At 46.5% G+C, this 243,793-nt stretch overlaps 21 protein-coding genes and 1 long non-coding RNA gene across 56 annotated transcripts in view; 13 read left to right on the forward strand and 9 right to left on the reverse strand.

The window, feature by feature from the left end:
* SEMA4F (ssemaphorin 4F) overlaps positions 1-9,438 on the reverse strand; it is a 24,611-nt gene extending 15,173 nt beyond the window's left edge. The window contains exons 1-5 of one of the 4 annotated variants that reach the window (XM_003586617.6): positions 9,198-9,438; positions 6,200-6,351; positions 5,517-5,576; positions 5,216-5,314; positions 358-451 (exon numbers count right to left, since the gene is read on the reverse strand). In XM_003586617.6, coding sequence (XP_003586665.1) covers positions 358-451; positions 5,216-5,314; positions 5,517-5,576; positions 6,200-6,351; positions 9,198-9,345 — 553 coding nt within the window. In that variant the 5' untranslated portion in view covers positions 9,346-9,438. The remainder of the gene's footprint in view (positions 1-357; positions 452-5,215; positions 5,315-5,516; positions 5,577-6,199; positions 6,352-9,197) is intronic. The other 3 variants (XM_005212465.5, XM_024999359.2, XM_005212466.5) reach the window with 3 other exon arrangements.
* A 3,157-nt stretch (positions 9,439-12,595) lies between these two features.
* M1AP (meiosis 1 associated protein) lies at positions 12,596-108,119 on the forward strand. Of its 2 annotated transcripts, XM_024999361.2 has the most exons (10): positions 12,596-12,930; positions 16,727-17,018; positions 42,257-42,442; positions 43,329-43,497; positions 79,918-80,091; positions 84,519-84,681; positions 85,644-85,785; positions 105,257-105,463; positions 106,548-106,688; positions 107,636-108,119. In XM_024999361.2, the coding sequence occupies exons 2-10, from the start codon at positions 16,779-16,781 to the stop codon at positions 107,816-107,818; spliced, it is 1,605 nt and encodes a 534-aa protein (XP_024855129.1). In that variant the 5' UTR covers positions 12,596-12,930; positions 16,727-16,778; the 3' UTR covers positions 107,819-108,119. The 2 variants fall into 2 exon arrangements, with proteins under 2 accessions (XP_024855129.1, XP_059747689.1); XM_059891706.1 differs by lacking the exon at positions 42,257-42,442.
* On the reverse strand, positions 80,018-89,034 carry LOC132346545 (uncharacterized). The gene is made up of 3 exons (XR_009496376.1): positions 88,441-89,034; positions 81,232-81,424; positions 80,018-80,102 (listed from the first exon to the last, which is right to left on the reverse strand). It is a non-coding gene; the product is annotated as an uncharacterized lncRNA (long non-coding RNA).
* Positions 95,161-96,614, forward strand: LOC107132904 (histone H2B type 1-H-like). The gene is made up of 2 exons (XM_015473380.3): positions 95,161-95,205; positions 96,002-96,614. Exons 1-2 carry the CDS (start codon positions 95,161-95,163, stop codon positions 96,425-96,427), a joined length of 471 nt encoding a protein of 156 aa, XP_015328866.1. The 3' UTR covers positions 96,428-96,614.
* Positions 108,120-108,845: 726 nt separating the features above from the next.
* Positions 108,846-111,734, reverse strand: DOK1 (docking protein 1). Of its 2 annotated transcripts, NM_001024543.2 has the most exon segments (5): positions 108,914-110,118; positions 110,344-110,528; positions 110,761-110,854; positions 110,999-111,298; positions 111,648-111,734. In NM_001024543.2, coding segments are annotated over 5 exon segments (1,452 nt in total). In that variant the 5' UTR covers positions 111,708-111,734; the 3' UTR covers positions 108,914-109,305.
* A 670-nt stretch (positions 111,735-112,404) lies between these two features.
* Positions 112,405-130,470, forward strand: LOXL3 (lysyl oxidase like 3). Of its 5 annotated transcripts, none has more exons than XM_059891455.1 (16): positions 112,405-112,601; positions 114,189-114,513; positions 116,180-116,343; positions 116,972-117,186; positions 124,013-124,105; positions 124,732-124,791; positions 127,005-127,221; positions 127,455-127,635; positions 127,768-127,922; positions 128,169-128,336; positions 128,471-128,633; positions 128,836-129,079; positions 129,175-129,290; positions 129,370-129,506; positions 129,614-129,725; positions 129,908-130,469. In XM_059891455.1, the coding sequence occupies exons 2-16, from the start codon at positions 114,201-114,203 to the stop codon at positions 129,979-129,981; spliced, it is 2,412 nt and encodes an 803-aa protein (XP_059747438.1). In that variant the 5' UTR covers positions 112,405-112,601; positions 114,189-114,200; the 3' UTR covers positions 129,982-130,469. The 5 variants fall into 5 exon arrangements, with proteins under 5 accessions (XP_059747438.1, XP_059747437.1, XP_059747439.1 ...); XM_059891454.1 differs by having other exon boundaries at positions 112,481-112,601; positions 114,165-114,513; XM_059891456.1 differs by having other exon boundaries at positions 112,482-112,601; positions 114,165-114,513; positions 124,049-124,105.
* Positions 130,418-133,724, reverse strand: HTRA2 (HtrA serine peptidase 2). Its single transcript, NM_001077956.1, has 8 exons — positions 132,992-133,724; positions 132,665-132,869; positions 132,381-132,575; positions 132,109-132,141; positions 131,780-131,885; positions 131,575-131,644; positions 130,876-130,971; positions 130,418-130,774 (listed from the first exon to the last, which is right to left on the reverse strand). Exons 1-8 carry the CDS (start codon positions 133,495-133,497, stop codon positions 130,609-130,611), a joined length of 1,377 nt encoding a protein of 458 aa, NP_001071424.1. The 5' UTR covers positions 133,498-133,724; the 3' UTR covers positions 130,418-130,608.
* Positions 133,725-133,752: 28 nt separating this feature from the next.
* Positions 133,753-136,786, forward strand: AUP1 (AUP1 lipid droplet regulating VLDL assembly factor). Of its 4 annotated transcripts, none has more exon segments than NM_001015555.1 (12): positions 133,753-133,919; positions 134,000-134,137; positions 134,217-134,367; positions 134,567-134,751; positions 135,005-135,077; positions 135,169-135,242; positions 135,470-135,536; positions 135,632-135,734; positions 135,865-135,984; positions 136,101-136,216; positions 136,401-136,519; positions 136,614-136,784. In NM_001015555.1, coding segments are annotated over 12 exon segments (1,233 nt in total). In that variant the 5' UTR covers positions 133,753-133,869; the 3' UTR covers positions 136,651-136,784.
* A 462-nt stretch (positions 136,787-137,248) lies between these two features.
* Positions 137,249-143,939, forward strand: DQX1 (DEAQ-box RNA dependent ATPase 1). Of its 2 annotated transcripts, NM_001035322.2 has the most exon segments (12): positions 137,257-137,310; positions 137,767-138,022; positions 138,247-138,440; positions 138,819-139,203; positions 139,548-139,781; positions 139,873-139,972; positions 140,077-140,235; positions 140,315-140,506; positions 142,207-142,326; positions 142,507-142,697; positions 143,035-143,225; positions 143,483-143,939. In NM_001035322.2, coding segments are annotated over 11 exon segments (2,160 nt in total). In that variant the 5' UTR covers positions 137,257-137,310; positions 137,767-137,785; the 3' UTR covers positions 143,640-143,939.
* A 1,799-nt stretch (positions 143,940-145,738) lies between these two features.
* Positions 145,739-147,141, reverse strand: TLX2 (T cell leukemia homeobox 2). The gene is made up of 3 exons (NM_001192158.1): positions 146,742-147,141; positions 146,058-146,295; positions 145,739-145,955 (listed from the first exon to the last, which is right to left on the reverse strand). The coding sequence occupies exons 1-3, from the start codon at positions 147,139-147,141 to the stop codon at positions 145,739-145,741; spliced, it is 855 nt and encodes a 284-aa protein (NP_001179087.1).
* Positions 147,142-153,735: 6,594 nt separating this feature from the next.
* PCGF1 (polycomb group ring finger 1) lies at positions 153,736-156,049 on the forward strand. Its single transcript, NM_001046447.2, is given in 9 exon segments — positions 153,736-153,878; positions 154,300-154,405; positions 154,564-154,716; positions 154,869-154,940; positions 155,067-155,172; positions 155,352-155,385; positions 155,495-155,581; positions 155,719-155,799; positions 155,903-156,049. Coding segments are annotated over 9 exon segments (780 nt in total). The 5' UTR covers positions 153,736-153,785; the 3' UTR covers positions 155,951-156,049.
* Positions 156,050-161,573: 5,524 nt separating this feature from the next.
* Positions 161,574-165,575, forward strand: LBX2 (ladybird homeobox 2). 2 transcript variants are annotated; one of them, NM_001192128.1, is made up of 2 exons: positions 161,574-161,778; positions 162,844-163,229. In NM_001192128.1, the coding sequence occupies exons 1-2, from the start codon at positions 161,574-161,576 to the stop codon at positions 163,227-163,229; spliced, it is 591 nt and encodes a 196-aa protein (NP_001179057.1). The 2 variants fall into 2 exon arrangements, with proteins under 2 accessions (NP_001179057.1, XP_059747370.1); XM_059891387.1 differs by lacking the exon at positions 161,574-161,778 and adding an exon at positions 162,338-162,531 and having other exon boundaries at positions 162,844-165,575.
* A 437-nt stretch (positions 165,576-166,012) lies between these two features.
* On the reverse strand, positions 166,013-175,003 carry LOC789027 (putative uncharacterized transposon-derived protein F52C9.6). Of its 9 annotated transcripts, none has more exons than XR_009496374.1 (6): positions 174,864-175,003; positions 169,873-170,024; positions 169,337-169,437; positions 168,516-169,035; positions 168,139-168,252; positions 166,013-167,930 (listed from the first exon to the last, which is right to left on the reverse strand). XR_009496374.1 is itself a non-coding variant. In XM_059891712.1 (6 exons), exon 2 carries the CDS (start codon positions 172,557-172,559, stop codon positions 171,357-171,359), a length of 1,203 nt encoding a protein of 400 aa, XP_059747695.1. In that variant the 5' UTR covers positions 172,560-172,572; positions 174,864-175,003; the 3' UTR covers positions 166,013-167,930; positions 168,139-168,252; positions 168,516-169,035; positions 169,337-169,437; positions 169,873-171,356. The 9 variants fall into 9 exon arrangements, 7 of the variants coding, with proteins under 7 accessions (XP_059747695.1, XP_059747696.1, XP_059747691.1 ...); XR_009496375.1 differs by having other exon boundaries at positions 174,654-175,003; XM_059891712.1 differs by having other exon boundaries at positions 169,873-172,572.
* Positions 175,004-175,087: 84 nt separating this feature from the next.
* On the forward strand, positions 175,088-182,313 carry CCDC142 (coiled-coil domain containing 142). 2 transcript variants are annotated; one of them, XM_002691199.6, is made up of 9 exons: positions 175,088-176,219; positions 176,518-176,604; positions 176,683-176,832; positions 176,970-177,100; positions 177,170-177,283; positions 180,141-180,255; positions 180,472-180,649; positions 180,774-180,973; positions 181,104-182,313. In XM_002691199.6, exons 1-9 carry the CDS (start codon positions 175,169-175,171, stop codon positions 181,358-181,360), a joined length of 2,283 nt encoding a protein of 760 aa, XP_002691245.1. In that variant the 5' UTR covers positions 175,088-175,168; the 3' UTR covers positions 181,361-182,313. The 2 variants fall into 2 exon arrangements, with proteins under 2 accessions (XP_002691245.1, XP_005212527.1); XM_005212470.5 differs by lacking the exon at positions 176,518-176,604.
* Positions 182,314-182,397: 84 nt separating this feature from the next.
* MRPL53 (mitochondrial ribosomal protein L53) lies at positions 182,398-185,485 on the forward strand. The gene is made up of 3 exons (NM_001045926.2): positions 182,398-182,506; positions 182,604-182,716; positions 182,805-185,485. Exons 1-3 carry the CDS (start codon positions 182,415-182,417, stop codon positions 182,936-182,938), a joined length of 339 nt encoding a protein of 112 aa, NP_001039391.1. The 5' UTR covers positions 182,398-182,414; the 3' UTR covers positions 182,939-185,485.
* A 1,782-nt stretch (positions 185,486-187,267) lies between these two features.
* On the forward strand, positions 187,268-191,032 carry MOGS (mannosyl-oligosaccharide glucosidase). The gene is made up of 4 exons (XM_024999363.2): positions 187,268-187,774; positions 187,957-188,183; positions 188,647-188,843; positions 189,079-191,032. The coding sequence occupies exons 1-4, from the start codon at positions 187,423-187,425 to the stop codon at positions 190,820-190,822; spliced, it is 2,520 nt and encodes an 839-aa protein (XP_024855131.1). The 5' UTR covers positions 187,268-187,422; the 3' UTR covers positions 190,823-191,032.
* A 180-nt stretch (positions 191,033-191,212) lies between these two features.
* Positions 191,213-193,630, reverse strand: WBP1 (WW domain binding protein 1). Of its 2 annotated transcripts, XM_059891149.1 has the most exons (5): positions 193,399-193,630; positions 192,969-193,070; positions 192,341-192,443; positions 192,045-192,221; positions 191,213-191,876 (listed from the first exon to the last, which is right to left on the reverse strand). In XM_059891149.1, exons 1-5 carry the CDS (start codon positions 193,465-193,467, stop codon positions 191,416-191,418), a joined length of 912 nt encoding a protein of 303 aa, XP_059747132.1. In that variant the 5' UTR covers positions 193,468-193,630; the 3' UTR covers positions 191,213-191,415. The 2 variants fall into 2 exon arrangements, with proteins under 2 accessions (XP_059747132.1, NP_001029518.1); NM_001034346.1 differs by lacking the exon at positions 192,969-193,070 and having other exon boundaries at positions 193,399-193,604.
* A 103-nt stretch (positions 193,631-193,733) lies between these two features.
* RTKN (rhotekin) lies at positions 193,734-224,916 on the forward strand. Of its 7 annotated transcripts, none has more exons than XM_010809835.4 (13): positions 210,772-210,828; positions 212,441-212,866; positions 217,977-218,176; positions 220,186-220,247; positions 220,345-220,398; positions 220,497-220,614; positions 220,825-221,034; positions 221,772-221,866; positions 221,976-222,166; positions 222,319-222,447; positions 223,147-223,315; positions 223,533-223,637; positions 224,216-224,916. In XM_010809835.4, the coding sequence occupies exons 2-13, from the start codon at positions 212,795-212,797 to the stop codon at positions 224,548-224,550; spliced, it is 1,740 nt and encodes a 579-aa protein (XP_010808137.1). In that variant the 5' UTR covers positions 210,772-210,828; positions 212,441-212,794; the 3' UTR covers positions 224,551-224,916.
* On the reverse strand, positions 194,138-196,862 carry INO80B (INO80 complex subunit B). Its single transcript, NM_001105347.1, has 5 exons — positions 196,799-196,862; positions 196,390-196,582; positions 196,050-196,168; positions 195,710-195,879; positions 194,138-194,765 (listed from the first exon to the last, which is right to left on the reverse strand). The coding sequence occupies exons 1-5, from the start codon at positions 196,854-196,856 to the stop codon at positions 194,235-194,237; spliced, it is 1,071 nt and encodes a 356-aa protein (NP_001098817.1). The 5' UTR covers positions 196,857-196,862; the 3' UTR covers positions 194,138-194,234.
* A 120-nt stretch (positions 224,917-225,036) lies between the features above and the next one.
* WDR54 (WD repeat domain 54) lies at positions 225,037-233,728 on the reverse strand. Of its 5 annotated transcripts, none has more exons than XM_059891167.1 (10): positions 233,639-233,728; positions 228,224-228,511; positions 227,996-228,058; positions 227,402-227,468; positions 227,260-227,313; positions 226,808-226,935; positions 225,831-225,931; positions 225,569-225,731; positions 225,301-225,375; positions 225,037-225,225 (listed from the first exon to the last, which is right to left on the reverse strand). In XM_059891167.1, the coding sequence occupies exons 2-10, from the start codon at positions 228,443-228,445 to the stop codon at positions 225,094-225,096; spliced, it is 1,005 nt and encodes a 334-aa protein (XP_059747150.1). In that variant the 5' UTR covers positions 228,446-228,511; positions 233,639-233,728; the 3' UTR covers positions 225,037-225,093.
* On the forward strand, positions 228,990-234,873 carry C11H2orf81 (chromosome 11 C2orf81 homolog). The gene is made up of 4 exons (NM_001110188.2): positions 228,990-229,107; positions 232,831-233,052; positions 233,138-233,359; positions 233,450-234,873. The coding sequence occupies exons 1-4, from the start codon at positions 229,090-229,092 to the stop codon at positions 234,806-234,808; spliced, it is 1,821 nt and encodes a 606-aa protein (NP_001103658.2). The 5' UTR covers positions 228,990-229,089; the 3' UTR covers positions 234,809-234,873.
* A 621-nt stretch (positions 234,874-235,494) lies between these two features.
* MGC152281 (uncharacterized LOC507942) lies at positions 235,495-242,435 on the forward strand. Its single transcript, NM_001101891.2, is given in 6 exon segments — positions 235,495-235,685; positions 235,855-236,094; positions 236,591-236,680; positions 240,343-240,531; positions 241,009-241,115; positions 241,234-242,435. Coding segments are annotated over 6 exon segments (993 nt in total). The 5' UTR covers positions 235,495-235,507; the 3' UTR covers positions 241,423-242,435.
* Positions 242,436-243,793: the final 1,358 nt, after the last annotated feature.

Genomic DNA, 243,793 nt, shown 5'->3' on the forward strand with positions numbered 1-243,793 from the left:
AAAAGATTTCTTATGTTCTTTATACTTTTTGCAAATTCATTATAATATGCATTGTAGTAGATTCCTCTTCTACTGAGGAAAAAAATGACTAAAAGAAATAAGGTTAACAAAGGAAACGTTCACAGTCTACTGTGAACAGCAGACACATTCTCTAGAGGAAAGCAAGGGAAATGACAGTCTGTGGGGAAAAGCAGGAGGACACAAGCACTCTGGGAAGAACAGGAAAAGCTAGAAAGAGATGTGGGAATAATAGACATTCCGAGGAAAGAAAAGAAAGGACACGGAAATTCAAACAGCAGGGTGGGGAAGGAGGCGATTACAGCAAGAAGTCACAGGTTCTGGTCTCTCCCCACTCACCAGCCATCACAGCTGCTGACCGCTGAGCTGGCTCAAAAGGACATTTCCCCCGGCCACTCTCAAGTCTTTCAACCTGCTGGAAACTGGACACATCCTACAGACCAGAAGGGGGCAATTGGTTTAGAGGTCATGGGGAAGTTCATAGTGAGAATTACAAAGATGGTCAGATGAAGAAAAAACCCAATTCCCACTCATCTCTCATTCCCCCACTACCATCCCTGTATTCCCAGTCTGCCATTCCTGGTTCCACCGCCCATTCCTATATTCCCTATCTCTGCCATCCCTCTTTTCATCAGTTTATTCCTCTTCCCTCAATTCCCACAGTACCTAACACCCACATGCTCTAATGAAGGAATACCTAGGATGGCACTAGAAGACAATGAGAGACTGAAAGGTAGATCTCTCTGAAATGCTGCTGAACTGCTAGCTTGACAACTGGCTGGAGAATGCTATAAGATAAGGAGAACCAGGGAAAAAAGCAGGCCTCCCAGGGGCAGGAGCCCTTAAGAAGGATAAAGCAAAAGTACAGGTTGATAGAGGACCATCTGAAGCCCAGGGGTCTAGAGAGAAGGGCCATCCTTCCCCTAATCCCACCCACCAAACAACAGACAGAACCAGAATCAAGGATACACAGGAGGGAAGGGAATCTGCAAAGTCAATGAAGACCTGAAGCTCAGGTCAGAACCTGAAGATTTGGTGAGTAAGTGTCTTCCTCATCCAGGGATTCCAGAGAGACTGACCTGGGTTGGGGGTTTCTGGCGAGGGCAAGAGGTCTAAGAGTTGCACAGAGTCAGTCAGACAGTACCTTAGCGGAGCATCCAGCACTAAGAGAGGCTTTAAGGTAACATCTAAAAATGAAAATCAGGGATGATTTCAACCTGGACTGGTAGGGAAGTTAAATGTGGCCGGTTAGGAATCAGTCATGACATGAAGTGCCAGCATGATATATCTCGTTCACAAACTAGGATGGACATATGATGTTGCTGGAGCCTAATTACTGTGATGGCAGTGGGAGTACCAACACAAATCTAAGTCCTCTGAGCACAAGTGCACCACTGGCCCAACTTGACTACTCATGTATTTGCTGCAGTTGGTAAACAGAGTTTTATTTTATTGAGAGAGGCTTGAAGAAGGCCTGTTAAAATCAGGTGTTATCTGATGTTCCCTCAAAGGGGACTGCTGATGTTTTTGTTTAGTCACTAGGTCATGTCTGACTCTTTTGCAACTCTACGGACTGTAATCCGCCAGACTCTTCTGTCCATGGGAATACTGGGTCGAGAATTTTCTGGAATAGAGGACCCCATATAAGCACAATCACCTACATTGTGTGGCACTGGGCACATCACAGCTTGAGGAGAAAGATGACAGTTCAATGAGAGATTACCAAGATGTTTAGGCTCTCTGAACATAGGGTTATTACCTGCTGCTTTGGCCTGTTTTATTGCCTCCTTTTCTCCATACTGCCTAGCCTTGCCCCTAATTTACTCTCCATATGCACCCCAGATTAATATTCCAAGACTATTAGTCACTGACGTGATAAATGCTTGAGTCAGAAACAGACAAAAAAAATGGCTCACCACCGCCTCTTGATCCCAAACTACTGCTTCTAATCAAACCCGGATCACCTGTTATTCCTAGAAAACAATTCCTGAAACTACACCCTTACATTTCACCAAGGACTTAAAAAGGATGAGCCTTTTCTCAGTTCTCATTCTCTGTGATCTTTTTGCACTATTGAATACTTCTGATTCACTCCCTTCCTTGAAATATTCTACCTCTTGACTCCCTTGAAATTCTACCTCCTGGAGTCCCTCCTCCTATCGGTTGTCTGTCTCCTTTGGTTGGTTCTCTTCTTTCTAAGCCTCTAATCATGTATCCTTAGTCATTTTCATATATTTCCTTCAAGATCTCATTAATTTTTCGCATTTCTGCCCAGACTTTCTATGCAAATCATTCCCCTAACTCTCTAAAGCCTGATGTCTTCCAAACTCTAGTCCATATTTGCACTTGACTGCTGGACTTACAAAGAGGACCTATTAAAACTCAACATGTCAAAAACTCATCTTCTTCCAGGTTTCCCAAATGGCATCATTATAGTATCTAGGTTTACAGCCTTTGAGTAAGTGAGCCTATTAACTACATAGGTTATGATTACTGTATGTTCAAAGCGACATTTAATAGGGTCTGAAAGGATAAGATCACTCTACTACATTATCTGAATGTTGAGATTCTTCATTATATCATCATGTGTCAGTCGGCACAGTCTTATCAACATCAGTTGCGATGAAGGCAAGTCCCTCAAGTTGAAAGCCGGAGCTACATAGCCAGGCTTTCATTAAGCTGCAGGGTTGGAACCCATCCTTTGACTTAGGCCAACAAGAATGCAAGGCATATAAAGGACCTTTCCTAAAAGATTAGGGGTGAGGGATAGAGGGGAGGTGGTCCCTGTTACATGAAACAAATCAAATGTCACACAAGACTCAAGCCATCTAACGTCTCCTCTTGGGTGCAGGCTGGATTAGAAGGACAGGGTAGTGGAACTGAGCCAGACAAACCCTGGGTTTGAATTTTGGCTCTGCCTTGGCCAGCATTATCTCTGACTTTACCTAACTTTGGGGAATGCTGTTTCATTCAGGTAAATTGGAAATAAATACTATCATGATGTGCTATCACTATTATAATAAATAAATATCATGATATGGTGATAAGAATTAATCTCCTCTATGAATGTAAGTATCCAGCACCAAGCCTGAACAGAGCAGACACTCAGTTAAATTGCAATTCTTCTCACTGTTGTTGGTGCTGCTCTTTTAATTCTAACATTTATCTTTGTTAATCGCTGGAGCTCTCTCAACAAAACAAATTAAAATATTTTCCTCCATGTCTAACGAGCTGTCACTGAAGGGCAGCACTCCACATTTTTAGAGCTGGCAGGTCCTATGCTTTCTTTTGTAATAACCTTCATTCTTCTGAGCAATCAACTCTGAGCAAGTTGTTATGGCTGGATCAGCTAGTCAAAGCTCTCAGATAATAGTTATACACAGTCTCAAAGTCATCCATCTGGGACATGAGAAGTTCAGCACTAAGGATAAGGCAAGAAATTGCTCAAGCAGATGGGGATTGTCAGGTAGCAGGATAAGACAGGTAAAGGCAGAAGAGAGCATTCAAGGAGTCTAGAGAGCAGTCTCAGGATGCTCGAAGAGTTAGCACAGCTGCTAGTTGTAACTTCTATTTCCCTATAAACAACTTTTGATTAAAGGATGGTCCTTCATTTCATGAGCTTACTGGACAGGAGGGTTCAGAAATAGAGCTGAAAGTCATAGGAGTGCAGACCACAGGCCCCTAGCTTCACTCTTGGTTGCTGATATTCCTCAAAAAAAAAAAAAAAATGGATAGGGGTCCAAGTCACACCAATCCTGACCGGTGTGTCCAGAACATTTTCTGTCTAGATACTTATGTAACAACCATTAAAGCCGAAGAAGAACAGAAGGCCCTGTGGAACCAGCTTGGAGTGACTGCACCATCTGTAAACCATGGCTCTGGTATTCACATCCATGGGCTCCCTGATCCTATATATACTGGGAAAGGACAAATATGGCAATGGCAGTTCCACTGCTACTTTTGTGAGCTTCATGAGAACCGCAGGGAAACTAGACTCTCAATGTTACCTGAAGGGATACAGAGACTGTCAACAACATTCTGAACTGGGAAACCTTCCCAGGATGAGGGAACTAGCCATACTTCAACAGGGAATCTATCACCAGCATGATGAAAATAACTCAACATAAGCCCAACTCCCTCTAGGGAGAGTTCAGAGGGACTAACTAAGGCATCAAATATATACAATTAGAGCATTCTTGAGTCAAAAATATAAGGATGACGTTTAACAAAGAGGTTTCAAGGTATATGCTGAGTAGACCCATGTGGCAAAGACTATTGAAGACTGCAGAAGGATCAAGTCAAGATCTACTATTAATGACCATGGTCAGGAAAGGGAACTGCTGCACTCCCTCCTACCCCTAGCAGAAAGGGATAATAAATGTCCAGTAATATGAAGGATATTCGAGGCTTTTGACTCATTCCAGGGACTGATCACTAATGTGTGCTGCCAGAATAACAGTAATTGACTACCAGGTAACTGATGGGAAAAGGTGAGGGGTCAAAAACATTAAAACCCTTCCCTAAGATGTCACCAACCCCAGGGGCTTTTGAGGCCATGGCCAATCTACCTGTTATTAGGGGTATCCATGTCCCAAGCCTGCCTGGGTTTGAGGTTGGAGATGCCCAGGGCTTTAGCAGCAATGAAGAGGATTAAGAAGAAAACATCCTTGACAGAGTGCCCACCTTGAAGGCAAGATCCGGAGTATGAGGCCAACATGTACTACATTAGTGGGCAGTGACCTCAGAAGCCATGAGAGCAAAGAGTCACAGCCCACACAGAAAGAGGTTGACAGTGGAGGTGGGAGAAAGTGGTGAAAGTCAATTACATGCCATGGGAGGAAGACACAGGTACAGACAGTGCTGTTTGAGAAACGGACCCAGGTTACCTGGACAAACCAGGCACAAGGCAAGGAAACCATGAATTACTGGCCTCTGAAGTTCCTCCCCTCAGCCCAGCTAGCATCCTCACTTCCTTCACCATCCCACTATGGCCCTCTTCACGCTTCGTATTCCTCACCTTCTAGGGACAACCTCCCTCCCCCTCCCTTTCAAACCCTCCTTCGGTGGACAAAGGCTCTACCCTATGAGGGCATCCTTCACCCACAATGTTTCTCATGCACAAGGGCTGCCTTAAGCACGACCCCTGTCACAGTTGCTCACAGAAGACCCCTCCCATCCGCCCACCCCTGTCACTCACAATAACCCCGCACTTCGGATCAAAAGCGAAGGTGCCACAAGTGAGGAGGTGAGAGGCATTGGCAATGGCGAGAATCTGGACAAAATTGTGACATTCGTCCTAGGGGTCAGAGATGGTTAGAATCAGAAGCAGCAGGTACAAGGAAAGGCAGGGTTAGGACAGTTATATGGAGCTCTGGGCATGGTGTTAGAGTCCTTGCCTGGGTCCATGGGGATGGGAGCATTACGGAGGACTGACAGCAAGTCAGGGCTGGACCAAGGCCTCAGCTGACACCCAGGACAGGGCCTGGATTTATACCTACCTCCTTCTTGCCTTTCTTCCTACAGTTCTGTCTGTGGGCCTCAGGCACCATCCAGTCAATCTAGAAAGGAAGAGTGACCATTTCCCCCACATTCTCACCCCAACCCCTCCCAAGTCAGGGTAGGTGGCACAATTCCACAACCTCCATCAACTTGGGAGACAGAACCCCCTCTCCCAACCGCAGAGCACTGCTTTTCATACTGGAGGTCTCCACCCATTAATGAGCAGTGAAATCTCAACCAACATTATTTTTAATGAAATAGAATACATCAGAATGTACCACATGTAGGAGACTAAATATTGTTTCAAAAAAGTTTTCTTTCAGTATATACTTTGTGCACTGGGTCAAAATGTACCAGATATTTCTTACTAAGGGATGATCAAAAAAGTCTGAAAGCTATTGCCCTAGAGTAATGTGATGTTAATGATTCCTTGCCCACTGCCACCTGAACCCTGGCCACTGTGGCCTCCTCCGCATCATCATGAACCTCCGTCCTAGCCTCTTCAGTCACCATGACCCCCCCAATTACCCTCAGCTGAAACAATGAAGTTGATTATCTACCCTTATTCTTTTTTCACCCAGCATTCCCCCTCCTACCACAATACCCTCCCTCATATGCCATAAAACCAAGGACCCAATCACATGCTCTGGAATCAGAGGTCCTCCCCACTCTCATCTCTCACCCTTCGAGGTTTCTCCCCTGAAAAGGGCAGGGATGTAGCGAAGATCGTGTCCCGGGCGCCGACATAAAGCATGTGAGAAGCAGGATCCACAAGGAGAACTGAGTAATTGTATGTCTGAGGGATGGTGAACCGGGTGAGATAGGAGTCAGCCTCTAGCAGGACCAGAGAATGAGAGTGAAATGCGATATCAGCCATCATTTCGTAACAGTTAGGTCCACAAGAGCAAAGCCAAAGGGGCCCATTTTTTGCTTTCTTCCAAGAACCATTTATTTAGCAGCCTTAAGGGCAAAAACAAAGCCTTAACAGGCCAACCAACTAATTTCCCCAGGGACAGATAACTGACGAGGCACACAATAAAGTATGCTTTTTCTATAAAACAGTTTATTAAAACAGCATAAATATTAAGTCTATTTCATATTGGGCTGGCCAAAAAGTTCATTTGGGTTCCCATAAGTTGGTTATGAAAAACCCAAATGAACTTTTTGGCCAACCCAATATTTATTTCTATTCATAGCAACATGATACATAATTGAAAATACCCTTAGAAGGTATGAGTACTTTCCTCTCTAAATCTCCTTTTTTAAAAAAAAAAATTACTTAATTGTTCAGTCGCTAAGTTGACTCTGCCACCGCATGGACTGCAGCACTCCAGGCCTCTCTGTCCCTCACTGTCTCCCGGAGTTCACCTAAGTTCCTGTCCATTAAATCAGTGATGCTATCCAATGATCTCATTCTCTGCCGCCCTCTCCTCCTCCTTCTTCTCTTGCCTTCAATCTTTCCCAGCATCAGTCTTTTCCAATGAGTCAGCTGTTCGCATCAGGTGCAAACTATTGTTACTTAACAGTAACTCCTTTTTACTTAGAAGGGAAATGTCTCACTCTTTTTACCAACACATTAGTAGACTATTTCCTCTCTCTCCCACCACCCTTGATCCCAACCTGATTCTACCCAAAGAAGTAGACAGTAGCGTGGACAAGAAGAGAATGTGCTTCGGAAATAGATTCTACCCACGGTTTCAGCCCAAGTGTAAATGTGGCTCTTTCACTTACCAGGTGTCTGATCTTGAGTATGTTACCTGCCCACTCTGAGCATCACTTTGCTCATCTGTAAACACCATCCAGTGTTGTTGGGAATCAAATGAGATAACCTATGTGGAAGCATCTGACACATACTACATATTTCACAAATTGTTCCTTTCTTCCACCCTTAAGCATGTGTTCTGTTTGGGCCAAATCTAAACATATATCAGCATTCAGAACTCTGATCTAAGACTTCCCTGGTAGTCCAGTGGATAAGAATCCACCTACCAATGCAGGGGACCCAAGTTTGATCCCTGGTCCAGGAAGATTCCACATGCCATGGAGCAATTAAGCCCCATGCGCAACTCCTGAAGCCCGCAGGCCCTAGAGTCTGTGCTCCACAACGAGAGAAGCCACCAGAATGAGAAGACCATGCACCGCAACAAAGGGTAACCCTTACTCGCTGCAGCTGGCGCAAGCCCACACACAGCAACAAAGATCCAGTGCAATCAAAAAATAAAGTAAATAGTTAATTTTAAAACCCTGATCTATTTAAAGATCAAATAAGATGAATTTACCTTCTTAGCTCAATCTCTGGCGCTGGGGACAGGAATTAATACAGCTCTGCTCTACCTGCTTCATCTGCTCAGCTATCTTCAAGACTGGTAGGATGGCCATGCAGTCTTATATGTGCTGACTGGAGCCCCACCCACCCCATCCTCCCATACCCATACTCATATCTGTGCTGTTTCCTGCCTACTATCCCATGCTTACTATAAGCCCCAGATCCCCAACCACCCTCATATCCCCAACTCTGCCTCAGCTTGTCATATAGACCTCTCTGGATTCCTGGATATGAACCCAACCTGGCAACTTCAATGCCATGCTGTGGCTATTGCTCCAACAGAAACTGAAACCCAGGCTCTGATCACAACTTTGTCTTCTGGATTCATAGCATCCCTATATGTCACTGGTCTGAAATGACACAGTAATTTAGAAAACTCTATTACCCGGTTGTGAGTTTTTCCCAACAGGTTGTACTCTTGGTTTCACTGGTTCTGTCTGTGCAAGGTGCTAACGCTCAGGGCCCACTTCGAAAAACACAAGGTTCACGGCTACACTCATGCCCAACTCAGCAAAGAGCCTTTAAAGTCTTTAAATCACTCCAATGACCACTTTTAACCTCATGGCATCCCTTGGCTTCTTTCACATCTTTTGAAAGGGCATCTCCCTCCTCCTTTTTTTCCTTCTGAAGATTTTTAAAACCATTTAAACAGAATTTTAAATCAACTCATCGAATCGCTTCCCAGCACTCAATGTAGGGCATGGATAGAGGAGCACTGAGGAAGTTAGGAGGGTTATGTTGGATCAGATAATGGGAGACTAGGAGTTGGTGTCAGAGATGAAAGGGCTGCAAGTGGGTTAGGGATATTAGGGCCATGAGTCGGACAAAAGGCTCGGAGGAGGTTAGAACTGAGGATAAGGGAATGAACCTGAGAAGCGGGCAGATGTAAATGCTAAGCTGGCAATCAGAAGGACGGGTGTTTGGAGCAGTATGAAAGATCGATGGGTTTGATAGGATGGTCGTCAGGCTAGCACGACGGACACAAGTGCATGCGAGGGAAGAGGGGAATAGGGAGAGGAAACTTGGAAATGGACGGTCCCCGGCAACCCCCATTCCCCGCCCTGGGCCTCGGTGTCTGCGTCTACACTGTGAGAGGCGGCTGCACAAATAAAGGAGAGCGGGCGCCGCCTGGGCGTGCCGTAGGAGCCCAGACACCCGGTCGGGTGTGGAGCGGCACCACGTGGGGGTCCCGCCTGCATTGGGACGAGGCACGGGCACCGAAGGAAGCCGTGGACAGACCTGTGGGGGCGCGGGGTGCGGCTGCCCGGGTGAGACCGGAAGGTGGGTCTGGGTACCTGCAGGCGGGATCTGGGCCGGGAGCCAAGGGCTAAGGGCGAGGGCGCCCGCGCCTTACCGGAGATAGGAAGCGAGGTCCTGGGGACCGAATGTGGGACGCGGCCACACACCGGGCCTCTCAGCAACGCCAGCAGCAACAGCAGAAATAAGGGCGAGGTCCCGGAGGGCCGCAAGCGCGGGAGGAGCCGCGCGACGGAGCCCGGCATTTTTGCCACCTCCTGGCCACCGGGGTGTGGCACGCCCCGCAGCCTCGCTCGGCAGCTGAACAGCCACCAGCCTGGGCCCACTCAGTTCCCCTTGGTTCGGTTGGGCCTGCGGCTGCCGGTCACAAAGCAACCTGGCTCCACCCCTTCAAGAAGAGACCAATGATTGGGCTAATTTTCTCCTCCCTCAAAGGGGTTGCCTGGAAGAGGCTGGACTAAGAGAAAAAAACCCAACCCAGACAGACGGAGAGCTACACCCAAGGTTAGGTGGGAGGTCTACCTCCGAATTGGGCTGGACTTGTCATTCCAGGATCCTCAGTGACAGATTTGCAAAGGCTCTGCAACCTAGAAGAAATAGACAAATTCCTAGAAATGTGCAATCTTCTAAGAGTAAACAGGAAGAAATAAAAAACATGAACAGATCAATTATGTAATGAAACTGAATCAATAATAAAACAACTCCTACAAAACAAAAGTCTAGGACCGAATGGCTTCCTTCTACCAAACATTTAGAGAAGAGTTAACACCTATGCTTTCCAAACTAGTTCAAAAAAATTTCAGAGGAAGAAATGCTTTCAAACTCATTCTACAAAGCAGGCATCACCCTGATACCGAAACCAGACAAAGATATCACCAAAAAATGAGAAAATTATAGGCCAATATCACTGATGACCATAGATGCAAAAATCCTCAATAAAATAATAGGAAAATGAATTCAATAATACATTAAAAGGCTCATATGCCATGATCAAGTGGGATTCAATTCTCACAACTTAATCAATGTGATACACCAAATTCACAAATTGAAGAACAAAAATCATATGATCATCTCATGCAGAAAAAGTTTTAATGAAAGTAAACATCTATTCATGATTAAAAACTCATCAAAAATAATAAATTAATAAAATAAAAACTAAAAAATATTTTTTAAAACTCATCAAAATGAATATAGAGGGAACAAATCTCAACATAATAAAGGCCATATATGATAAGCCCACATTTATGTTTCAGTAAAGTTTCAGGATACAAAATTAATATACAGAAATCAGTTGCATTTCTATACACTAAGAACTATAGTAAGTCCACTACATATGAACAAGTTCAGTTCCAAGAGCATGTTCATAAGTCTACTTTATTCATTCAGAAGACATACAGATGGGCAACAGGGACATGAAAAGATGGTCAAGATTATTAATATCAGGGAAATGCAAATTGAAATCACAATGAGATGTCACCTCACATCTGTCACTATGGCTGTTATCAAAAGGACAACAAATAACGTGTTGGCAAGGGTGTGGAGAAAAGGGAACCCTCATACACTGATGGTGGGAATTTAAATTGGTACAGGCACTATGGAAACCAGCATGGAGATTCCTCGACAAATTATAACTAGAACTACCATAGGATTCAGGAATTCCACTCCTGCCTATTTGTCTGAAGAAAATGAAAACACTAATTAGAAAAGATACATGCATCTCTATGTTCACTACAGCATTATTTACAATAGCCAAGATATGGAAGCAGCCCAAGAGCCCATCAATAGATGAATGGATAAAGCAGATGTGATATACATGTATGTACAAATATATGTGCACATATATGGGGCTGCCCAGGTGGCACTAGTGGTAAAGAACCTGCCTGCCAATGCAGTAGATGTAAGAGACCTGGGTTTGATCCCTGGGTCAGGAAGATTTCCCCTGGAGGAGGGCATGGCCACCCACTCTAGTACTCTTGCCTGGAGAATCCCATGGACATAGAAGCCTGGGGGGCTACAGTCCATTGGGTCGCACAGAGTCAGACACAACTGAAGCGGTTTAGCACACACACACACAATCATGCACATACATACAACAGAATACTGCTCAACCATTAAATTAATGAAATCTTGCCACTTGCAACAACATGGTTGCACCTAGAAAGCATTGCTGCTAAGTCACTTCAATCATGCCCAACTCCATGCGACCCACCAGGCTCCCCTGTCCCTGGGATTCTCCAAGCAAGAACACTGAGGTGGGTTGCCATTTCCTTCTCCAATGCATGAAAGTGAAAAGTGAAATGGAAGTCACTCAGTCATGTCCGACTCTTCTCGACCCCATGGACTGCAGCCTACCAGGCTCCTCCATCCATGGGATTTGCCAGGCAAGAGTACTGGAGTGGGGTGCCATTGCCTTCTCCAGAAAGTGTTAGGCTAAGTGAAATGAGTCAGACAATTACAATATTTTATGACTTCACTTATATGTGGAACATAAAAAACAAAACAAATGAACAGTCAACCATAAAGAAACAGAGTATAGATAGAACAAACAGGGGGTTACCAGAGGGTGGGGGGTTGGCGGGGAGAGGGGAGTATGGAATGAAATAGGTGAGGGAGAGTAACAGGTACAAACTTCTAGTTGCAAAATAAATTAGTTACAGGTATGAAAAATGTACAGTGTGGAAATATAGTCAGTAACTATGTAATATCTTTGTACAGTGACAAAAGTAACGATGCATTGTGATGTTCAGTTTGAATTGTATAGAAATACCAAATCACTATGTTGTCTAACAGGAACTAACATAATTTTAAAGGTCAATTATACTTCAAAAACACAGAAAAAAAAAAAAAAAAACACCTCATAGTAAAGAGATCAGATTTGTGGTTACCAGAGCCAAAGGCAGGTTGGGGTGGATGAAGGCAATCAAAAAGTACAAAATCCCAGTTATAAGTAAGTACTAGGGATATCATGTACAATGTAAATAACACTGCTGGAGAAGGAAATGGCAACCCACTCCAGTGTTCTTGCCTGGAGAATCCCAGGGACGGGAGAGCCTGGTGGCCTGTCGTCTCTGGGGTCGCACAGAGTCGGACACGACTGAAGCGACTTAGCAGCAGCAGCAGCAGCATGTTATATATGGAAGTTGTTAAACAGCGTAAATCCTAAGAGGTCTCATCACAAGAAAAAAAAATTTTTAAATTTTTAATTGTGTATTTATGTGAAATGATGGATATTCAGTAAATTTATTGTGGTAAGCCTTTCGTGATGTATGTAAGTTAAATCATTATGCTGTACACCTTAAACGTATACAGTACTGGATGTCAATCACATATCGCAATAAAGTTGGAAGAAAAAGAGTGACGGAGTCAATGAGTGAACCCAGGAATAAGATTGGGATACCGCTGGAGTTTCATGGGGTAGGAGTAGCTTGAGGAAGTGTCGGGTTTGGCATAATATTCTCAACACAAATCCGAAACTCTAAGCGTCAAAGAAAGGCTGTTAACCCTGGTGCAGCCTTGAAGACTGCCATCCCAAAGAGCAGCCTCAAGCGGACCCTGAGGAGGCGTCAGCAGTGAGCCGCCCAGCCTGAGGGGGGCGCCCTCAGAAGCGGTGGAGCACGCCGACGGCCGGAAGGGCCCGGTAGCCCGGTCTTTGCCTTCACGAAGTGGGGGTTCTCTGCAGGTGTGGGAACAGAGTAGAGGACCAAAAGCTGGGAGCCGGGTTGCGGGCAGCACTTCGCAGGAAAGGCTTGGGCTGACCTCGGGCTTGCCCTCACGGGGTGTCGACAGGCACCCGGTCAGCTGCCAGGGAAGCCTGCCGCCCGGAGGCCCAGGTCAGACGCGTGTGTGAAGCCGCCTGCCGCTCGCGGTTCTGACAGGGCGGACGGAGCCGAGTCTCCTCCTCTGCTGACCCTCCCGCGCCTGGGGGCGAGGCGGCCAGGCCGCCAGGCCGCGTAGGTGCCCTGCTGACAGCCCAAGACACTTTGAGTGGGAGGGGGGCAGGAAAATATATTAACTTCTTGTAAATCAATAGGAAACAGTGAAACCTCTGGGTCAAAGAAAAGGGGTTCGGTTTGGTTTGGTTTTTCTTAACAAGGGTGGGGGAATGAAATTTGAGGGCCTACGAAAATGTTTAAATTTTTTTTCTTTTAAACGCTGCTGCTAAGTCGCTTCAGTCGTGTCGGACTCTGTGCGACCCCATAGACGGTAGCCCACCAGGCTCCGCCGTCCCTGGGATTTTCCAGGCAAGAGTACTGGAGTGGGTTGCCATTGCCTTCTCCATCTTTTAAATGGGGGTTCACGAAAGCAAAGGTGCTTAGGATCATGAAATTTTTAATGCAGCCCAGTGGGAGGGAGAACCATTGACTCATAACACATAAAGTGTCCAATATAGAAGTTACAGGTGCTTTTATAGGGGCTTATTAAAGGGCCCTAAGCTATAAAGACCTGAAGTTTGAGACCTAACGGATGAGTAGGGTTAAGGAGGGGGCTACTCAAAAGAGACTATCAAAGGGCAGGATCCAGAGCAAGGGGCCAACCGCCTTGGGGAGGTGAAGGGTGCCGGCAAGGGCAAGGAGGATGGAACAGGGGAGGGGGTCGGCGGGGTGTCGCATGGCAAGAAGATAGAGAGTTGGGAGGAAGATGCCTGCAGAATTTCGGAGCCAGGGTAGAGATTTCAGATTTTGTTCCAAGTGTATGTGGAGGCCATTGAAAGGTTTTTTGGCAAGGGAGTAACGTGATGGCTTTTGGTGGTTCAAGGCCCAGATTTAACCTGTTTACAGAGGAACATCAGTAAGTGGGCATTCTTGTCAAAAGTGGAGAATATAGGGTCACAAATAGTCAGATGCTGCTTAGAACCACGCCCAGATGCATTAGAAGCATTATCGCGTTTGATGATACAAGGAAGAAAGCTGCCTTTTACCTCATTTAAAGAACAATATTGGAATTGTATAGTCTAAAAATGACTGTGGGGTGGGGTGATGATTTGGGAAATTGGGATTGACATATATACATGATTGATACTGCGTATGCAGTAGATAACTGTTGAGAACCTGATGTGAAGAGCGGACTCATTGGAAAACACCCTGATGCTGGGAAAGATTGAGGGCAGGAGGAGAAGGGGGTGACCCAGGATGAGATGGTTGGATGGCATCACGGACTTAATGGACATGGGTTTGAGCAAACTCTGAGAGATAGTGGAGGACAGGGAAGCCTGGCGTACTGCAGTCCATGGGGTTGCAAAGAGCTGGACACAAGTGAACAACAGGAATCCAGCATACTTGATCTAGCACATGAAAGAGTGCATCTGACTCTTTCGCAACCCCCGTGGACTGTATCCCACCAGGCTCCTCTGTCCATGGGATTTCCCAGACAAGAATATTGGAGTGGGTTGCCATTTCCTTCTCCAGGGGAGCTTTTCAACCCAGGGATTAAACCCACACTCCTTCCTTTGTTGTTCAGTCGCTAAGTTAGTCCACTTCTTTGTGACCGCATGGACTGCAGCACACCAGGCTCTGCTCAAACTCAAATCCATTAAGTCAGTGATGCCATCCAACCATCTCATCTTCTATCAACCCCGTCTCCTCCTGCCCACAATCTTCCTCAGCATCAGGGTCTTTTTCAATGAGTCAGCTCCTCACATCAGGTGGCCAAAGTATTGGAGCTTCAGTTTCAGCATCAGTCCTTCCAGTCAATATTCAGGGTTGATTTTCTTGGCAGGTGGATTCTCTACCACTAAGCCACCTGGGAACCCCATCTCTAAGAATAAAATTTAGTAAAAGATGAGACCTTTGGGGAAAATTATGAAATTATAAAATCTGTATATTCTTTTAGATTTTCTGTATGAACAATTAATCATATCATCTTGGCAAACAGTGACAGTTTTATTTCTTCCATTGCAGTGCCTTTTTTTTTTAATGTGCCAAGTTTATTTGTCTTGCCTTATTGCTACCTTCACTACTGTGTTGAAGTGATGATAGCAGCCTCCTTGTCTTGGAAAACTTTCAGCATCAACATTAAGAACTGTATTTGCTTGTTTTATAAATATTTTATCAGATTATTCCTATTGTCTACTCCTAGTTTACTGAGGTTGATTCTTTATCATGTATGAATGTTGTTTTCTTGCATCTATTGAGATGACCATATAATATTTAATCTTTTAATATGATGAATTACAGTGACTTTTTCTAATGTTATGTCAACCTTATGTTCTTGAGGTAAACCCAGCTTGGTTATGATGTGTTATTCCTTTTATATATTGATTTTTTCAATTTGCTTATATTTTGCTTAGGATTCTTACATCTAAGTTCATGGATGAGATTGTCCTATAATTTTTTTCTTATAAAAAATTATCTGATTTGGGCATCAAAGGTTATGCTAACCTACTAAAATCAGTGGTGTTCTCCTGTGCTCTGCAAGAATCTGTTTGAAATTCTTGATCTTTGAGAGTAATATGGAACTCATCAGTGGAATTATGTGGTCCTGTAGTTTGCTTCACGGGAACATATTTGACTACTAATCTCATTTTCTCACTGGTTATAGACTATTTATGTTTTTTAAATTTCTTTTTGATTTAGTGTTTGTTAAATATGGTTTTCTAGAAATTTGTCCATTTTATTAAACTTACTGGTATAAAGTTGTTCATTATATCCTTTTGTAACCTTTTCCATGCTTGAGTATTTGTAATGATGTTCCCTCCTCATTGCTGATGTTTGTTCCAAGTTTTCATTTGTTCTCTTTTCCAAATCTGAGCCCTGGGGATAAGTGTAAGTAGCCAGTAAAGAAAAAAGGCAGGGCTGTTGCAGGTATAGAAAACAGCATGAGCAAATGCACTGAAGTTGATGGTATACTTGGTTTTATTTCAGTGAAAAACTTGAGGTAAAGAATAGCCTCCAATAAGACTGAAGATCAAGTCATAAAGGGTTTTGAGTGAGTCTTGGAGGGTGAAAATGTAGTTATATTTTCATTTTTAAGAATTACTATGTACAAAATAAACACTTTGCTAAGCTCTGATATATAGAGTGGGTAATTTCTCTATCCTTGGGAAGCTCACAATACAGTGGGAGAGGCAGTCAGGGAGACAATTATACTACAGTGCAATGCCAATAAAGAAACAAAGTTCATGAAGACAGATAGCTTACTTTGAGACTGTAGTTTGACTTTTTTGATTAGTTCCCATTCAACATTGCTAATCATCCTCAGCCTTACATTACAGGCAAACATCTAGATACCTTGGCAGCTGTTAAGATTAGGATAGCCTAGAGAAACTTGAGGAGAAGGCAATGGCACCCCACTTCAGTACTCTTGCCTGGCAAATCCCATGGATGGAGGAGCCTGGTGGGCTGCAGTCCATGGGGTCGCTAGGAGTCAGACACAACTGAGCAACTTCACTTTCACTTTTCACTTTCACGCATTGGAGAAGGAAATGGCAACCCACTCCAGTGTTTCAGTGGAGAATCCTCTGGGGTCGCACAGAGTTGGACACGACTGAAGCGACTTAGCAGCAGCAGCAGAGAAACTTGAGTCATCACCTGGTTTGACTTCTTTCTGAACTTAGTTCCCTAGATCTGTGTTCATTGTTTCAACCTTCAGTTTTATGAAAACCAGTGATTTCTCTTTTCTTCCTTACAGGTGTAGAGAATATCTCAGTGGCGGCTACAGTACCACCTCTGGTCTAGCTGCCATGCATCATGGGCAAATGGCTAGTAAAAGGCCCTCTAATCCCACACAGATGTACCAGCAACCTCCAAGGCTTCTCATTGTGCATATTGCTCTACCATCCTGGGCTAACGTCTGTTCCAACCTCTGTGAGGCTCTGCAGAACTTTTTCTCTCTAGCCTGCAGCTTGATGGGCCCCAGCCGCATCCCTCTCTTCAGCTTATACATTGTACAAAATCAGCACGAGTGCATCCTCCCTTTTGTGGTGAGTATATCTATACTTGTTCATTTTATCCTGAAAGCAGAGGTGAGAGTTCTGGAACAGAGATCAGTTATTATTACTTAAAGCAATAACTATGCCCACTCCCCATACCCATAACTCACAGGCAACACAATGAGAGCCTCATATCATCCTACACACAGGGGATTTGTACTGAAGGAAAAGAACCGCAAAATTATTAATATGAGACTGTAAATAAGCCATGTCTTGCCCCCCACCTCCAGTCCTGAGAGAGAGAAATCTTGGCATTTACAGTCCTTTGGAATGTAAGCAGCTGACCTCTTTCATCCCCCTTTGAAATGTAAGCACAAGGAAATAAATCTCTAAATTTCTTCAGAAGTCTCTGGCTACTCTACCACCCTTTAATTTCTAAAACTTGTCTTTTGACCCAGGTTCTAGTTTTTTGCTCAGAAAGCCCCATCTGTGCAAAAACATGAAAATATTTTTTACACAGGACTCAAGTGAAACTCCCCTAGTTTCAGAAGGCAAAGGATGGGCTAAGGGCAATGCTTTTACCAAGCTCCCTCACACATAGGTAACTCTTTTCCTCCTCAAACAAACCCAATTTTTTACTTCCTCCCCTTTACAAAGTTCAGAGTCTCAGGGATGGGAAAGACTTCAGTTCAGTTCAGTTCAGTTGCTCAGTTGTGTCCAACTCTTTGCGACCCCATGAACTGCAGCACGCCAGGCCTCCCTGTCCATCACCAACTCCTGGAGTTCACCCAAACTCATGCCCATCAAGTCAGTGATGCCACCCAGCCATCTCATCCTCTGTCATCCCCTTCTCCTCCTGCCCCCAATCCCTCCCAGCATCAGAGTCTTTTCCAATGAGTCAACTCTTCACATAAGGTGGCCAAAGTATTGGAGTATCTGCTTTAGCATCAGTCCTTCCAAAGAACACCCAGGACTGATCTCCTTTAGAATGGACTGGTTGGATCTCCTTGCAATCCAAGGGACTCTCAAGAGTCTTCTCCAACACCACAGTTCAAAAGCATCAATTCTTCGGTGCTCAGCTTTCTTCACAGTCCAACTTTCACATCCATACATGACCACTGGAAAAACCATAGCCTTGACTAGATGGACCTTGGTTGGCAAAGTAATGTCTCTGCTTTTGAATATGCTATTTAGGTTGGTCATAACTTTCCTTCCAAGGAGTAAGCGTCTTTTAATTTCATGGCTGCAGTCACCATCTGCAGTGATTTTGGAGCCCCAAAAGATAAAGTCTGACACTGTTTCCACTGTTTCCCCATCTATTTCCCATGAAATGATGGGACGAGATGCCATGATCTTAGTTTTCTGAATGCTGAGCTGTAAGCCAACTTTTTCACTCTCCACTTTCACTTTCATCAAGAGGCTTTTTAGTTCCTCTTCACTTTCTGCCATAAGGGTGGTATCATCTGCATATCTGAGGTTATTGATATTTCTCCTGGCAATCTTGATTCCAGCTTGTGCTTCTTCCAGCCCAGCGTTTCTCATGATGTACTCTGCATAGAAGTTAAATAAACAGGGTGACAATATACAGCCTTGCCGTACTCCTTTTCCTATTTGGAACCAGTCTGTTGTTCTAACTGTTACTTCCTGACCTGCATATAGGTTTCTCAAGAGGCAGGTCAGGTGGTCTGTTATTCCCATCTCTTTCAGAATTTTCCACAGTTTATTGTGATCCACACAGTCAAAGGCTTTGGCATAGTCAATAAAGCAGAAATAGATGTTTTTCTGGAACTCTCTTCCTTTTTCCATGATCCAGCGGGAAGATCTCCTGGAGAAGGGAATGGCAACCCATTCCAGTATTCTTGCCTCCCCCACCCACCCAAAAGACTTCAGAGGTTCTAGTAAATCCCCTTCCTTCCTGAGACAGCCTTGCTGTTGGGATAGTCAGAAAAGACCCAGTGGAAAGCCAGGACTTTGATTCCTACCTAGTGTGAATAAGACCTCCTCCCACATAGTGTCCATGAAGCCATATGGTAGCCTGGACTCCCCTCAACCCATTCAACTTTAACAGGGTAACTATTTCACCCCCTCCCTATTGAGGTGGTATTGGAGGCTGCAGAGTGGAGGCCATGTGGGGAGTGATAATGAGGCATCTTTTTGCCTCTAAGGCAGCCTGGTGTCAGTGAAAGCCTAGTGGGAAGCCACTTCTTCTTGTGGGAAAGCCACTTTCACTTCTTCCTAGTGAAATGCGTAATGGTAATGAAGCTTCTCTATTCCCAGAGTGTCATTGGGGGGCATATGAGGAACCTGAACTTCCACCCCCACCCAGAGATAACAGGACACTCTCCCTTCTGGGATATAATTAGAGACCAAATACACCCCAATTATACCCCAACCTGGCAATAATTATGTGGAAACCACTTCCTTCACTGGTGCAGTGACAAAAAAAGTCCTGCTAAAACAGAAGATTTAACAGGATTCGTTCTTACAGCATAATACCCAAAATGTCCAGAATACAATTTTTTTTTAAAATTCCCATAATTATCAAGAAACAGGAAAATCCAAACTTAAATGAGACAACAAACATTGAGATAACAAAGATGTTAGAATTATCTGAAAAGGATTTCAAAGCAGCCATCATAAAAATCTTCCAACAAGCAGTTATGAACATGTTTAAATGGAAAAATATAAAGTCTCACCAAAGAAATAGAAATATAAAGAAAAACCAGATAGAAATTTTAGAACTGAAAAATGCAATACTCAAATTTTAAAAACAGAAAATCTACTATAGACAGGCTCAGCAGCAAAATGAAGAAGTCAAAGGATCTTGAAAATAGAATAGAAATTACCCAATCTGAGTAACAGAGAGAAAAGAGACTTAAAAAAAATTTACAAAGCCTCAGGGATCTGTGAGACTATAACAAAAAGCTAATATATCATCACAGTCCAAGAGGAAAGAGAAAGGAGGGTGGGACTAGAAAAATATTTAAAGAAATAATCACTGAAAATTTCCCAAATTTGGCAAAAGTTATAAATCTAAAGATTCAAGAGGCTACAGAAATCCATTCTAAGACACATCATAATTAAAATCTTAAAGACAAAGAAAAATTCTTGAGAGCAGGACACTGACACCTTACCTATAAGGGAGAAACAATTCAAGTAATAGATTTTTTTTCATTAGAAACCATGAAGGCCAGAGGAAGTGTCACATTTTTCAAATGTTGAAAGAAAAGAACTGCCAATGTAGAGCTCTATCCAGTAAAAATATCCTTAAGGAATGATGCAGAAATCAAGATATTCTCAGTTGAAGGAAAGCTAAGAGAGTTTGTCACCAACAGACCTACTTTATCAGAATGACTAAAGGGAGTTCTTGAAACAAAAAGGAAATTATAAAGGCTCTTGGAATATCCAGAAGGGAGAAAAAATAGAAAGAATTAAAATATAGATAAATATAATAGATTTTCTACAAAATCTTCTAAATTATATTTGACAATTGAAAGAAAAATTATAACATTGTCTGATATGGTTGTTAGTGTATATAGAGGAACTACTTAGGATAATTACATTATAAATGGGAGGACAAAAGGACTTAAGAAAATTAAGGTTCTTAAATTTCATTCAAAATGATAAAATATTGACAACAGTGAGAGTCCCTTGGACTGCAAGGAGATCCAATCAGTCCATTCTGAAGGAGATCAGCCCTGGGATGTCTTTGGAAGGAATGATGCTAAAGCTGAAACTCTAGTACTTTGGCCACCTCATGCGAAGAGTTGACTCATTGGAAAAGACTCTGATGCTGGGAGGGGTTGGGGGCAGGAGGAGAAGGGGACGACAGAGGATGAGATGGCTGGATGGCATCACTGACTCGATGGACGTGAGTCTGGGTGAACTCCGGGAGTTGGTGATGGACAGGGAAGCCTGGTGTGCTGCGATTCATGGGGTCGCAAAGAGTCGGACATGACTAAGTGACTGAAATGAACTGAACTGATACTGTGATAAAGATGTATGTATGTATAAAGTAACACTTAAAACAACCACTTTAAAAAATCTGTGTAAAGAGACACACTCAGAAACACTATAGATAAATCAAAATGGAATTTTAAGAAAATAGTCAAGTAACCCAAAGGTAAAAGAAAACAGAGAAATGAAAACCTGAGGGAACAAACAGAAAGCAAAAAAACCCCAAAAACACCTGATAGGCTGACATACCAATAATTATATTAAATGTAAACACTTTTAATTAACCAATTGAAAGAGAGAATTCCCTAGCAGTCCAGTGGTTAAGACTCTGTGCTTCCACTGCTAAGAGGTCAAGTTTGATCCCTGCTCAGGGAAGTAGGATCCCCCAAGCCACTCAATGTGGCAATAAATACAGAGATTGGTGGAAATGGAGGGATGATCCAACTATATTCTATCTACAAGAAACCAACTTCAAACACAATAAAAGTAGGTTGAAAGTAAAAGGATGGGAAAAGATATCCCATGATAACAATCAGAACAGTACACCTAATAAAATATGGCTTCCTAGGTGGCACTAGTGGTAAAGAATCCACCTGCCAATGCAGGAGATGCTAGAGATGCAGATTTGATTGCTAGGTTGGGAAGATCCCCTGGAGTAGAAAGTGGCACTCCCTCTTTCCAGTGGCCTGGAAGATTACATGGATAGAGGAGCCTGGTGGGCTACAGTCCATGGGGCTGAACAAGTCAGACATGACTGAGCAATTGAGCACACACACACAGTGATAAAAGAGTCACAGAACTAGAATAAATAATCCTAAAATTTATAGGGAATCCAAAGGCCTAGGATTGTCAAAGCAATCCTGAGGAAAAAGAACAAAACTGGAGGCATAATCACCCCACCACCACCTGAGACGTCAGACAATATTACAAAACTACAGGAATCAAAACAGCATTGGGGCTTCCTGGTGGTCCAGTGGTTAAGACTCCACGCTCCCACTGCAGGGGGCATGGGAAGATCCTACATGCCACGTGGTGTAGACAAAAAAAAAAGCATGGAACTGGCACAAAAACAGACATATGGATTAATGGAACAGAATAGAGAGCTCAGAAATAAGCCCATGCACCTGCAGGCAATTGATCTTTAACAAAGGAAGCAAGAATACACAATGGAGCAAAGACTGTGTCTTCAGCAAGTGGTTTCTGAAAAGCTGGACAGCCAAGTGTAAACCAATGAAGTTAGAATACTCTGTCACACCATATATAAAAATAAACTCAAAATAGCTTAAAGACTTCAAATATGAAGCATGGCAACATAAAACTCCTAGAAGAGAACATAGGCAAAACATTCTCTGCAGTAAACTGCAGCCATGTTTTCTTAGGTCAGTCTCCCAAAGCAAAAGAAATGAGGGCAAAAACAAACAAGGGAGACCTAATCAAACTAGGAAACCATAAACAAAATGAAAAGACAATCTACAAAATGGGAGAAACTGGAAATTATGTGACTGACAAGGGCTTAATGTCCAAAATATACAAACTGCTCAATATCAAACAGTTCTATATAAAAAAATAAAATGAAAAATGGGCAGAAGACCTAAACAGACAAGAAGGCATATAGATGACAAACAAGCACAGGAAAAGATGCTCAATAATGCTAATTATTAGAGAAATGCAAATACGAATGACTGCGGTGAGGTATCACCTCACACCAGTCAGAATGGCCATCATCAAAAAATCTACAAGTAATAAATGCCTGAGAGGTTGTGGAGAAAAAGGAACCCTCCTACACTTTTGTGGGAATGGAAATTGGTGCAGCCACTATAGAGAACAGTATGGAGGTTCTTTAAAAAACTAAAAATAGTGACCATATGATTCAGCAATCCCACTACTGTATAGCTAGGGAACTATGTTCAATATCTTGCAATAACCTATATATCTGATTCACTTTGCTATACACCTGAATCTAACACAACACTGTATATCAACTATAATTTTTTTTTAATTTCCAAAAGAAAAAAAAAGAGTCAATCCAACAAGAAGACAGCAGTCTTTTTTTTTTTTAATACTTATTTATTTTTGGCTTCATTGCTACTCATGGACTTTCTCTAGTTGCAGCAAGCGGGGACTACTCTCTGGTTACAGCGCACAGGCTTCTCGTGGTGGTGGCTTCTCTTGTGTGGAGCACAGACTCGAGGCTCACAGGCTTCAGTAGTTGTGGCTCACAGGCTGTAGAATGTGGGCTCAGTACAGGCTTAGTTACCCTACGGCAGGCAGAATCTTCCCAGGCCACGGATCAAATCTACGTCCCCAGCGTTGGCAGGCAGATTCTTAACCATTGGACCGCCAGGAAAGTCCAAGAAGACAGCAGTCTTAAATCTGTACCCACTAAACAACAGAGTTGCAATGTCTATTAACTGGTGAATGACTAAACAAAATGTAAAATTCTCACTCCATAAAACTGAGTTTCGTATAAGCACACTGAGGACAGAATGAAAGTGATAGTGATGTTTACAGTGATATGACCCATATGACAAGTATGTTCTACTGTGCCATTTTCCTTGTGCATGTCTGTCCCATGACCACACTTGGCTGTAATATCTATCTTTTGTCAGGCAACAGGGGTAGAGAAAAGCTGAGAGTGGTCTGGAAGGGCAAATAGAAAATATCCAGCATAGGAAGCTTCTGGGAGATGAGCTTATGTCCCAAACAAAGGTAAAAGGATTTTTATTTCCTTCTTCTAGTGACTAGGTTCTATGCCTCTGGTACTCAGTACATTTGTCTCTAGGTGAATCCTTTGATCCCTTAATCACTCTATTAGGAAAGACAGACGGTTCTAGCCTAAAAACCACTGACTAGTCATTCAGAAAAGATTAGAAGTTAAAATTTCCTTCCAGAAGATCGATAATTTCAACCATGGTCAAAAGCTCAAGAAAATCACTGAAGTAATGCCATTACCTTGTGTATCTCTGTGTGCATGCTCATGCTCACTTGTGTCTGACTCTTTTGCAACCCCATGAACTGTAGCCCGCCAGGCTTTTCTGTCCATGGGATTTCCTAGGCAAGAATACTAGAATGGGTTGCCATTTACTCCTCCAGGAATCATTTCCAACCAGGAATCGAACCCATGTCTCCTCCAATTCCTGCACTGGCAGGCAGATTCTTTACCACTGGGCCACCTGGGAAGCTCACCTTATGTATAGAGGAGTCCAGTCTTTGTTTAAATCCATTTTCTCTGACCTATCTAAGTATCTGACATTTTCTGTCTGCAGAGTTAGCTCAAAATATAAATGGAGAAAGAGACCAGGTAGGGAGTCTTGCCTACGTTGAACACTTCAATTTATCTCCTCATATTTGATTTATAAGTATAATAAAATAATTCTGAACTTTTCATGAGGAATGTTGACAAAATTCATAATTTAAATATTAGAATTCCTTTTATATCCATTGTGCTCTTAATATAAATAAATTCTAAAATGATTAATCTCTCAAAGAGTTTCAAAAGAATTCCATTACTGTGAAGATTTTATCAATTCTTTTACCTTTTTTTTCGAGAGCAAAGAAGTTATTTAAATCATATAAGATCTACTATGGTATTTGAAGATCAGTACCGCTGTAATTTGGCTATTACATTTATTTTCTTATCCTTACTAGCTGATCTTCAATAGAATCATTTAAAAGTGGCAAATAATGGGAATATATTATATAAAGGAATATAAAGATAAACTCCAATACAGATAATATGTTGCTGCTGTTTAGTTGCTAGGTTGTGGCCAACTCTTCACAACCCCAAGGATTGTAGTCTGGTAGGCTCCTCTGTCCATGGAATTTCCCAGGCAAGAATACTGGAGTGGGTTGCCATTTCCTTCTCCAGAGGATCTTTCTGACCCAGGGATCAAACCTGCATCTCCTACATTTGAGACAGATTCTTCAGAACTGAGCCACCTTGGAAGCCCAAAGATAATGTAATAAACTATAATTGAGGAGGGTGGGGAGAGTAAGAAAAGGAAAGGTACAAATTTTATGATTGTATAGTGGACATTTTCATTGCTCATTAATGGATATTACTAAATAAATAACTTACTGGAATTATATAAACATGGAATTATAAAGACAACCACTAGAACAAATACAAACCTTTCTAATTATGACAAGAAAAACATAATAGAGCAGACAAATTTACACAGTATAGTGATTTTTCAAAATTTATGAAAACAGTGTATACCTTAAAATAATATTACTAAAAATAACTATATCTGTCACATTAATAAATGTGTCCTAAACTTATCTATTAAAACATTTAAAAAACACAGATTTGATTGCAAAACAAAATTCTGTATTCAAGAGACTATAACAAAGTGATTCAGAAAAGTTGAAAATAAAAGGAAGGGCAAAGGTATACTAAGCAAATGTACCCCTACAAAAAAAACATGATTTGAATATCAGACATCATTGAATTTGCAGCAAAAAGCACTAAACAAGACTAAGTATGGCACTATAATATCAACACAAAGCAGGGAAGAGTAGAGAATTATCAAGAGACTCATGAGAAATATATTCAATACAGAGGGCTTGCTGGAGAGGGAGTCTATTAAAAATATAACAGTTTTGAATACCAATTACCAAATAATATAGTATCAACATTTTTAAAAGAAATATGTGTATTAAAAAAATCCACACCTTCCTGAAGTGCTCATGGAATATTCACAAAAGTTGACAGGATGTTAAGCCACAAATAAACCCAAAAACTTAGATGAATTCTAAAAACTACAAATAGATCAATCAACATTCTCTGAACACAGTGCAGTAAAACTGGAAATAAGTAACAGACACAGAGAACAAAAAGTTTCTACCACCTGGACATTTTTATGCTGCTTAATAGCTTTTGAGTCAAAGAGGAAATTCAGGCAAAAATTACAGTGTATCTAGAAAATAATAATAATGAAACACTACATACCAGAACATATGTGATACAAAAAAGGCAATGCTAAGAGAAAAAAATCATCTTTAAACTGTATGTTTTATTATTTTTAATTTTATTTGTAAACAAGAAAAACTGAAATGACGCAAGCAACTCAAGAAGAAAAGAAAAAACTTAAGGAAAGCTGAAAGAAAGAAAAAAGATAGAAGCAAAGAGTAATGAATATGAAAATAGAAAATGGTAGAACAAATGAATAAATCTAAATATGTTCTTTGGGGGGAAAATAGGAAATACAGATCAACCATTGTTAGTTAACTTAGTTTTAGGAAAAGAGCAGTGGGAAAGGCATGTATACACAAAATAAGGTAAAAAGAATGTAACCATAGATATACTTGTGTGAAATACATAATTCTCCATGAAAATATAATTACCAAAAATGAATTCAGAAGAGATAGAAACTCACCATTTTCCATAAAAGAAATGGGAAAGTTATCAAAGAACTACCCTCCCCCAAAATAAAGTACTGGAACCAAATAGTTTTTGTTTTTGTTTTTTAATTTAATTTTATTTTTTAACTTTACAATACTGTATTGGTTTTGCCATATATCGAAATGAATCCACCACAGATATACATGTGTTCCCCATCCTGAACTCTCCTCCCTTCTCCCTCCCCATACCATCCCTCTGGGTCATCCCAGTGCACCAGCCCCAAGCATCCAGTATCATGCATCGAACCTGGACTGGTGACTCGTTTCATTTATGATATTATACATATTTCAATGCCATTCTCCAAAATCATCCCACCTCTCCCTCTCCCAGAGTCCAAAAGACTGTTCTATACATCAGTGTCTCTTTTGCTGTCTCATATACAGGGTTATTGTTACCATCTTTCTAAATTCCATATATATGTGTTAGTATACTGTATTGGTGTTTTTCTTTCTGGCTTACTTCACTCTGTATAATAGGCTCCAGTTTCATCCACCTCATTAGAACTGATTCAAATGTATTCTTTTTAATGGCTGAGTAATACTCCATTGTGTATATGTACCACAGCTTTCTTATCCATTCATCTGCTGATAGACATCTAGGTTGCTTCCATGTCCTGGCTATTATAAACAGTGCTGCGATGAATATTGGGGTACACATGTCTCTTTCAATTCTGGTTTCCTCAGTGTGTATGCCAAGCAGTGGGATTGCTGGATCATAAGGCAGTTCTATTTCCAGTTTTTTAAGGAATCTCCACACTGTTCTCCATAGTGGCTGTACTAGTTTGCATTCCCACCAACAGTGTAAGAGGGTTCCCTTTTCTCCACACCCTCTCCAGCATTTATTGCTTGTAGACTTTTGGATCGCAGCCATTCTGACTGGCAGGAACCAAATAGTTTTATAGGGGAATAATACCAAACTTTTAAAGGACAGATCTTTACATTTTTTTAACTATTTTATACTGCAGAAAGAAAAAATATCCTTCCCGATTCTTTTTATGAAAATAACATAATATTGATCTTAAAATGCAACAAATATTGCAAAGAAAGAAAAACTACAAATCTGTCTCACCCAAAATCCCAACTAAAGTATTAGCAGTAGAATCCAACTTGTATTTAAAAAAGCATTTACAGGAATGCAGAGATGGTGCAATATTGAAATCTATTAATATAGTTTACTATGTTAATATATCTAAGAAAACTATGGTAGTGTTTTTTTCCATAAGTACTAAAAAAAGGTATTTAATAAAATGCAATATCCAATCATTAAAAAAAAAACTTAAAAAACTAGGAATGGCCATTCCCATAGTGTTTGTCGATGACAACTCAAAAACAGGATCTTATTTAATGAAAAACATTGAATATATTCCTGTGTAAATCAAATAAATTTACTATCATCACTGTTATCTAACAGTATTCGAAAGATTTTCACTGATATAATCACACACATAAAACGAAGTTAGAATAAAGAAATAAGGAAATGAAGGGCTTAGCTGGCAGTCCAGTGGTTAAGACTCCATGCTTCCACTGCAGGAGGTGCAAGTTTGATCCCTGGTTGAGGAACTAAGACCCCAAATTCCACACAGAGTAGCTAAAAAAAAAAAAAGAAAGAAGGGAAAGAGAGGGGAGGGAGGTTCAAGAGGGAGTTGATACGTGTATAATTATGGCTGATTTGCATTGTTGTACAGCAGGAATACAACATTGTAAAACAGTTTTCCTTCAATTAAAAATCAATTTAAAAAAGAAGAGAAAGATAAATGATTATTATTTGCAGATTAATGATAATATATCTACAAAACCCAAAAGAATTAACTAGAAAATTATTTCAAACAACAAAAGAATTCATTACAATGGTCAGGTATAAATATTAATACAGATAATAGTACCCTTTCCCCTTCATGGATCACAGCCTTGTCTTGGATAAGGGGCTTGTGTGACTCAATGAAACTATAAGCCATGCTGTGTAGGGCCACCCAAGATGGACAGGTCATAATGGAGAGTTATGATCCACTGGAGGAGGGAATGGCAAACCAAAATTCAGTATTCTTGAATGAACAGTGCAAAGAAGTAGAAGGAAGCAATGAATTTGCTGGCATATTGAGTGCAGCACTTTCACAGCATCGTCTTTTAGGATTTGAAATAGCTCAACTGGAATTCCATCACCTCCACTAGCTTTGTTCATAGTGATGCTTCCCTAAGGCCCACTTGACTTCACATTCCAGGATGTCTGGCTCTAGATGAGTGATCACACTATCGTGATTATCTGCATCTTGGTTATAACAGGATTAGTCAGAGGTTTTCAAGGAGGAACTATCCTCAAGCAGGATACATTGTTGTTATATAATCCTTAGTACAGAGTTTAAACTGAGTTAGTTGTTGTGTAATCATCAGTTCTAAGCTTAAAGAAAAAAAACGTTTTATGTGACTAAGACTAAGGAATGTACAGGGAAAAAAAAGTGTCTTTTCCTCCTCCTTGAGAATTCTAGACCCCTGTCTCTTCCTTGAGAGCCCCAGACCCCTTTCTCCTCCTTGGGGACCCTGGACTTCTTATCAACCTGCCTAGGAATTGACTCCCTCAACAGCAAGGTGATCAAGCCAATCAATCCTAAAGAAAATCAACTGTGAATACTAATTAGAAGGACTGATGCTGAAACTGAAGCTCCAACACTTTGGCCACCTGATGCAAAGAACTGACTCATTGGAAAAGACCCTGATGCTGTGAAAGATTGAGGGCAGAAGGAGAAGTTGGTGGCAGAGGATGAGATGGTTAGATAGCATCACCGACTTAATGGACATGAGTTTGAGCAAACTCTGGGAGATAGTGAAGGACAAGGAAGCCTGGCCTGCTGCAGCCCATGCTATCACAGAGAGACATGACTGAGCAACTGAACAACAACAAAAGTACCCTTTGTATTCTGGTTGTTATTCCAGAACAACCAACTACAAGTTAAAATGGCAGAAAAGTTCTCATCATAATAACCAAGGTGATCAAATAAATGCTTATGAATGAAAATAATAATAAACATGAAAAAATTTATATGAATTGAAATGCTTTTGAGAAACACAAAAGAAGACTTGAACAAATGAAAAGTCATTAGTTCTTGGGAGCATTCAGTCCAGAAAGATGTCAGTTATCTCTAAATGAATCTATAAATCCAGTGCAATTTCCAGTTAAAATTTCTAGCAGAATAGATATTTGATAATAAAGTTAAAATTAGAAATAAAAAACAAGAATAGCTAGAGATTCTTTCTCTCAAATATTAAACAGGTATTCAAACAGTGTGACACTGGAAATTGAAAAAACAAAGCAATAGAATATAATTTAAAGTCTAGAAATAGACCCAAATATATGGTGGGATTTAGTGTATAATAAAGATGCTATTTAACATTAGTTGGAAACAGTATTCAACAAACTAGGTAGTTGTGGAGAAAAATTAAATTAGATTCATACTCACAGTTCAGTTCAGTCGCTCAGTTGTGTCCGACTCTTTGCGACCCCATGGACCACAGCACTCCAGGCTTCCCCTGTCCATCACCAACTCCCAGAGCTTACTCAAACTTATGTCCGTGATGAGTCGGTGATGCCATCCAACCATCTCATCCTCTGTCGTCCCCTTCTCCTCCTGCTTTCAATCTTTCCCAGCATCAGGGTCTTTTCCAACTATTTTTACTTACAACTTATACCTATATAAATTCCAGATGGATCAAAGATTTAAATGTAAAAATTGAAAATGTATAAGTACTAGAACAGATTGTATCATTTTGGGTTCAATCAGGAGATAGAAACCACAGTAATTTTAAAAAGGAAAATTTACACAGAATATTTTAACATAGTTTAACCTATTAAACTATGCATGCATGCTTGCAGGCTGAGGGAGAGATCTCAAAGAAGGACAAACTTGAAAAGGGGACCCCTTTCCCAAGGCTGGGGTTTAGAGCCAGTTGGAGAATGTGTGGTTGTAACTCGCTGGATACAAAGAAGATACTGGTTTGCTCAAGCTAGTGCTGGTCCATGGCTACTGGGACAACAGGAACCTTTCAGGTATAGGCACAGTGGCCAATGCACAAGCATGCAGAGTGGAGTGCCAGTGTGGGCAGGAGGCCTGGAGTAAGCAGTATCCATGTTGAAAAGAATGGCAGCATTGGAAGGACCTCCAGAGACAAACCTCTGAGAGGAATGACAGGTGAGCAAAGGGAGTCAGGCATCAGTGCAGGCAAGAGGCCTGAAGCATGCGGTGTCCTGGCTAAGTGAACAGCTGAAGGTGATCAGGCTAGGGCTAAGAAGTTCCTAATGTCTTAGCTCAAGTTGTGACTGACTGGTTTAAACAACAGACATTTATTTTCTTGAGGTTTAGAAAGCTGGAAGGCCAAGGTCAGGGTGCTAACCTGATCAGGCTCTGGTGAGAGCCCTCTTCCATCTTTCAGACAGCAGCTTTCTTGCTATGTGCTCGCATGGACTTTCCTTAATGCATGTATTGTACATGAAGAGAGAGCTCTGGTGTCTATTCCTCTTATTACAAGACACTCATGACTTCATCAAAACCTAATTATGTCCCAGAAGCTTTGCCTCTCATCACATTGGGAGTTAGGGCTTCAATACATGAATTTTAAGGGGACACAAACATTCAGTCCATAACACCAAGGGCCTATAGGTTCTGGGCATTTGGGTGGAACACTGCGAGGTTGTTTTATCCCCATTGGTTTTAGCAGAAACGTACCTTCCTCCTGCAGTGTCCCTCTAGTACACTCTACTCAGAAAACTTACCATCATGATTACTGTGAAGGAGAAAGGCTTAATTGACAATAAGTTGACAGCATGCAGAGCTTGGGGGGAAATGTAAGAGTAAGAAAGGCCTTTCTAACCATAACACGAAACCCAAAATTCCAAAAGTAAAAGATTAATAAATTCACTTGAATAAAAATAGAAAATATACACTTGGTCAAAAAAAATACTAGGTGTAAAATCTAAAGACCATATGAGGACAAATATTTGCTTCTATATCACAAAGAGTTAATTTCCATAACTGCATAAAGGTTTCCTTAAAATCAATAAAAATAATGACCAATAGTCTAATAGGAAATGAGATATGATATGAACAGTTTTCAGAAAAGGAAATACACATGACCTTGAAATATTGAATATGTTCAGTCTCACTCATAAAAGAAATACAAGTTGAAACTGCTTTGAGATGCTATTATTTTTCAGCTATCTGATTGGTAAAGACTTTTTTAAGTTAAATGACAATGTTTTTGAGGATTTAAAGAAACAGGCACCCTTGTATACCATTTATGGGTATATATTTTAACACAGTTGCTATAGTGGGCAATTTGGTGACAATATCACAATTTACATACCCTTTAACTTAGCAAGTCTGCTTTTAGAAACTTATCCTACATATATGTTTTCATATGTGCAAAAATGGTTTTAGATTATTCATTTTAGAATTGTTTAGAATAGCAAAAGATTGGAAATAACCTACTGTCAATTAATAGGGAATTGGTTAAATAGAGTTATGGTCCATCTATTAATGGAATCCTATTTAGCCATAAAAATTAAGATACTTTTTATCTATTGAGTGTAATGATTACCCAAATATACTGTGTAACAAAATCAGGATTCAAAATAGTATCATAATTGTTGGGGATTTTCTCCCCAGGACTTGGAAGCGATGAACCTGAAAGAATGACACTCGGACAGTCTCTTGCAAGAACTGACAAGTTTATTTCTGCAGTCAAGCTTTTTTACAGAAGCAGGAACAAAGAGCTTAAAGTATAGGGCCAGCAGAGCACATACGGAGTTAACACATAATCAGTAAAAACATTTCAAGGACAGCGCACTCTAAATGACTCATGGGCTTATCCCACAGCCCGCTTTCACAAGTAACATCCCTATTTATTATTAACTCTTGGCGCTGAGCATAACCAAAGGCAGGAGATGTTTTTCTGTCCACAGTGCAAAGCTGGGTACTTCGGGCCCTTCACCATTTTCCCAAGGACTTTCTCCTTTTATGGCTATTTTGCACTATGCTTCCCAACAATAATCTCTTCTGTTTTGGTAAGAAGAAAGATGGAAAGTGAAAGTGATAGTCGCTCAGTTGTGTCCAACTCTTTGCAACCTCATGAACTGTAGCCTGCCAGGCTCCTCTGTCCATCTAATTCTCCAGGCAAGAATATTGGAGTGGGTTGCCATTCCCTTCTCCAGATCTTCCTGACCCAGGGATCGAACCCAGGTCTCCTGCATTGCGGACAGATTCTTTACTGTCTGAGCCACCAGGGAAGCCCATTTATATTTCCTTTTATGTAAAGATATATCTCTGGGAAGATATCGAATAAGCTGATAATATTGATTGCCTGCAGGAAACTACTGGTTAGCTGAAAAATAAGAGTAGGAAGGTGACTTTTTCTACATGTTCTTTTGAAACCTTTGAATGTTTGTTGAATGAGAGGAGAAAAATTGCAACAAAATTTTGGAAACTATAATACAAGTGAAAAGTAATAAATGACTTAGCAGTCCCCTAGAGAGCTAAATCTTAAGCCAGTAGTGGGAAACCCAAGAGAGAAAGCAGTTTAAATCACCAATTTCTCAAAAGGCTTAGGAACTAACAAAATCAAGTACTTTTGAAAGTAAGAATGTAGATGGAACTAAATGTAGAAAAATGTTAACCATCTGTTTTAAAAGTAGCTTGACCTTTAGATCCTCTCTTCTACTCCAAAAACAACAAATTGATTCGTCACATTTGGTTTGACATTGCGACATGCCCCATACCAATGGACATGTAAAAATTTCACTGAGGTAGAAGTCCCCTGAATTTTAGTCAAATTTATTTCCTACATACTGGCTTACAAATGTCTTACCAATAAGTTAGAATAGGTGCTACTTCTTGCTCATTAGGTCCACTCAGCATGTCATTAATGTAAAGGGCCAGTGTGATAACTTGTGGAAGGAAATGGCAATCAAAATTCCTGTGAACTAAATTATGACATAAGGCTGGAGAATTGATACACCCATGAGGTAGGATAGTGAAGGAGGTGTATTGCTGGTCTTGGCAGCTGAAAGCAGACTGCTCCTGTGGGACATTATAGACAAGAGTGGAGAAAAGGCACTTACCAGATCAATAGCTGTATACCAGGTACCAAGAGATGTGTTAATTTCTCAAGCAATGAAACTGCATCGAATACAGCAACTGCTGTTGGAGTTACCACCTAAGTAAGTTTATGATAATACACTCTCATTCTCCAAGACTCATCTATCTTCTGCACAGGCCATATAGGCCAAGTTGAATGGGGATGTGGTAGAAATCACCAACTCTGCATCTTTCAAGTCCTTGATGGTACACTAATTTCTACAATCCCTCCAGGAATTCAGTATTGCACTTATTGTTTTCCTAAGTAGAGACAGCTCTAGAGACTTCCACTTGGCCATTCCCACCATAGTTGCCTTCACTCCACAGGTCAGAGAACCAATGTGGGGATTCTGCCAGCTGTTAGACATGTCTATTCCATTTATACTTTCTAAAACTGAAGAAATAGCCATAGGATGCATTTGGGGACTCATCAGACCCAACATAAAATTTCACTGATCACTTGACTGCCATAAGCCCCTGCTCTGATTGGGGTCAACAATAATGTTCAGGACCTCTGGAAATAGTGTCCATTCATAGCCAGTATCCAGTAGATACTGAAAGGTCTGATTATTCCCTTTACTTCAGTGTACAGATACCCTTGTAACTTTCAAATCTTTTGGGTCCTTTTTGATAATTTTTAAATTCTTTATTCATGGCTTTGAATAATCCCTCTTACTTCTTTAAACTTCTTAAAGGTACTTAAATATATTTAATATTTCCAATATCTGAAATGGTATTCTAATTCTCCTCTTTGTTGTTTCTGTGGACTCTCACTCATAATATTTATTATCTAACTGATTTTGTAATTTTGGATTATGAGTTTATCTTAAACTGATCTTAATGTGTGAAAATTCTGTGAGGTCTTAAGTTTATGGTGTATGTACATCTAGAAAGGATTTATGTTTGCTTCAGTCAGATGCCCTGAGGTGCTATCACCCCAGGACCACTTTAAGTTATGATTTAAACTTAGGGTTTCCTAGACCCTGTTCAGTTCAGTTCAGTTCAGTCACTCAGTCATGTCCAACTCTTTGTGACCCCATGAATCGCAGCATGCCAGGCCTCCCTGTCCATCACCAACTCCTAGAGTTCACCCAAACTCATGTCCATCAAGTTGGTGATGCCACCCAGCCATCTCATCCTCTGTTGTCCCCTTTTCCTCCTGCCCCCAATCCCTCCCAGCATCAGATCTTTTCCAGTGAGTCAACTCTTCGCATGAGGTGGCCAAAGTACTGGAGTTTCAGCTTTAGCATCATTCCTTCCAAAGAACACGCAGGGCTGATCTCCTTTAGAATGGACTGGTTGGATCTCCTTGCAGTCCAAGGGACTCTCAAGAGTCTTCTCCAACACCACAGTTCAAAAGCATCAATTCTTCGGCTCTCAGCTTTCTTCACAGTCCAAGTCTCGCATCCATACATGACCACTGGAAAAACCATAGCTTTGACTAAATGGACCTTTGTTGGCAAAGTAATGTCTCTGCTTTTCAATATGCTATCTAGGTTGGTCATAACTTTCCTTCCAAGGAGTAAGCGTCTTTTAATTTCATGGCTGCAGTCACAATCTGCAGTGATTTTGGAGCCCAAAAAGATAAAGTCTGACACTGTTTCCACTGTTTCCCCATCTATTTCCCATGAAGTGATGGGACCAGATGCCATGATCTTCATTTTCTGAATGTTGAGCTTTAAGCCAACTTAGACAAATCCTAAACTGACATAAAGGAATGTATGTAGTTTCTAGGTTTTAGCAGTGATTTCTTTCTCATTTCTACTCAGAGCTCACATAAGTCAACAAGTTTTATTGTCATCTGCTTTGACCAGTGAGTGGATTCTTTCTAGCCCACCTTTTCACTGAGAAAATAACCTTTTGAATGGTCTTAACTTTTTGAGCCAGGGTAGCAGTTCCAACTCTTCTTTACAAGGGCCTAATGCCTTGTCTCCTTTTCCCTTTCAACACAAAGCCTTTGGTTCCCAAGATCAGCAAATAAAGTCAAGGCTTTTATGCCTGTCTAACACTGTAGTTTCCTGTTGACCCCCCCTTTGGTACTTGGGGATTTCCCTTAATTTCTTATGAATTCAACTATGCATTTAAAAGATATTCTAAATAGACATTTCTCCTAAGAAGATATACAGATGGCCAAGAGGCAAATGAAAAGATGTTCAGTGTCACCAATTATTAGAGAAATGCAAGTCAAAACTATGAGGTACCACCTCATACCAGCAAGAATGGCTATCATCAAAATATTCACAAACAATAAATACTGGAGGATGTGTGAAAAAAAGGGAAGCCTCCTACACTGTTAGTAGGAATGTAAAGTGGTACAGCCACTATGGAGAACAGAATGGAGGTTCCTTAAAAAACTAAAAATAGAACTACCATATAACCCAGAAATCCCACTCCTGGGCATATATCCAGAGAAAAACATGATCTGAAAGGATACATGCACCCAAGTGTTCATTGCAACACTGTTTACAATAGCCAGGACCTGGAAGCAAACCAAGTGTCCATCAGTATAAATGGATAAAGATGTTGTACATATATATAATGAAATATTACTCAACCATTAAAAAGAATGAAATTATGCCATTTACAGCAATATGGATGGATCTAGAGATTTGTCATGGGCTTCCCTGGTAGCTCAGTTGGTAAAGAATCTGCCTGCAATGCAGGAAACCCCAGTTTGATTCCTGGGTCAGGAAGATCCCCTGGAGAGGGGACAGGCTACCCTCTCCAATATTCTTGGGCTTCCCTGGTGGCTCAGATGGTAAAGAATCTGCCTGCAGTATGGGAGACTTGGGTTCAATCCCTGAGTTGGGAAGATCCTCTGCAGGAGGGCATGACAACCCACTCTAGTATTCTTGCCTGGAGAATACTCCCATGGACAGAGGAGCCTGGTGGGCTCCAATCCATGGGGCTGCAAAGAGTCAGACACGACTGAGCAACTAAGCATAGTGCACAGAGATTTGTCATACTGAGTAAAGTAAGTCAGAGAAGGAAAAATATTGTATGTCATCCCTTATATGTGGAATCTGAAAAGAAATGATACAAATGAACTTGTAAAATAGAAGCAAACTCACAGACTCAGAATGAACTTATTTTCCAGGGGGATGGATGAGGGGAAGGGATAATTACGGAATTTGGGATGAACATATATACACTGCTGTGTTTAAAATGGATAACCAACAAGGATGTACTGTATAGCACACAGAACTCTGCTTAACCTTGTGTGGCAGCCTGGAGGGGAGGGGAGTTTAGGGAAGAATAGATACATGTATATGTATACCTTCTCTGTTCACCTGAAACTATCACAACATTGTTAATCCGCTATACCCCAATACAAAAAAAAGTTTTAAAAAAGATGTTTGTGTTTTATCTGGTATATGTGTTGTTAGCTGGTGAAAGAGTGTGTTTCAGATATCTAGTTTATCTGTAAATGCTTTTTTTACACATTAAGATTAATGTCATGCTGATTATATACATTGCAAATACTTACCTAGTTTGTTTTTTGTCTTTAACCTTATTTGTATTTTCCTTTACTTAACATAAAAATTTATTTTTTATATGGTTAGATCTTCTCATTTTTCCCTTTGTGTTTTCATACCTTTTTTGTCATGTTTCCAAAGACCTTCCCTACCATAAGATAGTATCCTTTTTTTTCTACTATTTTCCTGGTTTATTTTTTCAATAAATTTCTCATTACTAAGTAATTTTAGATACATCAAAAAGTTTCAAAGTATGGAATTCCTATATTTTTAACTTATATTTTCCTCTCCATGAAATTTTTTATATATGCATCCCTTTACCATTTATTCAAAAATAATTTGTTTAATACAACTGTATTCCAGGTACTGTTCTAGGCCCTGCAGACATGGCAATGAAGAGAGAGCTCAGATTCCTCCTTTAATATATTATTATATTGAGCTTATATTCTAGTGAGATAGACAGACAATAACTGGTCAGTATACTTTGGAAAAATGTCATTCTCGTGTGGCTCTTATCCATTTGTATTCTGAGGCTATTTATCTCACTTGTTGTAAAGTTAGTAGTAAGTGGGAATTATTTTTTTTTAAGGTACGTAGTACATCATAAGTGGGCTTCCCAGGTGGTGCTAGTGGTAAAGAACTCACCTACCAATGCAGGAGACATAGAAGACGCTAGTTCAATTCCTACGTTGGGAAGATCCCCCAGAGGAGAGCATGACAACCCACTCCTGTGTTCTTGCCTGGAGAATCCCATGGATAGAGGAGCCTGGCTGGCTACAGTCCATAAAGTCGCAAAGAGTCGAACACGACTGAAGTGACTTAGCATGAATGCACGCACACACATCATAAGCACATAATAATAAATGTTTTTTTTAAGTGGATGAGTTAATGGACCTATGTCATTTACATAGACAGTATATTTTCTTCACTTATTTTTATCAGTTGTAGACTAGGCCCATTACAATACAAACCCCTTCTGTTTAATTAGCAATGTCTTAAGTGTTTTTAGGGTTTGATCATCATGATAAAAAAATAATAAACAGTTAACACTGAGTACATACTGTGTGCCATGAATTAAGTCATTTAGTATTCTTTAAGATAAGTATTTATATTCTCCTCATTTTCTGGTTGAAGAAATTTTAGCTTAAGGACTCATAGTCAAGAAGAAGAGAGAGGTTAGGAACTCAAGTTGCATTTGGATCTAAAACTTGAACCAAGACTAGTGCTTCTTTATTCATAAACTGTCCACTACTCTTCAACAAGCATCCTCTACTCTTATCAGGCATATTCCTTCTTTCTCTCTGGCACACTACATTCACTTTCAACCTCCATAGATGCTTATATTGAACTTTCAGCCTCTCTACCAGCCCCCCAACAAACGCACACATATACATCTAAAATACTGTATTCTTTTTACAAACCTTATCCTTTAAATTCTAAGCTCAATCTCACCCCCTTTCCAACAACTCTTATTCTAAGTTTCTAAAGTATCAATGGTGTATAAGTCTCTTCCACCTGTGATACACATAAAACTGGGGCTGTAAGAGTTCCTAGGGCATGGGAATATATAATTTTCAAGAATTGTTATTATAGATCTTCCATTTCTACTGTATTCTTTTCTAAAACTTCTATAATTATGCCTATGATGAGGGTGTCAGGCTCCTTCTTCATTTCTACCATCCCTTTAACAATTACTTGTCTTCCACATCACAAAGAAAACCCAAAAATAAAAAGGATGAGGTGAAAGGAACATATCTTTCACCCACTATAAATTTTACTGTGATGAATTGCCATGTGGTTTTAAAACTTCCAAGGACACCAAACAAAGGAATAATTCAAAATATTGACATCAGTGTAAGAAAGAAAATGACTTAATGATTGGGTTAAAAATCTTTTGCAACCGGGTAGTCTCCAATTTTAACAAAATTGAAGGAAGACTAAATTGAGTAGCAGCTAATAGATCATTAAAATAATTTTATTAGTATATCCATATGTAATTTTTGGCATATAACTCAGAATGAATTTGACAGTTTGTTTGACATCTGTATTTATCAGGATGAGGTTTCTCAGCACTAGAAACCTCCTAGAAAATAGGAATAGGATTAATACTTAATGTTGTGCCATTTAATCAATAATTTATTTATTCACACATACCTTAACTAACTAAAGAACCCAATGTGCTCACCATTGAGATACATTTCTAATTAAATTTTATCCTTAATGCCAATAATTATCAAAATTGATACTATATATGTTGTTTTGATCAATTTATATGAACAATAATTTTAAAAATAGTTCAATCTAGATAACTCCTTAGAGCCTATGGTCATAGGAAATTTTAAAATCTGATGACATATTTTTGATGCATAGAAATATGATAAGATAATCAATAAAAGACTGCAAACCAGAAAGTTCTATTACATTATGATAAAACTAGGGGAAATTGAAATGGAAATATGAATTCAAGGAGAAAATGAATAATATTAATTTCTATCTGTTAAACTTTTAAAATTGAAAAATGAAAGTATCAAATTCTTAGGATATTAATATTTAATAAACATAATTAGATTATGTTTTAAAGAGTTGTATTATAGTGTCATTTTTAAATATTGATATTTAAATATACTGGAAATTATATATCCTTAACAACTACTTACACTTAGAATTTTTAAATCTAGATGTCAACATAATATATAATAGAGTATATCATTTTTCATATTCTTTTAGGGAGTACATGAAAAGAAATACTTAATGGCTACTGGCCTCATTTGTTCTCATTTATTTCTTGAGTAGGTTTCTTATCTTCCTGTCTAGATTACAAGTTCTCTTTGTATAAAAATTGTATCCTATTTCTTCCATTTTCACCAGAGATTCATGAAAAGGAGCAAGTAAGCAAAGTAACATGCTCATGAATTTTATGTGTGTTTTGCAAATATTGCTCAATTCTGCTCTTTGATCAGGAAAGTGTCTTCATCCCAAATATAATTTCTCCCCACCCCACCCCCACCTGCTATTGATGCCTGGCATTCCTTCAAATAGTGTCACAAATTTTAATTCCACATTTATTCAAAATGTATATATTCTTAGGAGACGTAACATTGATCTAGAATCATATTAGATTAAACTACTTCCTGAGAACAAGTTTTTGTGAAGGAGAGTGAGGACAGTCAGGAGATTTACATGTTGACTCCTTGACCTGATTGCAAACAAGCATCTTTTCTTTACTGAAGTGACCCTGAGGGGCCTGTTAGGTAGGACCTTATTGGAAAAGGTCAGTTTTCATTCCAATCCCAAAGAAAGGTAGTGCCAAAGAACACTCAAACTACCGCACAATTGCACTCATCTCACACACTAGTAAAGTAATGCTCAAAATTCTCTAAGCCAGGCTTCAACAATACATGAACCGTGAACTTGCAGATATTCAAGCTGGTTTTAGAAAAGGCAGAGGAACCAGAGATCAAATTGCCAGCATCCTCTGGATCATCAAAAAAGCAAGAGAGTTCCAGAAAAACATCTATTTCTGCTTTATTGACTATGGCAAAGCCTTTGACTGTGTGGATCACAATAAACTCTGGAAAATTCTGAAAGAGATGGGAGTACCAGACCACCTGACCTGCCTCTTGAGAAACCTGTATGCAGGTCAGGAAGCAACAGTTAGAACCAGACACGGAACAACAGACTGGTTCCAAATAGGAAAAGGAGTACATCAAGGCTGTATATTGTCACCCTGCTTATTTAACTTCTATGCAGAGTACATCATGAGAAACGCTGGGTTGGAAGAAGCACAAGCTGGAATCAAGATTGCCAGGAGAAATATCAGTAACCTCAGATATGCAGATGACACCACCCTTATGGCAGAAAGTGAAGAGGAACTAAAGAGCCTCTTGATGAAAGTGAAAGAGGAGAGTGAAAAAGTTGGCTTCAAGCTCAACATTCAGAAAACGAAGATCATGGCATCTGGTCCCATCACTTCATGGAAAATAGATGGAGAAACAGTGGAAACAGTGGCAGACTTTGTTTTGAGGGGCTCCAAAATCACTGCAGATTGTGACTGCAGCCATGAAATTAAAAGACGCTTACTCCTTGGAAGAAAAGTTATGACCGACCTAGCTGCTGCTGCTGCTTCTAAGTTGCTTCAGTCGTTTCCGACTCTGTGCGACCCCATAGATGGTAGCCCACCAGGCTCCGCTGTCCCTGGGATTTCCAGGCAAGAACACTGGAGTGGGTTGCCACTTCCTTCTCCAATGCATGAAAGTGAAAAGTGAAAGTGAAGTCGTTCAGTCGCGTCCGACTCGTCGCGACCCCATGGACTGCAGCCTACCAGGCTCCTCTGTCCATGTGATTTTCCAGACAAGAGTACTTGAGTGAGTTGCCATTGCCTTCTCCGGACCAACCTAGACAGCATATTAAAAAGCAGAGACATTATTTTACCAACAAAGGTCCGTCTAGTTAAGGCTATGGTTTTTCCAGTAGTCATGTATGGATGTGAGAGTTGGACTATAAAGAAAGCTGAGCGCCGAAGAATTGATGCTTTTGAATTGTGGTGTTGGAGAAGACTCTTGTGAGTCCCTTGGACTGCAAGGAGATCCAACCAGTCCATCCTAAAGGAGATCAGTCCTGAATATTCATTAGAAGGAGTGATGTTGAAGCTGAAACTCCAATACTCTGGCCACCTGAGGCAAAGAGCTGACTCATTGTAAAAGACCCTGATGCTGGGAAAGATTGAAGGCAGAAGGACAAGGGGATGACAGAGGATGAGATGGTTGGATGCCATCACCGACTCAATGGATATGAGTTTGAGTAAACTCCGGGAGTTGGTGATGAACAGGAGGCCTGGTGTGCTGCACTCTATGAGGTCACAAAGAGTCGGACATGAATGAGCAACTGAACTCAGTTTTAAATGATCAACCACATCAAAATCCTCATTTCTGGTAAAATATCACTCTTGAATAGAGTGCCTCCCAGTTCCTAGACTGACTGAGAAATGAAGAGTGACACATTGAGAGTGACACTGCTAGGCCTCCAATTTGCAATAAAACTGAGCAGTCACAACTGAACCTTCCTTTGGGAGAGTGAATGAGTTAAAACACATTTTCTGTTTCTAGTAACTCCGCATAATCAATGCCTTTTGGCTGCAAATTGTAGGGAAATTTAGGGAAGGTTTTAGTGCAGTGCCTAGAATGGAATGTGCATTCCATAGATCTTGGTCAAATAAATGGATTTTCAGGAAGGGAAAAGTACTCAAGTAATAATGGATAATAAATTAGACTGCCAATTAATCTGTAACCTGAGTCACTAAAGATGTGCACCCTTGATTCATTTTTCTCTGCAGCAAGTGAAAGGGAACTTTGCTAGGCTGCAGGCCTGCATCTCAGAACTCCGCATGCTGCAAAGAGAAGGTTGTTTCAGACCACAAGGCACTTCTCTGCAGCTGGCAATAGAGGATGGGCTGCAGCAGTTCAAACAGTACAGCAGACACATGAGCACAGGTGCAGCTCTGACCTACAGTTCCCTGGAGGTAAGAGATGCTGGCCTTAGGACACTAAGCTTTCTTCCCATTTAAGTCCATCGAAATCCTTCATTATTTGCCATCCTTCTGTTGTTCGCTGTTTCATTCACTTGAAGGTCATCACTAGGCACTCCATTGGGTATGTGAGTGAGTTAAAATACATTCAGTCTCTGTAACATCAGGCATCAAACAAATGAGTTTAAAAATAATTATGCTCTCATCCATATGCTTATTCACCAATCAAAATGTCTAAGTACAAAAGAAAATTGCATATATTTAATACTTGCCTTCCAGAGTTTGATGTTCAGCCTGAATTCAGATTGAGCAAGGAGAGACATTCAATGGAAGTACCACTGAGAAAAGAGCATATAAGCTCTCTGATACTTAGTACACATCTAACAAGTGGAATTTAAGGATTCTGTTTCCTTTGTTTCTTCATGAAATCAAAGCACTTTGAGCAAGAGGGATACTGCCTGTGATTCAAGCAATCTTAAAAGCTGAAACGCAGTGGGGGACTTCCCTGGCAGTCCAGTTGTTGAGACTCCGTGCTCCCAATGCAGGTGGTGTGGATTTAGTCTCCGGCTGGGGAATTAACATCCTACATGCTGTGGCATGGCCAAAAAAACACTGAAACAAGGATGGCTTCTCACTAGTCACTTTCTGGGATAGATTCAGTGTGTTTGGAAGGGTACTGTGATGATCTATCACACCAGACCTCTCCCACCAGAATCTGTCAAATAAAACTTGATTTGCAAGTTACAATTAAATCCTCTTCTGTGCTCTAAGACACTACTACCAATTTCTTCGATGTTTATCCTCTAGATCTAACCTCTTAACATTCTTCACTCTGTACATCAGCGAAAGAGGGCACAATGATTCTTTGTTTTATTTCCAGATTACCGTTCTGACTTCACAGCCTGGAAAAGAGGTGGTCAAACAGTTGGAGGAAGGATTGAAAGATACAGACCTAGTCAGGATCAGGAAGCTTCAGGTGGTTGAGATCACAAAGGGAGTCCTAGAATGTATGAACTCAGCATCCCCTGTTGAAGAGCCCAGCAATGAGGGTAAGGATTAAATGAAAAGGTTAAAAGAATGGGTAGAATTTTAATGAGTAGTCTTTTACAGCTGAGGAAGATTATTTTCCATGGTCTTTTTATATTCTTAAATGAAATAAATCCAACAGATTTCACTGTGGTCCAGAAAAGTGTTTCTAGGTGATAGAGTTTAGTTTTTAATCTTATTTTTAATTTTAGAAGCTATATATATATATTAGTGTAAAATCTGAAACATTATAGGTAAAGAAAGTTAAAAATTCCTTCCTCCTCAAGAGATTGGGGTATCCTTTGTAATGTTCTAACAAATAGATATATAGAAATACTTTATATTTTAATGGGATCATCACATACATAATAATCTGTAACCCTCTTTGTGTGTTGTACAGCTGTCTATGTTAGTATCTGTAGACATGCTTCATTTTTTACTGGATACATGATGTTTTTTACTTTCTGGTTGGACCATTGTTTGTTTGTTTAATTGCTTATTAGTGAATAACTTGGTTTATTACATTTTGCTGTATGAAGAGACTTACATGCAGGGCTGGCTTCACTGGGCCTATGACCAGTACAGTCATACAAGGCCCTGCATTTAAAAAGATCCCATGCTTAGAATTTAATGCTTTTGGGTAACCGTCTTAAAATTCTTGATAATTTTATTTTTGAATTTGTGCTTTGTAAGTGAAGTTTGATGGAACAATGGAACATGTGCCAGGGGGTTATATTCTCAGTTCATATGTGTCCTGCCTACCTTCTACCTCCCCAGAATGGGTTCTCAGTCACTAACTTTCCAGTCCTGATGGTCCTAGACTGCCTACCCCTACCAGTCACTACTGGCACCAGATCCTACACTTCTCTGAAGAGAAAATATTTAAACTGAGTTTTAAAATACAAGTAGGAATTAACCAAGCAGAGGGAGAGGAAAGGGAGACTCAAAAAGGAGACCAGGGGCATGAGAAAGCAAGATAAATCATTTTTCAGAGATAAACACATGGTTCCATGTCAGGAGCCTATCAGGCAGAGGCAGGAGTAAGGCTTTAGAGGTAGACAAAGGTTAGATGAAGAAAGGCCGTATATGCCATGTGCCCATTCTGAGACATTTGGATTTAATGCTGAAGCATTGGAAATTTATGAAAAGATTTTGGTCAGAAAGTCAAATAGAGATTCTCAAGTTATGGAATTTAAGATTTTTAACTGACTTTAACTTATCCAAAACTCAAGTTAAATTCACCCTCCAGCAGTTATATTGGCTTTCTCCAAGGTTATACACACCTGGAGGTGCTCACTGTTCTGATACCATTGATCTCTTCCTGGTACCACAAAAATAACCTCACTCTTCACTTCACACCCTAATTGGGTCAGGGACTTGGTAGCTAAGGGTGTGTTTCCCATCGAATTCTGACTCATGTGTATCCTTCCAGCATCATGGACCTCTGACATTGTGCCAGTTTTGGAAGAAGGGTAACCAGCCTTGCTGTGTGGTATATGATATCTTACCTACTATTCAGTTCAGTTCAGTCACTCAGTTGTGTCCAATTCTTTGCGACCCCATGAATCGCAGCACACCAGGCCTCCCTGTCCATCACCAACTCCCAGAGTTCACTCAGACTCACATCCATCAAGTCAGTGATGCCATCCAGCCATCTCATCCTCTGTCGTCCCCTTCTCCTCCTGCCCCCAATCCCTCCCAGCATCAGAGTCTTTTCCAATGAGTCAACTCTTCGCATGAGGTGGCCAAAGTACTGGAGTTTCAGCTTCAACATCATTCCTTCCAAAGAAATCCCAGGGCTGATCTCCTTTAGAATGGACTGGTTGGATCTCCTTGCAGTCCAAGGGACTCTCAAGAGTCTTCTCCAACACCACAGTTCAAAAGCATCAATTCTTTGGCGCTCAGCCTTCTTCACAATCCAACTCTCACATCCAAACATGACCACAGGAAAAACCATAGCCTTGACTAGACGGACCTTTGTTGGCAAAGTAGTGTCTCTGCTTTTTAATATGCTATCTAGGTTGGTCATAACTATTAACACTCTGCTTTTCTCAAGCCAATGTCCCCACTGACTATCCTATTTACATCCCTCCACTTGTAGTAATCTTTTCCTCTGAATTTCCTCTTATTTCCTCTGAATTCCTCCCCCTATCCTCTTCCAACCAAATCATCTTCATCCTTTAAGGCCTAATTGAGGTTCATGACTACTGTATTGATTTCCCTCTTCTTAAAAACAACCTCATAGCTTGTGGTCTGCACAATACAAGTTAGCGCTTAATTATATACCATATAGAATTATTTACCATTGCTTTATTGTGCTTCCCTAGTAACTCAAATGATAAAGATTATGCCTGCAATGCAGGAGACCCCAGTTTGATTCCTAGATCAGGGAGACCATCTGGAGAAGGGATAGGTTATCCACTCCAGTATTCTTGGTCTTCCTAGTGGCTCAGCTGGTAAAGAATGAACCTGCAATGCGGGAGACCTGGGTTCAATCCCTGTGTTGGGAAGATCCCCTGGAGAAGGGAAAGGCTATCCACTCCAGTATTCTGGCCTGGAGAATCCCATGGACTGTATAGTCCATGGGGTCACAAAGAGTCAAACACGACTGAGCAACTTTCGCTTTCTTTCTTTCTATTGTGTGATAATTTTGTCTTCTCACCTAAACTGTAAACTAGTTGATTTTTTTATCTGCATTAAATCTTAAGTTTTAAGCCTTGGCATTACAAATTTATCTTATTTATTTATGTGCCCCACTCTGTAAGTATCTCCTAAATTAGCAGTAAATATTTGTTAAATGATGACTGTGATACCTGTGGAGTCTGTTCTTGCTCTGCCCAGCGTCCCCTGCATCCCCTTTCTTTAGTAATGCCTCTACTTTCCTAGTCACAGAGTGGGCCATAACCCAGGTAAGGCAGTCATAGTTCTCCAGGCCAATAATCTAAGAGTCCCTCCCAGTGGGTTCTCAGACTGAATCTGTGAGAGAGAAGCTCCTTTTATTTCTCTTTGGCCATGAACAGATCAGGTACGGACTATGTCCTTTTCTCCCTTCAGTGACTAGAGAAAGGGGATACAGATCTCTCCAATCTTATACAAACTCTTTTAGAAATTAAAAAAGAAAGAAAGAAAGAAAAATGCCCTCCCCCTAGTCATGATATAAAGCCAAACAAGAACAATGGTAGCTGGATGGGAGGGGAGTTTGGGGGAGAATGGATACATGTTTCTGTATGGCTGAGTTCCTTAGCTGTTCACCTGAAACTCACAACATTGTTGATTGACTGTACCCAAATACAAAACAAAAAGTTAAAAAAAAAGAAAATTTCAAGCCAATCCACTCATGAAAATAGGTAAAACCATCTTAAATAATCTAATCATACCTAAAAAGAGAATACAGAGCTGATCAAGTTGAGTTTATCCCTGTAATGTAAAGTGATTTTGCATTAGAAATACATAAATATAAATTTAACCAAGGAGAAAAAAATTTATACTCTGAAAACTATAAGACATTCATGAAGGAGATTAAAGATGATACAAATAGGAGGAGGAGCCAAGATGGCGGAGGAGTAGGACGGGGAGAACACTTTCTCCCCCACAAATTCATCAAAAGAGCATTTAAACGTCGAGTAAATTCCACAAAACAACTTATGAATGCCGGCAGAGGACATCAGGCACCCAGAAAAGCAATCCAACTCTTCGAAAGGAGGTAGGAAAAAATATAAAAGACAAAAAAAGAGACAAAAGAGGGAGGGACGGAGTTCCGTCCCAGGAAGGGAGTCTTAAAAAAAAGAGAGAAGTTTCCAAACACCAGGAAACCTTCTCACTGCCGAATCTGTGCCGAGCTTTGGAAGCACAGAGGGCAACATAACAGGAAGAAAAAATAAATAAACAATTAAAACTCGAAGATTGCGAGTCCTACGGTAACTCCCCCAGCGGAGAAGCAGTGCAGACGCCTGCACGCGCCATTAGCAAGCGGGGGCTGGGCAGGGAGGCGCAGCTGCATCGCTTAGAGTAAGATTCTGGCCTGAATACCCTGAGCACTATCTGAGCGAAATAATTTGGGCTAGCAAACCAGACTGTGGGATATCTACCACGCGAAAAGTCAGCCCCAACCTAAGACACCGCCAGGCCCGCGCACGGAACAAAGAATTGAACAGAGATAGCCGGCTGCAGACCTTCCCCCTCCGGTGACAGGCAGCCAGAGCCGGAAGGGGGCAATCGAAGCCCCAGAGAGACATTATCTATAAAACTGTAAGCAGGCTTCTTTGCTAACTAAAACTTTTTGGGGGTCTGGACGATTAACATCTGCCTGAGAAGGTGCGCCGGTTTTACACCCAGATAACCGAGTGGCGGGGAGGCGATAAGTCGCAGCATTGGCGCTCGCCAAACACCTCATCACTTGAGCTGCTCGGACCTGGGAAGAGCACAAAACTCAGGCCCAACTGAGTCTGCGCCTCTGAGGACTACCCGAGTGCCTGAACCTGAGCGGCTTGGACCTGGGAGGTACATGCAACCCAGGGCCAGCCTCGGATTGTTCCCGGCGGAACAACCTAGAGCCCGAGCAGTGTGGGCAGGGAGGCTACATGCGCCGTGAGCAGGGGCAGACCCAGTGTGGCTGAGGCATTGCGAGCGCACGCCAGTGTTATTTGTTTGCAGCATCCCTCCCTCCCTCCCCACAGCGCGACTGAACAAAGAGAAGAAATACAGCTCCACCCATCAGAACACCGACACAAGCTTCACTAACCAGGAAACCTTGACAAGCCACCTGTACAAACCCACACACAGCGAGGAAAAGCCACAATAAAGAGAACTCCACAAACTGCCAGAATACAGAAAGGACACCCCAAACTCAGCAATTTAAACAAGATGAAGAAACAGAGGAATAGTCAGCAGATAAAGGAACAGGATAAACGCCCACCAAACCAAACAAAAGAGGAAGAGATAGGGAATCTACCTGATAAAGAATTCCGAATAATGATAGTGAAATTGATCCAAAATCTTGAAATTAAAATGGAATCACAGATAAATAGCTTGGAGACAAGGATTGAGAAGATGCAAGAAAGGTTTAACAAGGACCTAGAAGAAATAAAAAAGAGTCAATATATAATGAATAATGCAATAAATGAAATTAAAAACACCCTGGAGGCAACAAATAGTAGAATAACAGAGGTGGAAGATAGGATTAGTGAATTAGAAGATAGAATGGTAGAAATAAATGAATCAGAGAGAATAAAAGAAAAACGAATTAAAAGAAATGAGGACAATCTCAGAGACCTCCAGGACAATATTAAACGCTACAACATTCGAATCATAGGGGTTCCAGAAGAAGAAGACAAAAAGAAAGACCATGAGAAAATACTTGAGGAGATAATAGTTGAAAACTTCCCTAAACTGGGGAAGGAAATAATCACCCAAGTCCAAGAAACCCAGAGAATCCCAAACAGGATAAACCCAAGGCGAAACACCCCAAGACACATATTAATCAAATTAACAAAGATCAAACACAAAGAACAAATATTAAAAGCAGCAAGGGAAAAACAACAAATAACACACAAGGGAATTCCCATAAGGATAACAGCTGATCTTTCAATAGAAACTCTTCAAGCCAGGAGGGAATGGCAAGACATACTTAAAATGATGAAAGAAAATAACCTACAGCCCAGATTATTGTACCCAGCAAGGATTTCATTCAAGTATGAAGGAGAAATCAAAAGCTTCTCAGACAAGCAAAAGCTGAGAGAATTCTGCACCACCAAACCAGCTCTCCAACAAATACTAAAGGATATTCTCTAGACAGGAAACACAAAAATGGTGTATAAATTCGAACCCCAAACAGTAAAGTAAATGGCAACGGGATCATACTTATCAGTAATTACCTTAAACGTAAATGGGTTGAATGCCCCAACCAAAAGACAAAGACTGGCTGAATGGATACAAAAACAAGACCCCTACATATGTTGTCTACAGGAGACCCACCTCAAAACAGGGGACACATACAGACTGAAAGTGAAGGGCTGGAAAAAGATTTTCCATGCAAATAGGGACCAAAAGAAAGCAGGAGTAGCAATACTCATATCAGATAAAATAGACTTTAAAACAAAGGCTGTGAAAAGAGACAAAGAAGGTCACTACATAATGATCAAAGGATCAATCCAAGAAGAAGATATAACAATTATAAATATATATGCACCCAACACGGGAGCACCGCAGTATGTAAGACAAATGCTAACAAGTATGAAAGGAAAAATTAACAATAACACAATAATAGTGGGAGACTTTAATACCCCACTCACACCTATGGATAGATCAACTAAACAGAAAATTAACAAGGAAACACAAACTTTAAACAATACAATAGACCAGTTAGACCTAATTGATATCTATAGGACATTTCATCCCAAAACAATGAATTTCACCTTTTTCTCAAGCGCACATGGAACCTTCTCCAGGATAGATCACATCCTGGGCCATAAAGCTAGCCTTGGTAAATTCAAAAAAATAGAAATCATTCCAAGCATCTTTTCTGACCACAATGCAGTAAGATTAGATCTCAATTACAGGAGAAAAACTATTAAAAATTCCAACATATGGAGGCTGAACAACACCCTGCTGAATAACCAACAAATCACAGAAGAAATCAAAAAAGAAATCAAAATTTGCATAGAAACGAATGAAAATGAAAACACAACAACCCAAAACCTGTGGGACACTTTAAAAGCAGTCCTAAGGGGAAAGTTCATAGCAATACAGGCACACCTCAAGAAACAAGAAAAAAGTCAAATAAATAACCTAACTCTACACCTAAAGCAACTAGAAAAGGAAGAAATGAAGAACCCCAGGGTTAGTAGAAGGAAAGAAATCTTAAAAATTAGAGCAGAAATAAATGCAAAAGAAACAAAAGAGACCATAGCAAAAATCAACAAAACCAAAAGCTGGTTCTTTGAAAGGATAAATAAAATTGATAAACCATTAGCCAGATTCATCAAGAAACAAAGGGAGAAAAATCAAATCAATAAAATTAGAAACGAAAATGGAGAGATCACAACAGACAACACAGAAATACAAAGGATCATAAGAGACTATTATCAACAATTATATGCCAATAAAATGGACAACGAGGAAGAAATGGACAAATTCTTAGAAAAGTACAACTTTCCAAAACTCGACCAGGAAGAAATAGAAAACCTTAACAGACCCATCACAAGCACGGAAATTGAAACTGTAATCAAAAATCTTCCAGCAAACAAAAGCCCAGGTCCAGACGGCTTCACAGCTGAATTCTACCAAAAATTTAGAGAAGAGCTAACACCTATCCTGCTCAAACTCTTCCAGAAAATTGCAGAGGAAGGTAAACTTCCAAACTCATTCTATGAGGCCACCATCACCCTAATACCAAAACCTGACAAAGATCCCACAAAAAAAGAAAACTACAGGCCAATATCACTGATGAACATAGATGCAAAAATCCTAAACAAAATTCTAGCAATCAGAATCCAACAACACATAAAAGATCATACACCATGACCAAGTGGGCTTTATCCCAGGGATGCAAGGATTCTTCAATATCCGCAAATCAATCAATGAAAAAAAAAAAAAAAATTCTAGCATACAGGTATGTTGTGTCCAAAAATACACACACACACACACACACACACACACACACACACACACACACATATTTAAAGCAATGTGCTTTACTCAACTTAACTTCTATATTTTTACTTAGCATTTGTCTTGTTACTTTAAATTTTCTTTCCTTAATAAATGTATTCATTTAACTGAAAAAAAAAAAAAAGATGATACAAATAAATGGAAAGATATCCTATGTTCATGGATTAGAATTAATGTTGTTAAACTATCCATACCGCCCTGTGAAGTCGCTTCAGTCGTGTCCAACTCTGTGCGAACCCAGAGACGGCAGCCCACCAGGCTCTGCCGTCCCTGGGATTCTCCAGGCAAGAACACTGGAGTGGGTTGCCATTTCCTTCTCCAGTGCATGAAAGTGAAAAGTGAAAGGGAAGTCACTCAGTCGTGTCCGACTCTTAGCAACCCCATGGACTGCAATCCTCCAGACTTCTCCATCCATGGGATTTTCCAGGCAAAAGTACTGGAGTGGGGTGCCATTGCCTTCTCTGTCCATACTGCCCAAAGCAATCTATACATTTAATGCAATCAGTATCAAAATACTCATGACATTTTTCACAGAACTAGAAAAAATAATCTTAAAACTTGTATGGAACCACAAAAGACACCAAATAGCCAAAGCAATCTTGAGAAAAAAGAAAAAAACTAGAGGCATCACACTGCCTTACATCAGACTATACTACAAAGCTACAGTAATCAAAAAAGTATGGTTCTGGCACAAAAACAGACACATAGATCAATGGAACAGAATAAAGAGCCCAGAAATAAACCCACATACTTATGGTCAATTAATCTACAACAAAGAAGGAAAAATACATGTTGGAGAAAAGACAGTATCTTCAATAACTGGTATTGGAAAAACAGCACAGCTATGCATAAAAGAATTAAATTAGAACATCTTCTCACATGATATACAAAAATAAACTCAAAATGAATTAAAAACCTAAATGTAAAACTGGAAGCCATAAAAATCCTAGAAGAAAATATAGGTAAAACAATTTGACATAAATCATAGCAATATTTTTTTACATCTATCTCTTAAAGCAATGGAAACAAAAGCAAAAATAAATAAATGGGATCTACTTAAACTTAAGAGCTTTTGCACAGTGAAAGAAACCATCAATAAGATGAAAAGACAACCTACTAAATGGGAGGAGATATTTATAAAGTCATTTGATAAGTGGTTAATATCCAAAATATATAAAGAGCTCATACAACTGAATATAAAAAAAAAAAAAAACAATTAAAAATGGGTGGAAGACCTGAATAGACATTTTTTCCAAAGAAGACATATAGATGGTCAACAGGCACATAAAAGGATGCTCAGCATCACTAATTATCAGGAAATGCAAATCAAAACCACAATGAGCTATCACCTCACACCTATCAGAATAGCTATCATCAAAAGATAGCAAATAATAAATGCTCACAAGGATATGGAGAAAGGGAACTCTAGTACACTGTTGGTGGGAATGTAAATTGATGTAGCTACTATGGGCTTCCCTGGTGGCTCGGACGGTAAAGTGTCTGTCTGCAATGCAGGAGACCCGGATTCAATCCCTGGGTTGGGAAGATCCCCTGGAGAAGGAAATGGCAGCCCACTCCAGCCTGGAAAATCCCAGGGACGGTGGAGCCTGGTAGGCTACTGTCCACGGGGTCACAAACAGTTGGACATGACTGAGCGACTTCACTTCACTTCACTATGGAAAACAGTATGGAAGGTCCTCAAAAAAAGTACAAATAAAACTTACACAAGAGGATGTAGAGTTGCCGGTGCCTGACAGTGCGTCTGACACAAAGCTGGATGGGGTAGAGAGTAGGGGATGGTAGTGAGGGGTGGTGGAAGAAGGAAGAGGCAGCGGTGAATCACTTATAAATGACTCCAAAGCAGGACCTGGAGCGTAAATTCCAGGAGGATAATGGTCATTCATGACAAAAAGGGAAAGGCCTGAGACGTGGAATCAGCAATTGCAACCCTTCAGTGTGAGTTAGCAGGCCCTGAGAAAGGGGAATGCCTGCCAACTGGCCTTCATTCAACTGCAGCCACTCCAGCCACTCCCTATGGTGAACCTAGAGGAAACTCTGAGAATGCAGGATTACAGGTCCAAGTTAGCTAAGATGCCCTGTGACCTGCAACCAGAGGATTATACATTCTGAAAAAGACAATTCAAAGGACTGTCTCCAACCTGGACAGAAAGACCCTTCTCAGATGACGCAGATTTACATCACAATAAAGATGATATGCAGAGAAAACCCATGCCCCCAAAGAGATTACAGCCATTCCTCCAAACAGATTCAGTGGGAATAACCGCAAAAGTCACCCTGGGGCCCCTTAATAGAACAGGGCGAGAGCTCCATGACCCCAACTAGGTAGGGTCTAAGAGTCCTGTGTCAGCATTAAAGAAGTTACAGAAGACTAACCATCTGTCCCTCATTACCCCAATAAAGATTTCTTGGGGTTCACATCTCAAGGAAAATTTGAAGTAGGAGATAGATGGGTCCCTGGGCTGAACAGCTGGTGATTTTCAAATGGAGCAAAATTGAAGTTTATCTTCAGCCAGACAAGAATGACACGTGTTTCCCTTCCTCCCTTCATATGGAGGGAATAAACTGATGGGGGAATTTGTTGCAGTGAAAAGGAAAAATGAGGAATGAGTTTTTCTTTTTCACTTCTCTGAGAGTAAAGAAGATAAAGAGAACAGTGAGCAGGCCTGAACATTCCTAGTTTATTTTACTTTGCTGCTACTGCTAAGTCACTTCAGTCGTGTCCGACTCTGTGCGACCCCACAGACAGCAGCTCAACCAGGCTCCCCCATCCCTGGGATTCTCCAGACAAGAACACTGGAGTGGGTTGCCATTTCCTTCTCCCATGCATGGAAGTGAAAAGTGAAAGTGAAGTCGCTCAGTCGTGTCCGACCCTCAGCGACCCCATGGACTGCAGCCTACCAGGCTCCTCCATCCATGGGATTTTCCAGGCAAGAGTACTGGAGTGGGGTGCCATTGCCTTCTCCTGCTCTTAATTCTGCATGTCTGTAACTAAGTTTGCTTTTCTGCCCCCTAACTCTGCAGAGCTACACTTCACTTGACTCTATGCTAAATACATCCCCTATCTGGTGTTTACCTTTACAACAGCCTTCCCCTTGTAGTTACATGTCAGAAAGAAGGTCTCAGAGCCACCAAACTGCCAGATGCAGTTACTGGGTTACTGACACCAGTTTATGACTGTCTCTGAAACAATGCAAGAGGAAGAAATCAAGATCCTCTCACCTTTGTTCTCTCATCACCTACTACTGACTGCGAGCACTTGCCTTAGGGGCACAGTTCTTGAGGCAGGAGCATACTGTGTTCCCCTCTCCATCAGCTGAGAATAAAAGCCACCATTCTATTTCTTCCAAAAAAAAAAAAAACCTAACACAACATTGTAAATTAACTGTACCTTAATAAAAAAATTAAAAATAAAATTACCATATGATCCAGCTATTCCACTCCTGGGTATACATCTGAAGAACACAAAAACACTAATTTTAAAAGATGTATGCACCCCAATCTTCATAGCAGCATTATTTTCAAAAGTTGCTTATGGAAGCAATTTGTGTCCATCACCAAATGAATGGATAAAGGAGATGTGGTATGTATATACAATGGAATATTACTCAGCCATAAAAATGATTGAAATTTTGCATTTGCACAACATGGATGGACCTAGAAGATATTATGCTTGGTGAAGTAAGTCAGACAAAGACAAATACTGTACATTAGCACTTATATTGGAGAAGGAAATGGCAACCCACTCCAGTATTCTTGCCTGGAGAATCCCAGGGATGAAGGAGCCTGGTGGGCTGCCGTCTACGGGGTCCCACAGAGTCGGACACGACTGAAGCGACTTTGCAGCAGCAGCGGCAGCACTTATATGTGAAATCTAAAAAAATAAGTGCATAATATAATAAAACAGAAACAGACTTATACAGAGAACAAATTAGTGGTTACCAATGGGGAGAGGGCTTGAGGGGGATGGAAGATAGGGGAAAAGGATTAAGAGGTACAAACTACCATTATAAAAGTACAAGGATATAATGTCCAGCACAGGGAAATAACCAATATTTTTTAATGACTTTAAATAGAATATAATCTAGAAAAATATTGAATGACTATGTTGTAAACCTGAAATGAATATAACATTGTAAGTCAATTATGTGTGTGCTTGTGTGCTCAGTTGTATCCAACTCTTTGTGACCCCCAAGGACTATAGCCCACCAGGCTCCTCTGTCCATGAAATTTTCCAAGCAAGAATATGAAGTGGGTTGCCATTTCCTACTCCAAGGGATCTTCCCAACCCAGAGATCAAACCCGCATTTCTTGTGTCTCCTGCACTGGCAGGCAGATTCTTTACCACTGATGCCACCTGGGAAACTATACTTCAGTAAAAAGGAAAAAAAACATATAAATATAATTTACCACATAAACAAATGTAAAAATTATGTTATCTTAATAGACACAGGAAAAAAACATATGATAAAATAAACATCCATTCATCATTTAAGGAAAAAATCTTAGTAAACCGGGGATAGAAAATAACTTCTGTAACTTGGCAATAATGTTTCCATCAAAAATCTACAATACAGTCCTTACTGGTGAAATGTTAGAAAGATTACCTTCATGCCTCTGCATGAAGCACCCTGTGAACAAGTGAAACTAGACTAAACACAGAGGAAAAGGGGGGGAAAAAAGTGGCTGAGATGGCAGAATAGAAAGACCCTGAGCTCACCTCCTCTTGCAAGCACAACAAAATCACAACTATCTGTAGAGTAGCCATCAATGAAAAAGACCAGAACCTACCAGAAAAGGTCTTCTACAATTAAAGACATAAAGAATAGACCACAATCAGATGGTAGGAGAGACAGACTTGCCATGTAATCAAGTCTCATACACACTGGGTGAGCAACCCACAAAATAGAGAATATATTGCAGAGGTTCTTCCACAGGAGTGAGAGTTCTAAGCCCCATATCAGGCTCCCCAGCCTGGGCTGCACCAGAAATATAAGCCACAGAGCACCTGGTTTTGCAGGTTCAGTTCAGTTCAGTTCAGTCGCTCAGTTGTGGCCAACTCTTTGTGACCACATGGACTGCAGCACACCAGGCTTCCCTGTCCATCACCTATGCCCAGAGCTTGCTCAAACTCATGTCCATACAGTTGGTGATGCCATCCAACCATCTCATCCTCTGTAATCCCCTTCTCCTCCTGCCTTCAGTCTTTCCCAGCATCAGGATCTTTTCTAATGAGTCACTTCTTCGAATCAGGTGGCTAAAGTATTGGAGCTTCAGCTTCAGCATCAGTCCTTCCAATGAATATTCAGGACTGATTCCTTTAGGATTGACTAGTTTGATCTCCTTGCAGTCCAAGAGACTCTCAAGAGCCTTCACCAACACCACAATTCAAAAGCATCAATTCTTCAGTGCTCAGCTTTCTTTATGGTCCAACTCACATCCATACATGACCACTGGAAAAACCATAGCTTTGACTAGACAGACCTTGGTTGGCAAAGTAGTGTCTCTGCTTTTTAATATGCTGTCTAGGTTTGTCATACCTTTTCTTTCAAGGAGCAAGCGTCTTTTAATTTCCTGGCAGCAGTCACCATCTGCAGTGATTTTGGAGCCCAAGAAAATAAAGTCTGTCACTGTTTCCATTGTTTCCCCATGTATTTGTCATGAAGTGATGGGACTGGATGCCATTATCTTCGTTTTTTGAATGTTGAGTTTTAAGCCAACTTTTTCACTCTTCTCTTTCACTTTCATCAAGATGCAGTTTAGTTCCTCTGGCTTTGCAGGTTAGCAGGGCTTAATTTCAGGACTCCCAAGGACTGAGAGAAATAGAGACTTCATTCTTAAAGGACACACACAAAAATCTCACACACACCTGGACCCAAGGCAAAAATAGTAATTTAATAAAAGCCTGGGCTAGACCTAGCTGCCAGTCTTGGAGTCTCCCAGAGAGATGGGGGGTGACTGCCACTCACCCTGGGGACATAAGCACTGGCAGCAGCCATATTTAGGAGCTTTCTACTGTACAGACACTGGTCCAGGCAGGCACCATGGTGGTGTCTTCCTCCTAGCTCATTCACACCAAGACCTGGCCCCACCCAACAACTTGGCACCAATTCTGGTACATCTCAGACCAAACAGCTAACTGGGTGGGGACATAGCCTCACCAATCAGCAAACAGGCTGCCTAGAGACTTCCTGAGCCCACAGCTGCCTCTAGATATGCCTCTAGACACAACCCTGTCCACCAGAGGCCCAAGACCCAGCTCAGCTGACCAGTGAGCAAGCACCTGCCCTATCCTCCAGGAAGCTTGCAGTAGCCTCTAGACCAGCCTCACCCACAGAGGGCAGACACTAAAGGCAAGAACACCACAATTCTGCAGACTGCAGACCCAGCCCACCCACAGCAGGCCACACCTTACCCTAGGATCAACTGGGCCCTGGCCCTGTCTACTAGTAGGCCAGCACAAGCTTTTGGACACTCTAGACCCCATACCCAACAGTATTAGAAATGTCTCCCCTGCTCTGACCCCAGTAATCTGATACCAACTCTGGGATCCCTGGGCTCAGCAGCTGGACTCCAGGACCCAGCTCTGCCTTGCCATAGTCCAGCACTAACCCCAGACCTGGCTCCATCCACCAGTGTGCAGGCACCATCCCTGGAGTCTTCTGGACCCTGACTCTAGCCACCAGAGAGCCAGCACTAGCCCCAGGCCCCCAGGGGTTCTGCAGTTAGCCACCTTGTGACCAGGCTCTGCTAACCAGCACCTAGCAGCATCCACACAAGGCAAGGCCTGGCAACCGACCTGGCTAGGGGCTAACTTAGCCTACCAGAATGCTCACACAGTCAGCCCACCACAACAGAAGGGAACCCCGCAAGCATATAACTTGGGTAACAAGAGGGATGTGCACTGAGGGGACGCATAGAATATCTCCAACAGAAGGCCACTTCTCCAGGGCCAAGAAAAGTAACCTACTATATACATAAAAGTACAAACAACAGCTTAAATAAAATGAGGCAATGGAGGAACATGTTCCAGACAAAGGAGCACAATAAAATCCCAGAAGAACTAAGTGAAGTAAAGATAGGCAATCTACCCAAGAGAGAGTTCAGAGTTGTTTGTTTTTTTTTTAAATACGATCCGATCAAAGAAGTCAGGAAAAGAATGGACGTACGGAGAAAGAAGTTGGAAGTTTTTAACAAAGAGTTAGAAAATATAAAGAACAACCAAACAGATGAACAATACAAATAACTGAAATGAAAAATACACTAGGAGGAATCAATAGTAGACTGAGTGTTTCAGAGGAATGAATCGGTAATCTGGAAGACGGGGTAGTGGGAATCACTGCCACTGAACAGAAGAAAGGTTAAAAAGAAAGTTTGAAAGATTGAAAAGGACAGTTTGAAAGACCTCTGGTGCAATATCAGGCACACTAATATTTGCACTATAGTGGTCCCAGAAGGAGAAGAGAGAAAAAAGGGCTGAAAATATATTTCAAACCATAATAGCTGAAAACTTCCCTAACCTGGGAAAGGAAACAGTCACCCAAAGTCCAGGAAGTAGAGAGTCCCATACAAGATTAATCCATAGAGGAACACACCAAGACACATATAATTAAAATGACAAAAATTAAAAATCAGATCAGATCAGTCACTTAGTCGTGTCCGACTCTTTGCGACCCCATGAATCGCAGCATGCCAGGCCTCCCTGTCCATCACCAACTCCCAGAGTTCACTCAGACTCATGTCCATCGAGTCGGTGATGCCATCCAGCCATCTCATCCTCTGTCGTCCCCTTCTCCTCCTGCCCCCAATCCCTCCCAGCATCAGAGTCTTTTCCAATGAGTCAACTCTTCGCATGAGGTGGCCAGAGTACTGGAGTTTCAGCTTTAGCATCATTCCTTCCAAAGAAATCCCAGGGCTGATCTCCTTTAGAATGGACTGGTTGGATCTCCTTGCAGTCCAAGGGACTCTCAAGAGTCTTCTCCAACACCACAGTTCAAAACATCAGTTCTTCAGCGCTCAGCCTTCTTCACAATCCAACTCTCACATCCATACATGACCACTGGAAAAACCATAGCCTTGACTAGATGAACCTTTGTTGGCAAAGTAATGTCTCTGCTTTTGAATATGCTATCTAGGTTGGTCATAACTTTCCTTCCAAGGAGTAAGCGTCTTTTAATTTCATGGCTGCAGTCACCATCTGCAGTGATTTTGGAGCCCAGAAAAATAAAGTCTGACACTGTTTCCACTGTTTCCCCATCTATTTCCCATGAAATGATGGGACTGGATGCCCATCACTTCATGGGAATTAAAATAGAAAATTGAAAATAGAGAACATTAAAAAGGATTAAGGGAAAAGCAACAAATAACACACAAAGAAACTTCTATATGGCTATCAGCTGATTTTTCAGCAGAAACTCTTCAGGCTAAAACCTGGTGGCACAATATAATTAAAGTGATGAAAAGGAAGAAACTATAACCAAGAATACTCTGCCCAGAAAGATTGCCTTCAAAAATCAGGAATAAGACATGGGGGCCCCGTTACTGCTTTGATTCAGCATAGTTAATCATAGTGGTTTCCCAGATGGTGCTAATGATAAAGAACCCACCTGCCAATGCATGAGACGTAGAGACGTGTTCAATCCCTGAGTAGGGAAGATCCCCTGGAGAAGGGTATGGCAGCCCATTCCAGGAGTCCTGCCTGGAGAATCCCATGGACAGAGGAGCCTGGCAGGCTATAGTGCACAGTTGGACACAACTAAAGCGACGTAGCACACACACATGCAGTTGTCATAGACTAGCAAAATAAGAAAAATACTAAAAAAATGTGAAGATTGGAAAGAAAGAGACAAAACTATTTTTGTCTGAAACATACTTAATTGGCTACGTTAATAACCAAAAGATTCTATGGAAAAATTAGTAAGAGTGTAACAAGGTGGTTGGACATACCCATGGACTATAGCTCGCCAGGCTCCCTGAGGATTCTCCAGGTAAAAATACTGGAGTGGGTTGCCATGCCCTCCTCCAGGGGATCTTCCCAACCCAGGGATCGAATCCAAGTCTTTCGCACTGCAGGTGGTTCTTCACCGTCTGAGCCAGTGCGGAAGCCCAGATGTAAGACAAACATACAAAGTCGGTAGCATTTCTATAATTAGAAACAAACTCTTAGACTTCCATTTTTAAATAAATACCTTTTACAAGAATAAAAGAATAAAGTATTTAGAAATAAAGTTTAACAAAAGATGCATAGAATAGTTATTGGGAAAAGTTGAAAGCTTTACTGATGGCACCTTAAAGAAGATATAACTAAGTGGAGCATGTTAATGGATAGAAACATTCAATATCATAAGGATTCAGTTCTCCCCAAATTGACCTATCAATGCAATTCCAATCAAAATGCTATCAGAATTTTTTGATGAACTTACAAGCTAATCCTAATATATATATTTAAAAGGTGATGGAATTCCAGTTGAGCTATTTCAAATCCTAAAAGATGATGCTATGGAAGTGCTGCACTCAATATGCCAGCAAATTTGGAAAACTCAGCAGTGGCCACAGGACTGGAAAAGGTCAGTCTTCATTCCAATCCCAAAGAAAGGCAATGACAAAGGATGTTCAAACTACCGCACAATTGCACTCATCTCACACGCTAGTAAAGTAATGCTCAAAATTCTCCAAGCCAGGCTTCAGCAATACGTGAAACGTGAACTTCCAGATGTTCAAGCTGATTTTAGAAAAGGCAGAGGAACCAGAGATCAAATTGCCAATATCCGCTGGATCTTCAAAAAAGCAAGAGAGTTCCAGAAAAACATCTATTTCTGCTTTATTGACTATGCCAAAGCCTTTGACTGTGTGGATCACAATAAACTGTGGAAGATTCTTCAAGAGATGGGAATACCAGACCACCTGACCTGCCTCTTGAGAAACCTGTATGCAGGTCAGGAAGCAACAGTTAGAACCAGACACAGAACAACAGACTGGTTCCAAATAGGAAAAGGAGTACATCAAGGCTGTATATTGTCACCCTGTTTATTTAACTTATATGCAGAGACATCATGAGAAATGCTGGGCTGGAAGAAGCACAAGCTGGAATCAAGATTGCCGGGAGAAATATCAATAACCTCAGATATGCAGATGACACCACCCTTATGGCAGAAAGTGAAGAGGAACTAAAAAGCCTCTTGATGAAAATGAAAGAGGAGAGTGAAAAAGTTGGCTTAAAGCTCAATGTTCAGAAAACAAAGATGGTGGCATTCGGACCCATCACTTCATGACAAATAGTTGGGGAAACAGGGGAAACAGTGGCTGACTTAATTTGGGGGGCTCCAAAATCACTGCAGATGGTGATTGCAGCCATGAAATTAAAAGACATTTACTCCTTGGAAGAAAAGTTATGACCAACCTAGATAGCATATTAAAAAGCAGAAACATTACTTTGCCAACAAAGGTCTGTCTAGTCAAGGCTATGGTTTTTCCAGTGGTCGTGTATGGATGTGAGAGTTGGATTATAAAGAAAGCTGAGCACTGAAGAATTGATGCTTTTGAACTGTGGTGTTGGAGAAGACTCTTGTGAGTCCCTTGGAATGCAAGGAGATCCAACCACTCCATCCTAAAGGAGATCAGTCCTGGGTGTTCATTGGAAGAACTGATGTTGAAGCTGAAACTCCAATACTTTGGCCACCTGATGCGAAGAGCTGACTCATTTGAAAAGACCCTGATGCTGGGAAAGATTGAGGGCAGAAGGAGAAGGGGACGACAGAGGATGAGATGGTTAGATGCCATCACTGACTCAATAGACATGAGTTTGAGTAAACTCTGGGAATTGGTGATGGACAGAGAGTCCTGGCATGCTGCAGTTCATAGGATTACAAAGAGTCGGACACGACTGAGCGACTGAACTGAACTGAAGATAAATATTAAAGCTAAAGGTTTCCCTTGCCTGATATTAAGATGATTATTAATATAAGGCTGTTCTAATTAAGATAGTGTTGTATTTCTACAGGGAAAGACAAATGTCCAGTTTAGAACAGATGAGAGAACCCAAAAACAGACAGCCACATTATATGAAAACAATATGTGGCTAAGTTGACATGACAAAGCAATAAGAAAGAATGGATCTAGTCATTAAATTATACTGAAACTATAAACATTCCATATGGGAAAAAATAAATTTGATCCCTGCTGCTTCTGCTAAGTCACTTCAGTCATGTCCGACTCTGTGCGACCCCATAGACAGCAGCCCACCAGGCTCCCCTGTCCCTGGGATTCTCCAGGCAAGAACACTGGAGTGGGTTGCCATTTCCTTCTCCAATGTATGAAAGTGAAAAGTGAAAGTGAAGTCGCTCAGTCGTGTCCAACTCTTCGCGACCCCATGGACTGCAGCCTACCAGGCTCCATTTACAACACTATATTTTAAATAGATTAAAGACTTAAATATGAAAGTTAAAACTTGAAAAATTTGCAGGAAAATACAGGAGAAAATTTTATCACCGAAGTTAGGGAGGAGGAAGAATAAATTTGCTAAGCATAAAGTAAAAGATTGATATTTTATGGTATTTGATTACTTCAAAATTAAGAATTTCTATTCATCAGAAACACCATAAAGAAAATAATGACATGTCATAACTATATTTATAACTCATATGACCAATAATGAGTTGGTATCTAGAATACGGAATGCCTGAAACTTGATTTTTTAAAAAAAGACTATCTAATTTTTAAATAAACAAAGTCTGAACAAGTATGTCACAGAAGAGGAAATCTCATGAAAAATAAACATAAGAAAAATTCTCACCATCATTAATAACCAGGGAAACACGAATTAAAACAATGATATCCCATCTTATACCCACTAGATTGCAAAAAATTAACAAGTCTCACAAGAGTGTTAGCAATAGCAGAGCATGGAAACTCTTATATACTGACAGGAAAAATGTAATTGTTTCACAAATTGTCATTTTGTTATAAAGTAACATCCATAATACCCTACAACCTAGCAGTTCCATCCCTAGGAGAATGTCTCCAGAAAAACTTTTTATAAATGTGCAGTTGAAGACATGTACAAGAACATGAATATTGACATTATTTAAAAAGCCAAAAATTAGAGTACTCAAATGTCCGTTGAATGACTCATGAATAAATGTGTGTGCATGCTCAGTTGCTCAGTGGTGTCTGACTCTGCAACTCCGTGGACTGTAGCCTGCCAGGCTGTCTGTCCATGGGATTTACCAGGTAAGAATACTAGAGTGGGTTGCCATTCCCTTCTCCAGGGTATCTTCTCGATCAGGGGATCAAACCTATGCCTCCTGCATTGGCAGGCAGATTCTTTTACCATTACAACATATATTCACAAAGTAGAATATCATACAGTTATGGAAATGAACGAACCACAGCTACCTACAACAGTGTTGACAGATCTTTTCAATACTGAGGAAAAAAGCAGATAACCAAGAATGTAGACAATAAGACACGTCTTTATAAAGCTCAAGCAAAACTAAAATCATAAAGTATTTAATAAAACTAGCTTTAAAAGGAAAGATAAGATTTTTAAAAATTCAGCATAGCAGTGTTTCCCTTAGAGAAGATCAGAGCAAAGCATATAGATACCTTACTAGCATTGTTGATCGACATCTTAAGTTAAAGGCTTCATGAGTGTTCATTTTGCTGTTATGCTTCATAGCTTAAATATGTGGTGCCTATATTCATTTGCATGTAATAAAATTTTTATAGTAGCTTTCCAAAGAATGACTAAGTAATCAATACGACAAGACTAAAACAGCCACTGTGATCAATGCATTTTGGCATCCAGAGGGTGTCATCCATGTTAACAGCAGTCTGGGTATGTAAGCATTCTTTGGGTATGTAAGTCTTTCAACCAGTTACAAATCATCTTAATGATGCTGTCAACTGGCCTCCATTTCTCAGCCTTGGAACCACAAGAATATCAGGTTTCTTTTCTAAGTGCTCACAAACCATCTGTTTAGTATTTCCTCCTAGTCTTTGCCAGGGATTGATGTCAAGCTATTTTATCCATATGTGTTCTCAGGAAACACCAAATGTTAACAGCCCAAACATATAACATAAAGATTCATTGCTTCCTAAAGGATTCCAGAAGAAAAAAAAAAAACTTTTCTATGATTCATGCTTCAGTACAGTTGTCAGAATTCTACTTACTGATTTTTTTCTCTTTTCGGTATCCTTAAAAATACATCAGAAAATGCAGCAATCTGTTGAATTTGTCTTTGAAAATTATATTGAAGTCATTTCCCTGTGGCATTAAGACTAAATTAGAACCACTGTTCTTTTACTATCTAAAGATTTTTAACACAGAGACATTTATTAACAGGAGGCATGGCCTCAGAAAAATGACACCTCTTCTCTTCTTAAAAATTGAAGAATTTTTTTAGAGCTCAGTAGAAAACCTAAAGTTATTTGAAAATTAGGTCTTTTAATTTTTTCCTTACCTCTTTTGAAGAATAATTTGCACACTAAAAGTTTCATTCCCACTTCTCCAGTAGCTCAGATGGTAAAGAATCCACCTGCAATGCAGGAGACTCTGGTTCAATTCCTGGGTTGGGAAGATCCCCTGGAGAAGGGATAGACTACCCACTTCAGTATTCATGGACTTCCCTGGTAGCTCAGATGTAAAGAATCAGCCTGCAATGCAGGAGACCTGGGTTCGATCCGTGTATTGAGAAGATCCCCTGGAGGAGGGCATGGCAACCCACTCCAGTATTCTCGCCTGGAGAATCCTCATGGACAGAGGAGCGTGGCAGGCTACATTCCATGGGGTGGCAAAGAGTTGGACACGACTGAGCGACTAAGCACAGCACAAATTTCATCCAAACTGTACAAGCCAGTGAGTTTTGACATCTGTGTATGCCCACAAATCATCACCACAATCAAGATACAGAACACTTCCATCAACCCCAAAAGATTCTTCTTGCCCCTTTACACTCCATCCCTCATGTATACCGCTGATCTGGTTTTTGTCTGTAGATTAGTTTGTATTTGCTATAAATAGGATCATATAAATGGGATACAATCTTTTGTCTGACTTTTTCATTAGATTTTGAGATTCATTTACGTTGTTTATACCAACAAGTAGTTATTAGTTTCTTTTTATTTCTAAGCAGCATTATATGATTATGCCACATATTGTTTAACCATTTTCCTGTTAATGGATGTTCAGTTGTTTCTAGTTTTTGACTGTAGTTACTAAAGTTTCTACAAAATATCTGTACACATATCTTTGTGTGGGCATATGTTTTTAGTTTTCATGAGTCTTACCATATTTATGGTTAATCTTTTTCCATCCACTTACTTTCAACCCGTTTGTGTCTTTATACTTAAAGTTTATCTTTTATAGACAGAAAATAATTGGGTCTTGCTTTCTACCTATTATGCTATTCTCTGCTTTTTTTTTGGGGGGTGTACACTCCATTAACATTTACCATAAATATTGACATTGTTGGATTTAGGTCTGTCTGTCATTTTATTTTTTTGTTTGTCCTCTCTGGTTTTTGTTCATCTTTTCCCTGTTTTCCTGCTTTCTTCTGGATTAGCAAACATATTCAGAATTCAGTCTTATCTATTATAATTTAGCTATATTTCCTTGCATTACTTTTAGTGGCTTCTGTAGGGATTACATTATACATTCTTAACTTTTGAAAGTCTACTTAGAGTCAATATAGTACACTTCACATAAAATGCAGAAACCTCAAGATTACAGTACCTCATAAAATAGAAACCTTGTGGGGATTAAAATATATTTTAACTTGTTTACAGCCTACTTAGAATTAATACAGTACTATGTCATGGATATTAAACAAACTTTGCAACTATGTGGGTCCATTTATCCCCCTGCATACACACACATATACACATTGTCTTTTTGTTACAGTTGTCATGTGTGTTAAATCTACATTATAAACTTCACAAGGCAATATTATAAGTTTTTGCTTTAAACAACCATGTGTATATTATAGAAACTGAGAGAAAAATAGTTTTTATATTTACTGTTTCCAGTGTTCTTCACTTATTCCTAAAGATCCAGCTTTCCCTTAGGTATCATTTCCTTCAGGTCAAAGAACTTTAATACTTCCTGTAGCTTGTTTCTGGTCATGACAACTGCTCTTAGCTGTTATTTGAAAATGTAAATTTCACTTTCATTCTTGAAGGAAGTTTTTATTATACACAGACTTAAGGGTTGACAGGATTCTTTTTTCTTTCAGCACATTAAAGATATTGCTCCATTGTCTTCCTGCTTTCCAGGGTTGCTCAATAAAAGTCACAGTCCTTAAATCACCTTCTACTTTATGTAAAGGATCGATTCTCTGGATGCTTTCAAGAATTTTCTCTTTATGTGTGTTTTTAAGCAGTTTTATAATGATGTGAATGGGCACAGATTTCTTGTTTGGGTTAACTGAGCTTCTTTAATCTGTAACTTTATATCCTTAATCCAATTTGAGAAATTTGTAACCGTTATTTCTTCAAATTTTTCTTTTCTGTCTCATTCCCTCTCCTCACTCCTCTGATACTCCAATTACCCACATGTTAAACCTTTTAAAATTGTTCCACAGTTCCCTAAAGCTCTGTGGTTTTCTGCTTGTTTGTTTCATTTTGTCCAAACTCTTTTCTTTCTCTTCTTCAAATCAGATAATCTCTGTTGATCTGTCTTTAAATTCACTGATTCTCATCTCTCATCTCCCTTCTGCCATTAGGCTCATGTGGGGAGTTTTCGTTTCAGATAGTATACTTTTCAGTTCTAAAATTTCCATTTGGTACTTTTTGATATTTTCTATTTCTCCATTGATATTTCCTATCTTTTCATTCATATTGAACATATTTTCCATTCCTTATGACCATAATTTTAATTTTGCTGCTTTAAAGTCCTTGTCTGATAACTCTAACATCTTTGTCATCTTGAGTTTGACTCTATTTTCCTCTGAAATTGGGTCACATTTCTGATTCTTTGTATGCCAAAAACACTTGGATTGTCTTTTCTGTATGTTGTATAGACTCTGGAATCTATTATATTACCCTGAAAAGTGTTTGTTTTAGCAGTTAGCTTTGTTAGACTCAAACTGCAACATTTCATGACCTGCAGTAGGCCCCTCACTCAAATCTCAGTTTCATTCTTTAAGCTTAAACTAGGCACTGCTTTCAGATTGCCCCACCTGGGGTCACCGAGGTATCTGGACTCTCTGACCCTGGCTTTCTCCCTCTGTAGATTTCTTTCTCACTCACCAGAGGCTCTGGTTGCGCCAGGCTGCTTCTCCTGGTAATGCTAGTGAAAGACAGAGGCCTTGGCACTGAAGCTTTAGTTGACCCCACACTGCTGTGATGGAGGCTCCCTGTAAGACAGAGGTACAAAAAAATGGGAAACTCATTTCTTGCTGATCACTTATTGTAAGTTTCAACTCTTCTCACAAATCTATCTTTGTTCAGTCTCAAGAGACCTCAGGTAGTTATTTTGTTTTGTCTTCTAATATTATCCAGAGTTTAAAGCTGTTATTGACAGGAAGATGAGTTCGTCAGGTATTAGATTGGAAGACCCTTATCACTCTCAGCAGTTTGGTTCCTTCTTTTTACCTCCTCTTCCATCTTCTATTTAGATTAATAGGGTCAAGTTCTTCGTCATCTCTGTCTATATTTAGGAAATTATGACTTAACTTATTCTGATTAAATTCCAACCCTTCTTTCCTCCTGTTCTTTCCCCCGCATCCACTGACACTCAGAAATAAACACAGCCCTGCTTTACTTGGCAGATGACTTGACTGCTCCCACTCAGTCTTAGTACAGTCTGGCTACTTCTCTACCTGAAATCACACCTATCGTATACCCAACACTAGAGCATAGTTAGCACAGTACAAAGACTGATTCCCCAAAGGGACTTCCAATAAAACTGAAAACCATTCCAATGGGTAAAAAAAAAAAAAGATTGATTGCAGTCAAAAATAGACACAAGTACATATATAAATTTAGTATAGGATGAAGATGACAAATCACTAGAGCACAGATGGTTCAAAAAGTGGTCTGGGACAAGTGGTTAGCTATCTAGAAAATATTCTAAATGGACCAGGGACATTAATGTTAAGAATGATATTTTAAAAGTCGGTAAAGAAAACCCTGGTGAATTTCTTTATAATCACAGCATAGGGAAAGATTTTCTACCTATGACTCAAAATCCAGGTACAATAATTTATTTAACTACATAAAAATTCACTATGTAAAAATTAAAATCTTTAGGCATGGCAAAGATCACCATAAACAAAATTGAAAAGACAACTGGGACTTTCCTGGTGGCGTAATGGGTAAGAATCCGCTTGCCAATGCAGGGGACATGGGTTCAGTCCCTGGTCTAGGAAGATTCCACATGCCTTGGAGCAGCTCAGCCTGTGCGCCACAACTTCTAAGCCCACGCTCTAGAGCCCACAAGCCACAACTACTGAGCCCTTGAGACACAACTACTGAAACCTATGTGCCATAGAGCCTGTGCTCCACGGCAAAGAGTAGCCCCTGCTCCACACAGCTGGAGAAAGCCAGGAAAAGCAACAAAGACCCAATGCAGCCAAAAACAAAAAATTAATTAATCAGTTATTTTAAAAAGACAACTGAAAAACTAGGAGAAAGTATTTGTAATTTATATCTTGGGGGGAAAAGGACAAATATCTCTAATATATAAAGAATACTTAAAAATCAAGGGTGGGGGGAGACCAAAAACCCTATAGAAAAATGAACAAAAGACATATACAGATAATTTTTTAATTAATAAAAAAATTTTTAATGATCCTTAAACACATAAAAATATGCTCAACTTCAATCATAATTCAGTTCAGTTCAGTTCAGTCACTCAGTCGTGTCCGACTCTTTGCGACCCCATGAATCGCAGCACGCCAGGCCTCCCTGTCCATCACCAACTCCCGGAGTTCACTCACACTCACGTCCATCGAGCCGGTGATGCCATCCAGCCATCTCATCCTCTGTCGTCCCCTTCTCCTCCTGCCCCCAATCCCTCCCAGCATCAGAGTCTTTTCCAATGAGTCAACTCTTCGCATGAGGTGGCCAAAATACTGGAGTTTCAGCTTCAACATCATTCCTTCCAAAGAAATCCCAGGGCTGATCTCCTTCAGAATGGACTGGTTGGATCTCCTTGCAGTCCAAGGAACTCTCAAGAGTCTTCTCCAACACCACAGTTCAAAAGCATCAATTCAAAAAAGAAAAAAAAAAAACAAAAGCATCAATTCTTTGGTGCTCAGCCTTCTTCACAGTCCAACTCTCACATCCATACATGACCACAGGAAAAACCATAGCCTTGACTACAGAAATGAAAACTAAGACTATACCAACATACCATTTCCCACCTTTAAATGGACAAAAGTTAAAAAGTATGACAACAACAACAAAAAAAGTATGACAACACATTCTGTTGGTGACGCTACATTTTCATTCAATGCTGGTAGACTATACAATGGTACAACCCATTGGAAAAAACTCTGATGCTGGGAAAGATTGAGGGCAGGAGGAGAAGGGGGCAACAGAGGATGAGATGGTTGGATGGCATCATAGACACAATGGACATGAGTTTGAGCAAACTCTGGGAGATAGTGAAGGACAGGGAAGCCTGACATGCTGCAGTCCATGGAATCACAAACAGCTGGACACGCACGACTTAGCCATTGAACAATAATTGGCAGTATCTAACAAAACTACTTAGGCGTTTGCTTTTTTTTTTTTTAGGCATTTTCTTTGACTCACGACTCTCACTTCTAAAAATCTAATACCCTGAAGATATACCTCTAATAATGTAAAAATGCATACATGTATAGAGGATTACAAAACTGTTATTTAGATTTTTATTGCTGTTGTTTGGGATATGTTTTAGGACTTTTTGTAGTTTCTGTCCCTTTTTTTAAAAACATTTCCTGACTTAACCTAAGTCCCCAGTAAGTCTTACAGTCTTTCTTGGTTCCTCCAACTTTTATTTTCACCTCAGAGTAGATCTTTCTCTTAGCTTGCTTGGGCATTAAGAAGGCAAAGCTCCTTGGTCTGAGTTCTCAGGGCCATACCATTTCCTTCTCCAGGGGATCTTCCCAACCCAGAGATCAATCTCGTGTCTACTGCATTGGCATCAGGGCCACATCAATAGATTTAATGTCATCTTAATCCCACTTCCTCCTTTTCCTAAATAACCATTCCCCTGCTCTCCTCCAGCACCGCAGTGCCTTTGAAAACACTTCTTCCCAATCCACTTTTCTAATTTGCATTGCAATTTACATTAAATGCTTTTAGTTTATAGAATACGTAAATTTGTGCAGAAAAGGAATTCTTTTTTTAAATACCTTCTAAGTCTTGTGTTTCCCAAGTCAAACTGTGCTTTAGATCTTGGTATGTCTCAGTCAGTAGTGATCAACCCCTTTTGCATGTGAGTCGTAATTTTTTTCTCAGTAAAATGAAAATAGAGCTAATTGAGACCCAAAGATAAAATATGTTTTCTTACAAATTGAATCATATAAGTATGATATAATATGATTATTGAAGACAAAAATGTCACCAAGAAAAGAGGAAAGAAATGTAACTAAATGTTCATGTGCAGACAGCTGGGAGGCAGCTTTCTGCTGTTTCAGCCTTTATAGTTTAGTTATGCTTTTAAGTCTACAAAGTGCTTTCCAGTATCATCATTTGATACTTAAATGAACCCTAAGCCTAGGTGTTATCATCATCCACTTTATAGATGAAGAAATTGAACTTAGAGAGAAGTGGTCTAAGATCACGAGGAAGTTAGGAGCATATTGGCCATGATTATTTGTGCAGTGAAGCATTTGCCGAGCTCCCTGTTGTATTCCAGACCCTGTGCTAATGCTAGGTCTATAGAGGTGGGTAAGGTGCTACATCTGGTATCCACAGGCATGCAGATACCCGTCTATAACCAAGACCCTCTTTATTGCATCTACAAGATCTCTCTACTGGGGCTGGCCAGGGCAGGGCAAGTCAGGCATCTCAAAGCAGGATTGGATGGGACTCTGTGCTTCCTGACTTCTGGTCAGGAACTAGAAAGCCATGTGGCTCGGGAAAAAAAAAAAAAGAGGATTGGATGGCAGGGAATATTGTCAACTCCTGTCACGGGGTGTTGCTCCCACGGCTCCAGATGTGTGAGGATCCCATGCAGCTTCTCCCATTGGGAAGTCCCTACAACCAGTCACAGGCTTCTGCACCCTTAGGAACAATTCTGAAAAGATTGCTCTCCCAGCCAAAGTAATTGCTCTGGAAACATTTCTTTTTTCTAATTCATCTACTTACTAAGGGCTGAAATTTTACATTGGGAATTATATTAAGGCATGTCTCAGAGCTAGAGATGCCCATACGTCCCTATTTTATCTCTAATAATGTAACTCATCCATTGTGAATCATTAGTATTACATTCTTTAGTTAACACTCGAGCCTCCTTTTTATTTTAGCCCACCTTAGGCTGCACCAGCTTGACCTTCCATTGTAAAACTCTCTGGGTAACTGACTAGGGCTGGAAAAGAGGCATGTCCACTACAAGCTGAGGGGTCTCTGCTTGAGTTCTGCTTACGGGACTCCCAGATTCCTCTCTCATTTTTCGAACACTGCCCATTACTACCACAGGACAGGAAAGTATGTGTGGGAAGCCTGGACTGAGACATGGGTATCTCACACAAGCTAGCAGTTTGGCACACCTTCAAACAAGTGTCTTTAGAATACTAATTCAACAATTGTTTAGGAGCCAAGAGCTATAAAGAAGTAAAGGGAAAGGAGTACGGGTTCTCTTCTGCCCCAGTCTTGCACACTTCTTCCCTAAGCAGAGTCAAGGCTTGCAATAATGGAACCCACCCTTCTTAGAAACAGGTGTAGTGACTACCTGTTGTTACATGAGTGTGTTCCTTTGAGGAGATCTCATCCTTCACCTCAGCTGCTTACCTGCCTGTCCTCACTTCCTCCCTTTTTCTGCTTTAGCCTTCTTGCTAGTCCTCCAATATACCAAGGTCATTCTCACTTTAAGACCTTTGACCTTGCTGACTCCTCTGTAAGGAACAGTCTTTCCATAGATGTTTTCATGACTCCCTCCTTCACTTGGTTCAAGTCTCTGCTCAGCTGTTATCTTCTTAGAGCATGCTTCTTCCCTGGCCAACCAAGAGAAAAGTTCACAGACACACACAAATATCCTGATTTATTTTTCTTCCAAGTTACCCATTATTATCTGTAATTGCTTTCCATTTTGTGTGTTTGTTATTGTCTGTTCTCCCACTAGAATGGAACACCATAAAAGCAAAGAATTTGTCTCTTTCATTGTTGACCCCAAGCAGTGCCTAGCTCATGGAAGGTACTAATAATCATTTGAATGACAAATTAAATAAGTGAATGAATGAATGAATGGCAGTAGTATTCTCCCTGAGACTAGTTCCGAGAAATGAATTTTCTCTGTCTCATTACACTTCTACTGATGTTTTAACCCCTCTAATAGACAGGGATCCTAAGAAGATGATCACCACTTGGTCAGTGCTATGCTCACTTCTCTACAGAGGACACACTGCCTTAACCCCACCACCTCCTTTCAACAGGCTTTTCCTTTTTCCCAGGGCTCAATCATTACCACCACAAATGAGGCTTATAAGTTCAGAAAGACAAGCTGGACTGCCCCTAACATTGTGATGTGTTAGAGACTATCCCCTTGCAGTTATTGACTTAAAAACTGTGGTTGAATGAACATGAACAGTTATTCCTGAGCAAACTGTCTGCTCTGATTACTTATCCTAGTTGTTAGCATCCTAAAGCCACTCCTGTATTCACAGAGTAGATAGCACTGATTGTAAACTGACCCAGAAAGCTAAGGTACCATGATTACATAGTTTCTGTAGCAGTTCTTGACATTTTGAGGGTCACAGAGCTCTTCTGAGAATCTAATAAAAGCGAAGGACCTAACCATCTCCTCCACCCCGACCAAAATACACCTATGCTCTTACAAACTGAGTTGTATTCAATTTCAAGGGTTCCCAGAACCCTTGAAGCCCATCCATGACACCAAAGGACAAGTAACATCATAGTCATTCAGAAAGAAATAGAATTTTCATATAGGTCAAGACCTTTGTGGGAATGGGGAGGTTGTGCAGGACTGGCCAGGAGCACAATTTTCCTGGGCCTCTTCTTTAGACATTCTAGGTGTGTGTTAAAGTATTAAATTCTCCCCTTTTAAACACATTTCAATTTTGTAACCCTATTTTAGGGTTGACTTCTGAGAAGCATTGCTTTAGGCATTACCTTATTACTCTTAGGTTTTCTTCAGTTCAGTTCAGTCGCTCAGTCGTGTCCAACTCTTTGAGATCCCATGGACTGCAGCATGCCAGGCCTCCCTGTCCATCACCAACTCCTGGAGTTTACTCAAATTCATGTCTATTGAGTCGGTGATGCCATCCAACCATCTCATCCTCTGTTGTCCCCTCTCCTCCCACCTTCAATCTTTCCCAGCATCAGGGTCTCTTCAAATGACTCAGTTCTTTGCATCAGGAGGCCAAAGTATTGGAGTTTCAGCCTCAGCATCAGTCTTTCCAATGAATATTCAGGACTGATTTCCTTTAGGATGGACTGGTTGGATCTCCTTGCAGTCCAAGGGACTCTCAAGAGTCTTCTCCAACACCACAGTTCAAAAGCATCAATTCTTCAGCACTCATAGGTTTTCTTAGTCTTTCCCATTATTGTGGCTCTTCCAGAACTTAGCTCAGTGAAGGATATCACTGCTTATGGCCACAGGGTGGCAGAGTAAGTCTAAAAACTGAATGAAAATGCTGGCTACCGCTACTCTGCAACAGACCAGGTCTTCAGGAACACCCAAACAACTCAGAGCCAGAGCGGGTGCATGAGAGCCACGCGTTGACTCCAGTAAACTTTTAGTTCATAACCTCAGTAGGACCAGTCCCACTGACTACCCTGCTCACCAGTAAGTATGAGAGCTGATTGTCATCTGAGAAGTCTCCTCCCCATTCCCCAGGTTTAGTACATTTAGTTGTATTTATAAAGAACACAATACCAAGTGTTGATGTTCTTATGTTTGTTGGTGGCAAGGAGAAAGTCACCAAGATAAGCAAGTAGAGGGAAAAATACTTTTTAAAAAGGAAAGTATCTTCTTTTCCTGTAAGAGCAACTCATTTTGTTGATGAGAGAAAAGGAAGAAAATTCCATTTGTTGGCTCTGCCATATGCCATTCATAGGTAATCATCTCATTTCTTATGCATCCTGTAACTATGAAATAGGCTATGCTTTCCCCACTGTGCCAAAGTAACATAGCTAACAACTTTCAAGCCACAATTCAAACCCTGTCTTTCTACTACATTCCACCAAACGAAGCCCACAGATGCTCAGGGGCTACTGATTAAAGTCAGATAGGGAGGATATAATTAAACATGTGCCTGCATGCTAAGTCGCTTCAGTTGTGTCCAACCCTGAGACCATATGGACCATGGCAGGAGCCGCCTGCCAGGCTCCTCTGTCCATGGGATTCTCCAGGCAAGAACACTGGAGTGGGTTGCCATTTTCTTCTCCAGAGAATCATCCCAACCCAGGGATCGAACCTGCCTCTCTTATGTCTCCTGCATTGGCAGGTGGGTTCTTTACCACTAGTGCCACCTTGGGAAGCCCATAATTAAGCCCATAATTAATAACTTCCTAGAAAAAGTCAGTCTGAATTGAATTCTGGAGAAATTGCAGGCCATAGATTGAAAAAGCACTAAGGAAGGAAATAACATGGCAAGGAGACTAATTTAGTTGAAGCAGAAGAGTTACAGGAAAAAGTAATAAGAGCTGAGGAATAGGCATTTGCTGAACTTCAGCTCTATGCAAGCTACTAAGCTGGAGGATGGAGGGGCAGGGGTGTTGATAGGCTCTCAACAAGTGGAAAAAAGGAGGAATGTATGAAAGGGCTTCCTTGGTGGCTCAGTGGTTAAAAAAAAAGGTCTGCCTGCCAACGCAGGAAACATGGGTTCAATCCCTGGGTCGGGAAGATGCCCTGGAGAAGGAAATGGCAACCCACTCCAGTATTCTTGCCTAGAAAATCCCATGGACAAAGAAGTCTGGTGGGCTGTGTAGTCCATAGGGTCACAAAGAGTCAGACACGACTTGGCCACTTGAGCACATGCACATGGGAGTATTTGAGGAATAATGAGTAGTAACAAATGGTTCAGAATGAGTGAAGAGGATAAAGAAGCTGACAGCAGAAAGGCAGTATGTGCTCCTTAGCAAAGGAAGGATCTGGTGAAACTGTTTCAGAAAAATTAATTGGTAGTAAAAAGTACCAGAGGGGAAAGAATGGAGTTTGATGGGGCAGCTAAGAGGCTACTGCTATAATTCAGGCACAAACAAATGAATGCCTTGACCAGTGACAGAGAATATGGAAAAGAAGTTCCCCCTCTAAAGTGTTCTGGTTTCCATATTACTGTTTAGCTTGGATAATGTGACTGTTTCTGAGACGGTCCCCTCAAACCTGAAGCATAGCTCTCTGGCGATTACTGAGAACTGTTTCAAAGGAAGAAGCTCTACTCAGTGGCTCTCTGAAGAACCTATAGGTTAAGTTGGAAAGAACTCTCACACCATATACAAAAATAAGCTCAAAATGGATTAAAATATTAAATGTAAGCTCTGAAACCATAAAACTTCTAGAATAAAACACAGGCAGTGAACTCTTCAGTATCAATCTTAGCAATATTTTGGGGGATATGTCTACTCGGGCAAGGGAAGCAAAGTGAAAATAAACAAATGGGACTACAGCAAACCGAAAAGGTTTTGCACAGTGAAGGAAACAATTGACAAAAAGAAAAGGCAGCCTACTGCTTTTTGCAAATGATATATCTAAAAAAGGATTAATATTCAAAATATACATAGAACCTATACAACTCAACATCAAAAAACAAACAACCCAATTTAAAAATGGGTAAGGGGCCTAAAAAGACATTTTTCCAAAGAAGACATGCTCTGTCAACAGGCACATGAAAAGATGCTCAGCATCACTAATCATCAGAGAAATGCAAATCACCACAATCACTGGACACCTGTCAGAATGGCTATCATCAAAAAGACAACAAATAACAAATGTTGACAAGAATGTGGAGAAAGGGGAACTCTCATGCACTGTTAGTGGAATGCAAATTGGTCCAGCCACTGTGAAGAACAATATGGAGTTTCCTCAAAAAGTTAAAAATAGAACTGCCATATGATCCATCAGTTCCACTCCTGGATGTTTATTTGAAGAAAAAACACTCATTTTAAAAGATATATGCATCCCTATGTTTATTGTAGCATTATTTACAGTAGCCTAGATATGAAAGAAACCTAAGTGCCCATCAATAGATGAATGGATAAAGAAGATGTGGAATATTCTTTATGGACTATTACTCAGCCATAGTAAAAAAAAAAAAAAAAAGAAGAAGAAGAAGAAGTCAATCTTGCCATTTGCAGCAACGTGGGTGGACGTAGAAGCTATTTTCTAAGTGAAATGAGAAAGACAAATACTTTCAGATTTCACTTATATGTAGACTCTAAACAACAAAACAAATGAACAAACATAACTAAACAGAAACAGAGGTGTAGATATAGGGAATAAACAGGAAGTATAGTAAGGAGAGCAGAGAAATAGCTGAGGGAGAGTAAAAGGTACAAACTTTCAATTACAAAACAAAAAGAAGTTGGAAAGAACTTAGCAACATTGACGGTGTGTCTGCAGGGAAGACTGGCATTTTCCTTCAGAGGTGCCATGTTTCAGACTTGCTTCTTCAGCTTTACAGGGTCAGAAAGTTGATCTTATCAACATCCTCTCAGAGATAGACTCGCCTGATCAAGCTCAAGACTAAAGTTGTTGGCCAGAATATTTTAGAGGAAGGGCCATAACCACTATAACCAAGAAGAGCAGAAGCTTGACAGATGCATCCTGCCTTCCTGCCGCTGGGGCTCCTCACTGAGCTAGCACGCCCTCTCCTCTGAGCTATGCTTGGCTGATCGAGGCCAGCATCTGCCGCTGTTCCTCCCTTTCTCCGTGCTCCATTTCTGGTCAACCCTCTCTCCTTCTAATGGATCATTCATTCCTTGAATGAGCCCGTACCATCCATAGGCTCCAGCCAAATCTTGCTTTGGTCTATAAGCCATTATTTTTAAAGTGACTGTTTTTCATTGACCTCGTCACTCTGTATTGACTTTATTTTTTAACTATCTGAGGAAACCCCTATTTTTCTTATTTCCAGATTCTTAATGGGGAGATACTTTGCTCTGTCCCCATACCCATGGTAGGAATTTTCTAATCTTTTACCATTTCACTGGGGAGAAAAAAAGAAACACTTGCCTTCTCCAAAATTCTGTTGTTTGAACTCAAAGCAGTATCATCTGCTCTACTTTTTAAGATCCTTTTTTCTACTTCATTTATTTAGTTCTATATCTGCCTCCTTATACTTTAATAACTGTTTTGCTTCTTTGAAGAGAAGCTGTTCAGTCATTTCCCTACTTATTACTCAAGTTGAAGTCCAGACTCAGAAAAATTACTTCTTCTTTTTCCTATGACACAATAAATTTCCCATTATTAAAAAGAACATTTCTCCTCACTTATGAGGAGCATTTATTTGATGATGACTTCATATTTATCACTGTAGTACCTGAAAACATAGTGGAGTAGACGAGAGTTTAAGGAGAAATGGTCAAGAATAATGTTGCTTTATAAATTCATTAAGGTAAAGAGTATCATATATCTTTATATAGTATTTCACCTTCTATGTAGTACATAATTAATATTATTGCTTGATGGAATGAGTTCATTAGCTAATGAATCCTCATAACTATTCACAGAAGATGGTAGAAGTTTTTTTTTTAAGTGAAAGCAAGTTTATTTAGAGAGATTCACATCCCATAGGCAGAATATGGTCCACCTCAGAAGGCGAGCGCAACCAGTGGTAAAGTTTTAATTATACTGGGTCAAAGAGAAATGCATTTGGTGCCCATTTTCAGCCACATAATAAGTCGATAAATATGACATGAAGTCACTTAAGTCTCACCACACTTTCCCCGTGTGGGTGCCAACACGTTGGACTGAAGCCCTTTGTTCCGTGTGGAGAGTCTGCCACCTCTGCAGACTTGTCCTCAGGAATGTCGTTCTAGAAATAAACCAGCGTTCTCCTTGGGGTCCATGAGTCATACATAGAAGTTAATTCATTGGAGCGACTGACTTTTCTTAGGCCCTTTGTAAAAGTATTTCTGAGAGTCCCTCACGGTAAGGCAAAAAAAGCCAGGTTCCTCTTCAGTTTCTTTCCAGCTCTTGTCTCATTTCCTCTCTCTGTGCTTCCTCTGTCACCTTATATTTGGCTTCTACTGACAAACTTTATGTCCAGATCCAGATCCCAATTCCTGAGCTAGTGTTGCCTAAATAAGGAAATAGACCATCAAAGTCTCATCACCCCGCCTACCTAGTCCCATTCATTCAGATTGGGAATCAAATCACACTCCACCAGCCCATCCCTGGCTTCTTGGCTGCTAATCACACTTGTGAGATACACCAATGGCAAACTTGTATAATTCTGTATCAGAAGGTGGAGCTTATAATTCATCTTTTCTCTTTTAGTCTTTTAAAATTTATGTTTTATAACAGAGGAAATAATTGAATACATTTTCACTGTGAAACAATAACATAAAATTGAAGACCTTATTAACTAACTATTTAACTTGCATTGTGGATATGAGAGTTGGACCATAAAGAAAGCTGAGTGCTGGAGAATTGATGCTTTTGGACTGTGGTATTAGAGAAGACTCTTAAGAGTCTCTTGGACTGCAAGGAGATCCAACCAGTCCATCCTGAGGGAAATCAGTCCTGAATATTCACTGGAATGACTCATACTGAAGCTGAAGCTCCAATATTTTGGCCACCTGATGCTAAGAACTGACTCACTGGAAAAGACCTTGATGCTGGGAAAGACTGAAGGCAGGAGGAGAAGGGAATGACAGAGGATGAGATGGTTGGAGGGCATCATTGACGTGATGGACATGAGTTTGAGCAAACTCCGGGAGTTGGTGATGGACAGGGACGCCCACTGTGCTGAGATCCATAGGGTCACAAAGAGTCGCACATGACTGAGTGACTGAACTGAACTGAACTTGAATTGCTATATTATTTTTGGCTGTTTTTATATTCCAAAATGTTTTTTAATACATAAAATACATAAATACAATAAAATTCAAATGTATAGAAGTATGAATAATATAAAGTGAATGTATCTCAGAATTCTGCCCCATTTCTACTCCAGTCCACCATTAACAATTTAATAGTAGACTTCCAGAGCTCTGTAAAAGGCATTTCCATACATATGTATGTATTTAGGCTAACAGTTTTATTTTTATATAAATGAGTCACACTATACTCTGCTCTAGAACTTTCTTTATTCACTATCTCCTAGCTTTCCATGTCAGTACATTTAACTTTGTTAACAGCTGCATAATACTCCATAGTCTATGCCATAATTTATTTAAATATTTCCCTATTGATGGGCATTTGAATAGCTTTCTGTTTGGGGCTTTGATTATTTGTTTTTGCAACAATGCTGTGCTGAACATCTTTGCATGTGTCTCTTTGGGTACTATCCAAGAATGTCTCTAGGCTAGATATCTAGAGGTAGAATTGACAGGTTCAAAAATGGGTGCTTTTAATATTTTATAGTTTTAAAAATTTGTAACTAAAGAATTAAACATTGTAACTACCGTTTCCCTTTCTTCTGCAGAGAGTTCTGTCCTGGCAACTGACATTGATCTTCAGACTATAGACAGTGATATTGTCAGCATGGAGATTTTCTTCAAAGCCTGGCTGCATAACAGCGGAACAGATCAAGAACATATTCACCTTCTTCTTCCTTCACGGAGTATCAGCAACATTTCCAGAACCAGAGATGATTCAAGTACACTCTCCCTAAAAGATATATTACATAGACAGTGATTATCCTAGTCTAGAATTAGGATTGGAAAGTCATCAGAATACAGAGTAGTTGAGGTTTAGGGACTGGAGGAGGAGTGGATGAGGCTGTCCAATGTCAGCATGAGAATTTCTAAACTTCTAATTTTCAATTAGGAAACTGAACCTGATTAAACCCAGACAGCAAGAGCCAGTTAGTTTCAGTGTAGAGACTTAAACACCTCAGTAATAGGGCATCAGCTACACTACATGAGAGAACAATGATCATATGTTTTCTCAAGTTTTCATTTTTGATGTGGCAGATACTATTGACATAATTTCAGGTAAGCTGGTACCTCAATAACATGAATAGGGCCCGTAAGGAGAGGAAAGGAACCAAAACTAAATGATTAAATAGAGATCTTCTCAACAGGAAGACACCAAATTGAGGGGAACTAAAGCAACTATAGAACAAGCCCCAGGGAGTTCAACTAGTGGCCCTAGACGCTGTTAACAAAGTCCGTTCTGGCGGTTGTGGAAACCAAGAGGTCAATCCAGTGCTGTAGGCGTGCCAGCAAGGTCCTGGATACTGTTCCAGCCGGCAGTGATACCTAATTCAGGTCCCACAGGATTGTAGGAATAAAGCCATTTCTAGTCTCCATCCCCTTTGAAGGTGGGCCTAAGACCTGGGTGGCAGGACCTGCAAATGGACCCATCAGTACAGTCAGCCACAGCTTCAAAGGGAAAAGACTAAACTGTGTCTTCCCCTTTAGGAGTGTGTGCTTAATGAGAAAAATAGATATACCGACTTCTGTCCCCAAAGGGGAGGATACACCTTGGTCCTTTCTTTATAGAGATAGCCATTGGGTTCTTAATCTATCTCCCCTTCCCCCCCATTTCAGTCAAGGGCCTGTGATGCCTTTAACAACTTCTCTTGATTTTCCTGTCTTTCCTTTGTGTGTAAAATCTTCCCATGGCCTCCATTCCACCTGCTTTGCCCAAGACCAGTTGCTCACTTCATATCTATTTTTTCCCAAACAGTGTTAACTCCTTTCCCTGCATTATCCTATTTCATCTTCATAACAGCAACATGATGCAGGTACTGTTATCACATGCCATTGAATCTAAAAGTGAAAGTGTTAGTCACCTCAGTCGTGTCCGACTCTTTGCAACCGCATGAACTGTTGCCCACCAGGCTCCTCTGTCCGTGGGATTCTCCAGGCAAGAATACTGGAGTGGGTTGCCATTCTCTTCTCCAGGGGATCTTCCCAACCCAGGGGTAGAACCTGGGTCTCCTGCATTGCAGGCAGATTCTTTACCGTCTGAGTTACCAGGGAAGCCTAGATGGTGTCAATTATAAGACATACCATTATTTTATGTACCACCAAGAAAGAGAAACAATTCCAATTAAATGTGACACATTGCTTTTTATCACTTAGAAATATTATTTTATTCTTACTGAGAGAGTTCTTTCAGGTTAGAGTAGTAAGTAAGGGTTAAGACTGTCTGCCTGGTCCATGGTGATTGTAAGACATATACAGAGACACTGCTGCTAAGTCACTTCAGTCGTGTGCGATTCTGTGCGACCCCATAGACGGCAGCCCACCAGGCTCCACCGTCCCTGGGGTTCTCCAGGCAAGAACACTGGAGTGGGTTGCCATTTCCTTCTCCAATGCATGAAAGTGAAAAGTGAAAGTGAAGTCACTCAGTCGTGTCCGACTCTCTGCGACCCCATGGACTGCAGCCTTCCTGGCTCCTCCATCCATGGAATTTTCCAGGCAAGAGTACTGGAGTGGGGTGCCATTGCCTTCTCCATACAGAGACACTAAGTGAAAAAAAAAAGTGTCTTAAAATCAATAAATATATTATCCCTGTTTACAGATGAGAAAACTGACACTCAGAGGAATTAAAAATTCCCCCAGGGCTGCACAGAAAATTAATAGCTAAGCCAAAATCTGAAGCCAGGCAACTCTGAATCCCATTCTTAACTCTTAGGATTAGAAATCTATATTTTATACATTTGATTACTCTCAGCCCAAAGCATATTCATCAAACCCTGGTCTGTCACCTCCAGAGCCTGGGCCCTTACCTACCATGCAACCTGCATCCTGCTGGGCACTTCTCTCAATAGGAGGGCTAGGGCCATCCAGAGCCAGAATCTCCTGCAACCAGCCTTTCTTCTGCTGCCGCATGGCATTTGCCCATGGTCATATTGAGAATTCTCTGCTTTGCCCTCTCTTTTCCCGTGGCTTTCAACACCAGGGTCAGACCCAGAATGTTTATCTCCATCTGCAATTATTTTTTGGAAATCCACAGGTCTTCAGGGTGGGTGGTAGAACTTAGATCTAGGATGGTGGTAGAACTGCTGAAAACATCTTCACTGGAATCCAGATGCTCATGCACAAGTTGGAATGATGTCCAAAGAAGGTAGGCCTCTCCTGGGGTGGGTATGACCCACATGAGAGTTTAAACAAGCGCAATAAAGACCATATTATAGTTACCCATTGTTCACAAAACTGATGCATTGCTCTTTATGTGAATTTCTAGAAATGTGTTTCCCTAAGGGGAAAAAAAAAAAAAGCTAATTAAACCCCTAAGCTCTCCTAATATATAATCTTTTGAGGACTGCTCTTCAGATGTTCACTCTGACTTCTCTTTACAAGGTTCTCCACCCAACACTACCTGCTTCCTTCACCCTCTCCCTAGATGCTTCCTCAGAGGCCTCTTTCTGACAGAGCATAGTCTGCCTCGGATGAACTTCTTTTCTCATTCTTGGTCTCTGCTGTCTCTGCACCTGGGTCTGAGTGATGAGAAGCATATCTGGTTCTAGACTCAAACCCTGCTAAAACACCTTTCCCAGGTTTGGAACATTGCTGAGACTACGGTTCCATTAGTTCTCATCCCTGGCTACAGTAAGAATCAAATGAGGAACTTTTAAAAATACAATATCAGCTCCAGCCCCAGAGATCCCAGTTTTGCTGGTGTGAGGTAGGGGCCAGACATCCGTACCTTTTACAAGTTCACTAGGTGATTCTTACTGCAGCCAAAGTCAAGAACCTCAGTCAGATGAGCACAGCTGTCTAATCCTAAAACCCAAGGACCCAACAATGAAGCAGTCAGGCACAGAGGAAGTAAGGGGAAGCTGGAGTCCTAGGCCGGAGAAGGCAATGGCACCCCACTCCAGCACTCTGGCCTGGAAAAACCCACGGACGGAGGAGCCTGGTGGGCTGCAGTCCATGGGGTCGCTAAGAGTCGGACACGACTGAGCGACTTCACTTTCACTTTTCCCTTTCATGCATTGGAGGAGGAAATGGCAACCCACTCCAGTGTTCTTGCCTGAAGAATCCCAGGGACGGGGGAGCCTAGTAGGAGGCCGTGTATGGGGTCGCAGAGTCGGACATGACTGAAGCAACTTAGCAGTAGCAGGAGTCCTAGGCAGAGTCCCTCCTAATGACTTCCTGGGCTCTGGGACACACCTGGCCAAGAGCTCTCTCATCCAGAAGTGATGTCCAGGTCTGGTTGCCAGGCCCAGCTAGACCTATTCTTTCTACATTATTTCTACTTTTGTTTTTACCTCATGTTGCAGGTACTTCAGTCATTTCATAAATCACTGACATCAACAGCTAACCTTCTCACAAGTACAGAACACTCATATATTCATAGTTTGTTAACAATACTTAAACCCAATATATATTTCATTTAAAACCTTCATAGTATCAAGGATTCAAATCCAGAGCAACAGAACATTGTACACTGTGACATGTGAACATGCCTGCTGGAGAAGAAGCTTACGGAAGCATAAAAAACCTCCATGAATAACCCATACATAGTCGGAACACCCTCAGAAGTGTTGTATGTTGCCATAGTGATGTTGCAAGGTCCAAAAGGTTCTATTCACTTGGGGAATTATAAAATAAACCGTTTCAGGAACTTAGTCCTCCCCCTCCCTCGAGTGTCCTGGAAGATCTCACACAGAAGCAGTAGCTGTCAGCTGACTGCCTGACTTCTGCTTTCCTGCTCTTCCTTCATCTGACCTGCAGTCTTGCCAAAGCTTAGCCACAGGGAAGCAGGAGGGGCAACATTTCCTTCTCTGATTGCCAAAAGGCCCTGCATATTGCAGTGTTAACTGCCTCCTCCACAGCAGACACACATTCCTCTCGGACTCAATCACAAGCCAGATCTCTCACTATGAGGAAACTGCTCAGCCAGCCCAGAAGTAAAACAAGAAAAAAAAATCATGTCACACCCAGAAAATAAAGTTACCTGTTATGTAGAGCAATATTATTTCAGACCTGCTCCTCTGTCCACTTTCCTGCCTCCCAACCCTTACTTGCCTGGTGGACACGGAATGGGTGGCAGATGATCTCTCTTAATCATATAGCCTGAGGTAACTTGTGACAAACAATCCCTCCCCAAATGCCATTTTCATTGCAGTGTGCCTGAAATGTGATCTCCAAGAACGACTTCTCAGCCCATCCCTACTCCCTGGAACAGCTGATGGCTCCTTGAGGATGGATGACCCCAAAGGAGACTTCAGCACCCTCTACCAGATGGTTTCCCAGTCACCAGCCTCTTGTTACAAGCTCCGGGTGATCAAGTATGGTCCAAGAGAACCTCCCTAATCCATGCAAATATTTATTCTTATTGGTTCCAGCTAGGAAGACTAAGATAGAGGGAGGGCATGGGCATCCCCAAGTGTCAGGCAGCAGGGGGTCAATTCCAGAGTAGCAACTACAGGTGTGGGCGTGAAATAGCAAGGTCAGGCTGCTCAGTATGTGGAGATGAATGAGGAGACAGTGAAAGATATGTCTCAGTAGAATATTCTAAAGTCTGGATGAAGACTGGAAATCCAGAAAGTCTCTGAGAATGCAGAGGAAAAAAAGATAAACAGAGCAATGTTTATCCATTCAGCAAATGTTTATTAAACACCTACTATGTTTAGACATCAGGACAGAGGTCTGATCATCAAGGAACGAGTGGCACCTAGGATCTACCCCACCTTTCCATTTCTTTAAGTACTAGAATTCTTGTTTCTGAGAGAATCAGTTCCAGAGCTGAATTAGGAATGATGGCAAAGACCACTTTTACTGCTTCCTAGTTCTGTCACGGTGCCCACATGCAGGTATCTGAGTAAGCTTGTCTATGGACTTGGGCCCATGGATGCTGCTGGGGAAACTGCTTAAACGAAATCTCTTCTTAACTGTGTCTTCCGTCAGCATCTTGCCACAGAAGAACCAGGTCTGGGATGCAGATAGTTAGCATACTGTTGTATAATGTGGTTGCTGCAGCAGGAATGAATGGGACAGAGTAAGCTCAGGAGAGGAAATACCCATCAGAGTCTTGAGGTCTCAGAATAGGTGCTGCATTCATTCATTGACAGACTTTGAGACTCTGCTGTGTGCCATATACCCTGATAGGTACATCCTAAGGTGAATAATTCACAGGCCCTAACCTAAAGGATTTCACAATAGAGTCTTAGACTTAAGCTAAATTTAAGTGGATCTGGGTCAGGTTCTGGATATCACGAAGGAGCCTCATACTTCCATTGTCTCTTCCCAGGGCTCTAAAATCCAGTGGGGTCTGCGAATCATTGACATATGGACTCCCCTTCATCCTCAGACCCACAAGCTGTTGGCGGCTGGAATGGGATGAGCTGGAAACAAATCAGCAGCATTTCCATGCTTTGTGTCACAGCCTACTGGTGAGTGCCCATGTCACCAGGTGATGAAGAGTGTTAAAGTACCCACCAGAGGGAAGCAGCTAATTTAATCCTGCCCTGATCCCAAATCTGTCCCAGTCTTCCAGAGGATAGAGAAAAACTGGACATACTTTGAAATATGGATCAAGTATGACTTGCCTTTGTTAGTTTCATGCTATAGAGAATAATTCCTGAATTCCGTTATATGACACTAAACTTAAAAATCCCTGATTTTACATTTTAATGGCAACAGGAAATTGTCCTTAAGTAACTATATCTTAAACCCTATTTTCTTCCTATCACTATGCTGGATATTATGGTTTATTTCAATGAAGAACACATAGTCTATGCTAGAAATTGTGCTAAGTCCCAGATATTCAATCTATTATGGTAGACATTATCTGTGGTCTCAAAAAACTTTCTAATGAAAGAGACAGAATTAAATATGTATATTCCTAATTGTGAGAAGTTTATGAAGGAAAATAAGGGCTTGCTAAAATATAGCCTCTCTATAAAAGTGACGATTAAACTGAGATCTGCCAGATGAAGGAATTAGCTAGGTGAAGGGTGGCAGGAAGACCATTCCAGGTGCAGAGAAATCCATGTGCAAAGACCCAAAGGCCAGAAAGAGATGATCCTCAAATCAAGAATGGAATGATCATTGTGACTGAAACAAAATGAGCAAGAATAGAGAGAACCAAAAGGTGAGGAGCTAAAAGTGAGCAGGCTAAAATCATACCAGGATTTGTAGCCCAAACTGAGAACGTGGGACTTTATGTACAGAAAGAAATCATTAGAAATGACATCATCTATTTAAATGTTTAAATGATTAATTGTGCCAAAATTTAGAAATGAACTTTCCAAAGCAAAAATGAAAACAAGAAAATAAGGTAGGAGGGCGCTGAAATAGTCTAGGCAAGAGACGATTTTGGCTTGGTATTGGATATTGAAGTCAAGATGAGAAAAGTAAACCAATTAAAGCAGTATTTTAGAGAAAGAGAACTTGTGAAGGATTGGATATAGGGAGAGAGAAAGAGGAAAGTATCAAATAACTGCCTGGTTTCTGGTTTACCATTTCCTGAAATGAAAAATCTAAAACGATCATACACATGAAACAGTAATACAACACTGAGAAAGCAAAATGAAAAAACTGTAAATGCAATTCAGGGTTGAGTATAACTACTTAGTGGCTACAGAATAACAGTTTGACCCAGTAGGATATGGGAGATCAAGACAACACAATAATGTGTCTCTTTCACTATCAGAAGCAGACTTCTTTTTTCCTGTTTCAAAGCCCACACTCCCTTTTAGGTCCACCCACTAAGTTCCTGTTTCCTATCTGACGAACACCCATCTCCTATCTTTGCAGAGCAGAGGCAACAGATACCTCCTGACTGTTAAAGCCCAACCACTCAGTTTACTATACTCTACCTGATTCCTCAGGATCTTGGAGATCTACTGGGGAGAAATTTCTCTCAAGGGGCTTCAATACATTCTTTTGAACATGATATCTTAAACAGACATTTGCATTTTAATACACTGATAGAGGGAGTATAAATTTTCTGAAAAGTGGTAACCCTCAACACTTTAATTCTACTACCAGGAATATAGCCCAAGAAAACAGTGAGGAAAGAGAGAAAAGTATGACCATAGGTATGGTAATGTTTATCTCGGTGTTATTTACAATGGTAAAAAACTGGAAACAACTTTAATGTCCTAAATAGAAGAATTGTTAAATTGAAATAGGGGAAAGGTTAGAAGAACAACAATTCACCCAAGCAATGAGGTATTATGTAGCAATAATAGTTTATAGTAAGGATGGGAAAGACTATTCTTTTCCATCCTGGCTTACATTACATGAGATTAGAGTCTCTCTGCCTCTGAACTTGGGATGTGAGAATCCATATTTATTCGTTCAACAAATATTTATTGAGCGCTTCCCAGGCGGTTCAGTGGTAAAGAATCCGCCAGCCAATACAGAAGACATAGAAGATTCGGGCTTGATCCCTGGGTTGGGAAGATGCCCTAGAGTAGAAAATGGCAACCCACTCCAGTATTCTTGCCTGGAGAATCCCATAGACAGAGGCGCCTGGCAGGCTACAGTCATTGAGGTTGCAAAGAGTCAGACAGGACTGAGCAACTAAGCGTGCATTTATTGAGCACCGTGTGCCAGGTATAGTTGTAGAGGCCAAAGAGACCTCTTCTTTAGCACTCCTCTCCCATGCAAACTCACAAGTATGTAGTTGATCCAAGTCTAGCAGATACCCATTTTTGGTAGCACTTATTATAATAAGAGCTAGTCACTTAACCAAGTGCTTTGCATATCTTAACTCATTTAATCCTCACAGTAATTCCATGAGATAAATTGCTATCCCTATTTTTACAGATAGAGAAGACTAAAGAGATCAAGTGACTTACCAAAGGTCACGCAGCTACTGAAGTGATCTCGTCAGAATTTGAATGTAGTTCTGCTGACTACGTACTTTTTAAAAATATGTGTCATACTTTTAACTCCTTGGTTTCTGCTACCAGTGTAGCCAGATAAACACAGACTACAGCACCAAAGCTAATCCTTCTCCCTTCACTTAACACCCCGTGCCTCTGTACTTCACTGGACTCGAATTCACTTAAACTGGTAGGAGGTACTTCCTTCCTTACCCATGTTGTGCTTCTTGTGCTCCACTCCATCAGATCAAAGACCACTCTCCTCTTCTAGAAAGGAAAGAAGCAAAATAGTGTTTGAATGGCTCTCCCTTCTTGCTTCTCACGTGGCATCTCCAAGCAGCAAAAAGCCTGAAAGGCAGTGTGTTATGGAGGGAAAAATTCACAAGCTTCTGTTCATTCATTCAACACCAAATATTTTTGGAGTCCCTACTATGTGACAAGACTTATTTAGAGTTTTAACCTTCCTGATCCTATTTTTACAAGTTCTCAGCACTTCTTTCTCACACCTCTTTCATATGTTCTTTCAGAATCTGATGTCATCGGCTCCCCATGTAAATCTTTTGACTTCTTTTTTTTTTCCTTCTGTTTCTCACTTTGTTGTTTCCCCTCCAGCTAACTTCTCATTCTAACTTCTGTCTTTCTGTTAATAGCAGCACCACCACTGTCTACTCACCCAGGCTTGAAACCTCAGTCACTTTCAGCCTTCTCACCCTTTACACCCATTTCATTCCTAAGTCATATCAAATTTTTTCTCAGGAGTTGTAACTGTTCTTCCCTCCCCCTTCCCACTGCTTGTTCTCACCAAGACTTACTTCTTCAGTAAACTCCTAATTTGCTTCCCTGTGTCCAATCTGTCACTCCTAATTTGCTCTGTTCTTTAAGTCAGCTTAATCTTCTTGAAGCATTCCCCTAATGTCACCTGATTACTTATGTCGTGCCTGCTCTAACACCATAACATCTACTGTATGTATTTTTTCCTCTCTATTCTTCTTATCATTATCTTAGGTCAAGTCCCCTTCCCCTCTTTCCTTTAATGTTACAGTAATTGCTTAACTTGGCTTTTAGTGTTGCCCCTTCCCAATCCATTTTCCATACTGCTGCCAGATTAATCTTCTTGAAACACAGCACTGATCCTGCCACTCTTCAGCTTAAAACTATTTTGTGGCTTCCTATTAATCATATTTTAAAGTCTATATTCCTTAGCTAGGTAGTCAAACTCCATCCTTGCCTCCCGTTATTCTCCTTCCTATATCATACAGTCCAACCAAATTAATATACAAACTTAAAATCACCCCACCACTGAACTTTTTTTCACGTTTTCCCTTCTCCTATCTCCATCTGTTCAAATTCTACCTCATTCTGAAGGACTCAGCTCAGATGTTGCTCCTGCAATGAGGCCTTTCTGGATGCCTGTATTTACCAGAATGACTTTGTGCATTCTGTTTCTTTTTGGAGAAAAGTATATTTCAATTTGTTTTTAAAATATATGATCCTATGGTTTTGGTTAAAGCCTATGATATAAATTTGACTACCCAGACTCTAGGAAAACATGGTTGCCTTTTCCTGAAATTTCTACCACTTCCCCATTTTACCAACTAATTCCTCAGCCTTATTCAAATTTAGGTTTAGAGTAGAAACTCTTCTTTTGCTATCTCTCTTTGTTGGAAGTCAAGACCAGGCAGTCTTCTTTTCTTTTTTCTTTTTCTTTTCTCATTTTCTTTATTTGGTAGGAATGTTTTCAATATAATTCAAGTAGTACTTTATGCCAATAATGATTTTGTTGAGAACAGCAGCTTTTCATTTTTCTTTATAGTTCCCATGATTAGAACAGTACATGGAACACAGCAGGTTCTCAATAAATGTCCATAAATACCATTTAAATTTTTTATTTTTTAATTTATCTTGTTTAATTGGAGGATAATTGCTTTATAGTATTGTGTTGGTTTCTACTATATATCATGAATCAGCCATAGGTATACATATGTCCCCTCCCTCTTAAACCTCCCACCCTACCTCCTACCCCATCCCACCCCTGTAGGTTATCACAGAGCTCCCTGCATCATACAGTAAATTTCCACTGGCTACTTAATTTTACCTATGGTAATGTATACGTTTCCATGCTACCCTCTCAATTCGCCCCACCCTCTCCTTCCCCTGCTGTGTCCACAAGTCTCTTCTCAGTGTCTGCATCTCCACTGCTGCCCTGCAGTTAGGTACATCAGTGCCATCTTTCTAGATTCCATATATGTGCATTAATATACGATATTTGTCTCTTTCTGAACTTACTTCACTCTGTATAATAGGCTCTACCTTGGTAGAACTGAGTCAAATGTGTTCCTTTTTATGGCTGAGTAATATTCCATTGTGTATATGTATCACAGCTTCTTTATCCATTCATCTGTTAATGGACATCCAGGTTGCTCCCACGTCCTACCTATTGTAAATAGTGCTGTGATGAACATTGGGGTGCATGTGTCTTTTTTAATTATGACTTCCTCAAGGTGTATGTCCAGTAGTGAGATTGTTGGGTCATATGGTAGTTTTATTCCTCATTTTTTAAGGAAGTTCCATAATGTTCTCCATAGTGGCTATATCAATTTGCATTCCCACTAACAGTATAAGAGAGTTTCCTTTTCTCCACACCCTCTCCAGCACTTACTGTTTATAGATTTTTTTGGAGGATAACCATTCCAGCCCATGTGAAGTGATAACTCCTCATTGTAGTTTTGATTTGCATTTCTCTAATAATGAGCAATGTTGAGCATCGTTTCATGTGTTTATTCGCCATCTGTATTTCTTCTTAGAAGAAATGTCTGTCTAGGTCTTCTGCCCACTTTTTGATTGGATTGTTTGTTTTTCTGGTATTGAACTGAATGAGCTGCTTGTATATTTTGAAGATTAATCCTTTGTCAGTTGTTTCATTTGCTACTATTTTCTCCCATTGTGAGGGTTATCTTTTCATCTTGTTTATAGCTCCCTTTGCTGTGCAAAGGCTTTTAAGTTAAATTAGGTCCTGTTTGTTTATTTTTGGTTTTGTTTCCATTACTCTAGGAGGTGAGTTATAGAGGATCTTGCTGTGATTTATGTCAAAGAATGTTCTGCCTGTGTTTTCCCCTAAGAGTTTTATAATTTCTGGTCTTATATTTAGGTCTTTTATCCATTTTGAGTTAATGTTTGTGTATGGTGTTAGGAAGTGTTCTAATTTCATTCTTTTGCATGTAGCTGTCTAGTTTTCCCAGCACCACTTATCGAAGAGACTGTCTTTTCTCTACTATATATTCTTGCTTCCTTTGTTAAAGATAAGGTGCCCATAAGTGCATGGATTTATCTCTGGGCTTTCAATTTTGTTCCATTGGTCTGTATATCTGTTTTTATGCCAGTGTTCCATTGGTCTATATTTCTGTTTTGTGCCAGTGTCTTGATAATTGTAGATTTGGAGTACAGTCTGAAGTCAGGCAGGTTGATTCCTCCAGCTCCATTCTTCTTTTTCAAGATTGCTTTGGCTATTCAGGGTCTTTTGTGTTTCCATACAAATTGTGAAATTTTTTGTTCTAATTCTAGAAAAATACCATTGGTAGTTTGATAGAGATTGAAATTGCATTGAATCTGTAGATTGCTTTGGGTAGTATAGTCATTTTCACAATACTGACTAGGAACATGGTATCTCTCCATCTATTTGTGTCATCTTTGATTTCTTTCATCAGTGTCTTATAGTTTTCTGCATACAGGTCTTTTGTCTCTTTAGGTAGGTTTATTCCCAGGTGTTTTATTCTTTTTGTTGCCATGGTGAATGGGATAATTTCTCTTTCTGACTTTTCATTGTTAGTGTATAAGAATGCAAGAGATTTATGTTATTAATTTTATATCCTGTGGCTTTGCTATATTCATTGATTAGCTCTAGTAATTTTCTGGTGGCATCTTTAGGGTTTTCTATGTATAGTACCATGCCATCTGCAAATAGAGTTTTACTTCTTCTTTTCCAGTCAAGATTCTTTTTATTTCTTTTTCTTCTCTGATTGCTGTAGCTAGGATTTCCAAAACTATGTTGAATAATAGTGGTGAGAGTGGATATCCTTGTCTTGTTCCTGATCTTAGAGGAAATGCTTTCAGTTTTTCACCATTGAGAATAATGTTTGCTGTGGGTTTGTCATATATGGCCTTTATTATGTTGAGATTTTTTTTTAATGCCTATTTTCTGGAGAGTTTTTTTTATCATAAATGTGTATTGAATTTGTCAAGAGCTTTTTCCGTATCTATTGAGTTGATCATATTACTTTTATCTTTCAGTTTGTTAATATGGTGTATCACATTGATTGATTTGCATATATTGAAAAACCCTTGCATCCTTGGGATAAAGCCCTCTTGATCATGAAGTATGATCTTTTTTATATGTTGTTGGATTCTGTTTGCTAGAATTTTGTTGAGGATATTTGCATCTATGTTCATCAGTGATGTTGGCCTATAATTTTCTTTTTTTGTGTGGCATCTTTGGTTTTGGTATCAGGGTGATGGTAAGGCCAGGCAGTTTTCTAATCTGTTGTGGTAAAATACAGTTTATATTGTCCGTGAAAAGTGTGGGCTTTGGAATCAGATGGTCCTAGGTTTCTGAAAGCTTCATTATTTTCCAATTATGTGAACTTAGGCCATATACTTAACCTCTCTAAACATAAGTGTATTTATCTATTTGTGACCCTAACAAATCTAGTGGCCCCACGTGCTGTAGTCTCCATATAAATGGCATATAAAGAAGCACTACCCAGAAGACAAATAGTAATTTTAAAATTAATTTATGTGTGCTTTCAAAGAACACCAAACAGGAAATAGTTCATTACCCACAATGATATTTTTCAAATTTTCTTCCTCTACTCCTCAATCATATCTAACCTGGAGATGTTCTAAGAGCCTTTCACATACATGCACACACAAAAACTAAGACTCTGTTCCAGTTCCTGTTCCTCTATCTCCTTCCTCTCTCAGCCGTATATATATATACATATATTCTACAGATTGATTTAGCCTCTCTGACATAGTCCCTTCCCTCTTAGGTCCTGTCTCTCTTTACCTATCTAAAATATACAGGAATAGAATCCACACAGCTTCTCCTTTCATGAGTAGAAGTGGAGTGTGAGAGAAGGGAAAAGAGGGAGAAGATGCATGATGGACATATTAGTAACCCTTGTCTCTTTCACATGTAAAACAAGACAATAAAAAATACCTCGTGTGGTTTTTAAGATGACTAAGTAATACTACATGTGTAAAGCACCTGGCATACATCTGGCATATGATTTGTACATAATGGTTGGTTAGTAGTTCTATGAATTACATATGTTTCTTTTTTATGGATTCTAATTCTCTGGAGAAGTTCTCCACATTTTAACGTATTTTTTTAAACAAACTAATCATAGTTATTTTAAGGTACTTTGCTAAACTCAACACCTGGATCACTTGTAGTTCTGTATCTATTGTCTCTTTCTTCATTTGTGTTTCTTGTCTTTTGGTGAACCTGGTAATATTTTAATGAAAGATGCTCATTGTGCCTAGAGAAATTATAAAGGCTCCAGGTGGTGTTAGCTTCCTCTGAGCAAGTTTATCCTGCCCTGCACTAAGCAGATAATTTTGACAAATCATCCTTTTCTACTCAGGAGCTGTGCTGAGTCAAGGCTGGGCTGTAGTTCTGATAAGTCTCAATCTACCCCTGGTTTGCTCCAGGCCCTCTAGAATTTTCCACTGAAAACCTGGTCTATAATACGCATGACGATCCCAACTCTAATCACTGTTTCTCAAGTCTGCTAAAATGCTCTACTTCTAGAGACTTTCTCCTTGGGTGTTTTTGTCCTCTGCTCCATGCAGCCCCAGTATTTGGCAAATATGGTAAGTGAGAAACTGACTTGAGCAACTGTCTTACCCCTGTCAAATCTCCACCAAAAAGTTCTGCTAGTTTCTCTGTTCCCTTGCAACTGCCTCAGGAGATATAAATCCTAGATTATCAGTTCCCAACCACCATTCCCTTCAAGTCAAAATAAACATATGCCCTCAGGATTACAATACCTCTCTCACTTCTCCGAATTCTTCCTTTTCCAGAAACTTAGCTACCTCTCACTTCTGTTGTCTCAGCACTTTCTCACAGCCCTCAACCAAATGGTTTCTATATATTTTTCAGCTTTCACAGATATTCTAGGCAGGAAAACCAGTCTGCCTCTGGCCATTCCAACCCACTTAAATGTAGAAGTTGAAGGTTATTAAATGTTCATTTATTCCCTTTTGCATCCTTTATCTGACTGGACAATCTGTAATACATTTTCTCGTTTACCCTCAGTTAGTTGGCTGGTTCCACCGTGTTCTCATTTTCAGGTTCCTGGGCATAGCTTCTAGCAAAAGTGGGCGGTTTGCATTTTTATGATCTTATCTAATCTTGGCTCTACTATCACCCTTCAACCCACTCCAGTATTCTTGCCTGGAAAATTCCATGGACAGAGGAGCCTGGCGGGCTACAGTCCCTGGGGTTGCAAAGAGTCGGACATGACTAAGTGACTGAGCACGGAGCAGCACCTTTTATTTCCTTTGTCCAGTCCCCCTAATTGTTTATTTTGTTGTTGTTGTTGTTGCCTTTTTCTAAACTTGGATAACCACTTTGGAGAATGTGGTAGGGAATTATATATTTAATTTTTCCAAGTATTTATTAGATGAATTTATTCATCACTAGGAAAACATCTTTTCAGTTACCAAATCCTACTACATAGTCCCCATTATGTAGCTAGTGACTCACTTTCCACATCCTCATTTCTCTTACAAAGTCATGTCTGTGTGAACTAGGAAAAGAAATGAAAATACCACCTATTTAACAGATCTTTATATTAAGTATTTAATAGATCTTTCAGTTTCCAACTTAAAATGTCAGAATTTCTGGATACACATTCCAGAGCTTTACAACCCATGTCTGCCCTAATTGGCCACAGAAGTGACAGGATTCAAGCCAAGGTATGCCCAGCAGAAGTCAAAGTACATAGGCAATGACCTGGTTGGGCTGTAAATGGGTGGGGAAATGGAAATTCCTTGGTTATATTAGGCAAAGAGTCAAGAGCAAGAATCTAAGCTGAGAGTGGGGTGATGGCAGGTCAAGAGCCATTTGTTAAAAATGATCAGAATGTAGTTAGAGTATACAGCCTCCAGTGTATACAGACAGGGGCTAGAATAGCAGGATAGCACAGCATCAGTAGCCTTCTTGTGACCCAGCCTCTTGCTTCATCTTTCACCATGTCCCTTCTATCCTCCACACCAGCCATACTTATAAATTACTAAATGTTTCCCAAAGATGCTAAACTGCTTCACACCACCACACCCTTTTTCATGCTGCTCCCTTCCCCTTGCCTTAGCCACACAACAAATTTTTTTAACTTTTTTCCAGATTCTGCTTAAATACCTTCACTATGAAGCTGTTCCTGCCTCCCACCACAGCCTGCCCCTACTCTTTCTTTTTTCCCTGTCCCCACCCATGTACCCATTATCACATCTATTTCAACCTTCACAGAACTGGTAAATGGTATCAATGTGCACCTTAGCTCTCTGATGTTGAGAAATGTCACATTATTATATTTTTCTAAATAAAATTTTAAAAATATTAGTCCTCAAGTGCTAGGATATTAACATGCTCATAATCCTAGAGGGGCTAATAGTCCAGAAATGTGGGAAATGGCCCTTTGGTCTTCAGTACATCTCCAACATTGTTGAATAGAAATGACAAGTGCAGACATCTTTGTCTTGCTCCTAATCTTAGGGGCTAAGCACCCAGTCTGTGTTGTTGGGTGTTGTCATTATAGACATCCCTGAACCGGCTAAGTCTGCTCCTGCCCCTAAAAAGGGCTCTAAAAAAGCTATGACCAAGGCCCAGAAGAAGGACGGCAAGAAGCGCAAGCGCAGCCGCAAGAAGAGCTACTCCGTGTACGTGTACAAGGTGCTGAAGCAAGTCCATCCGGACACGGGCATCTCGTCCAAGGCCGTGGGAATCATGAACTCCTTCGTCAACGACATTTTCGAGCGCATCGCTGGCGAGGCATCGTGCCTGGCGCATTACAACAAGCGCTCAACTGTCACATCCAGGGAGATCCAGACCGCCATGCGCTTGCTGCTACCTTGGGAGCTGGCCAAGCACGCCGTGTCCGAGGGCACTAAGGCTGTCACCAAGTATACCAGCTCCAAGTAAATATAATATGCCTAGCCGCTGTTAACAGAGAAGGCAATGGCACCCCACTCCAGTACTCTTGCCTGGAAAATCCCATGGACAGAGGGCCTGGTGGGCTGTAGTCCATGGGGTCTCTAAGAGTCGGACACGACTGAGCGACTTCACTTTCACTTCACTATGATGTTAACTGTAGTTTTTTATGGAGGCCTTTGATAGGTTGAGGAAGTTCCATTCTGTTGAATGTTTTTATCATGAATTTTATCAAATGCATTTCCCACCTTTATTGAGTTAATTATGTAGTTCCATCCATTAGTCTATTAACATGATGTATTACATTGTTTGGTCTTTCAGATATTATGCCAACCTTGCATTCCTAGAATAAATCCCACTTTTAGTGTATAATCCTTTTTATATTTGCTGGATTTGGTTGGCTGGTATGTTGCTGAGGTTTTTTGCATCTATATTTGTAAGGAATAGTGGTCTGTAATTTTCTTGTGATTTTTTTTTCTAGTTTTAGTATCAGGGTAATACTAGCCTCGTAGATTAGTTGCAAAGTTTTCCTTCATCTTCTGTTTTCTTGGAAGAATTTGTGAAAGATTAATGATATTTATTTAAAGGTTTGGCACAATTCACCAGTAAAGCCATCTAGGCCTTAATTTTTTTTGTGGAAAATCTTCTAATTACTAACTGTATATCTTTACTTGTTATAGATTGTGCCAAAAAGTTTATATAGCAGGCCTGAGATTTCTTTGCTTAGAAAGTCCTACTTACAAGATTAACCCTTGTCTGGCATATGGGAATTTGGATTTAGGGAGTGTTCCCACCATCCCCCAGTGGCTCACTGTGCAAAAGTATGTGCTGACATCTGCTTTTCTTACAGGAGTCTAGAACTTTGGGATGTGCTGGGTACAAGGTGCTTATGTGACCAACCTCCAAAAAACTGTTGGGCACTGAGTCTCTAATGACTTCTGGTGGACAACATTTTACATATACTGCCACAGTTTAACACTAGAGGAATTAAGTATGTTCTGTGACTCTACAGCATGTGTGTGTGTGCATGTTAAGTTGCTTTAGTCATGCCCCCAACTCTTTGCAACCATATGAACTGTTGCCCACAGGCTCCTCTGTCCATCGGATTCTCCAGGGAAGAATACTGGAGTGGGTTGCCATGCCTCATCCAGGGGACCTTCCCAACCCAGGGATCGAACCTGCATCTCCTGCAACTCCTTCATTGCAGGAGGATTCTTTACCACTGAGCCACCAGGGAAGCCCAACTCTGTAGGTAGAGGACTTTTAAAAGCTTACACTTTGTTTCCTCTGAACTTCACCCATAAGCCTTTTCTTCATGCTGATTTTCTTTTGTATTCTCTTGCCATAATAAGTCATATTTATGCTAAGTCTTGTGAGTCCTCTTAGTGAATCACTCAACCCAGGAGTAGTCTTGGGGACTCCTGACACAGATTTATTCAGAAGATTTTCTATTTCCTGTTGAGTCAGTCTTAGCAGTTCGTGTCTTTCTAGGAATCTGTCCATTTCATCTAGGTTACCTAATTTGTTGTCATACAATTGTTTATAATATTCCCTTATAATATTTTTCATTTCTGTAAGGTCACTATTGATGCTACCTCTTTTTTTAATTTAATATTTATTTTTGTTTGGTGGTGCCAGGTCTTAGTTGCAGCATGTAAACTCTTAATTGAGGCATGTGGGATCTAGTTTCCTGACCAGGGATCAAACCTAGGGCCCCTGCATTGGGAGCACGGAGTCTTAACGGCTGGACCACCTGGAAAGTCCTGATGCTACCTCTTTTATTTTTGATTTTACTAATTTAGGTATTTTCTTTCTCTCTTATCAATCTAGCTAACTGGTTTTTACATTTCTATTGATCTTTTCAAAGAACCAACTTTGGTTCCATTGATTTTCTCTACTATTTTTATACTGTCTATTTTATGTTTTTTTACTCCGGTAATTTTTTAATTTCCTTCCTTCTACTTGCTTTAAGTTTAGTTTGGTCTTCTTCTTCTAGTTTCTTAAGGTAGAAGATTAAGGTATTGATTTGAGATCTGTTTTCTTTTTAGTTTAATAGAGGAGTTATCGGCTATAAATTTCCCTCTAAGCACTGCTTTGGCTATATTTCATAAGTTTTGGTATGTTGTGTTTTTTACTTAAACTCATCTCAGATTGCTTTCTAATTTTCTTTGTGATTTCTTCCTTGATCCATTGATTACTTAGGAGTATGTTATTTAATTTTCTTATACTTATGAATTTCCCAAATTTCTTTTCTTTGTTGATTTCTTTTTTTTTTATACACTCACACACACACACACACACACACACATACATATATATACAAACATTCAAAACTATTCGGCCAAAAATTGTGTTGGTAGTATCATACTTTATCTGTTGTGAACATTATTTTTTAGGCTGGTCATCATACTTTATGCTTCTTTTAATGACTCAGGTCTGATTACTAATCATTTTTCCTTTGCTTCACAAACAGATGTGTGTCTAGCAAGTATTAGCAATATGTAATAAGACTTTTATTGGGATTGGTGGAAGTCATTTTATTCCTGGATGTGAAACAAAGCCTAGATTTGTGAGAAGCTACCATCTAAAGCTCAGACAAAAGGCAGAAGACCCAAGAGAAGGAAATAAAATGAAAATTTCTGAGTTAACGAATCTAGCTATACTATCTTAAGCCTATATATAAATATGAGCCAGTGAATTTTTTGTTACTCTTTCTTTTTAAACTAACCTGCAAGTAAGATTCATTTAATTGATACTCTGAAGTTAGCTATAGAAGAAAAAACCAAACAAACTAAAAACTTGGCAAGCTAGTTTTTAAATGAAGGTTAGTAAGTGTCGATGTATTTCCAAATGAAAATAATAATAAAGATTATTTTCTAACTTTGTTGATTTCTAATTGCATTCTACTGTGATCAGAGAAGATACTTTGGATGATTTTAATTTTTTTAATTATTACAGTTTGTTTTATGGCCTATCACATGATCTGTTCTGGAGAATGTTCCATGTTCATTTGAAAAGAATATACAGTCTGATGCTTGGGGGTTTGGAATCCCATTTACCATCTTCCCCTGGTCTCCTCTGTGGAAGCCAGTATGAGAGCAGCAGAGGAGTTGTCACTGTAGCTTCTTTTTCTTCCCCTCCTGCATCCTGCCTTCTGGAGGGAGAGAATAAGCAAATAATGCCAAAGCAACAACTTCTTCCTGATGCCTTTCCAGATTCCAAAAATCCCCAGGTATGCATGGCTTTACTATCAGATCAGATCAGTTGCTCAGTCGTGTCCAACTCTTTGCAACCCCATGAATCCCAACACGCCAGGCCTCCCTGTCTATCACCAACTCCCAGAGTTCACTCAGACTCATGTCCATCGAGTCAGTGATGCCATCCAGCCATCTCATCCTCTGTCGTCCCCTTCTCCTCCTGCCCCCAATCCTTCCCAGCATCAGAGTCTTTTCCAATGAGTCAACTCTTCGCATGAGGTGGCCAAAGTACTGGAGTTTCAGCTTTAGCATCATTCTTTCCAAAGACATCCCAGGGCTGATCTCCTTTAGAATGGACTGGTTGGATCTCCTTGCAGTCCAAGGGACTCTCAAGAGTCTTCTCCAACACCACAGTTCAAAAGCATCAATTCTTCGGTGCTCAGCCTTCTTCACAGTCCAACTCTCACATCCATACATGACCACAGGAAAAACCATAGCCTTGACTAGACGGACCTTTGTTGGCAAAGTAATGTCTCTGCTTTTCAATATGCTATCTAGGTTGGTCATAACTTTCCTTCCAAGGAGTAAGCGTCTTTTAATTTCATGGCTGCGGTCACCATTTGTAGTGATTTTGGAGCCCAGAAAAATAAAGTCTGACACTGTTTCCACTGTTTCCCCATCTATTTCCCATGAAGTGGTGGGACCGGATGCCATGATCTTCGTTTTCTGAATGTTGAGCTTTAAGCCAACTTTTTCACTCTCCACTTTCACTTTCATCAAGAGGCTTTTGAGTTCCTCTTCACTTTCTGCCATAAGGGTGGTGTCATCTGCATATCTGAGGTGACTGATATTTCTCCCAGCAATCTTGATTCCAGTTTGTGTTTCTTCCAGCCCAGCGTTTCTCATGATGTACTCTGCATATAAGTTAAATAAACAGGGTGACAATATACAGCCTTGACGAACTCCTTTTCCTATTTGGAACCAGTCTGTTGTTCCATGTCCAGTTCTAACTGTTGCTTCCTGACCTGCATGCAAATTTCTCAAGAGGCAGATCAGGTGGTCTGATATTCCCATCTCTTTCAGAATTTTCCACAGTTTATTGTGATCCAAACAGTCAAAGGCTTTGGCATAGTCAATAAAGCAGAAACAGATGTTTTTCTGGAACTCTCTTGCTTTTTCTATGATCCAGCAGATGTTGGCAATTTGATCTCTGGTTCCTCTGCCTTTTCTAAAACCAGCTTCAACATCTAGCTGTAATTTCTCTTCCTAGACACATATGACAATGAAATGTGTCTGTTCCCACAAGCAATGCAAAATGAGTGCTCTTGGCTCTTCCCTACTCTCAGTGGCTGCCTCAGGAGCTCTCCCACTCAGGAGTGGGTCAGTGCTTCTTTCATGGATGGATTTGGTCCCAGGTCATTATCTTGATGGGCTTCCCTCGTGGCTCAGATGATAAAGAATCTGCCTACAATGCAGGAGACCCAGGTTTAATCCCTTGGTCAGGAAGATCCCCTGGAGAAGGGAATGGCAACCCACTCCAGTATTCTTGCCTGGAGAATTCCACAGACAGAGGAGACTGGAGGGCTACAGTTCATGGGGTTGCAAAGAGTCACACATGACTGAGTGACTAATACTTTCACTTTTTCATCATTGATGGCAAGTCAAAGAAGGAATGGTTTAGTGAGATTAGAGTTTTTACTTGATAATAATAAACTCCCACCTGCCCCTCTAGCAAGGCCTACACCAGTGCCATTGAATTGTCCCTTCTACTCCTGTTTTCCCATATACTAGAAATAAATAACCACCTCTTCTTCTTTTTCTTTGAAATCTGTAAAAGATCCATCTGGCTGTTACTAACAGAAAACCAACCCAACTCTACTTTGAGTAAGAGTTTATTTTTCTCATGTAACAAAAGAGCGAGGACAGAATTCTGGGGCTGGTGCAGTTGATCAGTGCTGTCGAGGACCCAGGCTCTTGCTGTTTTCCCATAGCATCCTTAGCAGGTATACTTCATCCTCATGCCTGCTGCCTCATGGTCACAAGCTGGCTGCTGCGCCTTAAGATCAAGTCCTGTCCTAGGGAGAAAGAAGGGGCAGGGTGCAAGCGCAAAAAGCCTGCCAGCACATTACAAAGCTTTTCCAGAAGCCACTTCTGCTGATGTCTCATTATTTAAGTCCACATTACATATCACTGAAAGACTAACAGAGAGAAAGGGGGTGGGGGCAGTGTCCAGGAAACCAACAGTGGCTGCCACACCACACCTTCCTTCAGAGCTTTAGTAATTAGAAGTGGGGAGGATGACTTTAATCAGGCTGAACTTGGAATACAGCATGCCATTCAATTCTCCCCCTGTCACACCTGTTCTAATAAGAATCAACCTCCACCTCCTAAAATCTAAACTCCCTGACACCTTACATAGCAAAGTCCCTAACCACAACATAAGTATAGAAATTTTTTCACCCACCTTCTGGTAAATTCAGCATCCAACTCATGCTCCTTTCTTTTGAATTAGAAAAAAACATATTCTAAAGTACTCAGCAGTCATCTAATCATTCTAATCCCAAAGAAGGGCAATGCCAAAGAATGTTCAAACTACCATACAGTTTTGCTCATTTCACATGCTAGCAAGGTTATGCCAAAATCCTTCAAGCTAGTCTTCAACTGTATGTGAACTGAGAACTTCCAGATGTACAAGTTGGGTTTCAAAGAGGCAGAGGAACCAGAGATCAAATTGCCAACACCTGTTGGATCACAGAAAAAGCAAGGGAATTCCAGAAAAACATCTACTTCTGCTTCATTGACTATGCTAAATCCTTTGACTGTGTGGATCACAACAAACTATGAGAAATAAAAGATGGGAATACTAGAGCCCTTACCTGTCTCCTGAGAAGCCTGTATTAAGGTTAAGAAACAACAGTTAGAATCTCACATGGAACAACGGACTGGTTCAGAATTGGGAAAGGAGTACAAGGCTGTATATTGTCACTCTGCTTATTTAACTTCTATGCAGAGTACATCATGCAAAATGCCAGGCTGGATGAATCACAAGCTGGAATCAAGTATTGCTGGGAGAAGTATCAACAACCTCAGAGATGCAGATGATACCAACCTAATGGCAGAAAGTGAAGAGGATTTTTTTTCTTTTTCTTTTTTTTTTTTATTCTTTTTTTTTAAAAAAAAGAAAAAGAAAGTGAAGAGGAACTAAAGAGCCTCTTGATGAGGGTGCAACAGGAGAGTGTAAAAGCTGACTTGAAACTCAACATTCAAAAAACAAAGATCATGGTATCTGGTCCCATTACTTCATGGCAAATAGAAGGGGAAAAATTGAAAGCGGTGGCAGATTTTCTTTTCTTGGGCTCCAAAATTACTGTGGATGGTGACTTCAGCTGTGAAATTAAAAGAGGCTTGCTCCTTGGAAGGAAAGCGATGACAAACCTAGACAGCATCTTAAAAAGGAGAGACATCACTTCTCCAACAAAGGTCTGTATAGTCAAAGCTATGGTTTTTTCATTTGTCATACACAGATGTGACAGTTGGTCCATAAAGAAGGCTGAGCACCAGAGAATTGATGCTTTTGAATGGTGGTGCTGGAGAAGACTGTTGAGAGTCCCTTGGACTGCAAGGAGATCAATCCTGAATATTCATCAGAAGGACTGTTGCTGAAGCTGAAGCTCCAATACTTGGCCATCTGATGGGAAAAGCCAACTCACTGGAAAAGTCGCTGATGCTGGGAAAGACTGAAGGCAAAAGGAGAAGGGGGAGGCGGAGGAAGAGATGGTTAGATAGCATCACCAACCAAACAGACGTAAATTTGAGCCAACTCCCGGAGACAGTAGAGGACAGAGGAACCTGGCCTGCTGCAGTCCGCAGGGTCGCAAAGAGTCAGACGTGGCTTAGTGACTGAACAATAGCAACGAAGTCATTAAGCACTGTTCAATTTGAGGATCCCAAGGTCTTCTGAGACACCCCTATGCCACTGCCTTTTCTCAACCTCAGATACCTGGTTTGTCAATTAACTATTTCCATCACAGGTTCAGTGCCTGTAGGAACAAGTCAACCCATGACCTGGGTAACATGCTCAAGCTTGGTTCCAGGACTTCAAATAATCACTGTCCAGGAAGAGGTTAGAAATTCAGAGTCAAAATAGGAGCCTTAAAGTTCAATTTCCCTACCTCTTACTTTCTCAGGATGTTCCTGGGAAATGCAGATAAATTAATATCTTTACCATTCTAATAAGGGTATATTTGCCTGTCTTCTTCCAGAGCCTCTGTCAATCTCTCTGTAAATTAGTCCAGAAATTTTAAAGTGCCCTGTAAAATCCTTTCAAATCAATCTTTTCCCAGTCCTCTGACAGTTCCCACATCAGGAGTTACTTTTGAGAGATCTCATGTATTTCTACATATCACTTCTCTAACATAATTTTAGCCATTGTCCCTAAAATCAATAGACTCAAATTCTAGGGATCATAATTTTTTTGTGTGCTGCATTCAGATTTTTTTAGTAACCCCAGGATATAACAGTTGTGAATTTGCCTCATAACCCTGAGGTGTAAGAAATGTCACACTGCCATAGTTTTAGCCCCCAGAGACTTGCCACGGTGGCAAGATATTTTATTCTCCAAGGAGTCTTAGAAGGGTAACCAATTGCTCCAGTTCGCCCAAGACTGAAGTGTCTTCTGGGATACAGGACTTTCAGTGCTAAAGATGGACAAACTGAAACAGTTGGTCATCCTAAATCTTGGACAAACAGTAGTTTACAAACCTTCTGCTTCACGTGTCTAATGAATTTCTATATACCCATACCTAGTGCTTGGGACATAACGGGCATTCAACAAATTCTTAATAAATAAACAAACTAATCTACAAACAAATACATGAACCAGCATGAAAAAAAGATTAAAGTAATGATAATAATCCAAACCCTGAGCCACATCAGAAGGTACTTGAAGGATTTCCCTGGTGGTCCAGTGGCTAAGACTCCACACTCCCAAAGCAGGGGGCCCAGGTTCAATCCCTGATCAGGGAACTAGTCCCACATGCTGCAGCTAAAAAGCCTGCATGCTGCACCAAAATCTAAGATCCTGCACTCTGCAACTATGCCTGACGCAGTCAAACAAATAAATACTTTTTTAAAAAAAGAATTGAGAGTCTAGTAATAAGCCCTCACTTTTTACTTGAGCCAACTGAAATGGAGTGCCCTGCAATTTCCTAATATCCCTTCCAGCAAACATCCCTTCCAGGCTTAAAAAGGCCATGTCCTAGGACCAGGGGCAAATTCTCCCCCTGGCCACATAATACCGTGAGTTCTATATCATTTATTTCCAATTTGACAGACTTGAGAAGCATCAGGTACTTTCCAGACATTTTGGATCTGTCTTCAGGAACACAGTGCATCTCCAGATAATAAGCAAAATGTTAGAAACCATGAACTTCTGCAGGCACCTACCACCTGCCTGGCTTACCAGACCCCCTCAGAGTTCTGTGCTGCACAAAATGATGGCACTGCTTTAAAACGTCGAGAACTAGTTGAGGGGAGGGAGAGTAAACAGGCCGGCAATTGGGACTAATCTTCCAAACATGCCAAAGACTGAAGATGAGCCTACACTTTTGTGTCTTTGTTTCAGAAAAGAGAATGGCTGCTATTGGCCAAGGGGGAGCCCCTGAACCGAGAACACAAACTGAGAGAGCCCGCTAGCACCTTCTACGTGATCCTGCCATCTCACTCTCCCACTCTGCTGGTGAAGGCAGTGGCCACTCGGGAACTGATGCTGCCCAGCCCTTTCCCCCTGCTACCTGAGGACATGCCTGCTGACAGCCTTAAGACTGTGGAGGCAAGTGAGCCCGGATCTCATGGGATAGAGGGGAGAGAAGAGAATGGAGTTCAAGAAAGGGATTAGGGAAACGAGTCAGCCCCAGAAGGAAAGGACCAGGGAGCAGAGGGAGAAGTGGTTCCAAGAGTATGGTAAGAGGAACAGAGAAGAAGGCCAGGAACTGAGGTGAGGCGGAAAAAAGCACGCATCTGTGTGATGGTGTGTTCTCATGGGTCCGTCTTTGCAATCTCTGAATGCATGTGTGTGTGCCTGTGTTTGTACGCCTCTATCTCTGAGAGAAAGAGGAAAAGGCAGCCAATATAGGCGCTGAGAATAGGAAGAGCTTTAAATGAGACTATGATGCAAAAGAGGGAACAGCTCTAAGGCCAGTTTTCTCCTTCCCCTCCTCTCATCTTGGATTGGGATTCTGGATTTCCTCTGCCAGCCTCCCCATCTGAGGGTGGGAGGGGGGCTCACGGCACAGAGAACTGGAACCACACCCCTGCTGCTAGATTCCTGGCTTACGTGCTGAGAGGACAGAGCCTGGGATTGTGCTCTTGGCTTGGCAGCCACAGGGATGCGAGAGAGGTGGGCACGAGTGGCCGTGGCTCACTCAGCGTCTCACTTCAGGGCCAGTTGTTTCCTGGCACAGGATGTTGTGGCCGGAAAACCTGACTGCTCAGGAATGCTCTGCTCGCATGTCCTCTGGTTATGCTCGCCTCACAGGCCGAGAACTCAGTGTACTTGCTTTGCAGACTGAGCACCTCAGCCCCCAACTCACCCTCCCTCACAGCCTCACACACTGGCTCCCTTGTAACCCTCACGGCACTCTGGCCTTTCTCAGAATCCTTGTGACATGGTTCTTGGGGCCAGAAAGCTCAGTGTCCCTCACCATTCGGTTGCTGCTTGTACCCCTGCCTGACACTTCACAAGCGCTCAGACCTGGGGGCCTGAACACCCAAGAGGGCACGCATCTCTCTCACACCCCTCAGTGAAGCCCAGGGCCATCACACCTCCTCAGCTTCTCACGCTCAGGTCTCTGCCTGACATCTTGGGTTCTGTGACCTCACGTTTCCCAGTGAGGCGCCTTGTCTCTCTTCTTCAGAGCATGCTTGATGACCTGGAACTAGAATCCACCTACAACCCCTTGGAAGTCTGGAGCCACCTGTACTCACACCTGAGCAGCACCTTTGCCAACCCTCATGGCCGGTTCCACCCAAGCTCGAAGAGCCGGGCTGTAAGAAAGGTACTTCCCTCCTTCCCCGTTATGCCCAGAATGCCAGAGTCCTCTTCCCCTGTCCCCCATCCAAAGGAGATCCTCCCTGATATCCTCTGGAAGAACAGACCAATGGGAAGAGAAGCCTTTAACCCTAGACAAAGAAAATTACAACCCTTACACAGTACTGGGACTTTTTTTGCTTGGGCATTTACATAAAATATTTAGTTATCTTAATTGCAGTGTTTGGGAAATTCAGTAGTCATTTAACAGATCACTGTCCCACTAAGCAAACTGGCTGCGTTGGAACCACAACCGCAGCCTCTGTTGAAAGAAGGTGGGATAAGAAATGCCCAAGGGGAGGGAAATTAGTATTTACCAAGCAACAGTTATTTGCCAGGTTTTATGACATGTACTCTCACATATATTTTTCTGATTTAATCCTCACAGCATCCCTACAAGGTAAGTGTTATCTCATTTTAGAGATGAGGAAAGGGAGGCTGACCAAGGTTAGAAGCTTAGAGACATGGCTCCAGTGACAAGAGTCCAAGAGAGAAGAGTAATTGGCGGGGGCGGGGGAGGATTTATTTTTATGAAATCCATGTTCTGTAGTATATGGGCTTCCTTTTGTGCTCTTATAAATCTTTTTCTTGTTTCTCAGTAACAAAGCCTGTAGAAAAAAACTTTTGTCTTACCTGAAGTTACAAGAGAAAGAGGTTTCCAAACTACAGACAGTCTAGAGAGGGGAACAGAACCCACCATGAGTTAGCTGTTTGGCAAGCAGACAGAGGAGGACACTCAGCTGGGAGATAGGCATTGTGGAGGCTAGGGCCCCGGGGACTCCAGTGCTCTGGGCCTTAAGGCTGTCACTCATGGGACCCAAGAAGCAGTTAGGACTGGAGACCCAGCAGGGAATGGAATAGGAAATCAGGACTTTGTCTAGTCTTCACAGAAAGCTCTTCTTGCTTTCTCTGCAGGCTCAGCCTTTGCAAATAAATCGAGTGCGAGCCACAGTGGCCCCTCTGCCTATGACTCCAGCCCCTGGCAGAGGCCCCAAGATGCCAGCAGCCAGCAAAGCTTCCTCAGAAGTCTTCTTCCAGCCTCCTATGGAAGAGAAGGAGGAAGAAGAGGCAGAGGAGGAGTATCCCTTAGGGCCCTAAGTCACTAGCACCATAGCCCGACTGCCCTGCTAAAGCACATCCATTCCAAGGTCCCAGATCTGTCCCACAGTGGCTTTCTGTGGCCAGACTTGCCTTCTGTCCACCTGACCCTCTGCGAGTTCCAGGTGACTGGGAAACAGAGCCTTCCCCTCCTCCGCCTCCAATGCTTTCATCACCCCACTCCTCAGGCTATAAAGAGACACATCTGACCCTCTTCTTTCTCCAAGAAGGGACTTATTTTTCTTTTGGATCATTTGATACTGTTAACACAAATGAAGAATAAATACCCAGTAGGTCTCCACCATTGTTAGGAGTATTCCCAGACCCAAATTTCTCCTTGTAGTTCTGTGTAAGCAGGTGGATGATGTCAGGTCACCTTCAGGAAACTGGACCTCAGGAGAGAAGGATGAGGTTTTCCGAGCTCATGACAAACAAGTAGGAGTGAAATCTAAGCTTCATTTCAAAGCCTGTGCCCCTCCCATCACATTGCAAGTCCCATCAGCCTTCAGACAGAAAAGTGGCTGGTGCTTGCTACCTACATGCAAACTACCTACATGTGAGAGAAAGAGAGAATGAGAGACAGGGGAGGGGGGCATCCTAGAGCTGAGAACGGGGGAGAGGGTGGTATGAAAAAGGCCTGTTTTCCCTCCCTGTTCCCCTTTCCTCACACCCACCCAGCAGCCTTGTCCATCCACAGAATAACTACCATTTGTAAAATGCTTATTCTGCACTTCAAATCAATTAAGTACTTGAGAAATTTAACTCCTTCCATACAAAAAACCCTGTGAGGTTGTGCCTATAATTAAGGGCAACAGGGGAAACTGAGGGTTACCGATGTTATACCCAGGGCCTCACCCACCCCAGGTGGGCCTAAGTGGACCTTTCAGACTCTGAATGGTCACCCCCTCCCTGGGGCCCTTTCCTCCTTCAGTGGCCCCTAACGCCTTTCTGGTTCTCCTAACCCCGTGTCTGCCCAGTACATCTTACCCCTCTGTCCCCTTTATGACTGTTCACAGACATAGACCTCTTAAATCCAAACTGACTTTAATGAGAATAAAACTTACCCCCCCCCAAAAAAAAAAAATATATATATATATATGGTAAAGAACAATGAAGCGGGAGGGATCCAGACACAGCTCAGTGTCTCCCTTTACAAGGAGACATACAAGCCTCTCCATACAAGCCTCTCAAACCATACCTTGTCTGACCAAATACCCTTTTCTATAGTTCTGCTCCAGCAGCTATCCCTTCCTTTGGTGGGGATGACTTAGAGGTGCTGGCCTCCCCCAGATCCCATCCCTGAGCCCCTTTATGACTCTGTCCCGCTTCCATGACTTCTTGGGACAGATCATCCTTCCCTTGACTCCCCTTGTACCCCGGTCTCTGCACACAGGCCCCTCTGGTTCCTGCTGGTTCTAACAGGTTTCTTTGATCCCATGCCCCTTCCCCATGGTCCTCCTATCGGCAGCCTCAGCTTCGCCCAGTTCTCACGTGGAACCCTCTGACTTGGCCCCAGTCCTGTCAGTCACTACTCCAGAGAGCCCACAGTCCCAGCTCCCTGAGGCCCCGCTTTTCTGGACCTGGCTGTACAGGGCAGTGTCTGAGCTATGGCCTTGGCTGCCACTGCCAGTTGCAGCACCAGATTCAGATAAGGCCAGGCCCTGGGGCTTGGGAGCTGGAAAGGGCTTTGTGCTCCGAGGGGGTGGCACAGCATAATCATCCATGGCAGGGTTGTAGGGGAGCTCATAGCCCTCCTCCTTCACCCGAGCCTGGCACCACCACGCATCCTTGGGCTCCTGAGGCAGATCATAAAGGCCCCGGAGAGTGGCTGGGGCCAGGCCCTCAGGTTCATCATAAATGGGGTCTTCTTTAGGGTCTGTCAACTTGGCCTTTATCAGCTTTTGCTGCACATGTTCACACAAGTCCCAGTAGAGAGCTTTCTTTAACTGTGTCCCCTCCCCTGCCCGAGCAGGGGTGCTGTCCAAGGGGTCTGAGTACAGGGAATCTTGGGAAGGGCCTGGAGGAATGCGCAGGGAGTCTAAGGGTTCAGAATACAGGGCTGGAGGGCTTCCTGGGAGCTCCAGGGGGGCCGCGAGGGAAGCCAACTTCCCGTCTGCCACTTCTCCTTCATGGGAATCAGCTCTGAGAACATCCTGCCCCTGGCCAGCCTTTCCCTGAATCTTCTGTCGGTGGATAGCAGTCTCGACTGCCTGAAAGATGTCATTTCCCTGTGCCGTCTGGAAGGTGAAGGTTCCAGGGCCGGAGGGACAGCGGCGGCCAGCCTCAAAAGAGAACATAACCTGAAGAGGATGTAGAGGGAAACACGTTACCAGGAGACATCAGAGGAGGTGAGTCACAGGGCTAGAACTAGTTAGGGGACCTACAAAAAAGAGACCACTGGAAAGGGAGGTTGGTCATGGTCTAGGCAAGAAAGAGTTATCTAGAGTGCAGTCTCCCACCTTCCTGTCCACCCCTCCCACAGGTGCCCAACCCAGTCAGCCAGTCCTGTCTTGACAGCACCCTACCTTGTCACGGCCATAGCGACGCAACAGAGTGTAGGGCCAGAAAAGAAGTGGCTCCAATATCTGCCTCTGGGCCCCCGGGGCCAGAAGAGTCAGCCTCTCTGCCTCCACTCTCAGCACATAGGAGCCATGCAGGCCACAGCGCTCGGCGGCCTCAGTCTTCTGCACCGTTACCCAGAACTGGGATCCTGGAAGGATTATACAATTAGACTGGGACCCGGCCAGGACTGGGGTGGGGGAAGGGAGCAGATTGTAAACACACACACACACACACACACACACACTCTCTCTCTCTCTCTCTCTCTCTCTCTCTCTCTCTCTCTCTCTCTCTCAAGCCAGCTCTTAGGAGCTTCCTACTTCCCCTCCTAGGACACCCTTTCTTTCCACCCCATCCCTGCTGGGGCTTTTCAGGCCATCTACCTTCCCAGGAGGGGCTATACAGCGAGTTCTCCAGCATCTCCAGGGCGGAAAGCTTGGGTGGGTTCTCGGCAGGTGCCAGGGCCCAGCTGCCTTTCTGGGGTAAGGAGAAGGAGTATGAAGGAGGCTGTGATTCTCTCACCCCGATTCCCAGGGTCTGAGCCAGCCCAGTTCCTCTGCCGCTGTAACTGCTCCCACCCCGCCTCGCCTCTTGGGCCCAGTGCAGCCCCGAGCCCCTCACCGGAAAGGCGTTTTGGCACAGCGTTTGCACCCAGGCTGCACTGGACGGCGCGTCGGCCGCCAGCAAGTGGGATCGCTGTGCGGTATCCAGGCGAAAAGCTGCGGCGCCAGGCTCAGGGGGGCTCTCCACTGCCACGGGGGCCACGCTCACACACTCTGCCAGACGGATCACCTTGCAGTCCAGGCGGCGCGAGCTCCCTCGGCCACCTCCAGAGCTAGACCCCTTGTGGTCAAAGAACTCGAGCCGCGCGACACCGTGGGGACTGGCCGGGTAGAGAACCGCCCAGGTCTTCCTCCATCTCTGGGGAAAGAGCCGAGAGACGCTGGGGAGGGAGCGAACAAGCACTGGCTGCCCGGCCCCGACGGGGGAAGGAAAGACCCGCGCGGGCCGATTTCAACACCAAGGCTTCCCGATCGCTGGCGAAGTTTCTCCTGGAGGATGCCGCTCTGTCACCCCAGGGCTGGAGAGGCATACCCGGAGGCCGGCGGACACTTCTCCGAAGAATGTGCAAAGCATTTTAGCGGGAACGTCACGGGGCTCTCCGGGTCCCGGCGCCGCTCCCCTACCCGCCGCGAGCCCCCTCCCTCAGTTTGGGCTCAGTCGCCCACCCCTAGCTCTGATGGGGTTCAGCAACCCATGCCCACACTACCTTGGTCCCGAAACGCTGACTCTGCAAAAACAGCGGCCCTTCCATCACGGCCCCGTCCATGGCCCCCGGCGGTTCCTTCCGCGCTTCCTGGCCCGGCGGGCCCGGAGGCGGGGCGGGGCGGGGCGGGGCGGGGCTCGCGGGAGGCGTTCCCATCCCTCCCCAGCCTCAGCGAACCCAGAAAGGGGAGGAAGGAGATGGGCCAGAGGAAGGGGAAGGGGTACCACCTCCAGACCCCCACCTCCAGCCCTAGGTCTCACTCTAGTGGCTTCACCGAGAGAAACCCCGTGACTTCGGTCAGAGGACTCTGGCTCTTAGGCTTGGGGGCTGCGTACAACGTCAGATGCTCAACGTGACATCAGAGTGAAGGCCGTGACATCATCTAGAAAATGCCTACGGGCACCCTGGGGCATTGGAGGGACTTTCTGGGCCTTCGAGGCTTCAGTTCCCCGGACCTGACCCGACCCCTGCTCCGCGGGAATTCGGCTATTTACGATCCGCAGAGCCGGGGACATGGGGGAAGGGCTGGGGCTGGGGACTGAAGACTTCCCGGAGCTCGGAGCCGAGTCGCCGCACGGGGCGCAGCCCGGGATAGTCTGCGGCCCCGTGGCCTCCTGTGTGTCCAGCTCTCTGACCGCAGCTGCCCGGCACCCAACCCGCGGGAAAAGAGAGCTTTATTAAACAGGCTGGGAGGGGCGAGGAGGGGGGCGGGAGGGAGATTGAGCGGCGGCAGCGGCCAGCTTCAAGGAGGAGGGGAGAAGAGGAGGGAACTGGCCTGGGAGGGATCCTGGGAGAAGGCGGAATGTGGGAGGGCTCAAGGGGACGTGGGAGGAACGAAGAGGGGGGGCGGGGGAGAAAGAGGGGCAGTCTCCCAAGTACTTTTTTTTGGAAGTCCTAGGATTGATCTACAGGACCAAGACTCTTCTCCCAGCCGCTAGGGTCCCCGTTCAGCCAAAGGTAGGGGGAGTCACGCTCCCGGTGGGAGGAAGGAGAGTTGTAGATGGAGAGGATGATGGAGGGACCTGGGAAAAGGGGTGATGTAGGGTAGAATCAAAGGAAAGCCAAGCTACTGAGGGTTGTATAGTCAAAGAAGACACAAGAAGAGTGGGGAAAGGAAGCAGATATTGGGGAGTGGGGCTACAGGGTGTTCCAAATAGGGCATCCGAAGTGCCCGAAGGCTAGGGGCTCCTCTGTGAGGCCCTCTCCCTGGGTCCCCAAGCCAAAATGTCCCCAAACAAAGCTTCCCTGTTGTGTTGTTTGTCTGAGTTGGGGGAAGCATGGGGCAGGGGTTGTGGGGGGGCGGGTAGGGGGAGCTCGCTGTAAAGGAGTTGTTCTCCTTTACAGAGGGAAGGCCTTGGCTGAGAAGCCGACTAGTGCTCTTGCCTCCTGTGGCCCCGGGAAAGAGATGGCTGTGTTGGCAGGAGGCTTGGACAACCCCCACCCCACCCCACCCCCCCACCCCAACCTTGAGGCCTGGCCCTTCTGGGCCCCTTGACCCTGCAGGGCATGTAGGATGTGTACCAAGTTCTCCAATGCATTCTGGTTCTCTGCCTTTTCTACCTGGAATCTGCCCAGAAAGGACTCTCAGCTTGGCTGCCATTTAGGGGACCTGAGATCTGAGGATGCCCTAAGCCCCTTCTTGCCTGCCTCTTTCCACAATCAGTAACTATCTGTCCTCTCTCTGACTGGCTGAACAGGATCATCTGGGTCCCTCCTGCCTCTGCTCCTTGGCTTTTGTCAGTCCCTCTCCTCCTCTTTGCCTTTTCATGAGGTTCGTGGGGTTCTCAAGGCAATTATACTGAGTTTCAGTAAGCTCTGGGAGTTGGTGATGGATAAGGAAGCCTGGCGTGCTGCAGTCTGTGGGATCGCAAAGACTGAGCAACTGAACTGAACTGAACTCCTCCTTACTCATTGCCTGCCTTTCTCAGTTGCTCCCCAATTCTGTGTGCCAGACTCTCTCCTGATCCCCTTCTGTCCATTTTCAACACACTCTCTCTCTCCGCTGTCTGTTTGGTCCCCTTTTATTCCCACAGTTTCCCTTCCTCTCACATCCTGTCTGTCTGGGTCTCCCTCTCTGTGTCTCTTGCTCGGTCTCAACCTATTTATCTTGATGGGCCTCTGATCTCGGTCTCTAATCTCTGTCTTTTGATCACTGGGTGTCCTTGACCTGTGAATCGGGATATAGACGTGATGATAGCAGAACTAGGGAAAGGACATTATGAGACATAACAACTAATAGTGAGCGTTTATTCTTTACAGAAGGGAGGGAGAGCCTTCTCTCTCTCTCTCTTTTTCTCTCTCTTTCTCTCTCTCTCTTCCCCCCGCCCCCCTCCCCAATCTGGGTGTCTCAGTCTGTGCCTCTGTTACTCTGTATTTCTCTTCTTACCTAGTATGTATTTCTGTCTCTCTTAACCCCTGGGTCCCTCCCTTTCTGTCACACTGGCTCTCTGTCTCTGGTCTTAACCAGTGTCTCTTTTCCTCTCATGACCTCTCTCTCAGACCTGGGCTTCTCAATTTCAGCTTCTCTCTCTCTGGGGCACCCAGGCCTTCCCTGCCATGGGACCTGTCAGCGTTTGGCAGTGGAGCCTGTGGGGGTTGCTGCTGTGCCTGCTGTGCAGTTCGTGCCTGGGATCTCCAACCCCATCCACGGCACCTGAGAAGAGGGCTGGGAGCCAGGGGCTGCGGTTTCGGCTGGCTGGTTTCCCCAGGAAGCCATCCGAGGGCCGTGTGGAGATACAGCGGGCTGGTGAATGGGGCACCATCTGCGATGATGACTTCACGCTGCAGGCTGCTCATGTCCTATGCCGGGAGCTGGGCTTCACAGAGGCCACAGGCTGGACCCACAGTGCCAAATATGGCCCTGGAACAGGTGAGCAATGCTTCAGGCACAGCCTAGGTATTGCCAAGGTACAGCCTAAATGTAGGGGAGGGAACAGCCATGGGGACACAGAACACCAAGAACAGCCAGAGTCAAGTACACCCGTGGAGGAGAAACCATCCAACATACAGCTGCATGAACTTAGGCTGATCAATGCCTTCTCTGAGCCTCAGATGCCCCCATGTGCAAAATGACTAGATGATCTGTAAGTTACTTTCTTCTGCCAAAGTATGATTCTACAAAGCCACATGCAAAGACAGCCTGATGCAGATGAGCCCTGTATGATTAAAGTACAGCTGGTTTCATGGGAAGCTGAGAGCATGTAAATGATGTCTGGATGTCCCAAAGACAGAAGTGATCACAGATACTGCAGCCAACAAGATCAGATTATAATTTAGAGCTGAAACTGACAAGCTGGGCTTCCAAAGACAAGTATAAACTTTAAGATGTGGTTAGTAGGGGTTTAGGAGCAATTCTGAGACCTGGGGGCACTTGCATTGTATAAACTCACAGTGGAATTGGTAGAACTGGTGCAATCTGCAGTTAACCCCCAATTCCCACTGGTTAGACCACATCTGGAATAAAGCATCACTTTAGATGCCACATTTTCAAACAGACAGTAGAAAATGGAAGCACTGGGCATTTCCTGGTGGTCTAGTAGTTAGGACTTTGCGCTTTCACTCCCGAGGGCACAGGTTTAATCCCTGAATAGGGAACTTAGGTTCCTGGAAATGGAAGTACTTTCAGAGGAGAGCTACCAGATGTAAAAGATTGGAAGCCACGTTTCAAGGAGGAATAGCTGAAGAAAGCAGGGATATTTGACATGAAATGAAAAAGCTTTGGATAATAATTACATGATGGTTGAATTCAAACTTGAAGACAGTCATTTGACTGAGGGACTTTTTCTGGGTGGCATCAAAGGACTGAATCAGACCTGGAGTGGAGGAAAGTAATAAAAGAATCTCAATAGTTTGTGATAGTTCCGATAGCCTGATGGGGCAAGAGGTAGGTATCCCAGCAGAAGCTGGGTAAGTCCTGTCCGGATATGCATGAGGGTTCCCTGCACATGGCCCTTTGAGGGGCCACCAGTTCTGAGAGAAAGTCAGTGATACTCATTTCAGTTTGGCTCAGGTCAAGAGAAGAACACGGGGCAGCATGGCAGCACAGAGCAGTCACATGGGAGAATGGAAGGCTGAGGTGAAAGGCTCTTACGTTTCCAAGTCCTACAAATGGCTCAAATCCCTAAGCCCTCATAAATTGGCTGTATGGTCCTAGGCAAGTTACTTCACTTCCCTGAACTTCAATTTCTTTATACAAAATGGTGATAATATCTTCTGGCAGCTTTGTTCTAAGAATGATCACATATGCACATACCTTGGCAGAGTGCCTCACACACACTAGGCGGCTATCACTGAATGGGTAAGGACAGATCAGAACTTCAGTGTTGACTCTTGGGTTTTTTATTCACCCTACCAAATTCTTGGGTATCCCCAGAACACTATCAACTGTCCATCAATCCTATGCTCCCTTTCCTATTCCTTTCCAGGGTCCCCTGTCCCTTCCCTACCCATTATCTTACCAGGTGTGAGGCTTCCATGCTCTCACCAACATCCCCATGCTACCTCTCCAAGCCTCCCTTATCTCCCCTCCCACACAGGCCGCATCTGGCTGGACAACCTGAGCTGCAGTGGGACTGAGCGGAGTGTGACTGAATGTGCCTCCCGGGGTTGGGGGAACAGTGACTGTACCCACGATGAGGATGCTGGGGTCATCTGCAAGGACGAGCGCCTCCCTGGCTTCTCAGATTCCAATGTCATTGAGGTCTGTAGTTCATAAACACACACACACACATACACACACACACACACACCACCCAGGACGGCAAGACAGAAAGGGCTGTGGGGTGGTTATATGTGGAGATACTAGAATGTAGGGGATCCCATGTGCCCAATGGGATAATTGGGGTCAGTGGGAGACTGGGGGAGTGGGCAAAATGATAGAGCTCTGAGACACTGCATAGTCCAGGTTTATTTTAGCATTAGCATTCAAGTTACTAAGCCTGGCATGAACCTCTCCAACTTCATCCCTGGTCCCCAGGGCACCTGTGCTCTCTCTCAGCTCAGATATTCCTGAGGGAACATTTCACTCTTACTTTCTCTTACTTCTTCAGTGCCACTTCCTCCGTAAGTGTTCCCTCAGGCTCCAAGCAGAGTTAGATGCTCCTTCCCCAGCTTCTTCTGGACCCTTAGTCATTTCTCAGAGCCCAGCAAGTCCTCACACTCTGGTGGCTGCACCACAGTCAGTACCTCACAGAGCGCAGGCCTGCCTCTCAGCCCCATCTCGCCACTGGGTTCACAGCAAGTACACTCAATCAGGGTTTCTTTAGAGTGGCCAGACGTGTGAAAGGTGCCACTGGGATGCCTTCCTCTGCTTGTGGCCCCCTCCCCAGGTAGAGCATCACCTGCAAGTGGAGGAGGTGCGACTTCGGCCAGCTGTTGGAAGGGGCAGACGGCCCCTGCCTGTGACTGAGGGACTGGTCGAAGTCAGGCTTCCGGATGGCTGGTCGCAAGTGTGTGACAAAGGCTGGAGTGCGCACAACAGCCATGTGATCTGCGGGATGCTGGGCTTCCCGAGCGAAAAGCGGGTCAACGTGGGCTTCTACAGGTGAAGCGACGTGGGCGCTGGTGCAGCAGTCTGGAGTTGAGGGGTGCTTGTTAAGGAGCGGTGTTGAGGGACCTCCGAAGGGGTTGGTTCACCTGGGGAGCCGGGGGAAATCTGGAGGCCTCGGTGAAACTAGAGAGTTGAGAAATCTTGGACCATGAAGCGGCCCCCGAGGCGGATTTGCTGCGGGGACCAGCGAAGCTCTGGCCCCAGTGGCCAGAGCCGGGGCGGGGCGAGCGGCGGCGGTGGCGTCGGGGCCGGCGGTCGGCAGGTGGCGTCTCCGCGCCCCGGGGCCAGAGCTGGGCCTCGCGGGGCCACGCCCAGCGGCCCGGGAGCCCGCGGGTCCGAGTCGGTGGGTGGGGGTAGCGACCACGCCCCGCCGAGGCAGTACCCGGGCGGGGCCTAACGCCGTAAGTCTGACGGCGACCGGCCCGGGGCGCCCGCGGGGCGGCGGTCCCATCCTGGCCGCCAATCCCTGAAGGCCGGAGGGCGCCGGAAGAGGCTGGGGCCCTTCCCTGGGTCCCGGCGGCCCACTAGGCGTCTGTGAGCGCGAGAGCACTCAGGACTGCTAAACTAGTTTTCCAGAATATCCTTCAGCCCTGGAGGCCGGCCCTCTCCACCTGCACTGGAGCCCTGGTGTAGGCGCCGGCTTCCGGGGAATGTATCACACTGGGGACCGGCTCTTTGCTTACTGCGTCTCGCTTCCCTGGAGCATCTAATTTGGCCGTTTTAAGAAATTTTGAAATATCTTTATAATTTAAATGATTATCTTCTTCAGCTGTTCCTTAGACCAGTTTTGCAGGAAGAGCTCTTAACATCTGGGTGACCTTCTACTAGGCACGCTACTTCCGATGTGGGGCTGATCGGGGCAGGGTACAACATAACAGCTCTTTTTAATGAAAGCATCTAGATTTTGCACTGCCTTTCCGTTGAGGCAGCATCCCACTGCTCTTATTGACCTTGTAATCACCTAAATTAGGTCTTCCCTCCTCCTTGATACTGATAGAGCAGCCTATTTGAACCTAAATCTGTTGAGTTTACCCTATGAAATGTTTGATACATGTTCTCATGTTTGATACATCATTTAAAAACCATAATGATCCCATGAGATTATCTTGAATCTTGACATTATTTTGCACTTGTCATCCCTCCCTGCCCCCTCTGTTCAGTAGATATGATAGCTATGCCTCCTGACGTCATCAAAGTGACTGTTAAATGTGTTGAAATCTTTAGAACCAAAGTCTAACTCCTCTTATGAATCCTCCAGATTTACATCAAACCTTTAATCATTAGTTGTGAAATGTTTTTTCAACAGTTGGGACAAACTGAACACTACATTGATACAGCCAACATTTCATCATCTTATCTGTAATGAGATTATAGGAGATTTTATTAGTCTTTTGCTAAAATCCACATACACTATGTTCACAGCCATTCTGCAATTTTAGGAATCTTAAAGGAAGTCATGGTGGTTTGATTGAGCTGACTGTTACTGAAATCCTTTTAGATTTCTAAGGATCACCATATTTTTTCCTCAATGCTCACAAACTTTCTACTTAATGACTATTCTAGAACATAAATTATCTGTAAATTGGGGAATCCTTTTCCTCCTTTTTGAAAGTCAGTACATTAACCAGGCTCCAGTCTTTTCCATACTTGCTGAAATTTTTTTTGCCTTGGCTCTGAGAGACATCTGAAAGTTCTTTAGGCCCCAAGGAATATACTTTCTCTGGTATAGCAACTCATATACAGTTGAAAACATCTATGTGCTGTGCTCCTCTGCTGTTATCTACCTCGGGCCTATATTTCCCTATGCTTGTTCTTTACCTTCCCAGAACCAAATCCAGGTTCTGAAAGATTAGTGCGACTTAAATAGCAGGCATTTCAGATGAAGAGGGTAGCACGAACAAAGGTACAGAGAATAAACATTTATTGAGTGCCTATTGTGTGCCAGGGACTGTTGTAGACACTAGGAATTCAACAATAAACAACAACAACAAAACCCCCAAAATCCTTGATCTCATGAACTAGGGAAGAATCAGGAAAAAAGTAAAATTACAAAATGTAAGGATGGCAAAGAGTGTAATAGGTAAAAATAAAGCAGGGAAAATGTTAGGAAGTGGGACTGGAATTGCAGTTTTAAAATAAGTCAGAGGAGGCATCATTTGAGAAAATATTTATAGGGCACAATCTATGCAAAAATCTTGATGAGCATCTCCAGGAAGAGGCATCATAAATGAGAAGATACCAGAATGAGGGGTTAGGGGGAATTCTTGTCATACTCCAGGAAGCCACTGGGGCTGGAGCTAAGGGAACAAGGCAGAAGATGACAGGAGATGTAATTTAGGAGGAGATAAGGAAAGAATGAGGAGCCAGATCATGTAAGGCCATTTGAGAGACTTTAATTTTTACTGTGTGAGATGAGGTTTTGAGCAGAGGCGTGACATCTGTCTTCCACTTTTTGTGTATTGGGCTGTTTTGTTAAGAATAGACTGTAAGGAATGTGTAGAGTCAAGGAGGCAGGGAGACTAGTTAGGCAGTTATTGTCTCCTGAAAGCCAACTAAAGAAAGTGAGAGGTGATGTGACCAGTGAAAGTGGTGAAAAAGTGATCAAATTCTGTGTTGAAGATAAAGCCAACAGGATTTGCTGATGGATCCATCGTGGTATGAAAGAATGAGAGGAATTAGGGATCATTCCAAGGTTTTTGGCCTGAGCTAGATATGGAGTTGACCTCATTTGATAAAGAAAACAGTGAGTGGGGCATATTTTGTGTGGGGATGGGAGAGTGGAGATTGTATATTAGGAACTTGTTTTTAGACCAATTAAATTTGAGTTGCTTTAGATACTGAAATGGCGAAGCTATTGGATATATGACTCTAGAGTTCAGTTGAATTAAAGCCCTGAAACTGGACAACATCACCAAGGGAGGGAGCGTAAATAGAGAAAAGGAGGTGCAGGGACTGAACTCTAGGGAGTTTAAACATTATGAGGTCAGGAAGATAAGGCAAAATGCAAACAGAGAGGTGAGGTAGAAAGAAAACCAGGTGAGTGTGGAGACCTGGAAGCCAAGTAAAGTGTTTCAAGGAAGAGCAAGAGGGATCAACTGAGTCACTACTGCTGATGCATCCAAAAACATGAGGACTGAGAAATGAATAGGATTTAGTAACTTGGATGTCATTGTTGACCCCAACAGAGATGAAAATGAATAGGAAATTTTGAAAGACAGTTGACTAGAGTAGAAGATTTTTGTTTAGTCACTAAGTCATGTCCAACTCTTTTGTGACCCCGTGGACTGTAGCCTGTAGGGCTCCTCTGTCCATGGGATTTCCCAGCCAAGAATACTGGAGTGGGTAGCCATTTCCTTCTCCAGGGGATCTTCCCAACCCAGAGACTGAACCCATGTCTTCTGCACTGCTGAGCCACCAGGGAAGCGAGAGAGAAGATGTATACTGAGAAATAGTGGAAGAAAAATCTGAATGGATAAAGTAAGGCTAGGAAATGGAACACTTTTAATGCCAGAGTGGAGAGTTTTACCTTTATCCTATGAAAAATTAAAAAATAAAAGTACTTGTATGGGACAGTGACAAAAATAAGGCCAGTGTTTTTAAAGTTCGTCTGATAGTAGTGAATTGGAAGAGGAGGTTCTAGACGCAGTAAGAGTAATTAGGAAATATAAAAATGAAGCTGACTAGGAGGATGACAACAAAGAGAGAGGAATGAATAGAGGTAGGATGACTGATAGAACACAGAAAATAAAAGAAGAGATAACTAAAATGATTCTGAAACTGCTCAAGAGAAGGATGGTGCCTGGCATCTCTGGGCTTTAAGTTAATATGAGCTAGCTTTAGACATGGGCCATCCCTGGGAATTTTGAGGCTCAGGAATTGTCCCTAAGTATGCACAGACTCAAGAAAACTTCAGAAATCAGGAATATATGTCTACATATTGGAATCTCTTACTGAGTCTGGAATATGAAGGCTGGAAAAGGAGATATATATTAAGTACAGAGTTCATTCTTAGTAGGGAAAGAGATTACAGTGGTCCTGGGAGATTCTGTGATGAGAATTTGTTGTAGATATTCCTTCACAGGTCAAGTCAGACAGAGGGAGACTCCTCATAGGTAATGCAATTATAAAGGCTAGGCAGGATAGTTATAAACAACTCTGCCTTCCTTGGAGAAAGAAGATGCATCTGGTAGCTTTTAGAGGAAGTTAGTAAGATTTAGAGAATAAGAAAATCATAATGTGATGTATCATATTTCAACTTTGATTTGGTACTTCTACCCTAGAACATGTGAAAGTTGTAGAATTTTAGAAGAGGAAAAGAATGTACAGATAACTGAGCCATTTAATGCCTTTTGGCAGGCAAAGAAATTGAGGTTCTAAGAGCTTAAGTGCTATTTAAGAAGACACTCTTCTAGTTCATTTCAGATATTCTTGTTCATATTCAGATATATTCACTGACAGATATTTACTGAGCTCCCACTGTTTGCCAAGCACTGCGCAAGGTGCTGAGAATACAGAGGTGATGAGAGAGTTGATTTGGCACCAGATCATAGAAGACCTTGTAGGCTATGGTAATGATTTGAATCTTTATGATAAAAGTAACGGAAAGTGATGGAAGTTTTTTAATGAGGAGGGCTGTGAGAGAACGTGATCAGGTTTGGGGCTCCCACTTTGACTGCACTTTGAGAATGGTTTAGAGAAGAGCAAGAGCAAATGGATTAGAGAGTCATTCAGGAAGGAACACTGGCAGGACTTGGTTACAGATTGACTTTGGGAGCCAAAGAAGAGAGAGATGTCAAGGTTGATTCCTAAGTTTCTGGCATATATTTTGCTAAAACAATTGGACCCACATTAAATTTTAGGTAATTTTGAGATATCTAAGTAGGAACATCGAGAAGGCAATGGGATATACAAGGTTAGATGTAAATGAGAACATATAAAGAGAGGATGTGAAGTGAGAAGAAGGCCTTAAAGCTCCAAAAATGTAAATAACTATATAGAGGAGGAGCCTGCAAAGAAGACCAAGAAAGAGCATCCAGAATTAGGACTCAAATAAAGCTAATGGTGTTGTGACAGCTAAGGAGGGAGAGAGAACAGCAGTGTCAGATGCTACCAAGAGTCAGTGGTATGTGAGACCAAAAAAAAAAAAAAAATCTAGATTATTATCACAGAGTGATGGGTGGGGAAAGACAGAAAGGACTGGATTAAGGAGTGAGTGGGAAAGATGATGAGTGTTGACACTACTGAAAAGTTTTTCTACTAAGAAGAAATGTGGGCTGGAGTGTGTGTGTGTGTGTGTGAGAGAGAGAGAGAGAGAGAGAGAGAGATTTGAATATGTTTAAAAGGATTCAGTTGAGGGAAGGTTATGTGCAACTTCTCAATTGAAAGAGAAAGGATCCTAGGGGAAGGAATTCAGAAACATTTAGGGGTGGTGGCTTTAGAAAAGAGAGACAGATATCAGCACTGTCCTTAAGTGCCAGGGCCTCAATGTAACCTGTATTTGCCTGATATATATTAATAATTATATATACCATATAATTATAAAGACCTTATAAAGTTCTTAAATAACTAGAGAAGTACTTCTAAATTTCTAGATAATACTACATTTTTCTGAGTATTGTTACATGATTTCTCTTGGTTACTGGTGAAAGAAAGTGCCAGATACATTTCATTTCAGACATGTTTGAGAAAAAAACATTTGGAGAAGACATTTTTCACTATACTTATCTGATGAAAGGTTCTAAACTCTTAGCAGTGTCTCAGGAAAGGGACCCAAGAGTTATTGTAGACTCTTTGCTAGGAATGTTGAATGTATTGGATGTTTTGGCAAAGATCATCCTCAGGAAGAAGCCAAGGTAGGAAATACCAAGCAGATTCAGCCCTGTTTAAATCTATATATTAAAATCCTCGCACATCTGCACGTAATATACCACATCCAAACATAACTCAAGAGAAGCAGCAGAACAGAACAGACAGGATAACTAAGAGGATAATGGGGAATTCCATACATTTTGTAAAGACAGACAAGACCTGCATTCATCTATATATAGTTGGACAGGACAAAGAGTGGGCAAAATGAAAGTCTTTGAAATCAAAGGGAGAATGAGAGGAGAAACAGACCTAGTTTTCATTCATCAGACTTAAGGTAACCTCCTGAAGAATAAAATAGGTCAAATATTTAGGTCAATTAAGAAGAAATAAGGTTTTAGACCTTAATTCCCTAGAAGTAAGTCTGGGAGATGAGCTGTTTGTGAATGACTAAAGCATGTGGGATTAGTTTAGACAGGAAGGATACTGTCATCCTAAGCATCCTGGCCTCATGCTCCCCCAGTCAGACCCAGTCAATGTCCCTTGCTGTCCAGCCTTGTTCCTTGGTCCTCGTTCACTGGCCTCGGACCTGGATATGCCAGAAGCCAGAGCGCATCCAGAAAAAAAATAGTCAGCCTCCCTAGGTGTGACCAGGCCAGTTCTCTCTCCTTGCCTAGTCAGTCTGGCAATCCTAACACCCGTCATTTTAACCTGTCCCCCCAGCCCTCCCCCAGGTTTAGAGCAGCCCTAATATCAGTCCAAGAATCCTGTTCCCCGTCTGCCTTAGCCTGACTTCTGTGGGTCCTGGTACAGGGTCTCTATCAGCCCCGAGTCCACGTCCTTCACCGCAACTCACCTGTCTAGTTCATGTGCTTCTGAGGCCAAACAGCTGTGAAGGGTAGAGCCTTGGGGGCATCTAATGCTATAAGATCCTGCCACCAGGAGACCTCTAACTGCTAAAACAGAAATCTTGCCCCTGGTCCCTGTTCCACCAACCTTTCCCACTTGGTTCTAGACTGTTCCTGACTCTGCTGTTGTCTTATCCTCACAGAAAGTTGAGGAAGCGAGCGGCCAAAGCCTCGGCCCGACGCTCCAAGCCCCTTGGAAGGTAATGGGGCAAGAGCCCCGGGACCTCCTGCTCATCCCTGTGGCCCCAGGAGGTGGATGGATGGAAGGCAGCCTATCCATGTCCATCCCAGAACCCAAGCTGATGAATTAGGGATATGGCTGGAAAATGGCCATTCCAGGAGGGAGGAGTGGGGAGGCAGGCATGCGGGTGGGTAAGTTTTGATTTAGGAAGCACAAGGAGGAAATAATATAGGAATGACTAAGGAGACACCTCCGTATCTTTATACTGCCCCCAAATAGCTTGGACTCCAGCCTCAGCCACCTGCATGCTTCCTCCCCCCACAACTCCTAACCTCCCTTCATTCACCTACATCCCCACACTCTCTCCTCCCTCCACTATTCCTCTCATCTCCTCTCCCCTCCCCCTGGACTGACATCACCAGATTTCTCATCACTGTTGCTGAATCCAGAGAGCAGCATGTATTCCAAAAATACAGTTAAGTGGTATTCAGCAGTGTATGTGGAAAATCTGACTGCCTGCTTTGCCCCTTCCCGTGCTCTGCATGAAGGGTCCTTCCTAGAGACAGAAAGAAGAAAGAATCCTTTGCCTTTCCCGGGTAATGCACCTGACCACTACTGCCACTAACTTCTTTCTCCTTTTTTCAGACCAGTCACCAAGCTTAAAGCCAAACCCCAAACCCGAATGGGCAGGGGGCCTATTAAGAGGTAAATAAAGTTTAGGCTGGGTGGAGAGGAGAGGGAGTGCCAAGTGATGAGTCAGGGGCATCGGGCTGTGGTTAGGAAGGGGTCCAAGAGACGCCTCCACAAGGAGGTGGAGGAGCAGCAGCAACTGTTACAAGCCACCTTACAGATGATTCACCACAATGTAAAGTAAGATCGGCCCTTTTGTTTGGTTTTTTTGTTGTTGTTGTTGGGTTGTGGGTTTGTTTTTTTTTTTTTTTTTTTTGGCCCATATGTTTTTTGTCTGAGGAATTATGCTCGTCACAGGATTTTTGAAAAATCTCCATAGAAGTTCACCCATTGACTCCTCTTGTTCCACATGCTTATTCATCTTCCCCCAGCAGATTTTAGGAGATACTCTGGCACTCTTGTCCTTCAGATGCCATGCTTGCCTCTCGCCCAAGGAGTTAAGTTTCCCTAAGGGATCAGTGTTCCCATCCTACCTTTATTAATTGTTAAATGGAATAAGTGCTACTGGGTTGGAAGTGAGACTCAGGATCCCCTGTGGAACCTTTCCCAGGGCAGGAGTCAGATGACGGTCCTGGTCCTCTGGCCCAGTTAACACAGTTAGGCTCCCAGTTCCATCATTTTCCTTCTGGGCTCCTTCAGAACCCCAGGGAACAAAAAGCTTCCAATCCCAATGACTGCGTCTCACTTGGCTTCTGAAGGCAGTTCGCGCAAGAAAAGTCCCCTGGAGAGCTCCTTCAGCAGTGTGTGAGGGGTGGAGAAGTAGGCCCTTTCTATTGTCTCCTCCTCTTTTCACAGCATTCCAGGATCACTCAGGGGTCCCAGGCACCACCCCCCCCCACTCCCCAGCTCCTCCCTCTGGTGCCTTCAACAGGCTTTGGCATTGGAGGGTGTTCCCATAGTGCCCTTCCAGCTTAGGGTTGTCTTGCACAACATGGCCATACTCTGGCCTTCCCTGACCCCCACATTAAAGCGACGACCTCTTTCACTTTTATTTTCAGCCACACAGGACTTTGAAAGAATACTAAGTCTCTTTGAGCTTCAGAGTCCACTTATCTTGAGCTTCCAAAGGTATTCTGTAAAGTCTCCAGGCTTCCTTTGTCTGATTTGTCTATAACTTATCCCTCTCTCTGTGTCTTCCTAGCCAGTGGCTTCAAATCATCATATTCTCCTCTGACATCAAGTAATAGAGCACATTACTGTAGTAATTCGCCACCAGACCACCTCACAGGCCCACCCCACCAACACAAGGCCTCATTGGTTCCTTCCCTCTCTGGGTTCAAACAGGCTGTTCTGGGAAGAAAGCACTTCTCTTATTTCATGGCTCACTGCCTTGAAATTTCATTCCCTTCCGTTGGTGTTGATAAGCAAGCCCCCTCATTCTCTCTAGCATCTCTCTGCTGTGTTTCAAAGTTTTAACGTCTCTAATTTAGTCCCATTTTCCTGCTCAGGTGGCTATGGAACATTCTTTCTGTTACATTTAAACTACGGAAGCATGGACTACCTCATTAAAGACTCATACAGTTCAGCTTTAGGTCTGGGGTTATCCTTACCCTTCAGTTGTTCACATTCACTCTCCTTCTCTGGTCATGTGGTCTCTCTTTGTCTTGCATTTGTACATCTTCATTCCTATATATACCAGCTCCAGTCTTTCCTGTGTTCCACCTTCTAGTCTGTTCTTCCTGTAACTGCCCATCATCCTCTGGCCTGGAAGCCCCTCTGGCCTCTAAGAAGCCATGTAGACCCAAGACTTACTCACTTCTTTGCATCCTGACTCATTTAGTTCTTTCAGTCGCAGCGTAATAGAAAGATCTGCTTACTCTGGCCATTCAGGCTTCCTGTTAGCTACTCCCTCCTGCCTATCTCTTCCAGATGGTCAGTCCTGGCTTCCTAATCTCTTTGCACAGCAGCTTCAGCCTCCACGGGGGCCAGCTCCCTGAAACCACACAGAACAAGGTCTCTGTCAGGCAAGTCAAAACTAGCTTTCCTTCCCACAGGGTTCTTCTGTTGCAGAACATACCCAAGGAGCCCCCTGTTTGGGCTCTTTCAGCCTGGAAACTCCCCATTACCGTTGTCTCTTTGTCTCTGTGTTTTTGCAGAGAAGAGAAGAAGAAGAACTAAAGCGGTCATGAAAGGTTGGGGGATGGTGGAGGCATGGAGCGGGAGGAGGGCTGCAGGCAAAGAGGCAGGAGCACTGTTTCACCCTACTGCTCCCACTCCTGTCCCCCCAGGCTGCTGGCCCAGCGGCAGCAACACTCCTTTGGTCTGCATGGGGTGGCGTGCGTGGGCACGGAGGCCCACCTCTCCCTCTGCTCTTTGGAATTCTATCGAGCCAATGACACCACCAGGTGCCCGGGGGGGGCCCCTGCGGTGGTGAGCTGTGTGCCAAGCCCTCTCTACGCAGCATCCAGTGGCCAGAAGAAGCAACAGTCGAAGCCTCAGGGGGAGGTGTGTGAAACACTATGACCTTCCCCACCGCCCAGGTGAAGAACCCCATAGCCTGGCCATCCCTTGATTAAGCATAGTTCTGACCTTTGAGGACAGAGAGGAACCTTCCAGGGGTTGGGCCACAGACCTGAGACCACCTGCTCCCTCCCACCAGAATCTCATTGATCTCCCAGGTCTACTGTCTCTGTGCTGATGTTCCCATTCACTGCTGCGCACGTCTCTCTCCTGTACAGGCCCGAGTGCGTCTAAAGGGCGGCGCCCACCCAGGAGAGGGCCGGGTAGAAGTCCTGAAGGCTGGCACGTGGGGCACGGTCTGTGATCGCAAGTGGGACCTGCAAGCAGCCAGCGTGGTGTGTCGGGAGCTAGGCTTCGGGAGTGCTCGAGAGGCTCTGAGCGGTGCCCGCATGGGGCAGGGTGAGGCGGGCACAGGTTGGAGGGAGAGGGAGGTAGGAGGTACATACTCCTGGAGGGGTACATTCCTTAGGAAGGAGACCCCTGGGCAGACAGTAAAGTTAGAACCTCCCGACCTCTGACTTCTGACCTTAGGCATGGGTGCCATCCATTTAAGTGAAGTTAGATGCTCTGGACAGGAACTCTCTCTCTGGAAGTGCCCCCACAAGAACATCACAGCTGAAGACTGCTCGCATAGCCAAGATGCTGGCGTCCGATGCAACCTGCCCTACACTGGGGTAGAGACCAAGGTCAGTCACTCTTTCCCACCTTGGTTCAGGAGTCTCATGTCCTATCCAGCCCTGCCTGGTCGTGATGCAGTCTGATGGCCCTACTGCCCACTGCCCCAGGCCCCGATCATCCTGCAGCTCCCCCTTGACGCCACCGCTTGCTAGCCCTGTAAGTGCTTCTGAATCACCATTCAGCCACGGGCCCACTGTGGACTCCCACTACTCCACCCCAAAAGCTTCCACAGCACTTCCATTGCGTCACTACAGATCCGACTCAGCGGGGGCCGCAGCCGACATGAAGGGCGAGTCGAAGTGCAAATAGGGGGACCTGGGTCCTTTCGCTGGGGCCTCATCTGTGGAGATGACTGGGGAACACTGGAGGCCATGGTTGCCTGCAGGCAGCTTGGACTGGGCTATGCCAACCACGGCCTACAGGTGAGTGGGAAGGAGAAGGGAACCAAGGCTATTGCCTCCAAAGGTTGTGTCTCGGACACAGGTCTGCCAAAATGAGTCTCTTGGCTGGGGAGGCTGGATGGTGGCCTCACAAAAACACCTCTGTATGTCCCCAGGAGACCTGGTACTGGGATTCAGGAAATGTGACAGACGTGGTGATGAGTGGAGTGCGCTGCACAGGGGCTGAGCTGTCCCTGGACCAGTGTGCTCATCATGGCACCCATGTCACCTGCAAGAGGACAGGAAGCCGTTTTACTGCTGGAGTCATTTGTTCTGAAAGTGAGTCAAGTGTAGGGTGATGCAAGCCAGGGAGGCGAGGCTCTGGGTCACCTCTTTGCAGGAAGAGCTGCAATCTGGAGGGGTACACCTTCCCTGTGGAAAGCCAGTCTCACCCGTTTTCTGGGGGAGGGGGATGGAAGCACTCCCACCTGTCCCTGCCCCTCACCAGTGACGTCTAACTCTCCTCCCTTGCTCGGTGCAGCCGCGTCAGATCTGCTGTTGCACTCAGCACTGGTGCAGGAGACCGCTTACATCGAGGACCGGCCTCTGCACATGCTGTATTGTGCTGCTGAAGAGAACTGCCTGGCCAGCTCGGCCCGCTCAGCCAACTGGCCTTACGGCCACCGGCGTCTGCTCAGATTCTCCTCCCAGATCCACAACCTGGGACGTGCTGACTTCAGGCCCAAGGCTGGGCGCCACTCCTGGGTGTGGCATGAATGTCATGGGTGAGAGGGTCAAGTAGTAGAAGGGCAAGACCACTGGGGAAGAGGTGAGCCTGCTGGGGGCACGGAAAGAAACAGGGGTCCCCTTGTCCCCACAGGCATTATCACAGTATGGACATCTTCACTCACTACGATATCCTGACCCCCAACGGCACCAAGGTGGCCGAGGGCCACAAAGCTAGTTTCTGTCTAGAAGACACCGAATGTCAGGAGGGTGAGTTGAGGCCCAGAATAGATGGCACTGTCCTCATCTCCACAGCCTTGCCTCGCATGACATATGCTCATCTCCTCAGATGTCTCCAAGAGGTATGAGTGTGCCAACTTTGGAGAGCAGGGCATCACTGTGGGTTGCTGGGATCTCTACCGGCATGACATCGACTGTCAATGGATTGACATCACAGATGTGAAACCAGGAAACTACATTCTGCAGGTGCCGGGGCTCTGAGATTTCCAGTTGTTGAGTGGGAAGAGTGTTTATTAAAGACACCTTTGGATTTGAGGAATGCAGCTCATTTGTTGGCTTTCTCCTACTCACAGGTAGTCATCAACCCCAATTTTGAAGTAGCAGAGAGTGACTTCACCAACAACGCCATGAAATGTAACTGCAAATATGATGGACATCGCATCTGGGTGCACAACTGTCACATTGGTATTTGGTGGGAAGAGAAGCCAGAAGGCCTGGGGCTGGGAGGGAAAGGCCTTCATTCGCATCTCCCTAGGTTGTTTCTGAGTCTCCCCACCCACTTCTGGATCTCCCAGTCTCTCCACTTCCACCCACCCTTCCCCATAATGGGTCTGTTTTCCTACCCAAACCACCTGTTCACCTTGCAGGGGATGCCTTCAGTGAAGAGGCCAACAGGAGGTTTGAACGCTACCCTGGCCAGACCAGTAACCAGATCATCTAAGGTGCCACCACCTTCCTCTGCAGACCACCACTGGCCCCTAACGGCAGGGGTCTGAGGCTGCCATTACCTCAGGAGCTTACCAAGGAATCTTTGATGTCGGCAGGCCCACAGCACTCGTCCGTTGTGCACTGCAGATATGGAACCATCAAGCAGAAATCACTGCCCTCTTTCTTAGGCTAGCTGTCCTGATCTGTGGCCAGGCACGGGGCATTCTGCTCCCAGGCCCAGCACAAAGCCAAGCACGCCAGAGAGAGGCGCACCTGACTGACTACCCAGGACACCAGACAACAGCGGCTCGTTTTCTTGAACAGGGAGGTCAGAACGGTTTAACTCCAGCATCTCCCCTCAGTTCTGGAAGACAAAGCTTTACCTCTAGCCTTTTTGTGGGGGGAAAGAGCAGTGTTCCACCCTTCCCCTCATTTTTCAGTATGACATGTTGTTAGGTATAATTTTATTTTATATAAAAAGTGTTTTTGTGATTCTTCAGAGCCCAGGAATTGGTGCTGGTAGTTGGAGGGACCTGCCCCCAACTGGTTCAGTCAATCCTCTGTCCAGGTGCCCTCAGAGCCCAAGCCATGAAACCAAGGTTGCAGTCCGAACAGGAGCCTCCTCCTCTTGCTGGTTCATTCATTCCGTGACTTCAGGGGTCACATATAAGGTCAGAGTTTCCTGTCCTCGCCGGATCCGCACTGCCAGTTGGGATTGGGTTCGAACAGCTTCATAAATATCTTCAGCATTTTGTACCAGCTGCTCCCCAATGGCCAAGATCACATCACCAGGTCGTAGACCAGCCCTATGGCAAAAGATAGAGAGATAAAGGAGGGACTAGATGGCCCAGTTCAAGGGCACATACACCCCACCCATCTCCACCTCCTAATGCAGCCTCTCCCTCACCGGTGAGCAGGGGAGTCCAGGATGACTTTATGGATGAGCACACCATGCTGAACATCAGGAAAGCTTGGTTCTCGAAGCTGTAGTTCAGCAAGGATGCTGAAAGGACACAGATCACTCTGTTAATCACAGGGCACTCTCCCCATTTGGGGTTTGCCTCAAATCCTTCATCAGCATGCTGACAAGTGGGTGAACAGGGCATGCACTAGATCCTCTTGATACAAAAACAATTCACTTTCTGCCTTCTAGCAGTTAGGACGTGGAATTCCAAGTGACACACAGGGTTAAATCAATAGCACTAATGTCATTCTAGAATCCTAAAAGAAGCTATAACTTTAGGAAGTGCTATAACTTTAGCTTAACCTAGAAGAATCAATCTGATATTTAACTATATAAAACAAGAACAACATAAAAACACGGGATTAGGAAATCAAGTTGGCAGGAACAGAAAATACTCATAGGGAAGCCACGTCTAGGTTGGGTGTTGTAAATCTAAGCAATAACAGGATGGGAGGTATGCAAAATAGAGTGAGGTGAGAAAAATCAAGATAATGAGAGAGAACAGCTCTTCTGATAGCTCCAAGAATGGGGCAACTCATCTTAGATAAAAACAGAACTAAGAACGAAGCTCAACAGAACTGCCAGGTACCCACCACGGGTTACACTGATGGCCCTACGTGTCACTACCCCTAAAGCTCATACCTGGGAGTCAAGGTCAGCATCATCACCCCAATGTAGCGGCGCTGGGACCCACTGATTCCAAACCAGGAGTCTGTGTTAGAAGGACAAATGAGCCCCACCCAGGTATATCCTTACTTCCCCTCCCCCTCCCAATAGACCCCTCTCCAGCAAACCCTCCCCACCCCTGCCACTTAAAGAAACCCCTTTCCCCGCAAGCCAGGCTTACTCTTCTTTTCTCCACGATGCAGAAACTCTCGAAGGCGATCAGAAGGGATGGCAAAGGAGATTCCAGATGTGACCTTCATGGTATTCACCCCAATCACCTCCCCATCCTGTTGGGACACAGCCCACTATTCTCTAACCCAAACAAATAATAGGAGATGGGGGTACCTGAGCAAGAGTGGCAGGGAGTTTTAGGGAGATCTAGTTGGATTCTGGGAGACAGCCAACAAGAAACTGCTCAGAAACTTGACCAAACATCGGTGAATTAGGGAAAACCCACCCCTTCCCATACTGACCTGGGATAGGGATTCTTGGAAAGGATGTCACACTCACCAGGTTGACCAGGGGACCTCCAGAGTTTCCAAACTGCAGGACAAGGAGAAAATATGGGAGAGATCCAGGGACTCTATGCCTCGGGGCACAATCAGGATGTAGACACTTTCTCCAAATCCTCTCCTTTCCCAGCCCGTGAAGGAGTGGCCACATTTTTTGCGACCCAATCCCAGTATATAGGCTCATCCACCATCTATCACCATTGGTGCCTGTACCACACACCCCCTACCCCCCCCAACCTAGTCTCTCATTTCTCTCATATCAGGACGCACATCAATAGCTGCATCAGTCTGGATATACTCCACATTGGTTTGGGGAAGGCCCAGATCTTTGGCTGGACGCTGAGCAGAGCTGACAATGCCGGAGGTGATTGTGTTCTGCAGTGCAAAGGGACTTCCCATAGCAACAACAAACTCCCCTTGCCGAACATCAGCTGAGCGTCCCAGGGGCAGCGTAGGGAGAGGCTCCTAAGGGAGAATGGGTACAAGAGACCTGTCATCTGGAGATGTGAACAAATTCACAGCCCCAAGCAGATATGGCCTGCCCCGACCCCCACCTTGGTCTGAATCCTCAGCGTGGCGATGTCTGCCACAGGATCCACAGCTGTGACCACGGCCTCATACGTGTCGCCGCTAGGCAGCCTTACACGGACTCGGCGCCGATCAGCCACCACATGGGCATTGGTAACGATGAGTCCATCGGCAGCCACCACGAATCCTGAGCCATTCGAGATAGGGACTTCACGGCCCGAAAAAGGGTGCCTGGAAAAAGGGGGGGGGGGCGGGGCGAGGGGGAGTACGGCTGTGAGGAGGCTCGGACCCATCCTTCTTGCCCGCCCTCTAGCCCGCGGCTGCGGTGCCTTAGTGTTTACCCCCACCGTTACCTGCCCAAGATCTCGATATAAACCACGGCAGGGGCCGTCTTCTCCACCACGTCCGCGATGAAGTTGTACTGGCTCCGGGGAGAGGTGGGCGGCGAGCCAAGGACCGAGGCGAGCACAGCCGGGGGACCCCGCCCCCCGCCCCAAAACAACAACAGTACTGCCCCTCCAGCGCCCAGCGCCACCGCTAGCCACACGCGCAGACGGGTTCCAGGAGTCCCTGAGTCTTCCGGGGTCCGGGGATCTGGGGTCCCAGCGATCAGCCGTGCTCGGAGATCCGAAGTCCGGGACCTCAGGCATGTCCGTGGTTCAGGGACCCCCACAGACAACCGGGCCCTGAAACTGGGGGTCCCATAAGTCACTCGGGTCCGAGGGTCAGGAGTTCCTGACGTCAGCAGGGCCCGGAGGTCAGGGGTCAACAGGGGTCCCTTTCCCCAGCGACCCCCCCACAAAGCCCGCCATCCCCGGAGGCTCCAGCCAGCACCCCGCCCCGCCCTCAGTGCAGCCATCAGCTCCGCCTCGGCGGCTTCCTCGCCCGCCCAGCGCAGAGGCGGCGCCCTAGACGCGACCGGGAGGACGGCTGGACGCTGAGAACGCCGGTACCTGAAGTCTCCAGAAGTGCACGCTGGGACCCAGGATTCCAGGAGGCCAACTCCGCCCCCGCCCCTCGAATGCCGGGAATTGTGGTCCCCGCGGGACGCGAGTTATGAGGTGGCCTACGGGTCCGCGAGGCATGATGGGACCGCTAGCCCTTCCGGGGCGCCTCAGAATTTCAGGTCCCGGCACCCTGGGCGGATGCCCGCAGACTCCGCCTTCCCAAGAGCCCCTGCGGCGGGGCGCAAAGATGGCGGCATCGGCCAGACAACCCTAAAGCAGCGGCAATGGAACCTCCCTCGTCTCCGGGGCCGGAGCGGCTCTTTGATTCGCACCGGTAAGAACCCCGGTGGGAAGAGACCGACTTCCGTGTCCACTTGGCCTTCGGCGCCCGATCACCCCGCCTCTCGCCCCCAGGCTCCCGGGTGACGGCTTCCTGCTCCTCGCGCTACTACTCTACGCTCCAGTCGGGTTCTGCCTCCTGGTCCTGCGCCTGTTTCTTGGGATCCACGTCTTCCTGGTTAGCTGCGCGCTACCAGACAGTGTCTTTCGCAGGTTCCGACCCGGGCGCTCGGGGAGGGTCGGGGCTGGGCCTGGCCCGAGGCCAGGTAGTCACCACTGCCTGCGTTCGCAGGTTCGTGGTGCGGACCATGTGTGCAGTGCTGGGGCTCGTGGCCCGGCAGGAGGACTCTGGACTCCGGGATCACCGTGTCAGGGTCCTCATTTCCAACCACGTGACACCTTTCGACCACAACATAGTCAACTTGCTCACCAGCTGTAGCACCGTGAGTTAGGGAGGAAGCCGAGAGTGCCACGGAGTGGCTCCCTGGGGCCCAGCTCAAGGCGCCCCTCTCCGTGTTCGGCTTTCCCTTGGGGACCACAAGATACTGACCCTTACCCCGACCTCGCTTTTCTACCCATATGTCAATTTTTCTCACTTCACAGCATTCTTTTCTTTTTGCTTTCTCTCCTTCCGATTCCCAGCCTCTACTCAATAGTCCCCCAAGCTTTGTGTGCTGGTCTCGGGGCTTTATGGAGATGGATGGTCAGGGCGAGTTGGTGGAGTCACTCAAGAGATTCTGTGCTTCAACAAGGCTTCCCCCTACCCCTCTGCTGCTATTCCCCGAGGAAGAGGCCACCAATGGCCGGGAGGGGCTCCTGCGCTTCAGGTGGGTGAGCACAGGTATCTGTCTCCAACTGTAGGTGATCAGGCTTGGGGGCCCTTGGGTTTTCACAGCCTTCTTCAGCCCTGCCCCCTACTTTCCTAGTTTATTTACTTTTTGCCCACTTTTAGTTCTTTCCCTTGAATCCGTTAATTTCCCACGTTTCTATTTGTACAGTGTGACAGTGTCTGTTTTAAGTCAGGTATGAGCTGCTGACTAGATTGGCTAGAATCCCATCTTACTTTCTTCACTCTTCTAGTTCCTGGCCATTTTCTATCCAGGATGTGGTACAGCCTCTTACCCTGCGAGTCCAGAGACCTCTTGTCTCCGTGGTGAGTGTGTCCCACAGGGAATCTCTGGGTTTGGAGGGGAAGTTTCCTACTCCTGGCCCTGGTTTAGACCTCACTCATGCCCTCCCCTCAGACGGTGTCAGATGCATCCTGGGTCTCAGAACTGCTGTGGTCACTTTTCGTCCCTTTCACGGTGTATCAAGTAAGGTATTAACTGTCCTCACTTTTTGGTGGCTGGGAGAAACTCATCTCAAGGTCAAGGAAGTAGCTGTCTCTGCCCTGTCCTTTTGCAGATCTTTTAATGTCAAGGTCCTACCACAGAGGCAATATAAAGTATTTATTACCTCCCTACTGTCACCACCACTGTTCCAAGAAAAGACGCATCAGAGTGGAGAGTGGGTGACCCCAACGTGGACCTGGATTATTTTTTGCAGGTGGCTCCGTCCTGTTCATCGACAGCTGGGGGAGGGGAGTGAAGAGTTTGCCCTCCGTGTACAACAGGTGGTAGGGGACATGGGCAGGGTGGAAGTGGGTTCTTTCTTTAGGGGGAAGGAGAGGAACACTTGAGAAACTTCCAATCCTCCAATTTTCCCTAGTTGGTGGCCAAAGAATTGGGCCAGACAGGGACACGACTCACTCCAGCAGACAAAGCAGAGCACATGAAGCGACAGAGACACCCCAGATTGCGCCCTCAGTCAGGTGTGTGGTCTCTGGACATAAAGCTTTTCAACTCTTTTGCAGCCTGTTCTGACTTCCTCCCTATGCCTGTACTAATCAGCCTCTCTCCTTGAGTTTTCCACTCACCATATTTTGGATTTCTTTTTTGCAGCCCAGTCTTCTTTCCCTCACTCCCCTGGCCCTTCTCCTGATGTGCATCTGGCAACTCTGGCTCAGAGAGTGAAGGAGGTTTTACCCCATGTTCCACTGGGCGTCATCCAGAGAGACCTAGGTATGAGAAAGAGTAGCTTTACCCAAGAAGACAGGCATAGGGAGGGAAAGTGGGTGGCGAAGGGAGAAGGTGAGCAGAGAAATAGACTGTGCTGTCCATTCCTCCCTTCTCCGCAGCCAGGACTGGCTGTGTAGACTTGACCATCACTAATCTGCTTGAGGGAGCCGTAGCTTTCATGCCTGAAGACATCACTGAGGGGACCCAATCCCTTGCCACAGCCTCCACTCCCAAGGTGAGACCCAGAAAATGAGCAGGTCCAGGACTTGAGGTGGGATGGGGCAGTCTGCATATTCCCTGTCCTGACGTCTGTTTTTGATCCTGAGACCCTAGCACAGTACCTCTCTTGCAAAGTAGGCATTCGATGCGTGTTTAATGATGATGACTTCGCAAGCCCTCTGACATTGTGATCACCTCAGTTCCCCAGCTCTGGCCCGGCAACCCCTCAGCCCACAGCCCTAACATTTGCCAAGTCCTCCTGGGCCCGGCAGGAGAGTCTACAGGAGCGAAAGCAGGCGCTGTATGAATACGCGAGAAGGTGAGACGCTTAGAGGACAACCAGTAGGAAAGGGCAGGTTGGAGAAAGGGAATAATACAGCAAAGCCCATACAATGTTTTCTTGTGTCCCACAGGCGATTCACAGAGAGGCAGGCCCAGGAGGCTGATTGAGTACAGGATGGCACCCAGAGCCGCAGGACGGAGACTGGGGGCAGCCCTCACCCGACTCAACAGGCCGGATGGGTGGGTGCTAAAGGGAGGAATGGGCTCCCCCCAGTGTCACATTAAATTCAGGGTTTTCACTCAAGGTCTCTGTTGCCTCTTTGGGTCTCAAAAACCTTGTAGCAGGTTCCTTTTCCCTTGGTTGTGGGATCAGGAATGAGGGCCTCCTTGTGGGTTTGTGGAAGGTTGGTCAGAATGGAACTGTCTGTACTCACCTCATGTCAAGAGATGAGTGATATTAAGGAAGTATAACTAAGCTGAATGCCCAGCAGCAACTGGACCCAGCCTCAGAATTCAGCCCAGGTGGATGAGGAAACAGCTGTAGAACTGCAAGTCCCAGGATACCTTTCACTAATGAGCACAGTACACAAAGTCTGTAGAATTCACACATGCTCAGTGTGGTGGCTGGAGCCTATTTTCCATAGGTTCCTAACTAGATTAAATAAGGTGGAGCACATGGCCCCACCCCAAAACAGTCTCTAGGATTGTGCCCCAGGGTGGATCCGGAATTGACCTTTGTACCTCACAGTAGGTCAGGGTTTGTGGTGACTTGCTGAGTGGGTCTGGAACTGGCTGCCATTCCATCGCGTCTCAGAGCGGCAGGCAAAGGTTTGAATCCAGGATCCCTGTGGCCCTGCTCCCCAATTCCTGACCCCACTCCTCCTGTTCCTCACTCTCTTCCCCAGGGGACCTTCCCACAGGTCACCAGGTCTTTCTTTCTTTCTTTCTTTTTGGCTATGTCAGATCTTAGCTGTGGTGCACGGGCTTTGTTGCCCTGCCATATGCAGGATCTTACGTCCCCAGCTAAGCATTGAACCCACATCCCCTGCATTGGAAGCTGGGTTCTTAACTACTGGACTGCCAGGGAAGTCCCAAAGTCCACTTTTGATAGTCCCTTACTTGGAGACTCAACTCTTCCCTGTTTCCTGGCAGACGAGAAGTACTGGGAAGGATGAACCCCAGTGCATTATCACCTGAGGGTACAGGTTAGGGATCAGGGCTGAGGTGGGAAGATGGTGTCGGTCACCAAATACGAGGCCTTGATGACTGCCCTGCCTTCTGTAGGTCCTGCTAGACAGTCACCATGGCCTCTCAGCTTCTCGGGTTGGAAGAAGAGTCTGGCCCAAACCCTGAGGAGTCTGAACTGGCTGTGAACCCCTTTGACGGGCTCCCCTTCTCTTCCCGCTACTACAAACTACTTGAGCAGCGCCGATCCTTGCCTGTCTGGGCTGCTCGCTTTATCTTCTTGGAGCACTTGGAGAGTAGCCCCAGTGGAGTGGTACTGGTGTCTGGAGAGCCTGGTTGTGGCAAGAGCACCCAGGTGGAGTGGTGGGGGCTGGGGAACTGGCTCCTCCTGGGACAAGGTGGGGAGTGGGGTGGGGGTTGCTGTGTGAAATAATAGGGGAGGTGGTCAGAAGGAGACAGGCAGTGAAGCACCAGAGGACTCCTCAAATAAGGAGAGATGAAACTGACCACAGTTCCTCCGGCACTTTTGATGGGTTCTGTGTCCCGCTGACGGGTTGTCCTTCCCTACGCTTACCCCAGATCCCACAGTGGTGTGCGGAGTTTGTGCTGGCCAGAGGTTTCCAGAAGGGCTGGGTAACTGTGACTCAGCCTTACCCTCTAGCAGCCCTGAGCTTGGCTCTGCGAGTTGCTGATGAAATGGACCTGACCCTGGGTCATGAGGTTGGATACAGCATCCCCCAAGAAGACTGCACTGGGCCTGACACTCTGCTAAGGTGTGGCCCCTTGCAGGCCCAACTCCAATCTCCTTCCCCTCACTCCGTAGAAACAAACCCAGCCTCTGACATCTCACCGTACCCTCCCTCAGAATAGCTCACCGTGTAAATCATGCATGATGCAACTTCTGAATGTAGCCATTTAACCCTAGCCAGCAACCTCAGACATTCAACCTCACCCTCCTCATGAAAGTCTCACTTTCCTAACTGGAGTACAGCTTATGAACAGTGTCATCAATAGGTCACAGAAACTCAGTCACAGGATCTTTTCCTGATCTTTACTGTCAGAGCCTAGGCCCCCTGGGGGGAAGCTCCTCTGGACTTCTGGGGCTGGTTGGTTTCCACACTGACTCCTCTGCCCACTGCCAATGCCAACAGGTTCTGCTGGGACAGGCTGCTTCTGCAGGAAGTGGCCTCAACCAGGGGCACTGGAGCCCGGGGTGTGCTGATCCTGGATGAGGCTCAGGAGCGGTCAGTGGCCTCAGATTTGCTCCAGGGACTCCTGCGAGATGCCAGGCTGGGAAGCCTTCCAGGGGACCTCAGAGTGGTTGTAGTTACTGACCCAAGCCTTGAACCTAAGCTCCAAGATTTCTGGGGCGGTCCTCCTACTGTGTGTGTCCCCAGAAAGACTGGCAGCTGCCCCACTCCAGTCTACAGGGACTCTCTCCCTGCTGACCGAGTAGACGCTGCCTGCCAAGCTGTGCTTGAATGGTGTCAGGAGGAGGCTCCAGGAGATGTGCTAGTGTACCTGCCCAGTGAGGAGGTAAAAAAATGGGATGCGAAAGGAGGTACTCGTGGCGAATGTCTGCCCCTTCCTGTCCCAGGGGAGAATGGGAGCAATGCTGATTAGGAACATTGGAGCTCTAGTACTTATTCTCTGTTGAGGTCTTAAGGAAAAATTCCAGGGTTTTGGTATAAAAACTTTTTGATTCCATACAATGTAGAGATTTGCAGTTCAGTGAGTTGCTGAAATTAAAACACCCCAACTTTATATATAGAGTATGTGCACTTTGTCAGAGTGAAGAACCATAGCTTTCATCAATTTTTCAAAGGGGTCTCTGACCCACAAAGGTAAGAATTACCCTAACACCCCACCTCTCTCTTCAGGAAATTTCCCTGTGCTGTGAGTCCTTGTCCAGGAAGGTAAGGTCCTTAGAAAACCAAGGGCCCCCACCACGGGTGCTGCCCCTTCACCCAGGCTGTGGACAAGCTGTTCAGGCTGTGTACGAGGACACAGAATCAGGTGCCCGGAAAGTTGTGGTCACTCACTGGCTGGCCGACTTCTCCTTTTCCCTCCCTTCCATCCGACATGTCATTGACTCAGGACTGGAGCTTCGAAGTGTGAGTGAAAGAGAAGTGAGGGGGACACAGGGGCTAAAGATAGAAATAGCCCACTCTCATCTGTCTTGGCCTTGGTTGGGGGTGGTGACAGGTTTACAGTCCTCAGATCCGAGCAGAATCTCAAGTGTTGAGACCAGTCAGCAAGTGTCAGGCAGAGGCAAGACGGCTGCGGGCAGCAGGGATCCCACCAGGTAAGAGCTTTCACCCTCAACAGGATCAAACACGAAAAAAGTCACCAACCACCGGCCCCGAGAAATCTACAGTGGTCTTCTCTCCCAGATCTTTCTCCCCTCAGGATCCTGCCTCTGCCTGTATCCTAAGTCCTTCCTAGAACTAGAGGCTCCCTACCTGCCCCAGCCCAGAGTGTGGGCAGAGAATTTGAGCTCCCTGATGTTACTACTAAAGAGGAGACAGATTGCAGAGCCAGGGAAGTGTCACTTCCTGGACCGGCCCGGTGAGCACCCTTCCTGCCCACGTCCTGCTGCTCTCCAGGTTCTGAGATCCCCTGTCTGTAAGCCTTGTTCCCTCTCCAGCTCCAGAAGCACTGATGCAGGCCCTGGAAGACTTAGACTACCTGGCCGCCCTGGATGATGATGGGGACCTGTCAGACCTGGGAGTTATCCTGTCAGAATTTCCCCTGGCCCCTGAGCTGGCCAAAGCCCTGCTGGCCTCGTGCGAGTTTGACTGTGTGGATGAGATGCTCACCCTGGCCGCCATGCTCACTGGTATGAATCACTTGCCTCTCTGGCCCTTAGGACCGCTTCAGCCTTCCCTCTGGCGTTCTGGTGCTCCTTAAGCTGGCCCCTTCCCCTTTGCTCTAGTTCCCAGCCCTCACTGTGCCTAAAGAGTTAGGCTTCATCACTTTCCCCTCTCCTGTCTCTGTTGCTTCTTGTCCCCCAACAAGTCTCTCCTACCTGTTTTTACTAAAACTGTACCTGTCTTGTTCAACCCTGTAATCCCTTCATTATTCAGAATAATCTCCATCCTGCTCAATCTAGGTATTCCTCACCCACTGCATTCCAGTTCAGGCCCACCCCAGCAGAAGGGTGGCACTTCTGCTCACCAGAGGCCTCCTAGAGACCTAATCCAGTGAGCACTTCTGAGCCCTGTTCATGACTTTCTTTTGACACTTGAGAATGGCAACCACTCCGACTTTAACATTGCCCCCTCCCTAAGCCTGTGATCTGCTTCTTGTGGTTTTCACCCTACCTCTCTTGCCACTCCCTTAATCTCTTACTTGAGCTCTTCCTCCTCTGCTTGTTCAAAGTAAGTTGAACCTCAGGGTTCCACCCTTGCCCCTTTTGTCTTCTCATTCCCTGAACTCTCTGAGCAAGTTCATTCACATTCATGGTCTGAAATGCTACAATATCATTCTTCTGAATCTTGGATTTATATATCTAACTCCTGATGGCCATTCCTGTCAGAATGGTCCACAAAACTTCAACCCAGAACTGAACTCGAGCACCTCTGTTGTTGCTGAGCTGAGCCCTTTTTAAATCTGCTCCCTCACCACCATCACCAAAAATCATACCATCACCTCAGTGGCTCTACTATCATTCTAGACTAACCTTTCTCCAGGTTTGTTTTTTTAATTTTTATCTCTTAATTTAAAAAAAATTTTACCTGTTCTTCACCTGTTCTTCTCCATACTTAAGGACTTCCCTGGTGGCTTAGAGGGTAAAGCATCTGCCTGCAACTCAGGAGACCCAGCTTTGATCCCTGGGTCAGGAAGATCTCCCGGAGAAGGAAATGGCTACCCACTCCAGTACTCTTGCCTGGAAAATCCCATGGATGGAGGAGCCTGGTGGGCTACAGTCCATGGGGTCGCAAAGAGTCGTACACGACTGAGCGACTTCAGCTTCACCTTCACTCCATACTCAGAGTTAATGCCAATGTAGCTTCTCATCGCTGCTCAGCTGGATTCCTTGAGTAGCCTCCTAACTAGTCATGTGAACTTCTTCCAAACACGTGGATTCTCTTAAAAACTCTTCTTCATCAGTTACTCTCTACCTTCCAAACAGAATGTAAACTCATTTGCACAGCCTTGCCCATACCTCCCTCCAGCTTTATCTCCAGCCACCCTGCCACACATACTGTTCCCTTATCCATAATCGTAGGTGCTCGAAGTTCTCCAAACATGCTATTCCCACGCCTAGAATACTCCCTCTGCCCTTCTCCACTCAACTAATTCTCAAACTTCAAATATTGGCCCACACACCTATCTTACGTGTTGGTCTCTCCCACTAGACTCTAAGCTCCTTGTGGGCAGAAACTGTTTTTCATTTATTTATCTTCAGTGTCCAATAAAGTGCATAGTATCTACAAGTCTTTTGAGTAAAGTTCCCAGAGTGACGTTGCTGCCTTTTTCAATGTACTGCTATCTGTTCTCATGCCCCCAAATGAACTTCCTGTCTTCTGCCTCCAGCTGCCCCCGGGTTTACTCGTCCTCCAGTCTGTGCAGAAGAAGCTGCCCTGCGTCGAGCGCTAGAACACGTGGATGGTGATCACAGCTCTCTGATCCAAGTGTATGAAGCCTTTATACAGAGTGAGTGCTCCACTCTGCATCCTCTTACAGAACCCAGATTTTCCAAAGAGAGGAAGTAGTATGCAGCCAGCTGACAGATCTCTAGTCCCAGGAAAAGGAAGCCCTTTGACTGACAGTTGGGTTCTTTTAGTCTTAAAGTCTCAAGGACTTTAGCTATAACTGGTCCCTTTCTGTTCCCAGGTGGAGCAGACAAGGCTTGGTGCCAGGCTCGGGGTCTAAACTGGGCAGCATTGTGCCAAGCCCGTAAACTTCGGGGAGAACTCCTAGAACTCATGCAACGGATTGAACTTCCCTTGTCTCAACCAGCCTTTGGATCTGAGCGGAATCGCAGAGACCTTCAGAAAGCACTGGTGTCAGGATACTTCCTTAAGGTTAGGGGAAAGAGTTGGGGCAAGGATCATAAAAGGAACAGAAAGTAGAGGGAGCAAAGGTTAATGTATGCCACCTCTGAAATTGGGACCCAGGTGGCCATTCAAAGAACTCTTTAGAACCAGGAGAAACTTTTCCTTTCATGTTTTGGGGTACAAGGGGCTATGGAAATGCCATACATTATGGTAATATGGTAGGACTATAACACCTAGAGGTATGCCTTACTTTTAATACTCTCACTACCCTTGCTAATAATTCTTTCTCAACCCCCCTTTCTTTCTTCTACTGACTGACACTTCACTCTCACTTATTCCTTCAATATCTTTGTCTTTCAATGAGGTGGCCCGAGACACAGATGGAACTGGAAATTACCTGCTTCTAACCCATAAGCATGTGGCCCAGCTCTCCCCAAACTGCTGCTACAGAAGCCGCAGGGCTCCTGCCAGACCCCCACTGTGGGTGCTTTACCACAGTTTCTCCATTTCCAAAGACAACTGTCTTTCCATTGTTTCTGAAATTCAGCCACAGATGTGAGTTCCCTGACACCCCTCCTGCACTGTCCATTCCTCTTCCTGGGGCCAAAATTGCAGCTGGAGACTTAGAGAAGCTAAGTGGGGGTGGGGGGTAGGGTGGCAGGGGTGGGAATGGAGGGGAGTGAGAGGGTCTTTGTGGTTTGTAGTAACATGATTTGAGGAGACAGGGTTTGTGGAAGGGGTAGTAAGAAGTTCAACAATATGCATTATGAAAGAGGATATGGAAATCATCTAATTATGAATGTCTCTATCAGGCTGGTGGAATTGGCTCCTCCATACTTTCTGAGTAACTTACCCCCTAGTGAAAGCAGAGACTTCCTGAACCAGCTGAGGGAAGAAAGGACAGATTCTTCAATCAGGAGTGAATCTTCCTCCACCCAAGAACTTGAGAATGCCTGTGCCCTGCAGTGACCTGCCTATGGGGTGAAGTTGAATTCATCTCATCACATGAGATCTTCCCTCAGGCTAACACGCCATCCAGATTTAGAAGCCCAAGGGTCAAATGTAAATACTGGAACCTGAGTCCCAAGAAATGGAGCTGGGAGTGGAGCAAATTGGTTAAGCCCCAGGCCATACAGGGTAGGACTGATTCCTTAGCTTTCTTCTATTTATTGAAGAGGAACTGACATGCCCTCTATACCCCCAACTTATGCCAAACCCATCCTTGTGCTCCCTTTTGGTCTATAAAAGTTCTGTTTATATGATACCAAATTTGAGTTTGGTTCTGCAGTAGCATTTACAATATCTATGAGTTAAAGATAACACAATATAAAAGAATCAAGGTGAATTTCAACAGTGATATCCTCCTGCCTGGCTCCCACCTCTGGTCGAGCCTTTGTGCTCTGACTGACCTCGCTGTCACTAACATGGAAACAGGTAGTTTGACTACAGTTGGCCTCTGACCCTGCCTAAAGCTTACCTCACTCTATCAACTGCTCTTGCCTGCAGGGGAGGAAGAATGGGGGTGCTATAAGAATAAGGAACAATTGACCCTTTTGTTCTCATACAACTTAAATCTTGCTCCTTCTTAAACCTCAAGGCTATTGGAGCTGTACCCAAATCCTTAACTTTCTAGCACCAAGCTTCCCAGCAGCCCCTGGCCCACCCATAAGTTCTAACAACTTCAGGAACATCATGCTTTTACCAGCTGGGTACTTCTTTCTCTTTTCTTTCCTTAGACTATTAACTTTGATATCCTCAATCATCTTACACATTATAAATGTGTTTACAGAAATTGATAGAAACATTTAATCCTTAGAACTCTGCTTTTCTACTCAGAGTTCCCTCCCTTGGTGATGCTGTCTGCTTTCATCATTCCATGTATTTCCTCCTCTATGTGGATGTCAACTGACCTCCCCCGAAAGGCATTTTTCCAGAATGTATTCTCTCCGTGTGCTTGCTCAGTCGCTCAATCTTGTCTGACTCTCTGTGACCCCATAAACTGTAGCCTACCAGATGCCTCTGTCCGTGGAATTATCCAGGCAAGAATACTGGAGTGGTTGCCATTTCCTACTCTAGGGGATCCTTCTCTCGAGGTTTAGCATTTAGTTTTGCCTGCAGAGTTAATCTTGGTCTTGTCTTCCCAATTTCCCTTTCATCATCCACAACACCATTGATTTCTTGCTCCTTTACATTTCCAACCTAGGAATTATCTTTGATTATTTTTAAGCCTATCACTTCCTATTATTTGCCAGATTCTGCTCACTGTAACTCCCCTGGGCCCATTAACTTTGTCCATTGCTTCCCTCTCTGTCCCTGAGGGACACCAGAGCCTGATTAGTGTTCTTAGATTTTCTCTTTCATCAAGTGTGTCTCGCCCACCACTCACTTGGGAGGCGCACGCAAGTGGGAGGACGTAGTCAGCAGGTTAAACACAAGACGATATGGGGCTCAAAGTCCTTAGCGATTATTTTACAGTTGAAGAATGACATGCCCAGCATGGATAACCCTCTGGTTCCCGTCACAGTCAGACTCGCCCTCTAGCACCTCCTCCATTACTCCCCTGTCATTGGCGTCTTCCTTCCTTCCTTCTTTCCTTCACACATTTGGTACAGACCCGGCAGGCTGCAGCTGCCGAATCCCAGCGGGCCCTGTGAACAGCTTGGGCCCGACGGAACCCTGGTTCCACCCCACCCGCGGAAGAATCCGGAGTCCCTCAAGAGGGCAGCCATAGGCCAGCCTGCTCTCCTCCGCGCACCTCACTGGCTATCAAACTGCAGGTCCCGCCCCCTCAGCCCCTGGGTTCCAGCCACCGTGCGACAAGAGTGTGTGGGAAATGGCGGGAAAGATCGCATTTAAGCGCGCGGGGCAGTTGCGCAACGTTGGCCTGCGAACCGGCGGTGGCCGAGGAGCCCTCGGCGATAGCCTCAAAGCCAGCTCCTCCTCACACGCTCCACTGCTACAGAACCACGGCGTGGGCGGCCATGCGCTCCTAGGCCCCAGCTCCGGGGCTCCACGAGGCGCCTCGGTCCGGAAAAGAGCGCTCGCTCGCTCGGTCGGGCAGGCGTCGCTCACACCACTGAAGCAAGCCCGGACACGGAAGCCACCTTGTTGTCCTCGGCCCAGGGCTGCAGATTCTGCAGCGCGAAGAGCGACGAGTTGTGCAGGCAGAGCGGGTCCGGGGGCAGCGGCGGCCGCAGCGGCCGAGGCAGCGCGTCCTGCTGCAGGTGCAGAAGCAGTCGGCCCGCGCGGTGCCGCTCCGCCTCGCGCTCCTCGGCCGTCTGGCGCCTGGGCGGGCGGAGACGCGGGGTCAGCGAGGCCAGCCCCAGCCCGCCCCGCGCCTCACCGCCACTTGGCCCAGCCCGGTCTTTCACCCGCCCCGCGCCTCACCGCCACTTGGTGCGCCGGTTCTGGAACCACGTCTTGACCTGCGCGTCGGTCATGCGCAGGGCCTTGGCCAGCGCCGCCCTCTCGGCAGAGGCCAGGTACTTCTGGCGCAGGAAGCGCCGCTCCAGCTCCAGCACCTGGGAGCGGGAGAAGGATGTGCGCGGCTTCTTCCGCTTTGGGGGGGTCCGATTTTGGTAGGGGTGACCTATACGGCGCGTCCCGGAGAAGGGCGAGAGCGCCGCTACAGAGAGGAAGAAAGAGCAAGGCTAGGTTTACGGGGTGGCCCGAGGTGTCACAGAAGAGAGCGAGGCTGCTGGGGCCGCAGAGCTCCCGCGCCGGGTCCCTACAGTGCCCCAACCTCGACTCCGCACCAGTAGAGTCTTCTACACACACAAAAAGGGGGCCTCGGAAATGGCCCTCCCTCTTGGGTGAGGGAGAAACCTCCCCTGAAACTTCACCCTGCCCTCCCCGCCGTGCGGACAGTGAACTGCAGAGACCGCGGGCATCGACGGCAGCTACCTCCCCAGCGCCTCTCAGCAGCGGGACCAAGAGATACAAGTTGAGGGAGGATCCCCTGGGATTAGGGGCGAAGGGTATGAAAGGGACCTTGAGTTGGAGCAGAAGGATCAAAGATGAGAAAACAGGGTCAGTGTGGGGCATGACACTGGAGGGATCGGGCAACCTCACCCGTGAGCCGGTCCTTGGCATAGCGGCGGCCGCTGTCCATCCAAGGGAAGGTGAGTCCCGCTAGGCCCCCGGCGCCGCCCAAGCCCGAGGGTCCAGGAACTGCAGGTGCGCCTCCCGCGGGCGGCTGCACTGGCAAAGGACGATGCGCCGGGACGCGGATCACGCCGCCCGGGCCAACACCAGAGCTGCCTGGTACCGGGGCCAGCGAGGCCGCGGGGCCGTAGCTTGAGGCTCCGTGAAATCCACCCGAGAACGCCGCACTCTCTCCATGGCCTTGGCCCGTGCGACCCGGGCCTAGGCCGCTCCCGGGGGGTTCCGGGCAGCTCAGGATCTGATCGATGCCGAAACTGATTGGCTCGTGGTGCGGGAGGTTGTGCGAGGCCAGCACCCCCGGCTCCATGGGTCCGGGTCAAAGAGGACCTCAGGAGGTTTGGCGGTTAGGGAGGACCCCCCAAACAGCTGTGGGAGCCCAGCAGCAGAGCGTTTAGGGCGGTGGCTTCAGGGACCTGCCGGGCTGGCCGCAGAGAGGCGCCGGGACGCCCAGGACATCTTCATCCCTATGTACTGAGAGTAACCCAGCCCGTGCCGGCCTCTGCCGGGTGTCGGCGCAGGGACTCGCATCCCGGGGGAGCGCGACCGACTGGGGCCCCAGGAGCGCCCTTCTTGACTCTGAAGCGCGGATGGACGCTGGACTGCCAGGGCCTCTGCCCGAGTCCGGGGTGGAGAGCGTTGGCCGACTTGGGCTGGGGCAGTGACTGACAGATCAGTCTTGGGTGGGCAGTGGGGGCTGGGGGTAGGGCAGGGGCGGGGCCGGGCCGTTAAAGGGGAAGAGACGCCTGTTTGCTCCAAGCGCGGGCAAGACTGGCCGGCGGGAGTGGTGAGGGTGTTGGAGGGGGGAAGGTGGCGAGTGTGTTATGAACTTGCACGGGAGGGGCCAGAGCTCCGGCCGCTGCGCGCTGAGTCAGCCGAGATGCGCAAGGCGACTCCATCCTCACTGGCCTCCGCCTCTGGGTTTCCTCTCCTCACCAACTTCCTTGCAGGTGCCGCCTCCCACAGCCCCCACTCTTCGCCTCCCGATGGGTCCAGCCTGACGACTCCCGGATTCGTTGTGGCCCCCGCCTAAATGCTCTCGAAGACCAAATTTCGTTGTGGCTTTCTGGCTGCGATGGGAAGCGGCTGGGGAACGGCGCCGGCGAGTTGGAGGCTGGGGAAGAGGACAGTTGGAGGTGTGGCGGGGTGTCCGGTGAGCTAGGGCGGGGAATCACTGGGCCAGTGATCCTGGTGCTACTCCCGGCCTCTCCCGTAGGGGCCCCAGCTTCTCTCCGGAGCGCCAGTAATGGGCGTCCAGTGTTTCTTAGAATTTCGATTTCCGTAAATCGGTGTAAAGCGGACCCGTGGTTGTACCCGAGCCAATTTAGGTCGGTGAGGACTTGGGGCTGGCGTTCTGCCCCCGACAGGGAACCAGCAACGCGGACTCTGCGCCCCGGCTCTTCGCCCAGGAAGTCTATTCTCACACACTCCTGCCCAGCCTCCAACGAAATCGCCACAGGCGACACTTGGAACCTTACTGAAGTCCTCGGAGGATCCCAACCGCCTCATTTCACAGAGCTGCTTCACCCCACCCAAGCCCAGGAAATTGTGCCTGGAGCGTGTCAGAGAAGGGCGGTGGGGAAAGCCCGAAGCCGCTCAGCGACCTTGTGACCTCTGGCCGCGGACCCAGGAGCTGGGAGCGTGTGAACTCTGCATCCTTCCCCGGGATGGGACCCCGGGCCTGCCGGGCCCCTGAGCCTTAGACCCGCCCCTGCCGCCACCCGGCCCGGTGCAGGCCGCCATAATCGGGTTAGCTGGGTCGGAATTACATTACCTTCCCCGGCCCGCCCCGGCCCCGGGGGTTGGGGGGGGAATCCTGGCGCCTCTGAGCCGGTGAGACTGGGCGCCTGGAGGCGGATGTTCTTACCATCCCTCGGAGGGTGGGCACCCGATGAGCAGCTTGGCTTGTCTCAGACACATGGTGGCCAAAGGACCCTGCCCTGCTGTGGCAGTCCTTAGCCCCTCCACCGCAGCCCACTCAGGTGCTCTGATCCTGACTGCCAGTGACCCTTGTGAGCTGAAGTGCCTTCTAAGTCTAATAGCTGGGTCTCCCTGGGAGCACGGATCTTCCAGTTGATTCTCCAGGATCTTCTGGGGAAAACTCTGCCCCTCCTTTCTCCCTAGCAGATGGGCTGGCAGCCTGGAGCCTAGGGCAGAGTAAGAGGTCTTTTCTCTCAAGGGAACCAGGAGTGATATTTGGGCATCTGGGCAGGAAGATAAGGAAGAGGAAGAAGGGCTTTCTCCCCACACAAAACCTCAGTGTTCGCAGAAGCCTCAAGGTGAAGGCTGAGGCAGGGAACAATGGGGCAGGGAGGCAGTGGGCATTAATAACACGCAACACCCTCCCCAGACTTGTCTACCTTCATCACGCATTTATCCAGCTCTCCCCCACCCTGCCAACAATCTTCTGAAAAGGTTGAGGGTGGGGAGGTACTGCCCTTTGGTAACTGTTTTTGTCTTGGTGCAGAAGACAAATAATATCACCTTCCCTAAGCCTTCACAGAACTCCAAGCATCTTTTCTCAGCAGGTAAGGGCTTGGACTACTAGACAGCATGAAACCTCTGCTGTTCAGGCAAACCCTTCAGAGATGGCATGGGCTGGATTCCCCTGGATGAGAACAAAGAGCCTGGGGAGACAGTAAATTAAATAACTCTGAAGAGGACTGGCTGGCAGGTTAGGAATTTGTCAGTCCCTTTTCCCACTCCCTTGGGGGCTTCTCTTGTGGCTCAGCTGGTAAAGAGTCTGTTTGCAATGCAGGAGACCTAGGTTAGATCCCTGGCTTGGAAAGATCCCCTGGGGAAGAGAAAGGTTACCCACTCCAGTATTTTGGCTTGGAGAATTCCATGCAAAGAGTTGGACATGACTGAGCATCTTTCACTTTCTTTTGCCACTCCAGAGGTGGGTCCCTAGGAGGAGAGAGTGGGCACTAGTGTGTCTCCAATCAAGCTGAATAAAATCCTTCTTGAATAAATCAATGCAAGTGAAAAACGTAGCATCGTGCAGACCTTTATACCTCCTTATTCTACATCCTGCCTCGAGGTCAGCACAGATGGCTGTGCCACCCAGAGATTGCCCAACTGATCCTTAGAGGAGAATGGGCACAAACCTGGTAGTGTGTGTGTATATATATATATATATATATATATATATACACATACATACACACACACGCACATATTCTGGGAATTTAAAAAAAGATTTCAGTGCTCTGCTTCAAGGACAAAAGGCATCCAGTTTTGTCAGCCAAAGTTCTAGGAGTTTCTCAGTTTGCCTCCACCTTGCTGATTCCCTGACTCTATGAAAAGCATGGTTCCTATTGGTTTGTGTTGAAGAGAGGCTCTGGAGTCAGCACCCCCACCTCTCACAGGGACTTCCTTGGATCCATGTCACCATATCTCACATGCATGTAGCTGCCCAACTCTTCAAACCTGCAGCTTCACAGGGAGAGGCCACACTCCTAGCCTGTTTTCCTGCATCTTCTCTTCCATCCTGCTCTTGGTGCAGTATTCCATGGTTGAGGTGGTTCCCACTCCTATATCATCAGTTTCCTCATCAACTTAGTCCCTCCTACTGCCAACTGTCTAGGTCTCTACTGTCTGGACAAAGTTTTTGCCCAACTCTTCAAGAGAAATTATGTTTCTTTTTCTCCTTTACTGCCCATATCCATTGTCTCCATTTCCTCAGTATTTATTCTTTTAATCCACTGTAAGTTAGCTTCACTACATGGACCCTATCTCAGAGATATCCAGTATCCAGTGTCTATTATCCAAGACTTCTCTGACATGTTTTACTTTGTTGACCATCAACTCTTTCTTGAGGTATCCCTTCTTTTGGCTTCCATAATATTGTATTATTCTACATCTTTGGACATTCACAGTTGCTGCTTATCTTTTTCCTCCACTGACTTTTCTTCTTCCACTGAAGACTGTGAGCATTCAGAGCTCAGACTTCAGCTTAACCCATATCTATATCCGCTCAGTTTTCATCCTTTCCAATAGTTCCATCTAATATATCTACCCAGAAAACTCTGTGACCTCAGTCCCTGGTTGCGACCCTTGCTGTGCTCCATCCCACTATTCTAGTCTTCTGGCCAGCTCTACCTGCTTTTGCTGTAGCCACCTTAGTCCAACAAGCTGGAGGAAATGCTTCCCCCGAAGCTCCTTATTCACTTCCTCCTATTATTCTTTGAAATGTTTCATACACAGCCCTTCCTTTCCATTTCCACAGATAAAACCCTAATATAGGCCAGGCTTCCCTGGTGGCTCAGTGGTAAAGAATCTGTCTGCCAGTGCAGGAGACACAGGTTCAATTTCTGGTTCAGGAAGATCCCACATGCTCCGGAGCCATGCTCTAGCTAAGCCTGCGTGCCACTAGTACTGAGCCTGTGCTTGTAGGGTCCAGGAGCCACAACTACTGAGCCTGTGCATGCCTTAGAGCCCATCTTCTGCAACAAGAGAAGCCACCACACACTGCAACTAGAGCGTGGCCCCCCACTCACCACAACTAAAGAAAAGCCTGTGCAGCAATGAAGACTCAGCACAGTAAAAATATATTCTTTAAAAAAAAGCCTAATATAGGCCATCATCACCACCACCCATATTCATGTGTTCATCCACAAAATTTTGATTGAAGGTACTATGTGCTTGGTACTACGTACTAGCTACTGTGTGCCTGGCACTGGAAATATAGTTGTAAACACAACAACAAAAGTCCTACCACTGAATAGCTTACATTCCAGTGGGGGAGGCAGTTGAAAAAGAAAATGTATACCATATACTCAGAAATGCTAAGAAGAAAAATAAAGCAAAGAAGGGGGCGGAGTATAAGAGTAGGAGATGATGATTTATCTAGATTGATCACAGAAGGCCTCATGGAGTAAAGACCTGAAGGAAGAAAAGGGCCATTTGGATATCTGAGCATTTCAAGTAGGGGACACCAGTAGGTATACTGGTGTACCTGCGGAAAAAACAGTGGGAGGTCCTGTGTGTTTGGAGAGACTGAGTGACTGTGAGAGACCAAGCAGTCTTGAAGGCTTTTATTCTAATTGGAAAATGACTGGATTGTTTTAAACAGAAAGACACCTGATTTTTACATTTTAAACAACTTTAAGGCAAAAGTGACATACAGTAAGCTGTACATAAAATGTGCAATTTCATACACTGATAAATGTGTACACCCATGAAACCATCAACACAATCCAGATAATAAGCATCTGTCAACTCTTCTAAGAAAACTTTCTATGTATCCTTTTGGATTTTGATTCATGTTTTACCAGAATCACTGTGAGCTGCTATGTTTAGACTAGGCTAAAGAGGGTAAAAGTAGAAGCAAGAAAGCAGGCAAGAAGCCACTGCAGTCACCCAGAGAAGAGATAATGGCATCTTGGAACAGGGAAGTAAGCAGTGGCTATGCTGCTGCTGCTGCTACTGCTGCTAAGTCGCTTCAGTCGTGTCCAACTCTGTGCGACCCCACAGACGGCAGCCCACTAGGCTCCTCCGTCCCTGGGATTCTCCAGGCAAGAATACTGGAGCGTGTTGCCATTTCCTTCTCCAGTGCGTGAAAGTGAAGTCACTCAGTAAATGTCCGACTCTTAGCGACCCCATGGACTGGAGCCTACCAGGCTCCTCCGTCCATGGGATTTTCCAGACAAGAGTACTGGAGTGGGGTGCCATTGCCTTCTCTGAAGCAGTGGCTATAGCGAGTAGTTATTTTTAAAAATCACTTATCTCATAACTCCTTGCCTCTAATTCACTCTGAAGATAAATGAATATGTTTCTTTCATAGGATAACCCCCTTTCTTCAGAAAAGTTTTTTTTTTTTTTTTTTCCCTATTGCCCTCACACTAAAGTCCCAACTCCATAAGGTTCTGCTGCTTCTCATTCTTCTCTATCATCGCTCTCAAATCTACACCTTATCCTCTTTCAGGCCTCTCTCCACTGTGCTTTTCTTTTCTATTTCCACCACACTTCTTTCCCCTACTCCCAATCTCTAATTGTGCCCACACAAAGACCCACTTCCTCCAGAAAGTTTTTCCCCGTCTCCGCTGGTATCTCTCGCTTCTTGATTGTCCAACTGTACTTGATGTTAATACTCCACAGTAATCTTATCCTTGTTTTCGTTGGATTTTGAATCCCACTTTTTAGAAAGTACCTAGGGACGTCGGTGTACCAGGTCTAGTGCCCCTGCATCCTCCCCAAGTATGGGACTGGATCTATGCCAGGCAGGAGCTCGCTGCCTCAGCGTGTCCATGTGTGGTAGTGTCCTAGCCGTCCTCCCCTCCTCCTTGGGCATCTGCTCTGCATTAGTCTGTCCCAGGCCTCCGCAGGCGCCGATGATTGAATCATCATCATTAACCAGGGCCTGCCCCCCCAACCTCGGCGGCAGAAGGGAGTGATGGGGGTGGGCACGATCACTACCAAGTCCCTGGGGTCCCTCCTTCCCCGCCACCCTCTACGAGATTCCGCAGAGCTCCAAGAAACCTCCGCTGTGGAGGGGGCACAAGGCCTGCCATCGGGATGAAGCTCCGTAATGCGGGCGCGTAGTAGGACACAAGCAGGGGACCCGGAGAGGTTTCTTTTATCAGGGACGTCGCCCCAGGAGATCGACAACCCTGAGTGGTGGCGGGCGGAGACCGCCGGGCCTTTGGGGTAGAAGGCGGCAGTCTTTTGCAGGCTCCAAAAGTCAGTCCCGAGATCATGTAGGGTCTACTATGACGATTACTACAGAAGGTCGAGGAGATAGGACCCCTTCCCACGAACCCCCTGGACTCCCTAATAACAGATTGAAGAGGGGGAGGGGCTAGTGGGGCTCAGGTGAGCACACGGGGAGAAAGGACATGGGCGGGGCCTTACAGAGGGTCAGCGAATCCGAAAAGACCTAAGCCTTCGTTGCGGGGCGACAAGTCCCGCCCCGCAGGCGGCACCGGAAGTAGCAGGCCGAGATCAGCCTTTAAGATGGCGTCTCCTCAGGGGGGCCAGATTGCGATCGCGATGAGGCTTCGGAACCAGCTCCAGTCAGTGTACAAGATGGACCCACTACGGAACGAGGTGAAGGGGCGGCAGGGTTACCACTGCGATCGGCTAGCAGTGCGAACTGGGGCCGGCTAGAGGACGGGCGGTGGCTGGCAGGGCGCCCAGTGCGCCTGCGCAGAGACAGGGTGCCCAGTGCGCCTGCGCGATTGCGGTTGGGTTGCCAAACTCCAGGCTAAGACGCCTGCGCATTGCGCCGCTGACGTTTTGTAGGCTCCCCTGGGAAAGGAAGGTCGGGTGAGTCAGGCTGGAGAGAACCCCTGCTGTGCACGGAGCCCTCTGCTGGGCGGAGGGGGTGTGTCAACCCCCTGGGAGCTAATCAGCTGACGGCGCTGGGTGCAGAGTTGGCGGTGGGCTCTGATGAGTGGCGACTTCCAGATCGTGAAGGCACACGGGTTGGGGTTGGGGAAATGATCGTTGACGGAAGGTGTGTCCGCAGGAGGAAGTACGAGTAAAGATCAAAGACTTGAACGAGCACATCGTCTGCTGCCTGTGCGCTGGCTACTTCGTAGATGCCACCACCATAACAGAGTGTCTTCATACGTGTGAGTGCCCAGAACCCTGGCTGTTTCTTCCAAGCCCTATATCCCACTAAGCTGGCTGTCAGCCTCTAGGCTGCTTGCCCTAACCACCCAGGAAACGCAGCCAGCCTATAAACCCAAGTTTTCAGAGGGCTTGAGAGTCTGCCTTTCTCTTCTTGCAGTCTGCAAGAGTTGTATTGTGAAGTACCTCCAAACCAGCAAGTACTGCCCCATGTGTAACATCAAGATCCATGAAACACAACCACTGCTCAACCTCAAACTGGACCGGGTCATGCAGGACATCGTGTACAAACTAGTGCCAGGCTTGCAAGACAGTGAGTAACCACCTTGACTTTGAGGGGCCTCTAGAGCACTCTTGCTGTGTGGCAGCTTGAGGTGGCAAGGGCTTTGGTAAAGAGGTTGACAGCTCAAGGAACAAAGAATGAGAGAGGGCTTATATTTTACTTCCCATACTACCCTCTTCTAGGTGAAGAGAAACGCATCCGAGAATTCTACCAGTCCCGAGGCTTGGACCGGGTCACCCAGCCCAGTGGGGAAGGTATGTTGCTTGGTAGCAGGAGGGTAAGGTAAAGCCCCCAGAGCATTCCTCCTGCCCAGATTTGCCCCCTGGGGAAAATGGAGTGTGGAACACCTGCCACTTTCCTTGTTACTCTGTCTTTCTCAGAGCCAGCCCTGAGCAACCTTGGCCTCCCCTTCAGCAGCTTCGACCACTCAAAAGCCCACTACTATCGCTATGATGAGCAGCTGAGCCTATGCCTGGAGCGGCTGAGGTGAAGGATAGGTCATGGGCTATATGAAGTGACAATGACAATGACCCAGAGCCAGGGAGGGGCCCAGGGAGAAGGCGAGCAGTAAGGGAGTGTCTTCCATTCAAGAGAGTATATCCTAGCTCTGGGTGGGGGGCAGGGGAAAAGCCAGGGCTCCCTAACCTGTGTGTGTTTCCTCCCAGTTCTGGCAAAGACAAGAATAAAAGCATCCTGCAGGTAAGAGGGGCTGAGGGGAGGGCCTCTCTAAGGAGACTCACCACTCCATGACCCTTCCCTCACACATCTTGTCTTCTTCCTGTCCCTTCCGCCCCCCACCAACCCCCAGAACAAATATGTCCGGTGTTCTGTTAGAGCTGAAGTTCGTCATCTCCGGAGGGTCCTGTGTCATCGCTTGATGCTAAATCCCCAGCATGTGAGTATTCCCATGTAGATTTTTTTTTGAGGGGACGGAAAGGGGTAAGAAAGGAGGAACAGAGTCAACGGTAGACTTGGTAGTTCTTGACCTGGGCAAGAGAATAGTTTCTGAAACTTTGCCCGTCTCCTTCCCAGGTGCAGCTCCTTTTTGACAATGAAGTTCTCCCTGATCACATGACCATGAAGCAGATATGGCTGTCCCACTGGTTCGGCAAAGTAAGGCAGTGCCAAGGCAGTCCCCAGGGCAGAGGTGGGCTGAGGGGGCCTTCTGGGTAAGAACATTTCCACTGACTACTACTTCCCATTGTTTTTTCCTTAGCCATCCCCTTTGCTTTTACAATACAGCGTGAAAGAGAAGAGGAGGTAGGGGCCAAGCCCCCACCCTTCCTTGTCCCCTCCCCTCCCCAGATATTTATGTGAAATTAACTTCGGCTTTATTTTTTGAAATAAAAACTTGAAAAAAGCAGCTCTCCTTGCCCTGTTTTGTTCTGCCACACACCCCTGCTTTATCCTGTGTCCTGCTTCCCTGTTGAGAAGTCTTCTTGAGTTTCATCGAAAAGGAGGACCTTTCTGTGTTGGTGTCCCCTCAGTGAATTACCAAAGGACAGCCGTGGAGAACCTTACGTATGTAAAACTCAGAAAGTGAGCTGAGTGAACCAGGTCACTCATAGCTTCCTCTTCTGGTGAAGGGAAGGGGTGCTCTCGCTGTCCTTGAACGCTACCACGTGTAAAGCAGACCTGAGTGCATCAGGTGTCCTAATTCAGTAGTGGTGAGAATGGGGCTAGGGTCTGATAGTGGCCACTGCAGGATTGAAGAAGAGTGATATTTTAAAGAAAATACAAAGAACTGCACCATGGGAGGAGCCTTTAAAAAAAAATGGGATGCAAGAACACATTGGGGATCGTCACAGTTGGAAACCTGCTGTCCATGTGAGATTCAGGTGCCTGGGCTAGGTGAAGCCAGGGTGTGGAGAGGGTGGTTGAGAGAAGGGAACTGGTTCCCAGAAAGGCCACCTTTTAGGAACAAGAGGGAAGCAGCAGGGTGAGAACTCTATTGAGTACTTTAGCAATCATTCCTTGTCAGTTTGAGCCAAACAGTAACAAAGGAGGGAACTGGAGGCCAAAGCAAGGTGTGTTTCCTGTAAGAAGCTAATGGGCTGCTGTGGAATCTGGGACAAGCTAAATGGTGCAGGCAGCATAGATGTTGCCAGAACCTGATGTTAAAGCCTAAATCTGGCGCTGGCCAAAGTCTGACAGTATGAGTTCAAGGGGGTCGCTGAGCATAGCTTGTGAGGGCTGAAGGTGCCTGAGCTTCCCTAGATGGAGACTGGGTGGCAGAGGACTTGGGAAAGGGGTTAGTGAAAAACCCTTAACTGGCCAGAGGAGCCAGAGACTCCGGGGGCAAAAAACCTGAGCTCTCTCCCAGGACACAGCAGGCCAGGGCTTTGCTCCCCATGGATGAAGCTTGTAGGCCAAAAGAAAGGCCTATGTGGAGGGATTGCAGACGCAAGGCAGAGCCCTAGGTACAAGCTGGGCAGGGAACAGGGCCCAGGGTGGACACTGCCTGGGCACAATTCCCTCCTCGTACCATATCCAGGATTCCTGAATCTCCGATTCTTCAGGACTCATGCCTGATTTGTATCCCCCACCCCCTGCCCCCAGCTGTTCTTGAAAGCATAAATTCACCTCCTCCAGAAAACCTTTCCTCAGTCAGAATCAGGCCTTCTTCCAGAGTCTTTGGCCTGCCTCCACACCAGCACATATCTCGAGGATTTTGATTAATTATATCTATCCCAGGGTTCCCTATTCTCTTCTCCCTGAATATAAGCTCTGGGTAGTCCCAGGCCCACTCAAGCCACAGTATTCAGATTGTTCTCAAGGCATTTGTGTGTGAAATGGCATTTCCAAGGCAGGTGGGGTGGGGTAGTGGAGGTAAGGAGAATGGAAATACCCCTGGGGACTTTTTCTGGCATAATAGTCCAGTTGGGGCTTGGCGGCAGCTTGATGTCTAGCAGGCCCAATCAGAAGATAACTCTGGGGGAGACCTGAGAACCAAGCCTTAGGATGAGGCCTTTCATGACACATGACATGCAGCCAAGAAGCCCCAGAAGGCACTCAGGCCTGGATCTGGGGTGGCATGGCTCCCTGCCTGACCCCCAGCTCAGCAGAGCCTTCTTTTTTCAGCAGCAGTGGCAGCCGGCTGATGCAGGCCATCTGCAGGTACCTCGCCATTCTCTAGCTATGGGTCCATTACTTCGCTCCCCAGCCTGCCCCACACAGATCCTGCCCCTCGGAATCACTTGGGTCTCTATCTGTGCCAGGGTGGGCAAGTCAAGCCCGCAGTGCTCTTGGGCTCAGTGGCCCAGAACACACATGCCTGCTCAGAGAAGCAGCTGTAGGGCTGCCCCAGCATGCTCCCAGTTGCCCCAGACCTCATGGGGTGCCAGGGTGGAAATGTCAGTCCTCACCTGCAGGGCCAAGCTTGCCCGTGCTCCTGATGCCCTTTCTCACCAAGCTCTTTTCGTGGTCCACGTTCACCTGGGCACTGAGACTTGCTCTCCCCTTTGGCACAGAGGAGTACAGGTCCCTCTCAGGCTGGTCCCTCTCCCAGGACTTGGAGGTGAGCGATGGTAAGGAGACAGGGAAAAGGGACTTCCCAGGGACAGTGCGCCTCAAGGGGTATGCCAGTGTCGGGCTGTGGTGGAGGTGGTGAGCATCCCACTGCTCCCCCACCCCAGTCTGCAGACCCCCCGAGTTGGCAGCAATTGCACGGAGAATTTTGTAAAAGGCCTAAAGAACGCACAGACCCAGCGTTCTGGAAGTAAGGAAGATTTATGTCTGAATCGGGTCACTCTGCATTAACGTTTTCTGAAAGAGAAAACCATCCCAGAGGTGTGTGAAATGGAAGGACTTCCGGCCCCAGCTCTTCTGTCTGGAGTTTCTTCATTTAAACACTCATGGCCCTCTCATCCTGGTTAACAGGTTTTCTCTAAGATGGGGGGATGGTGAGGAGAAGCACGCCTCTCGGTCATCCACCACCCCTAGGAGGTTATTCTGAGGATCCTCGTCCCCGCTTCTCTCACTCACAGAACTCAGAGAAACGTGTACGGTGGGAAATCCAGGGGCCTGAAGGCCATTTATTGAGCCGATATCAAGAAGAGGGGGTACATCGGGGGTAGGCCTGGGTAGAGGCATCTACAAGATGAGAGGGTGAAATGGACAAAGGCAAGTCAGAGATGCAGTGGCAGGGAATGAGAAATAAGATGGGGGTGATGGGGAAAGGGAATTCTGAAAGAGGGTGGTGGGTGTGTGTGAGAAGGCATCCTTAAGTGGGAGTGGAGGTGTCTTCTGAAGAGAAAGTGAGAAAGAGGGGATCTCTACCAAGTGAGGGAGCAGAGGGCCCCCGAATGTCCTCTGAAGGGACAATGGGGAGAATCCATCAAAGAAGGGGAGTGGCAGGCAGGAATGTAGGCTCAAGTCCTTCTCTAAGGACCCAGGGCAGAGAGGCTGGGGCCATGGGGATGGGTGATACGGCAGGAAGAGGTGCACTGGAGCGCAGCCACTGTCAAGTTGGGCTTGGGGGAAGCCTAGGAGACAGCTGAACACCCCCTCCTCAACCCAGGTTTAATCTCTTAATCTCCCTCATTAATCATCCCCCTCCTCCTACACCCCTCAGAGGATCTGGTTTCTCCCCAGCTCAGGTTCCAGGGGCTTTGCTGGGAAAAGTCCCCTCCTGAGGCCCCACAATTGTCTGGACAAATCCCTGGCTGCTGGGATGACCTTAGCTGGGCTCTGCTGTCAGCAACCTCTTCCCTTGACTAGTCTCTCCTTCCCTCTCCTCCCCAAAACCCACATCTGGGGATTGCCCAAGCCCATTGTCCAACCCCTTCTGTAAGCCTGGCGGCAAGGGGAAAAGGTTGAGAGACAGAAGGGGAGGAAAGCAAAGGCCCTTCAGGAGCGCTCCACAAGAACACACAAGAGTAACTAAGAGCAGAAGAGATGACATAAAAGCTACATAGAAGATGCATGAGTAAAGGTCACAGTGTCTTTTTGGTGGCAGGACATGAGCTAGGCAGTTCCTGCAGCCTCCCTAGAAAAACCTTCTTTGCAGACTAAGTGAAACCACCAGCATGGTTCAGAGGGCTGAGGCCTCCTGCCTCTCTGCCACCTGCCACCATTAATAATCAGTTAACAAGGTCCTGAGGCCTCTCAGCTTTCCACTGTCTGCTCTCTGACCCAACAGTGGGCCCACTGGGCTGAGTTTATTGCTTAGGCTGCCATGAAGGTACTATGTGAGTATCTGGGTGTGTCTCAGGGGACGGGGAGTGTCATTGGAGGGAGTCCTTTATCAAGAAGACCCTGTGTTTCTCCATCTTTGTTGGATGTGGACTAGGTCAATGCCTCCGGTTACATGAGGTTCCCTGACCCCCATTATCAAAGTGCCTTCCTGTCCTTGTCAAGGAATCTTTATCCAGGTGTCTTGGCTCTCCCAAGCTCTGTTTGGTGCACCCCATCTTCAGGCTCCACTTGCCCCAGAGCAGACAGGTGGACTCAGGGGATCACAGCACAAATCGTGGGAGGAAGTCTACAGAGAAGGTGACCAGGAGGGACTTCATGGCACTGTTTGAAGAAAACAGAAAACCCCGCGTTCCCTAGGAATGGTGAGTTCCCCAGGAGTGGCAGGGCTTCTCTGCCTCTGTGATGTGACCTATGAACAAAATCCTTGCCCTGTTGAACCTTCACTGGTGAGCAGTGCTGTCCCAGAGCTGCCTTCTTCCTACAGTGGAAGGATGTGGTGTGAGCCCAGGACTAGAATAAGTGTGGGAGAGAAGGAAGACGGGACTCGGATAAAATAGAAAAGAATATCCCTGGTCTTAGAATTTGCAGTTGGGTTTGTAGGGGTTCTGTCTCCAGATCTGGTTGGGTAGATGAAGTCTGCCCTTGAGGTTACTCTTCTACAGTGAGTGGCCCTGATGCTCTGGGGCAGTGAGTGGTTCCCACTGTTGCAGATGCTGGGTGGTTTTTGGGCCTCTCCAGACTGAAGGACCCATACTCCAACTATAGGAGCTTAATAGGAAGACAAAGACAGACAGATCGACTGATAGATGGAAAGACTAATCAGGAGGCCCTCTGTGGAGGCCAGTCTTCATTGGCCTCCTGGGCAGTAACAGCAGCTCTGGTTTGCTGTGTTCTCTTTCCTGAGATCCAGGTCTCCGGCCGGTTCTCCGTGTGTTTAGACTTCCTCGAGGCCTCTGAGACGTGGCAGGACGGCCTTGGATTCGGCCAGAGAGCCAGAAGAATCCACTCACCTGCGCTTGCTTCCCCGTGGCATCCCCAGAATCCCCGGTTACAGTCGCCCTGCCCTCCGGTCCTTCCAAGTCTCCAGTCCCCCAGCCCCCAGCGCCGCGCTAATAACTTCCAGCCGCCGGACCTCTTTAAGAGAGTTCCGCAGGGGTGGGGCGGGACGAGGGGGCCAGGTCAGGAGATAGAGGTTCTTACTAGGTGAGGCTGGGGACCCTACCACTGTCAGCTCTGCTCTTCCTTCTTGAAATTTCGCAAATCCCCAGCCGTTGGGGCCAGGGAAGGCAATTTTATTGCCGACGACTTTATGAGCCAGAGCTGCGGCTAGGCGGGGAGTCTGTGGTACACAGAATCTAGGGGCCGCCCAGGACGGGCCCAGCCCGAGTGTGCACTGGGCCGCGTCTGGCAGCGCAGAGTAGCCCTGCGGCCCGGCCTGGCGGGTAGTTCCGCCGGTTTCTCTCCGCACCTCCCCACCCTGTAGAAATACCGCTGCCGGGACGTCTACCAGCTCCAGACCCACCGCGGACCTGGGGTGGGGGGTGGGGGCGCAGGAGGAGGGGCACACAGGCTCGGGCCCAGCGCGGGGGGCGGGTCCGAGGCGGGGGGCCCAGATCGGGAGCCGCGCTGGGGCCCAGGCAGCTGCGGAGCCGAGCGCGGCAGGCGGCTGGCCCGCCACAGCCCCGCTGGCCATGAGCTCGGGATCCGAGCCCCGGACATCCCTAACATCCTTCAGCATCGCAGACATCCTAGGCTCGTGCATGATTCCCCGAAGGCCCTCTGTGTCGCGGCCTCCAGAGTCGAACCAGGGTCCCACGTCGCCGCTGTGCGCGCTGGAGGAGCTGACTAGTAAAACTTTCCGCGGACTTGACGGGCACACACCGCAGCCCTCTGAAGGTATAATTCTGGCGAGGTCGCACACTGTGACTTGGCCTTCTCCCCATTCCTCTTCCAGGTTCCTGGTCTCGAACCTTCGTTCACCCTGGCCGCTACCCTAACCTGCACCCTGCCCGCGGCCCATGTGCCGGGGTTTGCCTCTTCCTCTCCTCCCCTCCCCGCCGTTAGTTCTCAGGCTCCGCTGCCGCTCCTGGAGGCCGTCAGCGCCGGGGGAAAGGACCAGACTGTCGAGAACTGAGCGACCCTTGGGTCCGTTCGCTGTAGGCGGAGCAATCGCGACAGAGAAAGGCCGGAGAGGAGACAAAAGGCTGTAAATAAGTGAGCTAGGGTTAGGACCGCAAAGAAAATGCTGGGAGGTGAGGCTCGGGCCTCTCCGGGTGACCAAGCTCCGCTCCAAGCTGCTCTCTTCTCGAGAGGGCTGAAGGAGCAGAGGGGCCCTAGAGCCGCAAGGGCCGCGGGACTCTGGACTCTGTTTTTCCTCGCCCTTTGTACCCCACTCTCCCCCTTTTGGGCCCGAAGAGAGTGTGCTTGTGTCATCCAAAACGAATAAGCCCAGAATGCCCGACACCCACGAGTTTAAAACAGGGCATGATCAGGGTTCTGTTACAGAACCCTGGCTGGCTAGGGTTCTGCCAGCTGGCTGCCCCTACTCTGACCATGGTCGGCCCCCGCCACTGGTGCCGGCCTGATCTGCAAGTCCGCTCCAGCAGGGGCTCCGGAAGGCCTCAGAGTCCCCGCCCTGTACTCCAGACGGTGCGCCCGTTCTCCTCTGGCTTGTCCCGCCTTCCTCCCAGTCCCCCGACCCCGCGAGATGCCCTCATCCTTCTGCCTCCCAAGGGTACCCTGAGGCCGGCTCCACTTTGCGCCCCACCCCCCGGGCTGAAACACCACCGTCGCCCCTCGAAAAGTTCGGGAAGGGTCCGCGGCTCTGGCTCGGGTTCGCCTTCTGGCTCCGCACCAAACCTCCCCCCTCTCTGACTTGACCCCACGCCCGCTTCTCCTCGAGGACCGAAGTCTGACTCCCCCAGGCTAGGATCCTGGCTGACCCCCACCCTGTCCCCGCAGGCCGCGCGGCCCCAGGCGCGCTGGGCTCTGGCCAGGCTGGCCGCAGACGACGGAAGTCACGCACGGCGTTCACCGCGCAGCAGGTGCTGGAGCTGGAGCGGCGCTTCGTCTTTCAGAAGTACCTGGCGCCGTCCGAGCGCGACGGGCTGGCGTCTCGGCTCGGCTTGGCCAACGCGCAGGTCGTCACGTGGTTCCAGAACCGGCGCGCCAAGCTCAAGCGCGACGTGGAGGAGATGCGCGCCGACCTGGCCTCGCTGCGCTCGCTGTCCCCAGAAGCCCAGTGCCGCCTCGCGCTGCCGGACGGCGCCCCTGGCCTCGGCCCTGGCCCCGCCCGGCCTGACTCTGAGCTCCACCTTTCTGACGAGGAGATACAGGTGGACGATTGAAGGCAAAGCTGCCTCGAGGGCTCTGCGGCGCTGACCTCCGCGCCCCCGCGCCCTGTCCGGGTTCCGGGGTAGGAGGGAGGGTGTCGATCCGCGCCCCTTCCGGCTCACAGTCCAGACGCCCACCTTCCCCGATTGTTGAGAATAAAGTCCAGACTTTGCTGCTGCTGCTGCTGCTGCTGCTAAGTCGCTTCAGTCGTGTCCGACTTTGCGACCCCATAGACGGCAGCCCACCAGGCTCCCCCGTCCTTAGGATTCTTCAGGCAAGAACACTGGAGTGGGTTGCCATTTCCTTCTTCAATGCATGAAAGTGAAAAGTGAAAGTGAAGACGCTCAGTCGTATCCGACTCTTAGTGACCCCATGGACTGCAGCCTACCAGGCTCCTCCGTCCATGGGATTTTCCAGGCAAGAGTACTGGAGTGGGGTGCCATTGCCTTCTCGCAGCACTCCTCAATCCTGGCGCCCAGAGCAAAACCTCCTGATTATTGCGAAGATTCCATGCTTTGCACTGTGCCGAGCGCTGTAAATCCGATGTTTCCTTTAACTCTCATAGCAACCCTATAAGGTAGGTGATACGGTTATGTCCGTTTTACAAAAGAAGAACCCCTAAATCAGGATGTAGACCCAGGCATCCAGCCAGCCTTCAGATCTGGTGCTTGTCAGCTTTCTGCTCCAGGGACGCTGGGTGAGGGGAAGGGCACTGGACTCTGATAGTTGCCAACCCCTCCTCTAGCCCCCGCCTTGGGGCTTCCCTGGTAGCTCAGCTGGTAAAGAACCCGCCTGCAATGCAGGAGACACAGGTTCGATTCCTGGGTCGGGAAGATCCGCTGGCGAAGGGATAGGCTACCAACTCCAGTATTCTTGGGCTTCCCTGGTGGCTCAACTGGTAAAGAATCCGCCTGCAATGCGAGAGACCCCGATTTTATTCCTGGGTTGGGAAGATTCCCCAAGGAAGGGAAAAGCTATCCCTACTCCAGTATTCTGGCCTGGAGAATTCCATGGACTGTATAGTTCATGAGGTCTCAAAGAGCTGGACACAACTAAGCGACTTTCACGTCACTTCTCTTCAGAGGTCGCCTTAGTTCCAGAACGCCACTCGGGGTTTGATCCGCCGCCGCCTGGCAGACCTTGCACCTAACAGACTGGTGCCAGAGTGACAGCGTCCCACCTGCCTCTCCTCCTTCCCCACCCTGAGGCCATTTGTTAATAGGGTCCCGACTTTTGTCTTTTTCCCCAGGAGAGTCCTACACTGAGACCCAGGCAAAGTGATAAGCGCTGGGAGAGGTGACGTACCCCTGCTTCTGGGACCTCCACCCCACCTTGCGCTGGTGGGAAAATGTCCCCACCAGGATGGTGGTGGTGGCCCCAGGACGGTGGGGAGGACTGATCCTACACTCTGAGGCAGAGCTTGGGGTAGCTGCTTGCCGGGTAGAGAGCCCAGCCCACCTCCTCCAGCAGGCTTTCCTGAGATAATTTCTAAGGCTGCTGATTAACCATCCTCCCACATGTGATGGGGAGGGAGTGCAGGTCTTCCCTGAGCTGGCCATCCTGGTTCTTGGTTAGGTGCCTTCCTGCTTCCCCATCATTGACTGGAACAGATAATGACTACTAACTAGTATAGAGCTAAGAACCTGTCATCTATCATGTACAAAAAGTATTCTTTGCACCTGTGTTGCCTCTTCAGTACACATATACAACACACACATACCTCCCCTGGTTCCTGTTCAGGATCCCTTCTGTATTCCCTTCATGCTCTTCTAAAGTCTGCCTTTCTGGAAACTTTAAATTGGAATGACCAACTCATTCGTGTTTGCCTAGGACTTTCCCAGTTTTAGCACAGAAAGTTCCACACCTTTGGAAATCCCTGTCTCAGGAAAACCACGATGTTCGGTCATTCTGCTTTGTTTAAGGCACTGGGTCAGAACCCTACCAGTTAGCAGTGTGAGTGTGGGATAAAGTGGAGGCAAGGTGTCAGGAGTCCTATGGCTCTGGGTCAGAACCCTACCAGTTAGCAGTGTGAGTGTGGGATAAAGTGGAGGCAAGGTGTCAGGAGTCCTATGGCTCTTGGGGAAGATTCAAGCCTAGGACAGTCTAAGAGGCACTGGGCAGGGGACATTGCTTTTGAGAGGCTAGAACCCTCCTCTACTTAAGCCTTCCTAAATAGAATTTAGAAGCCCAGGGCTGCCACCTCTTATAATCAAGCCTTGAATAAACAAAACTCAAACCTGTAACACCAAAATAGCCTCTTGGATGGGTGTCTCCTCTCCTAGGTCCTAGAGCTGCTGCTGCTGCTGCTGCTGCTGAGTCACTTCAATCATGTCTGACTCTGTGTGATCCTATGGGCTGTAGCGCACCAGGCTCCTCTGTCCATGGGATTCTCTAGGCAAGGGTACTTGAGTAGGTTGCCATGCCCTCCTCCAGGGGATCTTCCCAACCCAGGGATCAAATGTCTCCCGCATTTCAGGCAGATTCTTTACCTCGGAACCACCAGGGAAGCCCAGGTCCAAGAACAGACCTTCTCAAATATCAGGATGCCTCAGAATCACCTGGAGGGCTTACTGAAACATAAACTGTTGCGCCCTACTCTTAGTTTCTGATTCAGAAGGCCTAGGGTGGGCCTGAGAATTTGCATTTGTGAAAAGTTGCCAGGCGACACTGATGCTACTGGCACAGGGGACGTGCTTTGCGAACCTCAGTCCCACAAACTCCGGCACTTTGTGAGATAAGTGGCAGTTCAGTTACAGCCCTCTCTTTCTGGTGTCGGAATCATGAATGTGTAGGACAATTTCAGATAAAAACCAGTTTATTGAACACTCACTATGTTCCAGACTTTTGGTAGGTATTTTCTCATACTTTCTCTTTCAGCCCTCATAGCAGCCCTGTGAGGTAGGGATTGCCCACATTGTACAGAAGAGGAAACTGACGCACAGGTGTTAAGAAATCTGCCCAAGGCGACACAACTTGTAATGACAGCCTGCATTCCACCATACAGTATTTAAGAGGCCTGCAACTGTAAACAAAAGAATCTGGGAAGGCCTTAAACAAAGGAGGTGTCTCAGAGCCGCCTATCTCTAGGTACAAATGGTGTTGAGTAAGACCCATAGGGCAGCAAGAGTCATTTATCCTGATAAACCGTTCTCCAAAGAAAAGCATTCTGGGACGCCTGCAGATCCACATTTTAATGAACTGAGAGTCCCAAGCAGAGCCAGGGAGGAACCAGCCAGGAGGAGCTGTCAAGATCTTAGAGGAAAAACTAGAAGGAGGTCGTGTTTCTTATAGAGAAATTAGAGAATTTTAGTTTTTTTAGGGGCAGTGATCCTGGGTAGAAAAACGAAGTAAATTCACACGGGGGAAACGCTGGTTACAATGCCCAGCGCTGGAGTGGAGAAAGAGGAAAACCAAAGGGGCAGAAGCCCGTGTATCTGCTGAGGCTCCATCAGCGTGAGAGCCAGCAGGTGGGGCATATGGAGATGTACGGATTCTGCCAGCTCCAGCAAGGGGCTGGTAAGGGGCTTCCCAAATGCATACCCTTGGTGAATCTTCTAGCAGTGGAAGGAGGTGAGCATCAGAACCACTGGACAAAGGAGAGGTCAGAATATGCGTAGAAGTGTGGACAGGAAGCAAGGTATGAGAACTGAGGCTGGAGAGGACAGGGTAAGAACTGGGATTAGGAAGAAGTGGGCTTCCATCAAGCTGCAGATCAAGACTTAGGCCTTATTCATCACTGTGACCCCATTCCTGAGCACAGAGCTCTGGCTGGTGAGTTCCCCAAGACCAAGAGCAAGCTTCAGATGCCCCTACAGACAGGTCTGTTATAGTCTGAGAATCTGAATTTTTGTCTAGATCTCTTCTTGAGCCTTGGGGGATTTTATTTTTCCTTACTGCTCCCAGAAGCCATCTGCTTAAGAACCAAAGAAAGGCTATTTCAGTGGATGCAGAGAAAGGAGCCCTGCATCCACTCTGTGTCAAGAGGTATGACTATCTCTGTGTCAAGAGGTATGACTGCCAGCCTGTTCCCATCCATGGTTTTAGAGTACAGGTCTCACAACGTGCAATGAACTGCTCCTACACCGTGTCCTTTATCCCCGTGGGATGCACACACGGCCCTGCCTTATCAGGGACAGGTTCTCCTTCATCTGGTGTGAGGTAGATGCTGGGGCCCAAGTTCCAGGATGCCCCAGCCCTCTGAGGAGTCCTGGAGGTGGAGAGGACCGGGTCTTCTGCTCTGAGTCTGGGGGAAGGACCAGACTGGCTCAGGTTGGGGATGATGCAAGGGTGGAGATAGAAGGCCAGAGGCCCTTGGGGCAGTACTTCCAGGGCAACTGCAGGAGAAGAGGCTTAAAGGCCCCAGCTCAACATGGAAAAATGGATGGAGAAATTCAGTTGACGGAGGCAGCCCAGAGATTCCTCTTCGCTGGTACTGCTGAGGAAGGAGAGAGGGGCCACTGGACACCTTCCAGCAGGGCTGCCCATGCCCCCCTTATCCTATGCATCCTGTACCCCTTACCTGTCTGAGGCAGAAAGCAGCACCACTTGTGATTGCAATCTCGGCCAGTTCTCTCTGTTGCCCTCTCAGCATAAGAGCGGGCCTGATCCCCTTACCAGGGTGACTTGCAGGAGGCAGGAATGTTAGCTCCCAGACTGCGTCAGGCTGGGACCCGCCTCTCAGAGTCTCCAGAACACACCGCTGCCTCTTCAAAATGCTTTGGTCCCAGAGGAATTAGAAAGCAGAAGGTTGAGGTGTCAGCGAAGTCAAGGAATGTTAAAACTTCCCTTTTCTCAAACTGGCTCCAGCTCCTAGTACCACTAGCACATTTTGGTAATAGCTTAACTAGAAAATGTCAATGTACACCTGATCCCCACCCCATCCCACCCAAATTCCTCTTCTGCTTCCAACCTCAGACCCATTACCTGCAGTACCATCAAGGCCTTGCCCAGGCGGAAGAGGCCCCAGGGGCTACATCAGTCAGGGCTCACACTGGCTGACCCAGCCATTCACTGCAGAATGAGCAATTTCCAAATAACCTGATAAAAAATAAAGTGGGCCAAAGTCTGGGTCCTTGGCACCCCGCCTTGCCCTGATAGCTCAGCACAAAGGCCACCCCCACCCCCCACCTACTAGTGGTCCTGGGGGTTGAGCTTCAAGACTCAGGTGAAAAGGACCATGGCCTTGTGGTAGAAACCATTTTGAGCAAAGCTGGTACCCAACTCTGGGGAGAAGGGAGAGTGGGAAGTTCAGATGGGGCTATCCTAGGGAGGGATAGGTGAGGAAGGAGAAAGAATCTCACTTGCCAGCTCCTGGCTCTATTGTAAGGCAGCTGCCAGCAGTCCTGGAGATAACCTAGGGATGGGAAGCAAAGTCAAGGCCTCAGCCTCCCCAAATCCTTCTCCTTTGTCCAAACACTTTGCATCATGCAACGCATGGAGTCCTCATGACAGTTCTGCAAGATCGAATCAGCCCTACTTTCCTGTAGAGGAAACTACCCTGGGTCAGGGGGACAGTGATGGATCTTGATCCCTGGTGTCTCAACCTTGGGGCCAGAGAACTCCTTCTACTAGTCACTGCCCTCAACCCTTAGTAGATCACCTCTCTTCCCAAAGCCCTCTGGCATCCCTTCCCCTGGTTCTAGCTGAGGTTCTTCCGCCCACCTCCTCACCTCTGCCTTATGACTCTGCCTAGGGCTCTCTTCTTTTGGAGTACTTCCTTCCTCCCGGTTCATCTTTTCTTGGAGACCCAGGCTTCTGCCTTGGGGCTAATGACTTAGTCCCTTTTCTCTGTGGGCATTGAGGGGTCAATCTCCAACCTTGCTGAAAGCCAGAGACACAAAAGTACTATTAACAGATAGATCCAGTGAGTCTTGTGAGCAGAAAGGAAAGTTAAGGAAGGGCAGGGATGACGTATGTCCTAGAGTAGTGGGAGGAGAGGGCAGGCAGAGACCATGAAGGGAAGGAGGGAGGCTCTTTCTTCTTCCTCACTACACTGTCCCTGAGCTGAGTTCCCAGAGCTGGACGGGGGTCTCCCATCGCCATCTGTAACGGCCTCAGCCTGAAGGGAAGGTGAATAGCTAGAGTTGGGATCAGCTTGAGCTGCCTGCTTTTCCAGTCCCACCTCCTGGCACTTGGTGCTCTTGGGATCTGCCTGCAGACATTCGTGTTGGACTCCCTGCCATCCTTCTCCAAGTACTCTCTTCGCTTCTGATCCTTTTGACGCTGTGGTAACAATGACAAAGAAGAGGAGGACGTATTTTGAGCACTATACTTAAACATCCACACACATCCACAAACAAAATTTGTAACTTGAGACCAGCTCTTCATGTGGACAATATATACTATATGCCATGTTACTGGGCTAAAAGTTTTGCATACACTATGTCACTTAATCTTGAAGCTCTCTGAGGTAGGTTTTGTTGTCATCCTCATTTTACATGTGAAAAAGCAGATTAGACAGTCACCAGGCAGAGGGCTCCTAGAAAGCAGGCAGATTCCAGCCCAGGCAGCAGAGTGTGACTCTACAACCACTGCACCAAATGGCCTCCAGGAGACCCTCCCGTCCCTGAGCCCTAATGGCTCCCCAGCCATCCTCAGTTCTTTCCTACTCCCGCCCCCAAATCCCTCAGGGCTCCCACTCCTTTGCCCTCCAGCTACCTTCTTCCAGAGTCTTTTCTTCTCTGCTTTCTCTTTCACATGCTCCTCCTCAGGCATCAGCTCCTTAGCAGGTTGCTTGGCTTCCTGGAGGATCCTTCTCCACAAGCCATCATTTCTTGATCATTTTTCCATCAAAGAAAACCCACTATGTCCTGGGATGGGAAGGGGAAGGGAGGCTGGTATTGTGGGGAACTCTGAGACAGGGCAAGGAGCTTGGCTGGGTTAACCTCTCCACCACGGCAACCACAAACTAGCTACCCAGCCTGGAGAATTTGACAGGCCAACCTCTCCCTGCTCAGCATCTCAAAACACGCTGCTGGCTTTCATGGTGTTATCGCCTCCCTTCACTAATTCTCCTGCTTTCCCAAGGGCTGAAGGTAGCATTCAGTCCAGCCCTCTTCAGCATCCTGTCCCTACTCAGCCACAATGAGGCCCCTGAGATGGAGCCCTCTTACCTGCTCTTCCAGCTGTGTCCCTTGTCATATCCTTGAATATGAACATCCCCATATAATCCACCCTGGGGCTAGCTCAGTGCCTAAATGAGTGCCACAGTTCCTGGTTGGCCCCTTCCCTGCACTTTATGTGTTTCTTCCCCAAACCAAGTTCTCAGCAATTACGCCCTGTCTCAAAATTTTCCAGTAATCCTCCAATGCCAGGGCCACAGGCAAGATTGAGTCTAGCCTGGGACTTGGACCCTTACAAAAAGCCCCCCGGCTAAGCTTTCCAGTCTTCTCTTCCAGTCTTCCCTTACATAGCTGCTGCCCTCCCTCTGCTACCAGGCTCCTTCCAGCCTTGGGGGTCTTCCCCTAGCTGTCCTAGAATCCTTTCTGGCTCTGAGCTTCTTTCTCACCACACTTTGCCTTACCTTCAAGATGAAGTTCAAGTTCACATCCCATTTCTGCCTAAAGCCTTTCCAGACTCTTTCAACTCCAGTTTGTGTGTGTGTGCTAAGTCACTCAGTCGTGTCTGACTCTGTGCAACCCCATGGACCATAGCCCCCCAGGCTCCTCTGTCTGTGGAATTCTCTAGGCAAGAATACTGGAGTGGGTTGCCATTTCCTCCTCCAGGGGATCTTCCCAACCCAGGGTTCAAACCTGAGTCTCCCACATTGCAGGCAGATTCTTTACCACTTGAGCCACCAGGGAAGCCCCTCCAGTTCTCTCTGCCCTCACTCAAAAAAGCAGCACTAACATAGCCTGTGGTATATAACTTAAAAGCTTGTTATTCATTGGTTTTTATTGCTCTTAACTGGCCAGGCAGCACAGAGCTGGAGAGAACACTGTGCTGGAGCAGAGCTGCTTGCACCTTAGTTCTGTCTCTGCCACTGCCCGGCTGTTTGATTTTGGACAAGTCATTTAACTTCTCTGGACCTCAGCTTACTCATTCACAAAATAAGGCAAGTCCCTTCAAGGCTTGCCCTGGACATTCTGTGGTTCTAATGAGGATTGTTTCCTTAGTAAGTGTTCTGTTCAGTTCAGTTCAGTTCAGTCGCTCAGTTGTGCCCGACTCTTTGCGACCCCATGAATCGCAGCACACCAGGCCTCCCTGTCCATCACCAACTCCCAGAGTTCACTCAAACTCATGTCCATCGAGTTGATGATGCCATCCAGCCGTCTCATCCTCTGTCGTCTCCTTCTCCTCCTGCCCCCAATCCCTCCCAGCATCAGAGTCTTTTCCAATGAGTCAACTCTTCGCATGAGGTGGCCAAAGTATTGGAGTTTCAGCTTTAGCATCAGTCCTTCCAAAGAACACCCAGGATTGATATCCTTTAGAATGGACTTGTTGGATCTCCTTGCAGTCCAAGGGACTCTCAAGAGTCTTCTCCAACACCACAGTTCAAAAGCATCAATTCTTTGGCACTCAGCTTTCTTCACAGTCCAACTCTCACATCCATACATGACCACAGGAAAAACCATAGCCTTGACTAGACAGACCTTTGTTAGCAAAGTAATGTTTCTGCTTTTGAATATGCTATCTAGGTTGGTCATAACTTTTCTTCCAAGGAATAAGCGTCTTTTAATTTCATGGCTGCAGTCACCATTTGTAGTGATTTTGGAGCCCCCCAAAATAAAGTCTGACACTGTTTCCACTGTTTCCCCATCTATTTCCCATGAAGTGATGGGACCAGATGCCATGATCTTCGTTTTCTGAATGTTGAGCTTTAAGCCAACTTTTTCACTCTCCTCTTTCACTTTCATCAAGAGGCTTTTGAGTTCCTCTTCACTTTCTGCCATAAGGGTGGTGTCATCTGCATATCTGAGGTTATTGATATTTCTCCCGGCAATCCTGATTCCAGCTTGTGTTTCTTCCAGCCCAGCATTTCTCATGATGTACTCTGCATATAAGTTAAATAAGCAGGGTGACAATATACAGCCTTGACGTACTCCTTTTCCTATTTGGAACCAGTCTGTTGTTCCATGTCCAGTTCTAACTGTTGCTTCCTGACCTGCATATAGGTTTCTCAAGAGGCAGGTCAGGTGGTCTGGTATTCCCATCTCTTTCAGAATTTTCCACAGTTTATTGTGATCTACACAGTCAAAGGCTTTGGCATAGTCAATAAAGCAGAAATAGATGTTTTTCTGGAACTCTCTTGCTTTTTCGATGATCCAGCGCATGTTGGCAATTTGATCTCTGGTTCCTCTGCCTTTTCTAAAACCAGCTTGAACATCTGGAAGTTCCCGGTTCATGTGTTGCTGAAGCCTGGCTTGGAGAATTTTGAGCATTACTTTACTAGCGTGTGAGACGAGTGCAATTGTGCAGTAGTTTAGTAAGTGTACACCATCTTTAAAACCAAACAGAAAAAGGCCTGCCTTGACCTTCTATTTCTCCCCAAAACACAGTCTATGCTACTCTCTTAATTCATGACCTGGCCACACATGATCTGGCCACCCAATCTCTTCAGGAAATCACCTCCTACCCTTTCATCTTCTTCCAACTGCAGCAGTCTCCTTTGAAGTTTCTACAATGCGCCAAGTGTGCTCCCATTTCAGAGCTTTTGTATGTGTGATTTCCTTTGCCTTAAATGCTTTTTCCCCAGTGAATGGCTCAGTCCCTCACCCCCTTCAGATCCCTATTTAAATCTTCCAGGGAGGACTTCTCTGACCACTCCATTTAAAAAGTGAAACCTCTCACTTCTCCTCAGTGCTCCCTAACCTCCTTCTTGCTTTATCTTTCTTTACACTTCTCATATTTGACATATTGTTTATTTGTTAACTGGCTGCCCCCACTGGACACTCCTGATTCAATGAATAGAGGGATTTTTGTCTGTTTGGCTTAATGCTTTCTTCGCAGTGCCTAAAACAGTGTGCAGTACATAGTTGGTGCTCAACAAGTGTACACTGAATGTGCCCAGATGGGTGAGGCGGCTACTGTAATTGAGATTCAGCCAGGAGCTGGGCCTGAAGAACCCTGTGTGATCTAGTGAGTTTGGATTTTGTCTTGTTAGTGATGCGAGTGGATCTGATCTAGGGAGTAAAATGCTCAAATGAAAGAGTACTGGGGAAAGAGATGAGTCTAGGCGTGAAATGTTTAGTCGGCAGGTCTTTACAACTGTTCAAGTCAGAAATAATGAATTCTTGAACTAGGGCAGTGGCTGCAGAAGCAGGACTGGAAATAATGGGTTTGATCCAAAAGACACTTCAGAAGTAGATTTTGTGACTGAACACAAATGAGGTAAAGGAAAAGAGAGGAATATGGAGACTGGTTCTCAGATTTCTGAATAAAGCAACTGGAAGGAAGTTTGTGTGGTTAATCAAGATTAGAGGAAATGCAATGAATCTGCAAAGATGATGAATTAACTTCTGGATTTGTTGCTTTTTTGAGATAACCAGGAAGCAGTTGGAAGTATAGCTTCTCAGTGCTCCCAAATCTGATCCTGTCCCTCCCTCAATAGCCCTCCCACCTACTTCAGGACATCCAGACCCGTGTGCCATTTTTTCAAGCCACTTACTGTCCTCCTTCTCGCCTCTTCTCTCAAACCCATAGCTAAGGTCTCACTTCACTTAAGTTCTTTTTAAGGTTTCTTTGCTTTAGCGCCTTTGTTCCCTCTGTTCATAATATCTTTCCCCAAGCAACTCCTTGTTGTTTGTTGTTTAGTCACGAAGTAGTGTCTGACTCCTTTGTCACCTCATGGACTGTAGCCCACCAGGCTCCTCTAGCCATGGGATTTCCCAGACAAGAATACTGGAGCGGACTGCCATTTCCTTCTCCGGGGGATCTTCCCCATCCAGGGACTGAATCCACGTCTCCAGTGTTGGCAGGTGGGTTCTTTATCACTGAGCCATCCCCAATCCTCAACTACCCATTCCCCAATCCTCAACCCTCCTCTGCCCAATCCTGCCCACTTATTACTGCCGAGTTGTCCCTGGCTCCCCACCCTCCCTCCACTTGCATCGCGCTGCTTGACAGTAAGCCCCACAGTCTTCTGCTGCTGCTGCTGCTAAGTCGCATCAGTCGTGTCCGACTCAGAGCGACCCCCTAGACGGCAGCCCACCAGGCTCCCCCGTCCCTGGGATTCTCCAGGCAAGAACACTGGAGTGGGTTGCCATTTCCTTCTCCCTTGCGTGAAAGTGAAAAGTGAAAGTGAAGTCGCTCAGTCGCGTCCGACTCGTAGCGACCCCATGGACTGCAGCCTACCAGGCTCCTCCGTCCATGGGATTTTCCAGGCAAGAGTATTGGAGTGGCTTGCCATTGCCTTCTCCAAAGCCCCACAGTCACTCCTCTCCAAAGACCCGGGAGAGCACCACAGGACAGCCAGGGAATTCCCATGGAGTCCTTTTTACCTCGGCGGCGCCGCAGCCCTCAGCACCGAATACCCTGCAGTGTTTGGAGACAGCAGCGACCCCCAGCGGGCAGCCAGGCCGCAGAGGAAAGCCTACAGGAAACTAAAGCGGTAGCGCGTCGGAGCCCTCTGCTCGCCTAGCGAAGCACAAAATCCCACTGAAAACAGATCCAAGCGGAGCCCTCCTGGACCCCCTCTGGTCTTGTCTCACCTGTTTACCTAACTTGACTAGCCCACAGTCTTCGGAATCGGCGCCATCCCCGTCAACAGTGACGCGAGAATGAAAGACAGTAGGGTATTTGATACCGGCCAAGGGCGAAGTGAGACGGAGGATGCAGCCATCTTTGTCGAGGGCGGAAGCATGTGCTTACGGAGCGTCAGAGAGTCCATGACGGTCCCGGCGGCACCCTGGCAAGAGCTGAAGGCTCCGGGGATAGGGCGGAGCCGCCGCTGTGGCGGGCGTTGGGCAGTGCGGGGTGGTGGGAATCGTTAGGCTGGTTCCGGACACGGTGTCCCATGGCCCAAGCGTCTCGCTGTGGTGGCCTTCTGCCTCCGCTGGCTGCCGTGCCGCCGTTACGGGCGCAGCCCGGGGGCGCCGAGGAGGAGCAGTGGCAGAAAAAGCGGGACGTTCGTGGCTGGCCAGGGCTGCCGGTCGCCCGGAGCATCCTCTGCCAGGACCCTCGGCCTGACGGGGCTCCGAAAGAGCAGCCGTGGTGGGTGGCGCCGGCGGACGCAGGAGAGCACAGTGAAGCTGGCGCTGTAGACTGGGGGCAGGAGCTGGCCGCTGGCGGCCTGATTCCTCCGGCGCTACGGCGTCTCAGGGCTGTGTTGCTGCGGCTGCAGCGCGAGCGGGAGCAGCTCCTCCAAGCGCGGGATTGCGCCCTCCACCTACAGGCGGCCGTGCGCTTCCTGAGGATCCTGAGTCCCGGCGCTCCATCTCCCAGCCACGGCCTCTTGCTTCAGCTGTGCCGCGACCTGCTACAGCACCTTTCCGGAGGGGCGATCCTGCGAAGCAGGCTTCTGGAGATGCCCCACCCGCTACTCCTGGCACGCCCCGTCGGACTAGCAGCCCAGCGCTTGGATGCTACTGTTGAGATGCGGCTTCGGGCTCTGGGCCGGGCGCCCGCCACCCCAGCCCTGTCGTCCCAACTCGCCGATCTGCTGCTGGCACTTCCGGCGTACCACCAGCTGCAGGGGAAAGTCTTCAGCCAAGTCCCAGCATCAGCGCGCCCGTATCCCCCCGGCCGTGTGCTCCGCCTCCTGACGGGGGAGCGGGGTTGCCAGGTGGCAGATTGGCTGGATGAGGCGCTCAGGGGATCTGGCTTGAGGGACCAGCTCCTCAGACGGTGCCAAGAGGAGCGGGAGCTGTTGCCAGGGCTACTGGGCCTGTTGGGGGGCGTGACAGGTTCAGCCAGCAGTGAACTGGGGCTTGGAGGGGCCGGAGCTTTGTGGAGCCAGTACTGGACCCTGCTGTGGGCAGCCTGTGCTCAGAGCCTGGACTTAAGTCTAGGACCCTGGAGGGACTCCAGGGCAGCGGCACAGCAACTGAGTCAGGCACTGGGTCAGGGTGAGTGATGGGCCTGGGTGGGTGTTTGGGAAGGCTGGAGTCTTTTACTTCCGTATACACCTCACTCACCTGCCACAAGACTACAAAAGCAGGCCCTTTAGAAGGAACATCCCCCACCCCACCCAAGCCCTGGGGGTTCAGGTTGTAAGCTTCTTAGCTTTCAAGGCAAGGTCTTGCTTTCCATGCCAGCCTTGAGTCTTGGGAGAAACTTCCCCTCTTCCCCCATCATTGAGTGGGGGCAGTGGCTGTGGAAAAGAGAGACCTTGTTTTCAGGCTCCAGAGTCATTTCTTCCACTAGCATCACTGCCTCAGGAGTGTGAGAAGGAGCTGGCTTCTTTGTGTCGCAACCTAACTCATCAATCTCTTATTTGGAGCTGGGATCAAGGTGAGGAGGAAGGGGTAATGGCAGTGACACAAGCCCCAGATTGCCCCTTCCTTATCAAACCATACCCCTCATCTTCAGGCTTCTGCCAGGTCCTGGGATCTGCTAGTGGAAATCAGAGCAGCCTTCCCTCATCCTCCTGTACCACCAAACTTTTACAACAGCTCTTCCCTCCTCTCTTGGATGCCCTCCGGGAGCCCAGGTCAGGACTCCTCCTCTGCGGGCCACCAGGTGAGACAAGGTGCTGGGGATGGGGGGAATAGGAGAACACTGAGGATACCCCCTTTATTCCTTATTCTGTTCTGAAACCTGCCTCTTCCCAAAGGTGCTCCATATCCCTTCAGATATTCTGTCCCTCCTCTCCTCAGGTCCTGCACCCCTTGCCCTGGGGCTCTGTACCCTGCAGACTACCTTGCTCTGGTTTTGGAGCAGAACTCAGCAGCATCTGGCAGCGTGGGCCCCAGGTTCCTTCCTGCTCCTGATCCAGAAGGACTTACCTGTGAGTAGCTAGGGAACACGTGGGGAGCATCCTGCGGTGGGCTCAGAGCTGACTCTGTTTCTATCAAAGCCTCTACTGCAGGAGGCAGAAGCTTTGTCTCACCTGGCCTCAGAGGAAAGCTTGGCTCTGGATGTGGAGCAGCAGCTGGGCCTGGAGATCCGGAAGCTGACTGTGCAGATCCAGGTAAGGAGAGGCACCAGCTTGGGGGTTGGGGTGGTTGTGATGGTGGTAGAACAACTCAAGTGCCTTGGAATTGCCACTGAACGAATGTATCTTCTTGTGTGGACTGCCACTAAATCCACTTTTTGTCCTCTCATTATGGAAATTTTTTTTAGAATACAGAAGTAGAAGAATATAATGGACCTCCATATTCCTACCACTGAGGCCTTAATAACAATCAACTCATGGTCAATTTCTTTTGTTTGTATATCCCAACCCCCAACTCCTATGTCAGGCTCTCCTGTTGTGACTTTAACAGCCACTGATGATCACTGTCTATATCCATTATTTCATTAGAGGGTGCAAGGTGGTGACATTCTAATTCTGTCATCCTTTCTTCATTAGTAATCAGATTACTCTTACAAAGTAAAACTTTAAATTTTTTAATTTACTTATTTGGCTGAGTCTTAGTTGTGGCATGTGCAATCCTAGTTGAAGTATGTGAGATCTTTCATTGTGCATGGGCGCCAGAGTGTGGGGGCTCAGGTGCCCCCTGCATGTGGGCTCTTAAGTTCCCTGACCAGGAACTGAACCGGGGTCCCCTGCATTGGAAAGTGGATTCAACCACTAGACCACCTGGGAAGTCCCAAGTGAAACTTGCCTCAAAAATTATTTGGTTACTTTGAGGTATATTTTGTAGAGAATAAGCAAGATAAATGATTGACTTTATTTACTAGTTTTTGATAGAATGTTTCTTTTTTTTTTTTTGGTAAAAGTACAACTTGTATTTTTATTAAAACTCAAAATATTATTCTAGAAGGCTTGTAATGAAAAAATAGCACTTTGCTTCCACCTCGACTTCTAATCCCTGTTCTACAGTGGTGATTTTCATACATTTTTGGCTGTTTCTTCTAATATTTGATTATTTCCCTCTAAATTTATGAATTAAACTCTTGTATTTTAATCTTTCTCCATCTTACACTCTATCTGTTCCTATTGTGGATGATGTCTCTCTGCTTTTTGTTTTCTGTTCCTACCCAGATGTCTCTTTGCCCTGAATATAGGGGCATGGTTGTGTTTAGTCCCTGGCCCCCTGCTCCTCTCTCTGCACCAAGGTGCTGTGAACCCTCACACTTTAGCCCTAACCCACCATCTGCATCTGCCTGTTGGGCATTTCTACATCAATTTACTCCCATGTCCTCTCTCAATTCAACATGTCCCAGAAGACTCTTCATGAGTAGGGTTGGGCAGTGATGATTGTGGGAGCTCTGGGGAGGGAAGGCTTTGGTGAGCATGTGGTAACAGAAGCTCCATACAGGGCCTGTGGCTCAAGCTGGTAGATGGGTAGCCTCAGAGGAGCAGCAGGGGTTACTGGAGGTGGGGAGTTCACAGTTCCTTGGGGGAGTAGTGGGGAAATGGCCTGACCAAAGCAAAAGCTCCCTTTGTGTGTGTGTGCATGTACATGGGCATATACTTGCCCTAGCATGCACATGTCAAGAGTAGGGGCGGAGGATTGTGGAGGAGTAAGTTGTCATCAAGATGTGGAGGGCAGCCCACAGATTTTAGACTGTATCTCTTAAGTGATAGGGAGCCATTGTAAGTTGTAAGTGATAAGAGTTTGATCTAGCTATAGCAGTCAAGATAGAAGGGAAGTGGGGAGACATAATACGAGAAAGGTCCAACTCTTGGTAGTTGCAGTGAGAACAGAGCAAAAGGCGCAGGGACAGCATGCTCACCATGTGAATGCAACGCCGTCTAGTTTCGTGCCTTGCTCCACTGCTGGGTCTGTTCTGCACTTTCAACTACATACATCACTGGGACGAAAAAGAAGAATCAGATGTGAATTTTCTCCTCAGCTGGACTGTAATGTCTCATAGAAAAAACTGTCTCAGAGTGTGACCTTGTATTTCCTGAGTGTTGAGTCCAGAATTTCCTAACAAATGTCAGTTGGCAAAAGGGTAACTTCTTTATCATATATAAGGGAGAAAGGGGTTCTGGTGTTTGGGCTAAGAGAAGAAGAGTTTGGATTTAGATAGGCTGTTGTCAGAATATGTATCAGGAGCCACAGGGGCCCTCCCCAACCAAGTCTGCCCACCCCCACCCCCCAACCCAGTCCCATCCTCTCTTCAGGCTTCAGGCATACAGTCACCTTTTCTTTAGACCTGCCACAACACACCCCAATTCTTGGGGTTCTTCTCCAAGATGGGCTGTAGACACCTCTCTCTTTTTGCTGTCTTCTCCCCCATCCAAAAACAAAACCTATCAAACCAGAGAAACCAAACCAGCACATGGACTTTTTCTTGGTTTGTGGGTTATAATGCTTTGGAGAAATGAAAGTGGCTATAAAGAATATTCAGTGTGAGGACATTCCAAAGGTTCCTAAATCTCAGAAAGTTATATTGATTGCTCCTGATCTACAAGCAGTCCTTGCCTTCCTTTCATAGATGACATAAGATCATACAATTCACTTTTCTCTTTTCAGCTGCTGCCTGTCTGCAGATCATGCAGACCCCTTTCTGTAGCATTTGTTTTTGAACATTGGTGGTAGTGAGGGTGTCTCCATCTTTTTTTTTCCTATTAATGTTCCTATGGAATAAAATTAACCTGGAGGATATCCATTTTCTAAACCAAGCTGAGGAGAGCAGGGTAATCTTAGGGCAATTGTCCATAATCTTTTCTCAGTCCAGGCCTTTGGAAAACTCAGTAAAGGCTATAGCATCTCTCCTCGGAAAATGCCCAAGCCCATACAATTATGCGTACAATTCTGTTCTGGGGCTTTATGGATGCCAGGTTAATAAACACCTCAGATTTAGAAGAGCGTACGACTTGACAAATCCCTCACGAATAAGCAAGCCCTTTTACTTTTTCCTTATTCCCATAGCTCCTGCCTGAAGAGTCACTGAGTCTCTTTTTTCAAGAATGTCATAAACAAGCCACACAGGACTTTGAACTCCACATGCCACGGGGTCGGTACTGGAGGCATCGTCTGTGTTCTGGTAACTCATCATGGCATTCCCTCCCAGGCTTCCCAGGGTAACAGTATCCAAGCCCCTCTGTGTCCTTGAGGGGCTCCACCTCTCTGCCTCCATCATTGTCCTCACCTTCTTTGTCCCCACACCCTGAAATCCTACCCTCTTCCCCCAAATGCTCCATTAGGGGCTGGAGGGATCTCCCTAACCTCATATCCTGTCCTTTCTCTTCTCTCACTCCAGAACTTCCCAGCATTCCTAGTGAGTATGCTGGGTTGGTGGTCCGCAGGGTACTGGAGCCTGTGTTGCAAGGACTGCACGGACTGCCACCCCAAGCCCAGGCCCCTGCCCTGAGCCAGGCGCTGACCGCCATCCTGGGTGCCTGGCTTGACCACATCCTCTCTCATGGGATCCGGTTCAGGTGAGAAGAAAAGAAGGAAGTGGCAGGGCGATGAACAGAGCTGAAAAAAGGGAGGGGGATGGTGGGGAAGAGCAGTTTGGAGAGGCAGGAGGGTCAGGTGGCCACACTGTATCTTGGCCTTCAGCCTGCAGGGGGCGCTGCAGCTCAGACAAGACTTTGGAGTGGTCAGGGACTTGCTGGAGGAGGAGCAGTGGGGCCTGTCCCCAGAACTTCGCCAGACTCTGTTCATGCTCAGCATCTTCCAGCGGCTGGATGGGGCCCTGTTGTGTCTGTTGCAGCAGCCCCTGCCCAAGACTCAAGTCCACAGGAGGCTTCCCCGTTGCTGTGAGTCACTCTCCCTCCCCAGCTCCAGGCTCTCTTCGCCCCAGCTCATTATTCGTAACCCATTCCTATCCTCAATCTGGCTTTAGTGTCCCCCTCGCTAGCCACCTGCCTTCCCCTCCTGCTTTACCAGGTGCATGTAATGAGGTTCAGACCATGGAATTGCCCAGCAGCAGCCTCAACAGCCTGGAGAGCTTGGAGCCCCCTCTTCGGCCTGGAGTATTTCCAACCCAGACAGCTCAGCTGCTAAGCACACTGTGGGGAGGAGGACCTAGCCCTGATGCTTACTTGGTAGGAAACCAGCAGGCCTGGCTTGCTCTGAGGCAGCACCAGCATCCTCGCTGGCACTTATCTTTTCTTTCCTGCCTGGGGACCAGTTCTGAATCCTAAGGACCCTCATCAGAAGCTAGTCAGAGCTCCCCATCTCTGTCTGAAGAAGCCCAGACATTTAGAAATGCATATTTTAAAAGCTTAATTGGGAGCTTGGAAGAAAGCATATCTGAGAACCACAAGCTACAGAGAGCCTGGACTTGAAAAGCCAATCCAAGATAACTACTCCAATTGCCTGGAATCCAGAGTAAAGGGCATAATCACAGCTTGAAACCTGGAAGTCAGCATCCTTGGGAGGCTCAGGCACAGTTCCCCATCAGTAAGGACATCTCAGGGCTAGACGCTAGCAGCTAAATCCTGGGAGTAAGACTTTAGTGTTGGATCCCAGGAGAAACGGGAAAAGCAATAGAAAGCAGGGAGCCTAGATGTCACTTCCTCTTCAATCCCAGGAGCCAGGCTAAACACAAGACAGGTTGGGACACTACTACAAAGTAATTCCTCAGGAACCAGAGGTGGAATTTCTACACCCAAATCAGTCCCCACGGCCTATGTTACAGTACCCTGTACTCCCCTCATTACTATTTTTAGTCATTTAAGAATAGTGGGCTGTAGAACCTTCACGTGTAAGCGTTAGCTACTCCAGAGTCCACAGATTTAATCTGAAGTTACCTGAGTGGGGTTACCCTCTGGTAGGTTTATAATCCCTGCGGTGGTAGGGACCAGCACTTAAGACGGTGTTAACCTAGATCTAGCACAGCAGGGTGCAGAGAGGGAGAGGCTGCAGAAGGCGTGTCATCCGAGCCAGGAGCAAATGGCTTTCGCTTTATTCACTGTCTTCACCGTGGTACAAGAGGGCTGTTGATGTCACGTAGTGTTTATTGAGAGCGTACTTTGGGCCCTCCATACCCTGTGCCGAAACCGTCTCTCTCCTTCCTGGCGTTCCGCCTCTTGGTTGGGGAGCCCAGGGCGGCGGCTTAGGCACCAGCACCGCTAACACCGGAGGAGAATCCGCACCGAGCGGAGGTCCGTGACTGCGGAAGTGCGCCGCGGCTCACAGACTCTCGCACCAGAGACACTTCCGCCAGCCAAGAGTCCTTCCGGGGCGGATGTCACCATGGCGGCGGCCTTGGCTAGGCTCGGGCTCCGCTCGGTCAAGCAGGTTCGGGTTCAGTTCTGCCCCTTCGAGAAGAACGTGGAATCGACGAGGTATGAGGGGCAGTGGTGCGGGGCGAAGGGACACGCCTCCCTCCCGCTGGGGATCTAGTCCCTTTTGCCCGGCGCTCACGCCGTTTTCTCACCGTAGGACCTTCCTCCAGGCGGTGAGCAGCGAGAAAGTTCGCTCCACGAACCTCAACTGCTCAGTGATTGCGGACGTGAGGCACGACGGCTCCGAGCCTTGCGTGGACGTGCTGTTCGGTGGGTTTCGTTGGGAGTCGGGCGGGAGTCGCGCGCCCTCGGCCCTGGCCCCGCAGTCCTGGTACCTGACTCGTTTTTCCCCCTCCAGGAGATGGGCATCGCTTGATTATGCGCGGCGCTCACCTGACCGCCCAGGAAATGCTCAGTGCTTTCGCCTCCCACATCCAGGCCAGGGGCGCGGCGGCGAGCGGGGACAAGCCTAGCGCCAGTACTGGGCGCTGACAGCACAAAAGAGACCAGTCAACAGATTTTAACCCAAGACTGCTAAGGACACTTATTTAAGAAGAACTTAATTACTTATATCACTATCTGGAGGGCCACAGAACGCCAAAAAAAAGAAGAGAGGCCTGTGACTACAAACCTAACCAGTGTTTCTGGGACGAGGAACCACGAGGGGTGCGGACAAATTTGAATTTATTTCAGTGTCTTACCATCACTCACTGCTTAACCCTTTTGAATTTGGCTTCTCCTTCCACTACTCAAGGTACCTCTTACTCTATTAGAAATGCTGTTTTCTCAGTCCTCATCTTTTCAGTCGCATTTGCCACTCTTAATTAACTCCTTGTGGAACTTCTCTTCCTCTCGGGTCCCTTGTCTTAACCATAAAGGTGTACTACTCTCCTTTCTTTTATTTTTGGGGCATCTTGTCTTCTGTCATGACTTGAAGTATCCTCTTGGGTTAAATCCTATATTTCTGTTGGGCTCTAATCTTAAATTCTGTGCTATATAGTCAGGGTACCTACTACCAATTTTCGCCTAATTCCGGCAACACTTTGTCCAAAATAAAACTGATAATCTTGCATACTGTCTATAATGATCTTTGAACAACGGCAGGTTTGAACTGCAGGGGTACTCGTATGTGCCTATTTTTAAAATAAATACTACATGATCTGTGGTTGTTTGAATCTGCAGTTGTGGAATCATGGATGGTGACTGTAAAGTTATCCCCGCCTTATCAACGCTGAAGGAGTGGAGCCCCTAACTCCCTTCCCCACCCCCATTGTTTTAGAGTCAACTGTACTTGCCTCTTCTGACTTCCTTATTCCTTTAAAAGGCACTTCATCTGCTCAGCCTCTTGAGCTGAAAACCACAGCTTTATATCTGGTTCTGCCCTCTCCCTTTCCCTGCATATCCAGTCAGTAAGTTCAGAATATTTTGTCTTAAAATCTCCTGAAATGTTCTCTCCATTCCCATTCCTGCTCTTGTATTATTGCTGTATTCTCTCACCTGGTCTCCTTTTTTTCTAACCATTTTCATTCCTTAATTTTATCTTTCCAAAGCATTGGTTTTATGTCTTACTACTACTTGTTTCTGGAAAAGGAAATGGCAACCCACTCCAGTATTCTTGCCTGGAGAATTCCATGGACAGAAGAGCCTGGTGGGCTACATACAGTCAGTCCATGGGGTTACAAAGAGTCAGACACGACTGAGTGACTAACTTTCACTACTTGTTTCAGAGAACAGTGCCTAAAGTGTTTTCATACTAGGTTACGCTGTGGATCATGAAGTTAATTTAGGGGGATTAAATCAGCCTTTAAAAAAAAAACAGTAAAATAGAATAAAAAGTATCAGAGTGCATGGCACATGGACTGGGAAGTATTCTTTAAGAAACCTAAGTTTTAAGCATATAATCATGAATATAGTTATATAAAGTGTGTGGATGTGTTTTTATTTGCATGTACTTGGTTGCAGTATAGAATTATTTCTTACCATAGGTTGTAAGAAAAAATGCTTGATAGCCACTGGTTTAGAGAAAAACTTAAGAATGTTCAGCCAGGCATTCAAGAATCTCTGGACACTGGCTGCTATGTACTTTGCCAAATATATTCTCCTACCACATTACTATAGTACTTCTCCGCTTAAAACAGTGATATTTTCAAAGGACTGGTTTTCTCCCCTCTCCCTTTAAAGAAAAACTATCAGGAGACAATCAAGTGTAGTAAAAACCAGAATGCCTGGGATTGAAATCCTAAGCTTTTCCCTTAAGTAGCTATGTAACTTTGGACACATTACTTAGTCTCAGTGCCTATTTCCTCATTTGTAAAATGGGGATAATAGTACCTACCTCATAGAAGGTATGTTGGGGCTTCCCTGGTGGCTCAGAGGTTAAAGCGTCTGCCTGGGATCTGGGAGACCCAGGTTCCATCCCTGGGTCAGGAAGATCCCCTGGAGAAGGAAATGGCAACCCACTCCAGTACTCTTACCTGGAGAATTCCATGGAGGGAGGAGCCTGGCAGGCTACAGTTCATGGGGTCGCAAAGAGTCAGACATGACTGAGCGACTTCACTTCATAGGACTGTTGAGAGGATTAAGTGAATTGATATCTGGGACTTCCCTAATAGTCCAGTGATTAAGACGCTATGCTTCCACTACAGAGGGCGCTGGTTCAATCCCTGGTCTGGGAACTAAGATCCCCACATACAAATAAGTAAATAGATGTCTGTAAACTTTCTCGAATATTGAGTGAGCATAACATAAGCATGTAAGAGGCCTTATGCCACAGGCCTCTATATAGTGATGATACTACCTACCTAGATTTGAGTTCTCCACCCCATGGTTAATCTCTTATCTTTGACTAGATTACCCACTCTGATCTGTAAAATACAGATGGTCCAAACATTGCTGTAAACATGGATTGAACGCTGGCCCTGTGCTTCTAGATTGTGAACTTGAGGTTGGGACTGTTTTCTCTGTGTCCCCAACATTTTGCTTAGTGCCTGATAAGCAGTGTGCAATAAACGTGTTGAATTTACACATATTTAGCATTAACCTTGTGACTTGAACTGATTATTATTACTGAGATGCAAGGATGAATGGTGAAATTCAGGTGTGTACTAAGTGCTAAAATATAGAAGTGGACCAAGTGCAATGGTAGCAAGAAAGGACTGACCATTTGCTTTGGTCAGAAGGTGATTGTTAAATGAGTAAAAAGTCTACCATTGGAGGGTAGGGCCAGAAGTCAGATTATAGTAAAATATGTGAGCATGCAACATGAAGTGTGAGTTTTATATAATTAAAATTTGGATGGGAGGTGTGATAATAGCTAGAATAACATAAATGTGGATTCGGGTTTTTTTGATCATGAAGTCGCTCAGTCTGTCCGACTCTTTGTGACCCCATGGATTGTAGCCCACTAGGCTCCTCCATCCATGGAATTTTCTAGGCAAGAGTACTGGAGTGGGTTGCCTTTTCCTTCTCTAAAATATTTCTTTTGAGCCGCTTTTTTGGGGGTAGGGGGCAAGAATACTGGAGTGAGTTGCCATTCCCTTCTCCAGATCTTCCTGACCCACGGCTTGAACCCGGGTCTCCTGCACTGTAGGCAGACACTTTACTGTCTGAGCCACCAGGGAAGTCAGGGTTTTTTTAGAGGATGATAGAAATTTGTACTTTATGAAAACACCTTTTATGCTGAGCTGTTGGTGAGAACTGTGAATCTAAGTTGCATTTCTGAACCATCATCAAATGTAACGTTGGGACTTACTTAGTGGTCCAGTGGTTGACTCCCTGCTCTTGAGGCAGGGGGCCTGGGTTCGATCCCTGGTCAAAGAACTAGATACTACATGCAGCGACTTAGAGTTTGCATGCTGCAACTAGGACCTGGTACAACCAAATAATTTTTTTTTTTTCTAAAGCCCTCTTACAAAAAAAAAGAGTAGGGCTTCCCTCATGGTCCAGTGGTTAAGGATCCACCTTGAAATGCAAGGGACTCGGATTCAATCCTTGGTCTGGGAAGATCTCACATGCCCCAGCCAGCTAAGCCCTTGCGCCACAACTACTGAGCCTGCACTTTAGAGCCCCAGCTGCACAATGAGAGAAGCCAGAGCAGTGAGAACCCATACATCACAATCAAGAGTAGCCCCTACTCACCACAACTAGAGAAAACCCGTGTGCAGCAAGCAAGACCCACTATAACCAAAAATAAATCTTTTTTTTAAAAAAATGTAACCTTGACTCTATGTCAACATCAGGTGCAGATGCCACCTCTGCTACAGCCTTCCCTGACCTGGACATAAGCAATCTTTCCTCTAAGCACCTTTGCTTCCTGGGTTGTAGAAAAGGCTAAAAAAAAAGTATGCACAGCACCATTATGGTCCTTTTAGGGTTCATCTAAATTAGGAACCTTAGACTGGAGATGCCACAGCTAAAGTCAGAGGGAGGCTTAAAGACACTGCTGGAAAAGATGCTCTTGTATCCACTCCATTTCACTAGGAAGGCATAGGTATGTGGACAATATGGTGCAGTCTGATTCAGATACACCTAGGTTCCAAGCTAGCCACTTAGCTCTGTGGCCAAGGCCAGCTTACTGAACTTTCTAGGCCACGGTTTTCAGCCACCAGATTGGGGCGCTGTTGGGAGAGGTTAAAAGTAAAACAGGATGGCGTCTCAGGCTCTTATACATAAAAGGGAAAAAAAGACAAATGTGAGATTAGTTTCTCCTACTAGCCTGTGAACTCTGTGAGAAGGCCCACCCCCGAGATCAACGTTATGCCACAAGGGCGACAACCTTTCCCGGTCGTGGAGCTTAACCTGACGTGGCGGGGCGGGACTTCCGGGAGGAGGCGGAAGCCGAGCTGTAGGCACCGGCAGGCAGGTGCGGCTGACACATCGGTGGTCGCCCCCGGCGCCGCGCAAGGCTAGGAGGCAAAGCAGGACCGGGTTCTGTTGCCATCTTCCCGGGTCCCCGCGACGAAGATTTCTATGCAAGGATGGCTCGGGGTGACCGGCGGCGCCGCGGAGCGCCGGCGGACGGACCGCGGACGGCAGAGAGGGCGGCTCGGGGAGGCCCCGTACGGCGGGATGGCCGGGGCGGCAGGGCCCGGGGCGCGGCTGGGGGCGCGGCTCTGGCCTTAGTGGTCCTGTCTCTGGCCCTGGGCCTGTCCGGCCGCTGGCTTCTGGCGTGGTACCGTTCGCGGCGGGCTGTCATGCTGCACTCCGCGCCGCCGGCGCTGCCTCCCGACTCTTCCAGCCCTACAGTGGCTCCGGACCTCTTCTGGGGCACCTACCGCCCTCACGTCTACTTCGGCATGAAGACCCGAAGCCCGCAGCCTCTCCTCACCGGTAACCTGGACCCGGGGCGGGCAGGCAGGCGGGCATTTAATCTGGGTGCCCCAGCTTCGCGCCAGATTAAGGGTGGTGAGGAGTGGATCAGGAGAGTTAGGAAGAGGGATGACCCTGAAGTAATCGGCGACCCAGAGGGACAAGAGCTCTCTCTTTGACTTACGTGGCCATTCTACCCCCAGGACTGATGTGGGCGCAGCAAGGCACCACCCCAGGGACCCCTAAGCTCAGGCACACGTGTGAGCAGGGGGACGGCGTGGGTCCCTATGGCTGGGAGTTCCACGACGGTGTCTCCTTCGGGCGGCAACACATCCAGGATGGGGCCTTAAGGCTCACCACTGAGTTCGTCAAGAGGCCTGGGGGTCAGCACGGAGGGGACTGGAGCTGGAGAGTGACTGTAGAGCCTCAGGTCAGGGCCCTCAGGACACCCCTCCCCCAGTCCAGACTTCCTCCACCCTTTCTTTGCTGCCTGCAAATGCAGGATAAAGTGGGGGTAAACAGAAGGGGCTCTGAGTTTGCTGCTTGCCTTAAACACTTGCCTGTATGACCATCTCTTTTTACTATCTTCTGAGCCTTGGTTTTCTCGTCTGTAAACTGTAAATAAAAATAGCACCTAATTCACAGAATTGTTAAGGATTAAAGGAAATACCAGTAATATGTAGAGTTCTTCGCACAGTACATGGCACAAAAGTACTATTATTTCCCAGAGCTGAGCATAGCTCTTTATCCCATCCCACTGGTGCTTCCTCTCAGTGACCCTTGACACTGCTAGATGTGTGTTGTTTTCACCTGCTGTCCCTTTCCCTAAGGCTGATTCTCGGGGGAATGCCTGCTAACCTAATGCTGTTTTTCTCTCCTCATTGGTCACCCAGGCCTCAGGTACTTCTGCCCTCCCTTTGGTGTCCCTGTTCTTCTATGTGGTAACAGATGGCAAAGAAGTCCTTGTGCCAGAGGTTGGGGCTAAGGGGCAGTTGAAGTTCATCAGTGGGCACACCAGTGAACTTGGTGACTTCCGCTTTACACTTCTGGCACCAACCAGTCCAGGAGATACCACCCCCAAGTATGGCAGGTAACTGGGGGAAGAGAGTGTGGGACGGTGGGAGGGGTGGTATGGATGCTGACTTAGTCTGATTTCCATCTCCTCAACCCTACCCTCTTTTCACCAGGCATCTCCCTTCTCACTAGGCTCCGTGTCCCCTGCATTGCCAAGACCCTCCCATCCTGACTCCTCATCAACCTCGTTTTTTATAATCCTCACCGCTTCCTCCTGCATAATATTTCCTGTTTATCTTCTTCCTTTCAAGCTACAATGTCTTCTGGTCCTCCAATCCAGGACTTCCCTTGCTGACAGAGATGGTGAAGAGTCGCCTAAATAACTGGTTTCAGCATCGGCCCCCAGGGGCTTCCCCTGAACGCTACCTCGGCTTGCCAGGATCTCTGAAGTGGGACGACAGAGGCCCAAGTGGGCAAGGACAGGGACAAGGGCAATTTTTGATACAACAGGTGACACTGAAAGTCCCCTGTTCTGTGGAGCTGGTGTTTGAATCAGGCAGCGCCCGGACAGGAGGCAGCCAAGCCCTAGAGCAGCTGGCAGGCAGCCTGCTGACCCACGCCCTCGAAAGCCATGCTGAAGCCTTTAGAGAGCGCTTTGAGAAGACTTTCCGGCTAAAGGAGAAGGGCCTGAGTCCTGAGGAGCAGGCTTTGGGTCAGGGTGCCCTCAGTGGCCTTCTTGGTGGGATTGGCTACTTCTATGGTCAGGGTCTGGTGTTGCCAGACATGGAGGTTGAGGGGTCTGAGCAGAAGGTGGACCCAGTCCTCTTTCCATCTGTCCCTCTTTTCACAGCAGTGCCCTCTCGGTCATTCTTCCCAAGAGGCTTCCTTTGGGATGAGGGCTTTCACCAGCTGGTGATCCAACGGTGGGATCCCCGGCTCACCCGGGAAGCCATAGGCCACTGGCTGGGGCTGCTTAATGCCAATGGCTGGATTGGGCGGGAGCAGGTGCTGGGGGATGAGGCCAGAGCCCGGGTGCCCTCAGAGTTCCTGGTGCAAAGGACAGCCCATGCCAACCCCCCAACCCTGCTTTTGCCCGTAGCCCACATGCTAGATGGTGGTGACCCTGCCGACTTGGCCTTCCTCCGCAGGGCCTTCCCTCGCCTGCGTGCCTGGTTCTCCTGGCTTCATCACAGCCAGGCCGGGCCAGTGCCACTATCTTACCGCTGGCGCGGCCGGGACCCAGCCTTGCCAACCCTACTAAACCCCAAGACGCTGCCTTCGGGGCTGGATGACTATCCCCGGGCTTCACACCCCTCAGCCAGTGAGCGGCACCTGGATCTGCGGTGCTGGGTGGCCCTAGGTTCCCGTGTGCTGATGCGGCTAGCAGAGCAGTTGGGAGAGGCTGAGGCAGCTGCAGAGCTGGGCCCACTGGCTGCCTCCCTGGGAGCAGAGGAGAGCCTGGATGAGCTGCATTGGGCCCCAGAGCTAGGAGTCTTTGCAGACTTTGGGAACCATACAAAAGCAGTGCAGCTGAAGCCTCGGCCCCCTCAGGGGCTGATGCGGGTGGTGGGCCGGCCCCACCCTCACTTACAGTATGTGGATGCCTTGGGCTACGTCAGTCTTTTCCCCTTTCTGCTGCGGCTGCTGGACCCCAATTCACCTCGCCTTGGACCCATGCTGGATGTTCTAGCTGATCGGCGTCAACTCTGGAGCCCCTTTGGTTTGCGCTCTCTTGCAGCATCCAGCCCCTTTTACAGCCAGCGCAATTCAGAGCATGATCCTCCCTACTGGCGAGGTGCTGTGTGGCTCAATGTGAACTACCTGGCACTGGGGGCTCTGCACTACTATGGGCACCTGGAGGGTCCCCACCAGGCTCGTGCTGCCAGGCTCCACGGAGAGCTCCGTGCCAATCTGGTGGGCAATGTGAGACGGCAGTACCAGGCCACAGGCTTCCTGTGGGAGCAGTACAGTGACCAGGATGGGCGAGGCATGGGCTGCCGCCCTTTCCAGGGCTGGACCAGCCTTGTCCTACTGGCCATGGCTGAAGACTACTGAAGGGGAGCGTGGGAGGGGAAGCCAGCCCCCTTATTCCACTCTGGACTAGAGGGACAGGTCTCTCACTTCTGCCCCTAGCTATTAGATACCAGTGCTTCAAACCCTCCTCAACTCATCTCAGGTGTCTCCTAAGTGACATCCCACATAGCCCTGGGGTGAATGTGAGTTCAGAGTCTTATTTTTCTAAATAAATGGGAAAACCATGCCAGACTCTATTGCTTTTACCAGCTTTCCCTCACCAAGAGGTCTTAACTCAGTCCAGGCCTTAGGGCTGCCTGCTCTCCTTCAGAGAAGGTGGAAAAAGTGGCCACTGACTGTCCCTTCCAAACCTAGTCAGGTCAAGTGCAATGCAGTCAGTCGAGCACTAGTCCACCCAAATCCACAAGCAGCTGGTTCACATCTCTTTAATGAGATCAAAGGCTCCTGTGTATGTCTTGAGGGACAGAGCTTGCACAGTCCCCCAAACACTGCCCTTCTCAGGACTCCAGCCTTTTCAGATTCTAGGAGGGCAGGGAGAAGCCAAGAACCCAGGGAGGTGGGAGCCGGGCTGTTTCTGGTGGGCAAGTAACCCACCCCCCGCCTCCCAAAATTGCTCATGGGATGTCCCCTTCACTGGAAGCCAGCCCCACAGGAGAGACTTGGGGGGCAGGATTTAGGGGCTGTGCACAAGGGGACTGGTCCTCCACCTCTTGTGAGGTGGCACTAACCCTAGCCTCCTTGACTGGCTCACCCTCGCTGGAGTCAGGACAAGGGCAGAGCTCAATACCTGAGTCACCAGTCAGGCGGCGATAGCGGCAGGAGGGGGGTGTGGGGGCAGGGCTCACTCCTGCCCCAAGCTCACCCTCCTGATGAGGAGGGGCACTCTGGTGGGAGGAAACGTCTTCCACGTTTGTTCCCTCGTGGCGGGCAGGACAGCTGGAAGCGGAGGAGCAGCAGGTGCACTGGCTGGAAGCAGTCGAGGGGCAGCCAGTGGCTGCAGTGTAAGGAGGCGGTGGTGTGCCTGGGCGGTGAACCACATCCTCATAGGCTGGGGGTTTGAAGGCGCTGAGGAGGCCTGCAGGAAAGAATGGTATGGTTGATAGAAGGCAACCAGGGGTGGGGTGGTGGCGTCTTTCCTATGAGGGAAAAGTGTGCTTTGAAATCTCTGAAAAGGGAGTGTGGAATGAACCAGGGTCCTGGTTTGGGAGGGACCACTGAGAGGCCAGAGCCTCAAGTCACTCACGAAGGTCAAGCAGTGAGCCAGCAGGGACAGGGCCAGCCCCATGGCATGCCCCATGGTAGGCCAACAAGTTGATCTCACGCTGCCGCTGCTGCTGCTGCAGCCGGAGTTTAGCTCGTCGATGGCGGAAGGCGCAACAGCAGCTAAAAAGAATGAGGACAGTCCAGAGCAGCCAGAACCCTGCAGGAGGCGAGGAGGAAGAGACTTAGATACCTCCTGTGCAGAGAAGGGTCCTTGAAGGCTGAAGTCCAAAGGCGGGTGGGCAGAAGAACAAAAGAAGAGCCCCCTTGAAGACTCACACCAGAGCTCATAGTAGTACGTGCAGCAGCCAGTCTCCCCACAGCAGTGACCACTCTCACAGAGGTAGGGCTGGTTGTTCACTCCTGGGCACAGCTCTCGAAGCTGGGAGCAAGGAAGCACTTAAAACAAAGGGAGATTCCAGCCCAAGGCACTGTCCACCCCCACCCCCTGCATACACATACACAATCCCATCCTGTGAGCCAAGTTTAGCTCAGAAATCTATGGGGAGAGGAAAAAGTGATGTTGAAAGGAGTGTTCAAATATCTGAAGGGCTGCCAACATGGAAGAGGATTTGGAATAGCAAGAATCAGTCTAGAGACTAAGAGGCAAGGTGTGGGCATACAAAGAGGCAGATTGCAGCTCTGCATATAGGAGACCTCTCATATTCAAGCCTGGCTCCCTAGGGTGTTTAATGTTAAAGGAGTGTTTTGGCAGAAGTCCGAAGACTGGGCTATCTCAAAGTCTCAGACGATGGGTAAGGGGTTTAGGTAATTTCCTAAGCTGTTTTCATTGTCATTTCCTGTGGTCTGCCAATCCCCACTCCTAAGCTGGATCTTTCCACCCCTGGGTCTCAGGCTTCCTAGGGTAGAGGAGGAACAATGAGAGACCCAGAGCAGGGTTCCCAACCAGATGGGATTGCTGTGGATGATAAAGGATGGCATCCAGGGCGTGATTCTGGGTTCCATCTCTTCTCCAAATTGCTCCCTCAAGAGAAGACGCTGCCAGACTCTGTTATGACAATAGGCACATAGAAAAACATCACAAATAACTGTTGCAAGACAGAAGGAACCTCCCTGGGGCCTCACTATGCCTCTGGTCACTGGAGAGCCACTGCAAGCTTCCACTGCAGCTAAGGGATGGGATCTACGAAGCTGCAGGCAAAAGTCAACAGCACTTACATTACAAAGTTTACACAGAGTAGAAAGGCCGTATCTAGGAATTTCACAGTACCTTTGGCTCTGAGAGTTCCTCCGCCACCCGCCAAAAGGCGGAGGCAAGGAATGGGGAAGGAGAAATAAATGGCTGTCGTGATAGGCTTTTGGAGCTGTTGGGATACCTGCTGTTGCCGCACCCGAAGTGCCCCCCAGGCCTCCTCGCTGCCGTTCCCGCCGGTAGCCCGAGCCATTCCTCCACCTACAGCTCCCTGAAGACCACAGTCTCCTCTACCGCCAGCTGCCCCGCCCCTGCCACCTCTAACTCCACCGCCATGGTCCCTGCCCGGCCCATCTTCGCTGCCGCCACCATCACTCTGCGACCGGACCTTCCATCCAGCGAGAGCTCTGCCAACTAGCACCCAGGTTGTTCCGTCCCACCAATCCGCATCACTCTCGGACAGATGGGCCAATAGGAAAGATCACAGGCTTCTCCCTGTAACCAATCTACAGCAGCACCTCCGCCACTCTCCCAGACAACAGGAGCTTGACAGACAAAGAGTGGGGAAGGTTCGACCCATGGCTGTGACTGACAGCGACAACAGCCAATATGGAAAACAGAACAGGGTTTGCGTTATCAACCAATGAACGGCCGCCTGGGACAGCAAAGTTCCCGCTGACTGGCTTGAGCCCTATTTTCTGGATGACGCCAAACACTTGACCACGCCAGGTAATCCCATTAGGAGCCGCGGAGTCCAAGGAGTCTGCTGGAGTCTGGGTGGGCGCTGACCGGCTACCATTCTGGGGCCTGGTGAACGATTCCCGGCACCAATGCAAGCAGCGGGCGTGGGGGAAGAGGGCAAGCTGTGTGTTTGGGGAATTGGCCTACCCGTACTCCATTCCCCCAATTCTGTACAAGTCAAGGCACTGGATGAAATTTAATAAGGTGGGGAGGACACTGAAAACAAGGGGCAGAGGAGAAGGCACAGAGTCCAGATTGTGGGGGGTGGGGGTGGGGGGCTTAAGTAGCCAGAAGTGGGGATCCGGGGCCCTCAGGCCCACCTAGCCGCATCTGCAAATTGATGCGATAGCACTGAAGGCTGCAGAGTGCCTGGCCCGTGCGCGAGCAGGCATAGCGGCGCGGATGGGGACAGCCGGGGACAGAGCATCGAGGAGGTGGGCCAGATGGGGATGGCCGCTGAGACACAGGCGCGGGGGCAGGGATGCCAGGCGGGAAGGAGAGGGTGGAACCCTGTGCCCCGCTGCTGTAGCGCACCATGGGGGCTGGGGCCACCGCCCGCCCTCCCCGCCGCTCGCCCCGGGAGGCCCCTCGGCCTCCCCGCCCACTGGGCGCCGCAGTCTTGGTGAGGCGCTCGATAGTCTGGTTCTTGTGCTCCTCGGCCCGCCGAGCTGCCTGCAGCCGCCTCTTCCGTGCCCGCTCCTCACGCTTCAGCAGCATTTCTTCGGTGAGAGCGGGGGCCGGGCAGCCCCCAGCCACAGGTAGTGACAGCATCGGGGAAGGCTGACTTCGAGCCTTCTGCAGCAGAGCTCGCTAGGGAGATATGGAGATGTCAGCAAATCAAGAAGGGAGTTCTGCCGGAACGAGGGAGGGGGGAAATGGGGACACGGAAAGCAGGGTCTTGAAGAGCAGGCCTTGAGAAAAGAGTCAAATGGGCACAGTCTCTAGGAGCCTTTCATACTGCCTCCTCTCAGGTCTCCAGACTTTCAGCTTTAGATCCTTGATCCTCAAGGACAAATGCTTTAGTAACGTTACCTTCCTGCCCTGAGTCCCAAAACTCGGTCCTAGTTCTCTGGAGGCTTTTTTGTTGTTTTCAGTCTTTGAATCCCAATGGATAGCATCAACTGGATAATTGCTCAAGTCAAAAACTCAGGGTTATCCTTGATTCCTTCCTTCCCCAACAAGTGTCTGTTTCCTAAATATATCCAGAATCCATCTGGTTTCTCCAACTCATTTCACCTTGGTTCAAGCCACCACCATCTCTTACCTGACTACTTCAATAGCTTCTTAACTGGTCTTGCTTCTATCGTTTACCACCACTAAGAAACCAAAGTAATCTACTGAAATATAAACCAAACATATCACTTCTCTGCATACCACCTTGTTGTCACAGTCACATTTATTCTTCTCCTTGGCCATGATTAGGCATGTTCCACTCTCAGGGTCTTTGCCCCTGCTGGTCTCTCTGCCTGGAAAGCTTCTCTGGTATTGGAAACATTATATTTTTAGAGAGGTCTTTCCAAACTACCCTATCTAATGTTGTTTGTTTTCTGCTTTCTATTTCATCACCCTATTTTTGTTATAAACATTCCAGTTTTTCAAAATTATTTACTACACAAGAATACTAGCTCCATGAGAACAGAAACCTTGTCTGTCTTTTCTCCACTGCTGATATCCCTGCTGCCTTGCAAAGTTCTCCAGACGTGGAAAGCTCTCAGTATCAATTTGGCAAACGAATAAAGAATGAACCTACTCACCTGCCGAGCGGTGAGCAGCCGTTCATTGATCTCCTTTTTGAGATCTCCATTGTCATCCAGCTCCCCCTTCTCCAAGGCATCCAGCCACCTCTGTTCTTCCTCTTCCTCCTGGCCTCCTAACCCCCCAGACAGGTCCCGCAGTGGGGAGGGGGACAGATTACTGTCTTCATCTGAAAAGTAAAGTTGGAGAGCTAAAAGTAGAATTGTTCAGATTGGGAACCTTAATTTGGCCAAGTTAATACTGGGACACACAAAATTTTCACCTTCCTCAGAACGAACCCTCTTCCCTTAACCAGGTATAATGAGAAACCCAGTTTCCCCACCTCTAGATCCTTCTCACCCAGCCAGGCACGGTACTGCTCAAGGGGGACTCCTTCCACAGGTTCCTCTTCATTGTCCACAACCATAAGGGGAGAGGGTGAGCGAGGACCTTCAGGGATCACAGTGAAGGTAGGAACACTGCAGAGAAGCAACCACTCTGTAAGGTGAGCAATCGTCTCCTCCTGCTCAGTACATCTAGTCTTCCCTACGCCCTCTTGGGTTCTTGCTACATTAACCTGGGCCCTGAAGTCACAGCATCCATTCTCTGTCTTCTGAAAACTGCAGCCAGTTTCTCCTACCTTCTGTCTCTGCCTGCTTCTAAAGTCCCCCAAGTAAAACCTTGGTTCTCTTGGCCTCACCTCTTGGTGCCCAAGACCTGCCCGCCCAACTTGATTTTGAGTTTGAGCTGGGGCTTGGCAGGAGACTGCTGCGTTGGCCCAGCCTCCTCTTCCTGGTAGTGTTTTTTCTTGTGTTTCTTCTTGTGTTTCTTGTGCTTTTTCTTGTGCACTCCGTGGCCGTGGGCACCCGCTAGACTCAACTCCAGGGCTTCCCCTGCAGAAGGAGAGCCTGTCAAAGATGTATGGGAGGGGCAAGAAAAGCCCAGTACCCCGAAGGGTCCTATTGTTGCCGCGGTATTCTGGTATTACCAAAACAGCCCCACCTTTTTGCTTCCCACCTGTGGCGAAGTACCCGGGGGAAAGCTCGAAGGAGCACGAAAGAGACTGCTTTTATGCGAAGGCCAGACTTGCCTTATGGATCCACGCTTACCAGGCTCAGGGGCCTCCATAGCCCCAGAGGTGCTCCCGCGCCGCCACAGCTTACTCATGGGGCCCTGCGAGGAAAGGGGGCTGTAAATAGTCGAAACACATTCAGACATACCTTTTCCGCCCCGCGGAAGAACTTATCCCAGCAAATAAACGGGTACTTCCGGGGCGTAGGAACCATGCTTGTGCGGGGCACGCTTTGCGACTAAAATGCTCCAGGAGAAACAAGGGTCCTTCCAACAATAGTTCCGACTCTTTGAGGCCGGGAGGGTTTTCCGCTCGCCCCGCAGCCCCACAATCGAGATCAGAGCTCAGCGCCAGAGATTGAATTATTATTAGACGCAAGGGTGATGAACGTATCTGTATGTTCCGGACCAAATTCGGGGCTAGGCAATGATAATACAAAGATAAATATGAATACTCCTCTCTGCCTTTGAGGAGCTTACAGTTTGGTGGAGGAGCACGAAACAATTTGCCAGCAAAATGAAGGAGGGCTTAACAGCACAAGTGCCCTACAAGGTGGGCAGATGGTATTTAAGCCTCAATTCTTTATCAGTAGAGAAGTGGATAGATGAATTATGGTACAAGCTAAGAGTTGATCGGTAATTGATAAGATAGACGTGGGATTTAGATCCTAGTGGGTAATAGTATTGGAAACAATCTAAAGAAAAACCAAAATTGGTACAGGGATTTGGTACACCATAGTGGGAAGCTGTCAATGGCACCCCACTCCAGTACTCTTGCCTGGAAAATCCCATGGACCGAGGGGCCTGGTGGGCTGCAGTCCATGGGGTCGCTAGGAGTCGGACACGACTGAGCGACTTCACTTTATTTTTTCACTTTCATGCATTGGAGAAGGAAATGGCAACCCACTCCATTGTTCTTGCCTGGAGAATCCCAGGGACTGGTGGGCTGCCATCTATGGGGTCGCACAGAGTTGGACACGACGGAAGCGACTTAGCAGCAGCAGCAGCAGCAGTGGGAAGCTGTGGTGCTATTAAAAGAAATGGGGCCCCAGAAAGTTACCCAAGAAACTGGTGACAGCAGTCCAATGGATGGTTGGGAGAACAAGGGTGAAAGGAGACTTATTCTTCCTAATATACCCTTTTGTGCCTATTGAACTTTGTATAAAACGTGTGTAAGATAACCCATGTCTCAGTGGTAAAGAATTCACCAGCCAGTGCAGGAGACGCAGGAGACTTGGGTTCCATCCCTGGGTTGGGACGATCCCCTGGAGGAGGAAATGGCAACCCACTCCAGTATTCTTGCCTGGAAAATTCCACCGACAGAGGAGCCTGATGGGCTGGAGTCCATGAAGTCACAAAGAATCCGACAGGACTGAGCACGCAAGTGCGCGCACGCATAAAACGTGTGTTTTACTAATTTTAAAAAAAGGAACAAGGTAGATCTATATGTGCTGACATACGGAATAAGAAAAGCAAATTTCAAGATGAGGTGATTCCATTTTATGAGACTGAGGCGCTACCTACTGCCCTAATGAAGCACCTGTTATTCCATTTTTAAAAGGCATAATATGCTACTACATTCCTAGAAAAAACTAAGGAATGTATACTAAATGGTTAATGGTGATTATCTTTGAAACTTAGAGTTGGGGAACTTTCACTATCTAGATCTGTAGTGAGTTTTCTTACTTTTTTTTTTTCTTTTAAAATATTCCTTAGTATTTTGTGTAATGAATTTTCTTACAGCCAATATATATCACATAAAAAGCACTATACATGTAGTGTATAGATATATACATGGGATACATGTCTGAACAGAGTAGCAATAGTGAACAAAGTAAGGGAAGAACTGACTCAAGAAATATTTCATTAATGAAATTTAAAGGAACTGATAAACAATTGTATATGAGAATTCAGGAAGAAATCAATATAGTATAGTGATTGAGAATGAACTTTGGAGTCAGACAAGCCTATTATCAAATTCCAGTTTATTGGCTATGTAACCTTGGGTTCACAGTTATTTAAGTTCTCTGAACCTCGTATTCCAGCTTTGTAAAATGGAATGAAGTAGGATCTAGTTCGGAGAAGGCAACGACACCCCACTCCAGTACTCTTGCTTGGAAAATCCCATGGACAGAGGAGCCTGATGGGCTGCAGTCCATGGGGTCTCGAAGAGTCAGACACAACTGAGCGACTTCACTTTCACTTTTCACTTTCATGCACTGGAGAAGGAAATGGCAACCCACTCCAGTGTTCTTGCCTGGAGAATCCCAGGGACGGGGGAGCCTGGTGGGCTGCCGTCTATGGGGTCGCACAGAGTTGGGCAGGACTGAAGTGACTTAGCAGCAGCAGCAGGATCTAGTTCATAGTGATAGTGAGGTAGCAGTGAGTGGTGGCATGAAGTACATTCTTAATTTCCTGCCCAGGAACTGAACTTGGGTAGCTTGGATGAGAACCGGGAATCCTAGCCACTGGAGCAGCAAGGGCCAGAAGCTAAAAGCTATTTTTCCCTGGATCTTTGCCCCCAGTGAAAAAATGCATTTATCACAGAGGCAGAAACTGTAAATGCAGGTACAAAGTTTATTATTAGAGACATAGTACAACAACAAGTGGGAGAGAAAACAGAGAAACAATGTGTTTAGATGAGCTAGAAGCAAAACAGAGAGAAAGGGTGTGGACATCCTCCCTAGAGAGGAGGAGGAGCGCAGTAAAGAGGTTAAGTCATTTATATAGGTCAGTTCTGCTGGGCCTTTGTCTTCTTTTGGCCAATTATCTGGTTTCTTTCTCCACACCTGAGCTACCCTGGGACCCTTTCCTGGGTGCTCACGCACCCCTCAGCCAAGATGGCTCTCAAAGTGAAGGCTTCTGAGAGGAGCAAGGCTCATTATGGCCTGGAGTTATACCTTGACTTTTGACCCACAAGGAGCCTTTCTGCCTATGTGTGGTGTCTTCCTTGTCCCCAAAATGGGGGGAGCAGAGATCCCTTAATCCTTGACTCAAACAGGATTTTGCCCCTCTTTGTCCTTGCATGACTATTACCTTGATTATTGCCATGACTATTACCTTAAGATGTTTACAAGAGACAAACACTGGCTATTTATCCTGTTTCTGTTGTTACTTCCATTTCGGAGACCAAACAGGAGGTTGATTGTAAATGCTTAACTGGAGCCCATCTATCTCTTATCTCAGAAAACGCTAACAGTTTTAAGTATCCAACCCGAAGCCCACTTATTTGTGCCCCGTGAAATGCAAACAGGAGGCCAGTTGTAAATATCTAGCCTGAAGCCCATCTATTTCCTACGTCAGAAGGGCTCTTTCAAGGAATAAAGCAAATCGAGAATGCAAAATATGTAGGATAGTATCTTGACATAGTAGATATTCAATAAGCATACAACCACAATAATAAGTGACTTCTACATTTCTAGCCCAAGTATTAGAGAGAAATAATATTTTTAATACAGAAGAGAACATAAGAGAAGTAAAAAGAAAACCATTTAGTGTCACCTAAGGTGAACTTAAAGTGCATGTGAAAAGTCAAAACTATAATGAGGTATCACCTCACACCCGTCAGAATGACCATCATCAAAAAATCTACAAACAATAATTGCTGGAGAGGGTGTGGAGAAAAGGGAACCCTCCTACACTGTTGGTAGGAATGTAAACTGGTACAACCACTATGGAGAACAGTATGGAAATTACTTAAAAACCTAAAATAGAGCTACTGTATATGACTCAGCAACTCCACTCCTAGGCATATGTCCAGAGAAAACCAGAATTCTAATGGATGCATGCTCCCTGATGTTCATTGCAGCACTATTTACAATAGCCAGGACTTGGAAGCAAACTAAATATCCGTCAACAGAGGAATGGAGAAGGAAGATGTGGTACATATATTCAATGGAATATTATTCAAGATATAAAAAGGAACAAAACACTGCCACTTGCATAGATGTGGATGGACCTGGAGAGTCAATTCAAAAAGAAAAACAAATATTGTATAATATTTCTTATATGTGGAATCTAGAAAAATGGTACAGATGAACTACTTGCAAAGCAGAAATAGTCATGGATGTAGAGAACAAACTTACAGTTACCAAGCGGAGAAGGAGGATGAATTGGGAGATTGGGATTGACATATATACACTACTATGTAGAAAATAGATAACTAATGAAAACCTACTGTATAGCACAGGGAATTATACTCAGTGCTCTGTGGTGACCTCAATGGGAAGGAAACCTAAAAAAGAATGGATATGTGTATAGGTAGAGCTGATTGACTTTGCTGCACAGCAGAAACTAACACAACATTGTAAAGCAACCATACTCTTAACAAAAATTAATACAAATAAAAGAAAGGGCATGTGAGAATGCCCACATGGAGATGGAATACTGAGAAGAGAAGTCTTCTTCTCTTCACAGAAGGTGTGAGCTGGGGTGTCATCAGCACTGGAAATGCTAAGAGATGGGAATAGATGAGACCTTCCAGAATGAGCAGATGAAGAGGAAAGGACCAGGAACAAACCCAAGTGGGCATCAGTCTTGAACAGACTGGCAGAGGGGGAAGGCAGGGCTGAGAAGAGGTCAAAGGGGCAATAAAGGCACCCAAGATCAGAGATTGTCAGCAGACAAAGACTATGATGAGCTCTGTACAGTTTTGCAGAGCCTAGGTTGAGCTCCAAGAAGAGGATGCATTGTAGCAACACGTGAAGACAATAGTCCTGTATCACCAGGAGTTAAAGTGTAGTTAGTATTTGTCAAACATATTAGAGTTTATAACCTGCTTTCGTATTCCTTCCCTTCCTTGAGCCCATGGCAGCTCTATCAGGGAGATGCTATTGTTCCCTCATGAGGAAACTGAGGCTTAGAAGGGTTAAATGATGTGGCCAGAGTCACATAGTTAAGAAGCGGCAGAACCAGCATCAAACAGAGACTTCCTGACACTAGGCCCAGTGGTGTTTCCTCAACATCCTGATGCCCAGCAGGGAGGAAGTGGTGACAGTAAGCAGCTATGGGCTTCATTATTTTGTTTTGTTTTTAGTTTTGCTTTGTTTAGTGTCGGAGAGATTTGAGCAGGTTTGTAGGCTGAAAGGAAGAACTTTGTCCTTCTGAAAAAGTTCTTAGCTTTAATTTTTTAGATATTTTTGGGGGACATGATTTCAAAAGTTACAGAAAAGTTGCAAGAAGACTACAAAGAACTCGCTTAGCTTCTTAAATCAAATTCTACCATCATTAACATTTACCGTTTTTTCCCCTTCCTCTCCATTATCATTACTCCTCTTCTGATCATTCTGAGAGCAAGTTGCAGACATGATGCCATTTCACCTCTAAATATTTCATTGTGTATTTTCCTCAAATATAAGTACATGATTCTATAACCTTTTTGCAACCCTCCCAATCAGGAAATTAACACTGATACAATACTACCATCCTATCCATGGATCCCATTCAAATTTCACCTACTGCCCAATGTCTCCTTTTCCTTTCTAGGTTGGAATTCAAATCCACAGTCCTACATTACAATTCCTTGTCATATGTCTTTGATCTGCTTTAATCTGCTAGACCATTTCCTCACTCCTTCCTTATCTTTCGTGACCTTGACAGTTTTAAACAGTGCAAGCCTTTGATTCTGTAGTATGTCCCTCAACCTGGACCATCTGGTGTTTCCTCAAGTCAAGACTTAAGTTTTTGGCAGGAGTGCTACTCAAAAAATATTTCACTGTGTTCTTCTCAGTGTATCACATCAGGAAGTACAGGACATCAGCTTATTCCACTGATGATGCTAACCTTAATCACCTGTTCAAGGTGGTGTCTGTCAGTTTTTTCCACTGTAAAGTCACCATTTTCTTTTTTTTTTTTTTTTCATTATTTATTTTAAATTTATTTTAAATTTGGCCATGCCGTGTGGCTTTCAGGATCTTAGGTCCCTGACCAGGGATTAAACTTGGGCTCCAGCAGTGAAAGTGCCAAATCCTAACCACTGGGATGCCAGGGAATTCCCAAACTCACCATTTTCAACACTTCACTGAGTGTTTTCTGGGGAAATACTCTGCAACTACTCTGATATGCTATCCCCCATCAAACTTCCACCCACGCAGTGTAATATCCATTGATGAATACTGTACGAATCAATTCTACTGTAATAATTGCCAAGAGGCATTCTACTTCCGTTATTCCATCTACATTTGTTAGTTGGTGTTCTGTAGTGAAGTGCAGTTTTCTCTTCTCCTTACATTCGGTTACATTAGTGTTTATTATATCAGTATGGATTCTCATTTCAGTCAATGAGTTGTAAATCCGTTACTATTATTATTTTGATGCTTAAATTTGTCCCAGATTTGGTCAGTGGACATTTATTTAAGATGGTTTCTATATTCTTCTCCCATATCTTCATCATTCCCTGAGCACTTTTTACTTCCCAGCACTACAAAATATTTGGATCTTATCTTGTACTCTCCCTGGATAAGGGGTGGGAACCCTTGGGAGGCCAGGCATTGGGAATATATGGCTGAGGTTATGCTGAGCCCAGTTGGTTCCAGATGGCAGCTGGATAACATGGCAGCAGTAGATTGAAGAGGCAGTGGTGCCCTAAAGAGGTGGTAGTGTCATGGGCAGTGGGTTCGTAGAGATTCCCATGGAGGCAGAGCAGGGTAGTGACTGGAGCCCCTGAGTTCCTAGCAGGGTGGGGTGTGAAGTCATGAAGCACTACGTGCCCCACTCAGTTAGGCTGGTCTCGACAGGCTTGGACAATAACTACAAGGAGCCAGAGAGGAAAGGCAGGGGCCAGAGATCAGCTGGCGGCGGGCCATGCAGGTGGCAGATCAGCCCCAGGGCACCTAGCAGCAGCAGTGAGGCTGGGGAGCTCTATGCTCCTGGGCATCCTCCAACCTTGGCTCCAGCCTTCCTTGGACCCCCTTCCTGGAAACTCCAGTAGGACCTTTGCCCTGGCCCCTGGCAAAGGTTTACATGCTCAGTGAGGACCAGCAGTGGGTCAACCAGGGCGCTGGACATGTCCTCCAGCTACATGGAGTGGCTGAAGGGCATATCCCTGCTAGTCAGGGCCTGAAAAAATGTGGTCCACTGGAAAAAGGAATGGCAAACCACTTCAGTATTCTTGTCGTGAGAACCGCATGAACACAATGAAAAGGCAAAAAGATACGACACTGGAAGGTGAGCCCCCCCCAGGTGGGTAGGTGTCCAATATGCTACTGGGGAAGAGTGGAGAAATAGTTCCATAAAAATCAAGAGGCTGGCCTAAAGTGGAAATGTCACTCAATTGTGGATGCGTGTGGTGGTGAAAGTAAAGTCCATTGCTATAAACAACAATATTGCATAGGAACCCAAAATGTTAGGTCCATGAATCAAGGTAAATTGGATGTGGTCAAGCAGGAGATGCAAGAGTGAACACTGACATCTTAGGAAGCAGTGAACTAACTAAAATGGATGAGAATGGGTGAGTTTAATTCAGATGACCATTATATCTACTACTGTGGGCAAGAATCCTTTAGAAGAAATGGAGTAGCCCCCATAGTCAACAAAAGAGTCCAGAATGCAGTACTTGGGTGCAGTCTTTTTTTTTTTTTTTACTTTACAATATTGTATTGGTTTTGCCATACATCAACATGCATCCACCACGGGTATACACGTGTTCCCCATCCTGAACCCCCCTCCCACCTCCCTCCCCATACCATCCCTCTGGGTCATCCCAGTGCACCAGCCCCAAGCTTCCTGTATCCTGCATAGAACCTGGACTGGTGATTCATTTCTTATATGAAATTATACATGTTTTAATGCCATTCTCCTAAATCATCCCCCCCTCCCTCTCCCACAGAGTCCAAAAGACTGTTCTATACATCTGTGTCTCTTTTGCTGTCTCGCATACAGGGTTGTCGTTACCATCTTTCTAAATTCCATATATATGCGTTATTAGTGTTTTTCTTTCTGGCTTATTTCAGTCTGTATAATAGGCTCCAGTTTCATCTACCTCATTAGAACTGATTCAAATGTATTCTGGATAAGAAAGCTGTGGTACATATACACAATGGAGTATTACTCGGCCATTAAAAAGAATACATTTGAATCAGTTCTAATGAGGTGGATGAAACTGGGTGCAGTCTTAAAAACGACAGAACGATCTCCGTTCATTTCCAAGGCTAACCATTCAACCTCACAGTAATCCAAGTCTATGCCCCAGGCACTAATGCTAAAGAAGCTGAAGTTGAATGGTTCTATGAAGACCTACAAGATCTAGAACTAACACCAAAAAAAAAAAAAAAGTCCTTTTCATCATAGGGGACTAGAATGCAAAACAGTAAGTCAAGAGATACCTGGAGTAACAGGCAAGTTTGGCCTTGGAGTACAAAATGAAGCAGGGCAAAGACTAACAGAGTTTTGGCAAGAGAATGCACTGGTCATAGCAAACACTTTTTTTCCAACAATACAAGAGACGACCCTACACATGGACATCACCAGATGGTAAATACTGAAATCAAATCGATTGTATTCTTTGCAGCCAAAGATGGAGAAGCTTGATACAGTCAGCAAAAACAAGACCTGGAGCTGACTGTGGCTCAGATCATCAGCTCCTTACTGCAAAATTTAAGCTTAAATCGAACAAAGTAGGGAAAGCCACTAGGTCAGTGAGTGAGTGAGTGAAGCTGTTCAGTCGTGTCCGACTCTGCGACCCTGTGGACTGTAGCCCACCAGGCTCCTCTGTCCATGGGATTCTCCAGGCAAGAATACTGGAGTGGGTTGCCATTTCCTTCTCCAGGGGATTTCCCAACCCAGGGATCGAACCCAGGTCTCCCACATTGCAGGCGGACGCTTTAATCTCTGAGCCACCAGGGAAGCCAGGTCAGTGATGTATGATCTAAATCAAATCCCTTATTATTATGCAGGAGAAGTGACAAATAGATTCAAGGGATTAGATCTGGTAGAGTGTCTGAAGAACTATGGATGGAGTTTTGTAACATTGTATAGGATATGGTGACCAAAACCATCCCCAAGAAAAAGAAATGCAAGACGGCAAAATGGTTGTATGAGGAGGCCTTACAAATAGCTGAGGAAAGAAGAGAAGCAAAAGGCAAAGGAGACAGAGAAAGAAAGATATACCCATCTGAATGCAGAGTTCCAGAGAATAGCAAGGAGAGATAAGAAAGACTTAAGTAAAGAATACAAAGAAATAGAGGGAAACAATAAAATGGGAAAGACTAGAGATCTCTACAGGAAAATCGGAGATATCAAGGGAACATTTCATGCAAAGATGGGCACAATAAAGAACAGAGACAGCTAGGACCTAACAGAAGCAGAAGAGATTACGAAGAGGTGGAAAGAATACACAGAACTGTACAAAAAAAGGTCTTAATGGCTCAGATAACCATGATGTTACTCAACTAGAGCCATATATCCTGGAGTGTGACGTCAAGTGGGCCTTAGGAAGCATTACTACGAACAAACTTAGTGGACATGATGGAATTCCAGTTGAGCTGTTTCAAATCCTAAAAGATGATACTTTTAAAGAGCTGCACTCAATATGCCAGCAAATTTGGAAAACTCAGCAGTGGGCATAGGACTGAAAAAGGTCAGTTTTCATTCCAATCCCAAAGAAAGGTAATGCCAAAGAATGTTCAAATTACCATACAATTGTGCTCATTTCACATGCTAGGAAGATTATGCTCAAAATCCTTCAAGCTAGGTTTCAACAGTACATGAACCAAGAACTTGCAGATGTACAAGCTGGATTTAGAAAAGCAGAGTAACCAGAGATCAAATTGTCAACATCTGTTGGATTGTAGAAAAAGCAAGGGAATTAAAAAAAAAAAATCTACTTCTCCTTCACTGACTATGTTAAACTTTTGACTGTGTGGATCACAACAAACTATGGAAAATTCTTAAAGAGCTGGGAATACCAGACCACCTTACCTGTCTCCTGAGAAACCTGTATGTAGGACAAGAAGCAACAGTTAGAACCAGACATGGAAAAACAAACTGGTTCCTAATTGGGAAAGGCTTCCCCATTAGGTTCCTAATTATTTCAAGGCTGTATGTTGTTACCCTGCTTATTTAACTTACATGTAGAGTACATCATTTGAAGTATCAGCCTGGATGACTCACAAGCTGGAATCAAGATTGTGGGGGAAAATATCAAGAACCTCAGATATGCAGATGATACCAGGCTAATGGCAGAAAGTGAAGAGGAATTAAAGAGCCTCTTGATGAAGGTGAACGAGGAGAGTGAAAAAACTGGCTTAAAACTCAACATTCAAAACATGAAGATCATGGCATCTGGTCCCATTGCTTCATGGCAAATAGATGGGGGGAAAGTGGATAGATTTTATTTTCCTGGGCTCCAAAAATCATTGCAGATGGTGACTGAAGCAACAACATTAAAAGACGCTTTCTCCTTGGAAGAAAATCTGTGACAAAGCTCGATAGCACATTAAAAAGCAGAGACATCACTTTGCTGACAAAGGTCTGTATTAGTCAAAGCTATGGTTTTCCCAGTAGTCATGTATGGATGTGAAAGCTGGACCATAAAAAGGGCTGAGTGTGGAATAACTGATGTTTTCAAATTTTGGTGCTGGGAAAGACTCTTGAGAGTCCCTTGAACTGCAAGGAGACCAAACCAGTCAATCCTAAAGGAAATCAACCCTGAATATTCATTGGAAGGACTGATGCTGAAGTTGAAGCTCCAATACTTTGGCCATGTGATGTGAAGAGCCAACTCATTGGAAAAGCCCCTGATACTGGGAAAGATTGAGGGCAGGAAGAGAAGGCGGCAACAGATGATGAGATGGTTGGATGGCATTATCGACTCATTGGACATGAGTCTGGGCAAACTCTGGGAGACGGTGAAGGACAGGGAAGCCTGGCGTGCTGCAGTCCATGTGCGTGTGTGCTAAGTAGCTTCAGTCGTGTCCGACTCTTTGTGACCCCATGGACTGTGGGCTGCCAGGCTCCTCTGTCCATGGGCTTCTCCAGGCAAGAATACTGGGGTGGGTTACCATTCCCTTCTCCAGGGGATCTTCCTGACCCAGGCATCGAACCGGCGTCTCTTACGTCTCCTGCATTGGTAGGAGGGTTCTTTATAACTAGTGCTGCCTGGGAAGCCCAGTCCATGGGGTCGCAAAGAGTTAGACGTGACAGAGCGACAACAAAGTTGTATTTAACAGCTGGAATGCACAATTCCAGAAAATTCAGCAATTTTCTCTTATGAGCTAGTATGAGGCTTCAGCATTCTATGGCACCAAACTGTCTCAGTGTTTTTCTGTGATTATGGGAAAAGTGTGGTTTGTTCATGTATTTTTTACTTTTATTATTTTTTAAGTGGTAGAAAAAGAAATGTTTCAAAAACTGAATGAGTACTTTCAAAAAAGAATTTAATTAAAAAATAATACCTCCTCAGAAATTTTGGCCCTTGTCTCTCCACCTTCAGTTGAGGACAGTGTCAGCTGGCTTCCCAAACCCCAGACACAACCTCGTCCAGCAGATCTATGCAAATGCACGTCAGATTATGATCCCTAAAATATAACTCTGGTTGTGTCACTCCTTTCCCAAAATCTGAAGTCACATCAAGTACACATTCTCAGGCAGGATTTGAGCTCTGTTTTCTTTCCAAATGCTTTCCATTCCTCCTGCTCTTGTTAGGGGTTTTCAAAACCTTCTGCGTAGCCTGTGTTCCACAGGTGTGTGCATCCCTGCATGCAGCTGAGGGGGCCTCTGGAGAGGACACGATTTGGGGCTCCAGCCCCGCTTCTATTACAGCAGCTGTGATCATATTTCATGTATTTCAGGTGACATTTCATTTGGGGAAAAAAGCATTCTGCTGCCAAAAGTTAAACATTTGAAACGAACCATTTTAGTCCCACAGCGTGGCTCATCCCAGTCAAGCACTCTCAAATCTGTATGTTTCCTTTGGGCGTCTCATTTGTTCATTTACTTCAACCAATGATTTATTGAGAACTCCGTATGTGCCAGGCACTGGGCATAAAGCAGTGGATAAGACAGACTGTCTCTCCTTAGGGAGCTTACAGTTTGGAAGAGTGATGATAGATATTTGAAGAAATTCAGAAACAATGCCTTCCTTTCCCCTTCAGTCTTCCTTTGAGATTTATCTCAGAGGCCACAGATTTTTCAAAATCTTTTGATCTGCCTTTCCTACTGACAGACGAACTCCCTTCTCCATGTAAACTTCTGTAAACAACAAAGATGTTTGTTGTTTTTTTCTGTCCAGCATCCATTCTTTCACTTTCTGGTGGTAGGACCTGTAACAGGTTTTCCGAAACCATGTCTCCCTCCCCTCTCTCCCAGCTTATTGGGTTCCATTTGGTTTCCAGGACTGGGAAGTGACCTAGGCCTGGCCAACTGACACATGGAATCCTATTTGGCCATAGCGATTGGTTCAGGTTTGGCCACCCCTCTGCCTATAAAAATCGGTTTGAGAAGGATAAACGATCTGAAATGCCCCATACTGAATCCCAGACACAGTGAATCTTGAAGCACAGGAGCTTCAAGAAACAGAGGCTCTCTTCTGCTGCATTTAAGCCTGAAAGTACACAGACCCAGAATTTTTGACAACCATTTTATAATGCTGTGGAGAATGAAGCCCTTGGAGAGGAAAGTAGATCCAGATGAAGGAGAAAGACAGGATCCTTGTGGGCACTGACTACCTGGGTCAAGCCACGACTAAAGCCTGAGCCCTGGATATCATCAGTCCTTAAGCCATAAATTTCCCCTTTTACCAAAGTAAATTTAAGTCAGTTTTTTAAGAATGTTGAGTAATTTTTCATAGCCCAGCAGTTCTAACCTGGGCTCTCTAAAGCTATAGCCTGGTATTTCTCTGGCTCTAGCTTTGAAGGAACCATTCTCTCTCTCTGTCTCTCTTGTTCTCCCCAGTAAATTCCTAAGTCCCAGGAATTCCTCATCTGTGGTCAGCAAATTAATCCTCTGCCATTTCCTTCTGTCCCACAGAGCTGGGGGTGGTGGTGAGGGGCCCCTTTTTCTGCAGAAGCTGAGAATCCTAACCCTGTCTCAGCTACCCAGCAAAGCAGCAGAGAGCCCATCTTAGGTAACAGATATCCTCACCCTCTAAGGCAGGCAAGGTCTGGGTCCAGGGACCTGAAGGTCGCTGGTGCCCCATCCAAGGGCACAAAGGCGCTGCATCCTACCCTTTTTCTTCATAGCTCCGCTTAGGCGGCGCTTGTCTCGTGCCAGGCACTCATGCTCGTCGTATGTAATCCTCATAACGACCTGAGGAGTGCCGGTAATTACTGTATCCTCACTGCACAAGTGAGAAAGCTGAAGCTCAAGAAGTTCTCTGACAGTCAAGGATCCACGGTTAGGAACGAAGAGAGCAGAGTTACCAGGCATGCTTAAGCACTGCTCGGTGAACTGTGGCCACTAGGGACGGAGGGGAGCTTAAAGTGGGGAGGGGGACGAAGAAGGGACGTTTGGGGCCGTAGGAAGTTGAAACCCTGAGAAGCTGCTCCGGGGTGAGACTGGGCGCAGTCCCAGGGCCGCGCGGTGTGACTCGCGGTGTGACTCGCGGTGATCCCTGGGCCTCGGGGTTTTCCGCGCGCAGGTAGTCCGGCTCGCCGAGGGGGCTCAGCCTTTGGGGCGGGGCATCTCTAGGCCCGCCCCTCGCCCAGGTGTGGCGCCCGCAACCCCCGCCGCGAGGGGCGGCGAACCCCCTCAGTGCTCCCGAGGTGTAGGCCTGCTTGGAGCCCGGGACTGGCCCGGCCGCCCGGGCCTTTGGCGGGGGCGGGGGCACGGGGGGTGGAGGGAGAGAGTGCCGCGCCCTGCCCGGCCCAGGTGTCGTCTCCGGAGGAGGAGTTTGGGAATCCGGCTGCGGGAGATTCCCAGCCGGACTAGCTGAAGGGCAACGAGGGAAAGAAGCCTAAGGGACAAGGCAGAGCCGGGCGGTGCGGGGAGTGCAGAAGGGAGGCAAAGCCGCGGGACCGCCAGCATGTTCTCCCGAAACCACCGGAGCCGGGTCACCGTGGCCAGGGGCTCTGCCCTGGAGATGGAGTTCAAACGCGGCCGCTTCCGACTCAGCCTCTTAAGCGACCCGCCGGAGGTGAGAGACCCGCGTCCCTGCCTTCCCCTCCCCCGGCTCCCTCAGTTCGGGCCGCGCGGGCCTCCCGCCCCGCCCGCGCGCACCAAGGGGCGGAGACGCGGTGGGTCGGGTACAGACCAGAGGTTGTTGACTTGAAAAGTCAGGCGCGGACCGTCTGCACGTTAGTCCAACCGTGTCACCCCAGACATTCTCTGGCCCAGTGGGATGATTTGCCTCCGCCTGGAAAAACTTCAGTTTAAGGAGCCCTAGGCTCGATTCCTAAGATGCGCCTTACGGCAGCACTTCGGGGTATCCTGGAGATGTGCAACTAGCCGGGCTCTAACCAGACTCCTGGCCTGGGTGCCCGCTCCTTCCCTGGCCTCCAGCCGCATCCCACAGCCCGTCTCTACCGTCTGGGACAGCCTCCGTCGTCCGTCCTGACTTCTCGGCCTCCTTCGCTGAAACTCTACGCAACTGCTCCTCTGTGGCTGGGGGAATCGGAAATGAGGGGTTCCCGATTAACGATTTGGGATTATTTCTCACACTCAAGCTTTCAGCCTCCTTTTCTGTGGCCTAAGAGGAGTACAGCCTCTACAGTTCCCTCCCTGGCCCACTACTTTGCCCAGGTCTGAGCCCTACTTGTAATTCCTTAAAGAGGCTCAGGAGAGGCTGAAAGATGTGGGGGCCGAGCCAGGACTGAGAGGGCCAGTAGCGACAGCAGAGGCTGTCCCCCAGGTCAGTTCTCCTTCGCTGCTGGTCCTGGAAAGGGTTAAGTGAGGGGGCCTTCCTCACTCCTCCCGGATTCCAGTCCTGGCTTCTGCACTTTACCCCACAGCCTGCCCAGAACAAAGGCTCTTTCACACCCCTGTCCCACAGTCCCAGGCCTTCTCTGACTCAGAAGCTAGTGGGCCTGGGAGACAGGGCCTCTATCGAGTCCCGCATAAGCAACGCCGCGTGGGGCCAGCGTGGGGGAGTGAGGGGCCAGGCCCAGGGACCAGGAGGAGGGGCCTGTTAGCTGGAGCCGCCCCCGAGATAAGCCCGGCCTTTTGGGGGCCATCGCGGAGGAACCGGGGTGGAGCCGCTGGGCCCCGGAGCGAGTGTGACTCCGTGGGCCTGGGGTGGAGCGGGGGCGGTGGTGGCAAAGCTGCAGCTGGCTGGGAATCGGGGCTGGTTTCCTGTCTGGAAGGGAAGGGGCCCGCAGAGGGGAGCGGGGGCAGCGCAGCCAGGCACACCCCTGCCTTTCTCCCTCCCTCTCCTCCCTTCTGCTGGAAAAGCAAGGTAATTGTGAACCCAGGGTGGGGCGGGCTAGATGAAGGTCCCAAGTTGGAAGAGGTGGCCCTGGGGGTTGGGCTGCAATTACCCCTCTGTCCCACTTCCTAGGCTCACTCAATCAAGTCCCCACCTCTATCCCTCTTCTTCCTCAAACTAAGCCCGAACCCTTTCAGAAAGCAACCTCCTGACAATCCCCACGAGTCCACAGAACCTGCATGAAGTGTCCCTTCCCGGCCCCCTTCCAGTTGTGCCTGCCCCTCACACCCTACAGCACACAGATTCTCTGTCCACCAGGCCAGGGTTGTGGGCGGGGGCTGGGGAGGGGCCAGAGTCGGAATGAAAGAGCCTTTTTCTTCCACAGCTGGGAGAACAGCTGCCACCAAAGCAAGACTGGACACTCTGTGCCCAGAGCCCCTTCTGCAGCTGGCCTCCTCTCCGGGTACCCTGCTCATCCTCACCTCGCTTTCCTTTCCTCCCATGCCTGGCTCCATCAGGGCCCTGGAACAGCGGTAGGCAAGGAGACTTTGTCACAGCAGCCAGAGGGGTCTAATTGGAGCACGAGAGGGACAGGGGCTGCCTCTGCCCTCTGACCAAGAACTGCCTACCTCTTTCAAGACGAGGAGAGCAGCAGGAGAGGAATTCTGGGGCAGCGTGGGGCTTGCTTGCCACCCCTCTGAGGGGTCAGCAAGGGAAGGGGAGCCCAGGGGGCACAGAGATGCAGGACAGATTGCACATCCTGGAGGACCTGAATATGCTCTACATCCGGCAGATGGCGCTCAGCCTGGAGGTAACGCCCCCACCCCTGGAGTGCACCTCCTCCACAGCATCCCAGCTCCGGTTCTGCGGTTCTGCGCTGCCCTTTCCGGCTGGGCCTGCTCCAAGTGGGGAGAGGGATGAGGTGGTTCTGTGTGCCCTTCTTTGGGTGCTACTTGTGGACCCAGGTTCAGTTCTGCCAGTTAGAGTATTGTGCTGGCAACAGGGTCTTCACCCTTATTTCTGGAAGCTCTGTGGGTTGGTGTGGCTGTGTGTTCTGGGGCTGAGGGCCCCTTTTAGGTGTGGGAAGAAGAGAGTACACTGTGAGCGTGGTCTTCAGGAAGGAGACGGCCTTACCAGAGAAGCGGAAGAGGATTCTAGGGCAGGATATAAGGATTCTGTGGCCCTGAAGATGGCAGGGAGCTGTTTATTCATTTATTTATTCTTAATCACATTTATTGAGCACCTAATATATGCCAGCTGCTTTCTAGATCTTGGGACACCTCAGTGAACAAAACAGGAAAGATCCACTCTAGGGGACCTAGAAACATGCAAACACATAAATAATCTCACAATGAAATTGTGATAAAAACAGGGGTATCATAAACATCAGGTAGGAGAGGCAGCATTAGATGTAGGAGTCAGGGAAGACCTTTGTGAGCTCTTTGAGCTGTGGCCAGAAGGATGAAGATATGTAAAGATGGGAGGAAGAGCTTTCCAGACAGAGGGCAGAGTAAGGACCTTAAATGAGGATGATGATATGTTTGGGGAAGAAAGAGAGCCAGTGTGGCTAAAACATACTGGTTGGGGTCAAACTGACTGGCGGGGACCAGATTATGCAGGGCTTTGAAGGCCATGACAAGTCATTTAGATTTTACTGTAAGTGTGATATTGGCCCGTGGAGGGTTTTAAGCGTGTGGGACAACTCACCTAATGTTTTAATGTGATAGGTGTTGTGTTTGAAAGGAACAGGCTAGGTAGGGGTGGGGGTGACCACCAGCTAGGAGGTCATTACAGCCTTTGGGGAATGAACCTGAAGGTGAGGAGTAAATGCTCATGGTGAAGATAGGGAGAAAAGGGTGGATTTGAAATGATGGTGGTAGATCTGACAGGGCTTGCTGATGGATTGGACGTGAGGCTGAGGCAAAGAGAGGGCTCCCGGATGATTCTCAGGTGTGTGGCTAAGCAACTGGGCAGTGTAGTCATTTACAGAGATGGGAAAGATAGAGGAAGCTGTGGCAGTGACTGCCTGAACCAGGCAGAGGGTTGCTGCTGAGGGAGGTCAGAGGCTGGACAGTAAAGAGTCTAGCTCAGAAGGGGGATTTATCACATGTTTTTGCACCCTCAACCTGGTCCACACTCCCTAGATAATGATAGACACATGGCACTCTTCACCAACAAATCCATGCGTGGCCTCACAATCTTTCTCAGCACAACCTTGGCATAAATTATGCAGATTGTGTCTTTCACAAGGGCATTGCATAGTGGCGAGAGTCCTGGCCTAGTTTCAGGCTGGGTGAGGAGGAAACACCTTTATCTAAGTTCTTTGCCTAGTGAGGGTCATCTTTTTCTGATGTGCAGAAAGTTGCCCAAGGTTTCCACTACCTATTGTCTTGGGTCGGCACAGGAGATAAAATCTGTTTGCCATCCCTCATCCTCTGCACTGTTCATGTTACTAGGTACATGTAGCTATTTACATTTAAATTTTAGTTAATTAAAATGAAATAAAATAATTTTCAGTTCCTTAATTACGTTAGCCATATTTCATGTGGTCCATGGCTATTGAGCATTTCCATCATTGTAGGATGATGGAATGGTCTTATTGGACATGGCTGGTCTAGGTATTTAAGTATTCAAATTCTGCATCCCTCCCCCTCCAGGTAATTGTTCTTCATAGGAGCCCTGCCCAAGTTCTGGACAGAAAAGGGGGCTTAGATTTCACTTTAATCATCTCTTATTCAGCCATTGGTTGGTTGAGGGTGCTGTGTTCTTTCTCCGGGAGGCTCAGCAGTTCTCCAACCCCCAACTCATTGATGTTTCAGGGATTAGCAAGATGGGTAGTTGTCAAAGTGTAAATTCAAGGAGATTTTTCTGGAGAAGGCAACTTGAGGTGCAAGTAAGGAGGAGGTGGGAGTGCTGGGCCCAGGTACAAGTTAGATTTTCCCATTTAATCCTTAAACAGTGCTACGGAGCAGGTGGAATACCCAACTCCCACCCCCTACCCCCACCCCCACCCCCAGAGGTTAAGTTCTCACAGCTAGTTAAGTTCCTAAGCCAGGATTTGAATTTAGCCCTGGTGGAGTTTCTAAAAGGATCATAAGTCAATGAGAAGCAGAGCAGGAAGTTAGAGACAGAAGAGGGTGGGAGGAACTGGAAAGGATGTCCAGAGAGGGCCTAGTATGTGCTGGGGTTTCAGGCCATCATGACTCATCCTCCTTCAGCCGCTTGGGTCCTGACCCAGTCCAGCTGACATCCAACTGAGGGCTCTTTCCCAGGAGAGCCTGGTGGAAGTACTGCTGGCTTGGGAAAAGAGGGCATATGGGTGGGGAGGAGGGGACATGGAGCTATCCCTGAGGTAGGGAGAGGGGGTGAAGGTCTGGGATCCAGATCCTGTGTCAGGATTCCCAAAATGGTCTGCCCAAAGGATGGGAGGTTTTTAGGGCATTCTCCACTGTGGGGCCGTGGGAGAGTGGATTCAGACCAGAGGGCTGTGGGGGCAGTGGCAGACAGGGTGTCTGGGCCCCTAAGCCAGCTCATCCAGGCTGGATACCATGACTTCTCTGCAGCCCTTTATACCAATGTATTCCAATGTATATACCATCCTCCCTCTGGCAAGCTCCCAGGCCAATAGTCACCTTGGAGAGCACTTGTAACGTGGAGGGGTCTCCTGGTCTCTGGCAGTTCTAGACCCTGGAGCCCTTTCCAGGGTGAGGACAGTGCTCCTGGAGGTACTGTCCCTCTGCCACTAGATCTCTCTGGTTAACACTGCCGCTGGAGCCTAATGGGGCCAGGTGGACAGAGGGAGCGAGGGGCTGCCTGCAGCTCACTCTCGCGACAGCTGGGAGCTGATATCATCGGCGCTCACTGCAGGCGTGGCGGCTCCCCAGGGTACCTGGTCTTGAGGTTCCCCTGAGGACCAGCCATACTGCCTGCATCGTGCTGCATGTGCAATGGACAGGGCTAGGGAAGAATCCGTGAGTGCTGGGGCTGGGACCAAAAGGCAAGTCAGGAGGGGGCTGAGGCTGTTGCGCAGCCCTACCCCCCTCACTTGTTTGAGGTATTTGTGGTAGAAGCTGGATGCAGAATGAGATGGGGGTGGGCAGGCAACAAACCTTAGCAGAGATGGGATCCTGGTGCAGGCAGGCATGGTGGAGGTGGGGACAGCTGTGTAGCCTGAGAGGGCTTTCTGGTGGAGGCGGCACTGTACATGTTGGCCTATTTAAAGAGTCAGGAAGGGAAACGTGGATAGTGAGGGTGATGAGATGAGGTGAGAGGTGATGAGAGTCTGGCCTAGCCCAAGTAGGGAAGGAAGAATCAGCAGGTAGGTCAGACAAGGCAATTCCTGCACGCAGTAATTTAGGGTGTTCAGTCTTGGAGACTTGAAGGCTAGAGTCATCAGGGACAGAAGCAAGGGCACAGAGTGTGAAAGAGAGCTGGTGTGAGGGAGAAGACAGGTTTTGATGTTGGGCAGTCACATTCACCCTCCTCTTCCAACGCTATGACTCCACTTGGCTTGCTTCTGATTTGTATACACTGTAATAGGGTTAGTCTTCCAGTTGCTCTCTGAAGCCTTCCCCATCACCTCAGCCAGAGACAAATAGGGCCTGTTTCCTGAGTGCATTTGTGCCATGACCTGGCACTTACAGAGCAGCCATTAATGTCTGCATCCCTCACCTCCCAGCTGGATTTCAAATGTGAAGCCTTCGACAGCACAGGGATGCTCTAGTGTTATTACTGAGTGAATTTTACTGGGGCTGAGGTAGCATCATTAAAATAAGTACACACTACTTCCTCCCAGCCCCCACCTCCTTCCAGGTACACCATATGTTGGGCATTTTGCTAAGTGCCTGCTCAGCAACTCGCTCTTGACCTTCTGTTTCACCTGCCTTCCTGTCTGTCTTCACCTCCCATACTCAGAAGGCCAGCAGGTGGCAGGCTCCAAAATCTGGGGTGTGTACTGCATTCTGTACAGCATGGGTGAACACTGTAGGTAGTATGCTTCTCCACTGACCCCTTACCAACTAGATGTCCTCTCTCATCACTTGAGTCTTTGGGGTAAGCCAGGATCTACCATCTGTGGCCATTCCCTTTAGGTAGTGGTTCTCAGCCTGGGCTGCACCTCAAGGTCACTTGGGGAATTCTCCCAAAAATGCACATGCCCCACCTGTTAAGAGATTCTTATTCTGCTAATCTGAGGTGGGGCCTGGTGACCTTTTTTTAAAAAATCAGAAGATTTAATTTTTTTAAAAGGTAACACAATTTCCAATAGTACGGTAGATTTATAAACTATCATAAGTTGACTTTCCATTCCTGGCTCCCAGCCCCACAACCACTACTGTTTTATGTGTATCTGTGGATATGGATATGCATATATAAATATTGTGCCCAAATAGAAGCATGCTGTAATACTGTTCTACTATCGTTTCTCACTTCATATATTTTGAATAGTTTCATTTTTGCATACATGTCTACCTTAATGTCTGCAATATTCCATATTCTGTGGTATAGATGTACTATAACTTATTCAACCAATGCCCTATTGAAGGACTTTTAATCTTGGTGTTTTAAATTGATGCTGCAATGAATATGGCTCTGCCCACAAGTGTCACTATATTTGTAGAATAAAATCCTAGATGGTGCATAGCTGGAGAAAAGGATGTGAATTTGTAGTTTTTACAGATTTTTCCAAATTGTGCTCCAAAGAGGCTGAAAAAATTTATACTCCTGAAGGGCATCTGTATTTTTACAAAGCTTCTCTGGTTATTCCTGGGCAGTTGAAGTTGAGACTCAGTCCCTGCCCTTTAGTTGCCTGAAACCTAAGTTCATCAGTTTCTTGTTGACCACAGCCCACTTAGGGACTGAAAGGTGCATCAGCCTGTCCCCAATTGATATTTCCTTCTCTTCCTTATCCCCACTCTGGCTAGGACACAGAGTTGCAAAGAAAGTTAGACCATGAGATCCGGATGAGGGAAGGGGCCTGCAAGCTGCTGGCGGCCTGCTCCCAGCGAGAGCAGGCTCTGGAGGCCACCAAGAGCCTGCTGGTGTGCAACAGCCGCATCCTCAACTACATGGGCGAGCTGCAGCGGCGCAAGGAGGCACAGGTGCTGAAGAAGACAGGCCGGCGGTAAGCAAGGGGAGGCGAGGCTTTATGGGGATAGTGGTGCTCTGGATATATATATGGAGCATGGAGCATGGAGCACCTCGAAGACGACTTCCTGATGAAGACTTCCCAGGGACCTAGAAGACACCTTGATGTTTATCACCACAGTGTGCTGCCCAGAGGCACACTAGTGAGTTGCTAGGGCCCAGTAAAGCCCGTGTGTCTGGTGAAAGGCTGCTAGTCTGAGGATAGTAATGCAGGAGTGCTAATTTGCTAAGCCGTGCCTGTGATCTGACAAGCCTGTTTGTCTGGCTTCTGGAAAGCTAATTTTCTCAAAGCCAGTTCACCAAATGGTCAATTTGCTAAATGACCAATTAGTCATTTACTGTAACAGACAGTAGCTATTGTACTTGGGGTTTGCCTCATTTGAGGCAGAAATTGGGAGAAATAATAATAAAAATAATTTAAGTAAAAGCCTGCTGCTGCTGCTGCTAAGTCGCTTCAGTCATGTCCAACTCTGTGCGACCCCATAGATGGCAGCCCACCAGGCTCCCCCATCCCTGGGATTCTCCAGGCGAGAACACTGGAGTGGGTTGCCATTTCCTTCTCCAATGCATGAAAGTGAAAAATGAAAGTGAAGTCACTCAGTCGTGTCCGAGTCTATCGACCCCATGGACTGCAGCCTACCAGGCTCCTCCATCCATGGGATTTTTCAGGCAAGAGTACTGGAGTAGGGTGCCATTGCCTTCTCCGAAGTAAAAGCCTACCCATTCATATAAATTAGACTGTGTACTAAAAGGACTCAATCTGACAAAACTGTAGTGAAATGGTTGAGGTGATACTCTGGTAAAACTAAAATGTGGGAGAAAATATTTGGCAAATTGATCAATTCTGAGAACTGACCATTTTTTTGTAAATTGGTCACTTGGAAAATTGGCTTCTGGCAAAGTAACCTGTTTGACCCCACAAGGCTGAGTGGGGAGAAGGTCCAGGCCCCTCGCAGGCATAGTGTCCATTCCAGCTCACACACAAGGAGGTTGCCAGGAGGCCTCTAGAGTTCACCCATGAAGACACCAGGGCAAGGCAGGAACCCCTCAACGGCTGCTCCATAAAGTTAAAGGAAGAGCAAGCAGGCATAGGGACAGCTTCTACTTTGAGTCTGCTGTCTCTTAAGAGGTGGCCGTTGACAAGCTCTGCCTTGCCCAAGTCCTCACACATCCCATACAGTGTGATCTGTGGCACACCGTAAGTCCCTGGCAGCTGAACACGTTGCCATCAGTGCCACACCATTTAGTTTAAGGCTGTTCCAAGTCTCTAGTTTCATCATGACGAATTATAAATTAGTATGGAGAAGCTGGCCACCACCTTAGGAAAGGGACACATGCTCAGTGAGTTCTAATGTTAGGCAGGGAGGGGAGGAAGACCGGATGTCCCTCCCACAGTGGAGGAACTGGGGAACTTGGGGCACTGGGAAGGTTTAGCCAATCTAGCCAGAAGGTTAGAGGGGAAATCAAAGCTGGGGCGGGGGGGGGAAGATGGAGAGAGATTTGTGATAAATGGGATACAAATGTCCCCTATTTGGGTTCTTGATTTTCTGACTGAGTACCCTCCTTTATTGAAGTGATGAGATGGCGGAGACAAGTACCCTCCTTTGTTGTTAAAAAGAAAGCCTGCACACTCCTCCAAGCCTGAGGAGAATCCTTGAAAGGGAGTCTCTCTGTGGGCAACCTGTCTCCTCAAGCCCCACTTCTTCCTGGCAGGAATCTAGGGAGGTGGTCAGGAAGGGTGCTTGCTGGGGGTGGCCTGAGCTTGTACTGTGTGTGTGAGCTAAGTGCCTCTAGTATTCCCAAGCCCAACAACCTCCTGGGTTCAAAGGACAACTCTCCCTAACAGTCCTTCAGCTCTGCCAATGTCAGCCTGGCAGGGATCTGGCAGCTGAGCCCTGGGCCGGGGGGGTCCTAGAGCCTTTGGGAACCAGAGCCAGGGGGAATAGTGTCAAGAGGCCAGGCTAGGATGTTGTGATTTGCCCACAGGCCTTCGGACAGTGGGCCACCCACTGAGCGCTCCCCCTGCCGTGGCCAGATCTGCATTTCTGGTAAGAAGCACAACTACCCCAGCTGCTGGCATTCTTTGCCCAGTGATAAGATCTCCTGTCCTGTCTTGATGTCTGTTCCTATCCCTCTGCCCCTTAGATCTTCGGATTCCACTCATGTGGAAGGACACAGAATATTTCAAGAACAAAGGCGGTGAGTTCCACACATGTGGGACAGACTTAAGGGAGTGGCCCTGAGATTGGAGGTCCCCTCGGGGGCACATCATTACCGGTTTTGCTCTCGGCCCCCAGACCTGCACCGCTGGGCTGTGTTCCTGCTGCTGCAGATAGGGGAACACATTCAGGACACAGAGATGATCCTGGTGGACAGGACCCTCACAGACATCTCCTTTCAGAACAACGTGCTCTTGTGGGTACCTCATCCCTGTGGCTCCCCACTTTTTCTGCTAGGCTCTAATCATGTAGCTGCAGAGGAGGGGAGGAAGAGAAGGAGGGAGGGAGCTGGGCCTTCCCTGTGGAGCTGTCCTGTACTTGCAGGACATCCATCCTAACCCCAGTGCCGCTCCCTGGACTGGCCCAGACTATCCTCCCCTCCTTGCTTCCTCCCATATTCCTACAGTGCTGAGGCAGGGCCAGACTTTGAACTGCGGCTGGAGCTGTATGGGGCCTGTGTGGAAGAGGAGGGGGCCCTGGCTGGAGCCCCCAAGAGGCTTGCTACCAAACTCAGCAGCTCCCTGGGCCGCTCCTCAGGGAGGCGTGTCCGAGCATCGCTGGAGACTGCTGGGGGCTCAGGCAGCAGTCCCATCTTGCTTCCCACTCCGGCTGTGGGGTAAGCACCTATTTTCCTCCCTGGCCCTCAGCTGGCCACTGGTGATCTCTAAGCTGTGTTGAGCATGCGGAGCCTATTTTCAACTGTTGCCAGGACATGCAGACAGATATGAATGAGCAGTGGTCACATACTGGGAGGCACTCTGGCCCATACCTCAGGTACTTCAAACAGCCAACTGAGAAGATCAACAGGAATGCAGGAAGAGCTAGGTTCTGGGGTCTTCACTGCTTTTGCAGCAACAGATACACCTTATGTAGATATAACAGAGTGCCCCTGGCTACAGCAGAATAGCCTGGGTGCTGTGGTGTTGCCTACAGGCACCTGGAGGCACCTAGTAGACTCACTGGGTCTCTGAGGAGCAGTTTGAGAACCTTGCAGGTAATGAACAGATTGCTTATTTTGGAGACAGATGCAGATTCAGATTCAAGTTCTACCTCCTCAGCTTTATTTTGGGGCAGACTTCTTAACCTGTTTAAGCCTCAAGCTGCCTCGTCTATGAACTAAAGAATGCCACCAACCTCAGGGCTGTTGTGGGAATACAGTGGGATAACGTATTTAAAGCACAGGCCCCAGCACTTAGCGGGAGTACAGTATATGTCTGTTTCATCCCCTGTGGGGGAGGCAAGCTAGCTTTCTGTGGGGCAGCCTAAACAGGGGGGCAGACCTGCTCAGCTCTTACTGCTCTTGCCACCCAGCATGCCCCTCACTTGGCTGCTGCCCACTTCTCTGTCCTGCAGTGGTCCTCGTTACCACCTCTTGGCTCATACCACGCTCACCCTAGCAGCTGTGCAAGATGGGTTCCGCACACATGACCTCACCCTCGCCACTCCTGGTGAGTATGTATCTATGTGGGGGACGCTGGATGATGAGAAGAGGGGCTGACAGATGGTTCCTTCCCCTTCACATTTCCCACCCTCACCCTGCACTTCTCTCTCCCCCAGAGGAGAGCCCTGCCTGGCTGCCCCTTTACGGTAGCATGTGTTGCCGCCTGGTGGCTCAGCCCCTCTGCATGACTCAGCCTACTGCAAGTGGTACCCTCAGGGTGCAGGTGAGGGACCCTGAGGAGTGGAAGGGAAGTGGGAGAAGACAAAGGAGAGCCAGATCACGTAGGGATCAAAGAACCATTGAAAACGTAAGATCTGGGTGGAGGAAGGAGGGGCACAGTAAGATGAAAGGAGGGTAAGGTAGGAGGGTGGGCAGAAAGGAGTCATTTTTCTGTGGGGGGCTGGGAAGAAGGGTGTTGGGGGTGTGATTCCCCTAGGAAACCTTGAGTCATTTATGCAGCAAGCAGGGGAGCCGCGGGACTGGGTGCAAGTACACGGAGTCCTGAAAGGCACAAACCTCTTCTGTTACCGGCAACCTGAAGACACAGACACTGGGGACGAGCCGCTGTTTACTATCGCAATCAACAAGGTGATGAGTCTCTGGTGGTGAAGCCACCAGGTGCCAGGGTTCGGGAACCTCTCCATCAGGCCCTGGGAGGGCACAGAGGGCACAGAGACCTCAGAGAGATTAAAGCTAGCTTCCTGCTCCCAACAGCACCACACCCTGCTTCAGGGCCAGGGATGCTGAGGGACCGTGTTCTCCCCACCAGCATCACGGAAAACGAGTCCCTTCTACTCACCAGCCTCCGCCCCTGCCAAGTGTCACAGAGAGTTCGATTGCCAGTTTAGGACTTTTCATCCTCCTCCCATCTTTCTTCAGATTTCAGTCTGCGTCTCTTTTACCCTTTCCTGGTTTTCTCTCCCAGCCCAAGTCCAAGAACTTCTTTGTTTCCTAGCCCTTTTGCTGGCACTCCTGCCGACTTTTATAAAAGTATTGAGGGGCCTTAGTGTTCCTGTTCCTGCCTGCCTCCTCACCTTCCCTGCCTTGCTCCATCCCTCCTTTCCTGTCTCCATCTGCTCCTTTTCCTGACTAAGGATGACTTGTCTCATTCCAGTCCTTTCTTGCCATTTCTTCCTACTCTGATCAGTAGGAGCCAAGTGAGAGGGCTTGGTGAAAGCTCCACAAGTTCCTCCTTCTAAGGGTAGGGATGACCAAGCCTGCCTGATGTCACTGCTGACTTCTGTGACCAAGGTGAAGGTGGAAGCAGATCTTGGATTTCTCCTCTAGGAGACTCAAGTCCGGGCAGGGGAGCTGGACCAGGCAGCCAGCTGGCCCTTCACCCTGAGCATCAGTAACCGGTATGGGGAGGAAGAGGTAACGCACACTCTTCAGGCAGAGAGTCGGGGAGCCCTGCAGAGCTGGATGGAGGCTCTGTGGCAGCTTTTCTTTGACATGAGTAAGAGGAGGGGTCTGGATTGGGGCTTGTTATTTTTACCAAAGTAAAATTATTTGATAATTCTTATAATTAAAAATTATATAATACAATATTAAATTATTATAATAATTCTTATAATAATACAATACTTTTTGAAATGAGCCTGTTTTCAAGAATGTGTGGAAGGGAATGTAGCAGGGGAGAAGGCAGCCCACCCCCATCAATGCTCTCCCCTCAGGTCAGTGGAAGCAGTGCTGTGATGAAATAATGAAAATTGAAACACCTGCTCCTCGGAAACCACCCCAAGTGCTGGCCAAGCAGGGGTCCCTGTACCATGAAATGGGTGAGTGAAAATGCACTGTGGGGTCCTCATGGGCAGCTGCGTTGGGGGCTTCAGGGGAACCCAGATAGTGGAGACAGAGAGAAAGCACACTGTGGGCTAAGGCAGAACTCTGGGGACCCAAGTCCCACCCAGGAGTCCTTTCCCTTCTCCAGCTCTTCTTAAAATCACCTCCACCAAAGTCCAAACAAATCCTTGTAGAACCAGACTCATTTCATGGATTTTTTTTTCCTAATTTTTTCTTTCCTGTTTCCCTTTCTGCATGTGGATTCCTGTCTGTTCCTCTGACCCTTCACTTGCCCCGCAATGCTTTAATTTTCCTCCTCTTTCTTGGTTTCTTCACCTCCTTCTGCCTACTCCCCTCTCGCTGTCCACCCACTGCCCCCATGTGCCACAGTCTGATCAGAGCCTGTGGCTCCTGGGGGCCCGTGTGAGGGGCTGCTCCTGCAGGATAATGCAGTCTCAGCAGAGATCCGGGCTCTGCTTTCCTCCTCTTACACTGACAGGTGATGCTCAGGGCTGAGTAGCTCTGGGGCCCAAGCTCTGACTCCCCTCCCCTCGATCCCTTCCTGATACCACAGCTATTGAGCCGCTGGATGACATCGCAGCAGTGACAGACATCCTGGCCCAGCGGGAGGGCGCGAGGCTGGAGACACCCCCACCCTGGCTAGCAGTGTTTACAGACCAGCCTGCCTTGCCTGGCCCCTGCTCACCTGCTTCAGTGGCCCCAGCTCCAGCCCGGATCCATTCCTTGCCCTGGGGGAGACCCCGAACATTCTCTCTGGATGCTGTCCCCTCAGACCATTCCCCTGGGGCTTCTCGCTTGGTCGCCCCTCTCCCCCTGCAGCGATCCCCACGATCCAGAGGTCTCTGCAGCAAAGGCCCACCCCACACTTGGCTCCAGTCACCAGTGTGAGAGAGAAAGGTGCTGGCAATAGGATCTGGCCAGAAGAGGGGAAGATGTGTGTGCAGCTGGGCTCGGATTCAGCACTGTTTGCAGCAGGCTGACCAGCTTGGCCTCCCCTTCCTCTGCTGGAGTCGGGGTAGGCTGAGAAGGGGTATCAGAAGCCCCTTTAAGCTGTGGTTGCCACGGTGCTGAGGGACTTGTTCCCAGGGCTGGCTGGGACCCCGTAAACCCTTCCTGGGAGAAAACTGGAACCAACCCTGCCCTACCTCCCTGCATTAACCAGCTTTGAGAATGGCACTGAAGAGCCTTGGGAGGGAACACACCTCCCTTGTGACTTTTACATTGACCATTAAAGTTATTTAACATCACCCTTCACCTGGTTGTTGAGAACAGATTGCCTCTTGACTTGGTCAGGACCCGCCATAGCGTTTTATCCCTGGAGCTTATTCACTAGGTGTGAAGTGTGACCATGAGATTGAGTAATCAGACAAGGGCTGGGTGGAGGGGGAGTACTTTATAAATACCACAGGGCAACAGAGGGCTGCTCTTCTCTCATATGCTGCTGAATCTCAGGATCTCAGCGACGTCATAGCCAGTCACAGCAAAGGAGCTGCCTGAGGGGTCACAGAATCGGGCACCACACAGCTGGGTGTCAGGCACACACTCACCATGACAGTGTTCCACCTGGGAGAGAAGACAGCTGTTCAGGCCTGTGGCCTCATCCTCGGGCCCTCATTCCATTCCTCTTATGACACATACCTCAATGTAGCCATCCTCTGGGCTTCTGCTCAACTTCCAGATGTGTACGAAAGTGTCTTCAGCCGCAGAGAGTAGCTATTTTAAAGAAAGGCAAGGAGGACCAGTGGGAGTCAGAATGTGCTGACAGAGGGCTGGTATAGGCTGTAAAGCTCAGTCCAGGTGCCTGGGAAGGGGGCTACCCTGAGAGGCAGAGATAAGTCTGTGGAGTGCCTCTCAACATCCCAGCACCAGGAAACAAGGCTTTGCAAGGTCAGAGCTGGAGACTGACCTTGCCCACCTCAGGAGCCAGGTCCAGGGCACAGATGGCCCGGGCGTGGGCATCGATCTGGACGTGTACAGTTCCTGTACTGGCTTCATATAGACGCACTTGCCCGTTCCCGTAGCCTGCTGCTATGGTTCCCTGCCACAGCTGCACAGAAGAGCACGGGACCCTGCAAGGGTGACATCGCACTTTGATTTCCCAGACCTAAGCCCACTCCCCACCTTGAAGCTACCTCAGGAAGGCCTCAGCCCCCTTCTGCCTCACCTACCCGAATCCTGGAATCTGGGTCAGTAATTTGAATTTGGGCCCTGATCTCCAGACACACAGCAAGCCCGAGTCATCTGCTGTCACAGTGTCAGCCACGCAGTCCTGAGGGGAAAGGCAGGATTAGCCCTTTTTTCTCCCTGCTGGGTCCTGTATACAGGGCAGGAGGGGAAGGGAGGCAGTATTTGCATCTTTGTCTTTCCAGGGAAAGGGGAAGATGTGGAGCCATCACTGGCTGAAAGGGTCTCTTGGAAGCATTAAATGCTTTCGTTATATTCCTTATAGAGTCTGACTCCCTGCCCCAACCCCAGCACACACCCCATGTGTCAGGGTATACAATTGTCCTCATTGGATGAATGATGAAACTAAGGCCACAGTGTTAGGGCCTTCTGGAGGTCTTGCACTAAGCCAGTCACAGTCATGACTGAACTCTGGGACTCTTGACAGCCCCTCAACCCAGGCAGCCAACAGAGCCCATGGGCCCAACTTTGTGCCAGGTGTAGTGTAGCATAGGAATTATAAGATACATACCCTGTTTTCAAGAGGTTTACAATCTAATCAGGGAGGTAAGAGTTGTCTTTGCAGGCAGTGTCAATTCAGGGTTCAGCTAAGGGAGACGAGTGGGGGCTGGAAGAGGGGGAGGCTTCCAGGAGAGGATAGCACTGGAGGTGGGCCTCAATAGGGTGGACTCGCCCAAGCTCAGAGAAGGAAGCCACACATGTCAGAAACCATCGGTCCCAACTCCTCCATTCACACCAGGATCGTAAAGTATGAGTGAACTATTAAGTACCACATAAATAGAAAGTATTTCTGGACTCATCACTGGACTTGAGGTTGCTGAAACTTAGCAAAGTGCACTAATTTGCCCAAAGTCATTCAGCTGCTTAATGGCAAAGCCAAGGCTTGAACCCAGGTCCCCTGCTTTCCCAAGGTGGGGAAGGCCCTCAGATTCACTGGAACAGGTAGGGGGGATCCACTCACCTGTCCCTGGGCAGGCTCAGTGGCAATGTCTGAGATTGGTGTCTGATGCCTTGCCAGCTCTTCACTCAGTACAATGTTGGGACCCTTCGTGGGGATGTCAAACACCAGTACCTGGCCCGACCATGTTCCTGCAGAACCAGTGCTCCACTGATGGCTTCCTGATGCTCCCAGGTCTCCAGCCACCATGTTCAGCCCTCCCTCCATCCCAGAAACCTTAGTAACAAACCCACCTCTCAATGTTCCAACAGCCCCACTCCCAACATTCACTGCCCTTTTCCTATACCATCCTGACCCTCTGAACCCCTCCATGCCTTTTTGGAGTTTCTCAGACCCTCCTTCACTCCCACCCCTCTAGCACTCCACAATTTCCTCAGACCTTCAGCAGCATCCTGGTCAAAGCCCACACCCCTATACCTCAGCACTCTCCAATGCCCTGCCTTTGGCCCCCTCACCCACACAGACGTAGTGGCCACTGGCAGCAATTCCTCGGGCAAACGCAGCCTGCACTGAGTATGAGAGTGGAAAACGATTAGAAGTATTGTCCCCCCTAGGCCCAGCAAACACTCCCTACCCCCAACCCAGTCCTGCAGGTACCTAGAGAGGCATCTCCAGCGTCCAGTGCATGCCAGTAGACCATGACGGAGCCATCAGACTCGTACATCTGGAAGACCAGGGCAAGGACGGGGTCATAACCCAGCTGACCTTTGCTGAGCTCTGTACCAACTACTCCACATACTCATGTTAACCTTAGCCTGTTTAATCCTCAAAATTACCCTGGGAGGGAGGCGCTACTTTTATCTCTATTTAACAGAAGACACTGAGGCTCTGAGAAGTTCACTAAATTGCCCAAGGTCACACAACTAATAGAAGGGCAGATATTGGAGGTGGCACTTAAGAATTGGAAAACAAGGAAGGTATGAAGATGAGAAATGAGGGGGCTAAGCATGAAACAGCTTGGAAATGTTTAGAAGTAAGATCGCTGGGTTGGGAAGATCCCCTGGAGGAGGAAATGGCAACCCACTCCAGTATTCTTGCCTGGAGAATCCCATGGACAGAGGAGCCTGGCCGGCTACAGACCACGGGGTCGCAGTCAGACACGACTGAGCGACTAAGCACAGCACACACACTAGGGGCCTTGGCGAGAAGTTAAGACTCTAGCGGGGGAGGATAGGAAGGTCCTCGTCTTACTTGTATTCCTCGATGAGAGGTGAGTACCAGCAATACTCGGAAAGGGAGGACACACCAGTGGATCTAGAGGGAGATAAATCAGTAAGAAGTAGGGCAGAGGACATGAGGACTCGAAAGTGTGGAAATTCAGACAGTCAGGGAAGGCCTATTCCTTCAGGTTTGGAGAGGAAGTACCGGGTTCTAGGTAGGGCGGGGTTCAGCAACACCACTCCCAACTCCACGCCTCACCTGGGTGATAAGTGGGGGGCTCACTCCAGCGCCCTCCTTAGCGTGGAGTTGGCGCTGGGCCAAGGGCACACCCTCAGGAGCAGCGCTGAGTAGCTGGGCGCTGGGTCCATGAACTACTCCAAAATGAGTGAGGTTGCGGGCGGGCAGCTGCAGCACACTGAGGTTGTTGCACAGGGCGGCCGCCGAGCCTCGAAGCGGGATGGAGCGCTCCCGGCGGAACATTCTTGGGGAGAGACGGTCGATCCCAGGCGCGCGGAAAGCAGAAGATAGCCGAGATTCCTAAGGGGGCTTGGGGGTGGAGTGGTGCTGACAGAAGGCAGTGGGAAAGCCCCCGGCGACTGGGTCGCGAGGTGAATGAACGAGGGCCTCGGGGATGATGATGGGGGTTGGTGGTCACGTGTGTGGGAAGGGTAACGCGGAGCTGGCGAGGGGAACCCTAGGGCTGAGTCATGAGGTGATGGGGGGAACCCCAGAGGAGGAATGGTGATGGCCCAGGACCCAGTGGCCCCAAAAGCCCGAGTCAAGGCAGGATGAAGCAGGGTAGCCCCTAGGCTCTTCCTCCCTCAGCCTGGCTCCCCGAAGCCCCCGGACCAGGTCAGAGTTCACACCAGCAGCTCCGAGACTCCAGAAGCGTTCGGTCTCTCCGAATCCGCCGCCACCATAGAGACGACGCACGTACGCACAGCCGTTGGGTGGGGTGAACTACCCTAACGTGCGACGCGCGGCCGGCGCGGCTGCCAGGGCAACTGTGGGCGGGGCGAGCCTCAGCGCGGCGCGGTTGCCGAGGAGACCGATAGGCTGCAGTAGCAGCTGCGGCTGGACCGGAAAGCTGCTGGAGCCTGGGGGTTGAAGCTACAGTTGAGGCGATGGCGCACGAAGGCCCGGTGAGCTTTAGCTCAGCTGAGGGTGGCCCAGAGCGGGGTTAAGACCAGTGTCCGGAGCGGTGGGCCAACTCTGAGCCACCCGGCATCCGCCTTTCACGCGGGCGTTCAAGATGACCGAGGAAGCCATGTCTGTGCACTAGGACGGAAAACCTACACCTGCACCACGCGCACTCACAAGCATTGTCACACTTGGAGCCTGAGGGAAGGGGGTTAAATGGGTGATGAAGAGCCCAAGAACAAGAAGTAACTTTGACAACAGTTAATGCATTTAATGAGTCTCTTATATTGAGGTACTCATTTAAATGGATAAACCAGAATTGGTCAGGCACTGGGGAGAGGGTGTTGCTAGATAGGTTTCATTTGGAGAATTTCGGGAGGAATAAATGGATTAAACAACAATTCTGAGGCTGCACTTGAAAGTCAATTGTTTAAAAGCCAAGAAACTCTAAAATAGACTGAAGAGCATTCATGCAGTAATACCTCCAACCCCTCTGGTCAGGCCATTTCTAGGTGTAGCCATTAGCGCGGGTGTAATGAGAGCCTGGGCGTGGTTGTCTAAGGAATCAACTCTCCTCTCCCAGCCCTACCTACCCCTGCTCTGGCCAAGCCTGAACGGGGCTGTGGACCGTTCCTTGGGCTTGCCAACAGAACTGTTCTCACTAGCAGAGAGGGGAAACGAAACAAGGGATTTTGAGTTCAGTGTGAGGTTTAGGAAACACCAGAGTTGGGGGAGAATGAATTTTGGGGAACACCATGTATGAAGCAATAATGTTGGGGGTGGGGAGACAAAAGTTAGGGAAATTGTGTTGGGGGTAAATTTTAGAAGGAATCAGCTTCAGGGAAACTGTTGTGGGGAAATTAAGAGGCTCCCAATAATTTACTAGTAAATTCGTATGTCCCTAAAATGGGTTTTGGGGAGACTAGACTTTTTTTTCAGTGGGTTTTTCTTGATTATAAAAGGATATAAAGTCATTGTAGAGAACTTATAAACTGGAGAAGAGTGTAGGAAAAAAACATATACACGGTGCTTTCCTTTTCTTCAACACATATAGGTTTACACACCTGAGATCATACTTGATATGTAATTTTATATCGTTTCTTTCATTTAAGATTACATCATAAGTATTTTCTTATGCTATTGTAAATTCTTCCTAAAGACTGCCTTTAATCATCACATAATATTTCATCATATAGGTAGCACACAATTAGCCACCTATTTTCCTTGTTAGATGTATGTTTTCAATATTCTGCTATTATAAATGACATCGCAGGGAATATTTTAGAGAATATATTTTCAGAGTATGCCTTTGTGTATTTAGAAAATGGAATTGGTACTTTTGAAGATTGGATATCTTTTCAAATGTTTATTAGTCATCAATAGTTCCACTTTTGTGAAATATTATGTTCTTATTATCCTTGGAGATCTTATGGTTATAAAAATTTATATGCATTTTTAATGTATTTGGGAATATCTTTTTAAAAAATTTGTTGCATGTATTTTTGGTTTAGGAAGCAGGATAAAGCCAAGCTCTGGAGTCAGACAGACCTGCATATGAATTATGACTCTACTACTTCCTTACTCTGTGATCTTAGGCAAATTCTGTAAAATGGGGATAAAAATAGTATGTAGTCTAAAAAATGTAGGAACTGAATCCATGTATGTGACTAATATACTTTCAGTTCAGTTCAGTTGCTCAGTCGTGTCCGACTCTTTGCAACCCCATGAATCGCAGCACGCCGGGCCTCCCTGTCCATCACAAACTCCCAGAGTTCACCCAGACTCACGTCCATCGAGTTAGTGATGCCATTCAGCCATCTCATCCTCTGTCGTCCCCTTCTCCTCCTGCCCCCAATCCCTCCCAGCATCAGAGTCTTTTCCAATGAGTCAACTCTTCGCATGAGGTGGCCAAAGTACTGGAGTTTCAGCTTTAGCATCGTTCCTTCCAAAGACATCCCAGGGCTGATCTCCTTCAGAATGGACTGCTTGGAGCTCCTTGCAGTCCAAGGGACTCTCAAGAGTCTTCTCCAACACCACAGTTCAAAAGCATCAATTCTTTGGTGCTCAGCCTTCTTCACAGTCCAACTCTCACATCCATACATGACCACAGGAAAAACCATAGCCTTGACTAGACGAACCTTTGTTGGCAAAGTAATGTCTCTGCTTTTGAATATGCTATCTAGGTTGGTCATAACTTTCCTTCCAAAGAGTAAGCATTTTATAATTTCATGGCTGCAGTCACCATCTGCAGTGATTTTGGAGCTCCAAAAAATAAAGTCTGACCCTTTTTCCACTGTTTCCCCATCTATTTCCCATGAAGTGATGGGACCTGATGCCATGATCTTAGTTTTCTGAATGTTGAGCTTTAAGCCAACTTTTTCACTCTCTTTCACTTTCATCAAGAGGCTCTTTAGTTCCTCATCACTTTCTGCCATAAGGGTGGTGTCATCTGCATATCTGAGGTTACTGATATTTCTCCCGGCAATCTTGATTCCAGCTTGTGTTTCTTCCAGTCCAGCATTTCTCATGATGTACTCTGCATATAAGTTAAATAAGCAGGGTGACAATATACAGCCTTGACGTACTCCTTTTCCTATTTGGAACCAGTCTGTTGTTCCATGTCCAGTTCTAACTGTTGCTTCCTGACCTGCATATAGTTTAAGTGCCAGTAAATGATAACTACTGTTATCAGCTTGTAATTAGGAATTTTAAGAAAAAGCACAGGAAAATTTGACATATATATATATGTGTATATACACATGTGTATATAAATACATATACAGTTGCTGCTGCTGCTGCTAAGTCGCTTCAGTCATGTCCGACTCTGTGTGACCCCATAGACGGCAGCCCACCAGGCTCCCCCATCCCTGGGTTTCTCCAGGCAAGAACACTGGAGTGGGTTGCCATTTCCTTCTCCAATGCATGAAAGTGAAAAGTGAAAGTGAAGTTGCTCAGTCGAGTCCAACTCTTAGCGACCCCATGGACTTCAGCCCACCAGGCTCCTCCATCCATGGGATTTTCCAGGCAAGAGTACTGGAGTGGGGTGCCATTGCCTTCTCCATATATAGAGTTACCTACCCATTTCTTTATTATTTCTTACATTACTTTTATGCTTAGGCAGCTGTTTCTCACCCAGAGATTATATGACAATTTAAACTATTTTCCCTACATTTTATCTTTTGTTTTAATTTTGTTTTGTTTGTATGCGTGCTTTAATTCATCTGGAATTTATTTAGATGTATATTGTGAAATGAGGATCTAAGTTGATTTGGGGAATGGGAGGAAATGGGAAACACACCAATAATTCCTGCTGTTTATTGAATTTTTCAAATTCCTGAACTCTCAAGAATTTTGAATACTTTGAACTAGCACAAATAACAAGGACTGTGCAGTTAGAGCTATATATAGCCTGGGCTCACTGTGTAATCCCAAGCAAGTGGAGGTGAACTGCTATCAGGCTTCAGTTCCTTTGTCTGTGAAATGGACTGAGTGAGCTGTTTGAAAAATTAAATCGGCTAGGTCACCTGAAAAGCATCTGTCACATAGTAGGCTCTTAGTAGTAAATTGTCCCTTTCTAAAGGCCTTTCCTAAAAAAAATTAAAAATAAATAAATAAATAAAGGCCTTTCCTTCGTCTTAGACAACCTAAGGAAGCTTCCTCCTAACCCATAACTGGTGCTCCACTCCTCGGTTTCCCGCCCTGAGTGCCCTATTCCTTTCCCACAGAGGCAGGTCCGAGACCGCGGGATGACCCGATCCAAGGCGGAAAAGGTGCGGCCACCTACGGTTCCGGTGCCGCAGGTGGACATCGTGCCTGGGCGGCTCACTGAGGCCGAATGGATAGCGTTCACGGCTCTCGAAGAGGGCGAGGACGTTGTGGGCGACATCTTGGCTGATCTGGTGGCCCGAGTCATAGACTCCGCCTTTAAAGTCTATCTGACCCAGCAGGTAGGCCTGGATCCTTGTCCTTCAGACACATCTCCCCTCTCCTGACCCCTCCCTGCCGGACTGAGACCCTTTCTCGCCTCCGCAGTGCATTCCATTCACCATCAGTCAGGCACGGGAGGCCATGCTGCAGATCACCGAGTGGCGCTTTTTGGCTCGGGACGAGGGAGAATCTGCAGTGGCAGAGGACCCCACATGGGGCGAGGATGAGGAGCCCTTGGCTTGCACGACGGATGCCTGGGCTCAGGGATCCGTGCCGGTGCTGCACGCCCGGGCCTCGATGGGGCTGGAGGAGACGTTTCAAGGCGAAGTAAGCCCAGCCTCCAGCTGCCGCCCACCTCTTACCGCCGCCCCCGATCCATTACTCACCCCTGACCTCCACCCCTGTGCATTTTCCCAGGACCAAGACAGCGTGGACCAGATCCCTTTAGGAGGATCGTGGACGGATTCAGGCTCTCAGGAGCCGATGGAATCTTGGGAGCTAACTGTCACCCCGGACTCTCCACCCACGCCCGAGTTGCTTCAGGAGACAGGGCCCCGGAGTCCTTTGGAGAAACTAGGTGATCAGTCGAGGAGCGACCAGACTGACCTGTTTGCAGTCGGATCCTCGAACTCGAGCAGCCAACTGTCGATGGAGATGGTGCCGGCAGGCAGTACCCACGCTTCTCTGGAGCTGTCCTTGGTAGCCAGCCCTCAGGCCTCTGTCGAGCGGGCACAGCCCATCAGCTCTCAGTTCTCTCTCGAGGACCTCTACAATTGCACGCCCCAGCCGCACGCGGCTGGAGACCGGCTGGAACTCAGGGAGGAAAAGGTGCCCCTCATCCCCTCGCGGGTGTTGGTGTCCGATCCCTCCGCGGGCGGCCCCACCACGCTCAACCCCTCGGCGGGATTCCAGCCGCAGCCGCCGTGGCTGGCTGAAGAGCGGCCCAGCGCACTTCACTCCAGAATTGGCCGTAAGGGGACGACGGCGCGTCTGGACCCCGCGCGGCTGCCGCGCCCCTGGGTGCGCCCGCTGTCGGAGGTCCTGGTCCCAGACTCGGAGGGCCGCCCCTTGGAGGCCTACCGGGGGCGCCAGCGGGGCGAGAAGACCGAGGCCCCAGCCGGACCGCAAGCCTCCCGCCCCAGCTGCCGCGTCTCCCGGTCAGAGTTCTTCCCTTTCCCACCTGGCGTTCCTGTCCGAACTTTGGGCCCTGGTCTAAGCCTCCAGTTCCCTACTCTAAACTTAGGCCTACCATCGCCAGGCTTTGGTTCAAAGCTTCCCTTCCCCAGTCCCGGGCTCCGTTTTCTCGCCACACACCGGGCGCGCCCGGACATGGCACGCAGCCCCAGCCCCAAATTATGGCCGGGTGCTAAGTGGCCCAGCGGCTGGGAGGGGGAGGCCGAACTGCTGGGTGAGCTCTGGGCCGGTCGCACCCGTGTACCTCCGCAGGGCCTGGACCTTGGGGACCGGGAGAGCCAGGATCCTCACCAATATCGTCATCCCGTGCCTCAAGTTCTGGAGGCCACGTCCCAGGTGACGTGGAAGCCCGTGTTGCTGCCGGGAGCATTGAAGCTGGCTCCTGGTGTGAGCATGTGGAACCCAAGTACGCAGGTGCTGCTTAGCTCCTCTGAGCCTCAACGGAACGACAGAGAAGGCAGCGCCTCTCCTCCCATCCATACAGGTGCCCCGAAGCCCCAGGTGACTGTGGCACAGCTAATGAACTCAGCCCTCAAAATGTGGTCACTCCCCTCCAAGCGCCTGCCCAATTCTAAGCCCTAGGCATTGGGAATTCTACCTTCCTTCTGTCTGCTTGCTAGAAATAAACAGCCGAGTTGCCTTAAGAATTGGCCTGATGTCCATCAGTTCCTTCCAAGTGTGTACTCTCACTGAACTGGAGAGGTCTATAAGAACACAGAACATAATTACGTTACACCCTTAGGAGACCCTGCTTTAGGGTCAAGGTGGCTCTCCAGGAGAGGCATTCTGGAGAACCATCCCCATTTCCACAAAGGAGCACGCAAGGGTTGCAAGAGGGATCTGCCTCAGTTGGGAGAACTTAGTCTCCTTCCAGTAGGGGAAGAAGGGGTGGCTCTGTTTAAGCACAGAGTGATTCAAGACATGAGGAATTTGATTTTCAGTCCCTGGAGCTCTATCAATTCACCTTAGAGTGCGTATCCAAGTTTTCTGTGAATACAAATTTGAGGCTATGCAGGATTTAGGGAAACTCTGACTCCCTTGATCTTTGACCAGCATTGGATTGAGGCAATCAGATAGCGAGTGAAAATAATTTAAGGAGGAACTCACTCTCAGGTTCAAATGGGATACTCGAACACATCCAAGAGTGAGTGGTGCCTCCTTAAATTTTGTGCTTTATGCTCCACATCAACCTGTTGGCTGGTCCTACTCTGCTCTGACTAGTCCCTCCCCGCCCCACTTCCGTGGGCAGCACTTCCTGGGGGTGGGCCAGTCTTCTCTGCCATGTCTCTGTGGTCTGTACTCAGCAGCCCAGTATGGGGTCCTGGCTCTGCCCTCCTCATTCTGGTCCTCCTGCTTAGACTAAGTGTGCAGATCTGGCATAAGTTTTATCTCTGGGACCTCCAGCACTGCTCCACGGATTTGACTGGGAAGACAGCAGTGGTGACTGGGGCCAACAGTGGTGAGTGTTCCTCCTGACCTGCCACAACCACAGCCTCCAACTGCCCCAACAGGGAGGGCAGAGAGGAGGACCAGCTCCCACTGTCAGAACCCTTGTTTCCCACCCTACTTGCTCCATTGCCCTCTAGTCACTCCCCAGACTAGCATACTCTGAAGCTGCCCTCCCACAGGCATTGGGAAGGCTGTGTCCCAGGAGCTGGCCCACCGCGGGGCCCGTGTGATCCTGGCCTGCCGTAGCCGAGAGCGAGGACAGCAAGCCCTGGCTGAGATACAAGCAACATCTAAGAGCAACCGCCTCCTACTTGGTGAAGTGGACCTGAGCTCTATGGCCTCCATTCGGAGCTTTGCTCAGCGGCTGCTGCAGGAGTGTCCTGAGATTCATCTATTGGTTAACAATGCTGCAGTCTGTGGTATGTGCCTTGACTTACTTCCCCTAAACACATTTCCAGAATTTCATTTCTAGCTCAGGGACCTCAAAACAGGCATCCTTAAAGCCTAACCTGTACATCCCATGGAAACTCTCTAATTCAGACACTATCCTGAAAAACCTAAAATTATAGTCTCAAACATCATTGCCCCCATCTCAACACATCCATGCTCCTGTGGTGTTTCTGTGCTGGGTTTAGTCACTCAGTCGTGTCCAACTCTTAGTGACCCCATGGACTGTAGCCCTCCAGGCTCCTCTGCCCATGGAATTCTGTAGGCATACTGGAGTGGTTACCGTGCCCTCCTCCAGGGGATCTTCACAACCAAGGGATCCAACCCAGGTCTCCTACCTTGCAGGTGGATTCTTTACTGTCTGAGCCACCAGGGCATTTCTATTGAACCCAATATATCCTCCCCAGATTTTGTCTCCCTCAGGATTCTCACTCCATCACCCACTACCTATGTTTTCATCTTCCACAGGGTTCCCTACCACACTTACTCCAGAGGGCCTTGATCTCACCTTTGCAACCAACTACACTGGACCCTTTCTGCTCACAAATCTGCTCCAAGGTAAGGAAGGATGGGTACTTACCTTCTGTGTGACCCCTGCTTTTCCATTCCTCTAGCATTTTCATGGCTTACTGTCTGTCATGGTCATCTCCTTTCCCTTGGCACCCAGATGCATGCTGAGTAATGACCCAATACATTTTAACTTTTCATACTTGGCATCAGTCAAGATTAGGAGACTGGTAATGGAATCAGTTAGCCCCCAGATATCCATACAACAAGCAGGAGGATATAAGATCTACACCACACCTCTCTTTCCCTCAGGTCTGTGTTCTAGCCAGACCAGTAGACTCAATCATCTCAGGTCTGAGTTCTAGCCACACTGGTAGAGTCAGTCATCTCAACAAAAGCTTCTTGAGGGTGGTATTAGGCTACTAGGTTTAAGGAGGCTGTGTTCTCCTAGGGAAGGGAGGGTTTAAGCAGCAGGCGCATTCTCCCTAACATTTTCCCTGGATTGTCTGATAGCCTGTTTATAATTTTATTTATTGATTGATTGATTTTTGGCCGTGCTGGGTCTTCCTTGCTGCATGGGCTTTCTCTAGCTGCCCTGCAAGGCTTCTCGTTGCAGTGGCCTCTCTTTTTGTGGAGCACAGGCTCTAGGATGCCCGGGCTTCAGTAGTTCCGGCCTGCGGGCTCAGGAGTTGCAGCTCATCTGTGCTGGGGCTCAATGGTCACGGTGCACGGGCCCAGCTGCTCTGCGGCACGTGGGGTCCTCCTGGATCAGGGATTGAACTCGTGTCTCCTGTATTGGCAGGCAGATTCTTTACCACTGAGCCATCTAGGAAGCTCTCTAATAGCCTCTTTAAAAGAAAATTAATTTTTTGTTCAGGTAATGAATAGATGTCCAAAGTACAAAAGGGTATATAGAAAAAGAAAGAAAGAAAAGAAAAACTCTCCTCCTCTCCTGGAAAATCAGCTGCCCATTCCCTTCCTGGGAGGCAACTCCTATTGCCAGGTCTCATGTACCCTTTAGTGAGCAATTAAATTAGTCCTGACTGGAAAGTGAACAAAGAGCAAGGCCAAGCTCTATGGCCTATTAATACATTAATACGTAATGTATTAATATATGTTTTGCCCTTTTCCAAAAATTGTAACGTGCTACAATACCCTGTGTCTTGCTCAGTAATAATTTCTTGAACTGTCTTCTTGTTACTAAAAAGTATGTGTGGGGGGGGTCTGACTGCTCGCCACTCAAAAGCCAATAAACAGGCCAGGTTCATGGAAAGGAAAGTTTGCTCTATTTCGGATTCTGGCAGCTAGTGGTAGGGAGGGTGGCGGACATCTGTGCAAAGGCCGACTCCACCACCGGACAAGCACTGGGTGAGAGCTTTGATAGACAGAGTGTGTGTAGGGGGGAGATTACATGTGGAAACAGTGCATTTATCTCTAAGAGTCATCTTCAATTGGTCATCAGTGGTCTGACTAGCATCATCTTCATTGTTTTAGGTAGAGTTAATCTTCAGTCCTAGGTACAGTCTGGTCACCATGGAGTTAACTTTTCCACCTGATATTTTGGTATCTATAAGACAACTCACAGGATATGGCTCAACATATTATCTATAACCCTTGAGAAAGAATTAAAGGTCCTTAACTATGCTTAATGACTAAATTACTATTATTTAGTCTCTTTAGACAGTTTTCCTTTGTTTCAGCCATTTTTCACTTTTCTGATTAAACTTATTCTTTGATTAAAGTTTTCTATAGACAAAAGGCGGGCAGAGGACATGGGGCGGGGAGAGGGGCAAGGACCATATGGTCCTGCTCTGTTTCATTCTCTCCTATCTCCTCTGTCTAGTCTATTCTCCCTTCTATGTCTTCTAAGAAATCACCTTTCATCACATCACTTTCTTGCTTCAAATTTTTAGAGGCATTCTAACCTTTATACAATAACTAAGCTGTTTATCTCCACTTACAAAACCTCCGGCAGACTGAGAGCCTCGCCTTGACCTTTCCCAAACCCACGCCCTCATCTTCAGCCAAGATTTTTTCTCTCTTAGGCCACACTCTGTCTTCTAAATCCTGGCTGTAATTTGCACATGTGTTTCCCTCTATTTGGAATATCCTTTCCCATCCTTTTAGCTTGGCTAACTTAATTCAGCTTCCAGCACTCAGCACAGATACCACTCGTGCTGTGGATCCTGTCCTGACACCTCTGCCTCCCACCCGGTGTCCCCATTTTCCTCATAGCTCAGGTGGTAAAGAATCTGCCTACACAGCAGGAGACCTGGGTTGGGAAGATCCCCTGGAGAAGGAAATGGCAACCCACTCCAGGATTGGAGATGGAGATTGGAGATTGCCTGGAGAATCTCATGGACAGAGGAGCCTGGCAGGCGGTCCCTGTGGTCGCAAAGAATTGGACACGACTTAGCAACTAAACCACCACCACCACCTGAGCCCCTGTAAACAGCTCTGTTCCTGTACAGATGCTGTTGCATGAAGATCAGTCTCCAACTAGGTTGTGAGCCCCTTTGGTCTTTATGTCACTATGTTTGCAAGTCTGGAGTTCACTGTCCTCTTTAAGAATAATTTTCTCTTCAGCAAATTATGGCTGAATACCTCCACTCAATTTTTCATTTGTGATTCTTCATGAGGGCTTAAAATAGCTTTAGTATTTTGAAACAATAAGTAAACTCTATGTGATAACTATAATTTTTTATACTTTATATAATCCAGACTTTTTTTTGTATAGTTAGGAAACTCTTTTCTTCCCCAAAGATTTGCTTGTACCTCTTCTATTGATAGTAATTTTACTTTCATTCTTTTGGAAGATAAATTCCAAATTTTTTTTAATTAAAAAAATTTTTTTAATAAAACTCTTTCCCAAGAATCTCTGCACATATTTCTTTTCCCCTAAGCCTAGCACCCATATGTCTTTAGTGCCTAGCATGGTGTCTGCCATAATTCAGGGGCGCAGTGAATATTTGTGGGATGAATTCAGTTCAGTTCAGTTCAGTCGCTCAGTCGTGTCTAACTCTTTGCAACCCCATGAATCGCGGCACGCCAGGCCTCCCTGTCCATCACAAACTCCCGGAGTTCACTCAGACTCAAGTCCATCGAGTCAGTGATGCCATCCAGCCATCTCATCCTCTGTCGTCCCCTTCTCCTCCTGCCCCCAATCCCTCCCAGCATCAAAGTCTTTTCCAATGAGTCAGCTCTTCGCATGAGGTGGCCAAAGTACTGGAGTTTCAGCTTCAGCATCATTCCCTCCAAAGAAATCCCAGGGCTGATCTCCTTCAGAATGGACTGGTTGGATCTCCTTGCAGTCCAAGGGACTTAAGTGAATGAATAAATGTATGAATGTGTGAAAGCCAATTTTCACAGCATTTCCAGCCTCTCCTCCCCATTCTTAGCCATCAGCAAAATAAAAATATAAACAAGGATTAATTAAATTAGCTTCAGCTGGCAAGCGGCAGAAAAGGGAAAACTCCACTTTTACTTTAGGCCAAAAAAAAAAAAAAAAACCACACTAAAATAAAACAAGAAGAACCACCTTCGTAAAGCAGCTAATGAAAATAGTCACAGTCACATTACACTCTGCACGGGGCCCACTGACTGTCTTCTGAAAGCCTGGGATGGACCCTGCTCTCCTGTAGTCTCGTGGAGAGTGGGCATGGGGGTTTACTCCATGACTTGGATTAAGGGTATGTGCTCTTCTCTCCACCTAGGGGCCCTGCAGCGGGCAGGGTCAGCCCGGGTGGTGAATGTATCTTCCTTCCGGCAATCACATGGGTACATTGATGAGGATCATCTGATAGGGGCGGGTAGACCTTTGACCTTCAACCAGAACTATGATTGCAGCAAACTGCTTTTGGCCTCGTTCACTGGGAAGCTTGCCCAGAGACTTCAAGGAACAGGTAACTGCCTCTGACACTCCCTACCCTTCCACTCCCATCACGACCTCCCAACCCTTCCCATCTCATTCCAATATATTCTGGCCTTAAAATACTCCCAATATCCCCAAGCCAGCTGTTAATCTCTTATCATTTATCATCGGTGCACCCAGTATTTCTCTCAATCCCATCTTCCTACCTCCTTTTCATTCTTTTCCAACTTTCTCATCATCCACAACTTCCCTCTCCTCCAACACCACCCATCATATTCCCCCTGAAGATCACCCCATGCTTTCTAATACTTCTATGTCCTTACTGGCTTGGGCATTGCCATTCATGTAAGTTGTGAAACACGGACTTCTCTGGCACCACCCCCAAGTCTCTTGTCGCCTCTACCCGACAGAAGTGGTAGGATCCCTCCTTACTGCACACTGCAGAACCACACTTAACCCTTCCTTCCCACCATCCTCCTCTCACTTCACCACGCACCACACTTCTCAGGTGTGACCGTGAACTCTGTGGACCCGGGCGTTGTGTACACGAAAATCATGAAGCACTTCTCCTGGTCCTATCGCTTCCTCTTCTGGCTCCTCAGCTTCTTCTTTAAGGTGGGTAGTGGAGAAGCTGGCGGTGCCTGAAGAGGGTGGGTCAGGGCTCTGCTGCTCAGCGTCCCGGTAAGTTAGAGCTTGCCTGGCTTTACTCTTCACTTCCTCTATGTCTCTACAGGATAGCAAACAAGGTGCAGTCCCAGTCCTCTACCTGAGCTTAGCCAAGGAGCTGGATGGCATTTCTGGAAAACATTTTAGCAGTTCCTGTGTGATAACTCTTCCCCCTGAAGCTGCTCAGGATCCTCATGTGGCCCAAAGCCTCTGGAATACTTCAGTCCGACTAACAAACCTAGACAAGATGGACTGATCTTCTGTGGCCCCTGCCTTAACTAGCCACCCTCCCTCTGACTCCCAGCCCTTACTCTGATTATGCCTTCTGTTTGCCTGCTCCAAGGATCAATCTCTTTGTCTAGTAGAGTGACCACTTCCTCTTTCTGTTGGTTCAGGGGCATGAGACCTCAGATCAGCCAGGGGACAGTTTCAGCTTCTACTTTATTGCTAGTTGTCTGATAGAAGTATTCATGTCTTAGGCACTGGGATCTCCAGACCTTCTGAGTCCCACATTGTAGGGACAGGGACTAAGACTCCTTTCAGTGGGTATTAGACATGCCAATAAGAGGGGAAACTTCTATCTATTGCCCTTGGTTCCTGGCCTTGGGAGAGGCAGCACCACAGTGTCCTCTGGATCAAGGTGTGTGCCGCATCCTGCTGGAAGCAGTCTAACTCCATAGGGTGCTGTCTCCCAGCTGTACCGTAACTGAACCTACAGGTAACCCTTCCACCTGTCTATCAAGCCAGCTGCTCCTGAGTGCTGAGTCCTGCAATAAAGATAGTGAATTCTGAGAGAGAGAGACCACTGTTTCTTTCAAAAGCTAAATGAATTTCGAAATAAACTTTTCAAATTTCACATACACAATGCCTGTATATGTATGTATCTACTTGGGAGGATTGAAGTTTTTATGACAATGAGTTGTTCTAAACATGAAAAGTATGTACTTTTATCTATCTAAATCTTTTTAATATCTTTATAAATTTTTGAATAAAGATCTTATACAAGCTTTACTATATTTAATTTCAGATACCTTACTTTTTATGCTATTGCAAATGATATTTTAAAATTTGTATATTAATCGTATATCATTGAGAAACTTTACTGTTATCTAATTGTGATAAGTCATCCATACATTCTTTTGGTTTTTGCACATGGAAAATCATACCAACTAGGAATAATAACATTTATTTCTCCTCTTTCAATTAATATAAATTTTATTTCTTTTCCTAGACCTTAACTGATTTTCTGCTATTAAACCAAACTTGCATTTAAACCAACTTTGTCAGAGTGCTAATTTTGTATGAAAAAAAGTGGATGTTAGTTGCACAGTCATGTCTGACTCTTTGTGATCCTGTGGACTGTAGCCTGCCAAGATACTCTGTCCATGGAATTCTCCAGGCAAGTTTACTGGAGTGGGTTGCCATTTCCTTCTCCAGGGGATCTTCCCAACGCAGGAATTGAACCTGGGTCTCCTGTATTGTAGGCAGATTCTTTACCGACTGGGCCACTAGGGAAGCCGCTAGTATATAATTTGGTATACATGGCTAAATTTAGTATACTCATGTTTTTGTTTGGAACTATTTATTCATATAGTTTTGCAAAAAAGCAAAATGGCTGTCTGGGGAGGCCTTACAAATAGCTGTGAAAAGAAGAGAAGCGAAAAGCAAAGGAGAAAAGGAAAGATATAAACATCTGAATGCAGAGTTCCAAAGAATAGCAAGAAGAGATAAGAAAGCCTTCTTCAGCGATCAATGCAAAGAAATAGAGGAAAACAACAGAATGGGAAAGACTAGGGATCTCTTCAAGAAAATCAGAGACACCAAAGGAACATTTCATGCAAAGATGAGCTCGATAAAGGACAAAAATGGTATGGACCTAACAGAAGCAGAAGATATTAAGAAGAGATGGAAAGAATACAGAGAAGAACTATACAAAAAAGATCTTCACAACCCAGATAATCACGATGGTGTGATCACTGACCTAGAGCCAGACATCCTGGAATGTGAAGTCAAGTGGGCCTTAGAAAGCATCACTACAAACAAAGCTAGTGGAGGTGATGGAATTCCAGTTGAGCTATTCCAAATCCTGAAAGATGATGCCGTGAAAGTGCTGCACTCAATATGCCAGCACATTTGGAAAACTCAGCAGTGGCCACAGGTCTGGAAAAGGTCAGTTTTCATTCCAATCCCAAAGAAAGGCAATGCCAAAGAAGGCTCAAACTACCACACAATTGCACTCATCTCACACACTAGCAAAGTAATGCTCAAAATTCTCCAAGCCAGGCTTCAGCAATATGTGAACCGTGAACTTCCAGATGTTCAAGCTGGTTTTAGAAAAGGCAGAGGAACCAGAAATCAAATTGCCAACATCCACTGGATCATGGAAAAAGCAAGAGAGTTCCAGAAAAACATCTATTTCTGCTTTGTTGACTATGCCAAAGCCTTTGACTGTGTGGATCACAATAAACTGTGGAAAATTCTGAAAGAGATGGGAATACCAGACCACCTGATCTGCCTCTTGAGAAATTTGTATGCAGGTCAGGAAGCAACAGTTAGAACTGGACATGGAACAACAGACTGGTTCCAAATAGGAAAAGGAGTACGTCAAGGCTGTATATTGTCACCCT

Source organism: Bos taurus, chromosome 11 (genome assembly GCF_002263795.3).
Source record: "Bos taurus isolate L1 Dominette 01449 registration number 42190680 breed Hereford chromosome 11, ARS-UCD2.0, whole genome shotgun sequence".
NCBI lineage: Eukaryota > Metazoa > Chordata > Mammalia > Artiodactyla > Bovidae > Bos > Bos taurus.

Bases quoted from the DNA above. Each gene is read 5' to 3' on its own strand.
- MRPL53 (NM_001045926.2), top strand. From the start codon at position 182,415: ATGGCGGCGGCCTTGGCTAGGCTCGGGCTCCGCTCGGTCAAGCAGGTT. The intron at 182,507-182,603 runs GTATGAGGGGCA...TTCTCACCGTAG, and splicing joins AAGAACGTGGAATCGACGAG to GACCTTCCTCCAGGCGGTGA. The intron at 182,717-182,804 runs GTGGGTTTCGTT...TTCCCCCTCCAG, and splicing joins TTGCGTGGACGTGCTGTTCG to GAGATGGGCATCGCTTGATT.
- WDR54 (XM_059891167.1), bottom strand. From the start codon at position 228,445: ATGTTCCGCCGGGAGCGCTCCATCCCGCTTCGAGGCTCGGCGGCCGCC. The intron at 227,469-227,995 runs GTAAGACGAGGA...CTGGTCTTCCAG, and splicing joins CCTCTCATCGAGGAATACAA to ATGTACGAGTCTGATGGCTC. The intron at 225,376-225,568 runs GTCAGTCTCCAG...TCTTTAAAATAG, and splicing joins TGGCTCCTGAGGTGGGCAAG to CTACTCTCTGCGGCTGAAGA.
- M1AP (XM_024999361.2), top strand. From the start codon at position 16,779: ATGCATCATGGGCAAATGGCTAGTAAAAGGCCCTCTAATCCCACACAG. The intron at 42,443-43,328 runs GTAAGAGATGCT...TTTTATTTCCAG, and splicing joins TGACCTACAGTTCCCTGGAG to ATTACCGTTCTGACTTCACA. The intron at 85,786-105,256 runs GTGAGTGCCCAT...TCTTTGTTTCAG, and splicing joins CTTTGTGTCACAGCCTACTG to AAAAGAGAATGGCTGCTATT.
- LOC789027 (XM_059891711.1), bottom strand. From the start codon at position 172,595: ATGCTCAAAATTCTCCAAGCCAGGCTTCAGCAACACATGAACCGGGAA.
- DQX1 (XM_059891251.1), top strand. From the start codon at position 137,786: ATGGCCTCTCAGCTTCTCGGGTTGGAAGAAGAGTCTGGCCCAAACCCT. The intron at 139,204-139,547 runs GTAAAAAAATGG...CTCTCTCTTCAG, and splicing joins TGTACCTGCCCAGTGAGGAG to GAAATTTCCCTGTGCTGTGA. The intron at 142,698-143,482 runs GTTAGGGGAAAG...TGTCTCTATCAG, and splicing joins TGTCAGGATACTTCCTTAAG to GCTGGTGGAATTGGCTCCTC.
- LOC107132904 (XM_015473380.3), top strand. From the start codon at position 95,161: ATGTCTGCCCTAATTGGCCACAGAAGTGACAGGATTCAAGCCAAG. The intron at 95,206-96,001 runs GTATGCCCAGCA...TCCTAATCTTAG, and splicing joins GTGACAGGATTCAAGCCAAG to GGGCTAAGCACCCAGTCTGT.
- LBX2 (NM_001192128.1), top strand. From the start codon at position 161,574: ATGAGCTCGGGATCCGAGCCCCGGACATCCCTAACATCCTTCAGCATC. The intron at 161,779-162,843 runs GTATAATTCTGG...CTGTCCCCGCAG, and splicing joins CACACCGCAGCCCTCTGAAG to GCCGCGCGGCCCCAGGCGCG.
- CCDC142 (XM_002691199.6), top strand. From the start codon at position 175,169: ATGGCCCAAGCGTCTCGCTGTGGTGGCCTTCTGCCTCCGCTGGCTGCC. The intron at 180,256-180,471 runs GTAACTCATCAT...CTCTCACTCCAG, and splicing joins GAGGCATCGTCTGTGTTCTG to AACTTCCCAGCATTCCTAGT. The intron at 180,650-180,773 runs GTGAGAAGAAAA...CTTGGCCTTCAG, and splicing joins TCTCATGGGATCCGGTTCAG to CCTGCAGGGGGCGCTGCAGC.
- DOK1 (XM_024998581.2), bottom strand. From the start codon at position 110,115: ATGTTCTCTTTTGAGGCTGGCCGCCGCTGTCCCTCCGGCCCTGGAACC.
- LOXL3 (XM_059891455.1), top strand. From the start codon at position 114,201: ATGGGACCTGTCAGCGTTTGGCAGTGGAGCCTGTGGGGGTTGCTGCTG. The intron at 116,344-116,971 runs GTCTGTAGTTCA...CCCCCTCCCCAG, and splicing joins CAGATTCCAATGTCATTGAG to GTAGAGCATCACCTGCAAGT. The intron at 124,792-127,004 runs GTAAATAAAGTT...CTGTCCCCCCAG, and splicing joins GGCAGGGGGCCTATTAAGAG to GCTGCTGGCCCAGCGGCAGC.
- TLX2 (NM_001192158.1), bottom strand. From the start codon at position 147,141: ATGGAGCCGGGGGTGCTGGCCTCGCACAACCTCCCGCACCACGAGCCA. The intron at 146,296-146,741 runs GTGAGGTTGCCC...TCCTCTCTGTAG, and splicing joins TGCCAAGGACCGGCTCACGG to CGGCGCTCTCGCCCTTCTCC. The intron at 145,956-146,057 runs GTGAGGCGCGGG...CCGCCCGCCCAG, and splicing joins AACCGGCGCACCAAGTGGCG to GCGCCAGACGGCCGAGGAGC.
- WBP1 (XM_059891149.1), bottom strand. From the start codon at position 193,467: ATGGCTCGGGCTACCGGCGGGAACGGCAGCGAGGAGGCCTGGGGGGCA. The intron at 193,071-193,398 runs GTATCCCAACAG...TTGTCATAACAG, and splicing joins TTCGGGTGCGGCAACAGCAG to AGTCTGGCAGCGTCTTCTCT. The intron at 191,877-192,044 runs GTGAGTGACTTG...TCTTTCCTGCAG, and splicing joins TGGCTCACTGCTTGACCTTC to GCCTCCTCAGCGCCTTCAAA.
- C11H2orf81 (NM_001110188.2), top strand. The intron at 233,053-233,137 runs GTAGGCCTGGAT...TCGCCTCCGCAG, and splicing joins AAGTCTATCTGACCCAGCAG to TGCATTCCATTCACCATCAG. The intron at 233,360-233,449 runs GTAAGCCCAGCC...GCATTTTCCCAG, and splicing joins AGGAGACGTTTCAAGGCGAA to GACCAAGACAGCGTGGACCA.
- MOGS (XM_024999363.2), top strand. From the start codon at position 187,423: ATGGCTCGGGGTGACCGGCGGCGCCGCGGAGCGCCGGCGGACGGACCG. The intron at 187,775-187,956 runs GTAACCTGGACC...TTCTACCCCCAG, and splicing joins CCCGCAGCCTCTCCTCACCG to GACTGATGTGGGCGCAGCAA. The intron at 188,844-189,078 runs GTAACTGGGGGA...CTTCCTTTCAAG, and splicing joins ACCACCCCCAAGTATGGCAG to CTACAATGTCTTCTGGTCCT.
- AUP1 (XM_059891144.1), top strand. From the start codon at position 133,870: ATGGAACCTCCCTCGTCTCCGGGGCCGGAGCGGCTCTTTGATTCGCAC. The intron at 134,138-134,216 runs GTTCCGACCCGG...CTGCGTTCGCAG, and splicing joins CCAGACAGTGTCTTTCGCAG to GTTCGTGGTGCGGACCATGT. The intron at 134,752-135,004 runs GTGGGTGAGCAC...TCACTCTTCTAG, and splicing joins GAGGGGCTCCTGCGCTTCAG to TTCCTGGCCATTTTCTATCC.
- INO80B (NM_001105347.1), bottom strand. From the start codon at position 196,856: ATGAGTAAGCTGTGGCGGCGCGGGAGCACCTCTGGGGCTATGGAGGCC. The intron at 196,583-196,798 runs GTAAGCGTGGAT...CTCCTTCTGCAG, and splicing joins TATGGAGGCCCCTGAGCCTG to GGGAAGCCCTGGAGTTGAGT. The intron at 196,169-196,389 runs GTGAGGCCAAGA...GCTTCTCTGCAG, and splicing joins CAGGTCTTGGGCACCAAGAG to TGTTCCTACCTTCACTGTGA.
- HTRA2 (NM_001077956.1), bottom strand. From the start codon at position 133,497: ATGGCTGCACTGAGGGCGGGGCGGGGTGCTGGCTGGAGCCTCCGGGGA. The intron at 132,870-132,991 runs GTAACGGTGGGG...CCCTTTTTCCAG, and splicing joins TATATCGAGATCTTGGGCAG to GCACCCTTTTTCGGGCCGTG. The intron at 131,645-131,779 runs GTAAGCCTGGCT...CTTCTAACACAG, and splicing joins GCATCGTGGAGAAAAGAAGA to ACTCCTGGTTTGGAATCAGT.
- RTKN (XM_010809833.4), top strand. From the start codon at position 210,718: ATGTTCTCCCGAAACCACCGGAGCCGGGTCACCGTGGCCAGGGGCTCT. The intron at 220,248-220,344 runs GTAAGAAGCACA...TCTGCCCCTTAG, and splicing joins TGGCCAGATCTGCATTTCTG to ATCTTCGGATTCCACTCATG. The intron at 220,399-220,496 runs GTGAGTTCCACA...CTCGGCCCCCAG, and splicing joins ATATTTCAAGAACAAAGGCG to ACCTGCACCGCTGGGCTGTG.